The sequence below is a fragment of the Neovison vison genome, chromosome 7, assembly GCF_020171115.1.
Source record: "Neovison vison isolate M4711 chromosome 7, ASM_NN_V1, whole genome shotgun sequence".
Taxonomy (NCBI): Eukaryota; Metazoa; Chordata; class Mammalia; order Carnivora; family Mustelidae; genus Neogale; species Neogale vison.
The window spans coordinates 129600958-129889315 of NC_058097.1; the positions used below are offsets into that span (position 1 = coordinate 129600958).

General features: G+C 38.1%; 3 protein-coding genes and 2 pseudogenes across 6 annotated transcripts; 3 read left to right on the top strand and 2 right to left on the bottom strand.

Moving 5' to 3' along the window:
• Positions 1–5622: 5622 nt before the first annotated feature.
• On the top strand, positions 5623–130392 carry MTMR2 (myotubularin related protein 2). 2 transcript variants are annotated; one of them, XM_044258267.1, is made up of 16 exons: positions 6427–6507; positions 15817–15887; positions 47475–47580; positions 76125–76200; positions 79571–79665; positions 79822–79932; positions 82946–83047; positions 84167–84250; positions 97147–97296; positions 98040–98228; positions 114431–114616; positions 117124–117330; positions 122764–122856; positions 126068–126181; positions 128139–128315; positions 129021–130392. In XM_044258267.1, the coding sequence occupies exons 4-16, from the start codon at positions 76155–76157 to the stop codon at positions 129180–129182; spliced, it is 1716 nt and encodes a 571-aa protein (XP_044114202.1). In that variant the 5' UTR covers positions 6427–6507; positions 15817–15887; positions 47475–47580; positions 76125–76154; the 3' UTR covers positions 129183–130392. The 2 variants fall into 2 exon arrangements, with proteins under 2 accessions (XP_044114200.1, XP_044114202.1); XM_044258265.1 differs by lacking the exon at positions 15817–15887 and having other exon boundaries at positions 5623–6507.
• LOC122914677 lies at positions 11089–11156 on the top strand (annotated as a pseudogene).
• On the bottom strand, positions 75418–75854 carry LOC122912467 (annotated as a pseudogene).
• Positions 130393–134505: 4113 nt separating the features above from the next.
• CEP57 (centrosomal protein 57) lies at positions 134506–175531 on the bottom strand. Of its 2 annotated transcripts, none has more exons than XM_044258269.1 (11): positions 175242–175531; positions 161031–161187; positions 152217–152396; positions 151712–151833; positions 150488–150604; positions 149798–149875; positions 146736–146837; positions 146132–146209; positions 138935–139179; positions 137995–138139; positions 134506–136312 (listed from the first exon to the last, which is right to left on the bottom strand). In XM_044258269.1, exons 1-11 carry the CDS (start codon positions 175284–175286, stop codon positions 136079–136081), a joined length of 1503 nt encoding a protein of 500 aa, XP_044114204.1. In that variant the 5' UTR covers positions 175287–175531; the 3' UTR covers positions 134506–136078. The 2 variants fall into 2 exon arrangements, with proteins under 2 accessions (XP_044114204.1, XP_044114203.1); XM_044258268.1 differs by having other exon boundaries at positions 146736–146843; positions 175242–175529.
• A 902-nt stretch (positions 175532–176433) lies between these two features.
• FAM76B (family with sequence similarity 76 member B) lies at positions 176434–196910 on the top strand. 2 transcript variants are annotated; one of them, XM_044258271.1, is made up of 10 exons: positions 176434–176592; positions 177417–177481; positions 178315–178369; positions 179459–179614; positions 181424–181623; positions 185097–185144; positions 185340–185420; positions 186082–186214; positions 189094–189195; positions 194519–196910. In XM_044258271.1, the coding sequence occupies exons 1-10, from the start codon at positions 176506–176508 to the stop codon at positions 194606–194608; spliced, it is 1017 nt and encodes a 338-aa protein (XP_044114206.1). In that variant the 5' UTR covers positions 176434–176505; the 3' UTR covers positions 194609–196910. The 2 variants fall into 2 exon arrangements, with proteins under 2 accessions (XP_044114206.1, XP_044114205.1); XM_044258270.1 differs by having other exon boundaries at positions 176436–176592; positions 186079–186214.
• The last annotated feature ends 91448 nt before the right edge of the window (positions 196911–288358 follow it).

Sequence of the window (288358 nt, forward strand, 5' to 3'; positions counted from 1 at the left end):
TACACACTTAATGGCCAATCCCCAATCAACATTCAACTCAAAGGCTTGTTGTGAGAATTGCATGAATTATTCACAGAGAATCACAGCATAGTGATTAAGAAGATGGGCATCAAAGTGAATTTGACCTAAACTCTAGTCCCTTATCGGCTTCCTGTGACCTTGGGATTTTTAAACTTCCTAGGCTTCAGAACTTTTTTCATCTATAAAATAGGGATAATAATGATTTTTTAACAATAAGATTCTTAGAATTTATGTTGAACCATTTCACATAAAATATACAAACTTTGCAATTATATAGTCCCATTTACAATGAATCCCTGACAAACGCTTTGCTCTAATTTTCATGTATATTACATACACATACACTATAAACTCCACAGAAAATGTCATAATGTTTGCTTTAAACAGTCTTATGTATTTTGAAGAAATTAAGAGAGGAAATAATTTTACACTTACCCAGATAGTTCTGATTTTTTTTTTTTTTTAGATAAAGAGAAAGAACATGAGTCAGGGGAGGGGCAGAGGGAGAGAGAGATTCTCACACAAACTCCCTGCTGAGGGTTCAGCCTGACACTGGGCTTGATCTCGTGACCCATGAGATCATGATTTGAGATGAAATCAGGAGTCTAATGGTTAATTCACTGGAGCCACCCAGGTGCCCCATATTTCCCATTCCTAATCTTTTTTTTTTTTTCCCCTTAATGCCCATCTTTGTTATCATTTCTCTTTGGCCTGAAGAATTTCCTTTAGAAAATTTTGTGTTTCTGTTGACAATACATTATCTTAATTGTTCTTCATCTATTTTTTTTTTTAAGTAAACACTATTCCCAATGAAGGACTTGAACTCACAACCCTTGATCAAGAGTCACATGCTCTACCAGCTGATTCATCCAGGGACCCCTGTCCTTCACGTAATATATATATTAAGTTTTGACTTTTATCTTTAAGCACTTTAAAGATTTTGTTTTACCGTTTTTTATTATCTATAGTATCTGCTGAGAAATCTGTGACTTTTAGAACTGTGGTTCCCCTATATGTAATGTATCATTTCTTTCTTGCTGCTTTGATGATTTTCTCTTTATCTTTGGTTTTCATGATGTGTGTGGGTATGGTTTTCTTTGTATTTATCCTGTTTTGTGTTTGCTGAACATCTTGAATTTACAAATTAATGCTTTGGACATATTTGGTAAGTTTTTGGCTGTAGTTTTTAAATAGTTTTCTCTGCCTAATTTTTTTCTACTTCTTCTAGGATTCCAGTTATTTGCATATTAGGTTTTTTGATATTGTCCTGCATGTCCCTTGGGCTCTGACAATATTTTTTTTCCCGATAACTTTTTTTTTAAATTTTATTTATTTATTTGACAGAGAGAGACAGTGAGAGAGGGAACACAAGCACGAGGAGTGGGAGAGAGAGAAGCAGGCTTCCTGCTGAGCAGGGAGCCCAATGCAAGACTCAATCCCAGGACCCTGGGATCATGACCTGAGCCGAAGGCAGGTGTTCAACTGATTGAGCCACCCAGGCACCCCCTGATAATGTTTTTAAAATATTTTTAATATATTATTTATAAATATATTTATATACAAATATATATAAATTATAATTTAACATAACATAAATTTTATATATTTTATAATTTAATATAAATTATATATAAATATATATAATAATTTATATATTATTTATATATATAAAAGATATATATAAAAACATATATATATCTTTTTCATATTGGACAATTTCTACTGATTTGCCTTCATGTTCTTACGTTTTTATATGTTAAATCCATTTTGACATTAGGCCCATCCAGTAAGTCTTTTTATTTAGGTATTGTACTTTTCCTAGGTTGTTTTTTTTTTTTTTTTATCTTTTCTATGTATATGATTCCCCTCTTGAGTTTTACTATCTTTTCATTGATTACAGTATAGTTTCCTTTAACTCATTGAATATAGTTATATCAGTTGCTTTTGAGCCATTATCTGAGAATTCCAACACCTGTGTCATCAGGCATTTAGCCTCTCCTTATTATCTTTTCCTTAAGGAATACATTCCATTGGGGCACCTGGGTGGCTCAGTCCTTAAGCACCTGCCTTCAGCTCAGGTCATGATCCCATGGTCCTGGGATAGAGTCCCACATCTGGCTCCCTACTCAGCGGGAAATCCCCTGCTCCCTCTCCCACTCTCTCTGCTTGTGTTCCCTCCCTTGCTGTGTTTCTCTTTGTCAAATAAACAAATAAAATCTTAAAAAGAAAAAGAATACACTCCATTTTCCCATTAGTTTTTAATGCCAAGTAATTCTAAATTTTGTCCTTGACATTATGAACATTGTTTTGGAGTCTCTGGATTCTGTTTTATTCCCCTCTAAGGAGGTGGTGCTTTTGTTTAGCAAGAAATTAACTTAGTTTGAAACAAACTGAAGATTTTGTCTTGCAAATAGTGGATAACAGCTTGAATCTTATTTCAGTTCTTTTATCTGGATGAGTAGAAGGAAATTCTATTTTGAATTCTTTTATCTGAGCTGTTTGTATTCTGTCTTTGTTATTTTAATTGAATTAGGGTTTAGATAGAAATTGTCTGAGTACATATACGGAGTTTAGAGTTCTCTGGTTCTCTTTTTTGGAATTCCTCCCTCATTCTCTAGCTGCCCTGGGCTCCCTTCTCTTGTTTCCTCAGGCTAGAAAGATAGCAGGAATTCTGTGTGGGTTTTTGCCACCTTGCACCACACCACAATTTTTGTCTGTCCATAGGTCAAAGCAGCTCAAGATGGGACATGTATTCTGTGTTGGTAACTTCCTACACAATTCTGTGTGCTTCTGTCTACTCTCTTGACTCCTCAGGTTGTTGTTTTACTGTCTGGAGTTTCCATTTGTTACCTGTGGAAAGGTCAGTTTGTTATAAGTCTACTTCTCCATACTAGAAGAGGAACTCTCCAAACCAAAATAATCAAAAAATTATCTCTTTGCATATAAATAATGAATTATAAGAATTATCAATGCTTGAGGTGCCTGGGTAGCTCAGTCAGTTAATATCCCACTTTTGGTCTTGGTTCAGGTCTCCTTCTCAGGGTCAATAGTTCAAGCCCTGTGTTGGGTTCCACACTGGGCATGGAGCCTACCTAAAAAAGGGTGCGGGGTGGGGGGGAGGCCTGGGTAGCTCGATTGGTTAAGCATCTGACTCTTGATTTTGGCAGCTCAAGTCATGATCTCAGGTTCGTGAGATCAAGCCCTGCATCTGGCTCTGCGCTGGCATGGAGCCTGCTTAAGATTTCCCCTTTCCCCCTGCCCCAGTCCCCCTGCCCCACACACTCTCTCTCAAAAACAAAAACAAAAACAAAACGCATGCATGCTTGATCTAAGGATTTTGTTTTTGGCATGTGTGTTTAAGGGAAATTTCCCTCTACCTGTCCCTTCCTAACCACCATGTTACTATCATATGAGAAATTTATTTTCTTATTCTGTTTCAGATTGTCTAATAATCACCCTTTAATAAGCTGATAGGCAACAAACCTATAGATCCAAGTTGGTGCTATTCAGATTGTGGTTTGCCAATCAGTGCCTATACATGAACTATTGATTGCCTGTCCCTGATGAGATGAGAGCAGAATTTTGAATATGTGCTTAGGCACCTTCTTGTAACTTTCATGAAGTCATTTTAGATCCCTCACATATAAGAAAAAAAAATTGGTCTTGCATTTTGCCTGCCTTCAGTTTTTGTTTAAGTTTCATTTATTTAGTAACTAATTTTTAAGCATTGGTTGATAATAGCTTGGAAATTAAAAATAAAACACTGGTTCTTCCCACAGATCATTTGAGAAACGCTGGCCCAGATTTCAAATAAGAAAATTACTTTTTGGAAGGTCTTTAAGTTAACCATTTAATAGGAGAGATTGAAAGAGGACTTCATCTACCTCCATTTTGACCTCTGTCTATACCTTTTAAATGATTAAAAATTCTTTTTTCCAGCTTATTTCTTAACTCAGGCAAAAGACCCGGTGGGCAAAGCATCCCCTGATTGGGAACAGAAACTACACCCTCAAGCAGTCAGGACTGCCCTGAGCCAGTAAGACTCAGCCCATGGTCCATGATGGACTCTGAGATAATGATCAGTTTAACCTTTACTGCCTACCCGCACATACCCACAGACTTTGTCCCCACATTTTCCTTTTATAAACTTAGAAGTATTTTCAGCACTTTGGAGATAGTCGAGAGGATAGTTTGCTGTTTCCCCGGCGTTGATCTCACTGAGATACATTCCTTTCTTGTTTCCCCACCACTAGTTTTCTCTGCCTTTGGGTTTTGTCATCTGGGAGTGGCTGCTCCTGGTCTGTTTGGGAATCCCTGGAGCCAGTGATCTTGCACACCTGTGCCCCAGGGTACATGATAAACTTATGCTGTACTTTAATTTTAGCAAAAGTTCCTGAAGACCTTGTTCTTTTAAAAGACAAGAAAACTGAGGTGAAGAAAGTCCTAATCAAGGTGATTTCTCTTGGGTAAATGACACAGCAGCCAACATGTCAAAAAAAGAATTAAGCACTAATTTAACTTTCACCTGAGAGTGATCTTTCCTTGTTGTTCACACCCTCAGAAATTACTGCTTTAATGATTAGAAGTAAAACAGTAAGTTCAGAGGAAGAACAAATAATAATCGCAACAGATCCATTGACTGAGATCCTTCTGTGCAACCAACTCTGTATAGGGAAAAACAATTATTTTATGTGGATATTTTTATTCCCATTTTAGGGATGAGAAAGCTGTGTTGGAGAAGCAACTTAATTGAAATCATAGAGCAGGTATGTGACAGAGTCAGGATCCCAATTCAGATTTGTCTGGTTCTAAAATCTCTACACTAACTTTATTTATTTGATTTTTATTTTTAAGTAATCGCCTCACCCAACGGGGCTTGAACTCACAACCCCAAGACCAAGAGTCTCATGCTTTACTAACTGAACCAGCCAGGTGCCCTGCAGTATTGTTATTAATCCCCAGATAGACTCATATACAAATTATTACATCATTAGGCAGATGATTTCAAGTGCTCTATTAACACAGTCCTAGAAACAACTGGGCTGTAGAGAGTGCTTGGGTCTCCCTCATCAGTATTCACCAAACCTAGCCTAGAAAAATCTATGTCATAGTATCAGGTGACAAGTGAGTCAGCATTTTGGAAAGCAGGTAGAAATCAGGAATCAATAAGCAAATTCTTTATGAATTGTTGTAGATGTTTATGCTTGTTAAGTGTTTCTAACTGCCTATTGTCTTTGCCTATTAGAGGAGTACAGTTAAAGGCCTTTTTAAAAACTACATAAATAAAAACTATCAGCTGCCATCCTATCCTTGCAAGCTGGAGAATGGAATGGAAAGGTAAAGACTTTTGTGCTTAAAAACATTTTAATAAATAATAAATAATAAATAAATCTGTGAAGTTACTATTTTTCCCATTTTACAGGTAAGGAAGCTGATGTTCAATACCTTGGGTTAGGGGCGCCTGGGTGGCTCAGTGGGTTAAGCTGCTGCCTTTGGCTCAGGTCATGATCTCAGGGTCCTGGGATCAAGCCCCGCATTGGACTCTCTGCTCAGCGGGGAGTCTGCTTTCCCTTCTCTCTCTGCCTACTTGTGATCTCTCTCTCTCTCTGTTAAATAAATAAAGTCTTTAAAACAAACAAACAAACAAACAAAAACACAAAAAACCTTGGGTTATGCTGCAAGCGACCGGCAGAGGCAGGATTTGAATTCGTGTCTGACTGGTTAAAGCAACTTTTAATCACTATTTGATAATTATTTAATTATTATTTTCAGCCCCAAATCTGGCGAACACTTTGCCATCTCTAGTATCCTCATCCGTTGTGTTTCCCTAGGTTCTCTTCCCCTCTTCGAGCCCCGCCCCATGTCCTTTCCGCCCCTTCATCCCCAGGTTCGCCCGCACTCCTCTACTACCCTGTCTTCTTCCCTATTCCAGTCTCAGTCACCCCCATTCCTAAGATCCTTGTCCCTTTCTTTCTTTCTTTCTTTTTTTTTTTTTTTGAGACCCTCGTCCCTAGTATTCCCTATTTCTCTCTACTTCTGAAATTCTCCCTCCTCCTGTGGGGTCCTCGTCCGCACTCCCCCAGGCCCCGACCCCAGCACCAGAAGAACCTCTCACGCCGGGAAGGGCACCTCCCTTGCCCAGAGGCAGCGCGGGGCACGCAGCAAGCGCACGTAAAGAGCGCAGCGCGTTGGGGCTGCAGTCAGAGGGGAGCCGCGGGGTCCTCCCGCTCCTCGGCAGCCCCCGGGCGCGGTGCAGTCTGGGGGAACATGGCCGCTTCCGGTCTCCCTCCCGGGCCGGCGCTAGCCTGACCGCGGCCTCGGCCCGGCGCACTCCGCCCTCCGCTGCTCCCGCCCCGCAGCCGCGGAGGTCGCTTCAGCCTTTCCCTCCTGCTGCCCCCGCCGCGCCATGGAGAAGAGCTCGAGCTGCGAGAGTCTTGGCTCCCAGCCGGCCGCAGCGCGGCCGCCCAGCGTGGATTCCCTGTCCAGGTAACCAGGATGCCCAGGGCCCCGCCCAGCGTCCGAGAGGGATGGAGAGGGGCCAGGGACCCACTGGATGGTGCCCCAGCTCTTGGACTTGCTTCCCGAAGGCTGCGCCGAAATTCCTTTCCTGCGACTTGGGAGCCACTTCTTCCTCCCTCTTCGGGGTTTAGAGGCTGGGAAAACGGGAGGTTAAAACTCACTATTGCTTTATCGGTGACTCTACTTAAAACGATCTTGGTTTATCCCTGGTTGAGGCAACCCCAGTTCATTGGTTTCTCGTTACCTCTCGGATTATTTTTTTGGACAACCCTCCCCCCCTCCCAACCACCACCCCTCATTTCCTCTCTGCCTTTCTTTACTATACACTTTTCCAAACAGTTCTCCAGTCTTTGTTCCATCTGTCCGTGTGCCTTTGATTTTGGGATTCTTGCCCATTCTTTCCTCTTTTTCCATCACTTCACTTCCTTATGTCTTTAATGATTTTCCCTATACTGACCCCTTCCCCCCATTTCGCCTTAAAAATGTAAATAAAAATGCCCACTGTACGTCTTTTTTCCATATCGTCCAGCTGAAAATAATTATCTAGGAATCTGAGCAGTCCTTAACCCCGAGTGAATAATGAGTGGTAGTTTTTTCCCTTCTTGGGCTACTGATTCTCCTGGTTATTTCTCTTGTACCAGATGTCCCCCCACCTCCAATGTTGAGAAGGACTTTAGTATGCAGTTTTGTAGACAGCTGTTGTGAATATTAACTAGACATGTTTTAGATGAATATTTTCCTTTTGGTTTTAAAATAATGATGGAAGAAATAATAGAGGACCGGTATTTGTTATATAGCCACAATGAAATCAGGTTCTTTCCCATCAAAAAATAGTCAATTATTAAAGAGTTATTGAATACTAATCTGTGTGAAAACACAAATTTCATTTTCCTCTGAATAAAGAGAAGTTTCTCTCTTTTAATTCATTTTGGACCCCACTAAATTTGGGTGACACAGCTATGTTTTCCTATTACTGCTCAGACCATATGGGAAATTATTAGCTGATTCTGTCATTATAAATTAGATTCTCTTCCTAAAGCACTCATAGCAACCTGCCCACACCTTTTTCAGAGTTCTTAACAAACAGTGTAATTGTTGTTGTTGTTGTTTTTTTAAAGATTTTATTTATTTATTTGACAGACAGAGATCACAAGTAGGCAGAGAGGCAGGCAGAGAGAGAGGAAGGGAAGCAGGCTCCCCGCTGAGCAGAGAGCCCGACCAGGGGCTCCATCCCAGGACCCCGGGATCACGACCTGGGCCGAAGGCAGAGGCCTAACCCACGGAGCCACCGAGCCACCCAGGTGCCCCTGTAATTGTTTGTTTAATTGACTTGTCTACTTGAGGACAAGGACAATATCTTATCTTCTATGTTCAGCATTTAACAAAGACCCTGCATGTTAGAGTGCTAAATATTTTTTTGAATCTGTAGATGTAATTATCCAGGGGAGGAGAATTTTTCTTTGCATTCAATCACATATACTGTACTTTTGTTTTAGGTATTTAAAAAGTTTTATGTTTATTACTCTGAAATATAGAAAGCGGAGGATTTACATTCTCAGCTGTAAAATTATGCAGAAAACAGGTTGGAATTGTAATTTTATAGGGAAGTTACGAATGCCAGCTATGGTTCAGAATAGAATGCAAAGAAAACAAATGAAGGAGCCAGTAATCTAATTCAAGTAATAGAATTTGGAACCACAGGAGGCAGCACAGTCTTTTAGAATGAAGAAGGTGCTGGAAGTTAAGAGGCTCAGGTTCTTAAAAGTCCCTGGCTCTGCTTTTTGGTTTGTATCATTGAACCTTTCTAGTCTGCAGTTTTCTTATCTTTCAAAATAAAGAAATTGATCTTTATACAGATCTTCGAGGGATCTGTAAGGTCCCTTGGTGCTCTAAAGTTCTATCATTTTAGACTATTTAATGACAAGAGTGATTATGATACCTTCTTATCAATTACTAAGATATTCCCTGTATAGATTTCTGAAATTATATTAAATAAATGTCTGTTATTACAAATTAACTTCCTAATTGTGCCACCTAAGCACATTTAATTCCCCCCCAAGAAAGCTCAGTAACTTTAAAGTTTATATATGCTTTCTAATTCTTAATTAAAAAATTACATTACTAACATATGAATTTGAAAAAAAACTAACTCCTTCAAAGAGTTTTCACTAGAATATTTTAGCCTCATCCTCTCTGGACAAAAAATAAGTATGATCTACTTTCCATAGGAGAATGCCAGCTTTCATTCCTTTCCTCTGGAAGGTAGAAAAAACTACATTTATTGAATGTCTGCTATGTAGAATTCACCCTGCTGAATTTTTTCATGTCTTTTATTTAATGAATCATTACACCTGGTTCATCAACGGTATAGAATAGCTGCATTGTAAGCACTTGTTACCTTAAATTTAAAATTAATCTAGGCAATCAGTCAATTATAGAGGATCCTAATGCAGAGGCAGGGTAGACAACCATAATTCCAATAGCTATGCTAAGTGGCTATCCAGTTGTTTGAGTTTTTACTTGAAGTCTATGATAAAGCAAAATATCGATGTGTGGATTGTATTGTCTCAGCCTTTTGTGGAAATGTTGTTTTTAAATTGTAGTTCATTTTTATCCCTTCTGTTTTTTACAATTAGGAAGTTTTCAATTTTTCAATTAGGAAATTGCCATGTGAATTTGTTTCAAAACTAACTATACAATACTAGTATGTTCAGTGTTCCCATATGTCTTTTACACACTAGATTGACAAAAATATCTGCTGTGTTTATCTCCAAGAAAAATTATTTATGCAAAAAAGTGTGCTTCCTATTTGTTTGAAAATGCAAACTATGTAACTGCATGTTTCTCTTCAATTCAGCAAAAAGACTTCAGTCAAATATATGACTGAACTTGGTAATATATGCTTATCTAATTTCTTCAAATACTTCTATTAGATTAATTCCGTTTAAATATTATATTTAAATGTGCTAATTTGTAAGTTGTTTTATACTTTTCTGGGAAATAAGAATATAAGTCTGAAAAATTATACACTAATCCTTCTGGTTGCCCATTGTTTTTTTGAAAAGGACACACTCCATTGAAGTTGGGTGACAGGCTTTTGTGGGGTCTCTAGTTCACTCTAAACTTAAGTTGAGGCTTGTGGCACCTGGGTGGCTCAGTCAGTTGAATGTCCGACTCTTGGTTTCAGCTCAGGTCATGATCTTGGGGTCTTGGGATTGAGCCTGGAGTCAGGCTCCATGCTCATTACTAAGTCTGCTTGAGATTCTCTCCTCCCTCTCCCTCTGTCCCTCCCCCCAGGGCACACACGCTCTCTCTTTCTCTCTCTCATAAATAAATAACATTTTTAAATATATATTGAGTCTTGATGTGTCTGTCTGTGTATCTATGTGTCTATATTTGTGGTCATCTCAGAGTTGCTATTGCTTCTGGCTTTGCCTTCTAGGTCATCATAAGCTTAATGCTTTTGGCCAGGAAGGAGTGATTTTATTTTTTTAAAATATGATATCCAGATAGCAATTTCCTAATCAGCTATAGTTATGTCATCCTGCATCCTTTTAAAATTTATTTATTTATTTATTTGACAGACAGAGATCACAAGTAGGCAGAGAGGCAGGCAGAGAGAGAGGAGGAAGCAGGCTCCCTGCTGAGCAGAGAGCCCAGTCCACAGGGCTCAATCCCAGGACCCTGGGATCATGACCTGAAGTGAAGGCAGAGGCTTTAACCCACTGAGTCACTCAGGCTCTCCTGTCATCTTGCATCCTTAAAAAAAGTCATTTTCTTTGGTGAATCTTACTTTGTGTTAGTCTACTTCAGTGAGCTATGCAGCCCCTCTTGTGTATCCCGTGTTGTCTGTCCTTCAGTGCGTCCAGCCCCAGAGAGAGAGTTGTGAAAAAATTCACTTCAGCACACTGATAATATGGCTGTATTCCATACTTTAATACTTGTTGCCCTGACTCTGATTCTTGACATAAGTATGATTTATATAGGATAGAGATAAAGCAGTACTGTAGGCTAGGTATGATAGCTAGGGTAGGCCTGAGCCTTAGAATTGTGTAAGTTCTACAGCAGGATTTGTCAGTATATTGGTAGTATTTCTGTCTTCTTAGTCTGGTTTTCCATTTTTTTTTTCAGTTTATACAGTGTTATAAAATGTACTGCCTGAGTGGGTTTCTTGTTAATTTTTTACTCTGCATAATCACATGCTAATATATCTAGTGCCAAATAGGTGTCTAGTAAGTGTTGAATAAAGACATGTTCAATGTTCACTGCTCTTTTATTTGCAGTCTCCATTCAAAGGATTAAAAAGGGCTTTCCTATGTTGAATTTGGCCCATAAAGACATAGCTTCAAGTTAAAGCTCATCTTGTATGAAGCCTGTTGATACACTGAGCTGATTTTATTGGCTGCATTATCTTTTCTGTGCCCAGTAATATATTTTCACAACATTGTGTTCCTTTAGCCTGCCTACTTTTCCATCTGCTACTCTTGATTATTTTGGTCTCTTGTCTAACTTATCTCATCAGACTTTTGTTTAATACCTGTTTCTCTCTTTGCTTCTTGGCCTTTTGGCTGAGATCAAGTGTAATACCTGTTCCTTTCATCTTTTATATACCCTCATATCCTGCGGTTATTCTGGGTACCACTTGTTTATCTCAGATTATTTTGGTTTATCAGTTGAGTTCTAGTCTATAAATTCTTTACATTTATATTTATGTGTTTATATGTACATACTTACATTTAACTTAGACAAAACAAAGTGTGGTACACTGAATATACTCAAAAAAGTAGTCTTTAGCTAAATACATTTTTAAGTTGATGTCTTCCTTTAAAATTATCATCTGAAAACAGCAAATCCTGGTTGTTTCCATGAATTTTGATAGTACTTATTGTCTGAAAAGGAAGAAGAGTTTTTAAGATTTCTGAATCACATTTTTTGTAAGGTTTCATCTCTAGTATTAGCCTCAAGGTCACTTAGAGCTGACATGTTGGTAGGAAATGTGCTTTTGGGTTGTTTTCCAGTAGTGGTGATGGATTTGTGTCCAATCACACATTCTTACCTACTCCCTTTGTGACTCTTGGCATATCTTCTGAGGCAGCTGGCCAGAATTAGTGGTAGAAACTAGTTACGGAACTAAATGAAACTTACAGGTTGAATTTCCAACCCCGGCAGTATAATTAGGACCTTGCGTCAGACATTGGACATACTTAGTTATTTTGTATTTCATTATTTCAGGACCCTAAAAGAACTTTCAAGTTTTGTCAGGTAAGAGCCAATATTATTGTGAACTTGAGTAATAACTGTGTAGATTTTTCTGAAAGAAAATTTAAAAAGATTAAAGAAAATTAAAAAAAAGATTAATTACTAGTCAAAAGTATACAAGTGTACTTTGAAACTGAGATTGGGTCCCATACGTGTTTTTTTCTTTCCTCTTTATGCTGCCATCAGTAGTCTTCTATTAATGTAGTTCAGTAGTTCCCAGATCAGTAGCATCAGCATCCTTTGGGGGTTTGTTAAAAATATAGATTCCCTGGTCCTACCTCAGATGCAATTGGATAAAACACTCTGGCAGTGGAGCCTGCAGTTTGTTTTAACAAGTCCTTCAAGTGATCCTCAACTAAAATTAGAGTTTGAGAACCACTGCCTTAGGTCTTTTACTAATTTTTTTCTTGTATCTCCATCAATATTTGTTGAAACAGACTCATTTAAGGTCTGTGTTAAATCTACCATTAGCCTATTACTTGAAAGCATTTTTGTAGAAATATTGAAGTTGTGAAAGGTCAAAGTTATCTTTTAGGGATTTATGATATCTGAGCTTTAGGAAATTTCCTGAGGTTTTTTTCTTTTCAGTTAAGAGTAACACATCAGGAATACATGTTTTAGGTCCTTTCTTAAAAATTGGTCCTTGGGGCGCCTGGGTGACTAAGTCGGTTAAGTGTCCCAACTCTCGGTTTCAAGTGGGATCATGATCTTAGGGTCATGAGATTGAGCCCTGTGTGGGACTCTGTGCTCAGCAGGGAGTCTGTTTGCCATTCTTTCTTTCCCTTTGCCTCTCCCCCACTCACACGTGCACACCCTCTCTCTCAAATAAATAAACTTTTTTTTTTTTTAAAAGGTCCTTGGTGAAATCCATTAGTGGTAACAAATTAAAAAAATATATTATAAATAAGTAATTCCAGGAAGCCATCACCTGAACCAGTAAAGTCTGGATTACGCCCAAGGGAAGGAAATAACCCAGATACAGATGTCCAGAAATCAGTAAGCTTATTTTGTAAAGCTGCCAAGTTCATGCTATTGTATTCAAAATCACCAGGGCCAAAGGTTGCTTGTGATTCAGGACTTGACCAGTGGAAATTCTGCACATTTTCATAAAGAGTATTTTTTTCTTTTTAAGAAAATTAGTTTTGAATAGGTAAAGCATTTGCTAGCTCTGTCCCATTGTTTGATTTAGTTAAATCTGTGGATAGGATTAAAAACTATTGAGAGTTGTTGGTCAAGGATAGGGAGTGATTTTATAAGCCTGCTTCCCACAGGAAGTCAGGTTAAAAATGGAACTATTGAAAAAAAAAAGACTGGTACAAAGTTATTAAAATCAAAAGGACTAGAGAAGATGCTCTCTTAATGAAAATAATAATCTCTTGTTCCCTTTCCTGTAATTTTATTATACAGAACTAATTGTGCTGTTCCTCTTACTGTGCTTCTGTGTGTGCCACTGGTGCCATCACTGTAGACCACGAATGCACCACCTTCATAGCTCTTTCCCTGCTATGCGCTTCGTTTTTACTCGTGGCAGCCATCGCTGATGACTTTTCGAAGACTCTTATTGGATGAAATTAACTCTTGGACTCTTCAAATACTTTTAAGCCTAGATTAAATAAGGGCAGATGCTATGTTTTCAATATAATAATTTGCTTTTAAAATATGTTTTGAATTATATACTTCAAAACCCCTAAATACTGATACTTGGAAAACTCTTATTTTATTGTTTTTGAAGTTAGGTTTTAGCTTTAACAGATTATAAAAGAAAATCCAAGCCAGCTGTGGCGTAAAATAGATGATTTTAGTTTTTCTCCCGTACAAAAGCCCAGAGACCGTTCATACTGATCTGATATAGTGGACCTGAAGTATCGAGAACACAGAATCTTTTTGCAAGTTTACCTCACGAGCCAGAATTGCTGTTGGAGCTCTAACCATTGCATTCATTGTAGTCAAAAGGAAGGATGAAGGGAAGAAGAAAGTCATGTTTTCTTTCTTAAGGGATATTTTTTGAGGTTATAGTCTTTTAAGATTACATCTAGTTGGCAAGACCATGGTTCCATGGCTGTACTTAGCCACAGGGAAGGCTAGGATGTATAGTCTCTTCTGGGAAGCCTGTGCTGAGCTAAAAATGGGAGGTTCTGTCTGTAGGAAATACTAAAGAATGGGTACTGGAGACCGCAGCTTCTCCATAGCATATTAATGAATCATTTTAGCAAGGAAGACATTTTCTGGTTAAAGTCGACAGTACTTCGTACAGCAGAGACATTGTTAGACTTGTAAGAGCAGTGACCAAAGTAGACAATTCTCTGAGATACATGACATATTGTGGCAGACCAGAAAAGAAAACTGTATCTTGGAGCACTCTAAACTCAAGTTTTTTAACTTTATACTTTTTCTTGTGTATTGTCTTGGGCCAGATTTTTATAATCCTAACCAGGGACCATAACATAAAAGGGATAATCCATAATTGTCAACTCATTAAGTGAAAGGCAAATGGAAATCAAATGAAGAATGATCAACTGTGCTATTTCATTTTTTATTTCATATGAAGAGCTCAAGGAATTGCGTGTAAAGTGGTGGTGGGAATGAGGATGGTGGCCAACACTGCTTACTTCTCTGCTGTTTCCAGTTTGCTTCCAGTCTTGTATCCATACGTTTTATCTCCCCCTGAAGATGTGCCTCAGGTTCCACTTAGGTATTTTCTCTCATTTTAGTTCTAAAGGTTTGGTCTGCTAGAGGAAATAAAGCGGGCCATTTGGGGCCATGTTAGTTTATGAATGCTGTTGCCAATATTTTGTGTGTGCTTTTGTATCTTTGACCTAAAAATTTGAAAATTCAGAGAAATTTGTTTATGTATTTTTGTTTCTGAGCTTAAATATTAATATTTTAAGCATGTAGTGTCAAACATAAGTGTTGAGTCATTTGGAAGTGGGTAGAAGAGGATAGAGAAGTCTCCTCTGGATTGGGATGGCATTATTCTTTGGGCTCAGAGGATTTAAAAGGAATGAGTCATAAATTGCCTTCACAGATCACTGCAAGTAGAACTTTATTAGAAGGTTGTATATTAACAAAAGGAATAATAACTTTGGCTGAAGACAAACTAGTGATTTCAAGCCTTTTTCTTGAGCTGTTTCAAGCATTTTCTTGAGCTGAGCCAGGATGCCCACCAAGGTCAAAAATAAAATTTTATATGATACAGATGTCCTCTGTTACTGGTATTGGATAATATTCTTCCATTATAAGCAAAGGCAATACATAAAAATAGAAACACCTAGGATAAACTTTGCTTTTCAAGTGTTAGACAGTTCTATAAGTAAATTAATATCATTGTTGTCATTGTTAATACTAATATAAATAATAGCACTTAACATTTTTGAGTGCTTGCTGGGCATGGTGCTAAATCCCTTAATATGCATTTTCTCATTATCATCATAATTATATAAAATAAACAGTATTATTATTTCCATTTTACAGATGAGAAAACTGAAGATTAGGGAGAGCAGTTTGACATTTGGACCCAAGTCTGCTTGACGTCAGGGTCTCTGTAAAGACCTGATCATGCCTGAAGACCTAGGTCTAGGCTCAAACCAGGTTGTAGGTCTAGGTGCAAAATTGGTGCATAGAGGGTGGTCCCAGGGCAGGATGGTTGGGTTGTACTGGCAAGGAAATGAGTTTCTAAGATTGGCTGCACTGCTGAGCAGGACAAGGTTAATGTAGACATAATACATCAGTGAGTTCAGAGTATCCATATTTGGAGGGAATTTTATCTGGCTTTGAATGTTTTTTGCTTCTGACAGAAGATAGGATGACTTTTTTTTCTTTGCTTGATGAGTAAGAAGATAGTGTCATTAGAAGGATACTAAGTTTTGAACGGATACATCACGAAGCAGGTAAACCTGGTACGAAAGCCCTCCCACTGCTCCCTCCCCCGCAGGCTTTACAGAATAATTTAGAATACTTTAGTTTAGGGTTCCTTAAGTATCTGAATTCCCCTAAGTTCCTTTGTATGTTTGTTTACAGTTAATGTGTTAAGAGCCATTGACATTTGAAGATCATCAGAAGTGAAGATAAAACATCTCAAAAATTATAATGTAAGTGAATGGGAAAATGGAATTAAAAAATGGACAAAAGTTAATATTGTCACCAATATTGTTCCAATATTCCATATACTTTTATCCCAAATGAAATTTATGCCTTTGAGTAACCAGTAACTTCAAACTTTAGTCCCAATTCCAACTCCCAGTCCTTAAAATTCTGTGTTCTCTTCTACCCGGAGTAAACAGTTGCTATGTTTTAGTCACCAGTAATTTTCCATTAAAATTCTTTTGGCTTCTGTGTACTGTTTTTTCTCTTTTTCTCTTTAGTAGTTTGCTGTTCGACAGCGGCTCGTGTTATATTTAAAATTGGATGTGTATAGAGACTGAGGTCTTTGCTCTTTGGCTGCTGATATTTTACTCGGGTTTTTTATATTTTATTTTATTTTATTTATTTATTTGACAGACAGAGATCACAAGTAGGCAGAGAGGCAGGCAGAGAGAGGGGAAAGCAGGCTCCCTGCTGAGCAGAGAGCCTGATGCGGGGCTCGATCGATCGCAGAACCCTGGGATCATGACCCGAGCTGAAGGCAGAGGCTTAACCCAGTGAGCCACACAGGCGCCCCTCGGTTTTAATTTTACTATCATTTTGTATGTTTCTTTGTCAAAAATATGACCACTTAGCTAGCTAGCCTCCTCCCTCCCTCCCTTTCTTCCTCTCCAGAAGTATTCGTTTAGCATCTACTATGGCCTACACATTATGCTAGATCCAGAATTCCTAAGACCTTTGTGCTGAGATGAGTTGTGTCATCTTTTTTATACATTTAGGGACATTAGAGATCATCTGGTGTGACTAGGACTTGTGATGACCTTAGTGTGGCTGAGGACCACCTGCGTATTTCAGTAACCTGTGGTGCTTAGGAGACATTTAGCTTTCTAGCTTCCAGCGCCAACATTCTGAACCACTAAGAGTGGGCCCAAGAATCTGCACTTAAAGTGAGAATCTTCAATCCAGATGCTTTTTGGACTCTATACGTTTGTAGATGCAGGAAGAGACCTGGAGAAATTTAATAACTTACCCAAAGGTATAGTATGTATTAGAAGGCCAGAGACAATTGGTGTTATTTCCTCCAAAGTCACAGAGCTAATCAGTGTTAGAAGTGATTTCCTGACTCCCAGTTCTAGACTTCACTAAATCACACAGTGACTTTTGTTGGGCCAGGCAGCTTTCCTGTATGTATATAAAATCGCAATGAATCCATTACTCTTATTGAAAAAAATTAACTGAATGCATATATGAGTTTTGTGCATGAAAAACATGGACTATTTCTTTAGTAGATATGTTACTTGTTCTGATTTTGAAATCACTAGGTAGAAAAATGCTCTAGTTGTCCAGGAATACCCCAGTAATCCAAGTAGAGGACCCCTCTCCTCCACCACGATACTATTCCAACTTGGCCTTTAAGTTTCATGCTTCTGAGAAGGGATTTGATTTAATTTTTAAATGATAGTAGCTAGCCTTTGTAAATAGTAGGTTCTTGCTCAACTGTAATGAGTAATTTAATGTTAAAACTTTGTTTCCCCCCCCTTGGATTCTATGAGATACTTTTAGAGGTGGTTTTATTTTCTTGGTTCAGAATCTGATACTTCATATACCAAGCCAGAGACATTAAGCATTGAAGTTATTTTATATGTTTAATACTGAATTATTATGGCTGATAGTCACAGTATCTCCGAGTGACTGAAATAGTCTAAATTATTTTCTTTTATTTATTTATTTATTTATTTGACAGAGAGAGATCACAAGTAGATGGAGAGGCAGGCAGAGAGAGAGAGAGAGAGGGAAGCAGGCTCCTTGCTGGGCAGAGAGCCTGATGCGGGACTCGATCCCAGGACCCTGAGATCATGACCTGAGCCGAAGGCAGCGGCTTAACCCACTGAGCCACCCAGGCGCCCCTCTAAATTATTTTCTGAACTGTAGAGTTCAACTTAGTTTTAGTATTGTGTATATTTTATGTTGTATTGTATATGGTATACTGATAGTTACTGAATTTTAATCTTATGTTAGTAAAAGTAGTTATCCAGTTTTGGGAGATATTCTGTAATTCTCGAATTTATTAGTAAGTTTAACTATAGAATGCCATTACACAATTTTCTGGATATTTTGAGACATGTTTTAATGATAAGATTTAAGAAAAGAGATATTTTAAAATCACATATTCATTTCTAATAAGTTTAAATATAATGAATTTTCTTTCCATTAAATGTTTTTTTGCTCTTTTTTAGCCACAGACCCAAAATCATAAATATGATAGCTCTAAAAGGGAACTTTTTTAATGTAGTCTAACCCCTTCATTTTTATGTTCGGACACTGAAGAGTGTCTGAGAGTGAAAGTTTTATGAATGTTAACATATGTTAGTGAACAGAACAACATGATATTTCTATGCTGATATAAGTGAAATGCTTTCAGAACTGTAAAATATCACATAAATATAATGTACTATGATTGCTGCTATGATGATCATGTGTCTGCTGAGTTTCCTTGTGACTTAATTGAAAATAGTCAGTATCACTTAGTTTAAAATAAGGAAGAGAAATACGTATGTTCGTTTCTTGGTCTCTTCTCTTGTTTCCTGTGGTCAGACTTTACTAAGTCCCCTTTAAGCACATGGTTTTAGAATAGATACTTTGCAGGTTACCTAAATTTCTCTTTCACTGTGTTAATCTAATCCAGATTGTCACCTTATAAAATTATACACTCAGGGTGATTTTTTTTTTTTTTGGAAGAGTTCTCTCAGCCATTTTCCATGGAAGAATGAATGAATGCTCAATATTATCCCTCAGTGTAATCAAAGTAGCTAATAGTCACGTTAACATTTTGGTATAGTTTTTGTAGTTACAACGCTGTTTGACCTACATCAGTTCCATTGTTTCTCATAGCAGCTTCATGAGGTACGTCTTCATTTGACAGCTGAGTAACTGAAGCTCAGAGAAGTGACATGACTGTCCACTGTCTCCTGCTTATAAGAGATGGAACTGGAACTTTGACTGTAGATGCCATTCTCTTTCCACTGCCCAGCATGAATTGTAACATGGAACTCTTAAAGTTTCATGGGGTATACATCTTGCTCTTTAAAGGAAATTCTGAATATTGGAAAATTGATGTTCATCTGGTCCAGCCAGCCTGATTATTCAGCGCATACTTCTCTTTAGAAGTCTGACTCATGTCGCTACTCTTGAAGTAGTAATAAGAGATGCAGGTATCTTTTGGATCAAAGACTCATTCCCAGCATGGTTACCAGTGTGTGCTGCTTAAAATTTTTGAGTGTTTAAATGTTTAAAACAGTAGTAATTATAGCCTTTAGAAGTATGTTGAACTATATAAACTCAAAAAATATACTGTGATATGATAGAACACAGTCCTTGGTTCTTTAATTTTTTAATTCTACTTCTGGACTGTGACTCTGGATGTGTCACTTGATTTCTGTGAGCCTGATTCCCTTATCTGGGAAAAGGGTAAAATGATAAAATGAAATGAATCCTGCCTTTGCAGGATTGTTGTGAGGCCTAAATATGGGGATTGATGATGACAATAAGAAAAAAAAACAAACCAGCTAACAGCTATGTAGTGTGTACCATGTGGTAGGCACTGTTTTAAGTGTTTTATGTATATGAGTTCATTAATTCTCATAATGGTCCTGTGAAGTATAGGAATTACCATTATTCCCACTTGGTAGATGATGAAACTGAGAGGTGAAGTAACTTCCTCAAGGTCGTACAGGTTGATTGAACCAGAATTTAGTATCAGGCAAAGTAGCCATAGAGTGGGTAGTGTGTATGAAAGATAATGTATGGATGAGAGCAATTTGACATTTGTAAAGGACTATGCTGATGATCGGTATTAATATTTAAATAAGATGTTTAAAAAAAGAGATGTGTTCCCCATCCTTATTATACAGATAGAGGGGAAAAAAGGCAAAAACAAGTAAGAAAAAAGTGTCTTGTTATGATTTATGATTTTTAACAATTGACCGATCTCGTAAACTTGGAAGTGTCTTCAAAATTATGGAGAGATACATGACTGAATGATGCTTATACATTTGATTTGTAGTTTAACCTTTTTAGGCTAGAACAAGAAAGAGATATTGAATGCTTTTCCTACTGAATGTTTTAACTTAATGACTACAAAACAGAATACCTGTGTTAATTTATGGGATTTTGAAGTTGTGCAGAAAAGTTTTATTTCATTACGCTGTAGGAGTGACCGATTAATAGTAATGATTAGTTTCTCTCTCTCTAGGATTAAAAAAAATCTCTCTAGATAACTTGAAGAATGGATATGTGACTTTCTGATTTTAATACTGAATTCAGATTAGCATGTTGGGATAAGAGAATTACACGTGAGGTCATTTATCAAGGCATGAATTCCATGTGTGTTTTCCATTTGTCCAGGCAAAAGTGTTTTCGAGCAGGTATTTATTGCATAGGTCAACTCTCCTTTTTTAGTATTTCTGACCTTATATTTCAGTTTGGGATGGAAGTGTTTGTTTCTGAAAGGAAATGTAATTTCAGAGTCCTGCGCTTTGAGTTCTAATGATGTGACCAGTTTTCAGTTTAGTATGACATTTTCTTAGCTAAGCTGAAATATAAATAACTTTCCCCCTCTAGGCCACTTATGAATCCACATAAGTTTTAATTTTAGCTCTTGTCTGAGTTTGAGTCAGATTTAGAAGTTCTGAGAAATTCTTTTAAGAGGGTGCTGAGGGTGTAGGGATTGGCACTGGGACTCAAGGTGCCTCTTACTCCATTTTTACCCCATCCCCTACAGACACACTCATTTTGGCTAGAATGCTTTGGCTTTTGCTTTTTTTAATTTATTTATGTTTCCAGGTAAGAGCTTTGAAGAAACACTACTCTGCAGAAAAAAAGAGAAATATGTAAGGCATTTCCTTTACAGCCTGGTTTTTTGTACTTGCTGCTGGATTACCAAGTTACATGCCCTGACTTTTATTTTGGGAAATATGGTTGATAGATGTGAAAACAAAAATGCAAATTAAACTGTACCCAAGGTCACATGTACTTTAGAACCTTGGGATTTTCCAGACTAAATGCCAACATGAGCCAGCTGTCCCAAAGCTCAAATCCTCTTTGTTTGTCCGAAGAATGCGAAATGTACTCTCTCATCTCTCTCAGTCAGATGCCATGATGATAAGACCATTTTTGTCCTGTCTTTTATTCTAAAGACTGGTTAAGAAATTTAGGTATCTGGTGTAGCATTTCAAAAAATCGTTGTAAGCTGTAAATTTGTTTTTGGTAATTGTTTTTCTATTTTGGGGATCCTGCAAATATTCTGACAATAAGTCTTTTGTGTCTCAATGTTATATACACACTGCAGGCCTTTTATTATTTTTTAAATAAAGTTTTGAACAGAATGACTAATAGAGCATGAATAGTCGTTATGACACTGTAGTCCATTGTGTAAGTACTGAAAGCAAATTTGCATTCCTCGAAAAGCTTGTTCACAATCAGAATATAGACCACGTTCTTTAATGTTCTTGCACAAACATGTTATGTGTGTGCTCAGGACATTACTTACAAGAGAATACCTTTCAAAAAGAACCTTTTCTTTCCATGGAATACTGAAGGAAAGTTAAATTGGCGGAAGGAGTGAAGCTGTTTAAGGCAAGTGGTTTAGATTTTATTGTAATGACTATGATCGTTAATAACTGGAAATAAAAGACATGCAGCCTCTCCTAAATCCTCTGGAGGCATTTGTTTACTAGTATATGTGAAAAGATAGGTGACTTGTTTTCAGGTTGTTTTGAACTAAGAGTGAATAATGCTTGGTATGTTTCTCTGCACCTTTAGTTCTCAGACATACTTTTTCACTTTTGAAAGAAATTTTTTTATTGGATTTTGAAATACTAGATCAGGAGAGGTAAGAGTAATATAAATATATTTAGGGCTTCTGTCAAGGCTTAGATTTTATATTTCTATTTATTATTGTGAAATACCTCCAAGTGTACTGTGAATGACAGTAGAGGAATGATAATTCCATTAACAGTCCAGCAGACCAGTAGAGTTAGAGGGGTTCAGTGCTTTTGATAATGGTTACATTGAAAAATACAGGTAATGGTTTTGTGATTGAAGCTTTTGGCAGACTTCTGTTTGGTTATATCTGAAGTTACATAAGGTGTGTCTCTGTGTATGTGTGTAATATGTGTATACATATAAATATATAAAATTTGAAAACCTAAATGTGATATATTTGTATGTATATAAAAACCAAAATGTAAAAGCATAAATTAACATATTTGTACATGTATAAAAAATTTCACTTTGATATTTGTTAAGTGATTTATCAAACTCTTTTTTTAAGTTTAAAATTTTGTACATTCAGTTACCTTAATCAAATGAGGACAGTTTATAGTACAGATCTAAGTGAAAAGTACTTTTAGGGCCAAGTGCTTTTGCTCCATTTTAATTTAATTAATGGATTCCTTCTTAAAAGGAGACCCTTACTTCTCATCCCATCTTGTTTTCCCTTCTGAAGAGGATACTCTTATATTTCCACAATGCTATTTGTTGAGCTTCTTCTACCACTACCAGTTATTTAGCATGAATGGCTTCATATAGATCATGCTTTTTGTTTAGCTTTAGAAAGTATCATTATTTTATCTTACAAAGAAAGAACAGAGATTAAGTAACTTACCTGAATTACTATTTGCTAAGTGATGAAACCAAGTCTCTGTGACCCTAAAGCTTATGTTTTTGGCCACTAAGCACTTCAACATCTTGTTCTGTGTGTTATGTCCTCTTCTGTGTATCTGTTGGTGTCCTTTATATTCCTCCATTTCTATGCTGTACTATTGCGAGATACTTACAGATCTGACACCTTCATTATTAGACTGTAAGTCCCTTGAAGAAAATGAATCTGTTTTCAGCTCTGTCCCTGGTACATAATACATTGTTGATGTTAGTGAACGTCTGTGGAAGAGATAGATGGGGGTCTGTGATAAGGGAGACGCAGGAGGTTCCCGCTCCCCAAATGGAGGGGAGACATGGGAAGAGCAGGAGGGCAGATGGCCACGAGACCTCCAGTTGGAGGTAGACATTTTCAGTGTCCATCCTTCCAAGGAAGCTGAAGGGTACTTTGAGGCAGGGGACTATTTGGAGGTTAGAGGTGAACCCTGCTCTCTCGAGGCAGATTTCTCTACTTCTGCAGGATTAACGGTGATACTTGTAAGTTTAGTAGTATTGAGACATGAAATACTGCTGTAGATACCAGAATTTATTTGTTTGGACATAACTGTCTTAATTTGCAAGTTTTTAGCTTGATTAATTCTCAGGAATAATTATGATTTTTTAAGAAAAATCTCCCAACTGAAACAAAAAATTAAAAAAAATGCAGAGGACTTTATCTTATGTAATGTTACTCATTTGAAAAGCACCTAAAGAATAATTCCTTTCCCCCTACCAATAATTAGTTTGTATAACTCTGTTCACCTAAATGCTGTACTTTGAAATAGAATTTTTGAGACGGAAAGGGTGGAGCGTTGTTCTTAGGATTAGCGTAGCAAAGGAAAAAGACATTCTGTTACAACAGCAGACCAGTAAATGTGTGGGAATGACTAAGAGTCAGATGATGGGATTTCTGTTTTGATCTTGCGGTGGAAGGAAAACTGTGTCACTCTGGCTAAGACAGTGGCAGGGCTATTAAAAAACAGAGTATGACTAGTGATGTTCTGTATTGTCCCATTCTTACTCACTGTAAACCTAAGTTCTGTTATTCTGTGTGAATGTGTGTTCATTTGGTTATTTTGTGGAACCAGAAGTTAACATTTAAATAAGATTGATTTGAATCTTTTTAATTAGGAGTAAAGAGAGCAATCTGGTTTAGGATGGAGTGAGGAGTGGGTTAAAGGGGGAGGAATTCTGGTGAGAGTGACTTTCCATTCACAAGGGCCATCGCTCTGCAAATTTGGGTAGATGCGTTTGTGAAGTAAATTGTTTGCGTGTTGGTGTAGTCTTTAACTGCTCTTCCTAAGACTTGATAACCAATCAGAATTTAGTACAGTAGACTAGAATTACAGTTTTATTCTCAGAGGTATTTTGAGCCTCTTAGGAAACGGAGTCTATCTATGAATAAATATAAAGAGTAACTGGTATTATTAACATGCATATTCCACAGTGCTAGTTATCTTTTGATCAGTTTGGCTTTTGAGAAAATATTCTTCTATAACAATTTGATTAATTTCTAAAGTGTGAGTTTTATTTATTTATTTCTTTAAACATGGCACACTTATCTGAATAAAGGTATTCATGTTCTTGAGGGCAGGAATGTTTTACCTACCTTAGAGACACTATGATTGTTTTTGTTTCAAAGTACACTTAACCCTCCATTATTCTGAATCATTTTTTTCTGCAACTATTTAAAAAATTTAAATTCAATTAATTAACACATAGTGTATTATTAGTTTCAGAGGTACAGTTCAGTGATTCATCAGTTGTATATAGGTCCCAGTGCTCATTATATCATGGGCCCTCCTTAATGCCCATCATCCTGTTTCCCCATCCCCAACCCCTCCCTTCCCTCCAGCAACCCCTAGTTTGTTTCCTATGGTTAAGAGCCTCTTATGGTTTATCTCCCTCTCTGAGTATGTCTTCTTTTATTTTCCTTTCTCTATGCTTCTGTTTTCTTAAATTCCACATATGAGTGAAATCATTTAACAATTGTCTTTCTCTGATTGAATTATTTTGCTTAGCATAGTACCCTCTAGTTTCATCCGCATCATTGCAAATGGCAAAATTTTTTTTTTTTTTTGATGGCTCAGTAATACATTATTTATTCAGGGCCTGTGAATTTTCTCATATATGGTTTATAGATTTAATCTTGTCAATGGTTTTTTTTTTTTTTTTTTGGTACCTCCATTGAAGGACTGATAGGAATAGAAGGGAGGCATGATTATAACTTAATTCAATTTTATTTTTAAAAATTATTTAATTTATTTATTTGACAGAAAGAGAGAGAGCAAAAGCAGGGGGAGCAACAGAGGGAGAGAGAGAAGCAGACTCCCACTGAGCAGAGAGGACGCTAGGATCGTGACCCGAGCCAAAGGCAGATGCTTAACCGACTGCGCTACCCAGGCACCTCTTAATTTTATTTATTAATCAGATCATGGACTAGAGATTTTGGCAGAAAAGTGCTCACACTAATTAAAAATGAGGAACAAAATCTCATGCTGCTGCAGTTGGGTGAGGGTCTTTCCATGGGGAGAGTTTATGCAGGACAGCTAAGAAATATGTGGAAGTTTAAGGCCTTTATTTCCTTGTTGATCTTTTGCTGGGATGATCTGTCCATTTCAGTGAGGGGAGTGTTAAAGTGCCCTACTATTATTGTGTTATTGTTGATGTGTTTCTTGGATTTTGTTATTAATTGGTTTATATAGTTGGCTGCTCCCACGTTGGGGGCATAGATATTTAAAATTGTTAGATCTTCTTGTTGGACAGACCCTTTGAGTATGATATAGTGTCCTTCTTTATCTCTTATTATAGTCTTTGGCTTAAAATCTAATTGATCTGATATAACCAGTCAGAATGGCTAAAATCAAGTCAGGAAATGACAGATGCTGGCGAGGATGTGGAGAAAGGGGAACCCTCCTACACTGTTGGTGGGAATGCAAGCTGGTGCAACCACTCTGGAAAACAGCATGGAGGTTCCTCAAAATGTTGAAAATAGAACTGCCCTATGACCCAGCAATTGCACTACTGGGTATTTACCCTAAAGATACAAACGTAGTGATCCGAAGGGGCACGTGCACCCGAATGTTTATAGCAGCAATGTCCACAATAGCCAAACTATGGAAAGAACCTAGATGTCCATCAACAGATGAGTGGATAAAGAAGATGTGGTATATATACACAATGCTTAATACTATGCAGCCATCAAAAGAAATGAAATCTTGCCATTTGCGACAACGTGGATGGAACTAGAGCGTATCAAGCTTAGTGAAATAAGTCAAGCGGAGAAAGACAACTATCATATGATCTCCCTGATATGAGGAAGTGGAGATGCAACATGGGGGCTTAAGTGGGTAGGAGAAGAATAAATGAAACAAGATGGGATTGGGAGGGAGACAAACCATAAGTGACTCTTAATCTCACAAAACAAACTGAGGGTTGCTGGGGGGAGGGGGGTTGGGAGATGGGGGGTGGGGTTATGGACATTGGGGAGGGTATGTGCTTTGGTGAGTGCTGTGAAGTGTGTAAACCTGGCGATTCACAGAACTGTACCCCTCCGGATAAAAATATATGTTTATAAAAAATTAAAAATTAAAAAAAAAGAAATATGTGGAAGGACACGTCTTTGAATCACATTTATAAGTGGGACAATGGTTCATTTGTATGCATGTATGCATGTGGGTGTGTGGGAGGGAAAAGTTGGGGCATTTTAGCTATCAAGAGATGAAGGTTTATAAAAAATGGTAAAACGCAGTTTAGCTCATATTTCTAGTATTTAGAACTGTAACTCTTCAACTCATTTGTGATCTCAGATTTCTGTGTCTTTGCTCTGAATTATAAAATCTTAGATTTGAACTTTGAGACCGTCTTGTAGTGCAACTCAACCCTTTAGTCTTCCTTATGACTTGAATGTCACCATTGAGTTGAATTCTTTTGAATGTCATTGAATAACATCATGCACAAAGCCCTCACGTCTTTAACACTTCCTGCTCCGTTTGGAAGACCACTCTCATGATGAAAAGAGGACTTGGTTATAAGAAATGCGGCTTTTTGTAGCCAGCCAATTAAATGGAGTATGGTAATGGGGAATGATGGCTTAGTTTGGATACATAATTGTATTTTTCAGTTAGGCATGCATTGGGAAAAATCTGTGTGTGTAGGGGCGGGGGATGAGGCATTTACTGACTAAAGCAGGTACTATGCAATGGATATAATTCTATTTGAATAGTAACACCACAGTGCTTCTAATCTTGACTGAAATCTTTCTATGAAACTATTACAGAATAAGAGCCATTTAGAAATGTATTTGGATCACTCACCTATGAATCTGTATATCATCTTTTCATTTGTGTGCCCAAATGCTAAGTTGGCTTTTGTTAAAAATGAGATGACATGATTTTTTTCATATTTTATGGCATTTCCCCCCATTCTTTTATTCTTTGTAATGATAGACTTGATCATCTCAAATATTTATTTAATGTTATTTTTCCTATATATATATTTTTCCTGTAAGTTATTTTAGTGTAAATGGGTTGAGCCTATTATTTTATTGATGCCATTTTTAATGCAGCTGATATGTTATAAATCCTAATCTCTAAAGGGTTCTGATTTTCATTTGAGAAGTTTTCTTGGTGATTAAACATTTATTGAGTTTGTACATTTCATCAAACTGGAAAACATCCATTTGCTTAACAACATTAGTGAAGAACCAATAAGAAATAGTTATGAAATGCTGAATGAATCTGGGAAGTGTTCCTGAAAGGATGTCTTGTTTCTTAGACAGCCCCATACATACTTGTTTTTTGCTTTAAACTTAATTCTTAAACATTTTAACAATAACTTCATTTTCCACGTTTTGGCACATTATCAGTTGCAGGATTCCCACCCCAATTCCTCTTTTTTAGCAGTGGGATTTACCTAGAAAAGAATTTTACAATACAGATAGCATTTTCAGTTTTTTTTTAATAGCTACCCAGTGAGGTAAGAGGAGCAAGTATTTTTATTTCTACTCCTACTCGTAATATGAAGTCAAGACTCTGAAAGGCTAATCGACTTTCCATGATTTATGACCCAGTTTTTTTTTCTTTCTCTTCTTATAGTTTTAAACTCACATGTCCTGGTTGAGTGGGAGAGTAGCTTATCTGTGTGCTAGAATTTGCCAAAGTGTCCCTTGCTTCATATTGTGAGGATACTTTTTTAGTTTGATAATACAATCCACTACTAAATACTTAACTGTAGACATCCTTTTTTGGTTATAAAATGAAATAGTACATGACATTTGTGATGGAAGTAGAATCTGTTTCCAACAATGATTTAATAAGTTGAATGGAGTGCTAGAAGGGAAATATAAAATTTCCTTCTCTAGAGGTTATTTTTGTTTGCTTGTCTTTTTCTTTTAAAGATTTTATTTATTTATTTATTTGAGAAAGAATGTAAATGGGGGGAAGAACAGAGGGAGAGGGACAAACAGACTCCATGCTGAGTGTGGAGCCTGACACAGGGTTTTATCTCCCAGCCCTGAGATAATGACCTGAGCCAAAATCAAGAGTGAGAAACTTAGATTGAGTAACCCAGGTGTCCGTGCTTCTTTTGTTTTAAATGAGTTGTATTAAGTGTTCTGTGGCAGAGACTGATTTTTGGGCAATTTAGTTCCTTGATTCCTTAAGGATCAAATTATTAGGGGCACCTGGGTGGCTCAGTGGGATAAGCCTCTGGCTTCTGCTCAGATCATGATTTCAGGGTCCTGGGATCAAGCCCTGCATTAGGCTCTCTGCTCAGCAGGGAGCCTGTTCCCCCTGCCCCCCACCCCCCGCCAGCCTACTTCTGATCTCTTCCTCTCTCTCTGTCAAATAAATAAAGAAAATGTTTAAAAAAATAAGGATCAAATTATTAGAGGCTCATTCGTTTTACTCCAACCCTCTGTTTGACCTTGTTCTGATAAACTAGCATTCTCTGATGGCAGTAGGGGGAGTCCTATTCTAGTCTCCATTAGGTAAAAATAGTTTACATAGTTTTGTTGTTTCTTTTTGTTAGGTAATGTCCTAAACTCTTTGCATGCATTATTATATTTAATCTTTATGAGAAGGTGAACTCTTCCTGGCATATGGTAAGCAGTCAGTAATTATTAACTAAATGGAGGAGATATAAAATAAATAAGTAAAACACAAGTGTGTCAGAAGGTAATAAGCACTGTAGGAAAAATAAAGCAGGAAGGGAATAGAGAATGAGTTAAGAGTGGTTTGCACTTTTAAGTAAATTGACCAGGGAAGGTCATACTAAAGAAGGCAACATTTGAGCAAAGAAGCTGAAGGAAGTGAAGGAAAAAGCGGGAAATATGGGATAAGAGAGTTAGAGATGACTGAAGGAAGGTCTTCAAGTAGGAAATTGCCTAGTGTGTTTGAGGACCAGCAAGGGGTTATAGTGCAAGGGGGCAGAAGGAAGAACAGTAGAAGTTAAGATCAGGGTGTGGGAGCAGATCGTGAAAGGCCTTATAGGCCATTTTAAGAACTTTGGCTTTTATTCCGAGTGGGATGGCAAGGTAGTAGAAGGTTTTTTTTTGCAAAGGAGTGACAATATCAGATGTTTCAAAAAGGATCACTCTGGTTGCTGGCTGAAGAACAAACTGGGATGGGATACGAGGGCAATCAGGCTGCCCAGGCAGGTGTCGCCTTCCTCCCTCACCACTCCCTGTGCATCCCTCCCAAAGCTGTTTTCTGGGTTAAAGAGGATGACCTTCCCTGATAGAGGAGGAGCATTCTTCTTAGGTCCAGGGTATATGAGTAGCTTGGCTGCCCTGCTAGACAGGAAGAGTAATCTGCAAATTGGAACAAGGCCCAGTTTGCAGACACAGTGGTGGGAGAGGGGTACAGGACAGAAAGTAAGGCTGTATTTTTCCATTTGAAAAATCTATGGGGAGAGCAGTGACCTTGGGAAGACCAGGCTTTAGTTAGAGTGAAAGAGGCTGTTGGAGAGAGAGTAGAAGAAATTGTGCTGATATTTGACCTTGAAAATCCAAAGTATAGGAATTGGGGGTGAATGGAAGATGGGATCAGTGTTTTATCTCCCCAGTTAGAGAATTAAGCACCCTGAGGGATTCTCGGCGAGGAGCCTGCTTCCCCCCCACTCTCTGCCTGCCTCTCTGCCTACTTGTGATCTCTGTCAAATAAATAAATAAAATCTTAAAAAAAAAAAAAAGAAGCAATGTGATTTGGTCAAAAGGATATCTGATTTTATAGCTGGCTCAGCCACTAATTTGATAAGATATTTCAGACCATTCCCTTCACTTTTCTGGGCTTTATTTTTATATCTTTATCTTATCTAGGCTTCACTTTATCTGTGTAAGTGAGAGGAGTTTTACTAGAATGATCTCAGAGGTCTTTGGAAGTGATAATATCCTATAATTCATTGGCTGGCTATCAGAATAGTTGGCTAACTGATGCCTCTACTTGTATTTGAAAGAAACATTTGAAAAATATTATGTCATGTAATTCTAGTTACTTACCACACAGCTTCATGTCATTGTAAGGTGCAGGCAGTCACCAAGCAGGATCAGAATGAGAAGTAAGCCTGGAGAGAAGGTGGGGCCAGATGGTTCCAGTAGCAGTATTTGTGGATGCAGGACTGAGAAGACAGAGGATATGTTTGAAAATCTTCTGCACAGAGGTGACAAGTGAAGCTGTAGGAGTCTGTATTTCTGAGAGATGGAGTATGGAGAAGAGAGCCAAGATTAGAAATTTCAAGAGAATCTATATTTAGAGGGTGACTGGAAGAAAAGAACCTAGAGAAGACTATTTGAGTATAGAGAACACCAGTAAATTTTAATGACAAAGGAAGTTTAGGGAGAAAAGCATCACAAGAGGGATGCAGTGATACAGTATCAAATCCTGTGGACAGGTTACGGAGGGTGAGACCTGAGAGGAGCAAGGCGCCCCGCTTTAGTTCCCGAGATCAGTAATGACATTGGGAGAGTGGCATCAATAGAGTAGTTCAAGTAGAACTCAGTATGTTGTTAATGATGCCAACATAGATTCAGCCACTCACCATTGAGTTCCTGCTAACTGTCCAGTGTTGTGTAAAGCCTGTGCGTGTACACACACATGCATGTACACACATGCACACTCACTTTCCAAAAGAGACCAGATGGGATAGAGTGAAGAACATTGGAGAAAAAACTGGCCTGAACCCGAGAAGAGACGTGAGACATGCCATCCATCACCTAAGGAAGGAAGAGTTGGTTTGGATATAGATAAATTTACTGAGAGATGGTCAAGAAGTTGAGACAATTTGTGCCTCATTATCTCAGTTTTTCTCATTCATACTAGGTTATTGTTGCTGAAACATTATATAGACCATGTTGACATAGTACTTGATTTAACATATGTTAATAAATCCATTGGCTTTTTCTCTTACTTTACTGCTCTGTAGTGTTGCATGCTATTAACTATTGGTTTTTAAAACACTCTTCTTGGCTCTCACTAAACTTTTCTTTCAATTTTTCCATATTTTTTTTTTATACTTCAACTTCTCTAGTCTTTATTCTGTGAAAATGAATGTAATTCCACTCACTGAATCTCATATCTCTTTTTGCTGTATATGCTGTTCCTAGGTTACATGATTCAGTTTCGTGGATTTAGCTGAATAAATGTAGCTGTAACCTATCCAGCGAATGTGAAAACTGGAAAAGTTCTGTGTTGCTACTTACTCGATAAACACATTCACGTGGGTATTTTGTGAGAACTTCAGATTCAACAGCATCATCAACATCAAATTCTAATGGATGTTTCCACATACCTCATTATTCAAACTTTTTCTTCTGTCCTATTTTTATTATTTTGTGGCCTATTTCAGTTGTTCATTAAGACCTAATTCAATAACCTTAACTAAGTTTCTTTAGAATTTTTACCCTCCAATCAGTGCTCCCTAACTCCAGCAGAATAGATAGCAGTTCTTACAAATGTTAGATAGCCTCCCATCGAACGTCTAGAATAGAGTCTGCAGTTTCTTCATGAAACTTCCACCCCTGCCGTGACCCACAGAGCCAGTCACATTGGCCTCCCCAATCATCTGTTTATGCTGTCTCTGACTTGGATGTTTTCCCTCTTCCGCTTTACTGTCAAAACTGTCAAAACCTACTAACAGACCCTCAGAAACGACACATCTCTCAGGTCGGCCTCAACCTTTCCCACTCACATTGAATCTTTTCTTCCTTTTTTCTCCTATAGTATTTTTTAACTGCCCTTACAGCATTCATCATGATCAATTCCTAGGTGAATAGGAGTTTGTCTTTCCCATGAGGCTGCAATTTGGGAGCACATGGAAGACTGTTGAATCACATGTGTTGTCAGGATGCACTCATTCACCCCTGAGTAAGCAGTAGCTCAGCCCTGCCCGGGTGAGTGAGTGAATGAATGAATGAATGAACAAACGAACAAATTCATGACCAGGTAAAATCTGACTGAAATCTTTGGGCCTATCAGTGTATGAGGGGCTGCATATTTTCCCTGTGGATGTCTTGAGGCCACGTCAGTCTTAACGATTTCAAGCTGGAACTCTCAGCTGCCCATAGTACCTCCTTTTCTTTGTTACTATTTTGGCACACTGGTTTCTGAGTCAGCAAGACTTGGAATCATATTCTGACCCTTTTCTCTCCTTTTGTCATTATGTTGAGTTCTTTGCCAAGTTCTATTGATTCTGTCTCCATGGTGTCCCTTGCATCCACTTGTGTTTCATTTTTACTGCTAGGTTAGGCCCTTAGTTCCTCTGCTTGGGGAGGTCTCCTAATAGATTTTCCTGCCCTTATCATGGGTTCTTTGACCTGTTCTTAAAATAATCTTTCTAAAGCACAGAAACTTTCAGTGGCTTCTCAGTGCTTTCAGTACTAAATACCTAAATACTCACTTATTTGTTATGACCTTCTACAGTCTAGTCAAAACCTACTGTTTCAGGCTCATCTCTGATTGTGTGTTATAAATATCCTGTACTCCAACCAAAGTTGCAAAAGCTTTAATATCCCCTAATTTCTCACTTATTTGTTTGTTTGTTTTTTCATGCTGTTTTTTTTGCTTAGTGAAATTGTTGAGAAGGTGTTGAACCTTTTCTGTATTTTGGCTAACCTCAGATACCAACCATTTCTTTCATAAAATCTTTCTCAAGCCCATAAATTAAAGCTGTATATGAACTTTTCAATTCCAAACTTCTAAGTGCTTTATTTCTCTTTCACTCAGTTTCTTTTTCTTTTTAAAAATATTTTGTTTATTTGACACACAGAGAGAAAGAGAGTGAGTGAGTGCACAAGCAGGGGGAGCAGCAGGCAGAGGGAGAAGCAATTTCCCAGCTGAGCAAGGAGCCTGATTCAGGACTTGATCCAGGATTCTGGGATCATGACCTGAGCTGAAGGCAGTCGCTTAATCCACTGAGCCACTGAGGCATCCCTCTCATTCATTTTTCATATTCTGCATTGTGATGTGTGCGTGTGTGTACTTAAATTAAATATCTAGGAGTGAAAAGTCAGCAGAGGCAGAAAGCCCGTTTTTTATCTCTGTAACTTTAGGAGTTCCTAAAACAGTAGGACCTGGAGTATAGTGGGTGCTCAAGAGTACTGTTTACTCTTCACCTGAGATATGAGATAACCAAAACCATATGCTACTGAAAGATGAGAATGTATAGTATCAGAACTGAGAAAAGAACATTAAAACTATTTTATTGTTATTTTTTCTTACAGTTGGGTCATTAGTAATCCAGAAAGAGCCATTTTACAGAATTCATTAGATGCAGAAGCCAGATGGCTAGGGATTAAGGAGTGAGTGGATATTGAGAAAATGAGCCAGTGAGAATAGACACGCTGTTGTGATGTGGAAGGTGGCAAATCTTGTAAGAAATGGAATATGGTCTGTAGATTTGGAAAGAGACTTGTGAAGGAAAACCACAGGTGGTGTTTGAAAGAAGAACGAGTGTGCTGTCGAAACCTCCAAGTGCCAGAATTCTTCCAAATCATACGTTTTCATTTTTCCCCTCTGCGGAGGACTGCTTCGAAGGAGTCAGGTCTCTGAAGCTAATACCACATTGCAGTGGCCTGAGGTCGCAAGGTTAGAGTAAATGTTTGCACTGTAGAGTAAGAAGGCGTGTAAACATGACTGTGTTGGGCACTGGCAAGGGTGATGTTCCCGAATCAATTGAGTTTATGTTCCTCTGTTCCAGTTCAATGTTACGAAATTATTTAGAAGATAAGAGTTACTGAGCTGGTCATATATATATATTTAGAGGGTCTCTTTCCTAATTATTAAGCACATGTATTTGAAATGTAATAAATTTGGAAAAGAATCATTACATAGCTAAATTAGAATATCTTTCCAACTCATTTTCAAAGATCTAGTTTCTGGTAAAATCACTTAATATGAAAACAATAAAAATATTTAAAGAAATTGTAGCTTATATTTCTTGATAGGATATCATTAATGTTTACCTATAAGCAGGGGTGTTGAATTTACACAGTGGTAGCCCAGAGCTTCTCAAATAAATGTAGCTATTGGGTTTAGTTTTCCTTTGATTTTATTATACACAAATATTCTCTTAAAGACTTTATTGTAAGAAATAAAATATTAGTATATTTCTATTTATTCTGAGTCTTCATATTTAAGACTAAAACTGTGATTATAGAATTAGAAAATAGAGATAGATACAAACACATACACTTTGTGGACAGTTTAATTTTTCAGTATTTGTTTAGGTACTGTATGGATATATTGAAAGGTAGTACTCATTTCGGAAGCCCTAGAGTACATTGATCTAAAAGGGGTGCCTTGATGGCTTAGTCGGTTAAACATCTGCCTTAGGCTCAGGTCATCTGAGGGTCCTGGGACTGAGCCCTGTGTTGGGCTCCCTGCTCAGCGGGGAGTCTGCTTCTCTCTCTCTTTCTCTCCCTCTGCCCCCCCACCCCCCCGCTCATGTGCATGTGTATAAATTCTTTAAAATAAAAGGTAGAGGGGATCATCTAGGCCAGGATTCTTAACCTTAAAGTCCCTGACATTGTAAACAAATCAGAGAATAGCTTTGAGATTGTCAAAGAGGTATTGGACCACCAAAAAGCACCCCTAAAATAGTCTAATTGTATTGGGGAGTCGGGAATAACTCATTTGGCCAAGGATACTGCTGTTAGCTCGATACTTCTAAAATCCTGGTTTTTCAGTTCCGAACCATTTTTTTTTAACCATCCCAATGGAAATAGCACATAGCCCAAAACCAGTTCCCAGCAGTTTAGGATTATTTGTCATTCACTAAAGAGATAATGTCTTTAAAGAAATGTTTGCCCAAGTATGTTAAGAAATGTTTAAATGGAAATGCGACACTATGATGTATAAAATAATATATACACAGTAACTCCAGAAGCCAAATGAGACCATTTATCTTCATCTGTCCTTGTTCTGCCTCCTCCCTCCCTTTACCAGGTCTCTTTGTAATTTTGTTTTGGATATTCTAGTCATGGCCTCTGATGATTTTGATTAGAATAATCCAATGTTTTGATCATTCTCATTCATTCTTTCACTCATCAATTAATTCAAGAATTATTTCCTGAGTGCCTGCTCGGTGGTCCTGGGAACAGAATGGTAAAATTGACATGGTTCCTTCTTTCTTGAAGTGTGTGGTCTTAGGGGACATGGATGTTAATCAAGCATTTGGGAGGAAATATAAGAATAGGACTTCCTAGGTTAGAAAGAACTAAAAACACAAAGAGCTATGAGCCCACAACTACTGAGAGATCGGATCTGAGGCATCTGATCAGATTTCCCTGAAGAGGTGATGTTTCAGTTGAAAACTTAAGTCAGGAGGGCGTTTGGCATGACCATGGTCCGAGCAGCAGAGCTGCATATTCAAGGAGCTCAGAGACCCAGTGGGACTGAGCTGAGGAAAAGCAAGGGAAAGATTGATGCACAAGAGGAAGCTGAAGAAGGACATGGGGAGCAGATCCTGTAATGATTTGAAGGCGATTTGAGGTAAGAGGAAGTGGAACGTCATTGGAGGGTTTCAAGCAGGGGAATGACATTGACTGGGCTGGACTTTCTTGCCATTATGAGTAATGCTGCTGTGAATATTCACGTACATCGTGTGTATTCATGTGTTGTTTTGTATAGACATATGTTTTTATTACTCTCGGGAATATATTTAGGAGTGGAATTGCTGTGTCATTTGGAAATTCTCTTTCACATTTTAAAGAAGTGCCAGTCTGTTCTCGAAAGTGGCTCTTATCATTTTACAGCCCCATCAGCAGTGTAGGAGGGTCCGATTTCTCCATATCTTTTCTGACGTTTGTTATTGCCTATCTTTTTGACTGCAGCCACCTTAGACGGCATGGAGTGGTATCTTACTGTGAATTGCTTGCCTTTTCCTAGCAAGGCTTTTTAAGCCTTGTCCTTTTATCCACTTAGTTTGAATAAACTACTCATTGTCCACAAAATGTGCCCTATACTTTCCCAAGCTGTTTTTTAAAATTTCTTTTCATGTATGCATATGCTTATATATGCAGTGCCCTGATCTGTGCCTCACAATCTTTGAAGACCCAGCTAGATTTTTTCCTGTCTTCTTCATTTTATCTCCTTGAGCCCTATGGAATAGTTGATACTTGACCATTTTACCTGTAGACGTAGCAGTTTCAAATGCTTCATTTTAATGTATTTCTTGATTTCCTCTAATCCTGAAATTATTTCCATTGCCTTTGAGCTTTTTCTCCTAGTACTTGTTTGTACCTTCATGGTATTATTGATGTGCTGATGTGGTACAATGTCTCTTACAGGGCTGAAATCTCAAGGGTGGAGGCTATTCTATAGCCCAGTGTTTTTTATAGGGTTTGATCATTGTTAACTCTCTTTAAAGGAGTATGTATACTATATAATGAATCCGTATGAAGAGAATGAGTCAATATAAACGTAGTATATCCAGTATATGTAACTATAACTGAATTCACATGCAAAGATATTGGAATGCCTAGATCCTGTAAGAATAACTTAGGAAGTTTCTTGCGGAAAATGAACTTTCAACAGAAAATTTAGGTAGTTAGAAACCACAGTTGGGGGTGCGCCTGGGTGGCTCAGTGGGTTAAGCCTCTGCCTTCGGCTCAGGTCATGATCTCAGGGTCCTGGGATCAAGCCCCTCAGTGGACTCTCTGCTCAGCAGGAAGCCTGCTTCCTCCTCTCTCTCTCTGCCTGCCTCTGCCTACTTGTGATCTCTGTCTTTCAAATAAATAAATGAAATCTTAAAAAATACAAAAACAAAAACAAAAAAACCAGAACAAAAAACAACCCCACAGTTGGTCAGAAAAGACATTTGGAGAGTAAATTAAACAATGTTCAAAGTAGAAAGTGGGAGGAGTCTGATTCTCCTGACCAGTGGTAACGAACAGGTTTGTATAGCTTTAGTGAATGTAAGCATGGGCTAGAACTAGGTATGGTGGAGAGCTCTGACACTCCGAAAGCTGTGATGATGAGATTTAATTTGATTTGGAGGCAGTTGGGTGCCCACATAAGCACCTTTGTCATAATAAATGCAAGTGCTAAGGAATTGTTGGAGTAATGCTTGAGGAAAATTATGCTTATAGATTTGAAAATATAGTAGGGACAGATGAGACTAACATCTCTGAGATAAATGTAGGTATGTTGTGGCTTTTGCAGCCAAGCTTTATTGCTAGAATGAGACATGAAAATAGGAAATAAAAATTATATTCAATGTGAAAGAAAAGAAGGGAGGAAGAAAGGTACAGACTGTTTCTTCTTGGAAATTGGAAATTAGTTTGTTCATTGGAGTATCTATTAAGTTGAGGTAAACAGTTCTGGGAAAACAAAAACAGTCCGAATGAATGAATATTCATTTACTCACAGTTTTCTCAGAGAACTGTTTTTCTTCTTCTTCTTCTTCCTTACCTACTCTGGATCTGGACAGTGCTGGTTTTTCACTTACTAGCTGTGTGACTTTGGGCAAATTACTCAACATTCTCTTTCTAGAGCACTTAAAGCTATTTTTAAGACATTGGGAAAATCATTTTTTAAGTAATTGGGAGAAAGGCCCAGGGTCGCACATTTCTTACTTGATGATGTCAGAACTATAATCTAGGCCAACTGTATTTTTCGTCTAGTGATATTTCCATCATCCACCACTGCCCTGCAACCCCCTTGCCCCCACTGTTTTAAAAACTGCTGCTTGTCAAAGTTTGGTAGTTGAGTTTAGATAAATACTGAGATCTTAAAATTACTAGTATTTTTTCTTTTCTTTTTTTTTTAGGATTCTAAAGCTATTATATTTTTAAAAAAGTTTTCAAGTATACAGAAAAGAGAGTTGTACAATAATTCTCTGATGACCCATCACCCACACTAAATTGTTAGCAAGAATTTGTCATATTTGCTTCATCTCCTTTTCTCGTTCTTTTTTTTTCCTGAACTGTTTTGAAGCAAATCATGTCTTTTCATTCCTTCATACTTCAGTGCACATCTTTAAAACTAAAAACTTTTTTTTCCACATAATCTCATAATCACACCTGATAGAATTAGGAACAGTTCTTTTTATTATGTAATGCTCCTCCATACCCCTGGATGGCTTAACGAACAGTAATTTATTTCTTGTAGTTCTGGTGGTTGGGAAGTCCAAGATCAAGTTGCCAGACAATTCCGTTCCTAATGAAGGCTTTCTTTGACTGTTCTTGTCTTCTTGCTATGTCCTCGCATGGCCTTTCCTCTTTCCTAGGTACATTCATTGTTGGGAGTTGGGGAGGATTGGGGAAAGAAGGAACTGGGGGAAAGGGAGAGGCGGGCTTTCTCTCTTTCTCTTCTTCCCATAGGGTCACTAATCTTAATGGGTTAGGACTCCACCATTATGACCTCATTTAATCTTAATTACCTTCTAAAAGCCTTGTCTCCAGTTACAGTCACATTGGGGGTTAGAACTTCAATATAAGAATTTGGGTTAGGGGGCACCTGGATGGCTTAGTCAGTTAAGCAACTGCCTTCGGCTCAGGTCATGAGATCAGGGTCCTGGGATCCAACCCATGTCAGGCTTCTGCTCAGCAGGGAGTCAGCTTCTCCCGCTCTCCCTACTTGTGCTCTCTCTCCCTATCTCTGTCTCTCTCAAATAAACAAATAAAATCTTAAAAAAAGAATTTGGGGTGGGGACACAATTTATCCCATAGCAGTGACAGACTTCATTTTTAAATGGTAGTCACAGTGGGACAGACACCTGGGTGCTCAGTTGGTTAAGTGTCCTTGATTCTTAATCTCAGCTCAGTTCTTGATCTCAGCATCATGAGTTCAAGCCCCACATTGGACTCCACACTGGCCGTGGAACCTACTTTAAAAAAATGACATTTATAGCGCCAGCATGCATGCTACTATAGTGATGATGATAGTCATTTTTCCTAATACTTTTAATCTAATTCTGTCCAAGAGATATAATTACTTCTTATTTTGTAAATACCAGGTCTTTAATTGTAGTTCTTGCTGTTTTTTTTTCCCCCTTAGTAACTCTTTGGTTACAGTCACTGGGAAATTTATATTCTTACTTGTAATATGTCAGAGCAGAAATAGTATTTATAAGAGGTGACACAGTAGCTTTGCCATTATAATTGTATTTATGTAGCTAATCTGACTTGGAGGATAACACTTGTGCAATAATATTAATTTGTCATAAATAATAACTAACAAATGTGCCAGGTATTCTTTTCTTGACACTTTCTGTGTTTTATTGAGAGCAAGGAGGGGAAATGATCTGTGGTAAAGAAAGAATCTTGGAATAATATACAATAACAGAAATATCTGAGAGGAAGAGCTTGCAGATTATTAAAGGCAATAAAGTATACAGGTATTTTGATAAGAATACATCCAGTGTACAGTAAAGGAAGAAAGAGTCATGCCTACAAGATGAATAGGGGCAAAGAGGGCATGGAAGTCTATGAAGGACGTTGCAGGCAATTATCAGCAGGGGTAGCAAAGGAAAGAGGCGTGAAATGGCTAGAAGATAATAGGCACTCTGTAAGCCATTCCCAATGGCTTCAGATGAGTTAAAGCTACAGCAAGTTACATAGAACAAGGTCCAGATCATGGAAGACTTCAGGTGTTATGCTAAGGAGTTTGGGCTCAATTTGGGAGGGATTGAGGAATCAATAAAAATTTAAGTTAGGGGAATGATATGATAAGATCTCTGTTTCTGAAGGACCACTTTGGCATTAGTTTGCGGTGATATATTGGGTGAATAGAAGAAGGGACATCTCCTTTCTGTGATTTGCTGTAGTTCAGGTAAGAGATGTTGAATTAAAGCAGTAAAAATTAGGATGGAAAAATGGATGCATTTGAGGTGATGGGGAGGTGGACACTATAGGACTTCGGATTAATTGGACGTGATGCATTGCTGAGCACTGCCTTGGGCCTAACTCACATTTCTAACTGAGTCTTACGGTACCCAACTTTGAAGATTTCTTCCATAATAGCTAAACTGTAGCACAGAGAAGACAGATAGTTATATTGATCCAAATTTAGGGGTTGGCAAAGCAGTGATGGCCAATGAATAGGATATAAGGATGCTGAAGGTTTGCTGAAGAGATATAAAATATTCCTATACATTTCAGGTCAGATAGGGAGAGAAGTGTATGGGAGAAGGAGAGCAAAGAAGCATGAAGGATAATGATCAGTGGAGGGGCTGAGAGATGATTTGTCTCCAGTGTGTTGAAGATTAGATGAAGGAAAGGTTAAGAAAGTGAGATATTTGGAAAGGATACCATCTGTCGGTAGACAGAGATTGGTTTCCTTGAGTTTAAGATTGTAGACACTGAGTAGTTCCCAGAATGATGAAGTCCAGGGTATGACCACATAGCTGAAGTGGGAATGTGGGTGAGGGGGTGTAGGAGCTGAGGAATTTTGCCGTAGGTTGTTGCTGGTTTATCCTTGTTGCTGTTAAAATTGCCATGATGGCTTTGGAGCAGAGAGCAGCTTTGGAGAAGAAAAGGTCAGACAACTGAAAAAGTCCTTAGTGAGTGAGCAGTAATTAAAAGGTAGGTGGATGACAGTAATAGGGAAGCTATACACACAAATGCCAGAAGAGGAAGAAGTCTTTTACCTGTGAAGATGGAAAAGTAATACTAGTGTGGAAACGTGAGAGTGGAGCTGGGGAAGTGCTGGTTTCGCCTTTGGGTTTTGTTAGGTGCTGGAGAAGAGTCTCCTTTAGAAAATGCTACAGGGGAGTAGGGTCTCCCAGGAAGAAGGGTTAGCTGAGGCAGAGAGGTGGAGGGAAAATTCCATTGAAGATGTGAGGCATTTGAGTCACTCTGAAATAATGACTCTGATGTAAAGGTTAGGACCAGTTAGTAGCTGAAAGAAGACCTGAGCAGGGAAAAATGCATGGAGGAAACACATAGAGAGGAAGGTCTGGCATTTTTGCAGAGAGGCTCAGGATGACAAGGATGGCAGGAATGTTTGGACCGACGGCAGTGAAGTTTGTGGGCCTAGGAAAAGTGAGGACCAAAGTGGTATTGGTTACTTAATGAGGTTAGCAGACTGCAGTCTTTGCTCTGAGTTCAAATGCCTTGCCAGTTACAAAATTCTTATCCTCTAGCAGTTTATAATTTAAAAAAGAGGAGGCCATGTAACCAAAGAACTCTGGTCTAATGTGGAAAGTGTTAGGTGTAATTATAGAGTATAGGCAGAAGTCTGTGAAAGTGCAGAGGAATGAGAGTTTAGCTCCAGCTGGAACACCACGGGAGGACTTCTTGGAAAGCTTGCTTTTTAACTGGGTCTTAAAGAGTTGGTAGGATGTCAATAAATAGACGGGGATAAAGAGGCATTCTGTTTTGGAATGGCATGAGCAGAGATGTGAATTCAGGGAAATACAGAGCTTGCTTGTGGAATAGTTCATAAAAGATCAACATAGAGAGTTTGACCTCAACAGAAGCAAGGGAGCAATGGAAAAGAGCAGCGGACATTAGATTGTATTATACCAGTGGCCTGTGATGATCAGAAGCATGCACAAAGCCCATCTGACAGAAGAAAAAAAAAAAAACACTGAAAATAGAGCTCTGCATTCTAGGGTGTCTGTGGCCACCTCTAGTCTGAGTGGCCATAAAGGGCAGCACATCCTGTTTATACTGGGAGAACATTGAATAGTTCTGTTGTGTGTATGGGCATGTGTGTGTCTGCCGTCATCACAAGAACAGCAGTAGGATATACTCTACCCCTGTCTCTTCCAGCCTCTACTCGTTTGCTTGGGGTTTAAAACCTCTTGTAAACTGGTCACCTAGAACTACACATCAGCGCTGCTTCACATATAACACGGTGGGTCATAATATCTACTACCCATGTTTATGCATGTCTGGAAAGAGAAGTTAATAATTAAAAGCTATTTGCCATACTTCTGCTTGAAGGACTAATTCTTTGAGATTGAAAGTTAGTTACAGAACCTAGCTTTGTTATTTTATGTCCCTTAGATATATTTACTTTATACTTTGACTTTAAATAACCCTTTGGTTTCTCAGTGCTATTATATCTTCTCTGTCAAATCATTTTTTGTAAGTAATACACTACCCATAATTCCAAATTGTGTTTTATTGCCTTTAATTTTATCTTCTCTTAGAAGGTCATATGTTTAAAAAGTAGTATTGCACATTTGAACTTGTCCAAAATAGACATATTTATGAGGTGCTGATTGCCACATCATTTAGAATTGTGTTTGGCTGTACAGAATAAAAAACTCCATTACAGTGTTTTTAAAAATTGAACTTCAGGGGCACCTGGGGGGCTCAGTCGGTTAGGCATCTGACCCTTGTTTTGGCTCAGGTCATGATCTCATAGGTTGTGAGATCAAGCCCTACATTGGACTCCGTGCTCAGCGGGGAGTCTGCTTGAAGATTCTCTCCTTCTGCACTCTCTCTCTGCTGCACATACCCTCTCTCTCTCTCTCTCTCAAATAGATAAATAAATCTTAAAAAAAAATGAACTTCATTTTTTTTTATATAACAAAAATTCGATACGTAGGGAGCTGGTGTGGATTCGGCTGCTCAGTGATGCCATGAGGACTTTATGTTCTTCCTGTTGTTTGGGTTCCAGTTCTTAGCAGGTCAGCTTGTTGGTCATATTTACAAGATGGCTACAGTATACCTAAGCTTTGCATTCTTGTTCCAGCCAAGAGAAAATGGGAAAGGTTAAGGACTGTCCTGCTGTTCCTGCTCACCTTTATTATGAAACCTTTGATTTTTGTAACTATTAACATAGTTTCTCTTTAATCTCATTGACCGAAGTTGTGTCACATGGTTCTCCTGGCCACAAGGGAGCCAAAAGCAAGCCTGTCATGTTAGGCTGGGCACAAACTGCCCTAATCAAAGTCAGGGAAAAAAAAGTTATGTATGTATATGGAGTAGGCAACAAATAATGTCTCTCAAAGTACTGTGCCTAAAGTTTGATTATTTTACCTGTTATTTTAACACAGATGGCATTTAATTAGTGAGAAGTTGGCTACAACAACAAAAAAGAAAAAAGAAGAAAGGAAGAAAACATTTCTCTGTCAGTTTCTCTATCTTTATATTGTAAAATTAGATAATAGAATTTCTTGTGACTACTCCTTTGTGTAATATTACACAAAGTTGTTGGGTCTAAACAAATAACAACTTATACTCACACCTTGAAATAGTTAATAAAATAAATACATGTTTGCATTTGAAAAAAATGTTATGAAGTCTTCCTACTAGAATACTGTTTTTAATCCATTTAAGTGAATTTATTTTGAGAGAGATGATTTTCCCATTGTATGAATATATAAAAACATTTTTCAAGGCACCTGGTTGGCTCAGTCAGTTCGGTGTCTGCCTTCAGCTCAGGTCATTGTCTCCGGGTCCTGGGATGGAGCCCCACATAGGGCTCCCTGCTCTGTGGGGTGCCTGCTTCTTCCTCTGCCTTTGCCTGCTGCTTTCTCTGCTTGTCCTCTCTCTCTGTCTGTCAAATAAATAAATAAAAAATCTTTTAAAAAACCAAACATTTTGCAGATGGCATGATCTGTAAAGATCTGTAAAGAACTGTAAAGGCTCTACCAAGAAACTGTTAAAACTAATAAACAAATTGAGGAAAGTTGCAGGATGCAAAATCAACATGCAGAAATCAGTTGTGTTTCTATACACTAACAACTCTCCAAAAAAGAAATTAAAATAATTCCATTGTGGTAGCATCGACAAGAGTAAAATACTTAGGAGCAAATTTAACCAAATAGGGTAAAGACTTGTACAAACTGTAAAACTGTGATGGAGAAAACTGAAGGCATAAATCAATGGAAAGTTATGTTGTGTTAATGGATTAGAAGAATTAATCCTAAGATGTCCATGCTGACCAAAGTGGTCTACAGATTCAACACATTCCTTAATAATTCCAGTAGCAATTTTCATAGAAAAAAGAATCCTGAAATCATTGTGGTACCACAGAAGACCCCAAATAGCTAAAGCAATCTTGAACATGAAGAACAAAGCTGGAGGCATCATACTTCCTATCTTCAAACTGTATTGCAAAGCTGTAATTTTCTTTTCTTATTTATTTATTTATTTATTTATTTATTTTTCCAATTTATTTATTTTCAGAAAAACAGTATTCATTATTTTTTCACCACACACAGTGCTCCATGCAAGCCGTGCCCTCCACAATACCCACCACCTGGTACCCCAACCTCCCACCCCCCCGCCACTTCAAACCCCTCAGACTGTTTTTCAGAGTCCATAGTCTCTCATGGTTCCTCTCCCCTTCCAATTTACCCAAAAGCACATACCCTCCCCAATGTCCATAACCCTACCCCCCTTCTCCCAACCCCCCTCCCCCCAGCAACCCACAGTTTGTTTCGTGAGATTAAGAGTCACTTATGGCTTGTCTCCCTCCCTATCCCATCTTGTTTCATGGATTCTTCTCCTACCCACTTAAGCCCCCATGTTGCATCACCACTCCCTCATATCAGGGAGATCATATGTTAGTTGTCTTTCTCCGCTTGACTTATTTCGCTAAGCATGATACGCTCTAGTTCCATCCATGTTGTCGCAAATGGCAAGATTTCGTTTCTTTGATGGCTGCATAGTATTCCATTGTGTATATATACCACATCTTCTTGATCCATTCATCTGTTGATGGACATCTAGGTTCTTTCCATAGTTTGGCTATTGTGGACATTGCTGCTATAAACATTCGGGTGCACGTGCCCCTTTGGATCACTACGTTTTTATCTTTAGGGTAAATTCCCAGTAGTGCAATTGCTGGGTCATAGGGCAGTTCTATTTTCAACATTTTGAGGAACCTCCATGCTGTTTTCCAGAGCAAAGCTGTAATTTTCAAAACAGTATGGTCCTGGCATAAAAAAGAGATACATAGATCAATGGAACAGGATAGAGAGCCCAGAAATAAAACCACACAAATACAGTCAACTTGTCTTTGAAAAGGGTGCCAATTCTTGTACAGTGGTTTGGGTAAAAATGGATATCCACATGCAAAAGGATGAAATTGAACCCTGATGTTACACTATACACAGAAATCAAACCAAAATGGATTAAACATTTAAATGTGAGGCCTGAATGTTTAAAAATCCTAGAAGGAAACAAGGGAAAATCTCCTTATCATTGGCTTTAGAACAGTTTCTTGGACTTGACACTACTAGCATAGGCACAACAAAAGCAAAAATAAACTGTATCAAACTGAACAATTTCTCTATAGCAAATGAAATAACAAAATGCAAAAGGGAACTGCAGAATATGAGCAAGTGTTTTCAGACCATAGATCTGAAAAGAGGGGGATGGGGAGATACTGAGCAAAAGGGACTAAGTGTTAGATATAATGTGAATAGTTCCAGGGACCTTATGTATAGCATGGTGACTGTTGTGAGTAATACTGTACCGTATACTCTTGAAATTGCCAGAAGGGTAGATCTCAAATTTTCTCCCCACAAAAAAAAAAAAAAAAAAAAAAGTAATGATGTGAGGTGATGGGTGTTTGTGTTGGCTTGATTGTGGTACTCATTTCACATTTCAAGGTGTATACATATATCAAAACATCATGTTATACACCTTAATGTGTCCTGCATAGTTCTCTTTTATCAGTCACTCCTCAGTAAGGCCTAAAAATATAACAAGAGAAATTGAAGTGACAGTTTCTTTTGGAGAAGATGGTTTTCACATTGTAGAAATAATTTAGTTATTGTTACAGCAGGTTTATGGTGAACAAATTTTAAAATAAAAATCTGGTTTTTAAGTTTCACATCTCAAGATGGTTTATTTTATCAAAATCTGATGAAAAAAATTTGATTTTCGGTGTGAGGAAGCCTTTCAATATGTTGGGAGTGGAGCTTTAGAAAAATATATTTTTTAATCAGAACCTTAAGCTTCGATTCCAAGTGTCTGAGATTTTTTCACCTTTTTTTTTTTTTTTTACTTTAAATGATTTTAACTTTGTTTTACTGATATAAGGAAATGATGTAAATCATTCAGTTTGTGGTATAGGCATATTGTCACTGTTATAGAATTTAACAAAAATAATACATGTTAATAGTATATGTAGACACTGAGGTGGATTTTGTGGAAAATGAAGACAGTTCTTCCTTTTGGGGTAGTTAAATTAATTAAATTGTGATTACTTAATGTAATGGAAGAAGTAGATATTTAAGACAGGCTTATATAGAATCTGATTTAGTGGAAAGATACAGGTGGAAACAGGCGACATGCACCTGTATCTGTTCCACTTCTCTAGCCCTGTGAACTTTTTGTAGTTTCTCAAGTGTTCTGGGCTCTTCGATCATTCAGGATCTTTGCAGTGCTTTTGGTTTGTATGTTTTTGGAGTCCCCTTACTTGTTTGTCAGCTTGGCAATTTTGTCTTTCAAGACTCGCTTCAAAGAATATCTTTTCTGTGAAATCTTCCCTGAAGTTCCTGGGGAAAGTTGGGTTCTTCCTTTGCCTTTCCCCCACGGTCCATTTTCTCTCTTTCTGTCTCTGTCTCTGTCTCTATGTTTTTCTCTGTGTTTGTAGTGTGTAAACCTTGAAAATAAAGCTGTCAGTTATATTTCCAGCAAAATGGATTTATCAGGAATAACAGAATTGCGGTTTGAGACATGAGCATTATGGCACAACCATAAGCAAGTCCAGAGAACAAAGGAGAGGGATGCTCTTTTATGTGGAAAAGGGGGATACAGAGGAGCAGTTATAAACTTTGTGTTAGAAACACAAAGCTCATTGGACTAAACTGGTGTTTGAAGTGTAGTGGCTTTAGTTGGCTGAGTTGGGACAGCTTCTCTTTGGCGGAGCTTTTGCCAGGCAAGGAGAAAATCTTCCTTCTCCTGGGGTGGTAAAATAGAGGCTTCTTCCTGTTGGGAATGCAGAGGATTGCAGAGAATGATAGGGTGTGAGAGATCCCCCCCTTCTTGCCTCCTGACTATTTTAAAGGGGGCTTCCTTTCTTCAGTTTCACAGGGCTTAGTATCGTCATCACAACACACCATTTATTTACTTGTCTGTCTCTGCCACAGTTTGTGAACTTTGTGAATGTGAGGGTTTTATCCCATTTATCTCCAAATCTTAGAGCCTAGTGTAATGGTTTTGTATATTGGATCATTCAGTGAGTGTTCATTGGTTGGATGAAGGAGTGGATGATTGAACAAAAAGAATTAGACCCATGTTTATTCAGGAGTACTGGGGGTCTGTCCAGAGGGACTGTGGTAAAAATACTTAACCCTGCAGGTACAGGGAGTTTGTAATTTATCAGTATTTGAAGACAGGCTTGAATAGACAAAGTAGGACTGGTTGGCAATGGAGGTTTTAATAAATAATGGAGTTACAATTAGTAGAATTTGGAGTTAGAATTAGTAGAATTTCTGAAATTGTGTTTTAAAGCCCTCATTTTTGAAACGTACTGTGCTTTTGTATTTTGTAGTGCTTCCACTTCTCATTCAGAGAATTCAGTGCATACAAAATCAGCTTCTGTAGTATCATCGGATTCCATTTCAACTTCTGCAGACAACTTTTCTCCTGATTTGAGGGTATGTATGCCATTTTTTTGAGGTATTTTGATATATTTTTTGTTAGCTGTTTGTGGCCAACACTATGAGTGTAACCTTGCCCTAAGTGCAACCTTGCACTAAGTTACAACCTTGCACTAATTAGTCTACCAAGACCTGTTTTTATAGTATATCCCAGAACAGGCCCCAGGTCTGGAAATCTTATTTGTAAAAGAAAAATATGTAATTCATTTCTGAGTTTGATAACTTTGAAGTTCTTTGCAAAAAGATAATTAGTGGGTTTGGTTGTCATGTCAAAGATGTTCACAATTACTCCCATAATGGTGGCCAATAATAGCTAACCTTTTTTGAGTACTTACCATATCCCGAGTGTTGTTCTACGTCCTGTAATGAAATAGCTCTTGTAATACTTCTTCGAATTCTGTGAGGTAGAGACTATTTTCATCACTATTCTAGGGATAATAATAATTCATAGAGCTTAATACCATGTTCAAAGTCTCATCACTAATAAATTCTCTAGCTAGTCTAGCTCACCTCCAGTTCTGGAGCTAAGTCACTTAAATATAGTGTTGTAGTTGCTATGTATCTCATTATAGTTTAAATATTCTTGTATTTGTTCAAGGTCTTATTGCTATGAAATTAACCACACCAGTGATATCCTGTAGCACTTTGAATGTTTTTGGATTCATCGGCCTTTCTACAGCTGCTTATCTTTGAATGATGGAGAAAATGAATTTCATGTGCAGTGCTAACCCTTAAACCTTGGAGTCTTTTTATCCTGACCAAGTGGCTGCTTTCCCAGTGGTTATACTTCCACAATTTTAATGAGAACATTGCTTATATTAATGAAGTCATTTGCTGTTAAGCATATACTGAGACTGTATCTTTTTTTGTGTTACATTTTCAAGACAGAATCCAACAGATGTAAGAATACAGTTTACAAAACATCTATAAAGTCTTCCTCTTTTTTGTTCTTGTGTTGTGAAATGTCATAAAATAATAGTTTGGGTATGACCTGACTTTAAACATTACTAAAAATAATAAACATTTATCTTTATGGTATGGATATATTGTGCTAATTATGAAGGCTTCATAATATCTTTAGCTATTATTTTGTTGCATATTATACATTAAGGGCAGGGTTCATCATTAATAATGATGGATATAAACCCATCATTCCCTCTCCTTAATTCATTGCTATTTAAAAATTTATCTTTTGGGGCACCTGGGGCTCAATTGGTTTAGACACAACCTTTGGCTTAGGTCATGATCCTGGAGTCCCAGGATAGAGTCCCACATTGGGCTCCCTGTTCAGCAGGGAGTCTGCTTCTCCCTCTGACCTCCCCACTCCCTTTATGCTTTCTTACTCTCTTTCTCTCAAATAAATAAAATCTTCAAAAAACCCCCTATCTTTTATATATGTATCTAACTTTTGTTTATTCATTATGTTAATACAAATCCACTGAAGGCCTGTGAATCTTTTTGGGCTACTTCTAGGCAGATTAAATTAGTTAAAAACATCATTTAAAAAAAAAGATTTTATTTATTTACTTACTTGAGAAAGAGAGAGCAAGTGAGGAAGGTGGGGGGGGCAGCAGAGGGAGAGGAACAAGCAGACTCCGTGTTGAGCATGGAGCCTGATGTGGGGCACAGCCCCTCAGCCAAAGCCAAGGGTTGGATGCCCAACCGACTGAGCCAGCCGGGTGCCCCACATTGTTTGCTTTTAACTCGTGTTGTGATGATAAAGAACTCCTACTAGGAGTGGGAGAAATGTCAGTTTTGCTTCTGGCTATGCCTGCATTATTAATATTCAATCTGCCTTTTCTTGCCTGAAATGAAATATAAGTAAATGGTTCAAAATAAACAATTTTTGTGTTCTTGTGAGGGTTAAGTTAGTTAAACTACTTAACTAGGCACACCTGTGAATCACAGCTGAAAGGTGGCCTCTGCTCTCAGCTTTTTTGAAGGTAGGTCTTCATTTCCTTGGGACACCAAACTTATAAATAAGGGTGACTGACTTACATTGGGACAAAATGAGGATCATAATTTTTTAAAAAATATTTTATTTATTTATTTGACAGAGAGAGAGAGAGAGAGAGATCAAAAGTAGGCAGAGAGGCAGGCAGAGAGAGGGGGAAGCAGGCTCCCTGCTGAGCAGAGAGCCCAGTGCGGGGCTCAATCCCAGGACCCTGAGATCATGACATGGGCCGAAGGCAGAGACTTAACCCACTGAGCCACCCAGGCGCCCCCATAATTTTAATTTGTATATTAACATTATAATTTATTTCTTACTAGATATTTTAAAAAATTTAAAACACTTTGGTTTACAGAAAAATTGCAAAGATAGTATGGGGTTCCTATGTACTTGACCTCCACTTTCCCCTATTATTAATGTCTTACATTTGTATGATACATCTCTCAAAAATAATGAACCCATGGTATAATTAACAAAAGTCCACACTTTTTTCAAGTGTCCTTAGTCTTTACATGATTTCCTTGTTTTTGTTCTAGGATCCCATCTAGGACATCATACCACATTTAGCAGTCATGTCTCCTTAGGTGTCTCTTGGCTGTGACAGGCTTTCAGACTCTTTGTTTTTGGTGATCCTGACAGTTTTAAAGAGCACTCATCAGGTGTTTTGTAGGCTGTCCAATATTTTACCCATAGACTGGGGTTATGTCTTTTGGGGAAGAAGACCACAGAGGTAAAGAGCCATCTTCATCACATCATGTCAAGGGTACATCCTGTCGACTTGATTTATCACTGTGGCTGTTAACCTTAATCACTTGGTGGAGGTAGGTTTAGGGGTTTTCAATGCAAAATACTTTTTTTTTCCTCCCCTGCCTTTTTATACTGTAGTCTCTGAAGGAAGTGGCTATGCACAGCCTGAATTTAAGCCCATCTTGTTGAGAGTGGAACTTCTACATACATTTTTTGTAATTCCTCTGCCTGGAGATTTGTCTCTCTTCTCTCATTTATCACTTTATGCAGCCATTTATTTATATCAGTATTTACTTACGGATATCTATTTTATATTTTGGATTTTAGTTCGGTGCTACCTTGTTGCTCAGATTGTTCCAACTCCAAATTGAGAGTTACCTCAGTCAAATCATCTGTCTTTTTGATGTATTCCTATCATTGTTTTGTTTTGTTCTCAACCCTGTGTTACTTTACTAAGCAAACACTACAGGATAGTCCAGCCTTATTTTGATATTTCCTGCCTCAGTTTTAAAATCATCATCCATTTCTTTCTCACATTGAGGTCCTTTATCCATTTTGAGTCTGTTTTTGTGTGTGGTGTAAAGAAATGGTCCAGTTTCATTTTTCTGCATGTGGCTGTCCAATTTTCCCAACACCATTTATTGAAGAGGCTGTCCTTTTTCCATTGGACATTCTTTCCTGCTTTGTCGAAGATTAGTTGACCATAGAGTTGAGGGTCTATTTCTGGGCTCTCTATTCTGTTCCATTGATCTATGTGTCTGTTTTTGTGCCAGTACCATGCTGTCTTGATGATGACAGCTTTGTAATAAAGCTTGAAGTCTGGAATTGTGATGCCACCAACTTTGGCTTTCTTTTTCAATATTCCTTTAGCTATTCGAGGTCTTTTCTGGTTCCATATAAATTTTAGGATTATTTGTTCCATTTCTTTGAAGAAAATGGATGGTACTTTGATAGGAATTGCATTAAATATGTAGATTGCTTTAGGTAGCATAGACATTTTCACAATATTTATTCTTCCAATCCAGGAGCATGGAACATTTTTCCATTTCTTTGTGTCTTCCTCAATTTCTTTCATGAGTACTTTATAGTTGTCTGAGTATAGATTCTTAGCCTCTTTGGTTAGGTTTATTCCTAGGTATCTCATAGTTTTGGGTGCAATTGTAAATGGGATTAAATCCTTAATTTCTCTTTCTTCTATCTTGTTGTTGGTGTAGAGAAATGCAACTGATTTCTGTGCATTGATTTGATATCTTTACACTTTACTGAATTCCTGTTCAAGTTCTGGCAGTTTTGGAGTGAAGTCTTCTGGGTTTTCCACATATAGTATCATATCATCTGTGAAGAGTGATAGTTTGACTTCTTCTTTGCTGATTTGGATGCCTTTAATTTCCTTTTGTTGTCTGATTGCTGAGGCTAGGACTTCTAGTACTATGTTGAATAGCAGTGGTGATAATGGACATCCCATTTCTCAAGGAACCCAGGTTTCTTTTATTGGAGAATAGTATTAGAAACCAAGATCTGGGCACTAGGCTTTCTTCCTATCTCCCTTCCTCCCCCTCTCCCTCCCTCCCTCCCTCTCTCTCTTTCTTCTTTCCTCCCTCCCTCCCTTTCTCTCTCTCCTTCCTTCCTCCCTCCCTCCTTCCCTTCCTTCCTTCTCTTTCTTTTTTCTCCCTTCCCTCCCTTCCTTTTCCCTCCCTTTCTTCCCTCTCCCTTCCTACCCCACCTCTTCCCTCCCCTCCCTTCCTTCCTTTCACCAAAAAGGAACAAAGTTATTTTACTTCTGAAGCAAAACGTCATTTGTGTGCATTTTATTTGGAGGTGATATCATGGGTGGGGTGATCATATATGCACATTAGTCTGGAGTAGTCTTATATTATACCTGTTGTCCCTTCAGGTTTAACATCAGATACAAAAATGTACCAGATTATTGACTTTCTTAGCGCTCTGGAGTACCAAGGGAATCTTCTGAAATTACATATCAGCTCCATAACTGTCGGGATTCTCTCCATTAGTGCCTTATGAATTTAGCATCTTTCAAAGCTTAGAGGGTCCCTTGGAAAATCTTTATGAGATGAATGAAGAGACAGTTGTTAAATGTTAAACTGAAGAGAAGATGGTTTTGGGCAACAAAGGTTAATTCTACTTTCCATAGTAGTGTGTAGGCTGCCTGTTACCCTGTTCCCTCATTTTTAAAGTTACCTTTGATTCTTAGTCTTTTTTTTCAGTTGTGGAAAGGAGATGAATGATTAACATTACATTAAATGTTAGTATTCTTTAAAAAATGCCGCCTAATTTCTCACCTCTTTTCAGAGGTGAGATGGGAAGAATGTGCTTCTAATACTTGAAAAAAATCTTCTTGCTACTGGTAAACATTTATATAATGCCTCATCTCAGTTTTGTGCAGCGTCAGTATCGTAGCCACTGAGGTTTATCCGAGGTGCGATTATTGCTATATAAGCCTCATCTCATTTAACTTCCACAACAGTCCTGTGAGACAGATACTGTGACTCCATGTGACTAGTGAGAAACCTGGTATTCAGAAGAGATTAATTAAGTCCCGTGCTTAAAGGCATGCAGCTCCGTGTTTGCCTTACTTGGTCTCAGGTGGGTTGTGTCCCTGTATAGCACATTACCCAGAGTGACTGGCCTTCTTTGACTTGGCTGTTGTTTTTAGACATGTAGTGAGCTTTTCTGAAGGGACAAAGAATATCCTAATACATTTTTTGAGGTAGCAGTAGCAGTTTTGAACATTACTTCCTTAATAAATTAAAATTCCTTTCCTAAATAATCAGAAAAAGAGGCTTTTTGTAGTAAAGGTTTGATCTCCCCTCAGTTCTGTTAGTTGTTGATATTTAGTGCATATAGTGTGTATACCTTCAGTGGCCCTAAAATATAAGTGTGCAAGTTAATTATAGATGGGCCCAACTGCAGACAGCTGTGTGTTGTTTTCTGCCTGATCGTGGTTTGGCTCTATGCTTGAGATGAGGGGCTTGGTATGGTTGGTGGTTGTGAAAATCATCATTCACAAATGATTTGAAGTTGGTTAAACTCCAGGCTTTGAGTTCTCCACATAGCCTCAGCTGTTTATCCCTGCCCTGAGCCTTAACCTTTTAAAGCTCCTTTAGTAACAGCTTTTAAATGGAAGTATGAAAAGCATCATGCATTGGAAAGCTAAGCCAATTTCATTAGAAATCTTAAATCAAATTGTAAAAATTTTCTGCTACAGGTGTTGTGTAGTGACCCTTTTCCTGAGAAGATAGTGTTAGTTGATAAACAGCTGAATGTGAAAGCTTGTGTTGAAGATTTCTTATTGAAACAGGATGAAACTATGCTAGATATTTGAGACTTGTATTTATTCAAGTGGAGTTCTCTTTATATTTTTCATCTTTTCAGCATTGCTTGTTGTGGAAAGAGTCATATATAGGTAAAATCCATACATGTGTTTCTGAAAAACTGAGCACAAATTTGGGCTTGGTAAATTCAATCGTGGTTCCTCAGTGAATAAATGTAGAGTGTTTGTTTGTTTCTTTTCCTCTTCATGTGGTAGAGAAACTTATGTAATTTCATTAAAATTTTTCAAAAAAATCCTTTCAAAATTCCCCTTCCCCCCTTCTTTCTTCCTGCCCCCTTTCATATAAAACTTTCAACGCAAATGCATTTATTTTTTATAAATCTGCAGTTTTTAAAATCAAGCTTTCTTTAATAAGGACATACTTTTAAAGTTTAGCACTTAATGGAATTAAGAACCTAAGGAACTAGTGTCTGGTTGGTTTATTTGCTGACTGAAATAATTTCCATGAAATGCAGGATTTGAAAATTCAGATGCTACAGCTCTATTTGTTTATAAAGTGTAATTTGTATAGTGTTGGGTTTTAATTAAAACAAGCTCCTAAATGGTGGTGACTAAAAGATAAATTAGAAGTTGTACTATGCAACATTTCCTTTGTGGTATCTGTGATAAGGCATTTATACCAATGTTTGTCTATAATTCAGAATTAAATATTAGAACGGAATTTTATTTAAATCTTTTATCTCTATTTTATAAGGCCTGTTTGATCTTGGAATATATATGTTATATGACATGTATAATTTATGTATATATAAATATTATATATGAGATAAAATTTGTAATATTTTCAGTTTTTAGCCATCTGCCCTTATCTTCTAATAGTTGATAGGCTTAAATCAAGTAAATTTGCTTGTCTTTTTATATTATTTATATTTTCTTTATGAAACAAAGGTCCCAGATAATTGGATTATTTCTTATCTAGAGTGTGTGCATGAATATTGACATGTTCTGAAAATATGTAAATATACTCAGAATGAATTAAGACTCATTGAGCAGATACTAGATAGTGAACATTGTCTATTACACATAATCATTTCAATAGTCAGAGGAAAAATGGTCGAAGGTAGCACTCATTAGCAGAAGTTAATACCGCTACTGCTCACACCAGCGTCAGTTCTTGAGAGCCTACGAAATGAAAAGAATAACTTGAGCCAGGTAAAGGATATCCATCAGAACTCTTCAATAAGTCTTACACTTAATGGGGAAGTGTTAGAAGCATAGCCTTTAAACTTAAGAACATGATGCTAGAATTCCTACCCAGTAAAATAAGAAAAGAATAAATAGTATAAGAAATGAAAGGAAGAAAGAAAGCTTTTTTTAATTTACAGATGATTGTTTACATGGAAAATATAAGGAAAATCTGTATGCAAACTATCAGCTCTGTTGCTGGATACAAGATAACTAAAAAGATAAATCATGCTTCTGTACCTTAACAAAAATGTTTAGACAGTGTGATTTTAAAAAGATTTCCAGTCACAAGAGCAACAAAATGACATTACTCAGGGATGCGTGTAATAAAAGATACATAAGAACTGTATGGGGAAGGTTATAAACTTTATTAAAGAACTTAAATCTAAATAAATAGATGAGTAGACACAACCATCTGGAGATGTTAAATATTTTCAGTATATATCTGTTAATGCAATATAATTTCAAAACAAATTCAAAAGTTTGTCTTGTAGAGCTTGGCAAGTTGATTCTAAAATTTATATGGAAAGGTAAAAGGTCAAGATTACTTAAGAGGTAAAATGAAGGGGGAGTTCACTTAATTATTTGTAGAGCTAAAGTAATTGGAATGGAAATAGATCAGGGAGGCACATGGCAGAGTTCAAGAATGACTGATATTTGTAGGGACTCTGTGTATGACAGAGTTGGTATAACAAATCAGTGGGGAAAGAATGAACTGTTTGGTAATCAGTGCTGGGTTAGCCATATTGAAATTAAAAAATAAAAAAGTTGAGTTCCTAATTCACATATATACAAACAATGGATTCATTAGATTAAAAACCTAAAATTGAAAATCAGAATATTAAAATTTTAGAAGAAATTATGTGATACTATCTTTATTACTTGCATCAGGCAGGAATTAGTAAATGAGACCTGAAAGATATTAATCATAAAAATTATTATTGAATAAAGAAATTTAAAAAGTTTTATTTATAAAAAAAAAAGTCTTATTGTGCTAAAATGGTAAGTAAGGACCTTTCTTGCTTATTGATTATTGTTCATCTGACCTCTCTCATCTTAAGCTCTACCCTTATATTCCTAGTTCACAGAACAGTACCTGAATGAATGTGACTTAAAAGCTCTTTCATACTTGTGGCCAGTTGCAGCACTGGAAACATTTGTCCTCTCATTTGCTTTGTTTAGTTGGTGGAAAAGTTTGAGGAACACTCCTAATCAAGTGACTCCTGAAACTACTTTTTAGCCATATCTGGAAAATGGAAGAGGAAATTCTGTGTTTTATTCATAGTTCCAAATAAAATCTATATATTTACTCACTAAGTCACTGCATTCTTGAAATTTCCTGGGTGTTCTGAGGAAACAGTGTCCTGTAAGATATGGTTTCTGCCAACATGAAGCTTGGAGTCATGTAGTGGAAAAGGAGGTAAGCAAATCAGTGATTATTGCATGATAAATACTATGAAAAGGCATACTATGGAAGCAAAGAGGATAGGACATTCTAAAACATTCTAAAGCAGAACACTCTAAAGTTCATAAAATTAAATTCATTGGGTAAAATAAAGGGCTATGACTGTAAGCAGGACTCTGGGATCCTACCCTAAACTGAAGACAGATGCCTAACTGACTGAGCTACTCAGGCATCCCATAGGTCCTTTCTTTCTTAATAGTCCCCTAAGTCTTTTGTGTGGTAGGCCTACCTTTCTCTGATTTAGTTAATGCATCATGATAAAGCTAATCTTCCTCTGAAATCACTTTCATAATGTGATACTCCTATTTAAAAGTTCTTCAGGAAGGAGGGCTGCCTGCATGGCTCAGTTGGTTAAGTGTCTGACTCAGACACTCAGTTAAGTTTCAGCTCAGAGCATGACTCAGGATCCTGGGATTGAGCCCTGTGTTGGGCTCCCGCTCAGTGGGGAGTCTGGTTATTTCCCTCTGCCCCTCACCCCACTTTCTCACACTCTTTCTCTCTCTCTGGAATAAATTTTAGAAAAAAAAAAATCTTAAAAAAAATCCTTCCAGGAGATCCTGTTTCTTACAGAAAGTGTGGACTTCTAAGCCTTGTGTTTAGGGTTCTCAATGTTTGGTCGCATCAAAGCTATCACAGAGTATGTCCATCTTTTCCAGAATATAACCCCACATCTATAGATAGGTTTTTTTTGTTTTTATTTTTTTTCAATAGTCCCTTAAATGTCATGTGCTTATTTCAACTTCCATTCATGCTGGCTCATGCATCTGGAATGTACTTCCTTTTGCTCTTCAGTGAAATAAATCATGGTATGTTAATAATAGACTCAGCCCCATCAGGTGATTCCAGTCCATTGTGATCTTTTTTCCTGATAGAAGATATATGGATAATAATCAGAGAGATAATGTTAAAAAAACAAAAACAAAAACTGGGGCACTTGGGTGGCTCAGTGGGTTAGGCCTCTGCCTTCGGCTCGGGTCGTGATCTCAGGGTCCTGGGATCGAGCTCCGCATCGGGCTCTTTGCTCAGAGGGAGCCTGCTTCCCCCTCTCCCTGCCTGCCTCTCTGCCTACTTGTGATCTCTCTCTCTGTCAAATAAAATATTTTAAACAAACAAACAAACAAACTTTGAAGAAATTTTAAGAGGAAAATTTGGAAAAGAGACAGAAGTGGTCACTAATTCATTTCTGTCATCGAAGAGCCACCAAAATCCATTTGAAAATGTTCACAGTTGTCTCATATCCAACCTTATTAGGGGAATGATTTCAGTCCAAACTCTCATGATTTCTGTTTTACTGAATTTTTTTCTCCAAAGTTACCATTAACTCTCTTTTATAAGATTTTATTGTTTATAACAATTCTAGTTTTTTTTTTTATGAAAGTAATAGAATGAAATAAAAATTTGTGGCAAATAGAAATAGAATTATGGGAAAAAATTACCAGCACTTTTACTACTCTTACTCTTAGTATTTGATATGTAGAAACTCCTCCTTAAAAATTTCTCCTTTGGGTGGGGGAATGGGTTAGCCTGGTTGATGGGTATTAAGGAGGGCACATATTGCATGGAACACTGGGTATTGTACACAAACAATGAATCATGGAACACTGCATCAAAAACTCGTGATGTACTGTATGGTGACTAATATAACATAATTTAAATAAACATAAAAATAAAACTTAAAAAAAATAAAAAATAAAAAGTTAGACCCCCCCCGCCAAATTTCTCCTTTGACAGTTAGAAGGTTGGGGACCAGAGTAAAAGCTCCTCAGCTCTGCTCACCACAAGCTCATGATGTCAGCAGTTGACTAGGCTCTAGTAAGTAATGTCTTGCCCACCATTCTGTTGGGTCTGTAATTAATTTGATGTGATTTGAAGATATTATTAACCCCCTTAATGCTTAAAAGAAAAAATGTCTGAATGTGTTAAGATTAGTAAAAAGAGCCAAATCATTACAATAGAGAATCATAAATAAAGATTATTTAAAAATTAGAAAGTATGAAAAAATGATATAGTGAAAGCATAAATCATGATGCAACAGGAATAATATTGACTGTATTCAATTCATAGTAAGGAGATAAGGAATAGTATATGTGCCTAAAGGTTATTTAATTAGGTGGAATACTAATTAACATGATAATTCTAGAGAAGACAAAAAGTGTTTCAGACTACAAAACTGAGCATAAAGTGCTGTTGATATAATTGCTGTTATAACCCACACATGATTCCATATAATCACCTTCATATATACAGAAAAGGCACATAATGAAAGATATTTGACAAAATTCAACATCTCTTTCAGATTTTTAGAACTTTTTAATTAGAAAGGAATGGGTAAATGCTTATGTAAGCATCTTACTAGTACAGTATTAAAGCAGTAGAAATAGTCCCACTAAAGAACAAGATAGGGCTACCTACTATCATGCCTGTGTTATTTATCATTGTTTATAGGTACTGTCTGATGCAATTAGATAAAAAGAAATACATGGTAGACATATTATTGAAAAGGAACGGGCAAAATAAGCGTATTTTTACCTGGAAATCAAGAAAATCAAATGAATATTATTAGAAACAAAGTAATTAGATGACTGGTTATAAGGAGCTTGGAAGTCCTCACTCTATTTTAACAAATAAAAAGCAGAACAAGGGGGTGCCTGGGTGGCTTCAGTGGGTTAAAGCCTCTGCCTTCGGCTCGGGTCATGATCCCAGTGTCCTGGGATTGAGCCCTGCATTGGGGTCTCTGCTTAGCGGGGAGCCTGCTTCCTCCATCTCTCTCTGCCTGCCTCTCTGCCTACTTGTGATCTCTGTCTGTCAAATAAATAAATAAAAATCTTAAAAAAAAAAAAAAGCAGAACAGGTTGAAAGTCAACACCTCTTCTTAGATCCGTCAGAGAACTGAGGTTGCAGGCCAAATGGCTGCCCTCCACATTGGACAGACATGGTAGAGCAGAAACCCACAAGCAGAAACCTTCTCAGGAACCAGGATGGGGTATCAGCATAGGAACTGTAATTGATGAATTTCTGGAGGCTCACAATGGACAAGTCTGAGAAATGTAACTCCAGGAGACCCCACATCTAGGAGGTCTTTGTACTTTCCTGAGTTTTACCAACAAAATCCCTACCAGGTTCATACAGAGAAGAGTGAGAAAAATCTCTTTTCTGGCAGAGGGAAGGGAAAAATAGCCAGTTTTTGAAATAAGTTGAGAACATTCTGTTCTCTTTGGTAAGGCCTACCCTTGAGAGAAACTATTTTACTGGCCTACCCTGCCTGGTTTTGTCAGAGCCTGCCTGACCTGGGAGAAGGGAAATACCCAATTCTAGCCTCCTCTAGTCTCCTGTCTAGGGGAAGAGAAGTAGAAATATAAACTTCAGTACCATCCAGCCATCCTGTCCCACCTTGAGGGTGGAGACTAAGAAGCAATTGTGAGTGTCAGGGCCCAGGGGTACAAGCTCCTTAAAAGACTGAGGACTGTAGGACTTAGTCATAGGACTATAGAACACTTCCGCTCCCACCGCCACACCTTAACCATGATATCACTAAAGGCCTGCTTATTTTAGTTCTTTTTACCTAGTACATCATGTCCAACTTTGAACAAAAAAAATTACAAGGCATACTAAAAGCCAAGTTTGATATATAAGAACCAATAGCTTCCTATTATGAAAATACTTTTAAGTATTTTAAGTATACTTAGGTACTTAAATATATATATTTAAGGGAGGGAAAGATCCTATTTATAATAACAATATAAAATATAAAATATCCAAAAATAAACTTAAGATATATGCAGAAATTTTATGAAGAAATTTTAAACTATGATGAATAATATAAAAGAACACTTAAATAATTGGAAAGACATACCTTGTTTGATATGAAATTGAAGTGCTCAATATTGTTCAGATTTCAGTTCTTGCTTATTCTGTAAAAATATGGTTCAAACTTGACAAGTTGATGCTAGACTTTGTAATGACAGAAGTCTGGAAATAAATGTTTTTTGGGGGATGATTTTATGCTTATAATTGAATACTGTACAGTCTTTGGAAAGAAGAGGTGGATCTCCACATATGAATATGAAAATATGTTGAAGACAGTTAAAAACAATCAAGAATTGAACATTGTGTTTAAGTTCCCATTTGTTGGGAATTGTGGGGGGAGGAGCAAAAGAAACTTGGATACACAAACAGGTAGTATTACTTAGAGGCAGGTAGAATGGAGACAAGGAGACATGTTTCGAGGCTCTGAACAATTCCAAGTAAAAATTGATAAAAAGACATGAACTAGGGTAGTGACATAATGCAAAGTGAAGGACAGATTTGAAAACATATGTATGTGGACATAATGCATGAAAGCTGCCTGAATGTTGTAGATTAGGGGGAGAGCAGAGTCAAAAATGATGGCCCCCAATTTCAGACCTGGTGACAACTTTTGGTTCAGTTTTCTGATTGCCTCTCCTTTGTACACTTCGTGCACAGCCAAAAGAGATGACCTTAATGTGTCCTTCAGTCCTTGCTCACTCCCTAACTCCCTCTTTCTTCCTTCTGCTCTTTTTGGCCCCCTCATAGCTTTAGCTGTTGTTTCTTTACGAATGACTTCCACCTCTCACCTCGGGTCCTGGTCTCTTTCTCAGCCTCGCATCCCTCGTTTTGTTGCCTGCTGTACAGTTGCACCAGAATGCTATCCCGTCATGAGCATAATCTCAGTACAGTTACACGGTGCACGTTCAGCTGCCCTTGCAAGGTATATGTCACTTTGGAAAAGTTGCTCAACTTCTGTAAGGTCAGTTACCCCTTTTGTAAATAGGAATAGCACTACTACTACTTCTCTTTCAGGCATATTATAAGCACTAAATGAATAATGATCTAAAAGTGGTACATTAACGAGGCTAGTTCATGATGGTATTTTCCTTGGTGTGGGGTGAAATGTAAGTAATTGAGATAATATTTCATCTGTCTACCTATCCACTTCTATTTCGTTTTTGGCAGATACTCTTTTTTGAGCCATCTTTTATCAAGGTAGGACTGTTCTGTATCACAAGAGTACATCCTCCTAACTTTTTGGCTTTAAAGATCTATTTCTGGGACGCCTGGGTGGCTCAGTCAGTTAAGCGTCTGCCTTCAGTTCAGGTCCTGATCTCAGTGTCCTGGGATCAAGTCCCTCATTTGACTCCCTGCTGAGCAGGGAGCCTGCTTCTCCCCATACCTTTGCCCTTCCCTCTGCTTGTGTGCTTGCTCTCTGCCTCTCTCTCTAATAAATAAATAAAATCTTCCAAAAAAATAAAGATCTTCTATTATAAAATAATATCTCTCATAGATAGTAGTCATTATTATGGTTATTTTAAAGTTCTCAGTTATTAGAAAATAAAAAGTCTGCAGCCCTACGCTCCCCTTTTGCGACCCCCACAGTTTCTCCTATTTATATCTTGTATTAGTGTGGTGCACTTGTTAGGGTTGATGAACCAGTACCGACACATTATTATTAGTTAAAACCTTTAGTTTACATTAAGGGTTTACTCTTTTTGTTGTACATTTTGTGGGTTTTGACAAAAGTATAATGCCATATTTCCACCATTGCTGTATCGCGCGTAATAGTTTCATTGCCCTGAAAATCCTCTGTGCTCTGCCTGTTTGTCTCTCCCTCCCTTTCACTGAACCCTGGCAACCACTCATCTCTTTACTGTCTACATAGATTTGCCTTTTCCAGAATGTCGTATAGGTGGGATCATCTAGTACATAGCCAGATTGGCTTACTTTCACTTAATGGTATGCCTTTAGAGTCCCTCCATTTGTTTTTTTGTCTTGAAAACATTTCTTTCTATTGCTGAAAAATATTCCTTTGTAGGGATGTACCACAATTTGTTTATCCATTCATTGAAAGACTTTTTGGTTGCTTCCAAGTTTTCACAGTTAAGAACAGCTTGCATTTAAAATTATTCAAGATTCAGATTTGAACATTTTTCTTGATATTAGCTGTATTCATTTCCCAGGCTGCTGTAACAGAATGCTGTGAACAGAGTGGCACAGAACACAGGAATTTAGTCTTTCATAGTTCTGGAGTGTGATACTGTGATATAATAAGACATACATGTTTTGGTCTTCATGCTCAGCTCCTGGCCAGAGCTCCTAAAACCTTTGTAATTTTACCAAGTGATAAGGCCCATAGGAGGATCTTTTGATATAATATTTGGTTTTGGTTTCTGACTCCTGGCAGTTCCAGAGTGCTAAAAGCGAAAGAAACATCTTTGTTATAGCACACACCTTTCAATCTTAACCTGAGTTTATGTTAATGAGGTGACCTTTGGAAAGCCTCTAAGAATGGGGGCCTGGTTGTCAGGGGAACCACCCTTGTGACTAGAGGTTTGGTACTTTCAGCCCAGACTTTGACTTAATCATTAATGGTCAGTGATTGAATCAATCATATCTGAGTAATGAAGTTTCCATAAAAACATCCTAACCTAAAGGTTTTGGAGAGCTACTGGACTGGTGAATCCTTGGTGGTACTGGGAGGTGATGCATCTGCCCAGACAGGGCATGGAAATTCCATACACCCTCTCACCTTGTACCTTGTCCTCCAGGCTCTTCCAGCTGGCTGTTTTTGAGTTATATCCTTTACAATAAATAGGTAATGTGGATAAATGTGGCCCTGAGTTTTGTGAGCCGTTCTAGCAAATTATTGAACTTGGGAGGGGAGTCATGGGAACGTGACTTACGGGTGGTTGGTCAGATGTACAGGTGACAGTCTAGGACTTGAGATAGGTGCTTGAAGTGGGGATCAGTTGTGTGGACTGAGAGACCCTACATTGTAGAGTTTGTATAACTTGTGGGTTTTAGTGTAATAATTGAATTGTGGGACACCCAGCCAGCTGGTATCCACTGAGAATTAAAGAATTGTTTCCTATGGAAAAACACACCATGTTCAGTTATCAGAAGTTTTGAGAGTAGAGAGTGGAAAACTGTTTTTCTTTTAGGAGGTTAGAATCTGAAATCAAGGTGGGAAGATTGGTCTATACTTCTCCCTTAGCTGCTGGGAAGTCCAGTGATCCTTGGTGTTCTTAGGCTTATAGATCCATCACCTGAATCTGCGCCTCTGTCTTCGCATGGCATTCTCCCTGTATCTCTGGGTCTTCATAGGGTCCTCTTCTTAAACGGACAGCAGTTATATCAGGTTAGGGCCCATCTGACTCCACTATATCCTCATCTTAACTAAGTACATCTACAGTGACCCTATTTCCAAATTAGACCACATTCCCAGATACTGTCAGGACTTCAACCCATGTTTATTCAAGGGAGGAAGGCACAGTTAACTCGTAGCATGCAGTGATGCTTTCCAGACTGTTCTTTTTTCTGTACTTAAGCTTTTTTGTTCTGGAATCATTGTTAGTGATGTAATGTTACCCAGCCTTTGGTAGGTATGATTTCAACTGAAAACCAAATTGTCCTTGGCAGTGTTATAAAAACAGTGTTCCTATGCTCAAATTTGTACTTTCAAATACACAACAAATAAGATTTACCCAGATGCCAGTTTGTGGCTCTACCCTGTTCAGTTTGTTTGTATGGTTCATTTGCCTACTTCATGGTTTGTCAGTGAAGTTGTATAAAAAAGTTAAATTGATGTTAACAATTTTTTAATTGGAATTATCCAATGAAGAATGAGTACTTATTTTTTTTCCTTCACAGTTTTTAGTATATAAAGAAACTGTGGAAATAATTTGTAACTTCTGCAGCTCATTTTTCCCTTTCAGGTGATTATAATCGGGTTTTGCAGATTTCCAAAACACTCTTTCCTGTTTTTCTGTCATCTGACATTCCACGAGAAGACTGACCCATAAACTTGCTCACATTCAGATCATCATTTCTAGACAAGGTTTCTGAATTTCCTTTATAGTAATTTCCTGATTAGAGTGAAAGGGACAGGGAGGGAGAGAAAGGGAGGTAGCTTAAAGTCACATGGAAAGTTACTGAGCAGTTTTAAAATAGTTTGATCAAGAGGGCGTGGAAGAAAATGGGGAACATTTTCATTGGGGAGAGAGCAAAAGTGAATTATGTTTTAGGTATAAAAGAATTATAAATTTCAGTCTGTATGGCAGGGTTTTTTTCACCAGTAAGAATTTAATATGATGAATAAACTTTTCTTGACAATAAGGAAAGCATTAAATATTGTATAAAATGCTATCAAAGGACAGACCTTATATCATCTTATCTACTGATACAGCCAGAGTTCCGGAGGCAGGCAAGGATCTCTCATATCTGTGTCACGTTGTATGTATTCCGGGGGACTTCTTTCCTCCTCTCATATCTGAGAGTCCTAAGACTTTTTCTACACTAAAGATGTTTCCATGTTAATGCAGAAAGATCTAATGAATCATTCTGGGTTTGCTGTCTTCATTCTTCAGACCCCCTTTTAGGAAGGTAGGCCCTGGTGTTTTTGAGTTGTCCTCTTGTTTTGTTGAATCTCTATTTCTTCTTTATTACTGAAATATCTAAAATGTACTTCTTCTGAAGTAAAAATCATCAAGTGTTACTCAAATAATTGCTTGCATTTGTATCATAAGCTTAGGGCCAAATCTGATCACTTCTTCAAGTATCAAATATTCCTCTTTATTTCTACTACCACAGAGTAATCCAGGATTTTGATATTTCTGATTATTATAATTTCATCTTTATCATATTTAGTTTTTTATACCTCCCTAACAATGTCATTTACCTCTCTCAGAGGCCTCCAGTGATTTTCCTTTACTTGACCAGTTAATTTTAAAATCCTTACTCCTCCCCCACCCAGCCAATATTTTATTATAAAAATTTTCAGATACGCTATTGAGTTGTAGGAATTTTTTTAATATATTTTAGAAATTAACCCCCTACCAGATTTGCAGATATGTTCTTCCATTCAAGTAGCTTGCCTTTTCATTTTGTCGCTGGTTTCCTTTGCTGTCCAGAACTTTTTAGTTTGGTATAGTTCCATGTGTTTATTTTTGCTTTCGTTGCCTTCGGTTTTGGTGTCAAATCCAAAAACCATTGCCTAGACCAATGTTAAGGAACTCACACTCTGTGTTTTCATCTAGGAGTTTTAACTTGTTTCAGGTATTATCTTTCAAATCCTTAATGTATTTTGAGTTGATTTTTTGTGTATGGTGTAAGATAGGGGTCCAGTTTCAGTCTTGCACATAGCTGTCCAGTTTTCCCGGCACCATTTATTGAAGAAACTGTCCTTTCCCCATTGTATATTCTTTTTTTTTTTTTTTTTAAGATTATTTATTTATTTATTTGACAGAGAGAAATCACAAGTAGATGGAGAGGCCCGCAGAGAGAGAGAGAGGGAAGCAGGCCCCCCGCTGAGCAGAGAGCCCGATGCGGGACTCGATCCCAGGACCCCGAGATCATGACCTGAGCCGAAGGCAGCGGCCTAACCCACTGAGCCACCCAGGCGCCCCATTGTATATTCTTGGCAGCTTCGTTGTAATTAATTGGCCATATATATGTGGATTTATTTCTTGAGCTCTGTATTCCACTGATCTTCATGTCTGTTTTTTTTTTTTTTAAATATTTTTTTTTAAAGATTTTATTTATTTATTTGACAGAGAGAGATCACAAGTAGGCAGAGAGGCAGGCAGAGAAAGAGAGAGGAGGAAGCAGGCTCCCTGCTGAGCAGAGAGCCCAATGCGGGACTCGATCCCAGGACCCTGAGATCATGACCTGAGCCGAAGGCAGCGACTTAACCCACTGAGCCACCCAGGCGCCCCTTCATGTCTGTTTTTATGGCAGTACCATACTCTTGATTACTATGGCTTTGTAATATGGTTTGCAATCAAGAAATGTGATCCCTCTAGCTTTGTTCTTTTTTAAGATCACTTTGGCTATTTGAGATCTTTCGTGTTTCCATGTAAATTTTAGGATTTTTTTTTGTTCTATTCCTGTAAAAAATGTCATTGGGATTTTGATAGTGCATTGAACCTTTCATATTTTTAATGCCACAGTTTACCTCTTTTTATATTGTGTATTCGTGAAGAAATTATACTGGCCACAGTTATTTTTTTTTTTTTAAAGATTTGATTTATTTATTTATTTGTCAGAGAGAGAGGGAGAGAGAGCGAGCACAGGCAGACAGAGAGGCAGGCAGAGGCAGAGGGAGAAGCAGGCTCCCTGCCGAGCAAGGAGCCCGATGTGGGACTCCATCCCAGGACGCTGGGATCATGACCTGAGCCGAAGGCAGCTGCTCAACCAACTGAGCCACCCAGGCGTCCACAGTTATTTTTAATCTTCTTTTCCTTTAACCTTTGTAATACAGTTAAGGGTTTAATAACACCATCCTATTTCAGAATCTGTTTTCTGAATCTGATGATACTGTTACCTTTACCAGTGCAATGTGTATTTTCATATATTTTTATGTTTCTATTAGTGGTTTTTTTTTCTTTTTTTTTCATTTCAGTTTGAACAAGTCCTTTCAGCATTTTTTGCAAGGGAGACTTTGTGGTGACGAACTCCCTCCGCATTTGTTTTTCTGAGAAAGTCTTTATTGCTTCTTTAGTCCTGTCCTTCAGTCCTATCCTTCTGAAGGATACCTTTGCTGGATAAAATATTCATGGCTAGCAGGTTTTTTTTTTTTTTTTCCTTTTAGTACTTTGAATATCTCATTTCCTTCTCTCCTGGCCAGGTTACTGCTAAAAAATCTGCTGATAGCCCAATGATGGAGGTTCCTTTGTAGACTGCAGAGTGAGGAGGGTGTGGGTTTGGTGCATGGGATGTTGAGGGTTTCTGTGGCTCAGAGGAGGGCATCCTTTAGATGAGGTTTTCCCAGTGACTCATGGGTGGGCTTCCTATTGGAGTACAGAGTGGAGAACTGCATCCCTTTCATCTCTGAAATTCTTACCTGTCTCTTTCCTGAACTCCTCCTTTCCCCTGTCACGGAGCTCTTGTTTTAATACTTTAGGTGCTGTGGAAGAGAGATGGGTTTCTTTAGCTGAGCACTGACTCACTCCTCCCCGTGGGAAGGATCCCTAACCTGCTTTTTCTCTGAGCTGTGGAACCTTGTGGGTTCCTTGTGGGGAGAAGTGGTGATGGCCAAGCTCCTCTTACCCACTCTCCTGTGTCCAGACTTCTTTTCTTCCTGCCAGTGGCATGCTGGAACTTCTCCTCTAGAAACCTGGACTTCTGTGAAGGCTTTCTCATCCATGGGGATCGGCCCAAGTTAGCGTTTTCCAGGTGCTGTAGCCAAGAAGGTTTGGAGACTGTTCATAGCTTCCTACTGTTTCCATAGCCCGTACCAGGTTCTGCCTGCCTGTTACCTGCTGCAAAAGTGGGTGAGGCTCCTCCTGGGTCCCTTGATTCCAGAGCTCCTGTGGAGGCACTTGGGTTCGTGGACAGGTGCCAAATTTTACATGTGAAGGGACAACAAAAATGAGGGCCATCTTAGGCTCTGATGCCACGATGTTGATATCACTCTTCTTGCTGCTTTCCTTATAATATTAGAAATAGTAAGATGTTTGCTATTTTGTAGCTAAATTTTCAGGGGTGAGAGAGATTTATGACATGCAGTCTCAAATATTAATACCTGTCTCTTTTGGATCAGAGGGACAAAGCATCATGTGATTAGGGCCATGGTGGAAAGAGACAGTAAAAACTTAACTTGATGCTGTTAAGAATAATAAGTATTTTTTCCATTTTACTAGCATCTTACAAAGCCCTTTGTAATGCAACTCTCTCATTTCATATTTGCAAACCTGTAAGATAAAATCTTTCTTGATAATATAAATGATGAAACTAAGATTCAGAGAGTTTAGTAGGGTGGCAGTAAGTGGATTTTTTGGGGGGAAGGGCAGGAAGGTAGTTAAGATGTAAAACTTAAGTCTTTGCTATACATCACAAATTTCTTTTTTTTTAAACTAAATTAAATTAAAATTCTTTTGGGGTGTGTGTGTTCCAAAATTCATTGTTTATACACTTCAGCCAGTGCTCTGTGTAATACCTGCTCTCCTTAATACCCACCACCAGGTTCACCACCCCCCCCCCCCCGGCAAAACCCTCAGTTTGTTTCTCAGAGTCCACAGTCTCTCATGGTTTTTCTCCCCCTCTGATTTCCCCCAGCTTACTTCTCTTCTCCATCTCCCCATGTCCTCCGTGTTATTCCTTATGATCCACAAGTAAGTGAAACCATATGATAATTGACTCTCTGTGCTTGACTTATTTCACTCAACATAATCTCCTCCAGTCCCGTCCATGTTGATACAAAAGTTGGGTATTCATTCTTTCTGATGGAGGCATAATGCTCCATTGTATATATGGACCATATCTTCTTCATTCATTTGTCCGTTGAAGGACATCTTGATTCTTTCCATGGTTTGGCGACTGTGGCCATTGCTGCTATGAACATTGGGGTACAGATGGCCCTTCTTTACAGTACATCTGTATCTTTGGGGTAAATACCCAGTAGTGCAATGGCAGAGTCATAGGGTAGCTCTATTTTTAATTTCTAAAGGAATCTCCACACTGTTTTTCATAGTGGCTGCACCAACTTGCATTCCCACCTGCAGTGTAAGAGGGTTCCCTTTCTCCACATCCTCTCCAACACTTGTTTCCTGTCTTGTTAATTTTGGCCATTCTAACTGTGTAAGGTGATATCTCAATGTGTTTTTTTTTTTTTTAAAGATTTTATTTATTTATTTGCCAGAGAAAGATCTCAAGTAGGCAGAGGCAGGCAGAGAGAGAAACAGGCGGAGAGAGAGAGACAGGCTCCCCACTAAGCAGAGAGCCCGACGTGGGGCCCCATCCCAGGACCCTGAGACCATGACCTGAGCCGAAGGCAGAGGCTTAACCCACTGAGCCACACAGGCGCCCCCTCAATGTGGTTTTGCTTTGAATCTCCCTGATGGCTAATGATGATGAACATTTTTTCGTGTGTCTGTTAGCCATTTGTATGTCTTCTTTGGAGAAGTGTCCATGTTTTCTGTCCCATTATTTGACGTGATTATCTGTTTTTTGTGTGTTGAGTTTGAGGAGTTCTTTATAGATCTTGGATATGAGCTCTTTGTCTGTACTGTCATTTGCGAATATCTTCTCACATTCCCTAAGTTGCCTCTTTGTTTTGTTGACTGTTTCCTTGGCTGTGCAGAAGCTTTTGATCTTGATGAAGTCCCAAAAGTTCATTTTCACTTTTGTTTCCTTTGCCTTTGGAGACATGTCTTGAAAGAAGTTGCTATGGCTGATGTCGAAGAGGTTATTGCCTTTGTTCTCCTTTATGATTTTGATAGATCCTGCCTCACGTTGAGGTCTTTTATCCATTTCAGGTTTTTCTTTGTGTATGGTGTAAGAAAATGGTCAAGTTTCATTCCTCTATACATAGCTGTCCAATTTTACCAGCACCATTTATTGAAGAGACTGTCTTTTTCCCACTCTATATTTTTCCTGCTTTGTTGAAGATTATTTACCATAGAGTTGAGAGTCCATATCTGGGCTTTCTACTCTGTTCCACTGGTCTATGTGTCTGTTTTTATGCCAGTACCATGCTGTCTTGGTGATCACAGCTTTGTAGTAAAGCTTGAAATCAGGCAACGTGATGCCCCCAGTTTTGTTTTTCTTTTTCAACATTTCCTTAGCGATTCAGGGTCTCTTCTGGTTCCATACAAATTTTAGAATTGTTTGTTCTTTGAAAAACTCTTTGAAAAAACTCTCAAAAGATCTTTGAAAAATACTGGTGGAATTTTGATCAGGATGGCATAGTATAGATTGCTCTAGGCAGTATAGACATTTTAACAACGTTTATTCTTCTGATCCATGAGCATGGAATGGTCTTCCATTTTTTTGTGTCTGATACTTTATACGGAAAACCCAAAAGATTCCACCCCCAAACTACTAGAACTCATACAGCAACTCAGTAATGTGGCAGGATACAAAATCAGTGTACAGAAATCAGTTGCTTTCTACACACTAACAATGAAAATACAGAAAGGGAAATTAGAGAATCGATTCCATTTACTATAGAACCAAGAATCACAAGACACTTGGGAATAAGCCTAACCAAAGAGGTAAAGGATCTGTATTCGAGGAACTACAGAAAACTCATGAAAGAAATTGAAGAAGACACAATTTTCTTATATATAAGTTTTAATTCCCCTTTTCAGCTTAATTATTGCCTCAGGTAGTTTTTTTTCTTCTTTCTAATTTATTTAAGATTTTATTTATTTATTTGACAGACAGAGATCACAAGTAGGCAGAGAGGCAGGCAGAGAGAGAGGAGGAAGCAGGCTGCCTGCAGAGCAGAGAGCCCAATGTGGGGCTTGATGCCAGGACCCTGAGATCATGACCTGAGCCCAAGGCATAGGCTTTAACCCACTGAGCCACCCAGGCCCCCCCCCCTTTTTTTCTTTTTTAAAAGCAGGACATGTGGGTTATATTTTTGGTGACTTAGTATATCTGAGAATAACTTCCTGTCGCCATCAAACGTGTCAGTGCATTTTCTTTCAAAGATCTGGTTACATTTTGTTACTGTTTTTTGGAGTATAGTTGTAGGGATCAGTTGAAGCTGGCCTGATCTTGCTTTGTAGACAGCTTCCCCCAGACCCTTCTCTCTTTTGGCCTGTTGCTTCATGGGTTGTCTTTTAATTCTTATAGTTCAAAAAAACATTTGCTACAATTCACTTACATAAACCTCTGTTCATTGATTTTTTTTTTTTTAGGGGGTTGGGGGCAGAGGAAGAGGTAAAGAATCTTAAGCAGGTTCCATGGTTAGCCCTGATGTGGGACTCTCGATCTCACAATCCTGAGACCAGAACCTGAGCTGAAATCAAGAGTCAGATGCTTAACAGACTGAGCCACCAAGGCATCTCTGTTCATTGATTTTTATGTGGATCATAGCAAACTATTTTGATTAGCGAACTTAGAAAATCTTTATTCATTTCAAAAGCGTGTTCTTCACTTGTATCTTGGATTTTTGCTTGTATTCTGTTTTGATTTTTTTCTTTTGGGAAATAGAATTTTTTTTATTGGCTCTTTATCATCTTCCTTCATGTTTTGATTTGCCTTTTTCCTACAAATTCTTAGAACAGTTTTCATGTTTGCCCTCAACATAAATGCTGTTTTCTGATTAATCAGTTCAGTTCTTTATTATTTCCAACACAAATTTTATTACTACATTTAAAATTTTTGTAATCATTCTTTATCTTACCCATTTTTCTTAGTATCACTGTGTCTCTCCTTATGACTTTCCGTTTTATTTCTTAGGGAATATGGTTGATTTCCAAATAGCTTATGTTTCTGCTAATGCCTATAGATAATTCTTTTCAGAAGATTGCTTTTTTTGTTGAGCCTCAGGCTGATACCTCCTTTTCCTTGTCAAATAATCTTTTTTTGTAGACCCTGTGGTTTTTTTTCCTCTTCTGTCTAAGGATAGATTTGTTCATAATCAGTGTTTGCCAACAAAGGATCTGTATTGCCCTTGGCCCTGCTCTGTTCACTCTTTTGAGTTCCTTTTATATCTTCAGCTCTGAAGTGAGTTGTATATCCTCTGGTGTGTGCCTATTGTTAAAACTCTGCCACCGGGGGCAGCTTTTCTGGGCAGATAACTGGATTTTGACGGGCTTCTCTTCCTTGCCTTGCTCTGTGACATTCTGGTCAGAGCAAATATAAGAGAGCCTATGGCTCTCAACATGCATGACTTGCATGTCTCTTTTCTCACTTTATAAAGCTTTACTTATGGGGACGCCTGGGTGGCTCAGTAGGTTAAGCGGCTGCCTTTGGCTTAGGTCATGATCCCAGCGTCCTGGGATCAAGTCCCACATCAGGCTCCTTGCTCTGCAGGGAACCTGCTTTTCCCTCTGCCTCTGCCTGCCACTCTGCCAGCCTGTGCTCTCTCTCTCTCTGACAAATAAATAAATAAAATCTTAAAAAAAAAAAAAAAAAGGAAAAAGCTTTACTTATGAAGATTATGCCTCCTGTTCTGTCCTGTGTTTGTGCCGGAACTGCCTTCCTCTCTTTTCCTGCATACAACACACATTTTCTGGGCTTTGCAGTTTTCTTCAGAGTGTAGAAATACAGAGAGACAGAAAAAAGTCCTGGGAAACAACACTGTAGCAGTCACAAGAATGTATACCTGTGCAGTGTGGGAACTCCTGTGGCTTTGTAAGGGACATAATCTCTGTATTTCCAAGTCTGGTGATAGGCAAAGGGTAAAGCATTTTATTTTATTTATTTTTTAAAGATTTTATTTATTTATTTGAGAGAGAGAGAGAGAGAGCGAGCGCATGAGCAGGGGGAGGGGCAGAGGGAGGAGCAGACTCCCCCTGAGCAGGGATTCCGACTTGGGACTCAGTCCCTGGACCCCAGGATCATGACCTGAGCTGAAGGCAGACCCCTGACTGACTGAGCCTCCCAGGTGCCCCCAGTGTAAAACATTTAAAATGATTTTTCACATGGGCAGCATGTTTGATTTTTGTTCTTTGTGTACTGTTTTAGTTGTTTTTGTGTCTTTCAATATAATTCTGTTATTTTCATAATTAGTAGAAGTTCTTACCAGATTCTAGTCATCAGTTATTAGTCTAAATTTTTATTGTGCTCAAGAGAAAACACTTATTAACTATATATTATGTGACAACACTGGTGTAAATGTATTAACTCATTTAACACTTTTGTGGAGTAGTATGATTATTACTATTTTATAGAGGCATAAAGAAGTTGAGCACTCTACCCAAGAGGACTTAGCATGTGGCATGGTCAGGTTTTGAACCCAGGAAAAGTGTATATATTTGCATATTGCAAGTTTCTATCCTGTTTTTCTGCATTGTCACAAGCTCATTCTTTCTCTCTCTCTCCTTCCTTCCTTCCTCCTGCTCTCTTTCTCTGACTTCCTAAATTTAGAATGCAGAAGATAAAAAATTAGATGTTTGTGTATGTTTTAGTTCTTTAGGTGTTGCATTAAGGTTACTTTATGAAACAAATAATTAAGCTTTCAAAAGAATGACATTATTTGTTTAGATTGCAAGTTTATTAAACAGAATTAATTTGTTCTTTGTAGTTCTTAGTTTATTGGCCTTAGGTGAACACTGGGCTCTGGCAATAGTATCTAACTATTTTGTCTAACCCTCCCTAAACACCTAACTTAAAGTGAGGAATGACTTAATTATCAAGAGGAATTAGATTCCTTAGATTAGTACTGCCCAATATGGGCACCGCTAGAAATATGGCTGTTGATCATTTGAAATGTGGCTGCTCTAGATTGAGATATGCTATAAGTAGAAAATACACTCTGGGTTTCAAAGGCTTAGTATGAATAAAAGAATATAAAATACCTCATAAATACTTTAAAAATACTTACTACATATTGAGAAGACAATATTTTTATTTATTTATTAGATTAAATAAAATATATTAGAATCCATTTTTCCTGTTCCTTTTTACTTTTTTAATGTGACTACTAGAAAATTAAAAGTTACATATATGGGTTGTGTTATATTCCTGTTCAATATTCAGAAGTCTAAGATATGATACCTCTTCTTTCAGAGTCTGGTAGCAAGAAGGCAGTTCAGCAGAGGGGTGTGGCAAGTGCTAGATAGAAGCGCATGCAGAAGAGACCGCTAACCAAGTTTGAGGGGCCTGTAGAAGGTGACCTTTAAAACAGCAGTGGTGTTTTCCTTCCTTTTTACCTTCTTTTGAAGTCTCTAAATCTCCTTTTTGGATTGAAGGAAATAAGAGTTAAAAGCTACTTTAAAAAGTGAGCATCTTTTTTCTAGTGATAATTGGTTCTCAGTCTAATGAAATGGGTCAGGGTTGAAGCAGAAGGCCTGAGGGTGCACAGAGACCCCTGCTCCTCCCTCCGCCAGAACTGGCTTAGACAACCAAACTGATGCTGGTGTCCTTTGCTAAGTATGGAACACAGGTCGATTTGAGATCTGTTGAGTTCACAGAGTCTGGGGGACCTCTGGTTGGGGAGGAATATTAGCAGTGGGATGAATGGAACTTAGAGTCCAAGAAAAATCTTAGCTGACAGTATAGATTGAAGTTAGGTGAAGTCACAGATAGGGTATGAGATATCAGCAAGTGAGTAAAGTGAGGTACAGACAAAGCGCTGGGGAATGAGGAAGGTTGAGGAAAGGGAATAAAGGTCATTGAAAAAGAATGGTCAGAGAAGGAAGAGTTTGACAGGACAGTATGCTTTAAAAATCTTTAAAGAAGCAGGCAAGTGTGGATAGTGTCAAATGTAGTTAAGAGATAAAAATAAAGACTGAGAAATGTTCATTATCTTTAGTAATGAGTAGGTGATTGGGAAGAAAGTAGGTTCCCTGGAAGGATTGGGTTAGGCAGCAAAGCCAGATTGCAGAACGTTGAAGAATTAATGGGAACTAAAAATTCTGGAGACAATGAAGATTATTGTTTGGTAGTGAAAGAGGAAGAGGTGGGGAGGCTCGTGGTAGCTAGGATGACATATTTATATTTAGTATATGACAACGCGTTTGTGTGCGTGTGTGTGCGTGTGTGTGTGTGTGGTTGTTTGGGTTGTGAATCTATTATACAGATACATGTTTCTGTATCTATCCATTCTTGGAATCCAGTATAGTGTTGATCGTGATTTTAATCTATTTAAGATCTCTCTTCAACAAGATACTTTATTACCATCATTTCCAGATTCTCTAAACATTAAATCTACGTAAGAGCCTGATTTTATCTGGGTTTAAATGCACTAAGGCCCCTGGGCATGGCTTAATGGAAGAAACATGGGCTTTGCAGTCCACTAAACTATAATTCATATCTAGATTCTGACTTGTTACTGTGTGATCTTGAACAAGTTAATTGTCACATCTGACTTGTTTTTCTTCATTTAGGAAATGAGGATAATAACAGATATCTACCCTTTAGGGGGGTGTTGTGGAATTCACTGAGAAAAATGTCAAGTGTTTTGTACAGCACCTTACATGAAGTGGGCACTCAGTCAATGCTGGGTAGAAAAACTGCAGCTTCACATGTTATACATGCCAACATCACAATCTCTATAACTTAATTTAAAGTAGTATGTGTGATATAATGTTGTAACTTTATTTATTTATTTATTTATTTTTTTAATTAAAAGTTTGCTTTATTTTTCTGTTGAATCAAGTATTAGCCCCCAGTTTACAATTTGATTTTTTTATGCCTTCCAAACAGTAGCACAGGTAATATGTAAAATTAGTCCCAGTGGTTCTATCCATGTCTAGATTGTTCAGGTGGTCAGGAATTCTTACTTGTTTGCTTTAGCTTTTAGTTCTTGGTTATATCTCCAAATACAGAAGAGCTGAGACGCTCCTGCCGCCCCCACAAAGAAATTAACAGCAAACAGACTCCATTTTTTTGGGATAATTACAAGGGAGTATCTTGACCAAATAAACCCTGTGGCCATCAAAACAGCAGATTGAGCTGTGCTGAGTTTCTCAGCAGGTCTGGCCATGTCAGCCAAGCCAGCACACACCAAGCCCCATTTCATAATTAGAGCCCAGAAAAAAACTGTTCTGGGACCTGCCGGGTGGTTGTACAGTGGCCTCAGTTTCTCCGGCAGCAGCAGCTCCACCTTGTCCAGGGCCCGGTTGGTAGGTGGCCCGAAAGCCCCGGGCGCCGGCGGCCGACATTGCTGCGGACCGGCGCGTCGTGGGCAGCCGAGGGGGACAGCGGCCGAAGGGGACAGCGGCCGCGGGCTCCTCCCTGGATGACAGCGAAGGACACGCGTCACTTTCTCCTGCCCTAGCGCCTCGCGCCCGCCTCTTGCCCGCGGCGCCCTTCCCGCCTAATGTTGTAACTTTAAATAAGAGCAAGTATGCTCAATTGAAATTGGAGTGAAAAAGTAGCCTTTGAATAAAACATGTTTCTTTTCTTGTTCCCTCCTCCCCTTTCCAATCCAGGTCCTGAGGGAATCTAACAAATTAGCAGAAATGGAAGAACCACCCTTGCTTCCGGGAGAAAATATTAAAGACATGGGTCTGTAATGGTATTTTTTGTTGAATTTCCTTCTCTTTTCTGAGTGCACAGACTATTCAGTATCTCAGTGTAGAGAGAACAGGTTCATTGTCCAAGACACCTCCTGTCTGGCAGCGCTCATTACTGCCACCCTTCCCAGGATCTGGTGTGGCCCCTAGGCCTAGACCCATTACACCTGCTGGTTTTGTAGTTGGACTGTAGGGTAACATGCAGATTGAGTTATATTCTGCTTCTTTTCTGGTTTGCTCTACATTCATTGAAAGTAGGGACCTTTTTTTTTTTTTTAAACTTGCTGAATTTTCAAGAGTATTTCATTATTTTGAATGACTGCAGTAAGAAATTGGTTTGCCTAGATAAAACATTGGGGATTGTTGCTTTGTACAAGTGATTTTTCTTAAAACACATTCTTTCTTTCTGTTTCCTTTATTTTATCTGTTCTGAATAAACTCGTGTCAGTTTTTGGATGAAGGTATTTCATCTCCATTGCAAAGCAAGCTGTTTGCATGTAGGTGCTTTTCTTCTGCAGCCTAAAGAACTAAGCAGTAACTGATTGTATGGACTTTTTTTTTTTTTGTTCTTATGCTTTTACTTCACTAAATCTGTATGGTGATCTAAAAAATACCATAGCTTTTGAGGAATGAAGTTATGTGTTAGGAGAATAAATGGTTCTTAGCCAGAGAAACAGCACCTTTCATTTTATTGTCAATTTACAACATGGGGTGGAAGAGGAACCAGGGAGGGAAATTGAGGAGTGAAGAGAGTGTGATTAACAGTGTGAGCTAGAGAGAGCCAGACTGTGTACTTACCTTTGTCCAGGTAGGTGCTTTACTTCTCCCCTTCTGTATTTTGGATTCAGTTCATCCTGTGCACCGGGCGCCATCTCACCATCTCTGCCCATCTAGTGGATACCTGCCATTGGGGCACAACTCACACGCCTCTCCGTTCCTTGAACTTTTCTCATCCCACAGCAGAACGGACTTCCCCTTCATTGTATTACTTAGTATATATTTTTATGTCTCTTTCTGTACAGATTGCATGCTCTCATCTATTACATTTGTTTGTATATATTTTATATCCTTACAGACGTATTTTCAAGGTCATTTTAGTCTACCTTACCGAAAATATGGCTTCTTCCCCTTTGAACTCAGTGAAAATTTGAGAGGGTTAGTAAATCTAACCTCTTTTGGTACCACCAGGCAGTATCAGTATTCTAAAATTTAGAGGGATACCTAATATATTAAATATTCTAGTTGAAAATTATCTGTCTAGACTTGATTATATGCAAAAATGACATTGAATATAAAGTGTAAGGCTAGAATAACCCTGAATATGTTAATTCCTCTAGAAGAGTCATTTGATTTTTAGTTGGCCTAATGTAAATCTTCAGTGTAGTTTTTTAAGTTAGAGTAGTGTTAGGAACATCAATGGCATGCTTTAAGCAAGTAACAGTCTCAGAGTATTGTGGTCTGGGTATATCAGAAATAGAGATAGCCCCAGACTACAGTATTTCAACCTTTAACACAGGAGTCAGATGGTGCTATGTTAGTGGCTTAGCTTTGCATGACATGATGGAAAGAGATTTGGAATTTGAAGTCAGAGGATCTGCTTTCAAGTCTTAATCTTAGCAGTTCCTGGTTCTGAAATATTAGGCTTTCGTTATACTTCTCTCAGCCCTGGTATTTTCATTTAAAATTTATAGGTGTAATTATAAGTCTTATATACAGGTTTGTTATGAAGATTAAAGGAAGTACTCAGGTGAAAAATACTTTATAAACTCTGCAGTGCAAGGGCATCAGTGCTGGGTGTTCCTACTGTCATTTTCTCTGGTGTGGTTCCCGGTCATAATCTCTCATCTATTTGGTGCAAATCCTGCTAAGCACAAATTCTTTCTTCAGCGTGATTTAGCTACCACCAAACTGAGAAGGAAGGATAAAGGGGACAGAACAAATGATCAATGATAATAGTAACATAGATATAAGCCCTTTTGTATGTATAGTACTTTCATGAATATTATCTCATAATTTTAAAGTAAAAGGTAAGATGTAACAAAAACATGGGGCTAAGAGGGACATACCTTGAGGCAGCTTATAGATTAATGAGGTTGATTTTTTTGTGTAAGTAAGAAAACTGGCTCTGGAAAGAATCCAGAAATCTTTTAGTAACATTGAATAAAGCCTTTCTACTTGAGGTAAAAATTTATAAGAGCAAGAAAGTATATGCAAGGCAAGTTTGTGTATCTTTCCATAATGATGGGTTTATTTAATTTTAAAAGTGCCCCTCTAAATGAAACATGCATTGGAGACAACAATTTAAAAAATGTAGCTCATACTTGAACATTCCTGAGGGAACTACTTTGAAGGTTAGAAATGTTTGTTGTAAGATCAGTCTCATTTCAGATTCCATACAAAATGTTGAGTCCTTCAGATTAGTGAGTAAAAAGCAAAGTCAGGAAGTTGTAATACCTTATTAAATGTATCTTATGTCCCTGCATTTTCCCAGAAGTCCTTTGGAAAGTTCTTTGCAATTTGTTGCTCCTAGTTGTGCCTTACTTTCTGGAGTGATGAAGATATTCCTTTACTTGCTCATTTGCTGCTATAATGACATACCAGGGATTTATGAATATTTTAAGATGTAAAAAAGTTTGTAGTGGGCATTATGAACTCTACCATATTAAATACTATTTTGAGCTAGTGGTAGCTGAGTTATCCTGCTTAATTAATGAATGTTTTAAAAAGCATTATACTGTGTAGATCCATTATTTATCATTTAATAAAACAATGCTTGTGATTGTTTCTTTCCAAAATTCGACATCAGTTGCTTGGTCAGGAATCTAATATCCTCTTATTTTACTATTATCTTCCTAAGAGATAATGTTTCATATACATTGCATTTCTCCTACAGTAATTTTCCCATAAGTATAATCAGGTCAGGAGTTTCTCTTATATATTTCCGATATATTTTTAGAGGAATGTTGATACATTAGACTGACCAGAAGACAACCAGCAGATTGATGAGGTGACCTGGAAACTATGCTGACTGGTGACTGTGGCTCGAGACATCTGCAGTTATTAACTGAACCTCTACTACCCTTCCATCCACCACTCTAGCTTCCGCACGTATTTTATCCAACAGGGATAGAGGCTAGCCTTGTCTCCTGTCAGAGGGTAGGGGTCATCTCTACCTCTTCAGTCCCTCCCAGATTTCTTCATGGTTAGAAGCCTGGGTTCTGTTGGAACACTGATTCTGACATTTTAGAGCATAGGTGAGAACAGCAGTCAGAATTTTAGTAAATTTCACTTGTGAAAAGATGAGAGTGCAGTTTTTAATAGTGCACGTTGTATAGTAAATTGTGGACTCTTTGCTTTTACAGCCAAAGATGTAACTTATATATGTCCATTCACTGGTGCTGTCCGAGGAACTCTGACTGTCACGAATTACAGGTTATATTTTAAAAGCATGGAACGGGTAAGACTTGTTGGATTGGATTTTTATATGTACATCTGTATGTTCTTTGCAGTTTTGTTCATTTTTGATCATTTTTCATTAAGGCATTTCTAATTAAAATAATTGTACAGTATCGATTGCTTAGTTTTAATCGTTTTTTTTCTTTCCTTCCCTTAGGATCCCCCATTTGTTTTAGATGCCTCTCTTGGTGTGATAAGTAGAGTAGAAAAAATTGGTGGTGCTTCTAGTCGAGGTGAAAATTCTTATGGACTCGAAACTGTGTGTAAGGTAAATGTTATACTTACACAATTTTATTTGGTTTGAAAAGCTTTCTTTTAAAATTTTATTTATTTATTTGACAGACAGAGATCACAAATAGGCAGAAAGGCAGGCAGAGAGAGAGAGGAGGAAGCAGGCTCCCTGCCTAGCAGAGAGCCCAATGCGGGGCTCGATCCCAGGACACTGGGATCATGACCTGAGCTGAAGGCAGAGGCTTTAACCCACTGAGCCACCCAGGCACCCCTTTGAAAAGCTTTCTATTAAATAGAGCCTATGTGCAGAAACTGGTTTCCAACCTATAAAGTACATTTCATGCTGTAACATCATTCTAGAAGACAACAACAACATTTAAGAGTAATAAAAGGTGATCTATCATGAATTAGGCTTGAATTCTTTTGGACCCAGTACAAGATACTTTGACATTGATTATTTCATGTGTATATATTTATATATGTGTGTATATATACACACCTCATCTTCTTTTCCATTCATCTGCTGATGGACACTGCTTCCATAGTTTGGCTATTGCAAATAATGCTGCAGTAAACATAGGAATGCATGTATCTACTCAAATTAGTGTTTTTTGTATTTTTTGGGTAAATATCCAGTAATATGATTACTGGATTGTAGGGTAGTTCTATTATTAATTATTAATTTTTTGGAACCTCCATACTGTTTTCCACAGTGGTTGTACCATTTTGCATTCCCACAAAGAGTGCAGGAGGGTTTCTTTTTCTCCACATGCTCACCAACACTTGTTTCTTGAGTTTTTGATTTTAGCCCTTCTGACAGGTATGAGGAGTTACCCCATTGTGGTTTTGATTTGGAGATGTCCAACTTGTATTAAATGCATTGACACTTGAATGAAACTTAAGATTTTTACACTTTCATCATTCTGTTCAGTCATAGACATTTCATCTCTGGTGCCATTTCAGTTGGTAGCTGTTCTCATTATGGCTTGATTAATACCCGTGCACATTTCAGTTCTAGATCACCTTTTTTTTTTTCCCCTGCTTTTCTGCCAGTGCCAAAAGTAAAAGCAACAGCACATGCATAAATTTCAAGTTACTTTCTTTCGTTCTTTCTTTTTTTTTTTTTTTTTAAGATTTTAGTTATTTATTTGGCAGAGAGATCACAAGTAGGCAGAGAGGCAGACAGAGAGAGAGGGAGGAGCAGGCTCCCCGCTGAGCAGAGAGCCAGATGTGGGGCTCGATCCCAGGACCCTGAGATCATGATCTGAGCTGAAGGCAGAGGCCTAACCCACTTAGCCCCTCAAGTTACTTTCTTATGCTAATCTTTAGTTCTGTAAATCTAGTAATAAAGGTAATGACTACTAATTATTTTTATACATTTTCCTTCATAGTCAAAAGGGCTCTAAGAGTATAATAGCTGTGAAAAATGTGTCAAGCACATTGTCTCCTAATCACTTTATTGTAATCTAATAGTAAATGGAGCGTAGAATATGAGAGGACATGAAATCTTGATCATTTTAAATACAGTTTTTTCCATGGAGCAAGACCATTATCAACAAATGCAAACATTTGTAGGGCCCCGTCTATGGCACTTTTAGATAACCCTCCAATTAACAAGAATGATTATGAACATCTCTACTAGTTGTAAATATATTTACTGAGGAAGAAACAAGGTATCAGCTTAGGTTTCCGCACATGTTTGTTTTAAAGTAAGGTAAAGCTAGCGTCCTAGTTTTGGATCAGATTTGTGATAAAATGTCCTACTTGTTTGTGTACTGCAGATGCATTAGAGTGCAGTGTTCCTGTATTCAGTTTTATAGAATAAATATAATAAAGCTATTTTGAATTCTGCTTAGATTAAAACACTTAGATAAAATGGGTAGTCTTGAAATTATTTTTTTTTAAGATTTTTATTTATTTATTTGACAGACAGAGATCACAAGTAGGCAGAGAGGCAGGCAGAGAGAGAGGGGGAGGCAGATTCCCTGCTGAGCAGAGAGCCCGATGTAGGGCTGGATGCCAGGACTCTGGGATCATGACCTGAGCCGAAGGCAGAGGCTTTAACCCACTGAGCCACCCAGGCTCCCCTCTTGAAATTATTCTTAATCCCCAAGTTTTTCTTAGTGCAGTTAGGATGTCAGTAAACCAGAACATGAATATCTATATTGAGACTGAGCATAGAAAATTGCTTGAGGATGAATAACAAAAGGGAGCCCAGGACTGACTGTAGAGGCAGGATGATATCAACCAAACATTTGGGAGTTTATCTGCCAGGAGGTGTTTGAAGAGCTTGGACCTGGAGAAGAGGAAGAGATTTATGTACAGTTTGATTCTGTCAGTCCAGTAGCAGAAAACTTAGGAAGATCCAGTGAAAATGAGCTCTGGGAAGGGATCATAAATAGGAAAGTTATCACCAGGCATAATGGGAACAAGGGCACTTATGAAATATAACAAGAGCTAATCAGGTTTTTAATAGGGAAATCCATGACAAAAAATGGGCTTTCACAGGGAAAGGATATACACTGAGCTGTGTATCTACCAGTCATGATAGTGAGCTTCAGATACAGTATCTCTTGGTATCTCCTTTACTGGCCTATTGTGAGTAAATAAGCAGAAAGTTTATGTTTTGCCTTGTATTAGAGTGCCTTTTTTTCTTTTCAATTAGACGTTGTGATTTCCCTTCCTCTAGGAGTTGTTGTCTTATTTTTGTATCCCACATTCACAGATCTTAATATTCTACAAGGTAGTTCTGAGTTATCCTTATGTGTTTATTTTATTTTTTAATTTTTTTTAGTTTTTTAAAGATTTTATTTATTTATTTGACAGAGAGAAATCACAAGTAGATGGAGAGGCAGGCAGAGAGAGAGAGGGAAGCAGGCTCCCTGCCGAGCAGAGAGCCCAATGCAGGACTCGATCCCAGAACCCTGAGATCATGACCTGAGCCGAAGGCAGCGGCTTAACCCACTGAGCCACCCAGGCGCCCCTCCTTATGTGTTTATTAAATAAAAGGTGAACAGGGATCGATGACTTGGATCCTAAATCTTTTCTAGGATATTCGGAATTTACGGTTTGCTCATAAACCTGAGGGGCGAACAAGAAGATCCATTTTTGAGAATCTAATGAAATACGCATTTCCTGTCTCTAATAACCTGGTAAGATGTTTTTTGTCTTTGAAAAATGTGTATTGTAATTCTTGGTGTAGTGTAAAGAAACTTGTCTAGGCTACCTAGAATCTATCATTTGTTATCCTACTTTGTCATTAAACCAGATGCATAATTTAAGTTTAATCTAACCTCTTGGAGCAGTTTCTTTTAGGTATGAAATGAGGAGGCTGAACTAGCAGATTTCTGAGGTCCATTCCTGCTTGCTGACGTTCTATAATTATATGATCTTTCTATAGAGGGTGTTCCCACGATGAAAAGCTCTCTGTGGTCTTCATTAGGATTTGAAATCTCCTTTTTATTATTATTTTTTAAAGATTTTATTTATTTAGTTGAAGTCTTTTTAATTAGGAGCTGAGAGTTAAGTCTAGCAATTTTAGGAGGAAAGAGTGAGCAAATCTTAGCGGAGTTTCTGCTACCTGCTAGCAGTGGTGCCTCCTTATTAATGTTATATAATCTAATTAATATTTTATAATATCCCGTGGTGGTAAATATCATTTATCCTTATTTTAGAGTTGAAACCAGGGGCAGGTAAGCAATTAACTCAAGGGTACAGCTAGTAGGGAGTAACATTTGTAATCAGAATTTGTTTTTTGATTCTTGTTTGAATGTTTTTCACCATAGTTGTTTCTGTCCTTCTGTCTACAAAGATGATAAATTAGATTTTCTTTTTTGGTACACTGATCACATGCCAAAAAACAATATGTTTATTCAGTATGTTTTAGCAAATGTAGCATTAACTTCAGCTGCTTAACTGCTGACATCTGTGATGTCAAACTACTTAATTTTATCAGAAGATGTCTTTTGTAACCTAAATAGCTTATATCTGAAGGAAATATGGTGATATGTTAGCATTTGATACATCTTGGTGGTGGGCCTCTGTGCTTTCCTATGTGTTTGAAAAATATGGAAACAAAACAAAACAAAACAGTACATTTTCAAAATTATAAAGCAAGAGCCAAAACAACAATATGAAAAAAAAGGACACCACTACAAAATACCCTTGTAGACGAGTAAATGAAAACTTTGGGTATGATAAGGATTCATTTCTGATTCATGACCCTCTGAAATGTCTTTTTGTAGCTATTAACTCTGTTTGCTGTTTTGTAGCCTCTTTTTGCTTTTGAGTATAAAGAAGTATTCCCTGAAAATGGGTGGAAGCTATATGACTCTCTTTTAGAGTATAGAAGACAGGTATGTACTTTTATTCTTTCAGTTTTAACATTTTGCATTATTTTCATTACAACAAAAAACTTAAGGGTAGAGGTATATATCTTTATATAGTTGTGTGGGTCGTGTTGTTTTAATGAAGGCTAATCTTGATTCTTTGTCTACCTTTCAGTTTCTCTAAACTGTTTGAGACTGTTTTAGTGATCTTTTATTAATTTCCTTATCTAAGAAATAATAAGCAAATCAGCTTCTAAAAATGTTTAATATTGATAAAAATTAAATGGTAAATATATTTACATTTTAATATTCTTATATACCATTCAACATTATTCACTCACCTTTTTCTCTTCTGGAGATCCTATACTATAATTCTGAAAAAATTTCATAGTAGTGCTGCTTATAACATAGCCCCCCATGAAATTTTGAAAGTTTTAGATCTTCATAGAGGACACACTTATACATAAAATGTTATCAAATCAAATCTGATAGTATACCAAAGAGATAATACATCATGACTAAGGTTGGTTGGTTTACTGTGAGAAACCTATCTGCATGATATACCACAGTAAGAGATGAAAGCAGAGTTCAGTCTGGAAATCTGTGTGACAGTCTGTCATCCTCCCTATTCTCTCTCAGGACACCACTTCCCAGAGCCCTTCACTGAATATTTAAACTCTGCCTAAAATAGTCTTGAACGATCTGCATGTTCAGTCTGCTTTCTTGGGAATTTAAGTTAGGACACATTGGTTGTTTCTTTGGTAATCATTAGATTTGAGATCCAGGTTACTCTAGAATTCAGATATGAAAATAAGCTGTTATTTTTGTATTTAGATTTCAGACATTGTGTTTGAATTATAGAGCTTCTAATTTATTTAAGTTTGTTTCACAAAGCAAGGAAGAGTAAAAATCCACCACCAGAGAACTAAAGATACCCAAATGGTTTGAAGTATCATTTGTTGCTCAATAGCATGTAGTCAGTAAAATAAAATTTCTTAGTTATAAAGCCATCAGATTGGCAAAGTATGAAGCAGAATATTCAATAAGTGAATCAACTAGAAATCATGAGTCTACAAGTTAACATTGTAAGATTTTTGCTAATTCAAAAAGCCAGTGTCAGAATTAGGTGGGAAAGCAATCAGAAGCTCTAACCATGTCCTGAGAATTGTTAAGATGAGAAATATTCTCTAGGAATCTAGGCAAAAATTGCCATCAACATAGAACTTTGGAAAGCAGGCGAATAACTGTGTCCACAGAAAAGAAATAAGTTATTATGGAAAAGAGAGTAAGTTAAGGAGTAAATAAACAACTATACCCTTGGGGCGCCTCAGTGGCTCAGATGGTTAAGTGTCTGCCTTCGGCTCAGGTCATGATCTTAGGGTCCTGGGTTTGAGCCCCGCTTCTGCCTCTCTCTCTGCCTACTTGTGATCTCTCTCTGTCAAATAAATAAATAAAATCTTAAACAACAACAACAACAACAAAGAACAACCCCCCCCCAACTATACCCCTATAGAAGGAGAATTAAGAGATTAGGAAATGTGGCTGTCAGAATAGAGCATTGAACTCTATATGCAGTAATGCAGATGCTTTATGATCTTTGATTTACTAGATGAATTTTTGACTTTTTTTCCAGCAAAGCTAGACACTTTGTCTCTGATGCAACTAAATTGAAGTATAGTGTAGAGAACTGTGTATTTCTTGTGGTTGGAAGACTCAGGTTCAGGGGTGGATTTTGATGTATATTAAGTTTATTACAGAAGAAAATGAAGGTAATATTTTAATATAAACCTTAAGACTAAAGATAATGCATCAGATTATTCCTTTTATTCTTTTCAATTAAAATTAAAAGTGGTGACACTTGCACTCTGCATAAAATTTAGAAGTTGAATTTGAGTTGAAAAGTAGGTTTCCCTTCCAGGACAACCTTGTCCCCCAGCCACTCCAGTTCCTCTCTCTTAAGGAAATAATGTTGTTGGTTACCTATGTATGCTTTCAGAGATTTTATGCCTTCTTTTTCATTTAATGTGTTTTGGAGGATACATGCCATCTCAGAACATACAGACCTGCCTATTCCTTTTTTTCTTTTAGGTGGAGGTGTAATTCACGTACCATAAAATGTATCACTTTAATGTACAGGCTTTTAACATATGCACAAAATTGTGCAACTCTTACCACAAATTCCAGAGCATTTAGAAGACTGAGTTTGAGTCATATCTTTAGCTCTTACTTAGTTCTCAATCTTAGGTATGTGTTCTTGAATGAGTCATTATGTCACAGTGCTTTTATTTTTTTACTTGGTCATAGGAACTGTTTTATAGGAATGTTTGAAGGATTAGTAATATACGGGAAGGTATTTTATTAACCAAAGAAATCTATCCAAGTGATTATTACTGTTTTTATTACTTTGTAGAGCTCTAAAAACGGAAATCATGACTGGTGATGAGATTCATTGTGTGTAGCCACTAAAACACTAAAGGAAAGTCACATTAATTCTGTAGACCTGTACATTATAGTGCTGATCATGTGTTATTTTTAATGCACAAAATTATTAATAACTATTTAAATTTATTATGTAAGAGGATGTTTCTTGAATTTATTCTTGATGCATACATATAGTGATTATACAGAGGACTCTTGAAATTTGTGGATAAGATCAAGAAAAATCATCAAGTTGCTGAAACAGTGAAAATCAGTCTTAAGGAAATGAACATGGTCTTCTGCAAAAATATTCAGTCACATGGTAGATAGATGTATTGCTTAGCGAATTTGGAAAACACTCAAGTCCAGTCAAGGAAAACAGAATTTATCCACAGCATTGGAATGTGAATAACTAAGGAAAGCTATCATCCAGTTAATTGGGTAGTAACTTGACTCTGACAAACGGATACATTAACTGAAGGACAGTGATTTGCAGGGAGATTATAAAAATGTATGCCAAGGATCAGTAGCTGTCAGAATGTGTTTAGTACTGTCTACAAAGAGTGTGTGCTGACTGGTCAACTCCACTTGTCGGTTTGGAAGGCAGTTCCTTCAGTGGAGGTCAGTATACCACCTTATCTAAGAATAGGAAACAACAGACCTTCGTGTAACTTAAGTCAGTGGTTCTGCCCCCACCCTGCCAGTTTCCTGGAGAATGTGACACAGTCCCACGGGTAATAGCGGTTCTCCCTGAGAGTGATTTTTCAAGGATATGAGAAGGGATTGAGAGATGAGAGTACTCCCTGGGTTGGGGATGGTTCATCAGGATCTCAGGTGAGGTATGCCTCTCCGGTGATCTGGCAGTCTTAGCTCTGACTCCATGTTGCCTAAGAAAACTTGAAAAACTACTGTCGCTTTTTGTGAAGGCTTCCTTGCGGGTCATTGATTTAGTCATTAATCATTCCTTCCTTCACTCATCCATCCATCCATCCATCCAATTTATCTGGCACTACATATACTAGTGGCTAAGTCTATGAAACTAGAAGACACAATCCTGATTTCCAAAGAGCATATACTTAGTAGAGGATCGAAAGGGGTAAGCTGATAATTAAAATACACAGCGATAAATACAGTGACAGGTAAAGCAAGGTACTCCAGTGAGAGAATATGAAGCCCTTTGGGAACTGAAAGTATTGGTATAGGCTTGACTAAAGACTGGAGTGGCAAGAGATCAGACTGGGGAAAGCTGAAGTGTGAAGGGCTGGGTTTTGCTGAGTCTCATAAAGGAGTTTTTTTCACAGTTTTATTGAGAAATAATTGGCATACGTCACTGTGTATGTTTAAGGTACATGACATGATGGTTTGATTTGCATGTATTGTGAAATGATTGCCAGAATAGGTTCAGCTAACATTCATCTTTTCATATAGACAGAATAAAAACAAAGAAGAAAAGGAAACAATTTTCTCCTTTTGAGGAGAACGCATAGGATTTGCTCTCAGCAGCTTTCCTGTGTATCACACAGCAGTGTGTGCTGTAGTCATCATGTTGTCCATGACGTCGCAAGCAGTTACTTCTCTTATAATGGAAGTTTGTAGCTTTTTGCCACCTGACCACTGTCCTCCAGTTTTCTCTCCCCCAACCACAAGTCTGTTCTTTTTCTGTCAATTTCTGTGAGTTGTTTTTTATTTTTTTAACATTCTGCATATAAGTGAGATCATACAGTATTTGTCTTTTTCTGTCTGATTTATTTCACTAAGCATACTACCCTCCAGATCCTCCTGTGTTGTTGCAAATGGTTAAGATTTGCTTGGTTTTCATGGCTGAATAATATCACATTATCCATTCCTCCACCAGTGGACACTTATGTCCATGTCTTGGCTGTTGTAAACAATGCTGTCCTGGTTATGGGCAGTGCAGGTATCTTTTCCAGTTACTGTTTTCATTTCCTTTGAATATATCTGCAGAAGTGGAGTTGTTATAATACTGTAGTTCTGGGTTTGATTTTCTGAGCATCCTCACACCGTTTTCCATAGCAGCTGAACCAGTTTACAGCTGCACCCACAGGGTTTTCTTTCTCCATATCCACACCCGCTTCTGTCATCTCTCTATTTTTAAAATTTATTTTTATTGCTTATTTTATGATGGCCATTCTGACAGGTCTGAGATGAGATCTCATTGTGGTTTTAATTTGCATTTACTTAATGACTATATTGAGAACTTTTCATGTGTCTATTGGCCTTTCATATTTCTTTTTTGAAGAAATGTTCATTCAGGTCCTTTGACCATTAATTTTTTTTTTTTTTTTTTTTTTTGGGTATAGCTGCCATACTGTGTTATATCAGTTTCAGGTGTACAACATCATGATTTGGTTTTTGCTGCTGTGTTGCATGGGTTCTTTATATATTTTGGATATTAACCCCTTAATAGATATACTGTTTAAAAGTATTTGAATTTCTGTATTAGCAGTTGTAATGTTTCCTTTTTCATTTATAATTTTGTTGATTTAGACCCTTTCTCTTTTTAACTCAGTTAGTCTAAGAGTTTGCCAACTTTATTTATCTTTTCAGGGAACAAACTCTTAGTTTGTTTAATTCCCCTCCCCCCCCTTCTTTTCTGTTTTATTTATTTCCACTCTAGTCTTTATTGTTTCCTTTCTTCTGGTAACTTTGGACTCAGTTTGTTCTTCTTTTAGTTAAGATATGCACTTACGTTGTTATTTTGGGATTTTTCTTGCCTTAAAAAAAAAAGATTTTATTTATTAGAGAGAGGGATTCGGAAGGGCAGAGGGAGAGGGAGAGAGAGAAAATCCAAAGCAGACTCCATGTTGAGCGTGGAGCCCGACACAGGGTTCAAACTCAACAACCCTGAGATCACAACCTGAGCAAAAACCCAAGAGTTGGATGCCTAACCAACTGTGCCACCCAGGTGCCCCATATTTTTCTTGCATCTTAATGTAGGCATTTATTGCTGTAAATTCCCTTTTAGAAGTGCTTCTGAAACACCCTACAAGTTCTGGTATGTTGTATTTCCATGTCTGTTTGTACAAATTTTATTTCTCCTTTAATTTGTTTTCTGACCAAATGGTTGTTGTTGGTTATTCAGGAGAATGTTGTTTAATTTCTTTGTGATTTTTTTCAGTTTTTTTCCTGGTAGTGATTTCTGGTTTTAGGCCATTATAGACAGAGAAGATACCTAGTATGGTTTTAATCTTCTTGAATTTGCTGAGCCCTGACATGTGGCCTATAATAGAAAGTGTTCCATGTGTACTTCAGAAGAATGTATATTCTGCTGCTGTTGGATAGAGTGTTCTCTAGGAACCTGTTAGGTCTATTTTGACCATAGTGCTCAAATCCATGTATTGATTTCTTAATGATTTTCTGTTTGGATTATCTATCTGTTGTGGACAATGGGGTATTGACATCCCCAACTATTACTATATTACTCTTTTTTTTTACCTTTGCTGTTAGTTTTTGCTTTATATATTTAGGAGCTCCAAAGTTGAGCACACAAATATTTATAGTTGCTTTATCTTATTAATGTATTGTCCTTTTCCTCATTATATCATGGCTTTCTTATTCTCTCTATACTATTATTGTTTAAAATCTGTTTTGCTCAGTGTAAATAACCCTCCTTTTTTTTGTTTATCATTTGCCTGGATTGTCTTTTTCCATCTTTTCATTCCCAGTCTATGTGAGTCTTCGAGGCTAAAGTGAGTCTCTTATCGGCAGCATATGGTTGGATCTTATTTTTTTATCCATTTAGCCATATTGCATCTTTTAATTGGAGAATTTAGTTGGTTTATGTTTAGAGTAATTATTAGTAGGACTTACTGTTGCCACTTTGTTAACTAATTAACAAATCAATTCTGGTTGTTTCGTAGAATCATTATTCCTTATTTCTTTTTTTTTTTTTTTAAAGATTTTATTTATTTATTTGACAGAGAGAAATCACAAGTAAATGGAGAGGCAGGCAGAGAGAGAGAGAGGGAAGCAGGCTCCCCGCCGAGCAGAGAGCCCGATGTGGGACTCAATCCCAGGACCCTGGGATCATGACCTGAGCCAAAGGCAGCGGCTTAACCCACTGAGCCACTCAGGCGCCCCGATTATTCCTTATTTCTTATCTTGCTCTCTTTGTGCGTGTATATTTTGATGTCTTTTTGTATCAGTACACTTTGACTTCTTTATCATGTTTTTGTAATTACTACAGAATGTTCCATGTGGTTACCATAAGGTTACATAAATATCTTGCACTCAGAACACCCCACTTTTAAACTGATAACACGTTAATGTCAATAAAGCTTATAAACTTTATATTTTTACTGCTGTTCCCCCTTATTTTTAAGTTATTGCTGTTATAAATTACATGTTTTTTATATTGTATAACTAATAACCAGATTATTGTAGTTATGGTTATTTTTACTATTATTTTTTTAAGATTTTATTTATTTATTTGATGGAGAGAGAGACCACAAGTAGGCAGAGAGGCAGGCAGGGAGAGAGGGGGAAGCAGGCTCCCCGCCAAGCAGAGAGCCCGATGTGGAGCTCAATCCTAGGACCCTGAGATCATGACCTGAGCCAAAGGCAGAGACTTTAACCCACTGAGCCAATCAGGTGCCCCTACTATGTTGTTTTTTTTAACTTGCCAACTGGAGTTGTAGGTGAATTACATGCCGCTGCTACTGTATTGCAGAATTAAACTGATTGTTACCAATGAGGTTTATACTACCTTTCTGTGTTTTTATGATGCTAATTAGCATTCTTTCACTTGTACTCAAGTATTTAGCATTTCTTATAAGTCAAATCTGGTAATAATGAACTCCCTCTACTTTTGTCTACCCTTCCTTCAGTTCAGAGAGACAGTTTCACTGGCTATAGAATTCTTGGCTTAGTTATTTTCTTTGACAATTTTGAGTATGCCTTCCCATTCTCTCTGGCCTAAAATATTTCTGTTGAGAAATCTGCCAGTATTCTTACAGGGTTACCCTTGAAAGAAAGCCCATTCTTGTTGCTCTTAAAATTCTTTGACTTTTGATGGTTATTTTTTGTTTGTTTGTTTTGCTTTTTAGGTTTCTTTATTTAGTTATTTGACAGAGAGAGAGAGGGAGTGAGAGAGAGCGTGTGTGCACAAGCAGGGGGAGCAGCAAGCAGAGGGAGAAGGAAGCAGAGGGAGACAGAGGGAGAGGGAGAAGCAGGCTCCCCGCTGAGCAAGGAGCTGGATGCAGGGCTGGATCCCAGCACTGTGGGATCCTAACCTGAACTGAAGGCAGCCGTTTGACTGACTGAGCCATCCAGATGCCCTGACTTATGTTTTTAATTGTAATGTGTCTCAGTGTATCCCTGTTTAAATTCAACATATTTGGGGTGCTTTGGACCTTATGGAACTGGATGTCCCTTTCTTTTACTAGATTCAGGGCATTTTCAGTCATTATCGTTTTAAACATACTTTCTATCTCATTCTCTTTCTTTTCTTCTGGAATTTGCATAATGTGAATATTGGTTTTTTTTTTTAAAGATTTTATTTATTTATTTGATAGAGAGAGATCACAAGTAGGCAGAGAGGCAGGCAGAGAGAGAGAGGAGGAAGCAGGCTCCCTGCTGAGCAGAGAGCCCGATGCGGGACTCGATCCCAGGACCTGAGATCATGACCTGAGCCAAAGGCAGCGGCTTAACCCACTGAGCCACCCAGGCGCCCGTGAATATTGTTTCTTTACGTATGTCCCATAATTCATGTAGGCTTTCTTCATCATTGTTTTCATTCTTTTTTTTTTTTTTTTTGTTATTCTGATTGCCTTTTTTTTTTTTTTTTCAAGATTTTATTTATATGGCAGAGAGAGAGTGAGAGAGCACAAGCAAGGAGAGCTGCAGGCAGAGGGAGAAGCAGGCTTCCCACTGAGCAAGATCTCGATGCAGGGGGCGCCTGGGTGGCTCAGTGGGTTAAAGCCTCTGCCTTCGGCTCAGGTCATGAACCCAGAGTCCTGGGATCGAGCCCCACATCAGGCTCCCTGCTCAGTGGGGAGCCTGCTTCTCCCTCTCTCTCCCTCTGCCTGCTGCTCTGCCTACTTGTGCTCACTCTCTGTCAAATAAATAAATAAAATCTTAAAAAAAAAAAAAAATCCCGATGCAGGACTCAATCCCAGGACCCTGGGATCATGACCTCAGCTGAGGGGAGATGCTTAACTGACTGAGCCAACCAGGCATCTCTGACTGGTTAATTTCCAATACTTATCCTCCAGGTCCCTGATTATTTTGTATGGTTGAATCTGTTTTTTTTTAAAGATTTTATTTATTTATTTATTTTAATATTTTATTTATTTATTTGACAGACAGAGATCACAAGTAGGCAGAGAGGCAGGCAGAGAGTTGGGGGAAAGCAGCCTCCCTGCGGAGCAGAGAACCCAATGCGGGACTTGATTTCAGGACCCTGGGGTCATGACCTGAGCCGAAGGCAGAGGCTTTAACTCATTGAGCCACCCAAGTGCCCCTTGAGTCTGCTTTTGAAACTGTTGAATTCTTCAACTCAGTTACTGTATTTTTCCACTCTAGGATTTCTCGGGTTTTGTTTGTTTTGTTTTTTTATGCTTGGTATTTTCTTGTGGAACTTCTTGTTTTGCTCATCATTATTTTCCTAATTTTAATTGTGTGTTCTTACAGCTCATTAAAATTCATTAAGAGGATTATTCTGAATTCTTTGCCTGACAGTTCATATATTTCCATTTCTTTAGGGTCTATTATTGGAGCTTTGTTAGTTTCCTTTGGTGGTATCATATTTACCTGATTTTTCATGATTCTTGATTCCTTATGTTGGTATCTGCACATTTGAATGATTGGGCATTTCTTCCAGAATTTATAGGTTTTCTTTGGCAGAGACCATTCTTCACTAATCAGTTCTGTTTGGGTGTGTGGGAATGTCTGCGGGTACTGTCCTTTGGCAGGCGGGGCCTATTATTATAGTCTGTTTTGAGGCAAGTCAACTGTTTGAACTCAGAGGACAGAGATTGGGAAGGGTGTGCTACTGGTTGAGAGCAGTTGAATGAGATTGCTGACTTGGTTCCCTACCCGAGTGAGGGTGTAGGATGGGCTCTACAGTAACCTGGATTCTCCGGTCAGGTCAGGTGTACTAGATTGCTGGGACTGGGTACTCTGTTCAGTTGTAGGTGGGGCTCTTAATGGCAGGACAGCATGATGGGACCCAGGCCTCATTGTTTGGGGACCCAAATTAGGCCTGTCACTGAATTTCCTGGTCGAGCAAGGCCACTGGTTTTAGTCTGCACCCTGGAGAGGCCACAGGCTGTGTGCTTTGTTCACATATCACTGTACATAGGGCTGTTTCATGGGCTGTGGAGCTTCTTGTGTTCCCTAGTTAGGGTCCCCGGCCAGACAAGCTGAGAGCTATATTCAGCAATGAGCAGGACAGTGAGTTAGGTGCCCTTCTTGGGTGCGGCAGGAGAAACAGCTCTAAAGCCAGTAAAACTCTTTGCTGTATTAACTCAAGATGATTTAGATCTCAAGTTCCTGACCAAACAGGGCCCTAGTTTTGTTCTGTAAAGTCCTGGCTATCTGTCCACTTCTTGGCCCGAGTACCATTGGAGTACAGTGCTACCATGAGTTGTTGCCAGCCACTTCTGGTCAGATGGGGCTAGAAGACACACTCCGTCTACAACTGGTTGGTCTGTGTTTTAGCTTCCTTGCCTTGGTGAGAGGAGGCGGGGCCTCCCTAGTTATTCTCCATTTCCCAAGCAGGCTCAGCGGTTGGGAAGGGCCTGGAACTACCCTCAGCCCCAGCTAAGAATTAATTACCCTGTTTGGGAACGCTGCATTCCTAGGACTTGCTTTGCTCCGGGGACAGTCAGCTCTTCTCTCCTGTCTCCCTGCTTGAGTGCTGCCAGTCCACACTGCTTCCAGTTTTTGCCAGTCCTTATGGTCAGATGGGGTGGGAAGACACTTTGCAGTGTGTGGGGCAATGATTTAGCTTCTGGCTTGGGGGTGCACAAACTGAACTCTAGGGCTGGCAAAATTCCTCGTTTGAGGGTCCAAATTAGGGAGTTCTGGACCCTCCTGAGTTCCCTGGTCAGAGTGTGTGCGTCCCTGACTCTGGTCTGCAGGTGAGCAAAACCACCCATACAGGTTCCTCCTTCACACCAGGATGCATGAATCAGTTTGTCAAGATCCATGTGCTGGTTCTTCAAGCCCTTCCCCACTTCTCCATCACAGTCATATTCCTAGTGTTTGAGCCCCACAGATTCCCCTGCTGTTCCTGGGCGGCAAGATCAGCGTAGTGGCTCCAACAAGGTGACCCATAGTGCTGGTGAGGAGCTGGTTGTCTCCCTTGGCTTAGGGAACACCTCTCTGTGTGGTGCTGGACTGGCCTGGAGGGGAGGGATATTACCCTTCTAATGCAGTCTGGGTCTCTGAAGTGCAGGAGCTGCTTCAGTCCCGTGTTCGAGGATTCACTCAGTGCTGTCTTGTTCTGGAATAGTTGTCAGTTGTGCTTGTGAGGGGAAGCAAAGTCAGGAACACCTATGTTGTCATCTTGGTGACAGCACTCCTCATGAAGGAGTTATGCTTCATGTGAAAAGGACTAGGTAACCACTGATAGTTCTTAGAGGAACGGCATGATAATTTGCTTCTTAGACGAATATTATAGAGACAGCATGGAGAATGGATTGCAGAGGGACAGGAGGGATTTGGTAATGGCTTGAATTAGGCAAGTTACATTGAGGGTGGATGATAGTGAGCAGAGTTTTCTTTTGGCACTTTTAGATGGACAAAAATCATAGAAGTTGGTCATTGATTAGATGTAAGGGGGTTAGGCAAAGGGATGAATTAAAGATGGTATCTGAGGTTTTTGCTTGAATATCAGCTTTATAAATTTGCCAGTTCACTCTACTTTTTTTGCTATTGCATGGAAATATATTTTTAAGCCTTTAATCCAGTCTTCTTTTATTTCTAAAAATAAATAAGGATCTTACCTAAACAGTTGTTTGCTGTATAAAAAAAGTTGAGGAAAGCAAGAGGGAGGGGTTATGTATATCATATGAAGCAGGTTGGGACAAGGCTAATTAAATAGGGTATAGAGTATAAGGCACCAATAAAGAACCAGACCATGGCTCGGAATTCACGGAAACTCTATTTACCCTATGATTACCAGGAGGGAATTTTCTCTCTTTCCTTAATGTTAATACCCTCTTGGATGACTGGCGGGCACTTGAGAAATACCTTTTAAAGAAGAGTACATTCTTCCCATTCATTTCAGATTTTTTTTTTTTTAAGATTTTTTATTTATTTGCCAGAGATAGAGAGAGAGAGTACACACAAGCAGGCAGAGAGGCAGGCAGAGGCAGCGAGAGAAGCAGGCTCCCTGCCGAGCAGGGAGCCTGATGCGGGACTCGATCCCAGGACCTTGGGATCATGACCTGAGCCGAAGGCAGCGGCTTAACCAGCTGAACCACCAAGGTGTCCCTCATTTCAAATTTTTATAACAACTTTTTTTTTTTTTTTCAGGAACAATGTACTTTTAAATAAAAAGTATAGATATGCAATGTACTTGGAGTTCTTTATTACCTCCTTTGTTTCTTCATCTATCAAATGCAGTTAACAAAACCTGGGTACAATAATATGTGCATGTGGGTGTGTGTAAAGGCTGCTGACATGTACTGGTGCCTAATAGGTGCTCAATAATTTTTTTCTTTAACTACCAGTTTGGTTTCTTTCAGTTCTTTTTCGGATTGATTTTATGAGTTGTTGGAGGCCATACAATTTTAAATATATATATTTTCTTAGTTCCAGTTAATTTCATGGCTTTATTTTCTGTTGAATGAAAGATGGAAAAATTTTAAGTATCTACTTCTTTACATATCTACTACTTCACATACCATTTATGTGAAGTAGTAGACTAGTTATAGCTAATACTGAAGATCAAATGAGAGTTTAATAATTGTGTGTTTTTAAAAAGTTAAAGTATTTCTTGTCTCTTGGCTTCTGTTACTCCCTTACTTTTCAAATATGTGTTAGATTAGCAACATTCCCATTAGTACTATAATTTAAAGGGAAAAATTCACTTTAGTTAGGTGAATGATAAATATATGTCTGGTGTTCTGCTGGATACTGAGTACTTGCTCCCTGAAATTTCTTTATGTAGACGAATGGCAGCAAAATCAACCATCCAGTCACCTACAGTGAGACTTTTTGTTTTTAAGACAGGGAACATTTGCAGTCTTACTGTGTCCTTCCTTCCTATTGCATATGTTTAGCACAGACCCAGCAGTCTCTCAGTATTTAGTGATTTAAGAAATCTTTCAATATATATTTAGCATCAAAATGAACACAGATCCCTACATTAGAATAGCTCATCCTAAGAGCCTGGTCACTACAGGTAGACAGTAGCTATTCCACCAACTTAAGAAATGGATAGTGGAGATAAGAGGGATTTAAATAAGATGGCTTTTCTTTCAGTAGGTTTTAATATTTTAGGTGGTGATTTGCCTTGTGTTCTATTTCCCATGTAGGGAATCCCGAATGAAAGCTGGAGAATAACAAAGATAAATGAACGCTATGAACTTTGTGATACATACCCTGCCCTCTTGGTTGTGCCAGCAAATATTCCTGATGAAGAATTGAAAAGAGTGGCATCCTTCAGGTCAAGGGGCCGTATCCCAGTAAGTGTGAAGCTTTGGTGCAACTTTGCAAATGCTTTTGTACTGTATGTAATGCTGAGGTTAATGAATGGGAAAATGTTGCAGAATAAAAATAGCTACAGCAACATGTCTTTTATGGGGATTGAGAGAATGAGTTATTTAGTAAAATTAAAACTGGAGGAAAGACTTAGATTAAGGAAGTTTCTGGAGAGTCTGCCATTGGTAGGAGAGAACTTCACAGAATTGTGACTCTTAACTTGAAAACAAAGTTGACTCTATTTTTCACTATTTCTTTATTTTATTATGTATTATTTAATCATGGCAATAAATGCTCTTTTCCTTTAAATCCTAGAAAGAAGAAAACTTTACAAATTTTGATGAATCACTGTGTTTTAGAAAGATCAGCTCAATTTTAGGTACAAAAGTTATAGCTTCTGAAGACTTTATAGTTGGACAGTCTGTTGCTTTAGTAATAAAACTTTAAGGGGTTTACTTAACCCCCTTTTAATGTATTTTGATTCTGGATACTTCTGAATAATCATGATTCCCATAAATCAATACCTGATTAAAGGATTAGACCAAATTTTCCATATGCCAGAGTTGGCTTGAAAAAAAGGTGATGATTTTTATAGCAGCCTTGAATGGACTTTGGTGTCTAGGCTTTGGAACCAATCAGAAAGCAGTATTTTGTAGAGTAATGTTTTAGAGAGGAATTATAAACAGAAATATATAAAGAGTATGTCACTATTTTTTCCCCCATTAAGGTTTTATCATGGATTCATCCTGAAAGTCAAGCCACTATCACTCGGTGTAGCCAGCCCATGGTAGGAGTGAGTGGAAAGAGAAGCAAAGAAGATGAAAAATACCTTCAAGCTATCATGGACTCCAATGCCCAGTCTCATAAAATCTTTATATTTGATGCCCGGCCAAGTGTCAATGCTGTTGCCAATAAGGTGAGATTGTCTTTCAGTAATTAAGATCACAGTTACAGGTTCGTGCATCGGCTGAGTTTGGTGGGGGCCACAATGCGTAGTAGAAAGGGTTCAGGCTCTCCAGTGATGGAGACGTAGATTCTAATACTGGCTGTCCTACTTATGGTATGACTTTGAGTTAGTTACTTAATCTCTCTCTCTTTTTTAAAGATTTATTTATTTATTTTAGAGAGTGAAAGCGAGCAGGAGGAGGGACAGAGAGAGAATCTCTAGCAGACGCCCCACTGAGTGCGATCTCACGTTCCTGAGATCATGACCTGAGACAAAATCAAGAGTTGACTACTTAACCAGCTGAGTCACCCAGGTGCCCCTAGTTAGTTACTTAATCTTTTAATTTTTTATTTGTCCACTTTTTGTTGAAGTACAATTGAGATACAACATTATACTAATTATTGGTTTATAACATATTTCAGTATTTGTATAGATTGTGAAATGATCACATTAAGTGTGTTTACCATCTGTCCCCATACAGAATTTACAACATATTCTCCATATAATGAACACTTTTAAGATTTACCTTCTTAGCAGCTTTCAAAGTCATGATAACGGTATTACTGACTATAGTCCCCATGTAGTGTGTTGCATTCTCATGACATTTATTTTATAACTGGAAAGGTGTGCCTCCTTATCTCCGTCGATTTTGTTCCCAGATAAACCCTCCACCCCGTGACCACCAGTCTGTTCTCTGAATCTCTGAGTCTTGTTTGTTTGTTCATTTGTTTTGTTTTTAGATTCCATATATAAGTGAAATGAGTCTGTATTTGTCTTTCTCTGTCTTACTTATTTCACTTAACATGATACTCTTGAGACCCGTCTGTATTGTTATAAATGGCAAGATTTCATTTCTTTTGATGGCGAGTAGTATACACACGTACGCAGCACATCTTTATATGTTCATGCACTGATGGACACATAGACTCTTTCCGTAGCTTGACTATTGTAAACAATGCTGCAGTGAATATGGAGTGCACAGATCTTTTTGGATTAGTGTTGTTTTCTTTCAATAAGTGACTAGTGGTTCATTTTTTTTTTAAAGATTTTATTTATTTATTTGACACAGAGAGATCACAAGGAGGCAGAGAGTGAGGCAGAGAGGGGAAGCAGGCTCCCTGCTGAGCAGAGAGCCCGATGCGGTCTCCATCCCAGGACCCTGAGATCATGACCTGAGCCTAAGGCAGCGGCTTAATCTAGTGATTCATTTTTAAGCTTTTGAGGAAACTTCATGCTCTTTTCCATCATGTTTATTGTTGTGATAATAGCCATTTTGTCAGATACGAGGTTCTATCTCATTGTGGTTATAATTTGCAATTCCTCATGATTAGTGATGTTGAGCGTCTTTTTGTGTGCTTGTTGGCCATCCGTTGTCTTCTTTGGAAAAATGTCTATTCAAATCCTCTGCCTATTTAAAAAAAAATAAATTTTATTCTTCATGTTGTTAACATGTCACAGTCATTGTTCTGTAGATGTTAAACCATCCTTACATCCCTGGAAGAAATCCTACTTGATCATGGTGTATGATCCTTTTAACGTATTGTCAAATGTGGTAATATTCTGTTAAAGATTTTCACATCTATGTTCATTAGGGATATTGGCCTGTAATTTTGTTTTTGGTTTTGGTTTTTTTTTTTGGTCATCTGTTTTTGGTGTCAGGGTAGTGCAGGTCTCATAAAATGAGTATGGTATTGTTCCTGCCTCTTCAGTTTTATAGGTGTTTGAAAAGGATAGGTATTAAATCTTCTTTGAATATTTGGTAGAATTCACTGGTGAAGCTGTCTGGTCCTGGACTTTTGTTTGTTGGGGAGATTTTGATTACTGATATAAGTTCCTTACTTGTAATCCATCTATCCAGATTTTCTGTTTTCTTCCTGATTTAGTCTTAGAAGATTCTGTGTTTCTAGGAATTTATGCATTTTTTTCTCTAGGTTGTCCAGTTTATCGCCATATAATAGTTCATAGTAGTCTCTTATGATCCTTTGTATTTATTTCTTCAGTATCAGTTGGGACTTATTCTCTTGTACTTCTTTTTTTTTTTTTCTCCTTTTTTTAAATTTTTTTTTCCTTTTTTAAAAAATTTTTTAATTTTTAAAATTTTTTAAATTTTTTTTCTCTTGTACTTCTGATTTTATTTATTTGAGCCCTCCCTCTGTTTTTCTTAGTGTGTCTGTCTAAAGGTTTATTTATTTTATTAATTTGGCTTAGTTTCATTGATCTTTTCTATTTTATGTTTTATACTCCGTTTCATTTATTTCCACTCTGATCTTTATTAGTTTCTTCTTTATACCAATTTAGGCGTTATTTTATTTAGGTGTAGAATGAGATTGTTTATGTAATATTTTCTTGTTTCTTCAGGTAGGCCTGTATTGCTAGAAATTTGCCTCTTAAAAGATGTTTTTGTTGCTTCTTATAGATTATAGTGTGTTTTATTTCCATTTCATTTGTCCTCAAGGTATTTTACATTTCTTCTTTGATTTCTTTGTTGACCCATGGGTTATTCAGTACTGTGTTTTTGCTTTGTGGTTACCACGAGGCTGATATATTACTGCCTTTATATGTAAAAGTCTATGTTAAGAGGATAGCATTTGTTTGAATGCATTTTAAAAGTCTACACTTTTACTCCCTCCGATATATTTTGTGTTTTTGATGTCACATTTACAACTTTTTATTTTGTATATCCTTTAACTGTTTATTGTGGTTATAGTTATTTTCACTATTTTTTCCAACCTTCATACTGTATAAGTTATTAATACACTATGTTTACTATAGATTTGTTTTTACAAGTGAAATTTTTACTTTCATATCTTTTTGTTATTAATTAGTGCCCTTTCTTTCTGCTTAAAGAAGTCCCTTTAACATTTTTTCTAAGTTTAATAAACTCTTTTAGCTTTTGTTTGTCTGGAAAGCTCTTAATCTCTTCTCAGTTCTGAATGATAACCTTTCCAGAAAGAATATTCTTGGTAGGAAGTGTTTCCTTTCAGTACTTCGAATATATCATGCCACTCTCTGGCCTACACGTTTTCTTCTAAAAATACTGCTGATTGTCTTATAGAGGTTTCTTTGTATTTAACAAGTTGATTTTCTCTTGCTGTTTTTAAGATTCTCTCCTTATCCTTAACTTTTGACATTTAAATTATAATGTGACTTGGTATGGCTCTTTTGGGTTTATCTTATTTGCAACTCTCTGGACTTCCTGGACTGAAATGTCTATTTCTTTTTCTAGGGAAGTTTTAGCCATTATTTCTTCAAATAAGTTTTCTGCCCCTTTCTGTCTTCTGTTTCATCTGGTCTACTGTTGAACTCCTCTTGCATTTTTCAGTTTAATTACTGTATTCTTCAGTTCTGTGACTTCTGTTTGGTACTTTCTAAAATTTTCTGTATCTTTGTGGTAGTTCTTACTGTGTTCATACATTCTTCAAGTTTGGTGAGCACCTTTAATGACCATTACTTTGAATTCTTTTTTTTTTTTTTTTTTTAAGATTTTATTTATTTATATGACAGACAGAGATCACAAGTAGGCAGAGAGGCAGGCAGAGAGTTGGGGGAAAGCAGGCTCCCTGCCAAGCAGAGAGCCCAATGCGGGCCTCGATTCCAGGACCCTGGGATCATGACCTGAGCCGAAGGCAGAGGCTTTAACCCACTGAGCCACCCAGGCACCCCTACTTTGAATTATCTGGTGAATTATTCTTCTCCATTTTATTAATTTTTTTTCTGTTGTTTTAGTTTATTTTTTCATGTGGAACATATTTATCTTTTGGCTCATTTTGCTCAAGCCTCTGTTCCTGTGTTTTAGGTGAAAAAATAGCTATGTCTCCTGGTCTTGCAGGAGTGGCACTGTTTGGGAGATAAGCCTTATCATTTAACCTTGGTCTAGTTTTTGGTTGTCTTTCAAATCTTGGTGATTGTCTAAGCAGCCTGTTGTTTTTTTGGTGGGTCCCAGCTGTTGAGGGTGTACCAAGCAAAACCTTAAGTGTTGCAGGGGGAGGGATCTTAGTCATCTTCTAGTTTCAGGCTGATTGGAACCTAGACCCTCAGGCAGGAGCATTTAAGATAGGCAAATATATACAGTCCTATGGGACTGCAGTTACAGATCTTGATGGCCTCCAGACCAAGTGATCTGGAGGTATCCCCTTAGTGACAATTGCAAAATTTGAGGCTTTGGACAAATATTTGGGCTTTTTTCCTGGAGGTACTGGTAAGCTATAGCAGGGTGTAGTGAGAGCTCATAGGTAAATAGTAGCCCCTCAGCTTATGTTTTCTGAGAGCATTTCCATAGATCCTAGATGTGTTACAAATCTGAAGGCTATGCCTCAGGCTGAAGCTCCAGATTTAGTAGGTAAGCCATTTTCAGAGGAAAGACTGAGATATACTGAAGTCTTCTGACTGTACAATGCCCCAAGGCTGGTAGTCTGCCAAGAGCAGCATCTCCAATTCTTTCAGACCCTCAGGGCCCAGAAACACAATCCCCCTTGGACACCAGAGCTGGGCCCTCAGTGAGTGTCTTCTCTATGGGCTATACACATGTACCAACTGGCTTTGTTGGGGCCAAAGTGAAGTGGCATATGGGGATGGGTTACTTAATCGTCTTAGACCTTAATTTGCTCATTTGTAAAATGGGAATAATAATAGCTAACAGGGTTGTTTTGGGAACAAAACACACCTAATAAAAAGTAGTGCATAACCCCATGCTCACGTACATAATAAATATTCAGCAATTACTAGTTTTCTTCTCCTTTCTCCATACTTGACAGCTAACTGAGCTTATGACTGACTGAAGTCTGCACAGCATGGCTGTAGGAATTGGAAAGCCGTGTTCTCAGTGACCAGTGGTGCCCTCTTCTCACTGCCCTCCACTAATCAAGTTATTCACCCTGAGGACTTGCAGCTAGCTGGAGCAGTAGCCCTGCTTTCTGCTGTAGAACAAATATTTATGTTGTGGAAATAAACATTTTTGTCCAGTTGACCAAATCTACCATAGAGGAGAGAGAAGGGATGTAATTTAGCTTTAGTCAGTTACCTTTTAACCCCCAGGAAGCAATGTATCTATTTTATAGAATCAGCTAATGCAGATAAGCAAAAAGGAGAACATGTTTTAAAACACTCTAAATCCTTTAACACCATGAAACTTTGGTTGTTCTTCCAGACCGTCTATGAGTATTTGCATGCACACACATATTTGAAACAGTGGGATAATTGTAACTTCCTTTTTAAAACATTGAACTGGGGGAGCCTGGGTGGCTCAGCGGATTAAAGCCTCTGCCTTCGGCCTAGGTCATGATCCAAGGATCCTGGGATTGAGCCCCTCGTCGGGCTCTCTGCTCAGCAGGGAGCCTGCTTCCTCCTCTCTCTCTGCCTGCCTATCTGCCTACTTGTGATCTCTCTCTGTCAAATAAAATGAATTTTAAAAAATCCTAAAAAAATGAAAAATTAAATAAAACTGATACTGTACCTTTCTGTGCCAATAAACATTTATCCAAAACATTATTTTAATGGTGCAATAACTAAGAATATCAACTGTTACTGGATATTTAGGTTATTTCTTTTTTTTTTCTTTTATAAACAATGCTGGGATGATCATCCTTTTAATTAAATAATGGTGCCTGTGCCTGATTATTTCCATCCTATTTAGTGTTTTGAGGGCATTGTGAATTGCAGGCATTCTCTATTAAACTGTAAATGTTTCCTCATAAGGAGAAATGAGATAATGTCTATGTGAAGCTTGCAGCACGGGACTAGCATGTATTTTTCTAGTAATTACTTGTTCCCCTTCTAGAACTTTACTCTGAATTAGCAGGAGAGAGACTTAGTATGTTTTCTAGCGTAAGAGAAGATGGAAATAGAAATGTAATGCAAAAATGGTGGTACGGCAAAGTCTTACATTTTTTATCTTATTTTTTAAAACATTCTGATACTTATTTTAATATGGAAATCCCCTCTTTTTTTAAAGACTGATATATTTTGTTTATTGGCATGTTTTGCTGGTTACAAGATATCCTAGACAGGATAGGAAAACTCAGCAGGCATAGAAAAAGAAAGGAAATAAAAATCTACCCATATCCACTAATATTTTGCTATATTTTCTTCATTATTTTTTGGGCACACTTATATGTTGATAATTTTGTTTCGTTGTTTTTCCTCTTAATACTATAGGAATTATTTTTTCTAGTACAATATTCATGAAAAATACTTTAATAGTAGTTGTTACAGCTGTGTCATTATTCATTTAGTCATTTTTCTCATATTGAGTGTTTAAGTGTTTAGTATTTTAAATATCACTGAAATAAATATCTTTTGTTGGCATCTATATTTCCTTAAAAGAGTACCCTAGATATACAGTTTCTGTACTAAAATTTAAAATATGTGTTTTTTAAGAGTTTTGTTATACATGGTCAATATTCTTCAGGAAAGTTCATTCAATTTACCAGCCTAGTGTCTTTCCCTCTGGTTTTATTGAGATATAATTGATGTAGAACATTGCACAAGTGTAAGGTGTGCAATATGATTTGATATGTATATGTATTATGAAGTGATCACTGCAATAAATTTAGTTAACATCCGTTACCTCATATAATTAAAAATTTTTTTTCCCTTGTGCTGAGAATTTGTAAGATCTGTTTCCTTAGCAACTTTCAAATATGCAACATAGTATGGCTAACCATAATCATCAGAATTTATCTTTTAAGTGGAAGTTTCTACCTTTTGACCACCTTTACCCAATCTCCACATCTGCCCCCACCTTAACTGGCAAAAGTGTATATCCTTGTTTGTAACCTGAACTCTCAGAACGTTTTTAATAACTTAATCAATATGAATATGACAAATCCTCTCGCAGTCATGATCCATGTCAAGAATTAAAATGATTTCTTTTTCAGCTATTGGTTGAGCTCTTTCTATAAAGAGACACTTTCTTTTCATTATATTTTGGTTAACCAGCAATTTAGATCCATTTTCCCAGGGATGAACTTATTTCCTGTCATCCCATGAAGGTGACTAATTTTTTAAAGTACCATTATAAGTGTGTGTATTTAAATATATTCAACATTTTTTAATCCATTGCAGATAATATTTTTTTAAAGTTAAAATTTCTCATCTTTGGTCAGAGAGAGGCTTTTCAATTTATTTCCTGAGTTTTTTTTTGACATAACTGTAGTAATGTTTGCTATCTGGTGTAGGGAGATATACTAGACTCGTCAGGAAGTCTTGCGCATTGCCTAGCCCCAGACTCGAAACAGCTCTTTCTCCAAGAAGTTCTCATTCCTGTTAGTACCAAATGGTGTTGCAAACCATCATCTGGGGTGCTGAGGATATTTGTTCCTGGATTGGTACTGTTTCAGTGTCTTTCCAGTAAAAATAGAATTAGGGAATATTTACGTACTTTTAAAGATAAAGTACCTCGGGAGTTCATAGTGGTGCTTTCAATGTAAATTCAGTGTTAAATAGTTTTTACATAACTTCTTCTAAATTACATATATATCTCCTTTCTTCCACACCAGCAATCCCAGTTCTCAAAGACTCAGGGAATGATAAGTATGTTCCATAATTATTTGTGTGGTTTCTCCCACCAGTTTCAGAATAACAATATTAATACCCCCATCATCAGTACTTACTGGAAAGTTAATTTTTTTTTCATTTGCTCTCCCCATTCTCCCCCATTTTTAAAATATATTGTATTATATTGACATTGTCAGCACATACAACCTTAACACATTCTCCCTTTTGAACACATATTCCCATTCACCTCTGACTTCCACAAGTAGCTATTTATTTTGTGCTCACAATTCGTATGTCAATGATTTCTAGACATTATTCTGACTCTTCTTATTGTCTGATGTTGTTCTCCTCCGAATATTTCAGCAGGGACTCATGGGAACAATATTCTGTGTTTGCTTGCTAATAGGAGCTTCTTGTTTGAAAGTTAGTTTGGCTAGACATAAAACCCTTAGCTTTCATGTGATTTTTCTGAGTTTCTTAAATACAGTGCTTATTTTCTTTTGGCATAAAGCTTCAAAGGCTAGTGATAAACTAAATTTCTTTACCTTCTAAGTTACTCTTTTTACTTGGATATTCGGAGGACTTTTTTCCTTTGAAGTACAGTTATTGCCAGAATATGTCTTCATGATGTGTGCTCTGGGTCTGTATTCTTAGGTATGCATGTGTGCTGTTTCAGTATGTAATTTCCAATTAAAAAAAAATTCATGCAGTTTTCTTTAATCACAGTTCTTAGCGTTCTGTTTCCTTGTTCTGACTTGTTCTTCAGGACTCCCGTGTTGGCTCTTCTTTGCCTTTTTTCATCATTTGTCGCCTTCTCTTGACTCCTTATGTCTTTCTAATTTCATTTTGGCTTTAAATATTTTCCTTTTCTCTATTCTTTTAACTTGATATCTGCTATATTATTTATTCTTGTGTTTCTTCTTCTTTAGTCTTCCTAATTTTTTTCCCTTTTATTTCTAATTTTTCCCCAAGTTCTGTCACTTCATTTTTGAGTTTTCTAATTCCAATTTATTTTGTTTTTCATGCCTGCTATTATTTTTTAATGTCTTCAGCTTGCTTGGAAAGAGATTTCAGTGTTGAGAGGCCTTTTCAGTGGAAACGTTATGAATGCTGGTCATTCTCTTTTTAGGGTAGTGCCTAGGGACTTAGCCTTGATCCTTTTCTGTTACTCATTTTTACATGAAATTAGTAATCTTCTGAATCTTCAGGATGGTTGGTTCAGTTAGAAGCCATGGCTCAGAAGTTAGGTGTACCCAGTAGTGAGAAGAGCTAATTTCACTGAGCTGCTTCTTTTATTGTTTGCATGTAGCATTAAAAAATATGAAGTCTTACTTTCTGGAATTTCCTGGCTCTGTCCTGTCTCTCCCATCTAATACCTTCTCCCCATCCCTTATCTGAAACTTCTTTTTCTTTGTCTTTTATCTCTGGACCATCTCTTCACCTCTGTTGACTCTGTCCTGCTCAGTTTTCATGATGTACCTAGCAGAAGCGATCCATGGCTGGTCCGTTAGAAGAGTTCAGAAAGGTTAGACTGCTTCAGCACTTTTAGATCTACTGTAGATCTCTTAGATTCATGGGCTGTTAGAATGGACAGAACCCTTCCTGGTTTCAGCTGCACTTCTTAAATTTACCTCTTGGACTTCCTGTAGTTCCAGAAGATGAAGGCCAACATGGAAAGCAGAACAAACACTAAAAAGTATAAGGCTCTCTTGTGCTTCTCCATTTCTCCTGTACTTTAATACCCATTACTTCCTCTGCTTCTTCCCATGCATTTACTGACGACATTCAGATCTTGCGGCTGTGGGTGGTTTTGAGGTTTCACAGAATTCTTTGTCCCCATTTCTGTTTTAAATGATTTGTTTGTTTTTGGTTTTACTGTCTAGTTGCTCAATTTTCTTTAAATGTCATTTTTAAAAAAATATAATACACATGCCAAAAAATACACTCTTTTCAGGTGTATATTTCAGCAGTTTTAGTATGCTCACAAAGTTATACAGCTTTCTGATTACCGAGATTTTCTTTCTGCTTGTTTTTGTCACTGGTCCTGTGTAGTTTCCACTGCCATCTTTCTAGAATTTGTTGCAACCAGTTTGAATTTAAAGTGTCTCTTACCCCTGACTTGTTCAGTTCCCATGTTCCAGGAATAATCCTTGTTAACAGGTACCCATTGAAACACTGTTAACTTTGTACCTGTGCCAGTCTTGAATCCAAACTATTTCCCAAACTGTCAGTGTCAGAAACAGACCTTCTGTTTTTTGGTGGTTTGTTGTTGGTTAGGAGTTAGTGGGTTTTGTAGTTTTCAGTGGTGTGAGTCATATGAATACTTAATTTTTCTGTAGATACAATGACTATCCTAGTATTTTTCTAAGTTTTTCCCCATTATTTCTCTAAGAAGCTTGATTTTATGCATGATAGGTAGGAGATAGGAGAATATTTTATTAAGAAAAAGAAAAAAAAAAAAAAAGGAAAGGAGCAGGGCCAAGATGGCAGAGGAGTAGCAGACTGAAATGACTTCAGGTCCCAGGAGTTCAGCTAGATAGTTATCAAACCATTCTGAACACCTACAAATTCAATAGGAGATATAAGAGAAAAAGAGCATCAATTCTAGGAACAGAAAAATGACCACTTTCTGGAAGGTAGGACCGTGCAGAGGAGTGAGTCCGAAGCCACAGGAAGATAGACTGCAGGGGGAGGGGCTGGCTCCTTGAAAGTGGTGGAGAAGCAGAGCACAAAATCAGAACTTTTAGAAGTCTGCTCCACTAGGGACATCACTCCAGAGGCTAAGCAGGGGTGGAGATCTCACAGGGAAAATGTGGTCTCAGGTCCTGTGGGGTCACAGAAAGACCAGGGGTGTCTGAGTGTGGCAAAGCTTCCTGGTATCAGAGCAGGGAAGCCAGCTACAGAGACGGAGCCAAGGAGTGTGCTTTCAGATTGGGGTTACCTTAAACTGTGATCCAAGGCACAGTCGGACCACTGCTTTTTGAGGCGGGACCCCCCACAAATGGCAGATCTGGAGAGAACCCCTCTTTCCTCCTCCAGGAGGAGCGGCACAGGAATGCGTGGCAGGAATCTGCTCAGTTTGGAGACTCCACAAACGGGGCTGTGCACCAGAGATAGAAACGGTCAGGTGCAAGGAGGGTGAGCCTGGAATGTGACCAGAGACCAGGGAGATGGGAGGGATTGTCTGCTTTGCCTGAGGGTGCACTGAGGAGTGGGGCATCATGCTCTTGGCTTCTCTGGGCCGGAGATTGGGAGGCCGCCATTTTTATTCCCGTCCTCCAGAACTCCTATGGAAAGCATTCAGGGAACAAAAGCTACCAAGAGCAAACCAAGTGGATTACTTAGCCTCACCCCTGACAAGGGCAGTGCAGTGGAATTCCGCCTCGGGCAAAGACATTTGATACTCACTGCAACAGGTCCCTCCCCTAGAAGATCAGCAAGAACATCCAGCCAAGACCAAGGGGTGGACAATTTACTATGCTAATGGACATCAAAAGAAAGCTGGGGGGACGCCTGGGTGGCTCAGTTGGTTAGGCGGCTGCCTTCGGCTCAGGTCATGATCCCAGCGTCCTGGGATCAAGTCCCACATCGGGCTCCTTGCTTGGCAGGGAGCCTGATTCTCCCTCTGCCTCAGCCTGCCACTCTGTCTGCCTGTGCCTGCTCTCGCTCGTCTCTCTCTCTGACAAAAAAAAAAAAAAGAAAGCTGGGGTGGCAATCCTTATATCAGATAAATTAGATTTTAAACCAAAGAATATAATAAAGATGAGAAGGAACACTATATCATACTTAAAGGGTCTGTCCAACAAGAAGATCTAACAATTTTAAATATCTATGCCCCTAACACGGGAGCAGCCAATTATATAAACCAATTAATAATGAAATCAAAGAAACACATTGATAATAATACAATAATAGTAGGGAACTTTAATCCCCCCCCTCACTGAAATGGACAGATCATCCAAGCAAAAGATCAACAAGGAAATAAAGGCCTTAAATGACACACTGGACCAGATGGACATCGCAGATATATTCAGAACATTCCATCCCAAAGGAACAGAACACAACATTCTTCTCTAGTGCACATGGGACATTCTCCAGAATAGATCACATCCTGGGTCACAAATCAGGTCTCAACCAGTACCAAAAGATTGCATTCCCTGCATATTTTCAGACCACAATGCTCTGAAGCTAGAACTCAGTCACAAGAGGAAAGGTGGAAAGAACTCAAATACATGAAGGCTAAAGAGCATCCTACTAAAGAATGAATGGGTCAACCAGGAAATTAGAGAAGAATACAAAAAATTCATAGAAACATGTGAAAATGAAAAAACAACTGTTCAAAATCTGTGGGACACAGCAAAGGTGGGCCTGAGAGGAAAGTATATAGCGATACAAGCCTTTCTCAAGAAACAAGAAAGGTCTCAAGTATACAACCTAACCCTACACCTAAAGGAGCAAGAGAAAGAACAGCAAAGAAAGCCTAAACCCAGCAGGAGAAGAGAAATAATAAAGATCAGAGCAGAAATGATATAGAAACCAAAAGAACAGTAGAACAGGTCAACGAAACTAGGAGCTGTTTTACTGAAAGTATTGATAAAATTGATAAACCCCTGGCCAGACATATCAAAAAGAAAAGAGAAAGGATCCAAATAAATAAAATCATGAATGAAAGAGGAGAGATCACAACCAACACCAAAGAAATACAAACAATTATAAGAACATATTATGAGCAGCTCTATGCGAGCAAATTTGACAATCTGGAAGAAATGGATGCATTTCTAGAGACATATAAACTACCGAAACTGAACCAGGAAGAAACAGAAAACCTGAACAGACCCATAACCAGTAAGGAGATTGAAACAGTCATCAAAAATCTCCTAAGAAACAAGAGCCCAAGGCCAGACAGCTCCTGAAGGGAATTCTACCAAACCTTTAAAGAAGAATTAATACCTATTCCCCTGAAACTGTTCCAAGAAATAGAAATGGAGGGGAAAATTCCAAACTCATTTTATGCCAGCATTACCTTGATCCCCATATCAAAGACCCCATCAAAAAGGAGAATTACAGACCAATATTCTTGATGAACACAGATGCAAAAATTCTCACCAAAATACTAGCCAGTAGGATCCAACAGTACATTAAAAGGATTATTCATCACGACCAAGTGGGATTTATTCCTGGGATGCAAGTTTGGTTCAACATCTGCAAATCAGTGTGATACAATACATTAATAAAAGAAAGAATAAGAACCATATGATACTCTCTGTAGATGCTGAAAAAGCATTTGACAAAGTACAGCATCCTTTCTTGATCAAAACTCTTCAAAGTGTAGGGATTGAGGGTACATACCTCAATATCCTCAAAGCCATGTATGAAACACCCACAGCGAATATCATTCTCAATGGAGAAAAACTGAGAGCTTTTCTGCTAAGATCGGGAACATGGCAGGGATGTCCACTATCACCACTGCTATTTAACATAGTACTAGAAGTCCTAGCCTCAGCAATCAGACAACAAAAAGAAAAGGCATCTGAATTGGCAAAGAAGAAGTCAAACTCTCACTCTTTGCAGATGATATGATGCCTTATGTGGAAAACCCAAAAGACTCCACTCTAAAACTGCTAGAACTCATATAGGAATTCAGTAAAGTGTAAAGATATAAAATCAATGCACAGAAATTAGTTGCATTTCTATATACCAACAGCAAGACAGAACATAGAGAAATTAAAGAGTCAATCCCATTTGCAATTGCACCCCAAACCATAGGATACCTAGGAATAAACCTAACCAAAGAGGCAAAGAATCTGTACTCAGAAAACTATAAAGTACTCATGAAAGAAATTGAGGAGGATGCAAAGAAATGGAAAAACATTCCATGTTCATGGATTGGGAAAATAAATATTGTGAAAATGTCTAAGCTACCTGTAGCAATCTTCACATTTCATGCAACCCCTATCAAAATACCATCAATTTTTTTCAAAGAAATGGCACAAATAATCCTAAAAGTTATATGGAACCAGGAAAGACCTCAAATAGCAAGAAATGTTGAAAAAGAAAGCCAAAGTTGGTGGAATCACAATTCCAGACTTCAAGCTCTATTACAAAGCTGTCATCATCAAGCCAGTATGGTACTGGCACAAAAACAGACACATAGATCAATGGAACAGAATAGAGAGCCCAGAAATAGAACCTCAACTGTACGGTTAACTAATCTTTGACAAAGTAGGAAAAGAATGTCCAATGGAAAAAAGACAATCTTTTCAACAAATGGTGTTGGAAAAATTGGACAGCCACATGCAGAAAAATAAAACTGGACCATTTCCTTACACCACATACAAAAATAGACTCAAAATTGATGAAAAAACTCAATGTGAGACAGGAATCCATCAGAATCCTTGAGGAGAACACAGGCAGCAACCTCTTCAACCTTAGCCACAGCAACTTATTCCTAGAAACATTGCTAGAGGCAAGGGAAGCAAGGGCAAAAATGAACTATTGGGACTTCATCAAGATCAAAAGCTTTTGGGGACGCCTGGGTGGCTCAGTTGGTTGGACGACTGCCTTCGGCTCAGGGCGTGATCCTGGAGTCCCGGGATCGAGTCCCACATCAGGCTCCCAGCTCCATGGGGAGTCTGCTTCGCTCTCTGACCTTCTCCTCGCTCATGTTCTCTCTCACTGTCTCTCTCTCTCAAATAAATAAATAAAAATCTTTAAAAAAAAAAAAGATCAAAAGCTTTTGCACAGCAAAGGAAACAGTTAATAAAACCAAAAACAGCTGACAGAATGGGAGAGATATTTGCAAATGGCATATCAGATAAAGGGCTAGTATCCAAAATCTATAAAGAACTTATCAAACTCACACCCAAAGAACAAAGAATCCAATCAAGAAGTGGGCAGAAGACATGAACAGACATTTCTGCAAAGAAGACATCCGGATGGCCAAAAGACACATGAAAAAGTGCTCCACATCACTCGGCATCAGGGAAATACAAATCAAAACCACAATGAGATACCACCTCACACTAGTCAGAATGGCTACAATTAACCAGTCAGGAGACAACAGAAGTTGATGAGGATGCAGAGAAAGGGGAACCCTTCTACACTGTTAGTGGGAATGCAAGCTGGTGAGCCACTCTGGCAAATAGCATGGAGGTTCCTCAAAAAGTGAAAAATAGAGCTACCCTATGACCCAGCAATTGCACTACTGGGTATTTACTGTAAAGATACAAATGTAGTGATCCGGAGGGGCACATGCACCTGAATGTTTGCAGTAGCAACGTCCACAATAGCCAAACTATGGAAAGAACCTAGATGTCCATCAACAGATGAATGGATAAAGAAGAAGTGATATATATATATATATATATATATATATATATATATATATATATATATATGTAAAATGGAATACTATGCAGCCATCAAAAGAAATGAAATTTTGCCCTTTGGAAGGACATGGTTGGAACTAGTGGGTATTATGCTGAGTGAAATAAGCCAATCAGAGGAAGACAATTATCACTTGAAGTCCCTGATATGAGGAACTTGAGAGGCAGGGTTTGGGGTTTGGGGGGTAGGGAAGGAAAAAAATGAAACAAGTTTGGATCAGGAGGGAGACACCATAAGAGATTCTTAATCTCACAAAACAAACTGAGGGTTGCTGTGGGGAGGGAGTGTATAGAGAGGGTGGTTGGATTATGGACATTGGGGATGGTATGTGACATGGTGGGTGCTATGAATTGTGTAAGCCTGACAATTCACAGACCTGTCAAATAATACATTATATATTAATAAAAATAATTAAAAAAGTTTCAGCCCCTCAAAATAAATAAATAAATGAGTTCTTTTCAGCCACAGCGTATTTTGAACACCAAATATTTCTCATCCTGTTTTGTGGATGTAGATTTACCATATACTATGGTATTCTATGCTTTTATAACTGTTCTGTCTTTTTATTTGGAAATAATTATGTGGTTGAAATAGAGGCAAGTCACTATGATTGCAAGGCATCTTGCAAATATTCCAATTAAAATGAGGTGATGAGGACGGGAGGTGAAGAATCATGGACCAGAATGAAACCAACTAGATGTTTTCTCTGCACACAGAGCCAGTGATTTCAGCCTTCTCTAATAAATTTTGTTTGGGTAGAACTGGAAATATTGGTGGGAAAAGTTTAGTGCTTTAACATGTTGAAGGACCTTCATATATGGTATCACATTTAAATTTTATAACAGCCACATAAGAAAGTCAGAGTAAGAGTGTATGTTCCCATTTTATAAAGAAGAACGTGTAGTGAGAGTGGCTGTTACGATGTCCTGACCTGTTGACATTTTCCCATGGAGTTTTCCTATTCATCAGTAATATGTATCACTGGGGTACCAGGGTGACGCAGTTGGTTAAGCATCTGACTTCAGCTCAGGTCATCATCCCTGGTTCCTGGGATCAAGCCCCGCGTCAGGCTCCGTGCTTAGCATGGAGTCTGCTTCTCCCTCTCCCTCTATCCCTGCCATTCCCCCACCTCTGCTTGTGCTGTCGCTCTTTCTCTCAAATAAGATCTTTAAAAAAAAAAAAAAAAAAGCATCTGTCCTGCTATTGGATATTTTGTGGCACCTGTTCACATGTTTATGTACAGTGGGTGTACCTTCATTTATGATTTCCTGCGGTGTTTGCTTTTTTCCCAGGCGAAGGGTGGAGGTTATGAGAGCGAAGATGCCTATCAAAATGCAGAACTAGTTTTTCTGGATATCCACAATATTCATGTTATGAGAGAATCTTTACGAAAACTTAAGGAGATTGTGTACCCTAACATTGAGGAGACTCACTGGCTGTCTAACTTGGAATCTACTCACTGGCTTGAACATATTAAGGTTCGGTATTTGTTATTATTCCCTTATATTATTACAGAGTATCAGACAAGGGGTTTCTCTGCCCCTCTATTTCCACACTCTTCTTACAATGGAACTGTAAGATGAAGGTATCTTTCCATACAATGAAAAAGGGATAACTCTTTGAAAATTGTAAGTACTTCTAAGCTGTGTTGCTTGAATGAATTAGTTTCCTGGACTGCGCATTTGGTTCTCTTGTGGTCTTCTCTCCGCCTCCCTGCCCCGCCCTGGCTGAATTCTTCTTGTCCTTCAGACCCCAGTTCTGACTTCTTCTCTTCCATTTTCTCTGCACTTTCACTTTGCTTTCTCTTTCCAGCTCATCAAGTACGACCTTACACTTCATTTAATGGTCTTGTGTCAGCCAGTATATATTCCTAATTCATGGAAACCTGGGCTGGATAATTTGTTAATGTTTTTGGACCCCTCAGGAGCTAGGGCAGCACCATGTGTGTGAGGGAGGTGAAGCGGTTGAATGAGGGTGTGAGGCTAAATGATGTGGAGTCTACCCCGTGAACGCTAGTGTGCCTAGCCTGTCACTGTCATGTTTGGAGCAGCAGATGCAATTGCACTTTGTACAGTTACATACTTTTCTCAGACGTGGTCTGAATCCCAGTAACACCACGTCCCAAGATGGAGACTAGCTGTACACACGTTCATACTGAGAAATAAAGAGTAAGGAGCAGACACGTGCTCACATTAGAATCTCTCAAATTTGGACAGAACTGAAGAGAAGGCCAATTTGATCTTACTGAGAATTATAGATTAATTTTATTCTTTCTCTTCCAGATGCTTAGAAGCTTGAATGTAGCAGAGTGCACACTCTCCTCAGGCAGGGAACATGTTCCCGGGGGGCCCATCTGTTGCAGCGCGTGAAGTGTAAATAGAAAACCGGGACACTTGATTTGAAGCGAACATAAATTGCAGTGTCGGCATCTGTAAATGGCAGGGTGTTCTCCCTGAGCATATAACAGCCTCTCCAGAAAGCTTGTTCTGGCAACAAACAGATCCCCTTAGAGGCAGAGGAGATCCGGCTGTGCCTGGCCTGCCTTCTCCACCCGTAGTCCTCACAGCAGCAAAGCGTACCTCCTCACCTTCTTCAGAGCTCTGCTCAAATACCACCTTCTCAGAAAGGCCTTTCCCCACCACACCTTACAAATACCGGCTCCACTGGCAGGGTGCTCTCACTTCCTGTCCTCCGGCACAGTCTGTATTTTCTTATTCACATGTATCTGGCTGGCCTCACCTGAGTAGAATGTACTAGCCCTTTCTCTGTTTGGTTCACTGCTCTGTCTCTAGCACCTGGAGCAGAACCTGCCATATGGAAAGGGGCTCCAGAATGTTTATTTTATAGGGGAAGGAAGGAGGGAAGGAAGGTGGGATGGTGACCATGGTCTTAACTTTCCAGCTGTTCTAATACTTTGGGTCAGTGATTCATAAGTCTCAAAACCCACTGAATTACAAGTGGAAGACATTTATAAAGTAGTAAGCTAGGATTAGTGAAGATGGGGCCCAGACACTTAAAAAATTGCTCACAGGTGACTCTGATGCATAGTCAGGATTGACATTACTTCAGAGTACCCCATTTCCAGAATATGCCTATAGTTACAATTAAAAGGAGGTCATCATGAGATTGTCCAACCCTAGTAAATCTACTTTCTTTCATTCTGATCCATGTTTGTGGACCCACACTGAGTATGGATCATCTGAGTATGGATCTCTGAGTATGGATCATCTAGCCATTGCAGAGAAGACGAGAACTGTATTATTCACTTTAAAGAATATTGTGCTTTTGTGCTGCTTATTTGGCTATATCTAATTCTGTTTAGTTTTAAATCAAGTTCAACTTCAGAAAAGTTAATTATTTTGCAGTGTCTGCATATTTTTAAAAAAATCTGAAATTATTTTAAATACCAGATGACATCATAATCTATTGATCTGATGAGAATTTTTCATTCATATTAATACAGAAAAATAGCTTCAAGTTTTATAGTGGGCTTGCTGTAAGCTATGTGACATATATAAAAATAGTAAAATAAATGCTCTAGAAGCTATAGGGTAAGAGATCCAATTTTACTGCTTTCCTCTTTATTCTGTTTTGGTTAGGTAGGGATTGTGTAAGTAACGTGTATGACTTCACTTGGCATATTTTTTTATTTAAATAGATGACGTTGGAATATTTGAAGATTCTTAGAAACAGATCTCTTTAAAACCGAATCCTTTTCTCTCACTCATACTTTTTTGATTTGTACAGAACCAGAACGTACCCTTCATTTGGCTCTTTCATTGTGCGGATTAATAGGAGCCTGCATTTATGAGGTTTTTCTTGTGATAAAGGCAAAATCTTCTGCCACTTACAAGAATTCTGTTTAGGAAGGGGCTTTTTTCTCCATGTGTTGTTGAGACAGTTGTCCGTAATAAAACTATTTGTTACTTTTGAAGAAGGAAGCACTTAATTTTAAAAAAATTTCACTGAAAACTCTATCTTCCAGCTCATTCTCGCGGGCGCTCTTCGGATTGCTGACAGAGTCGAGTCCGGGAAGACGTCTGTGGTGGTGCACTGCAGCGACGGCTGGGACCGCACGGCCCAGCTGACTTCCCTGGCCATGCTCATGCTGGATGGCTACTATCGAAGCATCCGAGGCTTCGAGGTCCTTGTGGAGAAAGAGTGGCTGAGCTTTGGACATCGATTTCAGCTTGTGAGTATAGAGCCTTGACTCGCAGCGTCACGTGCATCCCACATGAGGCGTGTGAAGACAAAGCCTTTTGTTCACTAGATACTCACGGAAAACCACTCCTTCATACTAAAGGGGTAAACTTCTAGAGAGAATGTTCTTGTTAGTTGTGGAAAGCCTTAGGATAGCCTCTTGCGAGTGTGTAGTCTGACCAGGGCTGTCGGGACACCTGTGGCTCGGTCTCTTCTGTGATCCCTGCTGGGGGAGACATTAGATACCATTCCTTCATCTGTGCGCGTATCTCTGCCTTCAGGCATGGTTGCAGAATTACAGGCCGCTTCTGATCTCGATGTAAAAGGAGCCAAGGATGGCTTAATTATTATTCTTTTTTTTTTTATGTTTTTATTATTATTCTTAATTTAAGAATACTTCCAAGTAGCAGTGCTCACGCAGGAATGGGGTTTAAAAAAAAAAACAGGCTGGGACCAAAAGAAATATCAGAGAAAAAAACGAAAAATTTCCCTCAGAGTGGGAAATAAAACAGCTTTTTGATTATCCTCCTAAAGCATTAACATTGTAATGCGTATACATATGGAGAGTGCTGCAGTTGGTTTTATGGGAATAACACATTTTCCTGCCCTCTCTTTGCCTCAGAATTTATTTTGATGTTGTCGTTCGTCTCACATCTGAGTTGACAGGACCTCAGTGTCCAGGCATTCAGTGTTGAATGTCTTCTGTGGTGTTCCCATGAAATGATTGTATAGTTTCTGCATTAACACCTCCAGAAACCAGCAGCCAGGCTCTTCCTCAGGCTATCCAGTCTCACTTCAGAAAATCTACCTACTAGAAAGTTCTTTCTCATAGTAAACCAAAATTTACTTCCCATTTCCCCTTTGAAGACAAGAACAGATATGACTACTTAACCAAATGAGATAGCCCTTCAAATATTTAGAAGTAGGTGTGTACCCCTGTCATGCCTAACTTCAGTTCTTCTGGCTAAACATTAATTTTCTTCATTGTTTTCCTATCTCAATCCCCTCTTCCCTCCAGTTGTCCTCTGGACTTTGGTCATGTCTTTCATCAAGTGTGGTACACAGAACTAATCACGGTTCCTAAAATAGAGGAAGGGTTTATTATGTCCCTTTCAAAGGGTATTCAGCTTTCAATTTTGCTTTTTTGCTACATCATACTTTGGAGTCATGCACCTTTTAATTAAATAAACATTCATGTGGTTTTTAGCTGTGTTTCTGCTAAAAACTAAATTTGCGATCAGAAAACTTGAGAACAGTAAGCGTGTAGGCCTTGTTTTTCATGTATTATTCATCTGTGTTAGTTGTAATCACAGATTTTAAGGAGTGAAGAGTAGGAATATTTTCCCCAAAAGGAGGAACAGGGTGAGCAAAAGTCTAGATGACACTGAGCTTGCAAGAGTAGAGTTGAGGGAAGGGTGGGGTTAGAGAATCATGGAGGGGGAGACTTAGATTGTCAGAGGCGTTGGAGCCACGGTGAGTGTGCGTGGCTCCTGGCAGCACATTTCTAGAGTAGCTGAAAGACTTTCTGAAAGATGCTTACCCAGATGCAGTCTCGAATGTTAACCTGTACCAGCGGTGTTTACAAGTACAGATGACCCTTGCACAATGCACAGTGTAGGAGAGAGGGGTGCAGTCAAAACTCCACACGTAACTGTTGACTCTTCCCCGGAACCTAACTCCCTGTATCCTGTGTGTGATGGAAGCCTTCCCAATAAGATAAACGATTAACACCTATTTTGTATGTTGTATGTATGATATACTATATTCTTATAATAAAGGAAGCTGACAAAAGGAAATGTTACTAAGAAAATCATAAGGAAGAGAAAATACTTTTACAGTTCTGTGAAAATAAATCCACATTTAAGTGAACTCGCTTGGCCCATTCGTGCTGTTTAAGAGTTCAGGAGTTAACTTGAAAGAAGCAGACAAATTTAAAGGTAGTCTGGTTTTTTGAACTTGAACTGTTAAATAAAACTGGGCTTTTGGAGGATCTTTTCTGATGGCTCACATTTTTCAGTTCTCTCTAAAATATACTTACTATGAAAAAACACATTACAAAAACACTCTTACTTCAAAAATGACGTTTTAGTCATCCAGAGCTGCACGTGTTTATATCAGTGTGATCAAAATAGTAAACATTTAAGACCATTGGAAATTGCTGTGGATTCCTAGATTGCTAACTCTGGTTCCCTACTCCATCCCCCTCCCCCTACCCCCAGTTTATCTGAAAGCAGAATTTGGCAATTAAAGGACAGCTGGTCAAGAGGGTCCATTCACCTGGTTAATGAAGGGCAGTGAGTCTCAAACTTTTCATTGTCAGGGTCTCTTTCCATTCTTAACAATTATTGGTGACCCCAAAGAACTTTGTTTATATGGTTTATATCTACCAGTATTTGTCATATTAGAAATTTAATTTTTAAAAAGATTTATTTATTTATTTGACAGAGAGAGATCACAAGTAGGCAGAGAGGCAGGCAGAGAGAGAGGGAGAGAGGGTCAGCAGGCTCCCCGCTGAGGAGAGAGCCTGATGCGGGACTCGATCCCAGGACCCTGGGATCACGACCCGAGCTGAAGGCAGAGGCTTAACCCACTGAGCCACCCTGGCACCCCTAGAAATTAAATGTTAAAAAATGTATAAATATTAATGAAATAATAAATCTTACTCTGGGTTGCTGTTAATGTCATACCACAAACTGGGTGGCTTGTAAAATTTCAATAGAAATTTATTTCTCATAGTTTTGAAGGCTGGAAATCCAAGGTCAGGGTGTCAGCGTAGTCATGTTCTGTGGAAGGCCATAGATTGTGGGTTGTAGCTTGTCGACCTCTCTGTCCTTATGTGGTGAAGAGAACCAATGAGCTCTGTGGGGTCTTTATTTTTATTTTTATTTATTTATTTATTTAAAAAATTTTTTTTTAAAGATTTTATTTATTTGACAGAGAGATTGAGAGGGAGAGATCACAAGTAGGCAGAGAGGCAGGCAGAGAGAGAGGAAGAAGCAAACTCCCTGCGAAGCAGAGAGCCGGACTCGGGGCTCTATCCCAAGAGCCTAGGATCATGACCGGAGCCGAAGGCAGAGGCTTTAACCCACTGAGCCACCCAGGTGCCCCTTTATTTTTATTTTTTTTTAAAGATTTTATTCATTTGTTTGACAGACAGATCACAAGTAGGCAGAGAGGCAGACAGAGAGAGAGAGAGGAGGAAGCAGGCTAGAGCATTTTATTTTATTTATTTATTTTTAAAGATTTTATTTATTTGACAGAGAGAGATCACAAGTAGGCAGAGAGGCAGGCAGAGAGAGAGAGGGAAGCAGGCTCCCTGCTGAGCAGAGAGCCAGATGCGGGACTCGATCCTAGGACCCTGAGATTATGACCTGAGCCGAAGGCAATGGCTTAACCCACTGAGACACCCAGGTGCCCAGGCTAGAGCATTTTAAAGAAAACGAGTTGTATTTTCCAAAACAACAACGATAAAAAGGTTAGTGTGAAGGGTGGCATTGTTTTACATTTTGTGCAAATTCCCTTCACGTCTGGCTTATTAGAAGACAGCCGAATTTCACAACTACTTTATTGCAATGTGTGCTGCTGCTTGATGTAAATGAGGAAAATCTGACCACACGCAGATATGCAGGTTGAAATCAGAGTGTTTTGATAGCATTTTCAGGGAATTGTGGATATTCTTTCATACTGTGCCTAAATTTAACAAATGCTGATTTCATTGAGGTTTCTTGTAATGTAAAATCCAAAACTAGATCAATGAGGTTTTCACTGTCCTTTCTATTAAATTTCATTGGTCTGTCTTGAGCTTTGAATAGAGCTTTTACCCATGTGTGATTCTGTAACATCAGGTGTTGGTTATTTGGAAAATACTGGCTTCCTTATTTACACAGCTCTTCGAGTATTAATGCATTTCCTTATAGACTATCATCTCATTTGTGAGCATCACCAGTGATTTTATCAGAAACGTCTATTACCAAACTTATTTTGACAGGTAGTTTCCCAAAAATCTAATGTGCACTCAAAGCTTGAAAGCTTGAATTTTATCAGTTTTCCTTGAAATGACACATTTGCTTTGTACATTAAAAAAAAAAAAAAAGCCTGCAAGACTTTCGAGTCTTAATAACTGTAGTTTATATATATCAGTTCTTTCAAGTCAAAACGATGTTCCATGAAAACGTGGTGTTTTGTACCATCAGCTAAGGTTTGCAGCTGCAGAACATTATGTGTATTTCCCATTTTGTTATACAGGCTGTCCTTAAGGGGAGAAGACTTAGCGGGATTAATTTTTACTGCTTCATCAAGGAAACTGGCTCTCCCCACCCTTTCATTTGACTGCGAGTGTGTGGCAAGGCAGGGCCTGACACTACTTGTGCAGCTGGATTCCAGTGCCTTGCTTGAGTTCTCCTAAGGAACCCAGAGTTTTATCCTTCGTCACTTTTGCACTCTCAGCGAAAATGTTAGTGCATTGAAAAAGGCAAATAACGTTTTAGTATTATTATGAAAATAGTTTTGACATCACAGACCCCTCTCCCTCCCCCACCCCTACCCCCCAGCCCTACCCCCTGGCCCCTGGTAATCTGTGGACCAGACTTTTAGAATCACTGTTTTGGAGTGTGGAGGGTCCGTTACAGTCATCTGGGGCAAAGGTCCTTAGAAGAGAAAAAAACTGAGAAAGGAGGTGAGTACATGCTTGGAAGACAGATGTCAAGCATTCTTTACAGGTTTTCAAGAGTTTGTGCTGATGTGATTCTTCTTGATAAAGACAGATGAGATAAGATATGACAGGGCCCCCCTGCACTCCCTGGGCACATTGTTAAAGGAGACCCGTGCTTCCTGAGGCTGTTGGACAAGTATCTGTTAATATTTAGGGAATATTAAATCTCTGGGACAAAAAATCTGGGGTTCTGAGGTCTGACTGCTCCTGTCTTCCATTATCAACCTCTTAAGATCTGGGTTCCTCTTGTTAAAGCTGTAATTTCCTATAACAAGCATTCATGTCAGTAAATAATATGGCAGTTTGTACATCAAAATGATAACAGAGCCTTCTGCTTGGTAAGACTATGAGTGATTTCTGTTTTCCTTGCTGTGCTCTTTTATTTAATTAATTTCTTAAAGAGTTTGTTTATTTTTGAGAGAGAGAAAAAGAATGAGTGGGCGAGAGAGTGGGGCAGAGGGAGGAAGCAGGCTCCCCACTGAGCATGGACCCTGATGCGAGGCTCCAGCCCAGGACCCTGGGATCATGACCTGAGCCGAAGGCAGAGGCTTTAACCCATTGAGCCACCCAGGTGTCCCCCCTGTGCTTTTTTAAAAAGACTTTTGAACTTTAAAAAATACTGGAAGATATTACTTTAATTGGAAAATAAATTTATTTCCATGAAAAAGAAAAATTCCACAAAGCTCATACAGATTTTCACTCTTTTTGCTCCAGAGACTTGGCCATGGAGATAAGAACCATGCAGATGCAGACAGATCACCTGTTTTCCTTCAGTTTATTGACTGTGTCTGGCAAATGACAAGACAGGTAACTTATCTGGGATAGTCATTCTTACATCTTTCTTTTAAGCCATCCAGAGTTGGGAGGTGTGGTCAGTGATTTTCCTACATTGCATGTAAAATGGAAATTCTGGGAAGATTTCTTGGTAATAGAACTATTACTTATTACATTATGAACTAAGTTAAAGGACATTATTTGGAGATCGTATTAAACACTTGACAATTTGATCCATTAGCATTTCAACCAGTGGCATTAATAATAACCCGAGAGGTTTACTCCTTTGTTTTGGACAAGTAGTTAACTGTAATATATTTACCCAGAAGGTCGTCTATACATTGCTAGAGAAGGTAGAGGTGAAGAAATGAAGCAAGTTCACTGGAGCAAAATAAAATCCTGTTTTAAGGAATGGAAAAATACATTTACATGGGAATAATGAGTAGGTAGATATGTAATAGATTCAGTTCTTTTTGTTCTTAGGCATAGAGAGATTGTTTTTTAGACCTTCTATTAACTTTCTAACAAACTGGTTTGAAATATTAATGGTAATGGATTTAGTCTTTTGGAAAGATATTGGGGGAGATTGAAAAACACCTGCTTTGCTCTGGGATCACTTCACTAGTGAGGCGAGGGGTTGGTGTCTTAAACATATTGAACTCAAGAAAAATCATCCCAGAGCTTGGCTACAGGTCACTGCTATGTCAGCTAATTATTTGCCCAAGGGTTTATTAGACCTCAGACAACTGGGAGTCCGGTTTGTTCTTAGTGAGTCCGCCACACGAATATAAAATAGGGCAGTTGCTATCTCTGCTTAGCTTTAGGATTACATTTTAGCTTCGAGAAAACACTATTATTTCATTAAAAGAAAACGAATGGTGATCTTTAGATGAAATACACCAATTATATAAGCATTTCCCCCAATGGCATATCGGTTTAGTGGATTATTTTGAAATTATTTGGATTATTGAAATTATTTGGATTATTTTGAAAGCTGCTGGGTTAAATGCATTGTTGTAGTAGATATGATGATGGAATGATGAGGCTGGAATTTAAAATATACCTGCTAATGTGTATGACACTTAGAGTTTTGTTCTATAAAAGGCTCTTGGTGTGTTGGGAGAAGGGGAGAAACTTAACTGTAGAGTTTAATGGTGTTTACTACTTTTGGATGAGGTTTGAATTTTTTCTTTGGAATTGCCCTTGAGTTTGTAATGGCAGCTCTGCAAATCCTTGCCAGTCCTTTTTTGGGTGTTTGACCAAAAACAAGAAGAGCCACTATTGACTAGTACCATATTTGATTTTTAAATAACATTTGACTCTTGGCGAAAATTAAATATGCCCTTTGAAAAGGCTCAAAAAGCGGTTTGAAGCCATGTCACCATTGATGGCTGGGCACTGCTTTCCCCAGGGAATTCCCCTAAAGGGGCAGCCTGTGCAGATATATGAGTTCTGATATGTTTGTTAGAAACAAAATCCCATTTGCCAGTTGTTTGCATAGAAGAGTACGCGGTAAGTACCTGCCTCCCTAAATTACTACACACTGTAGACCTAAAAGCAGCTTCACTCCAATTCTGAGCTTAAGTTACTGCATAGAAAATCAGTTTCATTTTACATTTCTCTGATGGAACTGAAAGTATGTCATATAGTGATGTATCTTTATCTTAGACATCCAGGTCTGTTTTCCTGTATATTCTGGAACATAGAACCTGTTAGGCATGTTTATGGGCCATCACTCTTTCTGTAAATAATTGAACTTTTGTGCAGAGACTTAAACACACTTGTGAAAGTGACATCGGTTATGTGGCGATTAGCCAGATTCTACCTGTCCCCCAACTCCTGGCCCCAGCCCCTCACTCCTGGGTCAGGAAGCAGTTGGTGAAGGGCCCTTCCAATTCTAAAGCCGTCAGGAGGAGAAAATATTCCTCCTCTTCTCTGAGAAGTTCCTGCTCCACTGCCTCTGTTTTGGGGTAGGGACCTGCCTGCCATTGCAGCTCTCTTCTCTTCTCATGACTGAGCATGTGCTTTTGTTGAAAAGATGAGAAACTGCTCACAGGCATAGCTCCTTTGGATGGCTGTGTAATGAGTCAGAATGCATTCACAGTTGGCTAATAAGGCTGTTAAGGGTGTGTAACAGTACAGGGGATGGGATTTATTTTGTAAATGAGTGACTGTGATTTGACCAGGTTTCTTACAGGTAATTGGCTTTTTGTTGACATGTGCTCCGATCACCTGGTTCAGCTTCACAGCCACAGAAATGATCATTCAAGGCAGGCTAGTTAGCCTTCCTCGTTCGAGAAATTTGCTGTTACCTGCTTCTAAATTTAGGAAATGTGGAGACAAAGACAGTTTCATTCTTATCCCTTGTGAATGCAGTTCAGGCTGTTTTCTTGTACTACTAGGTAGGGATCATTCTAAGACAGACTTGGAACCAATATCTATTCCCCAAATCTATAGTCCATTTATTCGTAGACTTTCTTTTTCACAGTCCTGCAATTGGTACAGTTTTCATGGAGACTGTTAAAAAATTTTTGAAGTATTAGCTGGATAAGGGTGGATTATATGAACTCTTTCCCCTCCTGGGATCTGCCCTCCATCCTTGATAAGTTCACCCCCACCCCAGATTTGTTGTTTAGGTAATATTAAGATACCTGGTCAAGCTCTTGTCCTAGGTTAAAGAGGAAGGGCATTTTCTTTTTGTTAGAAAGAGGCTGCTGAACTGCTGATCCCAGGTTTGAATAGGCTGGCTTTTAAATGATCTGCACATCTGCCTTGGATCTTTATTTTTGTGCATTGCTGACATTATCTGGAGACAGTGATATTTTTTGTGTAATCCCTGAAACAAAAACTATGTTGCTGAAAATTTAAAGAAAATCTTACTATGCTGTAAGTCATTTTTGGCAAAGAAAGGCCAAGAATTGTCAGAATTGCCAAAGTCAAAATTCATCCCTCTTCAAGGTTAGGATTAACAGATACAGGGAGATATGGAAACACCAAGGTCACACCATTTAAACTCTCGCTGCACAAGAAAAGGATTTCTCAGGGGGAGAAATCTCAGAAAAGTGGTAGAGTGATTTTTGAACGGAGAATGAAGATAATGCTACAATGGCTTAGAAAAACATAGTTTTGAACATTGTTTAACCTAATTTTAAGAAGTATTACAAAGAACCTCCCCATATATGGGGATAAATATGCTTGAAAAAAATGTCCTAATAATTTTGTGTTTGTGGTATTCAATTTGCAGTTTCCTACAGCATTTGAATTCAATGAATATTTTCTCATTACCATTTTGGACCATCTATATAGCTGTTTATTTGGAACATTCCTCTGTAACAGTGAACTTCAGAGAGGAAAAGAGGTAAAATATGAGCCATGACCCTCCCCCCTTCTACTCCCAATATATGTGATGTTCCCTGCGACAGTGCATTCTCTGATAGTTTTCAACCTAACAGTCCTCTTGGGTGATTTCTTTGGTCATGTTTTATTCCTGTGTATATGATGTATACGATGGCTTCTTTCCATAAATCTGATCCTGATTGGTTTTCAAGTACCTCTGTTGTGAGGCTGAAGGTACCAGCTAGCTGTCAGGTGCAGGTGCGTTTACAGCTGAAAAGTAGTGTCTGCTAAAGAGAATCGAAGTCTGTGTACTCTCAGGAGCACCAGTCCTTGCGGGATGGAAATCCTTCAGAGCAGGTGCAGAAGCATCTAATTAGCAAGAAAAATACACATACGAATGAAGAGATCCCCAGATATATGGTGCATATGTATGAGCCATTTTAGGTTTTTTTTTTTTAAATTGTAAAATAATACCATAAAACCACCGAACACTGAAGAGATACTGTGTAGAAAGAAATAACACCCTGTGTAATTCCACGATTATGACACTAATCTTCTCTGCTTCCCCAGGGAGATCACTGCTAAGTGGTTGGTATTTAGAAGAAACCGTATAAGGATGACATTTCAAGTTTTACTTCTGACCTTGAAATACATGCCTCCGATGTATGAAATTCCAAATCCTCTTGATTGGGTGTCTCCCCCTGCATCAATTTTAATTCCAAAAGTGTGGTTGCCAACCAGTTTATTCATGCTCTTCTATAAAGCATCGTTGCAAGGAGTGCTTGCTCTGGGGCCAGGCTGCCTGGGATGCAATCATGGATCTATCCCTTGTCTTATAACCTTGTGCAAATTCATTTCTGCCTTGGTAAATGGGGAAAAATAGTACTATTGTGTGGTTCAATAAAATAAACTACAGAACACCATAGTAACTGCCATGTAGCAGACTGTACGTTCTTTGAAAGCAGGTATTAAAAATGTTTTTCTTAAAGATTATTTGAGAGGAAGCACATGAGAGGTAGGGAGCAGCAGAAAGGAGAGGAGAAAGCAGGCTCCACGCTGAGCATGGAGCCCCACCACAAGGGACTTCATCCCAGGATCATGACCTGAGTTGAAGGCAGACGCTAAACCAACTGAGCCACGCAGGTGCCCCAGGAAATTTTGAAAAAACCGTCTCTTCAGTGGCCAGCTTGCAGTTAGCATTCCCATACAGAAGAAGTGCTTTAAGAACTTACCGGATGTTAGATAACTAAAACCACCTAAGTTCCAAAGATACTTTTTTCCTCATCTTTTGAGAGGCTTGAATAGGATTTAACTATATCTTGATTTTAAGAAAATAATCTTTTTTTGCTGAGCTGTAATTTGCAGTCCATAAAAGTGTATAATTTAGTAGTTTTCAGTTATCTAGAGTTGTACAACTGTTACCACTGCTGACTTTAAACATTGAGAAGTAACCGTGTCCCTGTTTGCAGCTTCTCCCTGGTCTCCTCCCCTGGTCCCTTGGCCATCACTACTCTCTGGATTTGCCCCTTCTGGATACATCCTATAAATGGAATCATTCAAGATGAGACCTTTGTGTCTGGCTTCTTTCACTTAGTGTGTTTCCAAAGTTCAATTTGTAGTATGCATCACTACTTTATTCCTTTTCGTGGTGAAATATTATTCCATTATATAAATAGACTACATTTTATCCATTTTATCAGTTGATGGACTTTTGGGTTGTTTCTTCCTTTTGCTCTTATGAGTAATGCCCATTTGAACATCTGTGTACAGGTTTTTGTGTGCATATGTTTCTGTTCTCTTGGTATATATACCTGAGTGGAATTGCTAGTATGAGAACTCGTTTAAATTTTTAATGAATTAATTGCAGTGTTTTATAGTACTCTCTGATTTGAATGAAAGTAGGGTGTCACTGAAGTGTCCATGTCCTCTCCCTCCCAAGAGATATTCAATAATCGAAAATACCTGTTTCGTTCTTACAGAATCTTCCTAAGAGGACTGTGTCACTGTGGTCTTACATAAATAGCCAGCTGGAAGACTTCACTAATCCTCTCTACGGGAGCTACTCCAATCATGTCCTTTACCCGGTAGCCAGCATGCGCCACCTAGAGCTCTGGGTGGGCTATTACGTCAGGTGGAATCCCCGGATGAAACCGCAGGTGAGTGCTCTCCGGCAGACAGCGTGAGGTTTCATCCAGGCAGTTCTATCATTTAGGTTCATTACCTATAAAGCAACTAGAAAAATTAGGCATATTTAAAACTTTTCCTTTTTTCCTGTTAACATTTATATTGTATAGTAGAAAAAGCACTACATGGGGGTCATCAATGAACTGTGTTCGTGCCTTGTCTTTGCTTGAATGGTCCTGGATGAAGCACTTTTCTTCCCTTCTCGGGAAAATGAGTGTGGGGGATTGGATGACTTCTGCAGGTCATTTTAATAGGTTTGAGGAAATAGCTTGAAGAAAATTAAAAGCCTGACCAATTCTGGTCCATTCTGAAACACGTTATAGAATATATACTACTTAGAACTGTTTAAAAGACTAAAAATCTGCAGCTAAGTGACAGGAAATCTGTGAGTTTTGGCTTTTACTTACTGTCTTGTTACTTGGTTGTTTTTAAAGTAACAGCTGCAGGGTATACCTGTGGAAGTACTCGGGAGCCCTGGGAAAGTCACTGGAAGAGCGGGGCTGTCACTAGAGTTCAGTTTATTCTCACTGATGTGCTGGAAAGGTTGGCCTGGTCCCCAGAGCCAAGCAAATGCCCATGACAGCACTTAGGGAAAGAACTGTATACCAGCACGATTGGACTTTGGGTTTGTTTACGCCTGCCTCATTGAATGACATTATGGTATTTTGCTCTTGTAGGAGCCCATTCACAACAGATATAAAGAACTTCTTGCTAAACGAGCAGAGCTTCAGAAAAAAGTAGAGGAACTACAGAGAGAGATTTCCAACCGATCAACCTCCTCCTCCGAGAGGGCCAGTTCTCCTGCACAGTGTGTCACTCCTGTCCAAACTGTTGTGTGAGGGGACTGTCCGAGGGGGTCAGCATGGCCATGAACTCCGCATTACAGTGGCAGCTTTAGGAGTATACGGTCTTCTGAAGTTAGAACCCAGCCCTGGGAGAAGTGCAGTTGCTTTATTTATTTTAAATCTCTCCAGGAGGGGTTTAGAACTGGGGCAGTGCAGGTGGCGTACGTGAAGTAACGCCCTATGTAATTCCACGATGATGACACTAATCTTCTGAGTCACCCAAAGAATATTTAGATGCTTCATTACCAGATCCACGGTGGGAGCAAGTTTCTGATTTTAAAATCAAAATACAGACACTTCGGAAACACGCCTCCTGCTGGAAGAGAACTGGCTGCACAGAGGGAAGGAGCATCCCAGTGAAGCTCAGCGCACCGACACTGCAGTTCCCTGCCATGACACGTTGAGCCTCAACGGGACGAAAGCTCAGAATCACATGATACTCCCTTCCCCCGTCGTGGGTTTTTCTTTTCTGTAATAGTGATTTACTTTCATCACCTTTCTGCACCCACACTCTTCATATATGATATGGCAAAGATCTGAGGATACTATGGCATAGTAGTAGTTGAAAATTATTGCTGTCCTTACTGGCATATGTATTTAAGATGTAGTAGATAGCTGTCCGAATGGATGCCTTAGAGATGTGCTTGGGAGCGGGCGCGGGATTGAGAGGCGGAAGCAGTAGCCGCCCAGGACTTCAAAGAATTCCACACCCTTCAGATTAGTTTCCATTTGCCCAGTTACTAGAAACATAATGAAACATATTTACAAATTCATTATTCCCTTTATTGCATTTATGGTTTTTTGTGTGTGTGTCTGAACACAGAAGTTAATTGGCTGAGTTTTGAGGCAATATTTTAAAAGTTTACTAGGATTGACTTTTTTCCTGAAATCTGTATAAATAGCTTATGGGTGGGAAATATGCTCAAATTTTACATGAGATATTTTACTACTTTACTTTGCAAATTCTGTAATTCTACTGAAAGATTAAGTCTACCAAAGAATTTACTGCATGTACAAATATGTTACAATCCCAATGCCAGTAAAGGAGATACTGCTTCACTGTTCACCTGCCAGTAACAGTTCAGCACTGGTGTAAACATTTGACTCCCTGATACCTTAAGAGCCATATGTTATGTACTGTAACAAAGGAGCTTCTTGTCCCTTGGTTCTTTAATTAAAAGGAAATTTCAACTGACTTTTAAAACACTGTCCTTATCCTAAGTTGTTTGCCTTAAATGTCTTTTGCAGAAATGTTTTTGAAGAAGGGTGGCTTAGCACCTGCTCCAGATTGAAGTGTTCAGTTTCAACCCATTTTGCTTTAATACCCAAATCAAGCAGTACTAAACAAGGCAGTGTTCTTTCACTTGTGACCTCAGCCTTGTTGTTGGGTCTGGTGGTGAGGAACTGTAATTTTTCTCGCTACCTCCAGTATTAGCAAAATTAGTACCAGGATGATTTGGTCTTTGTATGATACACATTAAAAAAAAAAAGTCGTCAGGGTATTTTTGAGCAGCCAGCCCATCAACTGAAGCTAAGTTTTCTCTTCCAGATATTTTACAAACCCATTGATGTCCATTCTTTCATTTTCCTCATTTAAGCCTTGATCATTTTGGTCTGATACCACATAAAAATACAGATGACTGAAGAGATCAAGAGTTTCAGACTTTGTCTCAGTACCCTACACATCCACTTTAAATTCCACTCAAAGTTCAGAGCAATGGAAATGCAAATCTATCACTTACCATTTTAAGACTTTTCCAGGGGTCTCCTTTTCACCTTAACAGAAGTCTTTAAAGTGGAGTGCATTTAAGAGAATCCCCTGGGGGCAATGTGAGGATCTTGATGGCCTTGTGAGATGTTCCTCTTTCCTCCGCCTCGACTTACAACCAGCTGGACATCCTTGATTGAACAGAAGCGCCTCTGCACATCAAGTCCAAGGAAATTATGGAGCCAGGGGAGTTACAGTGGCAGTGACCGTGGTGACCTCCTTAGTGGAGGTGGTAGAACGAGAACGGGGTACCCAGAAGTGCTCAACAGCAATGGGCTGCAGTTGGAGGGTTCTTTTGCTTTTCAGGAACACCTAGATTTCTGAGGAGAGACTTCCATGACTGGGTAGAGGGAAAGAAAAAACAAGTCAGAGAGAGCTGAAGGGACATGGTTCCTGCCATAAGCTCTGGGATTCCAGCAAGAGGTCCATCCATGTGCCTTTGGGAATCCCCCACTCAAGGACTGCCCTACCAGGCCATGGGCACACCTAAAGCCCCAAGTGCTAAGCACACACCTCCCCCACTCTGCGTCCCGTCTATTAAAAACAAAACCAAAGATTTTATTTGAGAGAGCTGATGGATGTGCATGCATGGCGGGGGTGTAGAGGGAGAGGGAGTTTCAAGGACTCTGCACTGTGTGCCCCCCCAGAGCCGAGGTGGGGCTGGATCTCAAGACCCTGAGATCATCACCTGAGCTGAAACCAGAAGACCCCCAACCCACTAAGCTACACAGGTGCCCCCAGTGTGTTTTTCTTTTTACCACCTTTTATATACACACATCAAACTTTAGCAGGGAGTTACCGCCCGGAAGAAAACTCAAAAGCTTGCGCTATAGCACCACCTTCTGGGAAACAAAAGAAAGGCTTCTAACTGCCAACCTGATGAATTATTAAAATCAAAGCCTTATGTAAGTAAGAAAGGTGTTTGCTACTTTAAAGGTGGTGGCAGAGGCCCATTTCATTGAATACCATAAAAAATCATGGTAACACAGGACAACAAAAAGGTAATGACAATTCTCCAGTAACTGTACCCAAAGACATGGAACACTGTTCTAACTTAGAATTCAAAGTAACAGGACAAAATTCAACAAGCTCCAAGAAAACTCAGAAAGGCAATTCAATGAACTTAGGAAAATTAATGAACATTAAGAAGTACTTTGCCAAAGAAATTGAAATTCTAAAAAAATTAAAATGAAAATCTAAAGCTGAGTATTAGAAAGCATTGGAAATGGAGAAGATCAGATGGAAGAGAGATTAAGTAAGCTGGAAGATAAGGGTTTAGAAATGATTCAGGAGGAAGAGGAGAGAGAACTAAGATACTTAAGAAGTGGATACAACCTATAACAATTATCAGACTCCAACAGAAAAGCTAACATAAGATTAATGGATGTATCAGAAAGAGGAGGAGGCAGAGTGTTTCTAGAAAGAAAAAATGGTTGAGAACTTCCTAACCTGGGGGAAGGAACTGGATATACAAGAATACAAAGCTAATACACCTTCTCCAAGACACACTAATGAAACTGTCAAAAGCCGGGGGGAAAAACCTGTAAGGCATCACCTGCCCCCACATTAGGCTATCAGATTCCTCAGCACAATTTCTACAGGCCAGGAGAGAATGGAATGATCTATTCAAAGAACTGCCAGGCAAAAACTGCCAGGCAAAAATACTCTATAAGTGGCAAAGTTATCCTTATCTGAAAGAGAAAGGATTTCCCAAACCAACAGAATGTGAGTTTACCACCCCTAACACTGCCTTAGAAGAAATGCTGGAAGTAGATCTTCTAGGTGAAAAGATCTCAATACACAACATTTTTATTAAAGTGATCGACAGAAAACTATAACTCTTGAGAATATAAAATAATTGCAGCAGAAAGGTTAAAGAGCACTAAAATGATAGCTATTAAATCGTAATAATTCACAGCATTCACATAATTCACAGCATAATGAGATCCTTGTGACATCTAAAGTATCAGATTAACTCCCCCAATACTTAGCTATAATAGCCTATTATTGACCAGAAGCCTTACTAGTAAGAGAGTAAAAAAAAAACACGTTTTGGGGGCATCTGGGTGGCTCAGTCAGTTAAGCATCTGCATTCCGCTCAGGTCATGATACCAGGGTCCTGGGATGAGTTCCACATCAGGCTCCCTGCTCAGTGGCAAGACTGCTTTACCCTCTCTGCTGCTTCCCCTGCTTGTGCTATTTCTCTAATAAATAAAATCTTAAAAAACAAAAAACCCACATTTTGTATATGTATTATAAACTATTTTTAAAGTAAGCTAGAAAGTGTTGAGATCATAAGGAAAATACATTTGCAATACTGTAAATTCATGTGTAAGTGGTCCTACACAGTTCAAACTCATGTTGTTCAAGGGTCAGTTTTACACTAGCAAAGCCACAGTAATAGAAACAGTATGGTACTGGCACAAAAATAGAACAGGAAGAGGCCAGAATGAAATCCTGGCATATGTGGTCAACTCAACAAGGGAGTGAAGAACATCTGCTGGGGAGAGGACAGTCTTCAACAGGTGGTGCTGGGAAAACTGGAGAAATACATGTGGAGAATAATGGAAGTGGACCCCTACCCTCACACCACTCACAAGAATTAACTCAAAATATATCAAAGACTTAAAACAGAAGACCAGATGCCATAAAATTCCTAAAGGGAACATAGGAGGAAGCTCCCTGATGTTGGTCTCCTCAATCATTTTTTGGACAGTAATGCCAAAAACACAAATAAGAAAAGTAAGAATTAACAAGTGGGACTACATCGAATTCAGAAGCTTATGTAACTTTCCTATTTGAGAGCTGTTTTATAACTTTCTATCTATGACTAGTGGTTGTGCAGGTGCACTTTTTCCTTTATGATCTCGGATACAAAACAGAGACCCGTGTGGTTATGTCAAAGCTCTTTAGCCTTAACTTGTTGGCTTACTCTTCTATCTTCTAGTCTCACTTGCATATCCCAACTCTTAGGTACCAGTACCGCTCAGCTAGCCACAACTCTCCTACGTCAACTGCAGAATCTGGCCTTTTCCCTTTTTATTTTTACCCCATTGACCTGGAACACTTCGCTTTTCTGGCTCATTCCAGTTCTCCAGTCTAGGCATCACTCCCTCCTCCAGGATGTTAACCCCCCCTCTGCCCTCTGTGCGCTCACTGCACTGCACTTGTGCTGGCACCGCCACATTCACACCAGTGCTGAAATAATTCAGATGTCAACCACCTACCTTGCAAGCATACTCTTCTTAGCCTGGTATCCATTTCAGCATCTCACACACAGAAGACACTTGTGTAAGTGCACTGCACCAGTGCTCTCGCAACAAACTAGGTGACTAACAGCAAACTCCTCCATTGTGAACTCTCAGACAACGAGAATGAGGCGGTTTTGGTACCCTTGTTTTCAACTCTCATCTGACTGTATTAAAAGCCGAAGATGAGAGTTTGACTCCTATCTGAGGGATGGGACGGGTTTTGGCACCATTAAACTTCTCCTAATTAGGACTTAGAGCCATTACCATGCCAAATGTCACACAGTTTAATGACCTGAAATTCAAACACAGCGATAGCAAAAGTTTAATAGTTGAAATGGTGGTCGAGACACAAGAAAATATTTTCCATGTCACCAGAGCAGTGATTCTTTGGGTCTGTGGACTCACTGTTGTGACGTCAAGAGGATACAAAACTGCGCACGCAAGCAAAAGTTTACATACAATTTCAGAACATTCACAAACAGATCCAAATTCAAGGAACCTAAATGAAGAACTCTGTAAAAAAAAATTAATTCAAGTAAGAGGCCTAACAAGCTTAGTGCCCAGATAGGTACTACATTTCATGCTGATTATACGCAGATAAAATCCCGGAACTTCCAACTAGATCCCAGGGAAGGCATAAAAAATCTAACACGTGGTTAATGTGTCCTTTAGTAGTCTTCAGAGTATCTCATCACATGCCATGAGATAGTTCAGTCTTGTTGGGTTTAGCTTCTGTGTAAGCATGAGAAAGGCAAATTATGTAATTATATTTTCTTATTGTTTCTCAAAATATGTTAAATGCCCTATTTAGAAATGCATTTTTTAGAGAGTTTACAACAAATAAAGCCTTTATTAACAGGCTGTTAAGGAAAATTTCAGTGTTTCCTTAAAAAAGCTGCTTTATTGACTTCAGTGGCAAATTTATAAAAAGTTCACATGTCTTGATCTATGCAGAATTATGATTCACATTATTAACATAATGAATTACATGTGTACAGCTAATGCACTCATACTGCACACCGATAACATGTCCAAGGGGCTCGTCTCTCAAGTTTCAAGATTAAAAAACACAATGCCTCGAACTCAACAGCATGATTACAAACAAGTATTATTTAAAACCAACAAATGTATATGCTTTACAACATTTCCTCTTCTCTCTTCATTCTAAAAGCTCATTTATTTCATTAGTACTTTGCTTATACTTCAAAAAATGCTTTTAAAAGTTTTGCAGTGAATGGACTTAAAATGAATGCTGGGTCTTTAAAAATTTTTTAATGGTGGATAACTCAATACAAGTGTATTTAATACTGATCAATGTCTGGAATGTCAAAAAACAAAACAAAGCAATCCTCTTAAATATGTATAAATACTTAAATATAGAAAAGCTCCACCAACAGTCAAAACAAAGTATATTTAATGGTTGTATTGGAAAGGAGAAAGGGGTGATTTGTGTCAGGGAAGATTTAGAAAGATTTTTTAAGCAAACACTGCCTACAGTACAGCCTCGCATTTTGATAATTTAAACCTAATTTTACTTAGATATGTAGGGAACTGTTAAAAAAAAAATCACACCCACAAGTAAACAACTGGTAATTTGTTTACAAAGTGCAGTATTTCAGTACAGCAAATTCATCTCAAAGAAGCAGTATGTGTGGCTTCCTGGCCTTTAAAACTCCCCTGGTTTCCACTTAGGTGGTTTAACATTTAGTCATGATGCGTAACGTAAGAAGCCTGTGTAATGAAGCTTGGGTCCCTTAACACCTGCTATTATTAATTCCAACGTAAGAGAGTAGGAGACCTGGAGAGTAAATTGTCAAAATCTGATTGATGAGGTACAGATTATCTGAATAAAATTTATAACCTGCTACCAGTTAGTAATCCCAACATAAACTATTGCTTTGTAATGAACTCTGTATGGTCTGCATGTCCTTCAATAACTGAAGATTTTTCCTGCTTTTTTCACCAGGTCTTGGTTTGACAACGTCCTTCTTGCTTGTGGTTCCTGTGATTCCAGAAGAACGACTGCTGCTGTTTCCTTCTTCATCAAGGGTCTTTCTAGTGGTTCGCAAGTCCCTCTTCTGCTTCTCTACCTTCTGTTTCTCCAGCTATAGCAAATAACCAAGGCAGGGAAAAAGGAGAATTCAATGAAAACAATCTCTTCTGACAACTGGTATTTTTAACTCTCATCCAAACTACAATGCAGATAATATATTCTGGGTTTACTGTTTTAAAGCCTTCCAAAACTTACTGTACCAGTCACTGAACACCGTGTGTCAAAATATAAAGGAACATACAAACAAGAGTACAAGAGTAAACATCAATATTGGGGCTCTTTCAGAAGGTAAGGCAGTGTTGCCCAAGTGCAGAATAGAGTGAGAAACAAGAGGGGTTGGGGGAAGGTGTCATGGAGAAGACAAAAAATCTGACATGGTAAGTGAAGGATAGGATAGATACTAAAGGTGAAGAGGAGAAGAGTGGTTCTAGAAACTAGTTTGAGGAGCAATGAAACATATTCTAGATGGACAAAGAGACGTAATGGTAATGTATTAATATAAAAGATTTTAAATTATTTCACTATTTTAGAATAATTTAAACCAGAGAATTTATTTCAGAGAGCTTTACTTGTACTTTAAGCTGCTGCCAAGCTGGTGTTCCATTAGCGAGAATAAAGTTAAATCGAATGTACAAAAAACAAATTAGACCATCACTCCTATAGCAATCATTTGCTTATATTTATTCTTTTTTAAATGTGAACTTCACAAAAATACTTAAAATCTCAGGTTTTGGAGTTGAAAAGACCCACGCCTGCATGCCAGCTCTGCCATTTACCAGCAGGCCAGTGTGTCCTTGCATAAAGGTTACTTACTTTCACTTTAGGATATGCCTACCTCCCAAGAAAGAGCCCATTTCCTTATCCATAGAATAAGACAATACACCCATTTCATAGGCATTCCATGAAAATCCAATAAAAGGACATATTTAAAAGCACTGAGCATCATGCCTTTCATATAGCCACCCATCAGTAAATGTCAGCCAAACCTATTCTGCTTCCAGTCTTTCTCCATTTCCATCAGTGGTATGGCTGCCCTCTCCCTCAAATGATATTCAGCAGCAAGCTGCCCTGATCTTTCTACTTCCAAAGCACAATTCTAATCTGTCTGCTTCTCCCCGACTGCAGTCAGTGATGATCTCTGACAGAGAACTTCTCCCTGCCCAGATGATCTCCAGACCATTCTCAGCAGTCACAGTAATCGCCTAAGCCATGAATCACTGTATTTCTTTCCAGACGAAACCCTGGCGTGTGCCCTCCTACTGCACTTAGTAGGTATTAAATACATGGCTCTTCTATTAATTTAATTAGCAACAGAAATATAACAGGATTTTTTTTTCACATATTTATATCTGACTTACTCCTTTGGGAATCAAGAATTTCCAAGTGCTTTCAAAAGACTTAGATACATTTAGAACCATTTAAATTCATCAGGGAAGTTTAAGTTTGTTCATATAAAGGTAAGATTAAATATATTCAGTATTTGAAACATGTATCTTAGATGATGAAATCGACTCTCAGATTACAAGACAGTGTCTTCCTTCCTAGCCCACTGAGCACCAATCCTTAGTACGAAAGGACTGAATCAGTGTCTACATTAGGGAAATGCTCCCTGCAGCTCCCCATCTGTGATACTTTTCAATGTCATCGATTAATGTATTTGAGGAAAGGCTTTTGGTTCTGCTTTGTTCTTTTTAATCATTAGAAACAGGGAAAGGGAAACTGAGTTGGAGTTACCTGGGCTTGGTATTTTCGAACTTTAGTTATTTGGTTGGCTTTGGCCTCCATCCTCCCCACCAGTGCCTCCAGTTCACACTCTAAGTTGTCCTTCAGTTCAACAGTTGGGGATTCTTGGATAAGTTTCGCAAGCTGCTGGTGGTCACTATATAAAAAATAAAAGCAAGGCTTGATTAAGTTTCTGGTTTCATAGTTAGGTCCAACACAACCCACTCACCATAGGACCACTGGTCTGTGCAATAAAAAATGACTCAATTTCTTAAACAGAGCAACAAGATGGTTTTAAGGCTCAAGAAAGGCACTGGAGGCAAATGCACAAAAGGAGTTCTTAATTTCAAAGACCTAATAATTTATATTCCTTCCTCCCCCAGAACAGTATACATATACACGTATATTGAAAAGAAAAGCCTAGAAAGACAGGGAGGATCTCGTTCTTCAAATACATCCTAATTTATCATTTAAGTTGAACTAAACTCCTCCCTGTGTATCAAGCTCTCGATAAGAAAATAAAACTTAAATGTAAACCTTGATCATGAAAACATTTAACAGTATTAAAAAAGGGAGAGATTTCCCCCAGAACGGTTATATTTGTTAAGGTCTTAGGTGATTGGTTCAAGGACTGTGCTCAGATATTTGCTGAACAAATTAACAATATAATTAATGACGTCACCAAGAAGTTAAAATGAAGTTTTAGAACTGTAATTTTTTTTAAAAAAGATTTTATTTATTTGAGAGGGAGACAGCGCAAGCAGCGGGGAGTAGCAGAGGGAGAGGGAGAACCAGACTCCCTGCTAAGCAGGGAGCCCAATTCGGGGCTCAATCCCAGGACCCCTGGGATCATGTCCTGAGCCGAAGGCAGACGCTTAACTGACTGTGCCACCAGAACTAAATATAACTTAAAAAAAACCCCAAAAAACAAAAAACAAAAACTAAAACTCACAAGCTCATTTGCCCAAATTCATCCTGTAAAGTCTGTAAGACTTCTGACAACTCTTCATTAATGCTGTTGGAGGAGGAAGGTGTTACTGACAACTTCTTACTTTTATTACCACTTCGTGAAGAACCTTGCTTTGTCAAAGGAACATTGTTGACCACTCGATCGTTGCACAGGGCTTTACTGTGTTGCTTCATTAGGTGCAAGACATGCTGAACATTGGCTACCACAGCATGACTAGGACTGGTGGACTGAAGAAAAATGAGAATTAATTGAAGCCACATCCCCTAAATCTGTTTTCTTGCTTACTCCCTAAGTAGCATAAAAAGACCCCCACCCACCAAGAGGCAATATAAATCTCCTAGAGTAAATCCTAGTACCAAGTCACACTGAACCTCTGAAATACCTCCAATTCGCCTTTGTCTCCACCCTCCTGTCATTCCCTTGCAACTACCCCTACTACAAGAAGATTCCATTTGGACTCCCTGCCCCTAGTGTGTTCAGTCTTTAACTCCATAGTGCTAAAAGCTCTCCTCCTAAAATATTACTCTAATAGGAATATTAGGTTGTTCTCCTACTTGAAATATTTGATGTTAAGCCCACTAACTTTAATGTCCAAATTCCTTAGCATAGGAAAGAAGTCTTCTATCATTGAGCTGCAACTGATACCCCACTGGCCTTATATCCCACCATCCCCTAATTTCTCTGCTTGCTTGAATTTTTTTATCTAGATTCAAATTAACATATAACAACGTGGATGGAACTAGAAGGTACAATGCTAAGTGAAATAAGTTGGTCAGAGAAAGACAAATACCATATGATTTCACTCATATGTAGAATTTAAGAAACAAAACAGATGAACAGAGAGGAAGGGAAGGAAAAATAAAGTAAGATGAAAACAGAGAAAAAAAAAAAAAAGAAAGAAAACTGAGAGGGAGGCAAACCATGGCAAACCATGACAGACTCTTAACTCTAGGAAACAAACAGGGTTGCTGGAGGGGACAGGAATGGGGGATACAGTAATTGGGTGACAGGCATTAAGGAGGGCACTTAGAAGTAATGAGCACCAGGTGTTGTATGCAACTCATGAATCACTGAACTAGCTCTGAAAATCTGCATTATTTAAATAAACTATATTTGCACATGCCATTTCTTTTGTGTGGCCAACATTTTTTACCATTCTTTAAAACTAAGTTCAAATATATTAACTTTTAAAGACTTCCTTAAAACCTCTAGGTAATGAATTGGTCCAATTAAGTAGTCCATTCTCAGATCACCTACAGCATTTATGCCTATCACAACGTTTATCACAATATATTATAATTGTGTTTGCATATCTATTTCACTTACTAAACACTGTATGTACTTCCAGGTAGGAGGGACTGCGGTCAAATTCATTTCACTATCCTCAAACAGTTAAGATGCACCAAGTTCATCTTTGTCACATAAACAACAACAGGAGAAACCTGGTATCCTTCTCAAAGTTTCTGGTTTTGAATGTTAAACAATAATCTCCATATGCTATTTCAATTTACAAACAGATGGCTGGACAAACTTGGCTCCATGAGCATCATCTAGACAGCTTGTTTAAAATGCAGATTCCTACAAAACACTCCAAACTCACTGTGGTGTCAAGGCTTGGAAATGTGTGTTTGTTTGTTTGTTTGTTTTTAATTTAAAGGAAATTCTATGGAAATGTGTATTTTTAAGATTGCTAGTTGATTCTGACCAGCCAGGTTTGAAAACCACTGTGCTAAGCTAACAGATAGTCTCTTTTTTCTTACTTTCTATTGTTAGGTAGCAAACTGAATCCAGCATTATATATGAAGAAGTTTGTATACTATATCCAAGTAGGGTTTGTTCTAGGAATTCAAGACTAGTTCAACTATTTTAAAAATCGATCAATGTAATGCATCAACAGTATAAAGGAAAAAGCACATAACCGTATCATTAATAAAGAAAAGCATCTGAAAATATCCAACACCCAATCAGGTACTCTCAGCAAAGTAGAAACAGAAGGAAATATCCTCTAGTTGATAAAGAGGCTTGATAACCTACAGCTAACATCTTTCTTACTGGTGAGACTGAATGGTAATGTTCTCCCCCCACTCAAGATCAGACAAAAGGCAAGGATGTCTACTCTCATCACTCCTGCTTAATGTAATATTAGAAATTCTAGCTAATGCATTAAGGCAAAACAGGAAATAAAAGGTTTGCAAATTAAAAAGAAATAAAACTGTCCCTATTTACAGATGACATACTTCTCTACACAGAAAATCCAAACCAATCTGAAAAACAATTCCTAGGACTAGAAAGTAATTCAGTGATATCACAGAATGTAAGCTCAACATACAAAAACTAAATATAATAGCAACGATAACACAAAAACTACATTAAAACTAAATACAACTTACACTTGCTCTAAAAAAAATATGTTAGTTTAAATCTAATAAAACAGACATGGGACCAATCCACCAGAAACCACAAAATACTGATCTGATGAAAGAAATTGAAGATCTAAATAAATAAATAAAAGCTATACTGTACTCATGGTCTGGAAGATTCAACATAACAAGGACATCAACTCCCCTAAGCTGATCTATAGTTATAATGTAATTCCAACCAACATTATGAAAAGATACATTTTTTGTAGACAGAGACAAACTTATTCTAGAATTCTTATCGTTTTCAAAGAAACTAGAAGAGCTAAAACAATTTTGAAAAAGAAGAATAGAGAAAAGAATCACTCTGCCTGATGTTAAGACTTACTATAAAAAGCCACAGTATGGGGTGCCTGGATGGCTCAGTTGTTAAGTGTCTGCCTTCGGCTCAGGTCATAATCCCAGGGTTCTGGGATCGAAACCCGCATTGGGCTCCCTGCTCAGTGCAGAAGCTGCTTCTCCCTCTCCCACTCCTCCTGCTTGTGTTACCTGTCTTGCTCTCTTTCTGTCAAATATATAAATAAAATCTTAAAAAAAAAAAAGCCATAGTAATCAAGGCAGTGTGGTACTGGCAAAGAGGTAAACACATATATCAATGAAACAGAATAAAAAATAAACCTTGACCTAACAAGCCTCATGCTGTATACAAAAATCATTTCAAGTAGATCACAGATTTAGATGTAAAATATGAAATTATAAAATACATATGAAACATAAGTGAAAATCTACAGGATGTCGGTCCTGGAAAAGAGTTCTTAGACCTGACAGCAAAAGCATGACCCATAAAAAGCAAAAATCAATTAACTGGATTTCATCACAACAAAAAGCTGCTCTGTTTAACACTCTAAGAGGAAAAAAGACTGGGAGAATATACTCACAAACTATGTATCTGATATATGACTTTTATCAAAATAAGAACTCTTAAAACCTAACAGTAAAGACAAAAAACAAAAAAAACCATAATAACCAGCCCAATTAAAAAAGGGCAAGAAATGTAGGTAGATATTTCATTAGAGGATATATGGATGGTAAATAGACAATGAAAATAGGACTACCATCATTACTGTAATATAAAATCAAAGCATAGTGAGATATCATACACTCAGAACGGCTAAAATAAAAAGTGACAATACTAAATGCTGGTAAGATAGGGAAAAATTTCATCTCTTGGGCACTGCTATTAGGAATGAAAAATGTTACAATCATTTAAAAATAAGTGGATAGTTTAAAAAGAAAATACACACTTACCATACAACCCAGTGATCACATTCCTGGACATTTATCCCATAGAAACGAATACTTATGTTCACACAAAAACCTGTATACAATGTTTGTACTGGTTTTGTTTGTGAAGACTGAAACTGGGAGCAACCCAAAAAAGTCCTTAAGTGGGTGAATCATTAAACGGTGGTACATTCACACCATGGGATATTCAGCGAAGAGAAAGGAAGGAACTATGGATACACACAACAATTTGATCAATCTTAAGGGATTTATACTGAGTGAAAAGGTCAGTATCAAAAAGGTCACATCCTGCATGATTCCTGTTTTTGAAATGGCAAAACTGTAGGCATGGAGTGCTGGTGGTGGTTGCACGAATATGTGATAAATTCACACTGACCTAAATCTACACATGCATGTGCACACATACACACCCACAAGGGCCTGTGAAACTAGAGAGATCTGACTTAGGTCTATGGATTGTACCAATGTTAACCTCCTGGTCGTGAAACTACTATGTTGTGTAATGTACCGCTGCGGTGGTACACCAGATAAAGGGTACAGGGGCCCTTTATTATTTTTGCAATTTCCTATAAATCTAGAACCTTTTCAAAATTAAAAAGTTAGTCTATGTTTTTATCAAGATGATTTAAATTCACCTACAATTAAAATGGCTTAGATAGACATTCTCCCTTGCAACTCTGTAGTCATTAATACAACCTTGATTATCAAGAACCAAATTCATTTGTCTCGTTAACAATTCATTTTTATTCTTTTTAAAAGAGATTTTGTTTACTTATTTATTTGACAGAGAGAGAGATCACAAGTAGGCAGAGGCAGACAGAAGGGGAGGTGGGAGCAGGCTCCCTGCTGAGCAGAGGACCTGATGCGGGGCTCGATCCCCAAGACCCTGAGATCATGACCTGAGCCAAAGGCAGAGGCTTAACCCACTGAGTCACCCAGGAGCCCCTCTCGTTAACAATTTAATGCTGATATACATAGTAATCATTAGAGTGTGAAAATATGTGAGTATGTGAAATCATTATTCTGCTCATAACTTGTGTTGGCGATACTAATCGTCTATGTATACTCTCAATAAGCATTATGCAGATTTTAAAACTTTTTCCTATTATTTTGCTGATTGTATTTATTAGTTTTTTTGTTTGTTCAATCTGTAATTTAAAACTTAGGACATGTACTTTATGTTTTTTTAATTTCATTTTTCTAGTAATTCATTTTTATTGCCTTTTACAAGTGTATTGGTCTATGACAACATCTAATTAAAAATAAAAACTGAGGGGTGCCTGGGTGGCTCAGTGGGTTGGGCCTCTCTGCCTTCTGCTCAGGTTGTGATCCCAGGGTCCTGGGATCGAGCCCCACAATGGGCTCTCTACTCAGTGGGTAACCTGCTTCCTCCTCTCTCTCTGCCTGCCTCTCTACCTACTTGTGATCTCTGTCTGTCAAATAAATAAATAAAATCTTAAAAAAAAAAAAACCTGATCCTTCACAATAGACAGTTTGACAACACTTGGCTAGGTGACAGCACATTCTTGGCTATTTGAATAATTTTCTTTCAAAGATTTTATTTATTTATTTGAGAGTGAGCGAGTAAGAGAAAGCATGAGTGGGGGAGAAGCGGACTCCCTGTTAAGCAGGGAGCCTGATGAGGGGCTCAGTCCCAGGACTCCAGGATCATGAACTCAGCTGAAGGCAGACGCTTAACCAACTGAGCCACTCAGGCACCCCTATTTGAATAATATTTCACAAAGAGTACAAATAACTTCAGAAGTAGAGTTTAGGTTGAAAAGACTGGTCTTCGAACCTGCCTTGTTCAAACTTTGTATTAATGACTTCAATGAGAATTATCAATGATAGGCAATATTTGGAGATAATACAAATAATGAACTAGATTCTAACGTAATGTGGGACAGGGTAAATCTATTCCTATAGTTTCATTTACTTACAAATTCTGTATAAAATAATTAGATCTACAAGGTAGGACCTACACTATAGAAGCTAATGCAAAGATTCAGGAAAACACTTGTTACTTCAGTTGACTCTAAAATTCATGAGAGGGGGAGCCTGCTTCCCCCTCTCTCTCTTCCTACCTCTCTGTCTACTTGTGATCTCTGTCTGTCAAATAAATAAATAAAATCTTTAAAAGAAAAAAATTCATGAGAGGGATTGATCATGTGGCTTCCTCCAGAACATTAATATGATGCTAGGCCAAGCTTTGTCACCAGAAGGTGACAAAGTGTCTATTCTGTGCTAGTCATACCACATTTAGAAAGGAAGAGAGTGATAAGGAGATAAACTCATTAAAACACATCCGGAATAGCTGAAGAAAACGTGTTTATAACCTAGAATAGAATAGGAGATGAGAATAAAGATAAAGTTATTTTCAAAATTTTTGTTACTACCCTACAGTCAAGGGCTCATTTGTTCTATGTGGATCCCTGAGAGCAGAAAAAGAACAAAGTTAATTTACAGTGAAAGATTTTAACTCACTTAGGAACTTTCAAATAAAGTGCTAGGTCTAGAAAAGTATCAATGAGGTCTCATTAGATGTATTAAAAAAAAAAAAAAAAGATTGTTTTAGAGAGTAGTGGGGAGAAAGGCAGGGGGAGAGAGAATCTCAAGTAGATTCCCTGCTGGGTGCAAAGCAGGACTTGGGGTTTGATCCCAGGACCCTGAGATCATGAACTGAGCTGAAATCAAGAGTCAGCTTTTCAACCAACTGAGCCACCCAGGGGACCCTAAACTAACACAGAGTTTTATTAGAAATGATCTAGTACTTGCTGATATTTGACAAAATTATCATCTCTACATCTAAACACTAAAGGAGGGGCACCTGAGTGGCTCAGTTGTTAAGTGTCTGTCTTCAGCTCAGGTTATGCTCCCACGGTCCTGGGATCTAGCTCCGCATCCAGGCTCCCTGCTCATTGAGAGGCCTGTTTCTCCATCTCCCACTCCCTCTGCTTGTGTTTCTCTGTCAAATAAATAAAATCTTAAAAAAAAAAAATTAAAAAATAAAAAATAACACTGAAGGAACAGAAGATTCAGGTCTATTTCTGACTGCCTCTTGGGAGAATGAGTTCTTAAGTAATAAGCATGTGAGGACAAACAGTATATGATTTCTATTTATTAAAATATCTACCTATATTTAAATATAAATGAACAAGGTTGATACTAAAAATCCAATGCTACAAATATACTATTTCCTATTTCATTTACTACGACTCCTTCTCCAAACCAGGGTGTCGGATTTTGTTCGAAACTTTCGTAACTTTCCTTGCACATATGTTTTACCTGCTTTAAAGTCCCCCTAGTCTCAGCCCTGCTTTCCCAATCCCATAACACCTTCTTCTATCTCATTCTCACATCACTATGATCCATTGCTGGTAAAGGGGCAAAAAAATGTTTTCAGCACTTCTAGGCATACAGGTGTATGAATTGATTTAATTCAAAGAGGTGTATGAGTTGATTTAATTCAAAGAGCTAAGTTGTAAAGAAAAAAAAATCCAGACTTTGACCAACTCACCTTTCCAGCTACAAAAGGCATATCACCCAAGCATAATCTATAATGTGGTTGTGCAGCAAAATAGTTCCTAGAACCTTTCTGAATGGAAAGGAGAGAAAAACAAGTTTATTCACATGATAAAAGCTGACCATATAGCACTAACCTGAAATTTCAGCTTACTGCTGGGCGGCTACTAGCTTTATCGATACTGGAATGTTCTTGAGCCCCTAATAATACTTAACAATATGCATCTTAGCCTAAGAAACGCTAGGAAGGTAAAAACAGTATGTGCCAAAACAGCAATTACAGTCTCAGTAAAAAAACTGTGTATAAGTATGTGATGCACGTATAGTCAGATACACCTAAAAACACTTAAGAGTAAAAGGTCATTAATGAAATACTGAATAATAATTAAGATTTGCATAGTGTTTTGCAGTTCTAAAATGCTTTCATGTATGTTATCTACTAAGGTAAAAATTTATATGTAATTATTACCCCCATTTTCCCAATGAAGAAACTGAATGAAAGAGATCAAAGGTTGACGTACCACACTGTTTTGACTATTTTCACATAAATTACGCTAAGTGATAATCAGCACTTCGACTTACTGGTCCCGTTTTTGTACCTTTTCTGGTGGTTTTGACTTCTTTTTTTTAACTCTTCTTGCAGTGGGAACACATGGAGTTGCCTTATCTTCAAAGACAATTCTATTTGTTTCTAGACCAGTCTGCAACTAAAAAAAACAGGACGGCATAAATTTAATGCTATAGGATTAAAAGCTAGTATTTAAATCTGAGATCTGACATGTAAAGACCTGTAAAAACCTACAGTAGTATCTGACTAGAAAACACATCATAGCTGTATAACCTGTCTTGAATCAATCTTTCAATATTTACCAAATATTTTAAATCAATTACAAGTCTGTCATTTTATCTTGAAGTGCTGTGTTGTCATTTGTCTGTTTTTTTTTTTTTTTTAACCTTGGAACACTTTAGCTCCATTATTTGTAGTTGTTCGATAAATTAGACCTAATGAGTTAAATGCAATATATCTAATTTGAAAACACTGTTTCAATATTTTCTTTTTTACACATGGCAACCATATCAGTGCAAGGCACAAAGCAGTTAAAGAGCAAAATACATTTCTTCCTCTTTAGAAAATTCATACTTTTATAATTTAAAGAAAAAGAAACTGGAAATTTATGTCCAAAAGAACTGAAAGGTAAAGAACAGCAGGTGCTGTTATGCCCTTTTCTCTAGTAACTTAGTGACTACATTAATTTAAAAATAATTTCCTTTGCACATGGTAGAAATTCCATAACCAATTTCTAGGGATATCAAATAAGGGCTGCTGTCATCCCTAAACCAACTTTCAGATTTCTTAAAACAACAACAACAACAAAAACATAAATATACACACACACGTGTGTGTATTTGTCTACAACAGTGGCTTTTCAAACCAGCCTGTCTATCAAACTCATTTGGAGTTTATGAGAAACATTCAGATTGTAATGATTTTCTCTGGACCTCATTGTTTAAAAAGTACTTTAAAGTTCCCCATGAAATTATGATGGAGCTGGAACAATCAGAACCAATGGATTAAAGAAATAGAATACAAATAATTCCTACAATGACTGCATTCATTAGGCAGAGAATCTGTTCATAGACAAAGCAAGAGAGGGATGCTTACCCTCAGGAGCATCTACATTAAGCATTTAACAATGCTTTACAGATAGTAAACTGAATAGACAGAATTCACTGAACATAAAATTACTCTCTGGAATACCTATGAAGACAATGAGCTTGAACAGCATAAAAAGAACAATTTTTTTCTGAATGTTTTAACTTCCTAGTTTATTTATTTCTTCTTGGTAGTGGTTATCTATTTGTGTGGCAGAATTTTACCATTTGAGTACTTTAATACTTTGTCTTTTCTCTTGTTTGATCTCTCCAATACTTGGAAGATATGAAGACCACTTCATCATGTTAAAGCCCAAGTTCTGAATGGTTAAATACCTTGCCCAAGATTAGGAAAGTTAAGGTTAACTTGACTTTGGGGGTGCTTGGGTGGCTTAGTTGGTCAAGTGTCGGCCTTTGGCTCGGCGTCATGATTCCTGGTGTTCTAAGACTGAGCCTTGCATCTGGCTCCCTGCTCACTGGGTAGTCTGCTTCTCCCTATCTCTCTCCTCTACAACTCTCCCCAACCATGTGCTCATATGCTCTCAAATAAATAAAATCTCTTAAAAAAAAAAAAAAAAAAAAAAAAAGGTTAGCTTGACTTGGAACCATGTACAATCCCTGGTCATTGTTATTCCACTATAATAGTGTTCACTCTCAGAACTCAAAACATTTTCAGGGCGCCAGGGTGGCTCAGTGGGTTAAGCCTCTGCCTTCAGCTCAGGTCATGATCTCAGGGTCCTGGGATCAAGCCTCGCATCGGGCGCTCTGCTCAGCAGGGTGCCTGCCTCCCCCTGCCTCTCTGCCTACTTGTGATCTCTCTCTCTCTCTGTCAAATAAATAAATAAAATGTTTAAAACAATTTACTATATTATCAGTAATAAACATTTGGCCCCTTCTTTATGCCCAAGAAATGAAAAAAGAAAGCAAAAATACTGTAATTTAAAATTTAAATAATGAACCTGCTTAATTTTTACTTCATGTACAACAGAACTCACCACCACAATGCCACAATGTATATGAAGCACAATCCACGAGTTTGCATGTTATAAGTGAGGAAATGGAGAAAGAAAATATATCAGGTTTAATAGAGATATGTTAATTCAATGAATTCTGGGAAGTAATGAAGAAGTAGACAAGATGACAAAGAGAACAGAATGTTTACAGTCTTGCAAGCCCACATGTGAACTGAGCTGGCATCTGACCACAGCCTGAACTGCAGAGCCTCCATTCCTAACTGTTTTTGGAATCAAGACCTGCTTCTTGTGTTAATATGATGGGAAGAGATACATACAAATGTATAAAACTTAAAGACTTTGGAAGTGGGAGGGCAATATATGGGAGGTATTTAAACAAATAAGCTCGTAACAGAGTCTTCAGTTACAAACAAAGTATTATTTCTAAGACTTATAGGGTACAAAAGTATTACTGTATCTTTAAGAAATGGAAGTTCTGGTTGGTTTACACAAACTCAGTGTTTCTGTGAATTCACACTGCCCCAGCTATTCTATTTGGTAACCAATGCACAGGATAAAATCAAAGACAGAGCTCACGTTCCCTTTATGGTAGCTTTTGTGAATTAGTATGGGTAACTAGCTAGTGGGACAGCCTATTACCTCAATTTCTGTCCTGGTGTTTTGAGGCCACTAAAGAAAAGGAAAATGTGTAAGATGGAAACTACATGATGGCTTTCAAACATTTCCAGTAGTGTCCCATGTGAGAAATTTTACATAGTTATGTATTACATCATATATATTATCTGTGATGTTTTTGTCAATTATTTTTTTAAAATGCTGATTGGTACATCACAATTTAAACAACTCTAAAAAACTGCTCAACTTTTACTCTCTCCCTGTAAAAATATAGGTTTATTTTCCATATCAAGCTATGTCTGACAATTAGTATATTGGGTTATTCCAAAATATAAATAATTTAAGAAGTCCACATTTAATCTTTTGTATTAAGAAAAGTATGAAATCTGAGGAGCCTACCTGCTGACACTGCAACTTACCTGGGCTGCCTTAGTTTGCATACGTTTCCTTTCTTGTTCTTCTTCACGGAGCTTTGCTTCTAACTCTTGCATTTTTTTCTAGTAATAAAAATATTAAAAGTGGTTAGTGAAAGATTTAGTGTCTTTATGTAAGATTTAAAACAGCAACACGGTAATCTGCTATAAAATTTTAGCACAGTAAATATATGCTTGCTAGTTCACTCTAGTAATGGGACTGTGGTTGCCAGTAACCATGACACTCTTTGTGATTCATTATTAGTCATTTGTGAAGTAGCTGTGAGGCAGTTAAACAGAATTATGGGTAAAATCTATGGCCAAAGCACACAGCTCTGAATGAAGGCATATAGGGTACATGGAAGCTAAACTGGGAACTTAATCTCAGTGGTAAAAATATTTCCCAAGTGAACCAATTAAAACTAAAGAGAACAGCTTAAACCAAGTAATACAAGCCTTAAAGATGATCAAAAACATTTACGCTTCCAACATTTTCAAAAAGAACTATTTCCTTATGTACATCAAGATTATAAAATGTGAACACTTTCTCCAAATTTACATATTTGCCCTTTAAAAATTCCTGTTTCTTTGCTACAAGGTCACTTTTCTTCCTATGAATATCCAGTATTATAAAATGATCAGTTTTACAAAAGAACCACTATTATGCACTGATGAGTGAAAGAAACATTCACTGACTTCTGCCAGGGCCTGCATTGTGGTAAGTTTGTTATACTCCTGCTCCAGAAGATCCAACTTTTCAAGTTGGCTCTGCACATGTGTTTGATCATGTTGTCGTTCTCTTTCGAGGGAAACCTAGGGAACAGTAATAAACAGCACGATAATTTGACAAAACAAAAAGCGACTGACACAGGCATATACTATATATTTTATTTGTTTGGCCTTTCATAGAACTACTTAGATATTACAGAGAAATTCTAGGAGAACATATTAAAATGAAACCAGAGAGAGAAAACAAGTGGAATCCTGTTCTCACCATATACTATTACATTTGGTTCCATATACTGAGACTTTCATTATACTCTGGAGTAGAAAGGATTTATTTGATACACATAGACTAATACTTTCAATGAGTCTGGTTCACTTACATAGTTAATCTCTTAATTAGGGCAATAATTATTTTTATATCTATCATTTATACTGTCTCTGAATTCTATGCAAAATATCTAGTATTATATTTTTAGGTTTAGTGTCAAGGTGTTGAAAAGACTACCATCTGACAGTCAGAGTAAACCATTAAACTAGGCTAGGCTAGTGGGCAGTTAATGCCCTTAAAAAAATACATTGTTAAAAATTGGCATAAATCATATTTTATTTCCAGTACTAATCTTAAGAAATGGGCTATTTTGGAAATTTACTAATGAAACAAGGTTATTAATTCAAAGACATTTATTATATATGCCTAACAGATATACTAATCAAATCATTTTACTCTTCTCTTATAGATTCTTTCTAACCTAAGAACTGGAATACCCCAAATGAAAGAATTGCTATATTACTGTATATAATGGTTTCTATTTCCAATCGTGTGGCAGATTCAACTGACTACCCCTTTCCCCAATGTATAAACAATTCAAGTAATTTCAGCCTTGGGCTGTTATACTGTTCAAAAGCCAGAAGCTATCGAAGCTGTAAGCAGAGGATATGGCAGGGTGTGTGAGGGTCATGGAAAAAGGAAACCTCTTTATAGCTATGCTGAAGAAACAAATCACATTTTCCCCCAAAGCCTACCCGAGCTGTTTCTCAAGATGAACTCCTTGTACTACTATTGGTGATTAGGATAAAAGGAGAAATGACTATCATAACAGAACTGGTAGTCTTTACTGTGAAAAAAGATCTTTAGGTCAGTCTGATTTTCCCCATAACTAACATTCTTGAAAACGAATCTGCGATACACCATACCTGTTTTTCTAAGACAGATGTCCTTTCCATTTCTGCATGCTTTATCATATTGCGCATGTATTCCAACTGTTTTTCTAGAAGATTGCACTTATTTTCTGCAGCTAACAACTGAGATGTCAGTTCTAAAAAGAATACATAACAAAAGGAGAAATTAGCTCACTCATGGGTAGTTTTAACAAGCTATTTAATGGGAATTAATTCTACTATGTATACAACGAACACTTTCTAGTAGCTCTAGAAGCCTATTCAGATGACTTAAGTCATTCTCTTTCTATATGCTAGTCCAATCTGTCTTGAATTCAATCAGTAAATATAATGCAGGACCATTAGCATGTGTTTTTTGAAACGCACCTGAGTATAATGCAATTCTGGAGTGCCCAAAGACACTGACTAATAGAAAATACTAATGTGAAATTGCTTTTAGAATAATTTTACAAGACATTTTGTGTATTTCATTTTGTATTTTGTGTATTGTAGGTTTCATTTCCTTCATAATTAAACAAACCTTGATTGTGCTTTGACTCCTCATTCTTTGAATTCTCTCTTTCTTGTATCTGTTCATCCAATACTTTCTTATACTCAATTGTTTCTCTAGACAAGGTTTTCACACTTTCTTCTGCCTGAATTCTTTCAAGTTCTAAGCGTCGAATCTTATCTTGAAGATTCTTCAGAGCAGAAAATATAGCTGCCAAACCCAAACATGCATAATATAAATATATGGAGAAAGTTCAATTAAAGAAAAAAACTCATCTAAATAAAAAGTAAAACATGGGTGGGCCCAGGGGAGAAACACTCTTTGGGAAAAATGAAATGCTTATTACTGTGACATAATTGTTTTTAAAAAAATCCATTAAAAAAAAATACTCTGAGTCTCTTAAATACACTAGATAGTCAAAAACCAAATCATGGTAAAACATTTTGAAGATTTTATAAAATGGTAAAAATATTTAGATAATCATATAAAATTCATTAACTGTCCAAAAGTACATTAACTACCAATCTGCTTTCTGTTTTATTAATAGGATCACATGCAGACTCAAACTGTAGAGTTACAGAACTCAAGCACAAAAGGACTATTTTTTTAAATCTCAATTTTTCATTATATAGGAAAAATTCTACTCATTCTTTAAACTGTCCCCCCACCAAAAGTTTCTGATTATAAAAGTAATACATGATCTCTATAGAAGGCACAGGTAAATAAAACAAAAAGAACTTATACTCTTATAACGAAGAGGTAATGACTATCACTTTTGGTTACTGCTTTCTATCTTTTTTGATAGGAATAAAACAAATTTAAATCAAAATTTATCTAAGTTTTCTTTTTGATGTTAGCACTATGAAACTGTGAGGATTCCCTCATACAATCAGATAATCTTAAAAGATTACTTCCTCATAGTCAATAACTAAAAATTGAAAAATTAAGTTGCTGGGTCAAAAAAATCCATATTTGAAAGGTTTTTGAAACAAAATACCTTCATAAAAGGCTGTATCAATTCATACTTTCATCAGATGTATGTGTCTTTGACAACACATACCACTATTAATTACAACATTTCTGTTATTTTGATTAAGAAACAAAAGCTCCTTCTGGTTATTTCACTTTGGAGTTCTATTAAAAATTTACATATATAGATAGATATATATATATCTGGCCAATTTTCTTCTGAATTCCTTAAAAAAAAGTCCCCCCATCACTTTATTATTGGTCCTTAATTCCAGAAAATATACCTGCCAGTTTAGATGTTGTTAGTTTTGGCATAAAGATGTTCTGATTTTTCATATTATAACAACTTTAACATCAAGTTTTTATATAGGTAGAACATTCTTCTGTAACTTCAAGAATATATAAACTTCATATTTTCCTTTATTGTACGTGTAGTTTCATATGTTTACATTTAATTCTTTAAGTGAAATAAAAGTTATTTTTGCACTGAAGGAAGAACTTTAAATGGCATCTGTATCATATACCAAATTCACACAGGTACCAATATATATAGATGTAATTATTACTCACACACGTACCCACTACATAGTTTCACACACACATACCGGAAACCACAGTTTCAGGACTTTTATTCTGATTTCGTTATTAGTATTCCAGTATTTTAACTATTAAAACCTTATAAACATTGATACTGCCAGTCTCCCACATTACAGAAATCCTTAGAATATTCCAAATTTATTCTTACAATTAACATATTCAGAAACATTTTGCCTAAACAATGACTTAATGACTAAACAATGACTTAATGACTCAATGAAACGTTATGTAAACCATATAATACCTAGGAAGAACTGTCATTGTGTAAAAATCAAGGCTTCTTACTCAAAACAAGGCACACTTTTCTGTTTATTAATGTAATTCATTCATTCGCCAAATTTTTAGAGCCTAGCATGTTACAGGCTCCAAAGAGGAGACTGATACATTTTATAATATAGTCAGCTTATTCTTTTTATTACGCAATGAGACTACAGTGGAATTAGAAAGAACACAGACATGAAACACATACAACGTAGAAACCTAAAAAATAACGGAAAAGACTGAGGAGAGGAAAATATTCCAGATTTAGAATTATTTAAAGGAACAATTTTCTAAAAAACCTAGAGTAATAAATAACAAATTTAATAGGAAAGGAGAAAATCAATATATGCCTTTTATATCAATTCAGTTTTGTTTTGTTTTTCTTTTCAAGATTCATTTATTTATTTCAGAGAAAGAGAACACGGTGGGGAGGGACAGAGAGAGAAGGAGAAAGAATCTCAAACTGACTCTGCTCTGAGCACAGAGCCTGATGTAGAGCTTGATCCCACCACAAGATCGGGACCCAAGCTGAAACCAAGAGTAGGACACCCAAATGACTGTGCCACCCAGGCACCCCATCAATTCAGGGTTTTAATTTTTATTTAATTTTTTAATTTTCTTAAAGATTTTATTTACTTATTTGACAGAGAGAGACACAGAGAGAGAAGGAACACAAGTAGGGGGGAGCAGGAGAGGGAGAAGCAGGCTTCCCACTGAGCCCAGGACCTGGATCATAACTTGAGCTGAAGGCAGCTGCTTAACAACTGAGCCACCCAGGTGCCTAATTCAGGCTTTTTAAAACCTCTTCTGAAAGACTTTGTAATACCAAACATTTCTTGCATCCCTTCATTAGATTACACCTAACAGTATATGACTTTGCCAGTACTTTATTTCTGCATTTACAGTTATTAGAGCAATTGGCTGGAACGCACCATTTTTGTTCTGCATGTCAGCAACTACAGTATCACAAATGTGCTAGATTAACAAAAAGACCCAGTATGAGGTATATGCTCTCTTTTTCTAGCCATCTGGAATGGCTTATTTGTCACCAAAATTATTTCAATGTTTCTCAACAACATAAAAAAATGGGAAGATAAACCATGCTCATGGACTGGAAGAATTGTTAAAATGTCCCTATTGTTAAAATGTCCCAAAAGCAATCTACAGATTCAATGTAATCCTTATCAAAATACCAACTGGTTTTACTCATAGAACGAGAACAAATGATTCTAAAATTTATATGGAACCATAGAAGACCCTAAATAGCGAAAGCCATCTTAAGAAGCATAAACAAAGCTGGGGTATCACAATCCCAAATTCCAAGATTGCAGCAAAGCTACCATAATCAAAACAGTATGGTACGAGCGCATAAACACAAAGATCAATGGAACTGGATGGAAAGCCCAGAAATAAACTTAAACTTATATGATCAGTTAACCTGTGACAAAAGAGGTGAGAACATACACTGGGGAAAAGACAGACTCTTTAATAAGTGGTACGGAGAAAACTGGACAGCTATATGCAAAACAATGAAATTGGACCACTTTCTTATACCATACACAAAAATAAACTCAAAATGGATTAAAGATCTAAATGTGAGACATGAACCCATAAAATTCCTAAAAGAAAATATAAGCAATAATCTTTTGGACATTGGCCTTAGCAACACTTTTATAGATATGTCTCTTTATGCCTGGGAAACAAAAGCAGAAATAAACTACTGGGACTGTATCAAACTAAAAAGCTTTTACACAGCAAATGAAGACATCAACAAAACAAAAAGGCAACCTACTGAATGGCAGAATATTTACAAATCATGTATGCTGATAAGGAGTTAATGTCCAAAACAGACAAAGAACTCCTAAAACATAATACCAAAAAAAATCCACAAATAATCCAATCAAAAGGAGAAGACATGAATAGACATTTTTCCAAAGAAGATATATCTAGATGACCAAAAGACACATGAACAGATGTTCACGCTAATCACCAGGATATGCAAGTCAAAACCACTATGAGTTATGACTTCACACTAGTAAGAACAGCTAGTATCAAAAAGACAAGAAATGACAAGTGTTTTCAAGGATGTGAAAAGGGATCGCTTATGCACTGTTCGTACAAGTATAAACTGGGGAAGTCACTGTGTTTTTTTAAGGAGGTTCCTTAAAAAAAAAAAAAAAAAAGGAACTACCACATGATACAGTAATAGCAAGTCCATTACTGATTACCCAAAGAAAACACTAATTTGAAAAGACACATGCACTGCTATGTTTATTGCAGCATTATTTATAATAACCAATCTAAGCGCACATCCACAGATAAATAAAGAGGATGTGATATATATAATGGAGTATTAGATATGCCACACATATATACATAATGGAGTATTAGCCATAAAAAAGAACGAAATCTTGCCATACATGATAAGATGGGTCAACTTAGAGGGTTTTATGCTAAATACATAAGCCAGAGAAAGACAAATACCACATGATTTCACTTGTATATGGAGTCAAAACAAAAACAAAAACAAACCCTAACAAACAAAACAGAAACAGACTCATAAACACAGAGAACTGGTGGTTGCCAGAAAGGAGGCGAGTGGGAGATAGGCAGAATATGTGAAGGGGATTAAGAGGTACAAAATCCAGTTATAAGTCACAGGGATAAAAAGTACAACACCCACAACAGAGCCATTAATACCGCAATAACATTGAATAGTGACAGTAAACTACATTTATTATGGTGAGAAGAGTGTAATATATGTCAAATCACTATTCTGTATACCTGAAACTAATAGTGTATGTCAACTACCCTTCAAAAAAAAAAAAAAAAAAAGGTCCTTGGGGCACCTGGGTGGCTCAATCAGTTAAGTGGTTGCCTCCAGCTCCGGTCATGATCCCAGGGTGCTGGGATGGAGCCCCTCAGTGGGCTCCCTGCTCATCAGGAAGCCTGCTTCTCTCTCTCCCACTCTCTCTGCTTGTGTTCCCTCTCTCACTGTGTCTCTCTCAAATGAATAAATAAAATCATAAATAAATAAACAAATTGATTAATTCTTACCAAAGAAGTTTATATAGCAGGCCTGAACCTTGGATACCCTCTGGAAACGAGGCTCTCGAAATGTTCCCTAAGTTACTAATCAATACGGTTTTGTATGCCTAAGGCACTAAATCCTGCCGCATAAGTCTGCTTTGATTGCATAAACAAAAGTGTTTTATGGTGAATATCATGACTGTGCAGGCACAAAGTGTTTTGTGTGACCAGCCCAAATAAAAGCCATAGTGTCTGACACTTAAGTGGGCTTTCCTGAGCAGAAACACTACACATGTCATGCAGTTTATTGCTGCAGGAGGAAGTGTTTTTCTGTGTGACCTTCATGAGGGAGAAATTTGGAAGCCTGCATTTTGGTTTGTCTAGATTCTACTGTACAACCACTTCTGAAACTTGTGAATCCTCTAAGTTAATCTTCCACCATGTAGGTGGTCCTGAGGTCCCAGAATATGAAATATTCAATAATACTTTCAGATTCCACAACACAACTGAATTTTAAGACACCACTTGCTAAGTTTTGGTGTAATATCAAATAAAAATATCCACAAATTGCTGGAAAGGCTATTAAAGTATTACTTCTTTTCCATCTACACATCCATGTAAAGCCAGGTTTTTTCACATACTTTAATCAAAACAATTAACACAAATGGAATACAAAAATAGATGAGAATCAAGCAGTTTTCTATTAATCTAGAAATAAGGGATTTACAAAGTATAAAATAAAACAATGTCACTCTCTGCAGTACATTTTTTAAATCTGGAAAACAGTTATTCTTCATTAACATATTATATAAATATGCAGTGGGTTAATTAGGGTTCCCCGAATTTAAAAAATTGGAGAACCAGTGCCTTAGAAGAACAGATGGGCAGTAAACTGTTATCAATACCTACCTAGCACACTAGCTATAACTTGACTTCTCTCATTGGTCACAATAATGCTGAGCTTCCTCCAACAGGTGTGATACAAATTTGTAATAGATCCATCTCTCTTAGCTTTTATGGAGGCCATGAGTGGCCTGGCACAGTGGAAACACCCAGACTAGTTCCCAACAGCCCCATCAGTTTATCTCCATGTGCTGTACATGTGTTACCATTTCACTTTCCACATGGACTAGGCTAAGTGAAAGGTTTAGAAAGCACTGGCCTAGTAGAATTGCCTCATAGTTACCTTGCTTCAAATGTCCAAGCCATTCTGCACACTACTATGATTTGAAATGTATTAAATAACATGAATAATGGGTTAGACTTCTTTGGATTGACATTAGTTACCATTTTTTTTTAAAGGGCTCCAAGGGGCAGGGAAAAAAAGTGGTTCCAAGGACAATACATTTTTTTGAAGGCAGTAATAACTTCCAATTTCTTGCTCATCTCTTTCCAAAAACTCAAAATGAATATGAAAATGAGAATTAAAAAAAACATAATTTAATTATCTTTCAATGGCATTAATCAAGCTATATTTTCAATGTGATTATTAGATAGCCAAGTGAAATGGTAATTTATCAAATGAAAGTATATTAAACTAGAACTAAAGAAGAGTTAGTCTTCTTTATTGTAATGTATTCATACAAAAAAAGCATTTATTACATGTAAAGAAGAAAAGTTTATCATACAGAGTATCTATTCAAATTAAGACTTCAGTCATTCAAACAGAAGTCTGGTGTTTTGCACAGATAACTTTATTCAATGCTCAACTGACTAACTAAAAACCTCTTACAGGATATAGTGTCTCAAAGATGAAGATAATAAAGAAAATGTTAATTCATGGTTAACAAAACAAGTGATAAAATGCTACTCATCTGAACACAGCAGCTAAAGATTTTGGCAATTTAGAAAAATAAAAGCTGTGTAACATATAAACAACATATGGTAAAAAAGCAAAGAATAAATAACTGAAGCCCACAGTGGATAAAAAAATCTGTTAAGATTTAGTAATTATTATTTAAAAAATAAGCACATACAAAAATAATCATGCAACAAAGTTCTAGCAGAAATACAAGGTCTAGCAATCAGATATCAATCCTTCCACTGCAATATTATATCTAGTTCTGATCTTCACCTCTATTGAAAGAAACTTAAAAAAAAAAGTTCAGAGAAAAGCAATTACTAAAGAATGAAAAGAATGAGAAAAGTGAAATGGGGCAGATTTATTCATACAGGAGAAAGTCAGCAAATGTTTAGCCCTGTGTGTGATAATGCTACATTCTGCTTGTGTGTCACTAATGGTTTTAAAGAACATGTGAGAGAAGAGGGAAAAAGGAGATGAAGAGGAAAGTAAGCAAAAGGAAAAATAATGTATAAATAGTAAATCAGATCTCTTATCCCTTCAGAGCATGGTGTTGTGAACTGTTTAAGCAATGCCTCAGGATATTCACTATGATCCATTATGCTTTTATAGTATTTTTTTATCAATCCAATGATATCTACTTTCAATATGGGACGGCCAGATAAGGAAACCACTACCTGCCATAACAAAAAAATGAAGGCTCTGGATGGTGGGTAAAGGACCAACAGAATTTAGAAGAGGTATCTGAGAAGAGCAGGAAGAGGTATGTGTTGGGGAAGCTGGCAGAGAGGAAGATTTCTCAAAATAATTAATACATAATGTGGGTTTTAAAGACTATAATTCCCTAACAGAAAGATTTCAGTAAGAGGGCACAGCAAGAGAAAGACTTATACTTGACATGGCTGGTGTGACAGCCAGAATGGACATCCAAGAATACCTAAGTCCTAATCCTTCAATCTCTGAATACCTGTTACATGGCAAAAAGGACTTTGGGAAAGGACCCTAAACAGAGAGATATGAAGCATGAAAGACCCGTGACCCATGCATGACTCCTTGAAAGGAGCCATAAAGAAGGCAAAGGAAGGAATGCAGACAGTCTCTAGGAAGAAAGACTGGCCCTAAATAAAAGTTAGCAAGACAATGGAACCTCAGCTCTATCACCATAGGTAACTGAATGCGGCCAAACAGTTGAATGAGCTGAGAACAGATTCTTCCCTAAACTCTCTAGTAAGGAACAGAGCCCAGTCAACACCTTGATTTCAGCCTCATATATGGAACACTAAACAGAAGACCCCGCTAAGCCCATCCAGATTTCTGCCCTAAATAAACTGTGTGATGGCGATTTAAGGTTGTGTTAAAGTTGCTGAGCTGTGGTAATCTGTTAAAGCAGCAATAAAGCTAATACAGATGACAAGTTCTGGGAAAAGATATAGTTCTAAGTAGCCAGAGCAAAGGATATGTGGGTAAGGAAGAACAGAAGAGAAGATAGGGATGAAATTGGTAAGGTAGGTAGAGTCTAGATTAAAACAAAACAAAACCCCCCCAAAAAAACAAACCAAAAAAAAAAAAACCCCTGGGACTTTATTATGTAGGACATGGAGAGATGCTACAATTTGTTTAAAGTAGGAGAGATGATGCAGAATGTTGTTTAAATGGGGATGAGAGGGAAACCACAGGTTAGGCAATTATTTAGGAGTATATCACAATTATCTATGTAATAGATGACAAAAGTCTAAGCCAAAGCAATAAGAATGAAGAGATATAACCAATACATCTTTGGGATATTTCAGAGGCATAAATACTGATTTTTTGGTTCGTGACTCATATTGCATATGACAGAACAGTCCTAGATTTCTCAAAGTATTTAGCCTTGATGATTTAGTGGACAATACTGTTTAACAATCAGTGAACAAAAGAAAAGCACTGTATTTTGATGAGGTTAAAAATAGGAAAAGGGAAAATAGGTACTCTTTTTTTTTTTTTTTTTGAGAGAAAGTGAGCATGTGTGTGTGGGGGGGAGGTCTGGGAGATCATGATCTGAGCATAAATCAGGATCTGGATGCTTAACTGACTGAGCCACCCATGTGCCACTCCTCTAATTTTAAAATACCTAGAAGACAATTAAGAGTTTTAAAGCAGTGGATGAACAAAAAATAAAAAACATCTATTTTGTCAGGCTCTATTACCTCTGCTGTTACTTTCTGGATAGGCAAATGTAGGCTTATTTGGGGAGCGTCGTAGATCACTATTAAGGAAAGGCTTATCAGGTGGATATACTACATACGGAGATGAGGAATGGCGAACCATACTTCCATCAGACCTTGAGGGTTCAACTATGATGTTCTGAAAAATAAAAATATAGAAATTACCTTTCAAAATTTTACACTGCAAATAGGATGTAAATACACACATATACACACACAGAGGTGTGCATGCACGTGTACACACACACACACACACAATTTGTTCCTGAGAACTGTACAGCTCATGTTCCATTGATGGTGACAACAGAAAAAAGAGAGCTCACTGACTATACACAACAGAATTCAATCATTATTTTAAAATAATAAAACTTTTCTGTGTTTCTTATGTGCATAAATATAGCCATGTAACAGATACTGTAAAAAGGAAATAATGTTCAAACAACCTGAATAGAAATGCTGCACAGAAACACTTGAATATGATACTCATAATAAATGTAATATGTTTTACTTAAAAATATGTAGTGTAAAATATAAATTCAGAAAATACTGTCTTTTTACAGTATCTGAAACTGCAACAAAATGACTGAATTAATCTCTCTCCAATCAAGTAAGTAATTCTTGAATATTTATCAAATGTCCAAGACTCTGTGGTATACAGACAGACAGACATAGTTCTTGTTCCAAAAAATTTATATTTAGGAAAAAAAGGTGGGGGAGAGCAATTAGAAATACCAAGTACCCAAGTATAATTTTTTTTTTTAAATGATTTGATTTATTTATTTGAGAGAGAGCATGAGGGGGGAAAAAGGTCAGAGGGAAAAGCAGACTCTCCATGGAGCTGGGAGCCTGATGTGGAACTAGATCCTGGAACTCCGGGATCATGACCTGAGCCGAAGGCAGTCGCCCAACCAACTGAGCCACCCAGGCGCCCTCTAAATATAAATTTTAATTCCAAAAAACCACTATTATGAATGAGATTTGGTTCAATTAGGGATTATGTTCCACATGATTTCAGTTTCAGGGGATGCTAACTGTGGTATATTGTTAATTGTAGATGATTTCCTATTGGTAGAGAGACCTAAAGTGGGGAAAGTAATGGAGAAACTGAAAGCTAAGGTGGAAGATACAATCGCTTGCTGCTCAGAATTCTCATTTATCTTTCTTTCAAATAACCACAGCAAAATCAGTTCTCAACTCTTACCTTTGGAGAACTAAACAAGACAGCACAGAACAATCTGTGTCCAGAAAAACAGAAAGGGACAGTATAATAGTATACTGTACTTTACATACATAAAGAACAATAATGGTAAACAACCTCCTGGAATAAAGGAAGGCAATCAAGAAAACCACACAGTATCTAAATCTTATTAAAAATCAAAGACCGATTTTTAATAAGATTTAGATACTGTGTGGAGACTGGGGACGCCTGGGTGGCTCAGCTGGTTGGACGACTGCCTTCGGCTGGGGTCATGATCCCGGAGTAGCGGGATCGAGTCCCACATCAGGCTCCCAGCTCCACGGGGAGTTTGCTTCTCTCTCTGACCTTCTCCTCGCTCATGTTCTCTCTCACTGTATCTCTCTCTCAAATAAATGAATAAAATCTTAAAAAAAAAAATCAAAGACTGTTTCCATGTAAAACCATATAATTTTCCAATTGATTTAAGAAAGCAAATACAAAACTAAACTATGGCTATGAAAACTAAAGAAGAGAATAAAGACTTGGAAAAGATAGAGGTAAGTCTGAATGTGATACTCAAGTAAACTGATGTTAAATCAACAGAAAAAGTGTGTTCACATGCAACAGGACTGAGTTGACATTTATCAAACTTTTTGGCAAACTGACATCAGGTTTTTGGAGATGGCCAGAAAACAGGGTGAGTTTTCAATTCTTAAAATATATTATACTGCCAAAGCTCTTACAAAGCACCATGAATTATCACTTAGCTTAATTTCAAATATGATTCTTCCCAGAGAACCTTAGATTTTCATACAACCTACTAGAATCCTATAATTTAACAGCTACCATTCACAGTAACTGGCCAGGAATTATTCCTTATCAATATATATGTATGAACATAAAATGCCTGCAAATTTACCTAAGGTTCTCAAAACAATTTTTATTAGAATTACTGAATACTGTACAGATACTAACAGGACTACGCATAAATAATTTACCTTCGAAAAACCCAAACCAAAAAAAGAAAAAAAAAAAAAGAAAAGAAACCATCTTCATTAAATTCACTGCTTGCTAGCTCTTATAAAAACTACCAGTTCAAAATTTATCCTTTCTGAAACATTTTTCCAAAGCCAACAGGTACAATGAAAAGATCCTCAACATTCATTAGTCATTAGGAAAATGCAAATTAAAACCACAATGAAAGGGGCGCCTGGGTGGCTCAGCTGGTTAAATGCCTGCTTTCTGGCTCAGGTCATGATCTCAGAATCCTGGGATCCTGCCCCACACTGGGCTCTCTGCTCAGTGGGGAGCCTGCTTTTCCCTCTCCCTCTACCCATCATTCCCCCTGCTTGTGGGCTCTCTCTCTCTCTCTCTGTTAAATAGGTAAATTTTTAAAAAATTGCTTTAAAACCACAATGAGAGATCTCATACCTGTTGAGACTGACCATCATCATAAAGACAAAAGATTACAAAAGCTGTCATAGACACAGAGAAAAAGGAACCCTTTGTGCACTGTTTGTAGAACTGTAAACTGATAGAGCCACTATAGAAAACAGTATGGAGGATCCTCAAAAAATTACTAATAGAACTATGACATAATCCAGCAATGGGTATATATCCAAAAGAAATGAACACTAACTTGAAGAGTTATTAGCATCTCTATGTTCAGATCATAGCAGCATTACTTATAAGAGCGAAGACATGGAAGCAATGTGTGTCTGTTGATGGAGGAATGGGTAAAGAAGTTGTGACATATACAATGGAGAATTATTCAGTCATTAAGACACACACACACACACACACACACACACACACACACACAAGAAAATCCCACCATTTACAAAAGCACAGCTGGACCCTAAAGGCATTATATTAAATGAAGTCACTGTATAAACTCAATCATATGTGGAATCTAAAACAAAAACCATACTCTATGGGAAAAAATCACACACTTGTGGTTACAAAGTTAAAAAATGGGGGAAAAGGGGAGCTGGAGGAAGGTGGTCAAAAGATACAAACTTCCAGTTACAAAATAAATAATTAGTAAGGATGTAATGTACAACATGACAACTAAAGCCAACACTACTATATGATATAGAGGGGAGTTGTAAAGGCAGGATATCCTACAAGTTTTCATCACAAGGAAAAAAGTTCTTTTCTTTGTATTCATATGAGAAGATGAATATTAACTAAACCTATTTTGGTAACTGATTCACAATATATGTAAATCAAATCATCATGCTGTATGCCTTAAATCTGGGTGGTGATATATGTCAATTATTTCTCAATAAAACTGGGCAGGGGGAGAGATTTATCTTTCAACAAAATTTGTCACATATATATCACCAAAATATTGCTTAGGTTGAGTCAGCAGACAAATTATGAAACTTTATGTAAAAATCTAAGCATATAATGAGATTTTTATTAAAAAAAAGCTTTTCTAAATGTAGTCCATTTTCCAAGTCAGCCATCTCATTTTGAATTTTTGGGTTTAAGCAATGAATGTCATTGTTATTTCAAATGTGTTGAGTCAGTGTCTTCATTTGCTACCAGCAGTTTAAATCACAGGAAGAATACATAAATCAAAAGCAAAACAGAAAATAAAATGGCCTGTAAAATTATTTACAAGAACTATTTTGAAATAAAATTAAACCAAGAAATACGAAACTGGCAACTCTTAACATATGCACCATATGTATATAATAAAAACAGTAGGGGATAAAATATTGCATATACATATAGCATTATTCAGCCTTAAGGAGAGAAATCCCATTACATGTGACATAATGGATAAACCTGAGGACTTATGCTCGATGAAATAAGCTAGTCAAAAAAAAGAAATACTTTACGATTCTACTTATATAAAGTGTCTAAAGTAGTCAAATTCATAGAAACTGAAAGTAGAATGTTGGTTACCAGGACTGGGGAGATTGCAAAGTAGCGCTGTTAAATGGACAGAGAGTTCTGTAAGATGAAAGTCTAAAGTTTCACCACAGTATTATTATACTTAACATTACTGAACCATATACTTAAAAATGTTTAAGATGGAAAAGTGGTAGGTAAATACCCAAGAAGAATAATATAGCAAGAAAAAAACAGTATGTGTTCTTTTTTTTTTTTTTTTTTTTAACAGTATGTGTTCTTAATAGCCATGTCTTTCTAAGTGAGAAAAACAATTGGGGATAAGTTGGAAACTTCAGGTAAGAGAAGAACCACAGAAACAATCTAGTATACTCTCCTTGTCTTATAAAAGAGGAAAAGGAGGTTCAAAACATAGACTTGCCTACCCCACTCCCAAGCCAATCTCATCCCCTGTAGAATCAGAGGTGGTTAACTGAACAAGTATCTAGTTCTCAAAAGAGAACCACCAGCTTACCTATACCTGTTCATACATTTCACCTTCCCTATGCTGAAACAAGGAATGGGGTTTGTTTAACGAACTTATCTCCTCCTACCTGTTCAAAGCCTTGGTTCCTATAAAACCCCTCCCTTCCTGATGCTATTTCTCTCTACAAGATCTCTCACATGGTCATTAAGGACAAAATAAACAAAAGCTCTCCTGAACTTTAGGACTCTCCTCCAGTCCTACCTCATTTCTCTGAGCTTACAACAAAGGCCCTTAAAGTAATTGTTTGTAATTGCTGCAATCTCTTAATCACCCCACCTCTTACCCTCTCCAATCAGACTTGAGTCTTCACCAGTTCACAGAAACAGCTCAGCAAGCTGACTTCGAAGACCTCCCAGAAGCATGTGATACGTATCACTTCATCCCAACACTTGCCTTAGAAGATGGACCACACTCTGGTTTTCCTATCAACACAGGCCTCTTCCTAAGAATCTCCTTGGCTCTCTTCTTTCTCTTTCTAAATGCTGAAGTGCTCCAAAGCTTAGTCCTTCTACTTCTGGTTTTCTTTTACATGAATTCCTTTGATCTCATCAACTTGTAGGGCTTTGAAAAGCCTTTACTTGCTGAGACTTTCAAGTTTAAATATGGAATCCAGAGCTCTCCGCTCTCAAACTTTATATTCACATTAACCTTACTACTCATTATTTCCACTTGGATGGGCACCTCAAATTTTACATGCCTACAACAAATTCTTGAATTAACTCCCAAAACCTGTTCCCCTCCCAGCATACCACAACAATTGGCACCACTATGCACCCAGCTAGCTGTTCAGGTCAAAAACCTTGGATGAAGTCATTTTTCATACACCCCACAACCAATTTTTCATTATATCTTGTTGGGTCTCTGTCTTCAAAATATGTCCAGAAACTCTACAATTTCTCACTAATTCCACTACTAATGCTCTGGTTTACACCACTGTGATCTGTTGTCTGGACTGCATTAATAGCCTCCTAATCACTCCTGTCCATATCCCCTTAGCCTGTCTCCAAGTAGTAATCATTATGATTGTTTTTAAAAAACAAGTATATTAGAGTAATACCCCTAGCTAAAACCCTCCAATAGATTTCCATCACAGAATAAAATCCAAAATTCTCACCATGGTTTACTTATTTGAGAGTGAGTAAATGAGTGTTAAGAGTGCACGTGCAGGCACACGAACAGGGGAAGGGGCAGAGGGAGAACCTCCAGCAGACCCTGTGCACAGCCTGACATGGGGCTCCAATCTCACTACCTGAGGTGAAATCAAGAGTCAGAAGCTCAACTGACTGAGCCACCCAGATGCCTCCTTACCATGGTTTTTATGGCCCCACGCACGTATCTGACCTCAGGCTAACTCTGACTTGATTCCCTCCCACTCTTTCTCCACAACCCTCTGTCCCCTTATTATTTCCCAGCTATACTGACCTACTTTTGGATTTCTAAAATGCACAGTACACTTTTTTCTTTTCTAAGTTTACCTGCCTGGAAAGCTCCCTTTCTCATGCCACTCAGTCATCGGCTCAAAAGTCTTGTCAATAAGGCTTTCCCTGACAATAGTACCTAAAGTAGCACCATTCTGTCACTCTGTTGCCTTTATTCTTTTTTAAAAATGCTTATCCCTACTTGATATATTTAGTATCTCTATGCCCTGTGGAATTAAAAAAAAAAAACAAAACAGTTTTTGTCTTTGGTTCCTAACACAGAGATTCAAAAACTCCGGGAATTTCTTAAGTGGTGGCTGTCCTTGTTATACCAAGAGTGGGATCCTCTAGACAGCTTCGGGATGAGAGCTAGTAGCCAGAAACCCAACCAAGTGACTAGCATTAGATATTTCAGGCCCACACCCTGACCTCAGAAGGGAGGGGCTGGAGACTGAGTTCAATTAATAATGGCCAATGACTGACTAAATTTTAAGTATATGATTTATATACTAATAAAAACTCCTTAACAATGAGGTCCCAGGAGCATCCAGAGTGGTCATGGAAGCCCCTTTATATCTTGCCCTATGTGTCTCTTCCATTTGGCGTTTCTGAGTTGTATCCTCTATAAAAACAAAACAAAACAAAAAAAACCTAACTATAATCATAACTCACTTTCCTGAGTTCTGTGAGTCATTTTAGCAAATTAATAAATGTGAGGAAAAGGGGTCATGGGAACTCCTTCATTTGTAGTTGACTGGGCAGAAGTGCAAAAACCTACCTTCAGCACACCTGGGACTGAAGTAGGGGCAGTCATGTGGGAGCTAGTCCCTTAACCTATGGGGCCTGCACTTTATCCAGCTAGTTAGCAGCAGCACTGAATTGACTGCAGGACACCCAGCTAACACAGGAGAACTGATGCTGGAAAAAACATAGTCATTCCCACTGTTTAAGTGGGAATAAAGTTTAAGTTCCAATAAAAACACCTGATAAAGGTATTTAATAAATTTGTTGAGTGAATTCATTATATAATTCCTCTGTAAAACAGGAAAATTTCACTGTCCATAAAACTGAACTATTTTACTCAAGTATATAAGTTATAAAATTATATACATTTATAAAATATAAATTACAAAATATAATTTCCTTTATGCCAAACAGAGAGCACAAATATCATAGAAAGACTGTGCAGAAAGGATTAACATAGCAGACATGAGACTGCTGTCCTTAAAGATGTCTACTTATGAGGTGGTTCTTGGCTGGTATCTGGGAACCTCAATTTTGGGAATGTTCCATGATTGTCAGCAGTCCCCAGGACCAGCCCAAGGTTCGGGGATTTGCTAGATGGACTGAAAGGACTCAGCATATAGTTATACTCATCACTAGGATTTAATATAGCAAAAGGATTCGTAAGCAAAAGACCCATCGGGGTGAAGTCTGTAAGATACCAGGCACAAGCTTTCAAAATTCCTCTCTAGCTGCTTAAATGATGTGCTTAATTCCTCCAGCAACTAATAGTGACAACTTTTGTGTTTTTTCACCAAGGCTCCTTAGACTCAGTGGCCAAAGTTTTCACTGGGGGCTGTTACATTCCTGACTCCCAGAAAGAAAGCAGGTGTTCAGCATAAACCACACTGTTTGTACAAACAGTTTAGGCAGAGTGAAGTACTCATCTTTTAAAGTTTTATGTTAGTATAAGAAATTGTTTCCATTTAAGTCCACAGCTGCCTATCAAGAACTAACCCTGTCAATAGAACTTTCTAAAGATAGCAGATTGATCTGAGATGATAGAAGATTTCAAGTGAATTCTTCTTGCTTTCAGTGCCACAAGCCATCCGATCATGGATACCTGAGAACTACTGAAAGGCAGAAGATCTTTCAAGTTGAATTAGGCTCCCCCCATATATATGTAATATATATCTACATACGCAAAATAAAAACAACACACACCTCAAACTTGCATGGTACTTTAAAATTTACGTATCCGTTATCTTAGTTGATCCTCATAACAATCCTGACAAGAAAGTATCTTCACTTAGAGTTCAGAAAAATGTATTTTTAAGGACCCTGAACATAGAATCTTCGATTTCTATATTCTACAGAATTTCTATATTCTGTATTTTTTCCAAGCATATTCACATTCTCCTGTAGTTATTACAAGAAACCCTGAAGGTAGCAAATATTACTGTCCCCACTGCAGGTGAAAAAAGCAGGTTAAGAAAAGTTAAACCACACACAGCTACTAAGGAGCCTGAGTCTTACTCCTAATCAGTACGCTTTTCCAAGACCCCAAGCATTCAATAAATATTTTTCCAACTAAAATGACAGGATTCTAAGAGAAACTTTCAGGATTAAAGGCAAAATGTTTAATCTGACCACTTTCTTCCCTGGTAACTTTAGCTCCTACTTAGGAACACTTATGATTCAAGTATTTATGGAACATCTCTGTGTATGGCACTGCATTAAGTATGAAAGATGATAAGAAATTTGTATTATTTGCCTTCTTTTCAAATGGAATGTGCAGGAAGAAATGAGCTGGAAGAAATCAGATACATAAAAACTTAAATACAATTTAGCAAATCATACTCAACTACACAGAAAAAAATACAGTATGATCAAAATGGGGTCATTCTAGGAATGTTTATGAATGACTGAACATTAGAATATCCATTTTACTTTAATGTGAAAATCCGTATGATCATATGTAAAGTAATCAATAAAATTCAATACCCAGCCATTATTAAAGAACTATTTTCTTACTGCAGTAAGCAAGTTTCCAAAAATCATGACAAAGTATTTAATGGTACAAAATTTAAAACATTCCTTTTAAATTCAGGAGCAAGTCAAAGATATTTACAAGGCAACTAGTAAATGTTGTGCTGCATTTCATAGCCTGCATATTAAGATAAGAAAAGATAAGAAAGGATAATAAACATTAAGACTGAAGCAAAGAATCAAAATTTCACAAGTTAAGATCATCTAAATAGAAAATACCAAAAAATCCTCAATTACTAGAATTAGAGTTTAGGAAAGATTGTTGAGAAAATTAATATGAAAAAATGAATATAACAGTTCTATATATCAGTTAGAAAATGCAACTTATGAAAATATATAAAAAATGAGCTAGAAATAAATTTAATAAATGATGTACAAGACCTGAAATTATAAAATTTTATGGAAAAATGTTAATGCTCAAAAAAACTGGAATAACAAGACACAGAATACTATCTTAAAGACATTGGTTACTCCCAAATTAAACTAGAAATTCAATGCAGTTTCAATTGAAATTCCAACAGCAGATATAATTTATAATATATAATTTATAATTTCTATTAAAGAACAGTGGAGGACCAAGAATAGCTAACATTTCTCTTGAAGGAACAAGGAAGATAGGCAGGTACTCTCTCAGAAATATATAAAGGAGAATCATTAATACAGTGAGTATATAGGGATCGACAAATACAATCATGGAACAAAGAGCCCAGTAAAACAAACATCCACATATGGAAATATACTGATAGCTACAAATGCAAACCATTCAGGAAAGATATACCTAATAAGCAATGTTGAAGAAGTTGTGTATTTTTTTTTTAAGATTTTATTCATTTATTTGACAGACAGAGATCACAAGTAGGCAGAGAGGTGGGGTGGGGGAGCGGGGGAGGGAAGCAGGCTCCAGAGCCCAATGTGGGTCTCCATCCCAGGACCCTGCAATCATGACCTGAGCTGAAAACAGAGGCTTTAACCCACTGAGCCACTCAGGCGCCCTGAGAAATTGTATATCTTAAGCAGAAAGGTTAAACTAGATCCCTACCTCACAGCACCCAAATTAACTTCAAGCATATTAAGGACTTAAAAGGCCCCAACTTTAAAACCTGTATAGAAAAACACAAAAGAATGTCATTAAAAAGTCCTTTGCTTCAAGAATTTCCTTTTTTTGTTTTTTTAATTTTATTTATTTATTTGACAGAGATCACAAGCAGGCAGACAGGCAGGCAGAGAGAGGGAAGAGAGAGAGAGAGAGAGAGAGGAAGCAGGCTCTGGGTAGAGCAGAGAGCCCGATGCGGGACTCGATCCCTGGACCCTGAGATCATGACCTAAGCCGAAGGCAGAGGCTTAACCCAATAAGCCACCCAGGCGCCCTGCTTCAAGAATTTCTTAATCAAAAGCACTAAACATAAAAAGGAAAGACAAAAAAAAAAAAAAAAAAAAAAAAAAAAAAAAAAAAAAAAAGGAAAGACTAATAAATTTTATCCATGAACATCAGGAACTCCCATCAAAAGGTATCTTAGACAAGTCAAAGACAAGCTGAAGAGTAATTAGAATAAAGCTAAACAGGCAAGCATTAACTTCCAGAATGCATAAAGAATGAGTATAAATCAACAGGAAAAGACAAACCAATTAAAGAAAGGAAAAAGGCACAAGCAAGCATTTCGTAGAAGAAAAAAAAGTGAGTAAAGTTATGAAAAAATAAAAGGTGCATTGTCTCCATTGATAAGGGGAGCACAAATGAGAACAAGAACAGGATAGCATTTCATACTCCCTTCTTGGCAAAAATTCAGAAGTGAGACCATACTACATGTTCAAGAGGACATGGATTAAAGGGAATAGCTGCTGGGAACATACTGGTACAATTGCTTTAGAAAACAACTCAGCATTATAAAGAAAGCCAAAGATGCACCCTCTATGATCCTGCCATTTCAATCACAACTTTATTTGCTGATCTATTTTCTCTTTCTTCTTCCTCTTCTTCTTTTTTAATGATTATGTCCTTAGTCACTAAACATATTCCACAACCCACCACCGAGTTGGAACCCACAGCCCAACTGGCAGTTCAAACCACTGTTGCCCCTCTCAAACATTTTGGATTTGGGGATTCCTTTACACTCTTAAAAATTACTGAAGATCCCAAAGAGCTTTTTGTTCATGTGGGTTATACCTAGATGTTAACATACTTACTAATTTAAAAATAATACACCCATGATGTTACCATAAATATAATTCTTGAATGAAAACTAAGAGCCATCCAAAATAGTTAATGGAGAATTGTTTACAGATCTCTTTAATTCTTAATTTAAAAAAAGGCTACTGGATTCGTATATTTGCTTCTGCATTCACTCTACTGAATATGCTATTTCGGCTGACACAAAAGAAAATCTGGTTCCCACAAAGTGGCTGGGTAAGGAAGATAACTGTAGACCGTCTTGTGAGGGCCTCAGGGACCCCCAAAGGACTTCAGACCATGCTTTGAAAACTGCTACTTTAGAGAAATTTTTGCACTTGTAGAACTTCTAAGGATGATCACAAGAGAACTATTTTTGAATGGCTGGCAAACTAGTGAGTAACAAAACTGGCTCTGCCATTTACTAGTTGTGTAAACTTGATTTAACCTCTGTGCCTCATCTGGCTCATTTAACAATGGAAATACTAATTAATTAATACATGAAAAGCACTTAAAACCATGACTGCCATATAATACTATATATTTTATAATCCCAAAACATAAGCTGGTGGTATATATGAGAGAAAAGATGCATGAAGAAGCATAAAGGAATTCATTTTATTAATCTCAAAGATAAATCTTTTATATATTTAGTATTAAAAAATCTATGACATATTCATAAAACTTAAGAGGAAAAAAATATGGAGCATATTAATTACAGGGTCTGGTTAAAAAGTCACAGAGACCAGTTAGATTAGTTTATTAAGTCCGAAGTGACGTAAGAGTTCTGACTATGGATACTGGGAAAATAAAAAAGAACTGACAGGAAAGATACTCCTCTATTCCAATACTATGCTGCCTATACTTCTACTTAATGTCACTGTGCCCAGTCAAAGCTGCTTTCCTGAGGCAGCCACTACTGAAAAGATACATAGCAATCATGTTATATGTTACTGGCTGTTACTCTTCTTACTGCTGTTGCAAAAAATACCTAAAAAACAAAACAAAACAAAAAAACCTGAATGTATCACCTGCTTCCATCTTACTCACATTTGAGATTTACATAGTAGCTGCTTTTTCAAGAATGCTATTTATGAATTTACCTGTTAAAAATCCTTACCTAGTAAAAGCATCCCTATTTATTATAGCATGCTCCAAGCTGGGTTTATGAGTGTTGAATAAAAAGGAATTTTTTTTATATGAATAGTTAATAAATCCTAAAATCTGAGTATGAGTAGGCTCTGAGTTTATGCTGTAGTTTTCAAAGGGTTTTGTGTGTGTGTGTTATTTTATGATCGGCTATTTGCTAAGCTGAATGTTTTAAATTTTGTTGGAAATGTCAGCCTTATTTATGATAGGACAGTTAAACTGTCTGAGGAGGGTCATTTCTGATATACTAATAATCTAAATTTAGTCATTTTTGTTTTGAAACTGACTTCCAAATTAGTTTGATATAGCAAGACAAATTAAGAAGGCCGTTACACTTTTGATTTCCCAAAGATCCTAAATATTTGAAAAGTGTATTCTTGATATTTAGAATCCAATTAAAGCTGAGCTTAATATATACAAATATATATGCTTTCCTATTAAATACTCCAGGAAATTTATGATCTGGCTACCTTATGGAATAAGATTTGACAGCATATCCCAATATCAGTGCTCAGCTAAGTGGACTTGGCAGAGTATAGCTCAATTAACATTTGCAGGAGTACTTCTGGCTCAGTCTCCTCAGTCTCCAAGTGCTAAGTTTTGAAAGCAGTGGAGAGCCTTCTTCTCCCATTAAATTTAATTCATCTCAGCTCCTATATAATCTCAACCATCTACTTAGGGACACTTCCTCCTAACAGTTCCTCTTCTTATATTCCCTTTCACTGACCTAATTCCGGAATAAACTCTATGTGCTTCATTCATTCCTTCTCCTCCATCTTCTGACTGCTCTGCAAACTCTACTCCCGTTCTGCAGAAACTCCGAGTTATTTCGGGCCTCATTATCATAAACCTTAAGTCACCAAAAGCTGAAACTGAGGAAAACTGTCTTCCGGAGGTGGCTCTGTTCTTAATGCTCCCCTTTAGTGTGCACGACATAACTTTACCCTGATAGTTTTCTGTTTTCTTCCCTATCGCTTTTTTCACGTTTTTACCTACTCCCACAATTCATCTAACCCAACTCTACCACCACACGACTTTTGCTCATTCCTAGTTTCTTGAAAACCCGTCTTGTCTTAGCATATACCTAGAAATGCCATTGGTGCCTTTTTCTTCTTTTCATTTCTTGTGACAAGCATTTACAACTCCTTCCCCATACAGCTCACCTAGCTAGCTCCATCTTCCCTACCGGGAAACTGTTTCTAGCCTACCAAGAGCTGCTAGCCACTCATGCCTAGGTTATTTTAGGACAGCAACATTGATCAATCTGAACTGTGTGACAGCCTGATTACATGCAGTTTCTCCTCACTGTCGTCTCCTTCAGAGCAGGGATTCTACCTCATTCACCTGTGTCATCTTAGATCCTCAAAGTATGCAGGCACTACGCTTTAGCTGGGAAAAATAAAAGGCTATAATGGCTCTTACTTGAGACTCCTTCCATTTTCTGCCAGATCCCAAAGTGCCGGATCCCCAAATACTAAGCACCGACATTGCAATTCGACAAATAATAGTGACTGAACTGGCTGGGGGCCCTAGGAGAGGCGAAAACCATGTTCAGGTTCAACTGTCCCTGCCGCCTCTCTAGAACGGCACGTACACGTTGCAAAGTAATACCGAAGGGGGAAAGCGCGCGCTCTGGGTACGAGGAAGAACAAAGTCCCTGGGAATACGCGAGGGGAGGCACTGTACGCAATGGAATCAGCACAAGCAGCAACTAGTAAGCGCTTCCGACTGAGGACTATTCAACAGTTAAGCCAACTCTCGAGCCCACCTGGTCTCGGCAAGTTTCCAAGAGGGGCCGTTACACACACGTGACCAAAGCTGCACTGTTTTCGCAAGGCCAGGGCGTGGGTAGACACCCTAGCGAATCCTGGCAAAGTTCGGTAACCTGCGCCTCTAGGCCGGAAGGTGAATGAACAGGGGATGGAGGCGGGCCAGGCCTGTTTCGAGGTAAGGGTGCAGCCTCGACAGGGGAGCACGGGGCGTCTGGAGAGCAAGGGGCGACCACGCATCCCCGGCCATTCCCCAGGATGGGGTGAGACTCTGGGCCCAGAGCGCTTTGAAGAGTGAGGAAAAGCAAAGAGGCGTCAGGACCGAGCCCATTCGAACGTCAGCCGCTTCTTACCGAGATCTGAGAACCAGAGGTCGCAGAGACCGATGCTGCCGCCATCTTCCTGCCTACCGAGAGGACCTCCGCAGCCCTGGGGGGGTCCGGGTTCTCGAGCTTTTCCTCAAGATTCGAGAGCCGCCCACCAGGGGCGACCCTAAGCCGAACCCCTGATGGAAGGGGTTGGGGTGTTGGTGCCCGGTGTAGAAACCCCTGCACACACCCCCACAGGGACGCCCACGCTCAGAGCGCACACGGAAAAGGCAACACGTCCTAACGGACGTCTTGAGTGGCCAATCAAAAAAGCGGACGTCTTCCGGTAGTAGGAGAGATTCCGCCTCTTCCCTCGCTGACGTCACAAGGTAGCGCATCGCTGAAACCGCGGGCGAAGCTAACGCTGCGGGCTACCCCACGGCTCTGAGGGGACTCTACAACAGGGCGGGCCACATCGAGGAGGAAGCGTGGGCCACGGGTTGTGTTGTCTCCAGTGGCAATTGAATAGAATGACTGAAACAATAAAATGCGAAGTTCAAACACTCCATCCGTTCCCCTGGAGTAGACGCCGGAGAGAGCGTCAGCTCGAGTCGGAGACGCCTCTCTAGGTGAAGTACTTAGCTTTTGACCAATAACAAATAGAATCAGGAGGGACTTTAGTGATTTGCTCCAATAGCAGTCAAGGGGGAAAAAAGTGGAGGCAGAGAGTAAACCTCCACGAAAACTTGCCCAATTGGATTGGGGCGTTCTCACTGAAACCTGAGACTGGCTGCTACATACAGGCGCTACTGGTGCCTTTGGGCGGGGCAAGTTTGAAGCGGATTTCGCGCGCTGAGAGCGTCGGTCCTTCATTGGCCAGCAACTTCCTCCCTTTGTGGGAGCTTCCAGCGTAGTCGGGGTTAGGGGTTGGGAGGAGCGACCGAGTGACGCAGTAGCCATCCCAGCCAATCAGAGATGGGGAAGCGACTCCGAGAAGGAAGCGGATCCACTGCCGCGCAGCTAAACCGCATCGAGCTATCCTCTTCGTCTCCCTCCGCCGCTATAGGGGCCTAAGCGGGAGCGGCTGGGACGGCGTCACTGAGAGGGCTGGGGGCGGAAGTGGAGGCGGAGGGAGACGGTACAGTCCGCAGGGCCTTGGGCCTTAGCGGCGAGGCTCTGGTGGGCGCGAGGCAGGGGAGGGGGAGGAGGAGGAGCCCGCGGCCCGGGCGGCGGCGGCGGCGGCGCCCGAGTTCCCCGTAGGGCCCCGCCTCGGAGCGGGCGGCGGTGGAGGAGGAGACTGAGGAGCAGGATGGCGGCCTCGGCCCTGTACGCCTGCACCAAGTGTACCCAGCGCTATCCCTTCGAGGAGCTCTCCCAGGGCCAGCAGCTCTGCAAGGTCCGTGGGCGCTGGGCGGCGGGCGGGCGGGGTTTCCTCGGCCGGAGCCCGAGGGAATCTGGGTGTCCTCTGCGCTGCAGCCCGGCTCTCTTCGTCTGCGCCTTGGGCGCTTGGAGCTCTTTCTTGCCTCCTCACTCGGGACCCCTTTATCGAGGACGTGGGCATCAGATGGGAGGGGCCCCTGAGAGAAGACAAGATTCTGCCCTCTTCCAGGCGGCCCAGGAGGGGGCCGGGCCCCACCAACATTCAGGGGTCTCGGGTGGGGCTGAGAGAGGCGGCAGCCACCTGTCTATGCCGCAGAAACCCTGGGGTGGAGATATTTTCATCTCGGTTTTCTGCCTGGACTGTCCTCTCCTTCCACCCGGAGGTAGGGGACGGTTTTTGCACTTTCTTGCTAGGAACCTGAAGCCGCAAAGCTGATGGCATCCTTCTTCCCTGTCCAGGAAAGCGAAGCGACTGGTTTGGGGACAGAATGCTCTATGATTTGGAGCTCCTCCCATCCCATTAAAGCCAGGATGCTGTCTGTGAACAACGGTGCAAAATTTTAAGTAGTTTCGCATTTAACCAACCCTTGAAATCGGCCCTGACAGCTTTCTTAATTTGTAGCATACCCCCCCACATCAAGTAAAGACAAAGACACCTATGCCTTCCCTAAGGAAATATGCTGTAATTGGCCACTTATATGATAAATTACTCAATTGTGTACGTTGGGGGACAGGTATTATTGATGTTTTAGGAATTTGACTAGGTTGTGTATTAGTTTTCTACCAGAAAAGTGAAATTGGGGACTTTGAGATAGGTACTAATATATTGTCTTATTACAGGAATGTCGGATTGCGCATCCTATTGTAAAATGTACTTACTGCAGATCAGAATTTCAACAAGAGAGGTTTGTATACTAAACAGTTTTTGATTGTTAAAGACACCGTTGTCTGTAAGGAATACCGGGGGTGGTCATCCCGTATTTGTGGTGAAATATTCTTAAATGGTTTATTCTCTTAAATTTTAAGTTGTAAACCTTTTATATGTGCTGGGAGAGACTATATTGACACAAAATTAGTGGCTGTTTTACAATTAGACCGGTTTAGTCTTGTGGACTAAAAACGCAGACATAAAGTTACTGTTAAGCTGTAAAAATGACAAAACATTAGTGCTGACATGGACCTGAAGAAAGGTCTGTATTGTTACCATGTATGTTCCAAGGTGAAATCTAGTAACTTGTTACCAGTGGAAGAACAGCACATACTTTTTAATAGGGTGATTTCTTGTTAAGGGATCAGAGAGCTTATAAGAGAGTAGCCTAAGGAGAAGAACAAATCATTTCTTCATAAGTAGATTACTGGCATCATAATGGTAGGGAAGGCCAAGAGGAAGGTTAGGTAGGCACTGAGATATAAGGCTGTGCATAAACAATGGCAAATGTGAAGATTTTGGAACTAGATAGGAAACATTAGGATTTTTTTCCCTTTGGTTTTTGTTTCCTTTACTAAAAGATACACAATAAAAATGTGTAAAAACATTTACCATTTATCTAAAGTTAATGAAAGAGGAGAAAATGTGTATAATATGCATCCCTAAGAAGATCCTTGGTCTGTATTAGAGGAAGTTTTAAGAACTACTAAAGCAAATGTCAAATATAAACTGTATTTGCTTTAGTTTGATAGTGTGCTAATTACTTCAGAAAGCTATGTAAATTTGATCTATACTCAATTTCCTTTTCAGCAAAACTAATACAATTTGTAAGAAGTGTGCTCAAAATGTGAAGCAATTTGGCACGGTAAGAATGTTTTTATTTCATGCTATTTTGTTACTAGTCAGTGTTTTTCACAAAATGGACTTTGTAAAAAATATATATAGTTATGTCCTTAAGTATTCAAGATGTTAAAATATTCCAGGAAAGAAATTTGCTGTAGACTGTCTGATTGGATGACAATCCAGTCAGAGGATGACAGCGTTTAAAAACAGTACTATTATGTGCATGTTTTGTGTATATTGAATTTCGGTGTGAAGTGTATGATTTTATTCTTCAGAGGCTCAAATATAACAAACTCCTGGTTATGGAGCACCTCCTTATCTATAAAATTGGCATAATCACATCCCCCCCCCCCCTTAAGAACCTCTAACAGCTTTTATGTAGTCACACAGTTCAGGCACTTATTCTTAAAAGTCAGTCTCATAAAAGTCAGGACATTATGCTAGTATAATTTTTTTTTCACATGTATAGGACAGTCATTATTGGTATAGTACTGTCATGATTGGTCAAAGTTCTGGCCTTAAGGTTCTGTAAAATCCTGAATTATTTTTTGAGTATCAAAGAAAATCAAGGTATGTTTGTTACAGTTTAGGTTAAATATGCTTGTGCCAATTCTTAAGGTGAAAGCTCATGGGTAATGTATATTCATTTCATCATCAATAACGGTGTGTGATAAAAAAAAAAGCTGTTCAATGTTTTTTTAATAAATGAAACAGTAATGAGAGTAACTAGATTATTAAATTAGTTCATGCTCCTAAATACTGGATGCATGAAACGTTTCTATCAGTGTGTACCTTTATTTTCATTCTTTGAGAACTTTTTCACATATAGCTTTTATATAACATATTATCCGATCATAAATACATTTTTGATGATGTTATTAAGAGAGTTAACAAAAATTTGCATGATTCTAGAAATAAATGTTAGTAAATGAATAGGAACATGAAGAATGTCATTAAATGCGACAGGGTAACATACTTAACAGAAAGCTTTTTATCTCTTTCCTTATTTAGTCCTAGATATATGTCTGTATACAGGTATATGTTTTATGCAGCAAATTTTTAATTAATTTTTAAATGTTAAAATGTGTTAAAATGTGTATCTGCTTTTCAGCCTAAGCCTTGTCAGTACTGTAACATAATTGCTGCATTTATTGGTACAAAATGTCAGCGTTGTACAAATTCAGAAAAAAAATACGGACCACCTCAGACCTGTGAACAGTGCAAACAACAATGTGCTTTTGATCGAAAGGAGGAAGGAAGAAGAAAGGTATTTATATTATGATATCTTCTGGAAATTAAATGAAACACACAGGTTGGGAGTTATTTCAATGACTACACTACCGCTACATGATGTATGCTTTGAGTCCCTGAAAATGGTTAGATGGAAGTGCAGGAACAGTGCATTTTCTCCATGTTTGCATTATACATAGATTTATGTTGATCAATTGAGATTATTATATTTTTTAAAAATACTCTGATAGCTATGCCATACTATTTGGTTGTCTAACATTTTGTTCAGGAAAATTACTAACTGCTTTTAAATTCTTTCAGCTACTTACCCTTTTGCTCATTACTTGAAGTCACTGGTGTGAAAAAATACCTGATGGCACATTAACACGTATAATTCAAAGTTAGTCTTGTGCCTTTTGACTTGGGGCTCATGTTTTCAACCATTGTTTGTTTTGCTCTGCCTGTAGTGACTTAAAAAGTATGTATGTACCTGTGGCATTCCTCTGCTGGTCGGCATTCACATAGGCCTCCTGTTGTCTGTCAGTTCTGTTGAGTTGGAGGATGACTGTCTCTTTGAGAAGCTCCCCCAGGTTCTTCAACAGCAGTATATGTACCCTAGTTGTAAGACATGGCCCTCCAGCAGTTCTTGTGTGAACAAGTAGAAGAAAGAAACTTTGTTTTATTTTTTCGGGCTTAGTCTTAATTTTGGAAAGAAGGCTCTTTTCCTTCCTCTTGACACATGTATGGTTGATCTTCATTATTTGTGGTAGATAGGTTCTATAAAGTAGCTGTGAACACTGAATTAGTGAATATTGAAGTATTGCTTCTAAAGGGGCACTATAGGATTAGATTCTTGCTCTGGTCACAACATGGTAATCATTCGATCAATACTTAATCTTGTTTTGTGCATGTTTCACTTCAGAGACATCTTATGTAATATAAATTGTTGTTCACTTCCATTGAAGTCATGGCAAACAGCACTATATGCCTGACGGAACTTACCTGAGATAGTATTTTCTACATAAGGTATATCACAGCTTTCTTGTGCTAAAGAACAGGATACATCACTTTAGCAGTACACTTGGGGACCGTTATAAGCACTGGAATCACCAATAAGAAAGCACAAATGTAGAAAACATGGCACTAAATAGATCGTGAAAAGAACACTTGTTTATGGTGTAAGAGCTGAAAGAAGACCACAGAGTGTCACCTTGTTAAACCTCTGCAGGGAATGTTTGCTGTCCATCTACAGAAATATTTTGCTGCCGCATACGTGTTCGTGAATGATCATGAAAGCGCTGCAAGTTGATTTAAGGGTTACAGATAAATTTTAGCAAGTAGGTGGTGAATTTGCAAATGGGAAACCTGGGAATAATGAGAATCAAATGTATATGTTATTCAAGCTTTCCTTATTTCTATAAACTAACAGTTTTCACTGTAGTGGGGATTACTTTGTCATTTTAGTAATCACACAGTGACTTAAGAATTCAGGCCGGTGCTTAGGTAAGATTCTTTGAAATATGTCAATTTATGCTTAATTCCCTGTAATAAGAAAATAAAATTTTCTCTCAAAATTAAAAAAAACCCTCAAAATTAATGAAAGTCTATAGATCATCCTCACCAATTTTATGACCTACCAGATGAGCATTTTCCCAAGTTTCATGAAAGTCTTTTATTTTATTTCCATTTTGTAATGATCTCTGTGTGTGTGTGTGTGTGTGTATGTGTTTGTGTGAGAGCGCGCGCACAGGAGTCTGCGTCTGCGCCAGAAGTTGAATAGTTTATTTTTTACTTAAACTCAGTTTATAGGTACATTGAATCTAATACAAATGTTTTCTTTAAAAAGGTTGACGGAAAGTTATTATGCTGGCTCTGTACTTTATCATACAAGAGAGTTTTGCAGAAGACAAAAGAACAAAGGAAGAGCCTGGGATCTTCACATTCAAACTCCTCTTCTTCATCTCTTACCGAGAAAGACCAGCATCATTCAAAACATCATCACCACCATCATCACCATCACCATCGTCACAGCAGTAGCCATCACAAGTAAGTACTTCCAAATCAGGTTTTCTAAAATCCTCTTGGCATTTAATGCCACGTATTGGTGTTTAACTTTTTGCAAATACTACTTTTGTACAAGTCTGGTTTCTGTTGCACGTGGTAAGCCTCTTGAGTGTTAGGGGCCTTTTCCCTACATTATTCAGTATACAGATGCACCTTATCACATTTTTTCCTTTATTGTGCTTCACAGATACTCATTTTTTAACAAATTGAAGGGTTGTGATAACCCCGCGTTGAGCAGGTCTGTGGGCACCATTTTATAAAATTATTTATATATTTATTTGACAGAGAGAGAGACAGAGATCACAAGTAGGCAGAGTGGAGAGAGTGGAGGAAGCGGGCTACCTGCTGAGCAGAGAGCCTGATGCAGGACTCAATCCCAGGACCCTGAGGTCATGATGTAAGCTGAAGGCAGCCACTTAACTGATTGAGTCACCCAGCCGCCCCTGCAGGCACCATTTTCCAACAGCATTTACTCACTTCACATTTCTGTATCACATTTTGGTAATTCTCAACAATATTTCAAACTTTTTCTTTATTAAATTTGTTATAGTGATCTGTGATCAGTGATTCATGACTTGCTGAAAGCTCAGATGATATGAACATTTTTTTAGCAATAATTTTTTAATTACTTTGTTAAGGTATCTAGTTGTTTTAGGTATAATGCTTTAGCACAGTTTAATAGACTATAGTATAATATAAATATAAGTTAGGTGCACTGGGAAACCAGAAATGTATTTGACTTGCTTTATTGCAGTATTATTTTTATTGCTCTATAACCCAACCCAAAGTGTCATTGAGGTAAGCCTGTATAAAATTATACACCTGGAGTTTGTTTAGCTGTTTACCACAAAATAAAGATAGGACCTTTACGGAATTACATAAAATTATGATCATATGAAGTAAAAATACAAGTACACCAGAGTTAATACTTCATTAAAGACCTCAATATTCTTCTTTTGTTTAAATAATAGGTAGGATTTTACTTGTAAAAGATATATTTACAGTTACAAATACAAATTATAGTCATATGCGGTTATATTTACCAGTGAATAGGGTATATAAATTCAGTGTTTTTGTAGATCATGATAGAAGCATTCTAAATTTTGAAGTTTCCAAAAGTGTGAAAAATAATCTTTTAAACTAGCAGTATTTTGCAACTTATTTTAAAATACATAGGCAGGAATTCTATTCAAATATAAACAATTACTTGATTTTTAAAGTGCCTTGGGAGGGAAAAGTTACTTAGTGGTAATATGTATGTGATAATAAAGTTTTTGAATTGTGGTTTTAGTCTTCATGGAAAAATCAAGAATATATTAAACGCAAAATGGACAAAACAGGGACATGATAACCAGTTTTCAGAAGAACTTGTTTTTTTTCCCAAATTTCTCTGAGTCTTTAATATCTTGGGTAGATAAAACATAATTTCATTTATAGAAAATTGATGCCTAGTATTTAAGAACAGGTTTTTAGAATATAACATAGTGCTAATAAGATTTGATTCTAAACTATAGGCAAGCACATGTTACGAAGTTTTATTGAGGTACTGATGTTTACTTAGCAATTCTTCCACTTGCCCTATCCTGTAGTACTTTTCTGCATGCCGTAGTTGTGGAGTGCATAGTGTCTTCTAATCTAGCTCTTGTGAAGAAATCTTGTAGTGCTTCTGTCAATATCCCAAGGAACAGAAGAACATAAATCTTTCTTGTTTTTGCCTTTTTAAGAAAAACTGACAAAGTAATTATCACAGACCTACTCCTGAAACTCCACTAAACTGTCCTTTACAAATTTTTGTTAGTGTGTGATAGGACACGGAGTATGTTTATAAAGATCAAATTCTGTGACAGTAACTTCATCTTTAGAAAGAATAACAGGTGTCAAATAAAGGAATAAGGATGGTATTGACCCTTAATTTTTTTCCTTTTTATTGCTTAAGAAATAGAAATACTGTTTTGTATTTGATGGATGTAGACCATTTAGTTAGTAGGCAACCTGTTTATGAGGTTCTATTTTAATTTTAGTAGGTTAGAATAGTTAGGAGGAGTGTACATACTGTGATATATATATAGTGGTGGGTGGGGTGGAGGAGAGCAAAAGCAAGTCAATCTGGATCCAGGAACGGCCACCTCAGAAAGGGAAGATGTGAATTCCAAGTGTTTTTGTTAAGCCATTAAAATGTGATTGTTCTCACTTTGAGATTCCAAATAGTGCTGTTAATTCATATGTGATTATATGGCTTGCTAATGGTTATGATGAAATTTGTAAAAGAAAGAGCTGAATTCCGCAGTCCTGTTGCAGTTTATTGCTACAAATAGAGAATAAGTCAGGTTTATAGAATTACAGCATTTTCCCCCAACTAATTTATTTACAGCTGATTTTTAAGAACATGATCTGATTGTTTTGTTTTTTTGCTTGAAAATTTCTAAAGCTACAATAGTAAATTTTATTCTCACAACTATATGTATTTTTATTTATTGTGTATGCCGCCAGTAATGTATGATGTGTTTTTATGTATATAAACTCAATTTAAGTTTGATATTCCTATAAGGTATAAATTATACCCATTTCACAGTTGAGGGAACTAAACACCTCAGGAATTTTAAGTAACTGGCCAAAAGGTCACACAGCCTAGGTCTTTTAACATCTTTTATTGTATAAATATGTGGCGTCTGGTATGTAGAAGATGCTCTGTACATGTTGAATCAATAAATTAGGGGTTAATGCAGGATTGGCTGATACATAACTGCAGGAAAACTTGTAGGGTTCATAGTAAATTATAAAGTCATTATTAGTGTTATGGCATAATGGAAAAGAATTAGTAATATAGCATTAATTATAAGTAAAAGTAAAATCAGTTCTTACTATAAAATTCCCAGTATGTTCAGCAAGTCTGTTCTATAGTTCTGACTCAAGAAACATTAAGAGAGTTTGGAGAGGGTTCTTAGGAAAACCAGGAAAGAAACAAGATTATTTCCTGGTTCAACTTGACACACTATTCTGAGCAACTGGAATTACTCCGAAGGAGGATTATTAGGAAGGCCTTTAAAGATCAAACATTTTCTGTCTGAAGTAGTAAGGGCAGCCTAAGTATGAAGATTGTCATACTTCATAATTAGTAGAGCCTTGTTGGTTTTGTGCTTATATACCCCAACTTGTAGTATGATATTAAATTGGCTTTTGGAAAATGATCTGATAAAAGAGAGAATTTAATCTCTATCACTATACCTTTGTTAAAGAACTTAGTAGCAATTGCCTAGCACTTATCTGATTGGAACTTATCTCCATACAATATGATTTATTTAGAATATGTTAGCTTAGTTCAGAAACTTAATTGAATATTCATTCTCTGAACGGAAGATTCTAAACATAAGCAATTTGAATCCATTGGAAAGAATGTTGTTAAACATATGTATTAAATAAATGTAGTTGTTAGATGTCATTTGTATATTTTTCAGAATCAGCAATCTGAGTCCAGAACAAGAGCAGGGACTGTGGAAACAGAGGTAAATATGTTAACATATTTTCTGAAGTGTTTTGATACATATATATTCTTTTAATGTGCCATCCCTTTAACTTTGTTACTTAGGCTTTTAAATAATCAGTGATATTCAGTAATATTTTAGGGGAAGAAGAATAACTTCTCACTTGGTGCCTCTGCCCTTTTTACTCTAATTATTCTTATTAATGTTTGGTTTCAGCCATAAATCCTCTGCAGCAATTCAGAATGAAACTCCAAAGAAAAAGCCCAAATTGGAATCTAAGCCATCTAATGGAGATAGGTAAAAATGAATTCCTTTAGCGCTACGAAAATTCAAGTTAGTTGAACAGTTACAGTTGATTGCCAGTTATGACTAGGTAAAAGAATAGAAACATTTATCTTCTGCATTGACTTTTTTGAGTCACCTAGAAGAGTAACCATAATTAGTTAACAGTTTTAACTTAATTTTGGCAATGAGCAAGTGGCACTGAACTGTTGTTCTATTTGGGGAATACATTGGGTTTTGAAAAAAGGAGAACAAATCTGAATAGAACATTCTCTTGATCTTAATTTTTCTTCAGTGAAACACAAATCTAAAAATCTAATTGTTATGTTTTAAATTGACCTGCTTGGAAAATGTATTGAAAGTATTATGAGCGTGAGTTTGTTTTTAGTTCATTAGCCAAAAGTTTGCTGATGTTACTGTACAAATTGGCTGCCTATTGCTTTACACTAGAAGTATTGACCCCCTAAAAGCTAATACTGAATTATATTTCTGCAGGTGTATGTAATGTGTGCCATTAGTAAGGTAATTTGCCAGTTGCATCCATTTCTGTCAGGTACATATTTTTTTGCATTAGCCTTAAGGATGTTTGTGGAATTGTCTAATTTATGCAATTTGAACACCTGCTAATTTTCCTTCTACTTCATTTAACTGTGTTTTACTTTTTTCTTTTTAGTAGCTCTATAAATCAGTCAGCAGATAGTGGGGGAACTGACAATTTTGTCCTTATAAGTCAACTGAAAGAAGAAGTGATGTCACTTAAACGTCTCTTACAGCAGAGAGACCAGACCATTTTAGAAAAAGATAAAAAGGTAAGAACATGGTTCACTGAAGCCTGCTAAGATTTACATCTTAAGTTATGCTTGAAAATGCAAGTTTTATTAGACTTCAGTAATTTGGTAATCTTGTGGGTAATTCATATAAGACAAGACACATTATATGTGAAAAATGGTCTTTCAGAATTTTAGTTTTAAGAATTAACTGAGAGCTAATTAGAATTATAATAATTTTTGAACATTAGTTTTCAGCAAACCTGTAGCTTAAAAATAAGCCTAATGTCTTAATTTGAAAATGACGTACAAATGGAATATCCACTGTATAAATTCTTGTGATTTGAGAAAGTAGTTGAGTTTAGTCTTTGACATGCCAATCGTGTATTTCAATCCAGATCAAATAACTGGTGAAAAGTAGTGCTATGGGAATTTCCTATGTGGTAGTCTGTGATTAGCAGTAGGTGTCTAAGATCATTTTGTGGGAACCAAGTATACTTCTGAGGACTTTGTCAGTTAGATTAAGAGTGTCAAATATGTTGTCAATTTTGTGAAAAGTTCTAACACTTTCTGTGTGAACTGGAGCAGAATGCGTTCACATATTTGGTCCTTAGTTTTTTTAAAAAATGGAAGTATTAATACCATCTCAGGAGGTGGTTGTTAGGATTACATGAAATATAAAGTATTTACTATAGCTCCTGCCATGTATATAGTGCTCATAGCTGCTATTTCTGATGTTGGGTCATCTTTGAGGGTAGAGCCAACTTTTGTACTTGTTTATAGTCTTACACTATAAACTATTCTAGTTTGACTTATTTTAAATGCCTTCTGCAATAGGAGAACATTAAAAATATTCCTTTCAAAACCATGAATAAGACTTTATTATAATGAATTATCTCTATGTCTGAGTATCCATAGTGGTGCTTGAATCTGAGCTTGGCATTTAACAACTTTTGTGTTAAATTTTCCCGTGCCTTGATGGTTAGTAGATTTAAATTTATTTTAATACATTTGTATCTTAGTTTAAGCAAATTCAATATATGAAATTTAGGATTGACATAAAAATAGAATAGTTAGGAGTATCTTACTTTTTATGGTTCTTTTTGATTAGCAGAATTTTTTGAATAATGAACTTTTATGGAAATTTGTTTTATGCACAAAATTTTCGAGACACATGTATTGCACAAAGATTTACCTATATTAGCCTAGGAAATCTAGGTAAAATTGAATAACATAGTAAATTTGCTATAAAGTAATAATTCCAAAACCAAGTAGTAATACATTGTGGAATTTTGACTTCATTAGGTTTTTGTTTTTGTTTTTGTTTTTCATAGCATGACTCGTCTGTTTTAGTGCAGTTTGTTTAAAGTTTTCTACTTTTGTTAGTGTTCCTTTAAAAAAAAAAGTAATGGGGATAGAAATAAGCAGGGTTGTAAGAAAAATAATAATTCTGAGCCTAAAATGGCTACATATTTGCTATTTTTTCTTATAATGTAAATATAAGGCAACCAAGATATTTTCTTAAATTTATCTCACTTTATTCAGTGACTTCTAGAGCTAGCCATGTATCCTCTAGTGATCATGAGGATACAAAAATGAGTAAATAAATTGGACATGATCCTTATCTTTCAGAAATTCATAATCTGAAGGCAACACACAGTGGAGTGACAAGAATAATTATCTTAGTTTATCTAATGTGAATTGACATTTCAGAATAGGAATTCCTTTGTAATGTAATAAACAGATAATTCAGTTATTCTTTGAATTTGGCAAAAGAAAGGGCTTTTATTTGGGCAATAAGAATATAATACACCATGACTTTCTTTGTCTTTTTGCTGTTATATATCTATACAAAAAGAACATGGAGGGGCGCCTGGGTGGCTCAGATGGTTAAGCGTCTGCCTCCAGCGCAGGTCATGATCTCCAGGTCCTGGGATCGAGCCCCATGTCAGGCTCCTAGCTCAGTGGGGAGTGTGCTTCTCCCTCTCCCTCTGCCTCTCCCCCTGCTTGTGCTCTTTCTCTATCTCTGTATCTCTCTCAAATGAAAAAATAAAATCTTAAAACAAAAAACGCACAAACCTTTAAAGTTTATATGTAATGAAAACCATTTAAAAATAACCAGAAGCTTTCTTCTCCATGGTTCTGATAATGAAATTATATAGTATCAATTTATTTTTTAGTTCAAGGTCATAAGGATTTTGCATTTTTATGTATTTCATTGATATTTAAGAAGAAAATGTAGCTTCCTCAAACCACTGTTTTTTTTTTCCCTTACATTTGTCTAAGTTAGCAAAAATTTTAAATTAACTCCCTTTTCTTTCTCATTCCATGTTAGTTTTATTTCTGTGCTTTGCTCTCCATTTTACCTCAAGTCTTAGGTGATAGTGGATACATAATTCTGAATGTAAATTTTAACATAAAAGCATTATAGCTCATGGTTGATAAAACCACTCCTCTTTGTACTTTCCCATTGTGATATTTTCCTCTTTTGTCATTAAAAGATTATTTTAACCTGAAATCACCTTTGACATTTACTTTGTTTATATATAATCTGAAGTATGTTGTAACTGAAGCATTTTTCTGTGGTATAAGCCATTAAACTTTCCTGTTGGCATACCAGTTGCCAAACTCTGTGTCCAGCAGAGCCATTTTTAAATTGAAGCAAAAAAAGGCATCTTCTTAAAAGTTTTACTGACAGTTCAGTATTACCTTAACTTTAAAATATACTATAATATAATGGAGTTTTATTTCACAAAATTTCATTTCTAAATAAGTTATAAAACTCAGGAAGCTGCTAACATCTTCCACTTCTATAATGAATTGCGAATTTATAATGAAGGATGTTTAAAATGATGTTTGTACATATTTTTTTTTACATATGCACATATATAAATTTGTATGCTTATTTTTCTGTTTCTTAGCTAACTGAACTAAAGGCGGACTTTCAGTACCAAGAGTCAAATTTGAGAACAAAGATGAACAGTATGGAAAAAGCTCACAAAGAAACTGTGGAACAACTTCAGGTAAATGACATTGTTTACATGTACCGTTATGCAAGGAAAAAGCTAACCTTGCTTAATTGTAAATAATACTGTTTTAAACTGGTATTGGTATCTCTATTTTATGTGTATTTAGTGCATTTTCAGCTTTAATTTGGACTTTTTAAAGTTTTTTTTTTTTTTTTTTTAATTTGAGAGAGGGAAAGCAGGAACCAGGGGCATGGGGAGAAGCAGACTCCCTGCTAAGTGGGGAGCCTGAGATCATGACCTGAGCTGGCGGGAGACACTTAACCTGCTGAACCACCAGGCCACTCCGATTTTAATTTTTTACCATTTCTTAATCCTGTTCCCATTAAGAGTTACTGCTTGAAATCACTTGGTAAGGGGATTGAGTATATTAATTCTGAAAACTTTTGCCTAAACTTGTTATGGGGTTTTCAGAGGAGGATACCAGTGGAGTATGTTTGGTTGATCATTGCATGAAAAACAAAAAATTAAAGATTGGATTCATGAAACTAAGATGAAAATAAGGTCTTTAGTACATTGTACAGTCATTCTTGTATCTTTCCAGATTATGGGAAGGGAGGTGGGTGTACAAAGCCAATTCTCAGGGACCTCAAGTGGAGGAAATTTATGCTACATGCAGTGATGAGAGGCAAAGGAGTGCACTTTAACCTTTGTACTGTGATTTTCAAGGTGCCAAATAGGATTCTGTGTGCTGCAGCAGGGAGCCTCTAGTGATCAAGGCCCAGGCCAGCCTCCCAAGAGTACTGCAAGGTATACTCAGGAGGATTCCAATATACAGAACAACTGAATGGTGAAGCCAAGAGCCACCATAGTGCCAGAGAGGGCAGTATCTGATGTCCGGCATGCAGAGATGGAGAGCATCCAGCAGGGATAGACATTACTCCCTTATTTAAGCCTTTTCCACCTTGTTTTCATAAATTTAGAAATCAGGCCACACTAAATTAATTACATGTTCTGTTGATACACATTCTCACATCTGAGGAATTAATCTTTGGGTAACAGGGCTTTTAAACTTCATTAATTTTAAATCTTAAAGGCATAGAGGGTGCATACCAGCACATAGAGTTTAGACTTCATGGGGGAGTGCAGCTTGGGAAGGAAGGGAGTAATACTGCCCTGAGTTTTTGTTTGTTTTTTTCATTGTAAAACCAGGGTATATGTGCTATTCCTGTCTTTTGGGTTGTATTACTCATACATCTTTGAAGGCAGCTTAAATTGCATGAAGTTGTAAAATGGATTGAGGAACCTGAATTTCAGTTACAGCCCTAGTCTTAACATTGATCTTACAAAGAGTTTTAAAGAGAAACTTTGTGTAGAACCTGGCACATAGTAGGCACTCAAGTAATTTGAATGAGTATTGATTTATGGAAGAGTCCATCTGCCTTCTGTCCTGAGAAATTGCCCATATAATTGTCGTTCTTGGACATTATCATATACCAGTATATATTTGCTTTATGATATTCTTATTTTTCTCATTCAGTTATTATTGCTGAATGATTACCTGGCAACAGAATCTTCTGCCTGATGATCTCTGATTTAGAGTGGTGTAACCAAAACTCTGGAGTAAATCCAGAATCGAGGTAACAGAAAAACTGTGAGCAATACTTAAGTTTATGATAAAACTTAGTACGACTCATTGTCCAGAAGAGCAGTTTGTTTTATTTTGTTGGGGACCTCCTCTTTGACATCTTATCCTGATTGGTATCTTAAGCCTAATAACTCTTCTTGGTCAGTAGCTGAACTTCCATGTAATAGAGTAGCAATGTTTAGATAGAAGTATGACATTTCTAACATGATTTTATGTAGGCTCTCTTATTCTTTATGATAACTTTGAGTTCCCATTTTACAGATGAAATTGGTGGTCACATAATTATTCAGAACTGACATAGAAACCTACATCTTGTGACTCATTAAACTGTACTTTCTCTTGTGTTCCCACCACCTCAGGTCACTCAGGTTTCTGTTCCTTGTTATCAGACCACTTTCCTATATCTTTTGTGTTAATTGCTAGAGACATTCTGTTACAGTTGTGTATCCTCTTTTAACTGTAGTCCCTTCAACCGTGTACTAGTAGGGTTTTCCATGTAGTTGAGTAAACAGAGTTAACTATTTTTCTTACCTTTTTGTTATAACAAATAACCCTGTAGCAGAAAATTTACTATGTTCTAATAGTTCTCAAAACATTTTAAACTGTTAAAACCTGAGAAATAAGCAGTGAGCATCACAAGAAAAAAATTGTGCAAAATACCAAAGTAAACAAACAACCTAAGTTGTCTAACAAGAATACCAAATAAAAAATCTACTTTATGTTTAAGGAGTGAAGTTAATGAAGGGGGAGAGGGGATTAAGATTTGAGTGCCTGCTATGAATCAGCCTCTGTGTTAGGCTAAGTGTTTTATTTATTTGATTAGTTCTTTCAACTCCTTTTGAGGTGGTGGTGAGGTTTCTGTCTTATGTATGAGAACATAGACTCCAGGTTGTACAGCAGGATCTGTGTTACTCCAGGTAGTCTTTCCTTTAGGTCACTGTTTCTAAACATTTTTAGCTTAACTTGTTAAGAGTTTTAAATTATTTGATTGTTGTAGGGCGTGTAATAAAGAAGTAATATTAGGATAAAAATTTTAAGTGCATACATATTTAAGTATTGCATTGTAAAATACATTTTTCTGGAGAAGGTTCCGTGTGCACTTGAGAAGAATGAGTATTCTGTTGTTTTAGGGTGGAATGTTCTGTATATATCTATGAGGTCCATCTGGTCCAATGTGTCATTCAATGCTCTTGTTTCTTGTACCTAACACACATTTGGACTTATCTCCATTTAACAACTGATACATTTATTTTTCTTAAGGGGTTTTTTCTTACATAATTTATCAGCAAATAAATTTATTAGTGGTGCAGTTAGGAGAGAATATATAAATGCAAATTGAAAATTAGCTGCTAAAAAAAGGGGAAACTGTTCTCAAAATAACCTCAAGTTTGAGTTCTTGTGTTTCATACTTAGAATATGAAAATTATAAACTTTGATTTTTATGGTTGCTTCTTATTGAAAACCGAGAAAAGATAATTTGAATGCTGTCAATATAAAAGGTTTTGGATAAATATAATTTACAGAGCTGATGGCAATCTCTTTGAGGCACATTTGCAAAGATACCATTTTTTTATGCCCTTCATTAATCTATATTTTAAAATTTCTGTTAAGATTTGTTTTTGGCAAAGAGAGTCTATGGTAGTTATAAATTAAATAACATGGAGCTAAAGGAGCTAACAATAAAAAGAAAACAATTTAAAACTATTACACTGACGAGGATTGGTCAGCTGAGTAATAAACCAGTTGATCATAAGTGTACTCACTTGACTTACTGCTAATTGCCAGGCATTCACGTTATTTGTCTTCTGAGTTTTTGGACTTTTTAATTTTTTTTTAATGATTTTATTTATTTATTTGACAGAGAGAGAGAGATCACAAGTAGGCAGAGAAACAGGCAGAGAGAGAGGGGGAAGCAGGCTCCCTGCTGAGCAGAGAGCCTGATACGGGACTCGATCCCAGAACCCTGAGATCATGACCTGAGCTGAAGGCAGAGGCTTAACCCACTGAGCCACCGAGGCACCCTCGGACTTTTTAATTTTTAAAGGAAAACAAAATCCTGTTAAATTCTTTGTGATTTTCTAGATTTAAAATTGAAGTCAAATTTGAAATTAAAACTTTTTTTTTTTTTTTTTTTTTTTAAAGAGGGTTGGGAACAGAGGGACAGAGGAAGAGGGTGACGAGAACCACAAGCAGGCTCCATGCCTAGCACGGAGTCCAACGTGGGGCTGTATCTAACGACCCCAAGATCATGACCTGAGCTGAAATTAAGAGTCGGATACTTTAAGCAACTGAGCCATCCAAGCACCCCTGAAATTGAAACTTTTAATTACCCCCTTATTTAATGACTATTGAATAAACAAATGCTGTTAATCAGGCAGACAAACATAAACATGGTTAGGTTTGCAAATATGAAATTGTTCTAAGAATATTTGCATTTAGGAGGTATAGATATTGGGAGAGTTTGGTTGAAGAAAGGCAGGGGAGTAGAAGTACAAAGCTTTGAAAAAAGGTTTATGTTTCATGAGACTGTTTAAGATGTTATACAGAGAAGGCAGGGTGTTACCTTGCCATACAAAGGCCAAAATTAGAATAGAAGATGAAACACTGAGGTTAAAAAAAAAAAGTATTATCTAGATAATAAAAAATGTTGAAACTTGTGAAGGAAAATAAATGGTTTCCCTACATAAACAAGAGGAAAAATTTTGTTCCTTTTAGCAGCACTCAGATTCTAATCTATTCTCAATACTTTCCCCATTTTGACTCAAAAACTCCAACAGAAGTGTTTGGTCTTTAATGTTTTTGTATATATGGAGGGTTCTTATTACCTGGGTTTCCACAGTTAAGAGATCACATAGGGAGACAAAGGCAGTTAAAATAAGAAAGTACTCACTTGAAGGTTGCTCTTTACACATTCCTTTTCACTAAACACTGGTGATTGTCCTAGTGCTTTGGCTCAAAGACAGTGTCTTTGGCAGGTGGAACATTTTAATGAAGGGGACATTCAGTTCAGATCAATGGCAAAGTGAAACTTGGAATCTTTGAAAAGTAATTTCATCCTTTCACAGATCTGAAAACGATGATGTGTAGATGTTCAAATTACATCAAAGGCAGTACCTAATGACTGCTGTGGCAATTAAACAAAAATGAGATCAGAGAGGAAGAACATTTCTGATGGGTGCTTCAAAAAAAATTAGTTGAATAGCATTAAATTGACAGGGTCCCTTTGGCAAAGTGATAAAGTGTGAGTATTTTTACAAAACAGGCCTCTTTGGCTTATTCTATAAGTAGGTAAATATCAAATAGAAGACTGTACATTTTGTTGGGCAGTATTCCTCCCAAATCATTATTTGGGTCATTAGTTAGAAAACTTATTTTCGTTTTATGTTTTTAAGTTAAAGAGCCAGATATTTTTTTTCCTTATTTAAAATTTGACCCACTCTTAAATGGATTGTCTTTAAGTTGCTTTTTTTTTTCATTGATTGTATCTTTGGACAACAGTTACATTTAATATCAACATCTACAAGGGGGGCTGATAAACCAATCTAGAATTTTCCTTCTCCATATGCAGCATTAAAGAGATGAACCTTAATATACCAACTCTTTCATCTGGTCTTAGGGTTTCAATGAAATCTTGTTGTGTAAGTGGAAAGAACGGCTTTAAGTAAGTAGTATTCTTCAACATGACCTGATATTTCAAGCATTTTTCATTTTAAATGTTTTTGTCTCCCACAGGCCAAAAACAGAGAACTACTCAAACAGGTCGCAGCATTGTCAAAGGGTAAAAAGTTTGACAAAAGTGGAAGCATACTAACATCTCCTTGAGAAAATAGTTATTCATGTAGTGTTTCTGCTGAAAATGTAAATTTGAGAAAAATTCTGTGAAGCCCTTAAATTCTGTGTAGTGGAGAAATATTTTTGCACACCAGATGAATTGGCGTGTTTCCTATTCACTTTTATAACTGATATACAGCATTTTTTAAGTTGTAAAACATTCAAATAAAACTTCAACTGGCTTGAAGTTAATTTTTAATGATTTGATATCCAGGAACTTTTTTGCCAGCAATAGTATTAAACACTTGTAAAGGAGTGCATGAGTCGTGCCCTTTATAAAATGCAACATGCAATAATAGAGTGGATGATGGTGTTCAGAAGTCAGAGCAGCAGGGCTTTCGGTTTGTTTTGGTTTTGTTTTTACACTATGCTGATTTCGGATAAACAGTTTTCAATTTAGAAATACAAAAGCTTTTAAACAAGGAAAATGGTAAACACTGGTTTTTTTTTAGTAATTGTGTTTTTACTTTGCATCAACATGAATTTAGGAGAAAATCATGGTGCTTTTATTAAATGAACTTCAGAGTATATGTAAATATGTTTTTAAAAGTTACATCATTAACATTAGTTAGTTAACTAGTATTTTCATTATTGGTATAGGAATTAATGTTTACTGTACAGTATCCAAGGTAAAATGTGTTCTGTTTTGTACAAACTACTGTAGATTTTTACTTACAAGTGCCTTTTTGCCACCTAATGTTTTTATTTATAGGAATGCCAATCTTTTGTACATACAGTTTGTTTTAAAATCATGTTTAATAAATGTTTGTATATAAATGCATATGTACAGAAGCCTATTTCAAAAGGAAATCAAAGTTGTTAGTAAAATGTTTGAGATTCCATTAAGAACCGATAATGCATATAGACTCTAGATGATTTTGTTGTTTGTTTCTGTGTGATATGAGAAGCTGTTGGTCACTGAATTCATTGAATTATGTAAAATACTTCCCCAAAGATTTAATTTTAAATCATTTCTGATAGAGTAATTTTATTTTTTATGTCATACGGCTTCATGTTCATATTTCGTGAGTCACATGTTCTTTATTTTTTCTTTTATAAAAGTTTTTAAAAATTTATAATTTTTCTGCAGTGGTCCATATATCTGCTTTCCTTATAATATGTGGTTATCTAAGTTAATATTTATGTACACCATATTTGATTTGTAAGTTTAAAGCAAATCTGGAAAAATTTAAATAAATCAATCCATGAGTATCTTTGAATAAATTGGAATCTACTGTAAGATACAGGCACTATTTATAAGAAAATTATATCAGAGTCTTTAAAATTGTCTATAAAAGGTTAAGTAGGTTGGGATAGGTTATGTAAAGTTTTTGACTAATTATTTTCTGATCCATTGGTTTTCAGCCTTTAATGCAATTGATCTCCTTAGTAAATTCAAGTTCAGACTTTCAGTTCAATTGTGAAGCATCAGGCAATGCTAGATATACTGTATAGAGTGGGAGAGAGTTCCTTTTCTTGGGAATTTATGGGCAAGGATTAAATTTAAGTAAATTTAATAAATTTATTAGTTTTTAAGTTGTTTTTAAACTGATTATAAATGTCAGGTCAAAGATCATCTTTTCTCAGAACACAGGATGGTTATAATAATTGTTCTTAACATAACCAATGTTTCAGGAGATGATTCCTGCAGTTTTTCATTATATGTTGATATCAAATAATTCTTTATCCAATTTGAAAACATTATCTAGGGTAATTTTGAAGTAATATAGCAAAAGATTGAATCAATCAAACTTGACTTGGAAAAATTAAACCAGTTTATTTTTATGAGCTCTTCATGCAATAATCTTCCTAAATTTAGTATTCTCAACAGTGATAGATAATGCCTTCTTAACACAGATTTTAATGTTTGCAGGATTTGCTAAATTCATAAGGTAGTCATTACCTTTCTTTAAAATTAATACTTTTATATTCTGGTTTCATAGCCAATAATCAATCCACAGTGCTCATTATAGTTTTAAAGTAAACTATGTAATAGTTCTTATAACATGTTGGAGCTGCTACTAAAAACCAAGGTGCCCCTTCCCCTTTTTTAGAAAACAGATTAAAAATTGAAGACTCAGTCTCAGTCATTAAGCTTTGTAAATTCTAAGGCTAAAACTTTTTAGGGGCTTCACAGTATTTAGTCCTAATTAAATGCCCTCTCATTATTCCATGACCTTATTTTATAACTTAATTTTTTTGCAATTGTATAAACTAGTAATTGAGTCCCAGTCCTGGATTTGTAGTGTATTGACATAATGAGCTGATATTTAAATGTGGACCTGTAAGGAGATACTATGGTGTGCCGTATTGTGCTTTTTAGCCCGTTTTCAGCTATTAATTAGCATTTACCAGTGAGGGTCATTTTGGCCCAAGTTATTTATGTATTAATAGCCTGTGAATATTGCAGTTCTTTTTAGATTGTATTGGTCTAAATATGCATTCTCTGGTGAACCTGGTAAGCTGTTCACATGTATAGACTATTGAAATACTGTACTTGTACACATCTGACTGTTGACATTTTGTACTTTTTTCTAAATCCAATATTTCACAATAAAAACTTGTCAAAATTTTTTCTACTAGTTTCCTGTTGCTTCTGCAACAAATTCCATAACCTTAGTGGCCTAAAACACAAAGGTCAATTCTCTGATAGTTCTGGAGACCAGAAGTCCAAAATCAGTTTTACTAAGCTAATGTCAAAGTTGGCAGAGCTGATTCCTTCTGGAGGCTCTGGGGAGAATCTACTTTCTTGCCTTTTCCAGCTTTTGGAGCTGCATTCCTTGCATTCTTTAGCTCTTTGCCCCTTTCTCCATCTTCAGAGCTAAAAAAATGTAGCATATTCAAGTCTCTCTAGCTCTGTCATCATACAGTCTTCTCTCTTTGGTCCTGGTATCTCCCTCTGCTCCCTCTAATAAGGACATTATTGGGCCCACCTGGATGATCAGGAGTCCTCATATCTCAAATTCTTAGTCACATCTGTTGTCACATAAGTAACCTATTCATAGAGATTAGAACGTGGACATTTCGGGAGACCATTACTGAGCCTCTCATAAGCTTCATCTACATTTTCCCCAGTATGAGGCTTTGAAGTTGACAGATTTGATAGAATTGGCTCAGGCAAACACATTCCGTTTTGCTACATGTTCATTAAGACTGCTTTCATTAGCTATTGAGATATTTCAAAGCAATAATAAAGCAAATCAAGCTAGATGTAGTTTTGTTTTTACAAACTTTGGAACATGACTAAAACCATGCTATGTTGTTTGATAAAATGAGTTAAAGACCTGATTTATAGACCTTTATGGTCTGTAGACCTAGACCTTTATAGTCTAGTTGGGGAGACCATATACATGAAAAAGTATCTGGAACTTTGGTATTAGGAAGTGCAATAAGAAGCTGATAACTTTTAGCAAGGGTCTCCTAAGAATTGTGGGGAATGTTAGTCTAAGTCACTGTTTTCTCGAACTTGAGCATGCATCAGTCATAGGGCGGTATGGAGGACCTCATGAGGCACATGTAACTGGGCCTCTGCCCCAGTGTCTTGAGTGCATGAGTTGGAATTGGTCCAAAGAATCTGCATCTCTCAGTTACGAGGTAATGCTATTGCTTCTGGCCCAGAGCACACACTCTGAGAACAAGTGGGATATAAAAAAAGGCATGAAAGATCGAAGGGCTAAAGAGTAGAGGCTATTTTGAGAAGAACTGGGGAGTGAACTTGGGAAAATTATTTGGAGCTGTATTTTCAAGGCAGTTTGGGTAGACTACTAGAGTTTTGAAAAGAAAATGATGTAAGACCAAATACCGAACATGTTGAGAAGAGCACTACAGGCCATTTTCTCCAAGTAGCCAAGGAAGTGGAGCAGGAAGTGGTAAATGAGTATGGACTTTTATTAATGCCCTGCCATTTTCCAAAAAGAATTGAGGTAACTTGGTTCAAGTGACTTGTGCCTAGGTAGTTTGCCACACAAAATCAGTATTAAGGAGGTGTGTGCATAGTCATCCTATGTCATAGCTATGTCATCAGACATAGCTAAGAGGTTGAGGATGATGAGAATCATCAGTTGGATGTCAGTTGGATAGGACAAGTTTATGGGCTGAGAAAAACTTCCCTTCTAAACAATGTCTTAGTATATAAGGTGTAGAATTTGTTTTTTAATTGACAAGGGGATAATAGATGACAAGCCCTATGGTTTTTCTCTCATGTTTGGTGCTGCCATGACTGCTTTTGAAATTGTTGTGCTTGTCACCACTTCTCAAGAAAAATGCAATCTGAGAAGTTAAATGATTAGAGTGTTAAAAACTGTATTTTGACTAAAATGATTGACTTGTTTCTAAAATAAGAAAAAACCAACAACTGTAAAGAAACTGGGCCAGAGGAATAAGTATATCATTCATAGGGTAAGTGCAGATGGTTTTTAACCATGTGAAAAAATGACCTTACTTATAATAAAAGAAAATTAGGAAAAAAAAGTGTATGGAGTTAACTATTTGTCACCTATATGTTTGGAATATTCCAAATCTGACAACATACTTTGTTGACACAGTTGTAGGGAAACAGACACTCTGACATTTCTAATGGCCATTGCCAAATAGTCCTGTGGAGTTTTAATAACTGGCAGCATTACATATACATTTATGCTTTGGTCTTGCAATCCAGTGTCTAGGAATTGGTCCCAAACATACTCTTAACAAAAATGCAAAAACATATGCACAACTCAAAATTATTTGGAATAGCAGAAACAGAAAACAGTTGAGATTAAGGGGTTGGTAAAAACAACAACAACAACAAAACAACTTTGGGACATCCATATAATGAATCTCTTTATTATATGGAATTGACTCTATTCGTTATATGGAATCTATTCATTATATGGAATTATATAGAATTGACTCAGCTACTCCTCATGGTACATTTGTTGAAGTGAGAAAAGCAAAGGAGAAGAAAGTATGCCGTAGCATGTTAAGGGGAGGGCTACACCCACATACATACACAAAAGTATCTGCTTATAGTTTTTAAAAACTGAAAACTCAACCATAATTGTTTAAAAATGGTTACAAATAAGGGGTGAGGGAGAAAATATGTTGGAGGGGACAGTGTTAGAAATTAGAGATCTTTGAACATAATGTTTTATTGATTTGACTTTGAAGTCATTGAGATACTGTTAAAAATTATAAAATAAAACAATCTTTATTTTTTTCTAGTTGAGTATAGTTGACACGATGTTAGATTAGTTTCAGGTATATGGCATAGTAATTTGACAAGTTTATGCATTATGCTGTCTGTCCTCCCCACAGCTGTAGCCACCATCTGTCACCATCTAACACTATCGCAATATCATGGACTATATTCCCCATGCTGTACCTTTTAGTTCCATGACTTATTCATTCCATAACTGGAAACCTGTATCCTCTACTTCCATTCACTCATGAAGTAAAAGTCTCAAAAAAAAAAAAAAAAAAAGAAAAGAAAAGAAACAGATGTACCTAAGACAGCCAGTTGGTGCCATAACCACACAGAGGACTATTCTAATTGCCATAAAATGCGATAGTTTGTACCTCCTTAGTGGGATATGTTCTAACGTTAAAAAAAAAAGGTTAAAAAATTTGAAAAAAAAAGAAACCCTGCAAGAATAATCTTATGCTGTTGACAATAATCGTAGTGTTGGTGGCAGTGTCAATATTGTTATTCTGTAATTATGGTGTGGGATAAAGTTTTGTGGGATAAAGCAAGTGAACAATTATGTAATAATAATCTTATTTCTATTATTTATAAATATATATATTATTATATATAATATATATTATAATTATATAAATAATAGAAATGATATTTCTATTATTTCATTTGTCACTCAGGCCTGGAATTCTTGGCTAAAGAGAAGAGAAGTACATTTAGTAAAATCTGTGTCATGCTCTTATTTAGAGTTTTCAATATAAACTCAAGATATTTTCTCTAAGAAAAAAATGTACATATTTAGTGGGAAAATTATGTACCATCTTATGCCAGATAGTAAGAAAGCTTTCAAAGACTATTTAGTACGCTCTCAAAAAGACTCATAGGGCAATTGGAAGATTGTACAATTTGAACATCAGTATAGGAAATCCTAACTGCAATGCATTGAAACATTGAATATGTTTTAAATACCTGAATTCAAAATGATACTAAATAGACAAATACACCACATGAGAAACAAAGCCTAATTGCTCACCATTAGAGGATGCTAGTGAGCTAACTCTTTATTTTAAAAATTGGTAAATAAACAGAGAAGAATCAGTATTTCCTATGGTTCTCATACAAACTGTATCTCTGGGTAAGTGAGGAGTAAATGAGGAATACAATCGCTCTGAAAAAGTATTCCCAGCTAATAAGTGAAAAAGGAATGATGAAATTACAATATCTCCATTTTGCAACTTCTAATAAATTGATGGAATAATAAGCATTGCCCATGCTTAGGGCAGCTGCTAAAAATACAGAGACGCATTCTTAACACCCCATGCTTTCTGATCGAGGAACACACTGCTACCCATATTTTTTTTCCAGAAAAGAATCAAACCTAGATCTGATCAAACCTGTACCAGTTTACAGGAAATAGGACAGAGATCATGATGAATGACACCGAAGGCACGCAATTTGGTATATTGATATTGTTTCTTCAGTAAGTTGCAGGGGGAAAAAAGTGGCAGAGCAAGAGGGACTTAGGGGATGCCAACCAATCACAACGTGTAGACCTGGAATCGAAGAAATTTAAAAACAGAAGAAAAATGTTTTTAATCATTTATGATGCAACTGGAAATTTAAATGCTGTTTCTTTAATGACATTAAGGAATTACTAACTTTTGAATAATGGTGGTATAGCTATGTATAATTTTTTATTGAGATATAATTAGCATATAATGCCAGTTTCTGTTATACAACATAATAATTTGATATTTGTATAATTGGCAAATATGTTTAATTGTTTAAGCAGTCCTAGAGACATCTATGAAAATACAATGAAATATCGTGGTGTTCGATATTATTCAAAATAATATAGGGCGGAAGGTGGATGGGACTATACATGAAGCAGGACTGGCTGTGAGTGGTTCTTGGAACTGAGGAATCGGTGTACGGCAGTTCTTCACACTATTCAGTTCAACTTTATGTAAGTTCTTCTCATAATGAAAAGTAACTTCGCCAACACCATCACCCCTGCCAAATTCTAGCTCACCGTAAAAACACAGGCTCCACCATGGGTGCCTGGGTGACTCAGGTCAAGATCCCTGCTCAGCGGGAAGCCTGCTTTTCCCTCTCCCTCTGTCTACCACTCTCCCTGCTTGTTCTCTCTCTCCCTGTCAAATAAATAAAATCTTAAAAAAATACACATAGGCTCACTAGAAAAAGAAAAAAAATAGGGGCAGTACAAAAAAAAAAAAAAAAAAGAAAGGGGAAAAAAGACAAGACCATGCACTCACAATTCTACTGAATTCTCTTTTGTACATTTCTTTTGGCATTATTCATGAGTAATGGCTACTATCACTTCACAATATAATTTTGATTCCTGTTTCCACCCTACACTTCCTAGATAAGCACATAGAATACTACCTATAAGCTAATGACTCCCAAATCTGTATGCACAGCCTGGATCTCTCCCCTAACTTCCCATACTATATCTATCCAATGCAGCTTGGCATCTCGTTCAGGTGTCTGAAAAGCCTCTCAAGAATGTAACATGCCCAAATTGTGTGTTCCTGATCTACATTCCTAAGTCCAAACAAATCCCCAGCCAGCTGCTCCTGCTGTCTTCCCACCTCCGTTCATGGCAACTTGATTCTAGTTGTTCAGCCTAAAAGCCTTGATGTCACCTCTGACTTTCCTCTCTCTCACTCCATATCCATTCCTTCAAACTTTTGGTCAGCTTTTAACTTTGAAGTATGTTGAGAATTTGACCATTTTTCTTTATCTCCATCCCTACTGGGTGTCTCTGTTGCCCACAGGCCTGTCTCAACAGAGAAGCCGAGAGCGATCTTAGTAAATGATGTCATGTCATGGTCAGGTCAGCTATTCGACGGCTCTCAACTAGGTGCTGTTTTGCTTCCTTGGGGACATTTAGCAATGTCTGTAGACATTTTTCATTATCAGGACTGATGGTCAGTGGTGGGGGGTGGGGTTGAGTGCCTCTGATGTCAACTAAGTGGAGGTCAGAGATGCTGCTAAACATCCTACAATGCAGAGAACATCAACCCCCACACACAAAGAATTATCCAGCCTCAAATGCCAGTAATGCTGAGGTTGAGAAAACGTGGGCCACTCAAAAGCCTAAAATGGTTTTTGCATCTCTACTCTTACAAAGGCCTAAAAAGCTTTGACCTTAACACAAGTCTGTCTGCTACAGTACAGCTTTTATCGCCCACCAGTGAAAGCAGCTGTTACTACTTCTTTAATTCCATGAATTAAATATTAAAGAAGAACTGAAATATACTAAAGATTTTGCAGTTTCTACTTAAATAAATTCCTACTTGTGACCACTAGGTGGAGCACTTCACTGCTAAATAATACCACAGCGCACTTGAGTCCCTGTGATAGGAGCAAGCATTACTCCTTAACCACCCTTTGTAAGAAGTTTTGTTATATACGATAAGAGGCAATTGTTTTTCACAATTCCACCGCACAATTCTTTAATTCAGTCAATGGATTAGCTCACACACACAAAAGGAGTTTAAAATTGTCTTTAGACAGGCTGTTTTTGAATTTAGAAGTATTATTTTTAAAAGAGTTGCTTAAAATTTGTCTTGAATTTTTGTGCACATTTCTCTTTCTCTTTAAATCCAGTCCCACTTTTGCACGAAGCACAACATATGTTTGGCCCTTCCTCCTCCTACTTCTAAGGGAGCTCCTGCACTCAATATAAACTAAAGTAACTTCTAAGTCAAAAGACCACCATCTCCTACTAAGCTGTGTCTCTGAGAGGTTTGACAGGGACACGGCAGAGATGGTCTTGGCTATGTCAATGTCAACAGCGTTCTGGTCTCCATGCAATGGTGAATGATAGGCTGGGGTTTGGAGTACCCCCAGGGCTGGAATGGTAGGCTCTCTAAGTCGAGCTGTTACATGTGTTGAATGGCTCCAAAATGATTATTTCTTTGTAGATTTTGCTCATTTTTGCACATTTCATGTGACATGGATTTTTCTTTGAAAGGGCGATTAAAGCCTCCCTTCTTCTTTAGTAATGGCACAGCTCTGCCAGGTATCAGGAACATATGAGCTGGGCCATTCCTCTACTGAAAACTCCTCTTTTTTTTTTTAAGATTTATTTATTTATTTGACAGACAGAAATCACAAGGAGGCAGAGAGGCAGGCAGAGAGAGAGAGGAGGAAGCAGGATCCCCGCTGAGCAGAGAGCCTGATGCGGGGCTCGATCCCAGGACCCCGGGACCATGACCTGAGCCGAAGGCAGAGGCTTTAACCCACTGAGCCACCCAGGCACCCCGAAAACTCCTCTTTTTATACTCTCAATTGTCAAGGCAGCAAGAAAAATCATTTCTCCTTTGCCTAGAAAACAACCAACTAAACTGCTAATGGAATCTACATTCTTATTTACATCATTTTCACATTATCTTAAGTTCTTTTCTAAGATAAATTTCATTACTGTAAGTTGATGGTTCAAAAATGACTGTAGGAATTCAGATACTTCTTTTAGAAATCATTCCCAAGTACTTCTTAAAAGGACTGAAAGGCGTTTTATATAATGTTTTCTTTTTATCACCTTGTGATTCCTTGAAACATAATAGCACTGAGCAAACAGGAGCCACATATAAGCCTCTGTTGTCATTGGCTGCCTGCTCCTATGGTTACCAAGATGGGCCCACGATGCCTGATCATCTCTGTCAGTGAAGTGGCCTGGTTCCTAGACTATAAATATCTGTGTAGCTGTACAGAGTAAAGGGAGGAAAGGGCATTTGTCAGTATTTAGTCTCTCCTTTAAGTAAAGAAATAGGATATTGTGATACAAATTATTTTTAAAATGTAAAGCACTGTATGTTTTGTGTGTTCTTTAAATAACTGTGTTCTCAATCCACATGTCTCAAAGTACCTTTTGGAAGCATTTGCAAAGGAGTGCAAAGCAAACATTTGAATTTGGAATTGGGTGATGAATTCAGCTTGAGCACACAGATCATTTGTGACAGGACATGAGATCGAAAATCACAACTGAGACATGAAGACCTGATAGATAGCAGATTCGAGACTGAGATGGGCCACCCTTGGGGACTTGTGAAAAGGATGTAACTGGAAACCCGGGACACAATTCTTAAACCCCTGGCCAACACTGAAGGTCTAAAAAGGTTGAGGAGGGTACCTAGGAGAAGATTTGTTTGGAGACAGCTGAGCTAAAAGCTTTTCGTCTTAATCCAGGGAAGGGCTTTAGTGTGCAATTCCCCAAAAAGAGGATCCTTAGTGAGTTCACGTGAAGAGCTTGACATGTTCCCTGCCATTGTGGGGACAAAATGGACCTGTACCTGACTTCCAACACCTGGTAGCCAGAACTGGCTTGGCTAGCTTCTCTGATGGCACCAACAAAGGAAATGTTGCTATATCAAGATTAATTTCCATTCTCAGAGATTCTTGGGTCAAGGATGCATGAGTATTTTCAGTTGTGGGAAATGTGATTCAGCCAGCTTGGCGCTGTTCCAAATTTTGCTCAAGAGAGCTGCTTTGGGTGGGTGGAAAATGAGCAGTGAGGGGAGTCCTGCAAAGACTCTTCGGTGAATAGTCAAAAGAAAAACCTGGGCTTTGAGGACACAGAGTGAACCACGGGAAAATACCTTGCCCAGATCGTGGAAAGTACAATGAAAGGTTCCAGTGACATGGAAGGAGATCTCAGAAGAACTTTAATGAAAGCACCAACTTGGCCACAGCTACCCATCCCATTTAAGAGAAGACATCAGCTCTAAACATTTGCCAGACGCAGAGAGAGAGAGACTGTCTTATAATGATGACACTAAAAACTCCCACTTTGCTTATTGCCCTTTTATCTCCCTGCTTGGATACTGGCTAGGTCAGAAACGCTGGCAAGCTGCAGAAGAGGACAAATGCTAAGTAGGGAGAAAGAAGGATCATGATCTCTCTACTGACTGCAAATGGCTAGCCCACAGCAGTCTGCAGCTGGAGAAGAAAAGACACGTTAACTTTAAAATTGTGAAGTTTTCATTAATATATATAGGTGTGATAGTTGTCTCCAAAAATTAACCCATGAATCACACCTTCCAGTATTCACATCCTTGGGTATTCCCCTCCTACACTGAATATGGGAGGGTTCGATGTCTCCCTTTAAGTAACAGAATGCAAAGGCAGTGATTCTTTGCCAGTTCTGGGCCTAAGCTTTAAGAATTTCTGGCAGTTTCCAGGGTTGTGTTCTCAGGGAGTCCTTTCTGTAAGAAGGCTATTTATGCTGCTAAGGAGACCATGTGGAAAGGCCACATGGAAAGGAAAAGTCGAGAAGGAAAGCAAGCCAGCTGTTTCACTCAAGTTTAAGGTCAATCTTATTTCGTCTCTATCTATACCCAATTCTCCCCAATTACCTTGAATCTCAAATCCTTCATCATGTAATTTCATTTATAAATATTTTAGTGTGTATCTCTCAATGAAAAAGATTTGAAAAACATAACTCTTAATGCCATTTTCATTAAAAGTTTATAACTTCTTAGTGTGATTAGTATCCGTGTTCAAATTTTCCCAATCATCTTTCACGGGCTAAAATTAAGATCTATATAAGACCCATACAGAATTTTACCAGAGTTGAGCCTGCAATAGAAGATACTCACCAATACTGAGTGGGTCCACCCCACAGAGATCTTACCAGGCTCAGAACTTGGAGGCGTCGGGTACTGGGGAGGTTGGGAATGAGGCTCAGGGCGGAGAATAAGAAGACTGTTTGAAGGTCTCTAGCTAAGAAAAGAAAATTTGAGTTGAGAACTCAGCCATATCCAACATCGTGTGTAGCTAGGGTGAGAGATGGATAAGAAAGCAGGGAGTGAGGGAGAGTCCACGTTCAGAAAATCTAGCCACTCCCTTCCAGCCACTCTCCCTGTCCTGCTTCTAGGCTATCAGAGCCTGAGAATGAATAAAACAGGAGAGACCAAAGGGACTAGGAAACACACACAGCAGGTGTGGTGTGTTAAACATATCAGATACTCTAGATGGGAGAAAGCTGGTGGTTGCCAACATAGCCAAGAGACAATAGGGGAAATGGAAGTGCCTGGAAACAGGGTGCCAACAATGAGGCTTCACTCTGCAGGGTCCAGGAAAGGCTGGGGACCTGAAGGCAGGGTGGGAACAGCTTTATGAAGATAGATTGAAATTTAGGCTATTTGAACCCTTCTCCCATCTTCATAAAACCTGGCACCTAGAGGTTTATTTTCCAGAAAAATTGGAACCAAGACACTCTGGACTTAATGATGATGGGTATAGCCTGGGGTCAGAGAGGGTCACTTTTCTAGCAATAGAAATTCTATAAAATTCTTCACAACAGATGGTAAGATTTCCATCTGTTTAGCTGGTCTCCCGAATCACGGACAGTCAGTGTATGGCCCTGAGGTAGGAGTTTGGGAGAATTTAGCTCTCTAAAGGAAACAAGCATGATGAGACCTGGGGTGATTATTAATGTTATATATAACGAACCACTACAAAATTCAGTGGCATAAAACATAAACCATTTGTTTTGCAATGATTCTGTGGTCAGGATTTCCGATAGGGTATTCTCTAATAAAACTTAAGTGGTGGTGGTTTCTCTGCATTTAACACCTCAGAGTCGCAACTGGGAACACTCAAAAATCTGGAGGGACCCAAATGACCATTGACTGGAATCATCTAGAAAGGTCTTCAACCTTGGGTATGGAGCTTAGTGGGATGGTGGGACTGGGCACAACTGGGATTGTCAGCTAGAAGGTCCACATGCAGTCTCCATGTGGACTGAGCTTCCTAACACCATGGTGGAGTGGACTGGTCCAGCAAAAAAAACGACAGAGACTCCCTGGGCATTTATGACCCAGATTTATAAGTCACATCATATCACTTCTTCTGTACTTTATTTGTCAAAGCAGTAAAAACTTCCCCAGATCCAAGTGGGCATAGACATAATATCTCAAGAGAAGGAGCATCAAAGACTTTGTTGCTAAGTTTTTAAAACCACAATACATAACCATGAAAGCAGTAGGCAAGTAGTCAGTAGCTTTATCAGGGAAATCAAAGTAGAAGCCCAAATTAAAGTCAGACTGAGCCCTGGTTGATAAAGATTATGGCAATAAGAATAATTTCCCAATCTGGGCGCCTGAGTGGCTCAGTGGGTTAAGCCACTGCCTTCGGCTCGGGTCATGGTCTCAGGGTCCTGGGATCGAGTCCCGCATCGGGCTCTCTGCTCGGCAGGGAGCCTGCTTCCCTCTCTCTCTCTCTGCCTGCCTCTCCATCTACTTGTGATTTCTCTCTGTCGAATAAATAAATAAAATCTTTAAAAAAAAAAAAAGAATAATTTCCCAATCCACCTGGTGGTGCCTGAAGCTGCTGCTACCATTCCTGGCTTGATCAACTCTGGCTCATGAGGTTCAAGGGATGCCCTTGAAGGTTCAGGAAAGGTGCCTGTGGGAGGAACCTCTGGAGCCCTATCAAGGGAAGGTTCAGTGTGGACCTTATTTGGACCCTGACTCAGGAAGATAACGGGGAAATTTGAACATTGCTGATACTGAAGGTTTACTGTAATTTTGGGGTATGATCATGATATTATTGTTATGTTAAAATGTCATTGTGTTTAAAAAAAACACCTTATTTTTTAACAAATGTGCTAATGTAAATACGGATAAAATAATATGAAGTACTGGATTTACTTCAAAATAACCCATTGAGGAATGGAGGGGGATATGGGAGTATACATCAAACAAGACTGGCTAAGTAATTACAGAAATGAGTACATGGGGGTTTGTTATACTATTTCCTCCTCTTTTGCATATGGCTGAAAATTTTTGCCCTGAATTTTTTTTTTAAATTTACACAGTAGCACATACACATACAAATAGGAATAAATCTCTAAGGTAGATTTGCCTTATTTATTTATTTAAAATATTTTATTTTATTTATTTTTTTAAAGATTTTATTTATTTATTAGAGAGAAGGGGGGAAAAGAGAGGGAGAGAATGAGCAGAGGGAGGGGCAGAGGGAGATGGAGAAGCAGACTCCTCTGCTGATCATGATCTGAGCTGAAGGCAGACACTTACCTGACTGAGTCTTCCAGATGCCCTTAAAAGATTTTACTTTTAAGCAATCTCCATACCCAACATGGGACTTGAAATTACAACCCTGAGATCAAGAGTTGCATGCTTTATCAACTGAGCCAGCCAGGCACACCTGTATTTGTCTTACATAAAAGAGCAATGGGAACTTCTAATAAACTAAATTTGCATTTACTTATGTTAACGTTTATTTTTATAAGTAACAATAGTGTAGCACTTTATATTTTATGGAACCCTTTGACTTTAACAACAATTCTACAAGGTAGGCTGATGGTGAACTTGGTTATAGAGAGATAAAGGGATATATTGAAGGTCACACAGGTACTGTATGGGGGACCCTACTCTCAAACTTGAGGTTCTGGCTTCATAACTTGTTGTCATTAGATGAAAGTTTACTATGCAGCAGTGGTTCATAACACTTAGAGGTTATGTGATACTTTGATAACCTGATCAAATCTGAAAAAAAAAAAACCTCTTCTCAGACAAATGTGTATGTGCACACATCCAGCAATGTAAGAATTTTCAGGGATGGAGAGTTTCATGGCTCCTATAAGAAGAACATGCTTGTCAGTCATTTGCTGTCATTACCCAGCCTTCGAACAGAGTTCTGGCTTCTTTTTTCAAGCAATTAGCTACATTAGACCTGATCTCTTGCTTTCACTCCTTCTCTCTGATAATGATCTATGCATTGAACATGAGGATATCCTCACTCAACCCAGAATTAGTAACCCAGAAAAAGTTATTTTGTTTTGTAATATTTAACTTAATGATCTTTGTATATCTATGATGTTTCTAGTTCAAAACTTTCTTGATTCTCAGATGCTCTACTACTGAAATGGTATCTGCTCTGGGTAGCTTTTCCCAAGGCATGGAGAATCACGCCCTCTTCTGTGTCCCTAAGTACTCTGAGCACATCTCTATCCAAGTTATATCTATAACAATCTATATTGTACCTATATTATAATGATCTAGTTACACATCTTGCTCCTCCAGAAGACTGCATGTTCCTTGGGAATGGTAACTATATCCACTCAACCCTAGGGAATGGCTAACACAGGGCATATGTGTTTCTGAATTAATAGGTAAATTACTCCAAACATATTATTTAACACATTATTTAAAATAATAAAAATAATAATAATTAAAAATAAAACAAGATAAAATAACAACAATAAGCTAACCTATAAATACTTGCCAAGTGTAACTGTATTATCCCTTGGAAGTCAATTAAGTAGGAAGAGTTTTGAATGCTTCCCTCTATTGCTCTTCTGGAGACTGGAAATTGGGAGATATATTTTGATTTAGTGTTATTAAAAGTCCCCCAGTTTTATTAACTATCTACCTGGAGATTATTTAAAGACCTGATCTAATTAAGATGTTCACTCCCAATGACTGGCCAAGAGGCCTTTGCTCCTACCTAGGCTGATTAGATGTACTCTTTTGGGTTAAACAACAAAGGCAGAACTGTTGTCTCCAGAAGGGGTCTGCTAAAAAGAACAGATGTTACCTTGGTCAAAAGCAATAAACCTTGAGCTAGTCTCCCACCACCACTGAAGTGTGGCCTAAAAATATGGTCCCTGAATGGGGAGTAGGGCTCTGAACAGATGGCTAATTAGGCAGGAAATTCTGTCGAGAGACATTTTGGAAAGAATGAGGGGCATGATGTACTGCATGGAGAATCCAGAACCAAGAATGTAGATGAGGAAAAGTGGAGAGACAGAGAGGTGTTGCTAAGTGAAAAGGCTACATAACATTTTTAATGGAAATCCTGCCAACATAACCTATGGAGGATTTCTTTGACCATTTATTCTTTGCTGTTCCTTAAATCTGTTTGATGATGAAAAGGGATTGCTGTGGTCTTTGAAAGGGAAGGTTAAGTCTTTTATAGGTTAATGTGAATTTTACTTAAATCAGAAAACCATTTTGGCTGCAGTATAACAGCAATTAAAACACAAAGTTTGACTTCCACTTCCAAATATGATGAAGTAACTGAGAAAAGACTTGCTCTCCCACTATAAACACTAGAAAATTGGACAAAAATACAATAAACTGTCTTCATACTTTGGACAACAGACAGTGCAGGATTATGATTCTTGAGAGAAAGTTAAAAAAAAAAAAAGCAATGTGAGGTCACTCAACTATTCCAGTTTTCTGTACTTTCTGGATGAAAGCTCATAGAGGGAGAACCCGAGCAGAACTCAGAGGTCTTGTTGTGTTGAGGACACAGAAATCTGAAGTTGAGGAGGCTAAGGTAGTTGGAATTTGTAGGTCAATGAACTGGAGAGTAGGAAGCCATGTAGAGAAAGAATACCAGAAACTTGCATAGAGATCCACTTGAGTCCATTAATAAATACTAATCCATGCAGAGCATGAAAACTCCTCCTAGCCAAGTAAAGACCCACTAGTGAGCTATAAAATCAGCAATTTTCAGAGATCCTACTTGGCTGGAAGTTATTTAAGTTGTAACTAACTAAAGTAGTGAGGTCTCATTTAACATTAAAAAGGGACCCCAGAACATTCACACTTTAGGGCTAAACTAACCCTAGAGTAAAGGCTACTCTATACATTCCTAAACACATAAAAACAAACCTCAGAATGGTCAAGCTCATATTTAATTACTTGATAAAATGAACAAAACACACTTTCATGGAAGATAACAAAATTTAGGCATGCAGAATGTAATAAGCCACAGTTCTAGTATCCAATAAAAATTATTGGACATGTAAGGAAACAAGAAAATGTGAGGCATAAACAGGAAAAAGAAAAGTCAATAGTAACACCTAAAATGACAAACAAGATAGGAATTGACATAATAGTTTTAAAACTGCTCTAACAAATATGCTCAAGGAATTATTTTTAAAAAAACATGAAATTAGTGAGGAAAAAAGTAAAAAATATTTCAAAGAAAACAAATGGGATTTCCAAGAATGAAAAATCAATGTCTGAAATAAACATGTTAGGCACCTGGTTGGCTCAGTGGATAAGCATCTGTCTTCAGCTCAGGTCATGGGAGTCTGCCTTTGGCTTAGGTCATGATCCCAGGGTCCTCGGATCGAGTCCCACATCTGGCTTCCTGCCCAGCCGGGAGTCTACTTTTCCTTCTTCGTCTCCCCCCTACTCATGCTCTTTCTGTCTCTGTCAAATAAATAAATAAAATCTTAAAAAGTAATAAACACGTTACAGGATGAAGATAACAGGAGAGTAGATAGTGTAGAAGGGAAGATTAATGAAGTTGAAGATGTAGCAATAGAAACTATCCAAGTGGAAACAGAGAGAGCAAAAAAGAGTAAAATAAATGAATACAGCTTCAGCAATCTTTGTAAAGATTTCAAGTAGTCCACATACATATAATTAGAATCCAAGAAGAAAGAAAGGTGGTAGGATAAGTATTTGACGAAATAAAGGAAAAACACTTCCAGATTTGATAAAATCCACAAAATTATAAATCCAAGAAGCTCAACAAATGCCAACCAAAATTAACAATCAGATACATCTTTCTAATGATGTAAAATGAACATGTATTACTTCTAAAATTAAAAAAAACTATGTAGCTACTTTCTTTTGTAAAAATGAACAGAATTTGTATCAGGATCTCATTTTAAAATATGTGTATTTGTATTTGCACAGAATAAAGTCTGGAGAGACACTCAAAAAAAAAAAAGGCAACCCAAAACTATCAGATAAACAATTAAAAAACCCCACCAAGGTATCTTTTAATCAAAGTGCTAAAAGTCAATGATCCTAAAACAGCTAAAGGAAAAGAAAATTATCATTTTGCTTAAAAGAGAACACAGATAAAAATGTCAAACTTCTTTCCAAAACAATACAAGCCAATGCATGATAGGAAAATAGATTTAAGCTACTGAAAAAAAGAAAAAAAACCCCCATTAACCTAAAGAATTCTATAATAAACAAAAATATCTTTCAGAAATGAAGGTGAGGAAAAGATTTACTCAAACACAAACAGCACATTGCAGATTGTGTATTTAAACCCAGTTGTGTCAATAATTCATGATATGTAGATGGACTAAAGGCACTAAACAAACAACCAAGACAGTCAAATTGGATTTTTAAAAAAGCGATGCTTAACTCAACAAGAAACCTACCTTAAATATCAAGACCTAGGCTAAAAGTAAAAGGATGAAAAACTACCAAGGGGGAAAAAAAATCAGAAGAAAGAGAGAGTAGCTCTATTAGACTGAGAGCAAGGAATATTCCACAATGAACAAGAACATTATCTAGGCTTCCACTTTAAGAAGATGGTATTGTGTACCACAGAGGAAATAACCCCCACATAAACAAAGAAAATAATAGACAAGAGGGATTTTTTTATGGCTGAGTAATACTCCACTGTGTATATATATACCACATCGTCTTTACCCATTCATCTGTCAGTGGGCATCTGGGGTCTACCTCTGAAACCAATAATAAATTATATGTTAATTAATTGGTTTTTAAAAAGAAAGTAATGAAAGTAATTAAATAGAAAGTGAACCAACAGAAAAATCAATAAAACCAAAAGCTGATTTTTTAAGAAGATGGCTAAAATTGGTATGCCTATAGTCAGGCTCATCAGGAAAAAAAAAAAAAAAAGAACACACAACTTACAAATTTCAAGAATAAAACAGGATTTAGCACCATAAATTAAAAAGAAAAAAAGGAAATATTATGAACAACTTTATTCTAAAAAAAAATTGAGAACTTGGATGAAATAAGCATTTCTTGAATAGCGCAAATTATCAAAACTAATGTAGGTGAAAGTAGAATATTTAAACAGTCCTGTATCTACAAAATATATTGTGTGCAAAGTTAAAAGATGTGTCACAAAGAAAGCTATGTATTTGCTAGATTGCTTCATTGGTGAATTCCACTGAACACTTATGGAAGTAATAATACAAATTCTATATAAACGTTTTTTGAAAACTGTAGAGGAGGAATTACTTCTTACTCTCGTTTTATGAAGCCGGTCTTACTCCAATGACAAAACCAGACTAAGACACTACAAGAACCTGTGTATCTATCCTAAACATATAAAGAACTCTCAGAATTCAATAATAAGATAAAGAAAGCCAAACTGAAAATAGGCAAAAGATTTGAACAGATATTCCTCCAAAGAAGACATATAACCAATAAACACAGGAACAGATGCTCAACATCACTAATCATCAGGGAGTGAAAATTAAAATACAATGAGATATAATCACACAATCACTAGTCTTACTAAAATTAGAATGATTGGCAATATCAAGTATTGGCAAGAAGGTGGAATAATTGGAACACTTGTAAATTATTTGTGAGGATATAAAATGGTAAAACATTTTGGAAAACAATCTGGCAGATTCTTACAGAGTTAAAACACCAAATTCCCACTGGACCAGCAATCATGCCCAGAAATATACCTAAAGGAAATAAAAACATACGTCTACATGAAAATCTGTCCATAAATGTTCATAGAAGCTTTATCATAATGGTAAAAAAAATGAAAACAGTTCAAATGTCCATCAACAGATGAATGAATAAAGCAATTATTAATACATTGGAATACTACTTAGCACAAAGAAAAAAAAAAAGAAAAAAAAAAGAAAACTCCCGGAACATGCAACAATATGGATAACCCTTAAATACACGTTGCATACAAGAAAATACACAGCAAATTTATAGAAAATTCTTGTAATGGCAAAACTCACCTACAGTAGTAGATGAGTTGTTACCTAGGACTGGGGTGGGGATAAATTATCACCAAAGGGCACAAGGGAGATTTTGGGGGTGACAGAAATGTACTGAAGAGGTGTTAGTTGTATAGGTGTGTCAAGACCTCATCAAAGTGAGACTTTGCCAAGTCTCACTAAACTGAACACTTAAAATGGGAGCATTTTATTATATGTAATTTATGCCTCAATTCAGTTGACTTTTAAAAAAGCATATTGGGAAAAGGGAAGGCCACTACGAAGCATGATTCTTCAAGATGACCGCTGGTCAGCCAATTTACACTGACTCGACATCCAAGCTAGAATGTGGATATAGCCCCCTTGGTACAGCTGTGGGGGTCTGCATCGCTGAAATTTATCATAAGATCCGGATGGTGGAAGGTAAGAGGGAAAGACACCAAGGCAAAGAACAGGGAAGACTAAAGTGCACAAGGCTGCCATGTGGTTAATGGTGTCCTTGACATCCCTTCATCTAGGTTCCAGAGAGAGATCTGAATAGGGAGCAAGGCCAAAGACATATATACTATCCCTTGCCAGACTTTTGGGCTTTCATGCTGTATCAGCCTTGTGAGAAATGGATACTAAGAGATGCAGAAAAGGGAACAGCATTAAGAAAGGGCAATTTACATGGGAGAAAGTGTTCATAAACTTGTTACTGCTATACTACTTGTCCTTCACATAGTAATGGCACAGGTGTTTGTTTTTGTTTTTAGAGGGATGGGGGAGAGACGAAGGGCAGAGGGAGAGGGAGAGAGAGAATATCAAGCAGGTTCCACATCCATCTTGGAGCCTGACATGGGGGGCTTGATCTCATAACGCTGAGATCATGACCTGAGCAGAAATCAATAGTCAGATATTTAACTGACTTAGTCACCTTGGCACCCCCAAATAGTAATGGTGCAAGTTTGCATAGTGTTTACTGTGTAGCAGAACTTTGATAGGTAGGTAGGTAAATAAATAAGGATACAGAGATAGGTAGATATAGATATACAAAATCTATTTACTTAGACAATCCTCATTATTATCCCTGTCTCATAATTTAGTAATTAAGACACAGAGAGGTTAGCTAACTAGCCTAAGGTCGCACAGCTACTAAGAGGCAGATCCAAGATTTAATCCCATAGAGGATGGTGCAGAATGTGTGCTTTCAATTGTTAGGATATTCTATCAGTTGTTCTCTTGTACTGATATTCTATCAGCTGTACTCTAAAGTTATCAGCATTTCAGAATTCTTCCTCACAGATACCTTCAAGCCAAGAGAGCCTTCCCCTCCATCTTTAGATTGAGAAGTGTAAAACAAACAAACAAACAAACCTTTCTCCATCACGCTCAGTCTCTCTCTTTCTTCTTCACTGGGGCTAACTGCCAATCAATGATTTATCTTTTGTTTAGTGGATGTATATCAAGCAACCTCTATGTGCCTGATAGTAGGCGCATCACTGGGGATTCAAAAATAAGCACAATGTAATCCTCGGTTTCGAAAGACTGGACATTTTTCCAAGATAACTTGGTGAAGGGCACCTGCCACACTCACGTATCCATGTTATCAGGAGACGTCTGCACTGGACTAACTGAAGGTCACACCTGGGCATCCCTGGGGGTCCTCTTAGCTTTGCCATTAAGCAATCTGAAACCATAAAATGATTAGGGTTGGCACACTTTGAGAGGATTAATGTTCTAACAAATTAGGTGATTTTGCTCAGCTTGGCTATTGAGGATAACATACTGTGAATTTACTGAGCTCATCTGTGACCAGATTCCTCTGCAGGGTAATTGAAAGTGAATGGAAATGGCTATTTATGTATTCTCAGCCATTAGATGTTGCTTTCATCTCTGATTTCGGTGGATGATGAGTCAAAATATATATTGAGACCACTGCCTGTGGGTGGCTCTTTGCGTGTTCAATTAACTAAAGCCTGTGCACAGCGCTGGTCAGGAAGAGGCAGATGGCAAAGGGAAGCTATACTGTTAGGCTTTGGAAATGACTCCCTGGCCAAATGGGGGGTGTTTCTGAATTACATCTACTTTTTTTAAGGTTTAATGGTCACTAGGGGTGTGTGTGTGGCCACTGGCTATATTCGCAGTCCAATGGCAACATTACCTGAAGTTTTTGCATGGGATGTTAAGAATAACTGTAAAACCCATCAAGAAAAGAGTTCATGGTGAAATAAATTTAGGAAGTCCTGTATTGAACATATTCATATGTTTCTTTAGTGCAGAGCCCCAAGTATACATGTGTGCATTGAAAATCTGGGTGTGGTGCATAAACAATGATTCTTGGAACACTGAAAAAATAAAATTAAAAAAAAAAAAGAAAATATCAAAGAGCAGGAGGTAATACAATTGTCAAATGTTCATAAGGAAGCCAGAGTTTTTCGACCAACTAGGTATTTAGTATGTTTTTTTTAAAAGATTTTATTTATTTGACAGAGATCACAAGTAGGCAGAGAGGCAGGCAGAGAGCGAGGAAGGGAAGCAGGCTCCCTGCTGAGCAGTCCGATGCGGGGCTCGATCCCAGGACCCCGGGATCATGAACTGAGCCAAAGGCAGAGGCTTTAATCCACTGAGCCACCCAGGCACCCCTGTATTTAGTATGTTAAATGTAATACACACTAAATGTTGTACATAGATTACTTCATTTAATCCATATAACTATTCCATGATGCATCTTTATTTTTCTGGAACAATGACCTGGAGTGATCAAGGTCATAATGAGCAAGCGGCTTTGCTGGGATTTGAACTAAAGCAATTTGGCTGCAGATCCCATACTCTTGATCATAAGGCTCTATTTTCTCCCTTTTTCATTTTTTAATTTTCTAGAGAGTATCTTGCTCAGACAGAATCCCAGAGATCACACTTTGAGAAGGGCATTTCTAGGACAAAGATACCAGGTGTTGCTGGGATGTGCCCCAGCTCAGGGCACATTCTTGTACTCTTAAATGATAGAGTGGAGACAAAGAAACACGGAGCCATCATTAGGCATTTTTCAACTCACCCTAGCCTGATCCTATTCTCCAGAGTTCCAAATAAAGTAATGACTCCTGGACTTTTGAGTGAGAGCTGACTCCCCATTTTCCTGAGCATTAGAATTGCCTTGCGCTTATCTAGGTCATTCTTCATATTTCTATTCAAGCATCACAAAATCCCTGACAATATTAGCTCATTAAGCTTACTCACTTCTGAGCTCATAGCATGAGCCAGGCCCTCTGCTTAGCTGTGGCATTCAGAGCCGATTCAGGCATAAATGCGGGAATCTAACAGAGAGGCAAAACGGGCTTTGTTGGGAAGGCTGACTACGCACTGTGGTTTAGAAATGGCATCTGTAATGGGTCATCTAACACTTTACTTCTGAATTAGGCAGACTTACCCACCCAGGCCCTGGAAGAGCATTAAAACTCCCTCACTCTGCTTCCTATCCCATACTCTTACCCCACGACGGTGGCAGTCCATCTGGGCATCCTGAGGGCAGGCCGGCCAGAAAGAGCTGTGTGATTTCTTTCCCCACGAAATAAGCATCCCAGAAAGGGGTAAAAGAAGGCTTTTCCAGACATTAGAAGTTCTGAGGGAAGGAAGGTTCAGTAGTCAAGTTTTCAGGTATTAGTGTGTTTCATTCATTCATTCATTCATTCACTAAAAATATGTTGACTACTAGTATGTATTGAGATACAACACTGAATAAGATGAAGCCAAACCAATTCCACCCCCTTAAAAAAAAATCACCTGGATTAAGTAACTGTGTGTGAATTAATAACCACTGTTTTTTTGGGCGCCTGGGTGGCTCAGTGGGTTAAGCCGCTGCCTTCGGCTCAGGTCATGATCTCGGGGTCCGGGGATCAAGTCCCACATCAGGCTCTCTGCTCAGCAGGGAGCCTGCTTCCTCCTCTCTCTGTCTGCCTGCCTCTCTGCCTACTTGTAATCTCTCTCTGTCAAATAAATAAATAAAATCTTTAAAAAAAAATAACCACTCTTTTATCTGTTATATGGAAAGTCTTCAAGGTAAGGCCATGCAGGAGGTAAGCTTTGGGCAGGGGAGATATGCACAGGTCAGAGCCTCCATCAGAGCCCTGTTCATTGCAAGGGAAGAGAAGAAGAAAAGTGTAATAAATGGATTAAGAGTCTCAGAAGTGAGTTGTGGCAGGGGTTCCCTCCCAGTCATTCCTTGCTTCACTACTTTGCCCAGAGTGGTTATGTCTTTTATTAAGATAGGCTTGTACCCATGGAAGTTCACATGAGGTCCAGGGAGTCAAATAAAAGTTTTAGAATTGAATTGGTAGAGCTCTGACAGTGGTTGGACTACTCTGACATCAAAGGACATGAACCAGTAATTATTCTATTGGTGAAGGGAAGATGGAAAGATTGAGTATTTAGAGATAGAGGAAGCCAAATTAGTTCTAATGAAATATAATGAATATAGAAACCAGGATATCCTAGTATGTCATTCTGCTAAATCCAATCTGGAAATTAAAAGAGTCAAAATGACCATGCAAAATTCTATTACTTGCTTGAATGGGAAGAGAACAAAGCTATTACTTGCCAGTATGAAACCCTGTTCCAGAGGAAAAGGTGTATGTCTTCACCAACCATTGAGAGACCAGGGAAATCCTTCTACCCTTCTCCTCAACCCCGACTCAGCAGGTTTCATCTTGTTGACTCTGTGCTACAGTGCATTTTTTTAAAAAAGATTTTATTTATTATTTGAGAGAGCATGAGCAGGTGGAGGGACAGAGGGGGAGGGAGACTCCCCACTGAGTGGCGAGCCAGATGCAGGGCTCCATCCCAGGACCCTGAGGTTGTGATCGGAGCCAAAGTCAGACACTTAGCCAGCTGTCACCACCCAGGTGCCCCTCTACAGCACATTTTTAAACCTCTAATAGTTGTCACTTAACACATAATATAGTTTGCTTCTTTATTGTACTTCTTATTTTTTGTCTGTCTCCCTCACAAAGACAGAGATCTTTGTTTATTCCTTAATATATTTCAAGTGCCTAGAAGAGCATGTAGCAACTATGGGCCTTTAAATACTTCTTCCATGATGAATTCAACTTCCCTGCCACTTGAGGGAGTGAAGGAGTGAGTCATTAGATACCTGAAGGAAGAGCATTCTAGGTGAAGGGAACAGAAAGATCAAAGGCCAGAAGGCAAGAGTTGTCTCAATAAAGTTAAATATATATTTACCTTATGACCCACTAATCCCACTCCTGGGTATTCACTCAAAAGAAAAAAAATAAAGCAAAACAAATATTCAGACAAAGACTCTGTACTAATGCTTATATTTATATCAGCTTTATTCATATTATCCCCAAATGGAAAACGTCACTTATATCCAAGAGGAGAATGAGTTGTGGTATATTCATATAATGGATTAAATAGAATACTACCATCAACTAAAAAGAAAGAACTAAAAAGCATGAATACATGCTACAACAGGAATTAATCTAAAAAATGTTGTATTGAATCAAAGAAGCCAGACACAAAAGAATATATCTTATTTGATTCTATTTAGTTATTTATACAGTGAGTAAAGCAATAGAAGTTTATTAAGTGAAGATACAGAAAAACTCTCAAGAGTGAGGGGGGTCCCCACAGGTTGCCAAGTGGGTATTTAGGCTTGGTCTTTTATAGAAAACTAACCAGGGAATTTAAATCCTTTTAACATATCTATTGATAACACCTTCAATAGTTTGCTTCCATTTTAAGGGCTAGTTATTCTTTTTTAAAAAAATTTATTAACATATTATTTGCTTCAGGGATTCAGGTCTGTGAATCCTCAGTCTTTTTTTTTTTTTTTTTTTTTTTAGATTTTTTATTTATTTGATAGAGATCACAAGCAGGCAGAGAGAGAGAAGCAAGCAGGCTCCCGGCCGAGCAGAGAGCCCGATGCGGGGCTCGATCCCAGGACCCTGGGATCATGACCTGAGCCGAAGGCAGCGGCTTAACCCACTGAGCCACCCAGGCGCCCCTGTGAATCCTCAGTCTTATACAATTCACACACTCACCATACCACATTCCCTCCCTAATGTCCATAATCCAGCCACCCTCCCTTACCTCACAGCAACCCTCAGTTTGTTTCCTGAGATTAAGAGTCTCTTAGGGTTTTTCTCCCTCTCTGGCTCCATCCTATTTCATTTTGCCCTCTCCCTTCCCCCCACAACCCCCTACACTGCCTCTCAAATTCCTCATATCAGAGAGATCATACAGTAATTATCTTTCTCTGATTGACTTATTTTGCTTAGTGTAGTACCCTCTAGTTCCAACCATGTGGTTGCAAAAGGCAGGGTTTCATTTTTTGATGGTTGCATAGTATCCCATTGTGTGTGTGTGTGTGTATGTGTGTGTACCACATCTTCTTTATCCATTCATCTGTTGATGGATATCTCGGCTCTTTCTATAGTTTGGCTATTGTGGACATTGCTGCTATAAACATTCAGGTGCATGTGCCACTTCAGATCACTACATTTGTATCTTTAGGGTAAACACCCAGTATTGCAATTGCTGAGTCATAGGGTAGCTCTATTTTCCACTTTTTGAGGAACTACTAAACTGTTTTCCAGAATGGCTGAACCAGCTTACATTCCCACCAACAGTGTAGGAGGGTTCCCCTTTCTCTGCATCCTTGCCAATATCTGTCGTTTCTTGACTTGTTAATTTTAGCCATTCTGACGTGTGAGGTGGTATCTCACTGTGGTTTTGATTTGCATTTCCTTGATGCCAAGTGATGTGGAGTACGTTTTCATGTGTTTGTTGGCCATTTGGATGTCTTCTTTGTAGAAACATCTGTTCATGTCCTCTGCCCATTTCTTGACTGGATTATTTGTTCTTTGGGTGTTGAGTTTGGTAAGTTCTTTATAGATTTTGGATACTAGCCCTTTATCTGATATGTCATTTGCAAATATCTTCTCTCATTCTGTTGGTTGCCTTTTGGTTTTATTGACTGTTTCCTCTGCTGTATAAAAGCTTTTGATTTGATGAAGTCCCAATAGTTCATTTACCCTTGCTTCCCTGGTCTTTGGAATGTTTCCAGGAAGAGGTTGCTGCAGCTGAGGTCAAAGAGGTTGCTGCTTGTGTTCTTCTCAAGGATTTTGATGGATTCCTGTCTCAGATTGAGGTATTTCATCCATTTTGAGTCTAGTTTTGTGTGTGGTGTAAGAAAATGGTCCAGTTTCATTCTTCTGCATGTGGCTGTCCAATCTTCCCAACACCATTTGTTGAAGAGACTGTCCTTTTTCCATTGGACGTTCTTTACTTTGTTGAAGATTAGTTGTCCATAGAATTGAGGGTCCATTTCTGGGCTCTTTATTCTGTTCCACTGATCTATGTGTCTATTTCTGTGCCCGTACCATACTGTCTTGACAATTACAGCTTTGTAATCGAGGTTGAAGTCTGGAATTGTGATGCCGCCAACTTTGGTTTTCTTTTTCAACATTCCTCTGGCTATATAGTGTCTTTTCTGGTTCCATATAAATTTTAGGATTATCTGTCCCATTCCTTTGAAAAAAAATTGATGGTATTTTTATAGGGATTGCTTTAAATGTGTAGATTGCTTTGGGTAGCCTAGACATTTTCACAATATTTGTTCTTCTAATCCATGAGCATGGAAAGTTTTTCCATTTCTTTGCGTCTTTCTCAATTTCTTTCATGAGTACTTTGTAGTTTTCTGAGTACAGATTCTTTGCCTCTTTTGTTAAGTTTGTTCCTAGGTATTTTATGGTTTGGGGTGCAATTGTAAATGGGATATACTCTTTAATTTCTCTTTCTTCTGTCTTGCTATTGGTGTATAGAAATGCAACTGATTGCTGTGCATTGATTTTATATCCTGACAATTTACCGAATTCCTGTATGAATTCTAGCAATTTTGGAGTGGAGTCTTTTGGATTTTCCAGATAAAGTATCAGATTATAGAGTTTGACGTCTTCTTTGCTGATTTGGATGTCTTTTATTTATTTTTGTTGTCTGATTGCTGAGGCTAGGACTTCTAGTACTATATTGAATAGCAGTGTTGATAATGGACAGCCCTGCCATGTTCCTGACCTTAGGGGAAAAGCTCTCTGTTTCTCTCCATTGAGAATGATATTTGCTGTGGGTTTTTCATTGATGGCTTTTATGATATTGAGGTATGTACCCTCTATCCTTACACTTTGAAGAGTTTTGATGAAGAAAGGATGCTGTATTTTGTCAAATGCTTTTTCAGCATCTACTGAGAGTATCATATGTTTCTTGTTCTTTCTTTTATTAATGTATTGTATCACATTGATTGATTTGTAGATGTTGAACCATCCTTGCAGCCCAGGAATAAATTCCACTTGGTCATGGTGAATAATCCTTTAAATGCACTGTTAGATCTTACTGGCTAGTATTTTGGTGAGAATTTTTGCATTCATGTTCATCAAGGATATTGGTCTGTAATTCTCCTTTTCGATGGGGTCTTTGTCTGGTTTTGGGATCAAGGTAATGCTGGCCTCATAAAATGAGTTTGGAAGTTTTCCTTCCCTTTCTACTTTTGGAACAGTCAGGAGAATAGGTATTAATTCTTCTTTAAATGTTTGGTAGGATTCCCCTAGGAAGCTGTGTGGCCCTGGGCTTTTTTATCTTGGGAGATTTTTGATGACTGCTTCAATATCCTTACTGGTTATGGGTATGTCCAGATTTTCTATTTCTTCCCTATTCAGTTTTGGTAGTTTATATGTCTCTAGGAATGCATCCTTTTCTTCCAGATCTGTCTCTACGGTTGGCTTCCCCACTCAGATACCTGGGAACTCTGCCACACTCAGACACCCCCAGCCTTTTTGTGACCCCGTGGGTCCTGAGACCACGTTGTCCTTCCTGCAAGGACTCCACCCCTGCTTAGCCTCTGGAGCGATGTCCCTCAGTGGAGAAGACTTCTAAAAGTTCCAATTTTGTGCTCTGCTGCTCTACTGCTTGCTTGGAGCCACCTCCTCCCCCCTGTGCTCTATCTTCCCATCCCTTCAAAGTCACTTCTCTGCACGTTCTACCTTCCAGAAAGTGGTTGCTTTTATGTTCCTAGAATTGCTGCTCTTCTTCTCTTCAATCTCCTGTTGAGTTTGTAGGTATGTGTTCAGAATGATTTGATAACTATTAAGCTGAACTCCCGAGACCCAATGATATTTAGGTCTCCTGCTCCTCTGCCATCTTGCTCCTCCCTTTGATTCTATATTTATATCAAGTCTAAGAACAGGTAAAATTAAACCTATGGTGACAGAAATTAAAGTGTTGCTTAAGGGCATGGGTAAGAATTGACTGGAAAAAGACACAAGGAAACTTTCTGAGGAGACAGAAAAGTTCTAGATCTTGTTTTGTGTGGTGTTTACATGGGTAAATATAGCTGTCAGAACCCCATGAATTGGACACTTAAGATTTACACATTCTATAGTACATAAGTTATATTTCAATTAAGAAAAAAATGTGCCAAGAGTGTTTGTTAAGGACAAGCAGGGAATCAGGATTTCGGTGTGGAGTGAGTGAAGAGGAATGTAGCAGCAGAGGAGGCTGAATTAGAATGGGGGATGAAAATAATCATATAAATCCAGCTAGGCCATGGTAAGACACCTGGCTTTCATTCTAAATGAACTAGGGACCATCTGTCAGATTTTGAACAGAGGCATGATACAATCTGAAACAGGTTTTAACAGGATCACTCTGGTTGCCATGTTGAGAAAGACTGGAAAGCAGGCATATCCATTTGAAGAGCATAGCAATTATTTGGGTTAGAGCTCATGATGGCTTGGATGGGGGGTAGCAGTGGGGATGGTAAGATGGATTTGGATCTTCAATACCATTTTGATGGTAGAGGTGATGGAATCTGTGGAAAGATTGGATATGGGATTAGAGAGGAAGGAATCATATGGTTGCAAATTTTGGCTTGAGGAATGAGAAAGAAGAAGTTGCTGTTAGTTGAGATGGGGAAGACTGGAGCAGGTTTTGTGGACATGTGAAGTTTGGGATGACGATGGACTGTCCAAATAGAAACAATGGTTAGGCAGTTGGATCCTGGGAATTCTTGATATACAGAAATTACTAAAATCTACCAGACTGGGTGAGGTCAATAAGGAATCAAGTGTGAACAACAACAAAAAAAAGAGGTCTAGTGTTATTTGAGTGTCAACCACACTGAAGGGTTTGCTGGCCCATGTTTGGCTGGAAAGGATATGCCATGACAGGAAAGGGATGGCAACCTCATCAAAGGCAGATACAGAAGATGACACAGTTTATTCTCCCTTTCCCACCTCCCTGCCTCAACACTATAGGAAAACTGGAAGATAGGATGGGGAAGGGTAAAGAGGGGAGGAGTCAATACCCCTGTTGTCCTCAGCCTCCTCTCAAGCTTCTGGAGTCATGAGTCTAGCCTGCACTAGGGAGAAAAGAAGGAGGGCTTTGCATCAACTTTGAGACTGAAGCTAATGAATAGCACTGTTTTAAGATCCAAAAGGTGATTTTTTAAAAATAACTAAAAGTGGGTACAAAGCTATGGAGCCTGAATAAATTACCTTAAGGGAGCCTACTACCCTGCCTGGGAAATGGCCAGGACTGGAAAATGGTATGGGGTGTTCATGAGAGCACAATTAGTATTGGTTATTGGGGTTAAAAAAACATTTCACATTTATATCATGTGAATTGAGACTGCTCACAAACCTGAGTATGTCAGCATTTGATACTACAAGATCTGTGACAGAGTTCTAGGCATTAATTCAAATACATAAAATACATAGGTTGGGCAATATGATAATCGGCCAAGGTCATTTCCAAATCTCAAATTTTATTACTTGATTTGAAGCACTTAAGATCAGTCATAGCACACTGGCTGGTGCTAAGCCAACATTTTACTAAATAGTGATTTCTTTTTCTTTGAAGCTACATTTGTGAAAACAAGGTTTGACCAAGTGAGTTATATTGAAACTAAAGAGCTTTTAAAATCCAGTTATTAAAATACTTTTTTAAGATTCTGCTTTTAAGGCAAGCATTACCAATAATAAGGAGCAATGTAATTTCTATCTATATGCAGAACAAACATATCAATGAAATTTCATTTTATGCAGACACCTGCTTTACTGGGCTTAATGAAAATCTAAAAATAAGAGCTAATGTCCTATGTGGAAATAAACACACTGATAGATTTGTTTGACACAAAGAGTTCCCAACACTGAGTCACATATCATTCCAACACTTGTTTTGGCCTTGTAATCCCTCAAACAGGTATCTTCCAGCAAACTGAATGACGGATGTGGTGCAGAAATGATTCCTATAATTCATCCACATTAGTGTACAAATCAGCTAAGGTTGCAGAATGGAAAGCAGTGATTTTACCATACAAAATTTATTCTAATTTTCCACTTGGGAAAACCATGCAATTGAAACACATTGGTTTTGAACATATTTGAGGTCCATTTTGCAACTGTAATATACAGATATTGAAACTCGAACAGCAACTAATGGTCATGATATCTCTGTGACTATGTCTGTTACAAAAGAAGAAAAACTATCTGAGGTTGACTCTTGGAATTCATTGCTATTTTTCCAAAATTTTAAAGGATCAATGAAATTATCAAAAATAAGATTTTGAGGGATGCCTGGATGGCTCAGTCAGTTAATGGCTACCTTCGGTTTAGGTCATAATCCCAGGGCTCTGGGATCAAGTTCCGCATTGGACTCCTTGCTCAGAGGGAAGCCTGCTTCTATCTCTGCCTCTGCCTGCCACTTTGCCTATTTGTGCTCTCTTTATGACAAATAAATAAATAAAATATTTTTTTAAAAATAAGATTTTGGGGGATGCCAGGTGCATCATTCCAATGATAAGAGAGTACTTAGTAAGATCTTACCTGGGTACAGTCCTATGCCCAAGGCAGGTACTGACTGATCAATTGATTGGGGTTTTCATACAGATGGAGGCAACAAATATAGAAAAGGTCATCTCATTCACTTATTTTTTCATTTAGTAGGAACTGAGGTGAAACAGTCAACTTTATCTAAGCAGTAATAAAATAATATACCAACATGTTAATTTCAGTACAGTTTAAAAGTGTAAATTTCATAGTTCTTATCCAGAACATTGAAGAGTTGTAATTGCTTACCTGTGTTACAAATTTTTCTAACTTTTCTTATCCGTGTTACAAATTTTCTAACTTTTGATTTTCTATATATACTTCAAAAATTCTAGAAATACTATTTCCTTCAGAAACAAAAAATATGTGGGTATCATACATATGTACGTATAGTAAGTGTAATAATATGTGTGTGTACGTGTACCTACACACACATAAAGCATACCATATTGTTTATGAGCGACTGTTATGTACAAGTTCTTTACATGGTTCCTCAGAGTAAGTTGTGAGATCAGCAATAGCCCTTCTTTACAGATAGGAAACTAAGGCTTAACAAACCTAAGAAAGCAGTTTAAGGTTCCACAGTTAGTTAATGGAGATAAAGATGGATTCTTAGTCTTTTTGATTTTGTTTGCTTTATTCACTTATTTATTTATTAGTCTTTTTAATTTGATTTTATTGTTTATTTATTTATTTATTTATTTATTTTTAAAGATTTTATTTATTTATTTGACAGAGAGAAATCACAAGTAGACGGAGAGACAGACAGAGAAAGAGAGGGAAGCAGGCTCCCTGCTGAGCAGAGAGCCCGATGTGGGACTCGATCCCAGGACCCTGAGATCCTGACCTGAGCCGAAGGCAGCGGCTTAACCCACTGAGCCACCCAGGCGCCCTATTTATTTATTTTTTAAAGATTTTATTTATTTATCTGACAGAGAGAAGCACAGAGAGGGAACACAAACAGGGGGAGTGAGAGAGAGAGAGAGAAGCAGGCTTCCTGCTGAGCAGGGAGCCTGACATGGGGCTCAATCCCAGGACCCTGGGATCATGACCTGAGCTGAAGGCTGATGCTTAATTGACTGAGCCACCCAGGTGCCCCAGTCTTTTTGATTTTAAACCCATAGTTTTTTCTCACTTTGCTGTGCTGTCGCCTTTCTGCAAACCTGCTAAAGAGACACTACAAATCTATAAGAAAGCGAATGAGAGATGATTATTTCCTTTACAAATGAATTTATTCTAAAACTTTTTTCAATTCAAAACTGTTTAAGATATCATTTATCTTTATATGCAATTCACTGCAACATATAGATTTTTTGGGCAATGGAATACATAATATAGATATGTCTTTTAAGATGAATACAATAGGTGTGTCTGGGGTTCAAAAGATTTTTGTTGCTATAGTTCATATGCATTACTTCCTGATGTCCTGACTAACATCATAGGTAGAATTTTTTGTTGAGGATAGAAATGATACTGAAAGAAGCCAATGTACGTGAGGCAGCAGGATAGCCCCCAGTGACAAAGCTTTATTGAGTTCTTACTGAACACCAGAAAGTGTTTGGGAAAGGGCCAAAAAATGTACAAAACAATTTCTATACCACCAAGTACCATGAAATAGTCTGGTTCGAAGGCAATACTCAGAGAACTCCCCAGATATGGAGATAGAGAGATATTCACACATTCTAGTGATGTATACACAATGTTTCCCCAGCCACGGGTAGAATGAGAGCGTCAGAAGAACAGTGCAAAGGTATTACTTCTTTGGCTCTGTCTCAGTCACTCTGCACTCCTTTAAACACCTTTACAGATTACTTCTGAGTTATCCTTAGAGTGTTTCACCATAATGCATACACCCAAACCCCATCATTTTACGTCTTTCCAGCCCCAGTTTTACTGCCTAGGGTAAGGTCTGTTGTCAGATTTCCCAATAGCAAAGAGCAGATGCTGCTGCCCAGGGCTCTTGCCTCTGTTCCCCTCTACCTCCCACTCCCTGCTTTCCTCAGCACTACAGCTATATGATTGTGCCAAAGCCACTGATGGGGGAAGCTTTAGTGCAGAAATCTCACATCGTGTTCTCCACTGGTCTGTGGAGAATCCCTCTCTCCCTCTTTGTATCACACCCCTGGTATATGTGTGACTCATGTCCTCTGGCTTCTCCAGTCTGTGGGCAGCAAGGCAATCACATTAGCATAATGCCCAGAATTCGCTGGCTTCTTTGCCCTCATTTATAAAACTGTAGGAATTTACCCTTCCCCAGCCCTGCCCAAGTCTTTCCACTTAAGTGAACACATCCTTAGTGAGCATCTTGGAGCATGCAGAAACAGGTCTGTTCAGATTCCTATACTCACTGTGTTGTCTGTGGAGAATGTTTCTTCTACTCTAGTCTCTTCCTCTTTTCTTCAGACAAAAAAGAAAGCCTCTGTGCAAAGAATGTTTAAAAAGAGTCTGGGGGATCATGAGCCCTACCCATGTGATCTTAGATTCTCAGGCAGCACAATGTCCTTGCAACAAATTCCGATGTCTTGCTTTAAGCAGACTGAAGTTAGAGTCTGTCACTTTCGACAGAAAAAATCTCAAAATATGCAAGCGTCAAAGGAAAGGTGGTATGCTCATCTCTGAACATAGTTGCTTTATCTGCTCTAAATCATTCCAGTTCTTAGAATTCCCAAGAATGTCCGTAATACTCCATCACTAATTATATCCCATGGAGAGAGTGAGGCTCTCTCCAGTGAACTACTTTTGTGGGCTTGACTCTTTTTTCTGATGTGATTTGTTGTCTGCATTTATTAATTGGACAGATCGTTAGGTAATTTCATTTTCCTCTGATATTGCAAAATTTAATATTCTCAGTATCACTCATTTATGTTTATAAACCACTAAATTGAAAAGCATTCTTTTTTTATTGAGGTAAAATTGGTATATAACACTCTATTAGTTTCATGTGTACAACATAATAATTCAATATTTGTATACACTACAAAGTGATCACCGAAGTAAGTTCATCTGATGAACAACTCTCACTGCATCTGTCCTGCAAATAGCATCGGGCTTATAAAGGACTTATAAAGCTGTGGCTGTAAGCCAGGAAACCTGCAGTTTGGTTCTGGGTCCATCACTTATTTGCTATATGACTTTAATTTAGGTCCTCAGTATCTTTGAAAGTATTTCAGCATCTATGAAACAAACCAATGAAAGCACTGAAAAACATGGAGCCTATAAAACGTGGAGTATTAATAATAAAAATAGTAAAAAGAAGGATACTGAGACTTTTACATCAGTTTCCCTGTAGAAGATAGGTATGCAACATTTTCTTATTTTATTTAATAATACTTTTGGAAGTACTATAAGAAAAATATTTCAAATAGTATTGGTAGGGAAATAATATGTGTTTGAATCTTAATGATTTTTGGTAGGATAAAGTATATATTCATGAATTTGTAGAGTAAGATAAAATATGTATTTACCTATATTTACATCAGACTCTTCTTTGTAGTATTTTTTTAAAAATTGTTTTAAATTTTTTTATTTTTTATAAACATATATTTTTATCCCCAGGGGTACAGGTCTGTGAATCACAGGTTTACACACTCTTTGTAGTATTTTTAATGTCCAGTGCAGTGATAGCTTCTTCTCTAGAAATACTACCATCAACCCAGTTAAATAGTCATTAACATTTCCAGATTTTAGGATGGGGTGAGGGGAGGCAAGGACAATGTTTAATCTTATGTTTGCTTCAGGGCTGGTAAAGTTGTTAAGATACCCATTTCCTCAATGGGTGCTGGACATCATCACCTGAACCAGACAATGATTTTGGTCTCAAATATTTTTGTCTGACTTCTGATGACAGTTTTCCCAAGGACATCCTCTTATTTGAAGTTCCAAATTGCTTTCTACTTTCAATTCTATCCTAACATTTGCAGCATTATTTTTCAAGCAGTTATTTCTATGTTTCTTGAGCCCTTGGGTTCAGATACAGTAGCTGTGATAATACTAATATACCACATCACATATCCTGAATGAGTGTGACTAAATTATCCCATCCATAGGAACATCTAACAGAGTGTGTTCCCATACATTTAATATAACTTAACATGGATTATTTACATCAGGTCAGTTAATGTAAATAGAATACACCACGAAATCACTGTAGTTGCCAAGTTTCATTTTTATTCAGTAGAAGCACATGAATCCTGACTGAATCATTGAAAATTCTGAATCAGTGATGTACAAATTAATGAGATCGCATCACCTAGATTTTAAGTTCGAATGTACTGTCTAGTTTTTTCTTTCTCTATAGCATATTCTCTGCTTCCAGAAATAAATTGGATGCAGCTTCCCTTCGCCCTCTGCAAGATAAATTGAGTTTCCTTGTGTGAAAGCAAAGCAACTAGAAAAATAATTTTTTCCCCATTTTGATCAACTCTGTTGAGCTATAGCGTCATTGCACAGCAGGATTTTACAGATAAAAAAGTCAGGTGTGGAGAGACAAGAGTTCTCAAGAAGAGAGGGGGCAAATTAGGGGAAAAAAGAGAAACTATATCTAGCAAGTCTGTAAGAAAAGAGAAGATGTGTTGGAATAGAATTTTTCTGGACTAAGGGAACAGACTAGTGTGAGGGTCTAGCTAAGCTGCTGGAAGTAGACATTAAATGTGTTTGGCAATTTATAGAAGCACATTTACTCTTCACACCAACTCTGAAAAGTAAATATTATTATCTGAATTTTACTGGTTAAGAAGTTGTAGGTCAAGGAATTGAAATGACTGAGGAGGGACAGAATGTGGGATGTGATCCCAGGTCTTCTGATTCTAATAGATCCATTCATGCTCTGCTCACCCCCACTCTCTACAGAGTCCCCTTTTTCATCAACTGAGTGTTTTTTGGCTGGGTTAAAAGGCAGCCTGTGGCTGTGAGGCCCAGAATAAAGAATATGATGTTTCCCTCTTTGGGATCTAAGGACATCTTTACAGACTCGGTAGCCATTCTACTTAATAAAATCCTCACAACATAGGTGCTCTCTCTCTTTGTGTATTTGCTGAATGCCACTTCTTCAAATTAGACTAGAAGCTCCCTGAAGTCATGGGCCAGTTCTGTTTTGCTCACTGTTTATATACAGTGCCACACAGTAAAATGCAAGAGTATACCAACATTTGCTCAAGGCAGAATGGATGATTTTTACAACAAAGTTTTTAGATTTACAGAATTATAAATATAGTAATCTTCCCATACATCTCACATCCAGTTTCCCCTCTTATTAATACTTACATTAATATGGAACATTTGTCCAATTATGAACCGATATTGAGAAGTTGTTATTAACTAAGCTCCACACTTTATGCAGATTTCCTGTGAAATCTTTACTTTTTTTTTCTCTGTTTTTTTTTTTTTTTAAAGATTTTATTTATTTCTTTGACACTCAGAGATAACAAGTAGACAGAGAGGCAGGCAGAGAGAGAGGAGAAAGCAGGCTCCCCATTGAGCAGAGAGCCCGATGTGAGGCTCAATCCAAGAACACTGGGATCATGACCTGAGCCGAAGGCAGAGGCTTTAACCCACTGAGCCACTCAGGCGTCCCCTCTTTTTGTTTTTACCAAATGTGCTTTTTTTCTGTTTCAGAATCCATCTACATTACATTAGTAGTCATGTCTCCTTTTGTCTGTGACAATTTCTCTGATTTTCCCTGTTTTGAGGACCCTGATGGTTTTATGGAGCACTAGTCGGATATTTTGTAGAATGTCTTTCAGCTGGGATTGGTCTGGGTTTTTTTTCTCATGGTTAGACTGAGCAATGTATCTGAGAGGATAACCACAGAGGTAAAGTGCCATTCTCATTACTATGTAAGGGCACATAGTATCAAAATGACCTCTCACTGCTGATATTAACCTTGATCAGCTGGCATGAGGTGGTATTCATCAGGTTTTTCCACTGTAAAGTTACTCTTCTCCTTTCCAGTGCACTCTTTGGAAGAAAGTCACCGTGTGCCCCACCCTTAAGCAGTGGAGCACTGTGCTGCATCTCTTCAGGATGGGCTAGCTACATAAATTGTTTGGAATTCTCCTGTACTGGAGATTTGTTTCTTGTCCCCCATTTAGATATTCAGTCATTTATATCAGTGTGACCTCATGGATATTTATGCTTTAAGTTAGACTCCAATGCTACATTATTTTGTTTACTCCAATCACTCCAACCTTTGCTGTTGGGGGCCCTTTCAGTTGGCCTGATAGCCTATTGCTTTTTATTGCTGAATAATATTCCATTGTATGGCTATACCAAAGTTTGTATATCCTTTCGCCTGTTGAAGGGCATCTTGGTTGTTTTCAGTTTTTGGCCATTATGAATAAAGCTGCTATAAGTATTCATGTGAAGGTTTTTGTGTGGATATGTGTTGGGTCCCAACATGGAGCTTGAACTCAGGATCCTGAGATCAAGATCTGAGCGGAAATCAAGAGCCAGATGCTTAAACAATTGAGCCACTCAGGCACCCCTGGATGTGTGTTATCAAATCACTTGGGTAAATTCCGATGAGCAAAATTGCTGCTAAGGCTATATTAGGTTTATAAGAAACTGCTAAACTGCCTTTCAAAGTAGCAATTATATTTCACATCCTTACCAACAATGAATGAGAGTCCTGTTGCTGTACATACTTGTCAGCATTTAGTATTATTAGTGTTTTGAGTTTCAGCCATTCATTAGTAGTGTCGTACCATGTCTTTGTTGTCAAATGGATGCATTATTCACAGAGAAGTAATCATTCACTCATATCTCCTGCGAATGCACAACTTACAGACTATCTTCTGGACCAAAGCCTTGTTTTAAGTTATTAAGTTGAGGACCAGTGACTTGGAAAATCCCTGTGAAGTCTGGAAGAAGAGAAAGCACACCAAGTCTATCTGTGTGATCATTGCTTTATTTTTTATTATTTATGCTAATGAAACTAGCTTTGTTGGGTAGACTTTGAAGAACTCGCACTGGCAACAGATATTTTTAAGTAAGTTATGAGACTTCAGAAATACAGGCAGGAACTATAGTCATGAGCAAATCTTTGTGGCCAGGCACTTAGGAGAGCTCAGGTAATATGGGGCCATGTTTATGAGGCTGAGGCAGTCATTCTATGTCCAGTCCTGTTAGCTTTGTATTAAGAAAGATGCTACTTCCTGACCCTGCAATTGTATCTTTTTAAAATCTTCAAGGATTAAAGCAAATCTATGAGACACTGGAGGAAGAAATATACCCTCCTACCTATTACATTTGCTGTTTATAAAACAAAGAGATGGAATAAGAACATTTGCAGGTTACCTAAACTTCTGATCTGGATATTAGAATCTTGACTATAATCCAGTGAAGTTTCATCCCAGTCTGGAAATCTTTTTTACCAGTATCTGGGAGAATTCTTTATCTTGTGTTTTATTAAGAAAATAGAAGAATTAATTGAGAGTTAACAAATCTGTATCATGAAATTAAGTGATAAGAACTTTACAGTTAGTTGAGCACAATAATTATAATATATAACAAACTAAAAATCCTTTCCTGATAGTAATTCTGATTCCTCCTTCCAAGGAATTGGCGAAAGCCTCTGCCAGATGTAACCAAGGAAAACAGTGCTGTTTTAGGTCTTTATCCAGGGCCTCACTTGCTATTTTGCTGTGCCTCATAATGCTTACACCACAGACTCTCTGTGCAGATAGATTACTTTCTCACAGGTTTCACATTGAATGGCATTAATTTCTTTTTTAATTTCTATTTAAAGTTGCTCAAAGTTCAGATGCAATGTCGGGCATGTAAAGGTGTTTCTTATCTCTAGCCATCTTTGTCATGTAGTTGCTCAGCTAGAGTCAAAGCTCTGAAAGACACTGACTGGATTCATCTCTCTCTATTTCTCTGCATCATGATAGATGCTGTCATAATGGCCAGGGCATGGATTTTTGCTTTGTGAGGGATGAGAGCTTTGCCCAAATAGATATGACCAGAAAGTGTTCCCCAAAGGCACAGAGCTTGTGAATTCTTTAGGTTGGTGAATTTCCTGGTGTGGCACTTAGAACTGGTGCTGCCAGTCAGCATTATTTCTCTCTGTCTGGAACTCGCAGGGGGTGACCCTTGGTGCAGGCTCTTCTTAAGAGCAGTATTTTCTAAAAGTAAAGTATGCCAACTTTGCCAAATTACTTTGGGATCTGTAATATCTGTGTACCTATGTGACCCGAAGACATGAGATAGATCTCAGAAGTTTGGCTACAGGATTTTCTGATATTATTTTATTCTCTTTAAACAGTTGGGGGACTGGGCTGGTAGCAGTCTCAAGGAGTTCTCCTCCAAGGATCTCACTTGCATCAAGGTTCTCAGGTCCTTTTTCTTCAACTTCCTTTTCTATGTTATTCCTCTGAAGACCCTCAGACCCAGGTGACCTAGAGTCCCACTCACACCACACAGCAGCCGCGATGTGGTGCAGGAAGTAGGTCAGTAGAGAGCGTCAAGAAGAAATCTCTTGGAAGAGGAGGAAGTGCTTACTTATAAGACGTGTTTTGAGAGGCTCTAAAAATCCTTTTGACTCCTCTACCCAAATATTTCCCTTCCTGATTCTGCTAAACTGATTGAAATTCCTCAGATTTATCTAATCCCTTGAGCTTAGGCACCAGAGTCTATGTAAAGTACAGGTGCTATTTAGGTTCAGGAGACATAAAGAAATTTAACTCAGATGAGTTTATTGGTTAAACTGCAGTAATTTAGCAAGGGAATGAGGTATTCCTGAAGGAACAGAACGTGTTGATGGGAGTTCTGTTGTGGGAGAGCAATGTTTCTTAGCTGTGCTGGTTATGGACTCCTTAGAGAATAGTTCAAAAGCTGTAGAATGTCTCTCCAGAAAAATGTACATACTGCAGAAGGGACTTTTGTAGCTGGACATGTTCAAAAAAAAAAAAAAAACTAGATAAAAACTTGGGAGAGACAAAATTTTGCTTGCAAAACCATTAAGTAGCCTATGAGGTATGGTCTAAGTGGTTTTAAAACATTTTGCTCTTCATTACTGGTTAAACATATTGAAATTTAATTACCATTGATGCAAACCAAAAGTGAAATAAAAGGAATACATATATTCTGCTGTGTTGCCCTTTCCAATATTCTGCCTTTAAGACTCTCTTAGTCTCTGGAGGAGAAGGAGGGACAGGTATAAATTCTAAAGCTTGCCTAGAAGGCATAGTCCATTCTGGTTTTTACTGTTCAGCAACAGTAATCCTAATACATGATAATACATTGGTTTGGGGTTAAAGATTAAAAAAAAATAGTGACAAGCTTAGGTTCTAAAGTCAGAATAGGAATTAAATTTGTACAAAATGGGGCTCCTCTGTACACACAAAACTAACTCCTGATTTGGAGCATTTGTTATTTCAGGTGGTTGAGAGGGTGGGACGCAGAGCAGCTGGGAAGGGGGTGGAGACTGAAAGCGTAGAGAAGAGAGAGATGGAGAGGATTGTGCTAAAGACCCTCTATGGACCTCGGATTTGTCCTTAGACCGGCCCCAGCTGGAGACTTTTCTCTTTTTTAAGATTCCCTTTGCTCCCTCTTTTGCATGCCTGCCTGTACCCCACCCTCATACGCCCCTCCCCCTCAACTCCTTTCTCTCTCCTGTACGTTCCAGCACTCTCCTCTGGCCTTTTAGCACTCAGCAATGAGGCCCTCAGGAAGTTTGCATTTGGATAAGGGAAAAGCATAAAGCAGCCTTATCACTACATCCCTGATTCCTCTGGGGTTTATTGATATTAATTTTGTTATGCAATTTTTCTGTGAGGCAGCTGTGTTTTCAGCTGGAGAAAAATTTGTGACCTTAAGGACAGAAAGAAAAAAAAAGATGTCATCAAGAAAGGGAGTGGAGAATTTTGAATGTCAGGATTTCTTTAAATAGCATTGATCTGGAACCAGTTGCCATCTTTTTCTACAAAATCTTGCCTGGCTATATAGAAGGTAGATAGCCATTCTTTCTGGTCTGATGATTTCCCATTTCTTTTTTGGCACAGTGTAATGAACGACAAACTTCCTTAGTGTCTGGTGAGACCATTCATTTATTCCCCCTTTAAGCAAGACCAGAAATCTGTTAGTTAGGAAGTTAATTTGTTGTTTAGGAATTCTGGCCATTGCAAAACTGCACTTTGTATTAGTAGGTGGAAGCACATCTCTACCTCTGAGACTATATCCTCATTTGATAGAAAATAGAAGGTCATACCATTTAGTTTTTTCTTTTTTTTGTTTACTGCCAAGATCAAATGAGATAGTATATGTGAAAATTCCAGTCATAACTTAATACATGCAAACAGCTCTGTGCAAGTTAGTTACAGTTTCCTTCTCTCCATGAGTACTCCCATTCTCCACCTGTTTCTATTTCTGTCAGAGCCCAATGCCTACTGCCCAGAATCCTGGCAGGCGGCAATAAAATATAGGACATGTGTGTTCATGTTTAAGCGCCTGCGAGCTTCTACAGGTGGGCATGGAGTCGTACGCAGCTAGCTCGTTATTCATTGTGGTAGATTCCTCCACCTTTAAGTTATATTTCTCAGCCTAAAATCTGACTGGTGTTACAGAGATCTTTCCCCATCTGATTGAGATAGAAAATTTGTGCCATCCATAGCAACCTTATCTAATCTGAAAATGACATGATTTTTGTCGTCAAGCAGCTAGATGTTTAAATTTCTTTCTCAAGTTAGGCTGACATGCAGGATCCATGAAGCCAAAGATTTTTGTCTGTTCTTTTCATGGTAAAATCCCAATAACTCAGCGCCTGACGATGCGTGATGCATAGTGTGAACTCAAAAATATTTGTTGTTGTTGTTTTTAAAGATTTGTTTGTCAGAGAGAGAGAGGGAGAGTGAGCCAGCACAAGCAGGTGAGTGGCAGGCAGAGGGAGAAGCAGGCTCCCCGCAGAGGGGGGGGGGACCCTGGGATCACAACCTGAGCCGAAGGCAGATGCTTAACAACCGACAGAGCCACCCAGGTGATCCTCAAAAATATTTGTTGAATAAATGAGTGAATAAATAGATGAGTGCTCTTGTTCCAACAGTCTAACGAAAGAGCCAACCCAGGCTTTGCCACTCTAGAATATCTGAGAATCTCTATTCTTAGAGGAGTACTTAGACAAAAATGTTTTTGAGAGCTTAGTTTGCATCTGGCATTGTGTTGGGCTTTGGAATTTGATGGTTAACAAGATAGTTATGCTGCCTGCCATGAAATGAGCATCTACTTTAGCAGAGAAGAGATATTGTATTACAGAGTGAGTACTAGAGGATTGGTTTTTATGGGAAAAGAAAAAAAAAAGAAAAAGAAAAAAAAAAAGGTAGAATCTCTTGGTGCACAGGAGGGGGCCCAGCATTAGAACCAAGGCAATATTCCCAAAGCAAGCATTACAGAACATGAAAACATCTTGAAAACTTAAAAAAAGTATTTCTAATGACAGGCAGTATTAGTAAAGGCCCTGTGATTAATTAGCTGGATCTTTCCTGGTGCTCGGTCTCATTCTTGGGATACAGAGGGAGACGTGTAGTTACCGCTGCAATATTTCCCGTGTGGATATGACCTTGAGATGCAGCTAAAGAATCAAGCCCAAACAGGGCAGCAAACAACTTGTTCTAAAATTCTTCTTTTGAGGAAACATCTGTCTCTCTTTCAGGATGCCAACCACCACATGGGTCTTCCAGCTTTAGCATATTTTTCAGCCATCTGCAATGTTTGCCTCCCCCACACACGGGCTTAGTCACTGCACACAAACACACACCTCTGCCCAAACTTCAGTATCAAGCTTTACTATGAGAGACTGAAAAATCTCCTAGGAACCACCTTAAAGCTTCATAGCCCATGCACATTTTCCCCCCAAGAGTATTGTGTAGCTACTTTGTTTATAATACATTTATCACTTTTAAGCTCTTTTGAATGTAAGGGAAAACACAGGAGAGAGACTTTCGGTTTTTTTGATATTATTGATTTCCCTTAGAATCACAGGATGGAAGAAACCCCGAGATACCCTTTGGTTTCACTTCCTACTAGGCAATCAGGGAGCCTACCCTTACATGGAAACTGTAACTCAGTATCTTCTCACTTTTAAGTCAACTGGGTGTGGGAGCAGATGAAATTCCATAGGTTCCTATGGTCAATTATTCCAGAGTTAATAAACCTGTTTTCAAAAATTTCTTTTACATTTAGCTAAAGTTTTCCCATAGCCTCTACAAGTAAGTGTTAAGTTTCTGTAAAAGGACTCGATGTAATTAAGAACTAAGATCTGGGTTCAAATTTGACCCCTGCTTTACATGAACTGTGTGATTTGAGACCAGTATGGGACCATTTTGTATCCTAGCTTCCCCCTCTGTAAACTGAGGAACACAGCACTCGTCTCTGGAGGGTATGTGACCTTGGCACATGGGTCTAGTTTTCCTCACAGGATAAATTTTGATAAATAGTGATTATTCTTATAGCTTTGTATAAAATATCTAATAAGAATAACTTTGGGAGCAGGAACTATGACTCGTTTGGTTTTGTACCACTCACAGTTCTTTGATAATATTGTGGATATAATAGAATTATGCATAAATGATTAACAAAAAAGTAAGATAGTACGTGTAGGAAACAACTTGCTTTTCTATTAACTAGCTCCGTGACAGAGCAAATCATTTGCACTTCTTGAACCTTAGTTTCTTCATTTGTAAAATGGTTGTTTTATAAACAACACTTTACAACTGAATATTTATGAGTATCTGTTCTGTTCTATCCAAACTCTAGAAAAGGAGGTAAATTTCTGGACCTATGAAATATTTTTATTAATGACCTGATTTTTTTTTTTAAACTCTCAGTTGTTTCATATAAGTACCTTTAAAAACATCTTTGAGATGAGGTATTAGAAACATTGTCATCCTTTCTTGGTTAGATTCAAGATGAAAAGAGGTAAATACTGAGTTCCTGTTCATTTCGGTATTACTTCATGGTCAGCACAGGACCAGTGTTAATGGTTTTTTCCACTGGTTACCAAGTGAAAGTGGCGGTGGGGGAAAGAGGTGAGGGAGCAAACTCTAGAATGATTTCATTTCATTTGGTGTTCCGGTGACTAATGGCTTCAGCTTTCTCCCTGGAGTGTTTCCAAAGCTCTTTGCTAGATGTTCACCTTGACTCTGTCCAATATTCTCAACCTCAGCTAAGTGAAATTCCATTTTAGGACAGCAAAGAAGCTGAAGAAATGCAGCTTATAAAGCCTGGGCATAATTCTACTTAGAGAGATAATGATAAACTCACACTTACATTAATTTAGCTCTATTGATTTCTTTGCTCAGAATTTTAGGTAGATCAGGGTAGAGGTATGTGATGGGGAAAAAGGTGATAATTCCTTGGGGGGGTTGTTTCTTAAACACTCTTCGGAGTTTCCTCTTACACCTTGCTCTTTTCTGGGGTTCTCAAGGTTCTGACATGAATATTAATGGTAAGAAAATGAATCTTTTTGTCAGTTTCACCGAAGGCCCTATGAATTCCCAAAGAGCACAGTAACCTTCAGTTAGGTGTATAAACCATGAGGTAGAGTATGTCAATCCCAGCATAATCTTCTCATCTGATCCACTAAACTGTTAATTTTATGGTTTTCCCAATATATATGCCAATGTTGACTATTATACATATTAATGATACATAAATATTAGTGATGCATAAATAGAGAAAGGGAAGCAAGACTATATTTCTTAGGGTATAGACTTACAGAAACCTAGTTATGTGATGGTATTCTATACTGGAATTACGCACTATTTATTTATTTTGATGGATAAGTGGCATTCCTTAGTTTTTGGGTAGGCTACCTTGTAATATGAGAAAACTATCTGTCCAGCTTCAAGTTGATTGATAAAATCAATGAGAATAAAATTCAGGTTAGTTGGTACAGTTTTACACTTTGCTTTATTAGTACTGGATTCATACCTTTATATTCAGCAGTTTATTTTGTGCCAATGACATCAACAAAAAGAAATCCAAACCCAAAGGAAATTTCCATGTTAAATCAAATAACTGTAAATGAGTTATTTCTTCTTAGCTTTCTAAATTCTATGCCAGTGATTCCATCAGATATAGAGCAAAGAGTCTTTCCTTTGAGAACTTCCTTTCCCACAAACTGATTAAAATTATACAAGCCAGGAAATCCTTTTAGTACAAACCAGGGCAAATTGATATGAATAAAAATAAGGTAAAATGAAAACAGTGGGTAGAGTCTGACATATTTATTTGATAAAACATCATAGTTGTAAATGGCACAATACAATTCAGATTCCACTAACATTTATTTAATAACATTATCATATATCTTATTTAATGTTTACATTAAACTTATAAGGTGGCTTTCATTATTCTCTCTCTTTCCTGAAGACAAGGAAATAGATGCAGAGAGAAATTAAATAAGAGCCTCTAACAAGAACTTAGTAGGTGTGGGAATCCAAATTTGATTCTCATGTCATCTGACTGTAGGCCAGTGGTTTTTCTCATTTTGCTCATTTCTCATCCTTTTTTCACTCAGCCAATCTGATGATTCCTGCCCATCAATAGCACTGTTCTTCTCTGGGGTGTGAAGGTGGGAGATTTTCCCTGGGGTCCCATCAGAATCTCTGTGTGGGATGATATGTGTAGTTTGGGAAAGATGCCAGGGATTATTCTAGTTCCCTATCACCTGCCCTGACTGACATTCTCTGCATTATCCCACACTGCATCATGATGGTTTGATTTTAGTCTATTGACTTTAGAGCTTCTTTCAGATTTTCTATTTAATAACTCTGTAGAAAGTGTTCCTTCCTCCCACAAATTTGCCAGGCAATTCCTTCCATGGAATATTTCTGGGTTAGCATATTTCCTTCTTCCAGAAACAAATCTTGGATTGTGTGGGACAAGGAAGTCTTACGATGGAGTTAGATTAAGGCTTCACCAGGATAAAACACTAATTCAGAGGTTACTGTATGAAGCTAGAAATCTCTTCTTTGTCACATCTTTGCATTTCTCCTGTAGTGAAAGTCTTTGACTTTGCTCAATGAATAGGCATCGTTCCACTTAAGCTCGCTCTGATACCCAAGGCTCAAATGTTCCCTGACATACTTCCAGGGTGAGGATTTAATTCCTGTCACCAACCCCTACCTGCAGGTCCTGTATTTCCTGGCCAGAATTTGTCTAGTTTTCCTTGAGGCTCTCTCCCTGAGCCGTGCTCAGCATCACCTACCATCTTCACCCCTCCTCTATGGTACTCTGGCATTTCAGCCAAGCTACATCCATTCTTAATATCCTATTGTGTGTTTAACTGGTTGATTTTTTCTTTCTTCACAGTCTCCTCCAAGGAATACTTGTAAAAACAAAGCAAAACTCAATAGCAAAATGAAGTGGTGAGTTTTGTGATATTAAGCTGGGCATAGGACAACACAATATTTGAGGGTTAGGGCCATGGAGCTCACTAAATTGTGCCCCTAGCCCCCTGGAAATAATAATATCAAGTTGCTGAATTTAATTTCAGGCTTTAGGACAGAGGCTGTATGTTCACATAGCTTTAGGCTCAGTCTTTGGGACTCACTCTGCCTGCTAAAAGGGACATTTCCTCTTTCTCTTTGCATTGGTGGTTTCAGTATCAGAAGGATATTCTTTTAATAAAAAGATTTTATTTATTTATTTTACAGAGAGAGAGAGAGAGATCACAAGCAGGCAGAGAGGCAGGCAGAGATAGAGAGGGAAGAAGGTTCCCTGCTGAGCAGAGAGCCCAATGCGGGGCTCAATCCCAGGACCCTGAAACCAGAACCCCAGCCAAAGGCAGAGGCTTAACCCACTGAGCCACCCAGGTGCCCCTCAAAATGATATTCTTTTAAAATTACTGGAACAGTCTTTGCAGGTTTTACTTGAGAGAAAGGACCTGTTACTTTTCATACAAAGGAAACTGCAGAAGCCAAACCTGGGTGGACTCTTCACAGCTGTGGCCTTGGTTGTTCTAAAACTCGTGTTGGAGCAGCTGGGAGCTGATGACTCAGCTTCTAACCTCAGATTTTAAGTGAAAACAGAGAGCCGCATATTTTACATATTAATCTCCATCTTTCTACTACTTTTAGTCTGCACTCTCCGGGCTCTAACATTTGTGGACGTTGGAGTAAACGAGCCCCCAAATGATGGGATTTGAGCCTCTGTCAAGATATCTGAAATCTTACCCTGAGAGACTGATTCATGTTCCTGGGACTCTCTTCCAGAGTCGCATATAGAAGTGTAAACACCATTGGGAGATACAGTGTTTAAAGCCTTATACTTTTTTTGCACTTAAAGCCACCTTAAGGCAATGTCAGTCCACACCTGAGGGATTATTCACTGACAACCAGCTGAAAGCAAAATCATAGGTAAAACAGCGATTCTCAGAATCAGTATGCCAGGGAATGGTGCTAAAAATAAACTAAACTAAACAAAGCAGGGATACACTCTGACAAGCTCACACCTTTTTGTCCTTCTTATGTGGGTAATCAGCATTCCATTCCAAGAGACTCTGGCATATCCAATCGTAGGACGTATACTATATGTCGTGTTAGAAATTAACAATAGTGAACATTAGTCTCTAATAGTAGACAGATGAGAATACATATTAGAATGTGGAATACTTTATTTCTCAGCAACCAGTGAAAATATAATCACAAAGTTGGATATGTATTCATCTCTCGAATAGACAACTGATATTTTTGCTTTTGTTAGCTAGTTGCTCATTTGGATGTTTGTGGCCCATCTCCCTTCCTTGGAGAGATGAGAAGGGCTTCCCTAGACAGGATGGGAAGGAGAGAAAAACATTCTCTCAGTGTAGAGCGTATGTGGGCCCAGAATGGGACTGCTCAACTGAGTCTAAGAGCATGCTGGCCAGAATACTGGGGGATGTCTTACTCTGTCATCAAATCAGAACCAATCAGAAGTAGAAGTTGGGAGAAGAGTTTAGACTGAGAAGATGAGAGCAGGAGGAGCAGATTGTCTTCAGTGAGTTTTGGGGACAAATGATATACGTTGAGGAATGGGGCCTGGAGTTGAATCTTTACACACTCCTGCTACTTATTGCTCAGTAGGCTAGATCCGTTCCTTGGGCCTGGGATGGGATGGATCTATTCTTGTCTATTTTCCGTGTGTGTGTGTGTGTGTGTGTGTGTGTGTTGAATACTTCCTGTGACCTCCCTGCTAGGTCTTGTGAATATAAACACAACCATTGATTATGCTTACTATTAAGCACTGTGATAAGTGCTTTGCACATATTACTCATTTTGTTCTCACAAATATCGCATTAGGGGAATGTTATCTTTATTTTACATATGAAGAAACAAGTCTAATGATGCCAGGAAACATGCCCAAGGTTACTTGGGATTTAAATGGTAGACAGGAAAATTAAATTCATTTTTTTTCTTTCTCTAAAATTTATGGTCTTAGCTACCATAGTTTAGAGCTGGCTATATCCTTGACATTAATAAAATCAAAGAATTCAAGAATTTCCATAGCATGGTTGGGTAATTAAAATTAAGCTCATTGACATACTGGATAGTGAGGAGCCCCTAGAAGCAAAGAAAAAATTACTCATTCTTTGGTTTTGCTTATGCTCCCACCCATCCTCCTGTCTGCTGTGCCATGAGGACAAGAGAATACATGTTATGGGGTTAACGACTGAATTCAGAGCTCTCTCACAAAGATAAGCTCCTACAAAGAATTATACGGAACAGAATGAAAGAAGTTTTGGGGAAGAAAGGATTAAATAAAGAAAAAGTTCCTGTCAGGTCCAAGGCCCTATTCTTGGTGCTGTGTGCCATGGGTAAATCTCATGTCACTGCTACCCTCCTACCCTCCGGAACTTAAAAGCTTGCTGACAACATCATCCTAAAGCACGATACTACTTATAGAACCAGGAAAGAATTACATAATTAAACTTGTAAGAGGTGCCACTAGGGAGTTTCACTGATAAATAATTGGTATTGCCCATGTGCAGTATGAAGAACTGCAAAGACTGGCAAGAAAGCTTTCATGGTGGGGCAGGTGACTCAGTGGGTTAAAACCTCTGCCTTTGGCTCAGGTCATGATCCCCAGGTCCTGGGATTGAGCCCTGCATTGGGCTCTCCCCTTAGCAGGGAGCTGCTTCCTCTACACTCTCTGACTGCCTCTCTGCCTGTTTGTAATCTCTCTCCCTCTGTCAAATAAATAAATAAACAAAATCTTAAAAAAAAAAAAAAAAAAAAGCTTTCATGGAGAGAGAAAAACACCCTTAACTAGTCCTTGAAAGATAAACAGGTTTGGGCTATGTGCTGAGGCCAAGACAATGGGAGTGGAATGGACAAAACCACGGGAAACAATATAGGACATGGTGAGGAATTGTGTCTGGTGTAGACTCGGTGCAGAGGACTGGCGGCAGAGAAGCCTGAGAAAGTGGACTAAAGCAGAGTGTTTCAGACCTGGTGTCTGGGCAATAAGAAGAAATCTAAAACCCTCCTTGTGAATCTCCAATACACTCTTCTTTCCAAACTTCAAAGCTGACCCTTCCTCCTTCTTTCTTTACCCTACGGTCCAAGACGCACTTGTCCAACTGATGCTTATAAATGTAGGAAGTGGCCCTGGGCTTTCAAAGCTATGGGCTTTGGAATGCTTGGCCCTGAGGGTGTGGTGGCTGTGAGGCAAGCAGTGGGGCAGATACAGTAGGGGGCGCTCTCTGACCAAGACAGGAAGAGTCAGCGCCCCATGACCGGGCAAGGTCAGACTTTAGTTCCACCTTTCCTTAACTCTGAAGTGAGGAGCTTCCCAACCAGATAAAGGTATCACCATGTCTTGGTTAGTGTTATTTCTTACAGCTCCTAAAGACAATATTAAAGTTCATTTTGGCAGATGAAATTGAGAGTTGCAGTAAGAGCTCTTGATATTCTGTCCAGATGTCAAGCAGGTGGTAGTCTTTCAAAGAAAAACAACTTGCATGCCCTTTGAAAGTCCACTTTCTTTTCAAGTGCTGAGGTTTTGTATGGCATTACTAAACTTTATGGCAATAAGTAAATAAATAATAATCAGTAATCACAGTCCTTTCTCAGAAGTGTGAAGAAAAGTCTGTTTCTATTGGAAATGGATCTTGGGAATATTTAGAATAGAAAGTTCATTGTAGGTGGGGCATGAGGTGTTTTCACTGGTATGTTGCTATGGTAACATGTATTCTGTGGCCTATTCCTTGGCCCAGTGGAAGGAGAGTGCTAGGCTCAGGGCTTGACACAGACTAGGGACTCAGAATATAGTGAATTGAGCATCCACTCTCTCCATATTTTCTGTTCAAGAAAGCAGGATATTTATATTTGTCCACTTTTCCTTCACTTTTTATCCCCTGAAGCTTGCAGCAAAAATATCGAGGGCTAAGTGGAAGCATTAGGGCCACTTAGGGCAGCCTTGTGACCTTCTGCTTTTCGGAATCAGTGGATTCCCTTTTCTTTACTCTTTTCCTAGTCTTGTAAATGCTGTGATGCTCTCTAGCGATGATGGCTTCACGCTCCTCCATTCTACGGGCTCTATTGCCTCATCATTGTCCTCCACCATTAAAGCAACCCTGTTTCATGCCTGTGATAACCTAATATTTCAGTTCTTCTAGTACTATTGTGACTTCAAAGTGTTTTAAAGTTCATAGTTACATTTGTACTTGTGCAACTACTTGACTCAAATCTATATTTGGGTCAAGTTTAAAATATGTTTGCTGTATTCAAGACCCCTTACTTGTTGATACAAAGATGTTTGTGTAGATGCTGAGAGCTAAAAGCTAAAAAGGAGCTATATTACATCCTAATATTACACTTCTTTAAGAAAGAGAGTGAAGAATTTCAGGCTCATGCCTGGTTGATGAAGGTGACGATTTGGGGGTAGGTAGGTCACTGAGTTCTGGAAAATCACACTGTCTTTGAGGAGAGTTGTATATGGCAACCAGATCTCCTGGGACTCTTCTTCTGTAGCTCTGTGATCCTCCAGTAAGTAGTGTGGCATACCCGGATAGAAATAATCCTGCTGAAGCAACAATTCTGGAAGGGTTGTTGCTAATGGTGTTTACTCTAATCACCAGAATCTTGGTTTTGATTGTCCACTGGGCACATTCAGTCCAGCTCATTTATTCATCACAGTATTTGCTGGGGGAGTTTCACATTGGTTCTTATGATGAACACAAAAAGGATTAAATGAGGATAATTAAACTCATATCAAAGAATGTACTACGTCCAAGTTCTGCATAGTTAACAGCAAATGAGCACAGGCACACATGAAACTACAAATAGCATATACTCAAGCCATCACAGGATCTTAACTCATTAGAGACCTGGCAATAGATTTAGCCAGAAATGCCAAAGGGAAATATCTATGCTCGATCTATGTATAGATCCTGCTATGTATTTCCTCCTGCTTTTCTTCTACTTCTAAGACATGTCTTCTATGTGGTATGCTATTCCATGTTTCTCATAGGTCTGTATTGGGATGGTTACTTCTTAAATCAGAGTTCTTAAACTACTGAGGATTCTTAGACTCTGTAAGCAACTGCTTGGAGTTCACACTTTAAGATGAGTTTCTGTCAGCTGTGTTTCTTTAGCTCTAACTATTCCTCTCCCTAAGTACTGCTACTGCTGGGTCTGTGTAAGGCTGGAACCTCTGGAGATTTTTCTTTCTTTCTTTCTTTCTTTTTTCTTCAGTCAGTTCATAGCACTGGTCACCTTGGGAATGACTTAACTCTCTCTTATGTCTCGCTTCACTTTTTTCAACCCTCTCACATAGTGGAAGCAGTGTATATAGTTATATACACAACTTTGGCTTTTAATTGAGGAGACAACCACATCCAAGTCAAGAACTCCCCAGAAGGGCACCTGGGTGACTCAGTCGGTTAAACGTCTGCCTTTGGTTCAAGTCATGATCCCAGGGTGCTGAGATCGAGTCCTGGATCGGGCCCCCAGCTCAGTGGGGTATCTGCTTCTCTCTCTACTCCTCCCTTCTGCTTGTGTTCTCTTTCTCTCTTTCAAATAAATAAATAAAATCTGTGAAAGGCAAACAACAACAACAACAACAACAAAAACTACCCTATCATAAAACTGTTATTAACTTTGGGCTAATTATGCCATCTTTCTATGTGTGTGTGGAGGTCTTTAACCATTTTTTGCCTGTTAAGTTATGCAACCCAAGATCTTTTTTGTCCTTGGGTACTCATCCTGATTCTTGTGTTGAGGATAAGACAGCAAGCAATGTAGTCTGTGGCACACTCTGCTGAATGTTGTAGCCATTTTTCTAAAGGGAAACCAGTACAAAGAAAACAGGCAGTACTGCTAAAAGCAACAAGCTGTGAATAGTGGGATAGGTCAGAGAGAGGAGAACAGCTTTTTCCCACAGAAAGAATGCAAGTCCTGAGAATATCCCATCCCTTATAAACTCTTCACTAGCTTAGTAGCTGTTTGCTGGGTACCCGGGTAGTAGAAGTCAGTGAGGTTTCAGGCTTACCCCATCTCCACACATAACCAAGCTGCATCGGGTTTCCTACGTTCTTTCTCTGAAGGCTGTGGTTGAAACTCGGGTGGTCATTACTGTTTTGGGTTGGAGGTTAATTTCTGAACTGAATTGGGGATCACAGAGTCAGAAGAACTAATGACAGGTTATAGTTTTTGTTGAACTGTAAAACGTGTTTATCATTTGAGCACCATTGTTTAAGAAATGCCATGATTCAAGTTGATATGAAAATGTGTGTATTTCAGTATGGTTAAGTCTATATGTGTATATCTGTGTGTCTGTGTCTGTGTATGTCAGTGTGTGTCTATATTCACATGATTCTTTCCTCAGCTGTTAAAGCCTTACCATGATTCACTGCTTTCTTCCCCCCAACAAACAATCATCATTATGTATTAAATTAACTGGAAATAACTGAGAGCAAGGCTTTATCTTATTATTACAATAAACCAGGTCTACCAGAAAGATGTTGACTTGGCAGGTCTGGGCATTTCAGTCTTTGAGTTCCCTATAAGTTGGAGGTTTTCACAAATCAAAAGTATTGACTCTGTGTCCTGAGATTGCTTTTCTGTTTAGGAGCAGGACAGATGAGGAAGAATACTCCCTCATATAAACATGTTTCTCCTGGTTACTGCCTGAGTGAGTGGCTTGAACATTTAGGTTCTTTTTATAGGGAAGTTTTTCTTAATTGGAGGGAAGGAAGTTAAAATGCCCCTAAGAATGGAGGCTGCTTTGTACAGCACTTAACACAGCAGCATAAAGGTGCTCAGGATGTATTTGCTGACTAAGTGATTGAAAAGTCAGCCCTAATCTGCTGCTCGACTCCTTTCTCTATTAATAAAAACAAATGTAATCCTGGCACAGAAACTGTAATCTGGAAATGGGTTTTAGAAATCCACCCTACTGAATAAATGGGCCATTAAAGCCCATCATTATCAAGGTTAAGAAAGTACATTAGATGAGATCGAGGTGGGAGCTGAAGGGGAGGGAGAGATGTAGTTAACTCTTTCAAGATATTAATAGAAAAAAATTTTGCCTTTAAGTTTTGATCTGCCTAATATTCTTACCGACAGACTAAAATATCATACTGTCTGGAAATTGTCAAGAGCTGTGAAGGGTTGAGATTCTACTCTACTTGTAATCTAATACATTAGCCTGCTATGGCTTCATAGATATACAATAGCCTGCTATGGCTTCATAGATACTGGCAGAAGACACAACACTTCTGGGTCAGAGACAGATAACTTTATTACTCAAAGAATTAGCAGAGTATCTGCATTTACTTGTGGCAGTTCGCTGAGCTCCAATTCCTACAAAATGCCACAGAGAGAGCCAGGTGCTACCTGCAGATTGCATGGCAAGAGAGGAAACTTGAATTGGGGAACCCAAAGCCATTACAATGGACAGTAAGTTGGCCTACCCTTTACTCTGAAAGGAACACTGCATCTTCCAAGGCTACTTTCTATACAAACATTCTTGGTTAGATAGTCTAAAACAAAGGGAGCCATTGCCTCTTCTTGTGAGATATGCAGAAACATGAGAGTCCCATGGAGAAACTGTCTTGAAAGAATGTGGTATCCATGCCCAATGCGTGTTCTCTTTTTTCCACTGCTATTTCCAGACCACTATATTAATTATCATTTATTAATTAAGTAATTGATGCAATGGCTCTCACTGCCTCCAGTCTCTGCTCTGAAGCTAGACTTGGAATTACCCTGGGTATCTTTATTTTCCTTGAGTCTCAACCATTAAGGATTCCCAGGGCTCTTTGCAATCAAGAAAGATGACAAATGAAGTAGGTCTCTGGTAGGAGGAAATAACTTTTTCTGGGGCCAATAGTGACCCACAATGGACCTAGATAAAAGGAAGAGAGAATAAATAGGAGAGGAGAGAATACAGTGTGGGAATGATGGGCAAATGAAGGATAAAAAAGAAAAGGAGAAGACATTTCCCTTCGTAATAAATGGGCTGTGTGTTGTGGGGAAGAGAAATAAAACTGAACAGTTATCTGACAGAGATTGACAACCACTGTTTATGACAAGCAAATAGGAGAGCAAAAACAAGAGAGAAAGAGAAGGAGAGAAAAAAAAAGGAGATGGGAAAATTTATCTGCATTAATTAAGATTTTTCCTTGAGAATTGCTATCTACCATTTCTAATAGAATCAAGGGCAGTTATTTAGCATCTATTTATGAAAAGTAAAGCAATGAGTCATAGCACACTGGTAAGGCTAAGGCCTCAGAGGAAACTGTGTGGGTAGCAAAGAAATAAAGCTTTCATATATTGAACTAGCTGTGAAAGATAAAGATACTTGAAAAAAAGTCACTCTATTTAGTATCTTGAACAATTTAAGGAAACTTGAGAAAATACATTATGTAAGTAAAAGGCAAATGTTTGATGGCTTCAACTTACCAAGAAATAACCCAGAATTTTCTATAAGTGAGAATGGGGACTCCACCAGCACCAGCTGACTTTGATTGTGAGTGGTGCCTATATCCACCAGGCATCATCTTGACTGAACTTCTTAATCTTCTCAACATACATCCAAGTAAACCTCTTTAACAGCAGAGGAAACACTGGCACAAAAGATAACCTGCTCATCAGTGGACCAAAAACAGGAACCAAGTCACCTGACTCTGAACCCAGACTTTGACCCACAATGTTAAACTGTAATGGAAAATTATAAAGTAGAAAAGCAAGGAAGAATACAAGTCATTTCTTCCTCTCTCTTTGCTCAAAGTTGACCCTCCTCTCTAATGTAGTGGGAGATCATATAACATAATGTAGTGGGGTTACATATAACATGTAACCGTTTTTCCCACTGACTCATAGAAGTGCTTCATACAAGGAACAACAGCAAAGGCAAACATATGTATGAGTGAAGGGAATGTGCTCTTCAAGTGGGCAGAGATGAGCAGCCTACCCTTGGGATCTTTCTTCCAAAAGGACTTCGGTTTGTAAAAGGCAGAAAAAAAGAGCTTTCTAAAGAAGTTACCCTTAACAATATTTTTGAGTTCTTAAATTCTAAACTTTTTTTAAAGAAGCTGAAATTCCTTATGAAATACTGTGGTCTTTCTTATCATCATTCAAATGATTCACCCTGCCATACTGAAAATTTGTTGAGCTCGAGGCCCAGCTTTCCTGAAGAATAGCTACATGGTCTTTTACCAGTCCTGGAATCCATGGAGAGGATGAGATAATGGCATGAGAGCGTCAAGTTCTAGACAAATGAAAATAATCATTATTATTATGTAAGTAGCATCACAAATCCATCTTTCTTTCCTAAGGAGATGATGATTTATATTAGCTCCATGCAGAAAAATTCTAGCCAATTTTCTTTTTATCTCTAACCATCAATATCCCAACACTGGTCTTATCTAGCACAATGCCATTCTTCTTCTTTCCTCTCCTTCCTCCCCCACTCCCCCTTCTCTTCCCCCTCCCCCTTTCCCTCCTACTTCTTCTTCTTCCTCCTCCCCCTCCTCCACCTCCTCTTCCTCCTCCTCCTCCTTCTCCTTCTTCTATCTTCATCTTCATCTTCTTCCTCTCCTCTTCCCTATTTCCTCCTGTAGAGTACAAATATTACTTTTATGTAGATATTGTTCAATGATTATCTTTCTATTCTGTGTGTTCTCTATGTGTTGATCCTATAAATACTGGCTGTCACAGAGTGTAAATCTCCCAAGGGCATGGAATCTGTTATTGTGAGCACTGTCTACATAAGTGACAAACACAAATAGGTGTTGGAAAATACTTTGTGTTACCTTGAAGACAAGGTTGACGCTGATAATGATAGTAAACTTTTTCACAGTTTACTCAAAGTAAGGAAAGTGATAAATTTATTCCCAAAAGCCTTAGAAAAATAGCCTCAGGTACAGTCAGATTTATGGAGATAGAGCAAAAGTAGGGGGGAAGAAAGGAAGAAAGAAAAAAAGAAAAGCGTGAATGCCTAGACTTGCCCTTTTTAGTGGATGGAGAGCATTTCCACTTAAACATTGCATTATTATGTGAAATTCAACATGCCTTAAACCAAACTCTCTATATCCCCTCTCAAAGCATCCCTCCTGATTAGCATCCCTATTTCAGATTTATTCTTACAGCTTTCTAAGCTCAAAACCCCTGAGTCATTTATTACTGCCTCCTCTTCCACACACTCATATCCAATCAGTAATCAAGTCCTGTTGTTTCTGCCTTCAAAATAATTTCCCTATCTTTCCCTTTCTGTTACCATGGATACCATTGAATCTCTTCTCTCTCTCTCTCTCTTTTTTTCCTTTCATGCCTGGACAACTGCAGTAACTTCCTGAGTCTCTTGGCTCCAATCTATCCTGCATACAGCTGCTCTGGAATAATCTCTTTTGTCATGTCACACTGCTGTCCAAAAACCTTCAGTGGCTGCTCACTGTTGTCCTTTAAAGTCCAAATTCTTTATAGTAACTTGCGAGGTCTTCAATAATCTGACCCTATGTAAAGGATCCCTGCTAATGTACATCACGTCTTTGTGCAAAATTGAGAAAGGGACCCCTTGTGGGCTGCTTGGAGAGCGAAGCAAGCCTTTGTGTGAACTACAAAGGGTGGTTGCATACTCAGGGTGCTTTCTCTCTGCTGTAGGTTACACAGTGCCCTTGGAGAACAGGGCACAGGCTGTTCTTCAGCCCCCAATCACTCAGAGGTCCTTGCCAGTCACAACCTCTACGGCCCTTGGCAGGGTCCTGCAGCTTTCCTATTCAACCTGATTTCTCTCTGCTCCTAGGCTCAGGCCTCCTCTCAGACAACTTTGTTTTCTTTGAACATGCTCTTCTTAATTTCACCAGTGTACCTTGACTCGTGTTTTTTGCATTTCCTGAAATATAATTCTGCTTCCTCATAGCTGGATAACACCTACTCACCCTTCAAAAATTACCTTCCCCATTACTCCTCTGGGAAGTTTTTTCTAAATCCACAGTTGAAAAAACTGACCTTCTTTGTTCCCATCACACTGCGCATACTCAGTCACATTAGGAATGGGTCAGATTTGGTGACCCACAACTTAGAGGGGACAAAGTATGTACTTTTCAACTTTTTGGTAACTGACTTCATCTTGCTCTGGAGTTTTCATTCTGGCAATGCTGGAAAACCTTAAATTTGCCCATTTCAAGGCAGCTCTGTCTCTTCTGGATAATCAGAGACTGCAAATTCTCTAACTTCTCTCTCAGGGGAGTTGGTGGAGTCTGAGCAGGGGGATATTTGTATGAACTAATGGTGTCCAGGAAGAGGTGATTTACCTGTTTTCCTCCTTCGCTTCTTTCTGGACCTGTGCTTTAGCATCTCTCACCTGGTCTTTGGGAGTCAGCCTTTAATCACATTAAAGCTGCTATGGACCATCAGCTGCTATCACTTGATTCTCCTCCTCTAGAATGGGTGTCACATAGCAATTGCTACTAAAGAGCTTGGCCATTGCCTCCTGTCCATTAGGCCCCATGTTGGCTCTTGTTAGTGCTGCAGATCCCCAATAACTCTGTTCCATCCCCTGTTTGGCCTGTCTGTGCCTCTAACAAGTTCACAGCCAGCACTTATGATCCACATCCCATGAAGTCCCCAGAAGTTTATGAATCCTTCCCACACCGTATAAGCACCATACCAGATGTGCCATCCCAGAGTCGGGTGTGCCATCCCAGGCTCATCTCTGCAGACGCCTCCCCCACTCTGCTGCAAGGCCAGCATGGGCAGCTTGGGAAAACAGAACACTGGCCTGGATGCTCTTGATTTTTGCATCAAAATGTTGAGGGTTTTTGTGATAATCTCTACTACTGCAAAATCTTTCTGTCTCCACGCACAACTGGCTGTTGCACTCGGGATATATTCAGGGACCCATGATAATTCTCTCCATTATCTGGTCTTCTTTAGATCTCCCTGTCTGACCACTGTCCCTCCAGTCAGAATTTCTTTCCACTTCCTTCTTACCACTTAAGTGAGTGGCAACTTCCTTTGTATTGTAATACTTACATTTCTATCTAGAGCTTATAATGAAATTTTATGCTTCAAATTTTCAAGTTTTGCTCTTAGTATGAAAAGGCAAGCTATTGAATTTCAGGAATACCTTTATTTCTGTGTAAACTCTGACTTTTATTACCACAGTTTTGCCATGGGCTTCAAGATCTCTCTCTCACAAACTAAAAACTGAACAGTGGCTCCGTCTTTGCATTCTAGTTAAAGCAACAAATCCTCCCAGAGGTAACAATGTACCTGGTCCCACATCCCTGGCAGGGAATAACACACACATTGTGGAGAAGATGGGTGAACATCATTTTGGAAGCTACTGGGTTCCCAAGTAACTAGGTCTTACCTTGAGTGGTAGATTTTGCAGACTTGTCAAAGGGTCTTCCTAAGTGTGAAGCCTAGATAAAGGCTATTTTGCTTTTGGCTGCCTTTAAGTGAGAACCATAGTGTTGTTTTTATGGAGCTGGCTAGGAGTAGTACTGGTATGGAGAATGGCTAGGTTTTCAAGGATTAGGATGCTCATGCACTAGGCTTCAGTGGCAAAAAGAACAGTATAACAATGACCAATTATTGAGCTCATACCGTTTGCCAGGCTCTTTGAACAACTTTATATATGTTAACTCATTTAACCCTTACCACAGCACCATAAAGTAGGTTCTATTATTAACTTCATTTTACAGATAAAGACATGGAGGTGAAGAGAGTCTAAGTGATTTGTCTAAGACCACACAACTAAAAGTGGCAGAGCTACGATGTGAACTTAGGGAATGAAGCTGAGAATTACATGTGATAATCTTACTCATGCAATTCAAACAAAATGTCTGTGCCTAAAGTCAAACTGCTCTATTATAATCAAAGGGATAAGTCTATTTTATACTTTAGGTTTCTGTCTTCAACAAATATAGAGGAGAATCTATTGACCAAAAGGAGAAAAAACTTGTTTCACGTAGCAGATATGCAAGGAGGATCGAAAAGGAAATCTGCCCCACCCCCTTTTTCCTGGAAAATGTATTACCACACGGTCACAGAAAAAATGCTTTCACAATCCAAGTAATTTTCAAGTTTTACTTAAAATTTTTTCCAGTTAAAATCTTACAAAGCTGTCTAATAAGTAATGTAGATAAAAATGAAACCACAAATCTTGAAAATGCAATGAGGACTCAGAGTCTCATCAGTCTCCCGTGTCCCCCGGCCCTCTTTTCACCTGCATCCACATCACTGAGGAAGATGGGCTCTATAAAGCATTTCACAATTCCATTATTCTCCTTCTATGTGTCAGGAACTTTGTTACATTTTACTACAAAATTTAAAAAGTCCAGGTATTATCAAAAGAAAGGGCTATTTTTCAAAATACAGTCAATCTGAGACTTGCTTTATGGTGAGTTGTTTGAACATATATACACATGTGATAGATAAACAGCTAGCTGTTTGCTTACCTGACCAGGTACACAGATCAATTTTTGTTTGGAAAAAAAGAAAGAAAAAAAATTGGTTTTATCTCTTACTGTGATTTTATTTTCATGCATTCACTATATACCAAAGCATTCAACTTTCTGAATAAAAATTTTGGTCTGCTACATTTTCTAATAATGGAAAAGAGGATCTCAAATTCCAAACTGTCTATATAGCTTACTACATATGGTTGGCGGTTTATATGTCAAGTCAGAAAGATTGAGTTTTGAATCTTTTTTTTTTTTTTTTTTTAAAGAGAGTCAGAGTGTGCAAGCATGAGCAGAGTGGGGAGGGGCAGAGGGAGAGGCAATCTTTTTTTTTTTTTTCAGATTTTATTTATTTATTTCACAGAGATCACGAGTAGGCAGAGAGGCAGGCAGAAAGAGAGGAGGAAGCAGGCTCCCCGCTGAGCAGAGAGCCTGATGTGGGGCTCCATCCCAGGGTCCTGGGATCATGACCTGAGCTGAAGGCAGAGGCTTTAACCCACTGAGCCACCCAGGTGCCCTGGGAGAGACAATCTTAAGCAGACTCCATGCTCAGAGTGGAGCCCAACTCAGGGCTTAATCTGAGATTAAGATTAAGATCATGACCTGAGATCATGACCTCACCTGAAATAAAGAGTCAGGGCACCTGGGTGGCTCAGTGGGTTGGGCCGCTGCCTTCGGCTCAGGTCATGATCTCGGGGTCCTGGGATCAAGTCCCGCATTGGGCTCTCTGCTCAGAAGGGAGCCTGCTTCCTTCTATCTCCCTCTCTGCCTGCCTCTCCATCTGCTTGTGATCTCTCTCTGTCAAATAAATAAATAAAATCTTAAAAAAAAAAAAAGAGTCAGATTCTTAACCAACTCAGCCACTCAGGCACCAGAGTTTTTTTTTTTTTTTTTTTTAAAGATTTTATTTATTTATTTGACAGAGAGAAATCACAAGTAGACGGAGAGGCAGACAGAGAGAGAGAGAGAGGGAAGCAGGCTCCCAGCTGAGCAGAGAGCCCGATGCGGGACTCGATCCCAGGACCCTGAGATCATGACCTGAGCCCAAGGCAGTGGCTTAACCCACTGAGCCACCCAGGTGCCCCGGCGCCCTGAGTTTTGAGTCTTGATTTTATATCTGTGGATTTGGGGCAAATTACTTGACTTCCCAATGCCTCGGTTTTCCCATCTGAAGTAGGGGATAACTATACTCTTTACATATCTTAAGAAGGTTCTAAGTAAAATGAAATCACAAAAGTAAGGTGGCATAGGACCCAGCCCATATTAAGTATTAGCTATTATTATTACTTCTAGGCTGGCGAAAATAATATCTTTGTCTTGGTATTCCTTTTCAACTATGACCAGCTCTCGGCTGACAATGAATAAAGGACAATTCATTCATTCACTCATGCATGTATTAAAGTATACTTGTTGCACTGACTGATGCTAGACACTGTGTTAGATACTAGGTGGACAAGATCAATAAAGCCCATCATCTGTCCTCAAGGAGTATATTCTAATGGTGGATTGAGTGTAGACCACTCTCAGTGGGAACTGTGAAGAAGGTAGTGCTATCAATTTATGCACAGTGAAATGTTAATGGATAAAAGGAGGACACCTAAATGCAACAGTCATTAGAATAGGTTTTTAAGAGGCTAAGATTTTAAGAATGAGCTGGTGAATTATGGACAAAAGGAATAACATGCCCAAAGGAATAAAGATAAGAAACAGTTCGACATATTACTGAATTTGTAGTTATTTAGTATGTCCCAAGCAAAAGGTACATAAAGGATGAGTTGGGGAGTGTGGCTAGTGCCAGATCTTGTAGAGTGCTGCATGCTAAGAAAAAAGATTTGAACTTTATCTTGAAAAAAGTGAAGAACTATTATAGAAGTTTAATCAAGGGAAGTGATACTACCAGCTTTGCATTTTAGAAAGATCGCTTTGGTGTGGAGAATAAATTGTAGTGGGACAAAATGAAAATAGGGTAACCAGTTAGGAAATAGTTAAGAAAAGAGGAACTATTATTATAATCAAGTATGAAGTGAAAGAACACAAACTAAGGAATGGCAGTACATATAGGTCAGGCTTAAGAGATCTATAGGAGGAGAATCTATTAGGATTGGCTACATTGTTGGTTTGTGGAAGGGGTGGTAAGGGATGAAGGAGAATATGGACAACACTTATTTTCTTCTAGTTTGGGTGACTGAGTTAGAAAGACTGATATTTATCAAAATAGCAACTGTAGGGGCGCCTGGGTGTCTCAGTGGGTTGGGCCGCTGCCTTCAGCTCAGGTCATGATCTCAGGGTCCTGGGATCGAGTCCCGCATCGGGCTCTCTGCTCAGCGGGGAGCCTGCTTCCCTCTCTCTCTCTGCCTGCCTCTCCATCTACTTGTGATTTCTCTCTGTCAAATAAATATATAAAAAATCTTTAAAAAAATAAAAGATAGCAACTGTAAGAAAATAAGCAAATCTGGTAGGGAGAGAATGATTGGATGTAATCACTTGGAAGTCCTTTGGGATTTCCAAGAGTAACTGTCCCCTAAGACATTGCATATATAGATCTCAAGGTTAACCAGGAGGTAGAAGCCAAAGAATTATGTTTGGATTTAATAATACATGCATAATTAAGAACTGAAACTGTGAATGTAGGTGATATTCTTCAAGGAGAATTTATAAGGTATAAAAGCTAGGGTAATAACAGAGCTCTGGAGGACAAAAATTTTAAGAATTAATTAGTGATTGTAGAATCTACAAAAGAGATTGGGAAAAAGCAGCAGGAAAGGTAAGAGGGAAACCAGGTGAGAACTGGGTTACAGAATCCAAAGGAGAAAGTAGTTTCATAAAAAATAAAGTAGCCTGGAACATCAAGTGCCACAAAGGTCAAGGGAGAGAGAACTTTCGGAATGTCCAATAGAACTGGGACCTAAAGGAAGTCACTGGTATTTTGGAGCAAGGTAGAGTCAATGGAAGAACCGAAATAGACATTGAATGTCAAATAATGTGGCTGTAAAGAAAAAAAGAGATGGAATGGGAGCTTATGGAAAAGAGGGCCCAAGATTAAGGAAGGGATTTTTTTTTAACAGCTAAAACATCCATTTATTATCTCAGATTTATTATACAGATTTATATATGAGAAGTGTGTCATAACTCAACTGGGCTTCCTCCTTGGGATCTAAAATCCCTCCTTGGGATTCCTAAAATTAGGAATCAGTTAGGGTGGCTTTTATGTGAACTATCTAGGAAGAATCTACTTCTAAGTTCTTTTAGGTTGTTGACAGAATTAAGTTTTTTTATGGTTATAGCACTTAGGTTCCTGTTTCCTGGCTGAGCCCAACCTCCAAAGGACACCTGAAATCCTGGCCATGTGGTCCCCTCCATCTTCAAAGCCATGGTGAAATAAATTATTTCATGTTGCAAACCTCTTTGTCTTGGTTTTGTTTGTTTGTTTGTTTTTGCTACTAGCTTGTATTTAAAATCTTTTTTACTTGTGGTAGAACACACATAACTCAAAATTTGCCATTTTAACCATTTTTAAGTATACCATTCAGTAGTGTTAAGTGTATTCATACTGTTGTGCAATCAATCTCAAAATTTTTTCATCTTGCAAAACTGAAACTCTACACCTTCTTAAAAACAACTCTCCATTTTTCTCTCTCTCAGTCCCTGGAAACCACCATTCTACTTTCTGTTTCTATGAATTTGACTACTCTAGAGATCTCACATAATGGCTTATTTCGCTTAGCAAAATACCCTCCAGGTTCATCCATGTTACAGAATATGTCAGAATTTCATGGGGAAGGGAATTTACAAGGTGGAAAATGTGAATAAATAATGTACAGAGTAGGCCACAGGAAAGGAACTTGCTTGTTTTTTAAGACTGGAGGAATTCTGCTTTAATTCCTACCATCTGAGAGCCATTTATTTGAGCCTCAAGGTATTTTGTTCTTTCAATATCTCAGAGAAAAAGCAAATATACCTGAAGGTAAGTAAGACTTTAAATATCCAAGGATTGAGGTGCCTGGGTGGCTCAGTCAGTTAAATGTCTGCCTTCAGCTCAGGTCACAATCCTAGGGTCCTGGGATCAAGCTCCACATTGTGTTCCCTGGTCAGCGGGAAGCCTACTTCACTCTGTCCCTCTGCTACTCTCCCTGGTTGTGCTTTCTCCCTCTCTCTCTGTCAAAAAAAAAAAAAATAAATAAAAATAAATCTTTAAAAGAATAAATAAACATCCAAGGATTGATTCGTTGCAATTGGTCAAAATCTAGGCCCTCCAAGGTATGAGAAGCAGGTGGGGATCTGGAAAGGGGAATGAAGAGTTTCTGGAGAGGATGAAGAAGAGGTGAAGGTTGGTGAAAGAGCCAAAGTTCAGACTGGTGGTTCTTAATAACCTTCTTAAGGTTATTAATAACCTTAATAACCTTCTTAATAACCCTGCAAAAGTCATATAGATCATCTTAGAATGCAAGTTACAACCTTACTGAAGAAGATTGTCAGTTTCATTTCATTTAGTTTAGATAGATGTCAATAACTGCTTGCATTTCAAGAAGACACTGATGATAAAAAGAGAGAACCCAGAAAGAGCCCTGGTAAGTGGGAAATCAGTGAAGAAGTTTTTCTCAGGGCGGGTCAGTGACACAGGGAGACCTGGGAACGACTGTGTTGGAAAGCTGGGGTAGCACTTTGCAAAGGGCTCCTCAGGGCCCCGTGAGACTCCATATCTACAGCTATGACCTCTTGCATACTTAGTTGCCTCCTTGACATCTCTATTAGAAGACTAAAAGGGGGGGCACCTGGGTGGCTCAGTGGGTTAAGCCGCTGCCTTTGGCTCGGGTCATGATCTCAGGGTTCTGGGATCGAGTCCCGCATCGGGCTCTCTGCTCAGCAGGGAGCCTGCTTCCTCCTCTCTCTCTCTGCCTGCCTCTATGCCTACTTGTGATCTCTCTCTGTCAAATAAATAAATAAAATCTTTAAAAAAAAAAAAAAAAGAAGACTAAAAGGGATCTCTAAGTTAACATGGCATTTTCTATCCCTTCCCCAAACCCATGCCTTTTCTGCTCTTTCGCAGTTCAAAAAGTGTCACCAGCATTAACTAGCTGTTGAGGCAAGGTTCTAGAAATCCTTGTCACTTCCCTCATGCAACTTGAGCAGTTCTACTCTGAGAGCCATTTCCTTCGGCCCATCTTCACTGGACTACCCAGTCCAAGCATTATTATTTCTCACTTGAACTCCGCAATTGCTCTAACTGGTCTTTTTGTTTTTCAAGTTTTTGTTTAAATTCCAGTCAGTTAACATAAAGTATAAAATAGTTTCTGGCATACAACACAAGTGATTCAACAATTCTGTACATCACCTGGTGCTTGCACATCATGGCAAATGGACTCTTTAATCCTTTCCCCTACTTCACCGATCCCCCCACCACCTCCCTTCTGGTAGCCATCAGTTTGTTCTCTAGGAAGGAGTTAAGAGTCTGTTTCTTGGGATGCCTGGGTGGCTCAGTGGGTTAAAGCCTTTGCCTTCAGCTCAGGTCATGATCCCAGAGTTCTGGGATCGAGCCCTGCATCAGGCTCTCTGCTCAGCGGGGAGCCTGTTTCCCCTTCTCTCTCTCTCTGCCTGCCTCTCTGCCTACTTGTGATCTCTGTCTGTTGAATAAATAAATAAAATATTTTAAAAAAAAGAGTCTGTTTCTTGGTTTGCCTCTCTCTCTCTCTCTCTCAATCCCTCTTTTCCTCTTTGCTTATTTTGTTTCTTAAACTCCACATATGAGTAGAATCACATGGTATTTGTCTTTCTCTGACTGACTTATTTTGCTTAGCATAACACTCTATCTCTATTCACATCGTTTCAAACGGCAAGATTTCATTCTTTTTTATGGCTGAGTGATAGCCCATTGTATATAAACCACATCTTCTCGATGGACACTTGGGCTGGCTCCATAATTTGGCTATTGTAGATAATGCTGCAGTAAACATCAGGGTGTATGCAACCTTTTGAATCAGTATTTTTATATCCTTTGGGTAAATACCCAGTAATGCACCTGCTGGGTTGTAGGGTAGTTCTATTTTTAACTTTTTGAGGAACTTCCAAACTGTTTTCTAGAGTGGCTGCACCAGCTTGCATTCCTACCAACAGTGTAAGAGGGTTCCTCTTTCTCAGCATCCTTGCCAGCACCTGTTGTTTCTTGTATTGTTGATTTTAGCCATTCTGACAGGTGTGAGGTGACATTTCATTGTGGTTTTGATATGAATTTCCCTGCTGATGAGTGATGTTGAGCATCTTCTCTTGTGTCTGTGGCCTGACTGACCTTACTGCTTCATTTTTGCAGTGTTAGAATCAATAATTCAGCCTTAAATCCTTTAATGTCTTCTCACTGCTCTTGGGATGAAATCCAAGTTCTCTGCCTTGAGCTCTGGACCTTGTTAACCTTTCTGATCTCACCTACTATTTTTCTCTACTGTCACCAATTTCCTGGTGCACCGGACTCCTTTGTATTTCTCTAACTCCCAAGTTTCCTTCTTAAGGCTCTTCTTCCCACCTGCAGCTCTCTTCCTCAAAATCACAGCATCTCTGTTTCATTGTTATTCTGATCTCAGCTCAAATGTTACTTCCTGGGAAAGGCTGCCTACATCTGATGAAAGCTTTCACCTCAGGCCCACTGTGGTATACCACCCTCTTTCATTTTTTTCATCACCCTTTCACTATCCAGAAGGGTCATTTTTCTCTGCATGCTTCTCATTAGAGTATAAACCCCAAAGAGAAAAGATGTCGTCTGTCTTGCTACTGTGTTCCCATAGTGCAGAACAATGTCTGGTACAAAGTAGGTGTTCAGTAAACATGTGTTAACTGAGTAGGTGGATCCTTTATGTTGCTGGTGGATGACACAGATGGCAAGCAGGGTACCCTGTTTTCAGAATGGATTTCTGCTCTTGTGAGAAGATGAAAGAAGAACATATTATTTAACAAATTAACAATAACAGCTCTGGATCCTTCCGGTTACTGGGTAAATGTGTTTGAAGGTGAAAACAATGTGATGTTGATCTCTCTTCCTGGCTTTGCAAAGAACCAGGAAGATGAAATCAGTGATTTCAAAATGAGTCACTGGAAACAAGTGGGTTTCAAAGAACATACCTTGAAGTTAAACCAGGTGACACTGAGGAGGGAAGAAAAACATGACAGTCTTTTAACCCTTGTAAATTTTGAGTTCTGTGTAGGTTCATCGATTGAAATATGTATACTGAAACAAGGGCTATGGCTTCCTCGAGGAGTCAGTGATCCTGGGTAGTCATGACGGCTGTTTTCCTGATAGCTAATGGCTGACTTGTAATTGCTGTGACTGATTGTTTTAAAAATGGAAAGCGTTCTAAAATTTTCCCTTAATTAAGGGAGGTGATGGGAAAACATGGACTTTAGAGCAGGATAGACTGGCTGAGTCCAAGTTTTGCAACTAAAAAATTCTGTGATGTTTGGCATATCACAAGCCTAGGCTGCAGGCTCTTTAGGTGGAAGATAGGACCAGTGGTAGCTCATGACGCATTCTGTGGATGAAATGAAACAACGATCATAAAAACGTCCTCATACAAAGTAAGAATTTTAGAAATGATAAAACTTATGAATATCTTGTGAAATATACTCTTTGAAGATATCAAACCACACAGGCCTCATTGTCAACATCATGAATAGATCATTTCTGCGATGTTTTGTTCAAATAAGTGTAAGTGCACACATATGAAATGTGGGCTGAAATAGTGTCGGTACCACAGGCAGCATTCACATGGTGCTTCCCTAAAAATGACTCTGATGTCAGACTAGTTTTACTCCTTTGTTTCCCCTCTCATAAAATTCAAGTCAACGTGTCAAATTTGTGACTTCCAGGGAAGCCTGCTTTGGCCACCTCCCTGCAAAATGAATGAGTTCAGTAAGGGCTGTTTTTCCACTCATGGACTTTGGTTCCTCCAGAAGGGCCTCCTTTCTCTCTGGCAATGTGCTCTTTTGACAGGCTGTAAGGCAGTTTCTAAGTTTCTTCCATGAAAAAGTGGTCTTAAGAACTGTTCCGGCAAAAAAAAGGATACTATGATGAAATATGTTTGGGAGTCAAATTCACAGGGCACAGTGACATCTTCAGGAACTGTCACTAGAAATGTCTTAGAGCTGGAAAAAAAACCACCCTGATTTGCTTAAACTAGTGTTTGTTAAATTATTAGACTCTATGTTTTTAAACATAAACACCTATTAAGAAATTTGCTTCTACAGAACACATTTGAAGTAATACTGCTATAAGAAAATGCTACGTTTCTTAACAAAATAATAAAATAGATACACTTAATACAGTAAAACCATCAACACCTTTAGGGTTGTCCCTGGAAGGAAAAGTTCCTATGGGGATGAAAGAGACATCATTCTGACTCCAAAGTTTCATCACCTTTGGGAACATTCAGAAATGTGGGGGACCTTTTTTTTTTTCCCTACTGTGATCATATGTGCACATTTACATAGAAAAAAGCATAGAAAAGCAGGGAAATAACTATGGAGAGTTGGGAGGTTCGTGAGGAGGAAGAATCTAAACAATCTGGCCTACAAGGTATAATTGCTACAATGTCTTGCATGATGTAGCCCATCTCATGTATGTCCCAGAGACAGAGAAATGACTGACCCCACTCTGTAACTTCCTAGGATGTGGCTCAACTCCACGAGTTGATTATTAGTTTTTAAATGTGTCACCCAATAATGCTGTCTTAGAAGTCTACATCCTCTAAAACCTAGGCCAGGAAAGAGACACAATGGTTGTTCTTTCCCCCTCATATTTGTTAGAAGTGGATTCAGGGTTTTGGGGCAGAAAATGTAAATATGGTGGCTTAACTTAGAACATTTTTATTATTTCATATAAAAATCCTGAAGGTCAGTATCTGGAGTTGGCTTAAATTTGTAAGACCCGGGGCACCTGGTGGCTCAGTCGGTTAAGTTTCCGCCTTCAGCTCAGGTCATGATTCCAGGGTTCTGGGATCAAGCCCCACATCGGGCTCCCTGCTTGGCAGGGAGATTGCTTCTCTCTCTCCCTTTATCTACTGCTCCCCCTGCTTGTGCTCTCCCTCTCTTTCTCGGTGGGTCAAATAAATAAATAAAACTTAAAAAAAATTGTAAGACCCTCTGGCTTCTTCTGGTTTCCTTCTTTGCTATCCCTTTGGGGCATTGTGTGTATTCTAAGAGGTCTGCTGAAGCCTCAGTTGTTAACAGAAACAGAACAAAGCAGCTGACAGAAAGGAGAAAAGAGAAAATCATGCTTTCTCCCTTGGAAGATACTTTCCGGATTAGTTTGCAACTCACTGGCCAAAATTTGATCGTAGAGTTGTTTACACTTAGCTGCACAGGTGAGTGGGAAATGTAGCCTCCATTTGTTCCTGGAAAACCCACAGCTCTGCTAAAAATCAATGGATTCTTTCATAGTTTTGTTTTGTTTTGTTTTTTTGAAAGCAAAATCTCTGCCATCTTGTTCTAGAAAAGTCTCCAGATTTGTTCTGGATTCTACATTTCCAGACTTGCTTCTTTCCTATATGACTGACTTTAGGAATGACATCATACACTCAGGTGTGACCAGCTACTCTTACAAGTCTAATTAGTCAAGTAATGCCTTATTTTAACATAGTAACATTCATATGGTAGAAAATCATCAAATACTTTATTGGCGTATGAGGAAATATTTTCTCATGTGAGTGCAATTAATTTTTTTCTCTGGTTTCTGTATCACCAATAGTGAACACATCTTCAAAATACATTTTTTTTCCACTTGCCATTTTTCTGATGTGAAGTTATTTAAAGAATCTTTTTCTCCAACTTATATTTAGTCTTCTGATGCCATACCTTGGTTTGAGACATCAAAGTTAGTCCTTATATAAATGTACATGAGGGGCATCTGGGTGGCTCAGTTGGTTAAGCATCTGATTCTTGATTTTGGCTCAGGTCATGATCTCAGAGTTATGAGATCGAGTCTCATATGCTCCATGCTCAAAGGACATCTGCTTGAAATTTTCTCTCTCTTGCTCCTTCTCCTTCTGCCCCTCATCACAACTCCCCCTTTCCCTCTCTTAAATAGATAAATAAATAAATAAATGTACATTATCATATCAGCTTTATTCATAAAAAATTACAATTTTTTATTGAGCACTGAACCAGAAATAAGATAATTAGGACGCTATATGGCTAGAAATCAGAGAAAGTAGTGTAAATTCCTTGCTTTATGTAAGGTGCATCTTCACCATATTCTGCAGTCTTTGATGAGTAACTGTAGTTTCTTCTTCTGAGCATCAACATCACAACAGGTAAACAGTTTTGTCTTGATTAACTTGTGTGTTTTATAATGTTCTTCTTGCTTTTAATCGTGAACTTTAGGTCCTCAAGTTCTCCAGCCTTTAAGAGTCTCTTACTCTGAAAAATTAATGATTTTTGATGCAAGCTTCCTTTCCATAGGCACAGAAAATGCAGGATTTTATCATCACTCCTCCCCACATATTCTCGAAAATCTTCAAAGAGTACCTATATGCCCCACAAATCTGTCCTTGTGGCTTTCGCCTTCAGTGTGTCATTCTGTTCCAGACTACTTCTCTGTTCTTTGACCACCTCTTGCTGCCTTGCAACCAAAGTCTCAGGGTAACTGCTGCTTTCTGTGTACTGATTTGTCCCTGTATGGACACAGATTCTGTCCTTAATTTCCCAAAACATTGATGGGGTTAACAAAAGTGATTGATGGCTTGGGAAATACAAAGAGAAAAGAGAAAGGGCAAGATAAAGGTTTTTCACCAGATATTGCTATTCCTGGACTACTCCCTGCTCATTGCCCATCATAGGGAAAATCCTGTTTTGAGTAACTTTCTCGTCAGGCCTTCAGGAGTTACCTCTTTCTCACGATAGTGTCTTTGCCCATGCCCCTGATCTCTGCCCCTATCCTCTCCCACCCCAAACAGCTGTGCAGACAACCAAACAAGCAAACACTATGGTCCAATATGAGTTAGAGCAACTGGGAACGTAGTCTATTTTCTCTTTTAAGATCACCAAATACATTGTAGAATTTTGCACTTTGTCTTTCATTAAAACATGATAGAATTTAAATCAAGGATTGGCTTCACTGAGATGCTAAACTTCTGGTGCCAGCAAAGTTACCATTAAGTCTTAGTTCCTCCTTGATGCAGTGAACAGAAAACACCTCCACTGACTACTGAGCCATGTACCAGGTGTCATGCCTTTGATGAGGTCCCTGGATGTTTCATTAAGTATGGGATACAAGGCAGGTGGCTGTGGCTTCTCATCTTTTCCAACCCCATCTCTTATGATCTCTTGTGTTTTGCTGACACTCTTCTTTGACCCCATCCCCCTTGCCCAGGTTCTTACCTGTCCTCCTGCAGAGGGCCCTCCCATGTGCCAGCACTGCTCCTATAGTCCGTCTTCACTGCCTCCTTGTGGATTCACATTTCTCACTCTCTTTCCTTTTCTTGACCTTCCTTCTTTCTAGCCTCTTACACTTTCTCTCTTTTTATTCATGTTTCTTGGATAATGAAATATATGGGTATTGCTATTGAATCAGATTCTTTTCCTCCATTTCATAGCCCTGGGAGGAATGTAACTCTTCAGAATTTTGTGGCTCCTTCATTTGATGTTGGGTGTTGGAAATTAATTGCTTCTCTATCGCTGAGAACTTTTTGCTTTGCTTTATTCAAGTTTCTCAGGCATTTTTGCACTTGGAGCTATTCCAAAAGTCTAATGGCTTCAGAGGACTCCAGTTAGGACAGCCAAGGTTTTTCTGTACATAAATTATTGTAATGTTCCTTAGTATTCCACATGTGCTGCATACTATAATGTAGAGAATTGAATCAGAGACTGTGTTTTCCAGGAACGCACATCTCAATCTTAGGAAAGGGTATATCTTTGGGTTATTGATGCTCTAGAAAGATGCCATTTTATTCTACCCATTATTGGATTCGGGAGATTGTGATTTGGTTAACAATGATCTAGGTTATAAAGTTAGCTGAAGGGGCACCTGGGTGTCTCAGTTGGTTAAGTGTCTGTCTTTGGCTTGGGTCATGATCCTGGCGTCCTGGGATGGAGTCTTGCTTTGGGCTCCCTGTTTAGTGGGGAGTCTGCTTCTCTTTCTCTCTCTCTGCCTCTTCCCCCCAACTCATATTCTCTCTATCTCTCTGAAAGAAATAAATACAATCTTTAAAAAAAATAAAATTAGTTGTAAAGAAGAAATAAGTTTGTATGAAACAAGCTGGAAAAGACAAAACAAGAAAAAAGAGTGGGAAAAGGGATTGTATTAGTTGGAAACTTTTTGATTGTAAGTAATGAAATCCTAACTAAAATTAACTTAAAGAAAGAGGAATTCATTGGTTCATGCAGCTAGGAAGAACAAGGTACAACTGACTTTCAGGTCAGCTGGATACCAGGATTCTCTCTTTTCTCTCTGCTCCCCTTTGCCTGGTAGTGTTCTTCTTTTCTATGGTGGAAAAGTTTTCTCCATGCAAATGGCCAAGGTAGCCATGATTTATTCATTGTTCCAGGCCCTTGGTTTAAGGAAATCTTCCCAGCTCAGTGACCACAGAAGAACAGATGGACTTTTCCCTGTCTGCTTCAGTACATATAAATCACAGTGAAAGAATCAGATTTGTTCTACTAAGGTCATGAGCCTATGGCATTACTATAACTAGACTATACCTAGCCTGACCCTGTCATTTGCCCACTCCTGTGGCAAGTGGTGTGTATATGTATGTGTGTGTGCATGGTGGGGGCAGCTTCCCCAGAAACACTTTTTTTTTTGAGGTAGGTAAAAGCAGTTACATCCCCGCCCCCCACCGCCCCCACAACAGTTACTTGTAAAGAGAAAAAAAAGATATATAGCCAGCAAAACAACTGACATTCACTGCAGAGGTGAAAAAAAATAATTAAATCTTTCAACTTTGGGAACAAGGTGGATGCAAAGTAGCATAATAATAATACATGAAATGGGTACGCCTGGGTGGCTTAGTGGGTTAAGCCTCCGCCTTCAGCTCAGGTCGTGATCTCAGGGTCCTGGGATCAAGCCCTACATCCGGCTCTCTGCTCAGCAGGCAGCCTGCTTCCCCCCTCTCTCTGCCTGCCTCTCTACCTACTTGTGATCTCTCTGTCAAATTCTTGAGTAAAAACTTAAAAAAAATAATACCTGAAATGCAGGAGGAAAAAAAGACAAATTTGTAGAGAGGATATGAAATTAAAAACATCAAAAATATTTGAAGATCATCCTAATAATTTGAAGTTTTCAGGCATTGGAGAAGAGTTAATAGAATATGCTATTAAAAGTAGGATAAATCAAAGTTTGGAAGCGATTTGAAGGCTAGAGAAAAGTTTACGGTTAGAAAAATATATGGTCTTAGGTGCCTGGTTTAAATTTTCCCTACTTGTTGGTATAGAATGGTATTGAATGGATTTCCTGAAAGACTCAAACTTCAAAGTGGATTTGCAGTGAAAAGAAAGAAGGAACAAAGGTGGGAGTTTTGTCTGGGACGATATGCAGACATGCCTTCAAAGCTTTAAAGAGCTGGAAAGTGCAATGGTGAACTCAGCCAGAATTCCTTCCTGTGAACCAGCACAGCCAACCACAGACAGCCTGCGCACCAGAGGAAATTTCCAGAGAGGACATAAAAAAGTTTCATCTGGATGGAAGCTTGTGCCAATGTCAGGAATTACACAAACAGTACAATACAGGGAAGTGTGGCCTATGTTTGGCACCAGAAGGTCCAAAAGTTCATGGATTATTCTTTTCTTAGGAAAATAAACAGTTGGAAATCAAATGAGGTAAAAGGAAAATTACTCGGTAAGAACAAAGCGTAGCTTCTTTAGGTTTACTGATTCAGTAAATCCACATACATAACCCCTGGAGAAGTCAAGACTGTTACAAATACCACTCCATCTAACCCCCTTTAACTGTTGGAAGATGCTGATCAGGACCCTGACCTGCCTTCACAGTCGAGTCAAACAACCTGCATCTGGGCTGATAGAATTGTGTGCTAAGATGACAAGAAGAGTGGGCTTCAAATCCTAGACTTATCACTTGGGTATGATGTAGTAGTTTGATGGTCTGAGCCTCAGTTCGCCCATTTGGAAACAGGGAGATTAATAACCTAGGTCTCTTATTTCTAATCTAGCATATTTCCCCCTAAATCACATCATTTTCCCTTCAGTAGGGTAGCTCTTCAAACTGAATAAAAGAATACGTGAGAGCAGTATATAAAGACTAGATGGGAAAGAGAATGGACATTGAGCATATTCTATTGTCCAAGCATTTGGGATACAGTGATGGCTAATGTAGGACCTGCCCTGAAGGGTGTGGTAGACAGAGTGAGGGCCACCCAATATTCTGCATCCGAATCCTCCCGATCTGTGACTATGTCACCTGGCACAGTAGAAGAGATTTTGTAGATGTGCTTAAGTTAAGGACCTTAAAATGGGAATTATTCTGGATCATCTGGTGGTTTACTGAGGGTCCTTCAGTAAAATCAGAGTCAGAGAGAAGGGGATGTGGTAATAGAAGCAGAGGCCTGAGTGATTTGAGGAAGGGGCCATAACTCAAGAAATGTGGGCAGCCTCTAGAAGCTGGAAATGGTAAGGAAATGGACTCACCCTGAGAGTCTCCAGAAGGAGCACAATTTTACCATCCCCTTGATTTTAGACCCACAAGACCCATCTGGTACTGTGAGACGATACATTCTGGTTGCTTAAAGAGGAATTGTGACAGAAACAGTAAGCTCATTCAGGTGCCTTACAGTGGGTGAGAGGAGGAAATCCACAGAGAGAAGTTTAGTTTGGGGTGACGGACGCTACGGCAGGGAAGGCACAGGCTCCTGTGGAAGAAGCAGTGCCCCTCGCCTGGTTTGGGGCTATGTGGCAGGGCTGCCCAAAGAAGACTTGATGATGGCAACAAGCTTGCTCATAAAGGTGGCCTTTCTCTTACTACTGTCAATGTACACCTCTCTGTTGTTTTTCCCTGTCAAACTATCGTTATAATCCTGAATCCATAACTTTAGAATTTTTGTTGTCTACCTTGGCTTTTTCTTTATGTCTGTAGTGCTTCTTTTCTCTTTCGAGCTGTCCCCACTCCCCACTTCTGTTTCATTCCTCCCAGGGTTCCTCTCTCCAGAGCCATTGGTGCCTGCTAACTATCAAAGCATTCCAGTCCAGATCTTTCTTGACCCTGCTGAGTACTTCCTCAATCTCAAATGCCCTTTACTTTTTTTTTCAATTTATTTATTTTCAGAAAAACAGTATTCATTATTTTTTCACCACACCCAGTGCTCCATGCAATCCGTGCCCTCTAAATAAAGTTTTTTTTTAACTTTTTTTTCAATTTATTTATTTTCAGAAAAACATTATTCATTATTTTTTCACCACACCCAGTGCTCCATGCAAGCCATGCCCTCTATAATACCCACCACCTGGTACCCCAACCTCCCACCCCCCCACCACTTCAAACCCCTCAGAGTCCATAGTCTCTCATGGTTCACCTCCCCCTCCAATTTACCCAAATTCCCTACTCCTCTCTAACGCCCCATGTCCTCCATGCTATTTGTTATGCTCCACAAATAGGTGAAGCCATATGATAATTGACTCTCTCTGCTTGCCCTTTACTTTTGTTTCCAGTAACACTTCTCTTTCTTCTCTCTCCTCCTACAAGAAAATGTGTTGGGGGGAATTACAAATGGGTCCGGGGCTGCTGAACCATAGAGAACAGGGAGGCAGCAGTGGGTGAGGCTGGGGAAGCAGTAGGGCCTTGCATGACTTGACAAGGTGCTTGTACCTTATCATGTAAGCAATGGGGAGCCACTGAAGGTTTTGAGTAAGAGACAGACAGGGCAGACTTTATTTTTAGAAATGTCATTCTAACGACATGGAGAAAACACTCTGAAAGGAGCACCATCTTAGGGAAGCCTGTTAGCAGCTTTCCTCACCCGTAAAAGGAACACAGTAAATATTGCTGTGTTTCAGGGTTGTACTATTTAAGTAATAACTGGAAGAAATGTCTTCAAAGACCATACAGGGCTGTAAAAATAATGACTATTTTGTTTTACCAAAATGTGCTCTGCAACTTCTCAGGAAATACCATATATTCCTGTTTACTTTCTTGCATAGGACCATAGAACATTGGAGCTGGAAAGTGTTTGAGCTGAAAGAAATCTTAGATATCTAGGATGACACAATCACCTTAGTTATACATCAGAACTTGGGGCTCCCTTCTCTCACCTCTTGAGAGAAGGGAGTAGTCCCTGAAGCTGGAGTAAAACAATCAAATGTAGAGGAACCTTCTGAGTGGAACAGGTGTTTGATTGAAGGACGTGCCAACTCAAGCTGACTTCACAGGAAGAGAGCCAGGATCACAGATACCCCCTACTTCACTCTCTCTTCTCTCACTCCAGTTTCTGCTGGGGACCCAAGGACAAGGGTGCCCACTGACATTATCTAACGGAGGGGAGGGTGGAGAAAATTGGAGACTGGGTATAGATGTCCAGCACAGAAACTGTGCCTGCCTGATTCACCTGTATGCCCAGTGCCAAGTGCAGAAACTATGTTTTACAAAATAATGAATAATAAATAAAATGAATTTGTTTCCTAGTATGTGTTTTATTCACTTTCCTTCTCTGATTCTCATTACTTTTAAGTGGGTGCTATGGAGATCTGCCTAATTCAGATTAGTCTGAGTACCTTTAAGTGTATGGGCCCTCCAGGCATCCCTCTGCTTGGGGAGCAAGAACTGGATGGGCAGCGACAATACATCACGGAAAAAACTAGAAAAATATCTCCCCTCTTTATAAAACAGTAGCTGGCATTTAACTCTTCTAGTATGTGGAGTGAACTGCCTGCTTGGATACAAAGTCAGGATGTACAAGCTTTGTGCTGAGAAGGAGGAAAAGGACTGACCCCTATCACTCTACTCACACCTCCCCACCAGCCGTGAGTCCATGGTGACAACTGGAGCATGTGCCTGGGACTCTGGTATGAATCAGGATGTTCAAGATAGCAGAACTGCTTACTTCTGGATTATGCAATGATAGAAATACACTCTTATCTTATTTAAGCCACCATTTGTTTCTTTGTAACAAGAAAGGCTGTACTGGGTGCTAACTAAGGGGAAGAGCTTCAAGTGTTGAGGAGACCATCAGAATCCCAGTGCTATACTTTCAGAGTTTGACAGTCTTTGGAAGAGGGATTCAAAGTGCAATAAAAGTGGTGTCACTGAGAGTCACACTATGAACCTACAAGGATGTAAATTAACATTTATTGTTCTGGGGTCTCTGGATCTGGAGGAAGCAGTTCCTAGTGAAGGTGGCTTGTGCATTCTCCACGGGACAACACTGGCACCCAGCTATCATCGGAACATTTACGGGTGTAACCTTGGCGACCTAGCATCAGGAACCAGGTAGAAATGTAGAAGAAACAGGTGGCAGATGATGGGATATTTGGAGATGGTTTATTTTGAGTAGGAGGGTGTGGTTTGGATGTTCACTGAATAGATTTTGAGAAAAAAAATACTATACTACTGATCTTATGACTTTCCTGTACTTAAGAGTGATGGTCCTGAGAATATCTATTACTTTGCCTACTTATGATAGAAGAGATTTAGGTCCAAATCAAATTGCCATGTTTTGGTATGACAAAGCTGATACAAGGGAGGAAAGAAGAAGCCCTAGTGCCCAGAGAGGCCTCATTAGTCACTGGGGAAAACAGACTGTGTCACGAGGAACTCCGTTTGCTCAGTGTCTCAGATTGGATCAGCTCTCGGATCCTAATCAAGATAATAGAACTCTCGGAGGTGGATATGTAAATCGGAATTTGAATTATTCATTTATAAAGTAGTTATTTCTTTCCAGTTTCTGGATTTTATAAAACTATCATCTATGCTCCCTGTTCCTGGTATTAAAGTACAAAAGAAGTCGAGTTACTATATTTCTGTAATTTTTAAATATTACTGATAATTAGATTACATCATGGATTAATTACCACTTTTTTTTTAGAGAACAACCATTTTTTTAAAAAAAGACCAGTACTGTATTAAATATGCTCTTTACAAGATACTTCTGAATGTTATAAACAAAGAAGTATAAAAATATATGCATCACTTCTAAGAAATGACAAAATACTATAATGATCCAGAGGTTCCTTGATGAGCACAGATTCAGAGGATAGACCATAGACATCCAGACTGGTGGTTCCTAAACCAAAGGACCTCTGGTGGCATTTGAAAAGGGGAGTGAGAGGCCTGCTGTCCTTGAATAGCAAGTAAGGCTTTCCAGGAGGAAGTGGGATGCATAATACTGAAAACAGCAACAACAACAATGTATTCAATTTGTAATTATTTAAATTTGATTATATATATATATATATATATATATATAATTTTAATTTCAACTTACCCTAAAGGAAAGGGAAGTTGAATATTTAAAAAAAAGAAATATTCATTAATTCAATAAATATTTGAGTACCTGTCACATGTCAGGCACCATGATAGATGCCAAGGACACCATGATAAACTAGACAGCCTCTTCTTGGATGGAACTGACAGCTTAGTAATAAAAACTGAGATACTCTGGTCCAGGCCCTCGGGCAGCTCAAAGAACAGTGACACCACCAAGTCAGAGAACATTCTGGTGGCCCTGTCAGTTTCTCTGCTCAGAACAACGTGGGACTATCATTGACAAGGTCTCACTTTCTAGGCTCCATGGGCACCATTTTCTTGGTGCCTGCACATTCTCTCTTTAAAAACAAATAAAAATAATAGCGTTGATTAGGCTTCAGGTTTTTTCTTTCTTCTTTTTTTTTCCCCATGAATGCAGTTATTCATTTTCCTGTCCCTGATCTTTTGCTTGCAGAACATAATGTTTTACAAAGTGTTTTCTAGAGATAACAGATCAAGAACTGATTTATTGGTGTAACCTTCAGAGAGAAGCCTTATTTCCAAGCTCTGGTGGGCATCTCAATGTCACCTCAACTTCAAGGACAGAATATGCCAATCACCATCAACTACCCCATTTATTGAGCCTTCAGAATGTGGCCAGCACTATGTTAGACAGGCAGGGTACAAAGATCAAAAGGATATGGTTCTTAGTCTCCAACAGTTCAAGGCTAAGGTATGTATGCATAAAATAATAACCATTCTAATGAGCTTATATGCCAAATCGGGGCATAGACAGGAAGCACTAAAGAGTTCTGTGGAGGAGACCTGTAGTTTGCCAGGATTTCAGTAAAGATATGCTCCTGGTTCTTTTCATTTAACTCCTTAATGTTCTTTCTTTCTCCTGCAAGTTAAAAATCTATCCAGTCTTACAGATTTGGACCAGACCCAGGCTTACAGCTTCACCTTAAACTTTTTGCCACTATCCAGTTAATTCTTTTAGCTTGAGGTACATTTGATCTCTACCCAAACTGGCTCTCAGTGAAGTAAAGAGGCGGTTCTTGAATATACTGTGCTAAGCACAGCGTGAGAATATTGTAATATAAGGCATCTCTTCCTTCTGGAGAGTTTACAGTCTGACTTAAGGTGATGAGATAGGAATCCTGAAGCCAAGATATAGAATAATAGAAAATCTACAGTTAAATACTAAGCTTTGGAATGCAATTAAGGAAACTCTTCCAACCTTGTTATTGATAGGTAGGTTTTCCCTTACCTGAAAAAAGCAAATGTTTTCCATCACCAGTGGAGTGAAAGACAGTTCACAAGTCCAATGAGACTCTGAATAAAGTGAGTCTGGGCAAGGGAGGAAGGGTTGGTTTAGTGATTATTGCTGATGGGTCATGGCAGCTGAGGACTTGAAAGTAGCTGTCTCAGTATTCAGGCCAGACTGGGGAGGCACTGCTGTCCTGTGGTTCAGATAATGCAGGCCATTCAGGTGAGTCCTTCCCATCACATACTTAGAGCTCAGGTGGGCTGTCCAGTCAGGTTGATCAGGAGAGCAAGGGCTGAAGCAAAAGGAAGTGAAGGTGGAATCACCACTTATTTGCACAGACTAAGTTCTAGACAGTATATGTATATGTACGTACACATGTACTAGTATTTTACTTACAATATCTCATCTTATTTTCATAAGAGATGATACATGTTGCCATTTCCCTTTTATGGGGTGGGGGAGTAGAACTCATGGAGTTTGAGCAACTTGTCCACAGTCCTATGCCTAGTCACTAGCAGCTGAGAGCCAAACATTGACCTCACTTATCTGACTCCAAGGCCTGTGCTCTTCTAGTCCTCACTCAGGGTGGATGCTGAAGGTATAAAGGCCTCTCAGGCAGCAACTACATAGGCGATGTCCCCTCAGCAGGGGAGCGGTCTAGCCTTCTTCAGTGCAGAAAAGTAAAGGAGGTTAACCAAATCTTTGGTTGCTTCTCTCTGGCCTACCCTCTGTTATTTAGCTACAGGTTTCCACTGGCAGAGAGTATCATCCACATGGACTAGATCTGCAAGGAGAAGTTATTAGGTCACCTGCAGGGAAGGCAGTGAGGCAGCAGAATATCACATCCCCTTCTATGCTATATGCATGCAGTAAACAGCGAGCTGGGGAAAAAACCTCAACATGCCCAGATGATGAAACAGCTGGAGTTCCTCAAGGCATTCCAGTGGAAAACCCACAAAACTGCAAAAATTCTATTTAATCTTCACTGTCACCTCTTGCTCCCTGCCAGTAACTCTTGAAGAATAATGACATGAAAGATATTTCTTGTTTTTCTCACTTTTTACTAACACTCCCCAGTGAAAACTTTTCCTGCCCTTCCACTTCTTCCTGATGCAGGGTGGAGGCAGAGATGTGTAGTAAAATAAACACAGATAAAGGAATCAGGAGGCCTGGATTCTAGTCCTTGCTTGCTGGTAATAGTTGTATAGTTTAGGCAACTATTGATTCTCTGACCTTCATTACCTCACTGTCCAATGAGAAAATTTTTCTATGAGAACCAGCATCAATACCTAACAGCATAGAAATTGAAATTGAGTTTAGGTGACCTCGTGCAATAGGAAAGATGCCCAGATAACAGTGATTGGAACATGGCTGAATGGCTTACACAGAAGTGCAAAAAGCAGAAGAGAGTGGTAGAGTCATTTCTTTCCTTCTTCAGGGCACACCCAGTAATTATTTTGCTGATTGTTCCCTATTCTTTGCATGATTTGACACCAGTTACCTAGTTATTAAGGAATAAAGCTAAAAGGATGTAGGAAGAGAAAGGCATGCACTTCTAGGAGATGGCAAGGAACTCTTTTATTCTGGACATTTTATAGAGGTTAAAAAAAACAGGCAGATAATGTAGAACTTCAATAAAATAGGAGAATATGAACAGACATTTCTCAAAAGAAGATATACAAATGGCTAACAAACATGAAAAAATAGTCCTCATTCATATGCAAATTGAAACTACAATGACATCACTCCACGCCCACTTGGATGGCTATAAAAAGTGGAAAAGAGCAAATGTTGGTGAAGATGTGGAGGAATTGGAATCTTCATAAATTGCTGATGGAAATGCAGAAATGGCTCAATCACTGTGAAAACTAGTTTGGCAATTTCTCAAGAAGTTAAACATAGAATTGTCATAAGACCTAGAAATTCCACTGCTAGGTACAGACCCATAGAACAGAAAACAGAGACTCAAACAAGTACATGTACATAAATGTTCACAGCAGCACTACTCGTAATAGCTAAAAAGTAGAAATAATCTACATGTTCATCAACGAATGCGTGGATGAACAAATTATGGTTCATGCATATAATGAAACATTACTTAGCCACAGAGGGAATGAAGAGTTGATCCATGCTATAATGAAGGTGAACCTGGAAAACATTATGCTAAGTGTAAGATGCCAGACAGAAAAGATTACAAATTTTATGTTTCCATTTGTGTGAAATATTCAGAAAAGGTAACTACATTGACACAGAAAGTGTACTGGTAGCTGCCAAGGACTGGAGGGAGGGAGGATCTGAGAGTAACAGCTTAATGGATACAAGGCTTTATTTTGGGAGTTGTTAAAATGTTTTGAAGCTAAGTAGATGTGGTGTATGTACAACACTGCGGAATGTACTAAATGCTGCTGAATTGTTCACTTAAAGATGATGAATTTTATGTTATATGAATTTCACTCTCCCCCCAAAAAAGGTAAGAAATGAACATATCTTCGCAAAGAAAGTTCTTTATTATAGAAAATCTACCCTGATATAATCCCATATGCTTTAAAATCCCTTCCACGAAAAATTTCAGGAACTCAAAAGAGGTTGAAACTCTTAAACTGAAAGTTAGCACCACTCCATATATCTGAGATAATCTCAGAATAGATCAGGAACATGCTGATTCCCTGACAGGTACATACCTGCTCATCATACACCTCTGTCATTTTCAATACCTATTTTAGTAAACAAGCCTGCAGCTTTTCAATTCTATCACTCCCAGTGATCTGTCCTCAGGTCCTTTTTGTTTCTTCAACCTTTTTCCTTTAGGATTGCATTTTTTGTTTCATTTTGTTTGTTTTTTCCTTCTGTGCAAAGTTGTGTTTTGCACAATGACCGGAGCAAAAACAACAACAACAACAAAACAAAACAAAAAACCCACCTCTGATGGTGAGCTAGGAAATACCTTGGGTGGTGAGGACTGAGTGTAAAGGAAGGGAATAGTGCCCAACACTTGACACTGAAGAAGACCATAACTCATGTGATCCTGTGCACACAAAACTCTGCTAAGCCCCATCTATTCTGATTTACTTCATCTATGAGTTCCCTATTTTTATTAAATATGACAGTGAATTTTCAACATGACTTAAAAATTCAGTAGAAAGGTCTTGCTATGTTATCCAAAATTGGACCATCTCAGCTTGGGAACAGTCTGTCCAAAGTGCAGCCAGTTTGGTCACACACTCTGTTTACCCCCTCACTCTGACCTTTTTGTGTGTCTGAACTGTAGAGGCACTTTCTTCTGTGGCGTTTTCACTGACCACATCAACTGACCCCCAGCAGTGTGCAGCATTTAGAAATGTTTTTTCTCTCTCAAGTCAAGTTTCCATTTTCTTGTTAAGTGCAATAAACCAGCCCAGAAAATTCTTCCATCAAGCCCTGTCTTTGATTCTCTGGGGTTTCAGTGCAGTACATTGTGTTGCTTATGACATCATGGTCTCCATGGCAACATCCCGATGAGACTTTTCATGGTCAAAAGAAAAATAAATGCAAAGAAATTTCTGTTCAATCTTAATAGCCTTAGTTATTCATTACTGAGAGCAAAGGGAGTAGGAAGAATTGGATTGTATTACTTGAGGCTAACCACAGACATCTGAAGCCAAACATTTACAACTCCCAATCAGTAATCTTCCCTGTTTCTTTCTTCCCCGTTTGTTTCTTACCCTTTCCATAAAGTGTATGGTAATGGAACTCTCTGAGGCATTCTGGGTACTGAGAAGTGAAAGAGAGTCTGACTGAGAATGTAGAAGAGGCCCCAGCATGCAAGAGCCGGGGATTAAGACCCCTGCCCCCTCATGGTAAACATGTTTCTGACTAACTGTGCTATCTTCAGCTAGTCAGTCAAATTCTCTGTGCCAGTTTTCTACGGCACTGAAGGGAAGGCAGTGTTTGTTTCACCACTTTCAGAACGTACATTGTGAGGAAAAAATATCTGATTTCTTAATATCTCAGATTATGCATTTTTAAGAAACCAACTGGCAAAAAATATGATATAGTTGTCCTTCATAATCGATTGTGCAATACATTTCAGTTATGATGGTTGCTACACTTATAATACTTTACAAAAGAAGATGCTTCTTGCCAAAGAGGGGACTTGGGCAGCCATATTTAATGCTATGTAACCCTGCCCTTGCCGTAGCTAGGTATAACAAATCCACAATATGGCCTAATGAGAAGAGGAGATGGACAAACCAGATTCTCTTCATCTGGAATTTGCCTTGGAAGATTACTAGAATTAGGACCCAAAACTGAGGATTTGGGGAAAAAATGGGGAGAAAATGGTCATGAGGAAGGGTCAGGGCCAAAGGAGACTATAGCGGTTGTAAGCAGCATTGGAAGAATCAAGATATTGGCAAAGTCAATTTTGTAAGGCAGCACACACTATGAGCTCAGTAAAAACTATAGGGAAAGGATGAAAAGGTTAAATTAGTTGGTAGCAAGAGAAAAGTCGTGTATGTTGCAGAGGGAAATAGAAACCAGGAGATACCACTTATTCAGCAAACCTTAGCTGAATGTCTATTGCACAATGCTGAATATTAGTAACAACACAGAGACAGTTCTGACTTCATGGAGCCAAAACTGAACCAACTATTATTTTTTAAAAGATGTTAGAGAATATATGGGAGACAGTAGGAGCACTAAGTCAGTCTGGGCAGTTTAAGAAAGACTTCCCAGAGAAACTGGCAATCTTGGAATCAAGTCTGACCTATGGTTAAGTAGGGATAACTCTGGTAAGAAGAGAGAGAGAGTGAAAGAATATTTCAAACTATTGAGAAAATATATGAAAGGGCTTGGTAGTGAGACATCAGCAGTTTTCTAGGACCAAGACACATGTATTTCTATAATTAATTACATTCTCTTAATCTTTGCTTTGAGCAAAACTTTGTTGCTCTTGATCTGTAGGGGGGTAACAAAAGCAAATGGCTACAAGACTTAAGAGAGTCCACATGAAGCTGAGGTGTATAGGGACATATAAGACATGGTCCTGCTTTCAAGAAGCTTTGGGCAGATGAGCTATCAGGAACAAATAAATAAGGGAACTAGTAATGACATGTGCTACATTCTAAATGCCAAGTTAGAAGTGTAGACAGCAAATGGTATATTAATTCAAAGGTGGCAAATCATAATTTTTAAATTATTAAATACAAACTTCTCTTAAAAACAGATATTTTTTTTGTGGTTACCATGGGATTTCAATAAAACATCTTATAACAGTCTATTTTAAGCTGAAAACTTCAATTGCATATAATAATGTCCCACTTTTACTTCTCTCCACTCTCTGTGTTATTAATGTCACAACTGACATCTTTTCATATTGTGTACCCATTAGCATATTTTAATACAGTTAGTTTAAATAATTTTCTTTTAACTTTTATGCTAGAATGTAAGGTTTGATTCACATACTGCATTACAGTATTAACAGTAATCTGTATTTGTATATATATTTAACTTTAACAGTGAGTTTTATATTTTCATATGCTTCATATTTCTGTTTAGCACCCTTTTGTTTCAACTTGAGAACTCCTTTTAGCATTTCTTGAGGTAGGCCTGATGGTGATGAACTCCCTCAACTTTTGTTTGTCTGGGAAAGTCACTTTTGAAGGAGAGTTTTGCTGGGTATAGTATTATTGGTGGTAGTTTTTTTGTTTGTTTGTTTGTTTGTTTTCCTGACAGCACTTTAAATATATGATATCACTCCCACTGACCTGCGAGGTTTCTGCTGAGAAATGTGCTAGTAGACTTATGGGAGTTCTGAAAAGGAAATTAATAAAACTATCCCATTTATAATAGCATAAAAAGGAAAACATTTAACTAAGGAGAGAAAAAACTTGTATACTGAAAACTAAAACATTGATGAAAGAAATTAAAAAAAAACCACAAATGAGGAAACATCCTGTGTTTATAGTTTTGTGACTTAGTGTTGTTAAAATGTCCAAACTACCCAAAGGAGTTGACAGATTCAATGAAATCCCTATCAAAATTGCAAGGGCATGTTTTATAGAAATAGAAGAAAACAATCTTAAAATTTATATGGAACCACAAAGAACCCTGAATAGTCGAAACACTCTTGAGAAATAACAGAGCTTAAGGCATTACATTCCTGATTTAAATATATATTACATAGCACCAATAATTAAAGCAGTATAGTATTATCATAAGATAAACAAATAGACCAATAGAATGGAATCCAGAATCTAGAAATAAACCTATGCATATGTGGTTTACTGATTTTCAATATGTTGCTATGAATACACAGTAAAGGAAGGAGAGTCTCTCCAACCAGTGATGTTGGAAACCTGTATATCCATATGCAAAAGAATGAAATTGGACCCTCATGTTATACCACACACAAAAATCAACTCAAAATGGATTGAAGACCTGAACTTAAGACCTGAAATTATGAAATGCCTAGATAAAAAACATAAGGTTTGGTGAGGATGTGGAGAAACGGGAACTCTTGTGCACGGTTGTTAGGAATGCAAGATGGTGCAGCCTCTGTGCAAAACAGTATGGAGGTTTATCTAGAAATTAAAAATAGAAGTATCAAACAATACCATAATATCCACTTCAGGGTATTTATCCAAAAGAATTGAAGTCACGACCTTGAAAATATCTTTGCTCTCCCTTGTTCAATGCAGCACCGTTCATAATAGCCAATAAGTAAAAACAACCTTTTAAACATCTATTGCTGGATGAATAGATTAAAAGATGTGTAGGGGCACCTGGGTGGCTCAGTGGGTTAAAGCCTCTGCCTTCAGCTCAGATCATGATGCCAGGGTCCTGGGATCGAGCCCCGCATCAAGCTCTCTGCTCAGCAGGGAGCCTGCTCTGCTCCCCCTCCTCACCCGCCTATCTGTCTATTTGTGATCTCTGTCAAATAAATAAATAAATAAAATCTTAAAAAAAAAAAAAGATGCGGTATACACATGCAATGGAATATTATTCAGCCTTAAAAAAGAAGGAAGTCCTGCCTTATGTGACAAGAGGGATGAACCTGGAGAATGTTATGCTCAGTGAAATAAACCAGTCACAGAAGTATGAACATTGCATGATTACATTTATAGGATATGAGGTATCCAAAACAGTCAGACTCAAAGGAGCAGAGATTAGAATGGTGGCTCCCAAGGGCTGAGAGGAGGGAACAGTGTGGAATGGCTATTCAATCGGCATATAGTTTCAGTTATCCAAGGTGAATAAATTCTAGAGATCTGTTGTGAAATACTGTGTCTACTATTAACAACACTGTATTGAACACTTAAAATTTTGTTGAGGATAGATTTCACGTTGAGTGCTCTGACTACAATAAAACAAAAAGAAGAAAGGAAAGTGTTCGGCATGTGTCAAAATTCACTTAAGTGATTAATGGAGGGACCATCAGAATGACAAAGATAGTTCAATGAGGGTATGAGAAACAGACTTATCTGGTCAGTGGAAATAAGAAGAGTGAAATAAGATGACATAAGTTACGTAAAGAAACATCTGGACCCTGGGACGCCTGGGTGGCTCAGTTGGTTGGACGACTGCCTTCGACTCAGGGCGTGATCCTGGAGTCCCGGGATCGAGTCCCACATCAGGCTCCCAGCTCCATGGGGAGTCTGCTTCGCTCTCTGACCTTCTCCTCGCTCATGCGCTCTCTCACTGTCTCTCTCTCTCAAATAAATAAATAAAATCTTAAGAAACATCTGGACCCTAATCAATTGTTAGTCAAAGTGAAATTCCTTAAGAAATTCACATGAGTCTCGGGCCTTAATATGACATTAAAATGTCACACAATCAACTTTTCCCCTTATTTTCAAGTTCTGGATAAATTTTCTTCACCATTGTCTCTGCCATCACAAATAAACTGGATATTATACTAGATAACACACGCATGCACATGTCCTCACAAACACACACAAAAACACTGATCTCATGTATTTTTGTGCTAAGATTAATTGTACTTGTTGCTAAGTTAACTGCCTTCTATAGTTTTTAAAGGGTAATTGAAATTAGACATTGGCTTAAAATATAGCATACATGTACAGCCATGACTCATACCTTAATGGTACAATAATTTATATTATTATAGCAATTCAATGGCAGCTATTACATGTAGTCTCAGAAACTATATCTTCACATTGTATAGCTTCTGTTCTATATGGCCTGATTCACTTACATCAAGTGCAGCAAGAAGCATTGTATCATAGCCTTTTTGCTGAATTGTCAGCAAAACTAGAGAGAAATTCGCCTAATTAATTTCTGTCTGGAAGTTACCTAGAACCAGGGTTTAGAGTTTCGGTAGCCTTTACCATTTCAGAGAGTTTTTTTCCTACCAATTTTATTCGCCTATCTATTTTGAGGCTAAGAAACTGAAAATAAGAGTCAGTCTTCACCAGGTTTTACCTGCAGTACTATAAATGCAAATGAATTCCTCCTTCTGCAGGTTTCCCCAATTCAATGAGACTCAGGCCTGCCAGGAAGAGATCGTCTTTACTACCAGCCGCAAACCTTAGCTGTCCTGAGAGGGCTTTGTAGATATTGATTCCACATAAAAAGTACACCTCTTGCTCCTCAGTGATGGGCCCTTTCATGGGTGATTAAATGGAATTTATTCTCCAACACGACATCACTGTCATGGCTTTGGTTGCACAATAGATCTGTCCAGCTGTATCCTAGCATAAGGACTGATTCTTAAAAATTCTGCATAAATAATTGCAATGCCATTAAAGGTGAAGAGTCTTAGTTCCAATAGTTGTAGTAATAACTGTTCACTATCCTGAGTGTTTTATAAACAAGACAATCACTCTCATGTATTTTCTATAAAATCATCATGGATTATGACAGAGATAAAATCTATGGTATAGTTTTCTCATTTACATATGAATTATAATTAGGAATTAAAAAATCTGAACTTAGTCTTTTTTTTTTGGTCAAAGGTCAGTTGTGATCTTTACAAGCTTAACTAAACATAAACGCATTCTTTTAGATTCTAGTAATTGGCTATACCATCATTCTTAGGTCCCCTTGATGACTCATTAGTTTACAACCTATATTTGAATTTCCCAGGGAATATTTTGTCTTAATTTTGAGGGGCCATTTGGAATAAAATACATTCAAAATGTGTTTTCTTTTAGTTTGCACTAGTATAACCTGTTAAACTGAGCATTTGGAACAGAACAAGAAGAAAGAAAATGGAAAATATTGCAAATTCAACACAAAACAGAGCATTAAAAATACTACCAACAACATTTTAAAACAGATAATCACATGCAGGGTTTCCTCTTTGATTTTATTCAGTCCTACATAACTTATTTATGTTCTGTTGCATCTTGAGTCAACTACTGTCTACTTTCAGTAGTTCATAAAGTTCAGTAGTTTCATAAAGCTGTCTTCCTCTTCTTTTTTTTATTAAAAAATTTCTTTTTTATTATTATGTTCAGTTAGCCAACATATAGTAGTATATCAGTTTTTGATATAGTGTTCAACTATTCATTAGTTGCGTATAATGCGCCATGCTTATCACAACACATGCCCTCCTTAATACCCATCACCTGGGTACCCCGTCCCCCAACCCTTCTCCCTTCTGTAACCCTCGGTTTGTTTCCTGGAGTACAGAGTCCCTCATGGTTTGTCTCCCTCTCTGATTTCTTCACATTCACTGTTGGTGAATGCAAGTTGGTGCAGCCACTCTGGAAAACAGTATGCAGCTTCCTCAAAAAGCTAAAACTAGAGCTTCCCTATGGCCCAGCAATTGGACTACTTAGGTATTTGCCCCAAAGATACAGATGTAGTGAAACAAAGGGGCCATATGCACCCCAGTGTTCATAGCAGCAATGTCCACAGTAGCCAAACTGTGGAAGGAGCTGAGATTCCCTTCAATAGATGAATGGATAAAAAAGATGTGGTTCATATATTCGGTGGAATAGTACTCAGCCATCAGTGTAGCCATCAGTACATCATCAATGATAGGATGAATACCTACCATTTGCATCGACATGGATGGAACTGGAGGGGATTATGCTAACTGAAGTCAAGCAGAGAAAGACAATTATCATATGGTTTCACTCATATATGGAACATAAAGAATAGTGCAGAGCACCATAGGGCAAGGTGGGGGAAAGCTGAATTAGTTGTCTCCTACTGAATCAAAATAGTCCTGTAAATCCTGAGTCAGGCCTCTGGTAAGATTTAGTGAGTACTGCTCATGTTGCTGATGTCAGCTCATCACTGAAAGACTACATTCCTGAGTCTCTTGCTGGCAGCCCTGGTAACTAATCGTGCCTGTTCTAGTCCTCTCCTCCAAAACTCTAAGGTGATTCTTCTTCGTTATTTCTCCTTAGAAGGCCTACTTTCTGGCCTATAGCCAAAAGCAAAGACCTTCGTGCAAATAGGGAAGCCACCCATTAGTGACAAAAATGAAAATGTAGGGTCTACTTTCTGAAGAAAGGAATGAGGAAAACTCTGGGAAAAGAGTGAGTAAGCTATGTCAATCAAAAAAGATAACAGAGTCTTTAAAAAATAACAAGATAAAGACTCCATGAAATAACAGCTGTGCTGAAGTCTCAGGGAAGAAATGCGTTGGGAGAACTACTGGCCAAGAAAAAGGGAAGTGAAGGAAAAAGAAGATAATTAATAATGTTGAGACCATTGTACTTAGAAGTACCTGGATGCGGAGCAGAGCTACACACAACGGCACTAGGAGCCGGGCAGAGCCGGAGCAGTCCGCTCCTCAGGAGGCCGGTGCGGACGCAGGCGGTGATCCATCAGTCCGACATGTACACCCACGTCCTGTCCGTGTTCTCGGAGAAGAAGGATGCCTCCTAAGTTCGTGATCGCCGTCCTGCTGGAGTGTATTCGCTCGCTCAACCAGTTTCAGATCACAGGACAGCACTGCTTACACGAGCTTGTCCTCAAGACGCTGGTCCAGCACAACCTCTTCCACATGCAGCATCAGTTCCTGCAGTACCACGTCCTCCGCGACTCCAAGCCTTTGGCTTGTTTGCTCTTATCCCTAGAAAGTTTCTACCCTCCTGCCCACCAGCTGTCTCTGGACATGCTGAAGCGACTGTCCACCGCCAACGACGAAATCGTGGAGGTGCTTCTTTCCAAACACCAGGTGTTGGCCGCCTTGCGGTTCATCCGGGGCGTTGGCGGCCGTGACAACATTTCTGCATGAAAATTTTTAGATGCTGCGAAGCAGACTGAAGACAACATGCTTTTCTATACTATATTTCGGTTTTTTAAACAGCGAAACCAGCGTTTGCGAGGGAACCCTAACTTCACACCAGGAGAACACTGTGAAGAACATGTTGCTTTTTTCAAACAGGTTTTTGGAGACCAAGCTCTAATGAGGCCTACAACATTCTGAAATCACTTGCTAGTTTATATATATATATACATATATATATATGTATATATATGTGTGTGTGTGTGTGTGTGTACAAAGTTAATTTATTGCATTAAGAAAGCTCTTTAAACTATATAAAAAAAAAAAAAAAAAACAACTTACCAGGGGTAGAATTTGTGAAAACAGTTTTGGATTAGTTGGAGAAATAACTATATAAGCCTAGAAAGGCTCGATATTAGAGATAACTTATAAGCATTAGGGAAATTATTATTTTTTTTAAAGATTTTATTTATTTATTTGACAGACAGAGATCACAAGTAGGCAGAGAGAGAGAGAGAAGGGAAGCAGGCTCCCTGCTGAGCAGAGAGCCCGATGTGGGACTCGATCCCAAGGCCCTGGAATCATGACCTGAGCCGAAGGCAGAGGCTTAACCCACTGAGCCACCCAGGCGCCCCAGCATTAGGGAAATTAAAAAAAAATTCGAAAGGGGTTATTCAATAGCGGGCAGACAAGAGTACTTCTATTGATTGTAGCTTTTTTTTTTTTTTGAGAGAGAGAGGTGGGAGGGGCAGAGAGAGAGAGAGAATCTCAGGCAGGCTCCACACCTAGCGTGGGACCCGATGTGGGGCTTGATCCCATGATCATGACTTGAGACAAAAACAAAAGTTGGATGCTTAACTGAACCACCCAGGCACCCCAGTTGTAGCTCTTTTGAACAATCCTAGAGAGGGGTTTGTTCACTGTATTAGTGTCAACTTGAAAATTACTATGAAAAAGGATAGGGCAAAAGTCATATCCAAAAATTACTACTAAATAAAGCCACGTGGACTGCTCGTTAGTTTGAAGGAAACTCATTAGTTCCCATTAGTTTTAAAGTCATTTTTGAAATATTTTCTCTATCCACTGTCTATCTGGCTATTTAGCTGTGACTAGAAGTCTGGTTAAGTATCCAATTATTGTTTTTCTAGGTGATAATCAATGGGCTTGGAGCCAGTTTTAGTTTTCTAAAATGAGAACAAATTTAGAAGAAAGCTGAACATGAAAGACATGTTCATCTTTTTCCAAGATAATGCTTGCCGGGTCCCTCAGCTCTGTACCCAGAGAAAAGAACAAACACCATCTCCTGTCTTTTCTTTTTGTAGAAACTCCACTAAAGCAGGTAACCTAGCACCTGTTTGTGCCCTACTCAAGTTTATTTCCATGTTGGAACCTTTGTTCTTCTTCTAGAAACCCTCATTTCACTCTGAGTTCATTCTAAATGCCACTTAACTGCCAAGATCTAACTACAATTATATTTCCTCTGTGAAGGCAGTTCTACCTTTGGCTTTTCTGATGACAAAGAAGAAACAAGGAAGACAGTCCATAGCTCCTTTTCCTTTCCATCCCTCATTCATCAACAAACTAAAGGTAGAAAGCATTGGTCGACTGCATGGATCAAGAAGTGAAATAAAAGCAGTTGAGTTAGTTTTGTTCAGTGTTACCACTATTCTGATGGTAAGAATGAAACACATATATATAAACTATGAACTATGAATTGTTTAATTTGGGTGATTTTGCATTCAAGTTAGATATTCTTATTTTGTACTTAAAACTTTCTTTGTACTATACATTTTTATATTTATATACAATTTGTATTTACATACAATAAAATATACAATTAATTTAAATGTTAAAATATTTCTTTCTTTCTTTCTTTTAAAGATTTTATTTATTTATTTGACAGACAGAGATTACTAATAGGCAGAGAGGCAGGCAGAGAGAGAGGGGAAGCAGGCTCCCCGCTGAGCAGAGAGCCTGATGGGGGCCTTGATCCCAGATCCCTGGGATCATGGCCTGAGCCGAAGGCAGAAGCCCAACCCACTGAGCCACCCAGGTGCCCCTAAAATCTTTATTTAGAATGAAACTAACTGCAGTGAAGAAAAAAGAGCTGAGGGGCTGAGCCTGGGATGTGAGCCGCACTGAGACACTGAGCTAAGACCTGCTGGAGGTTGAAGGAGCGCATCATGTTCATATCCCAGAGAACAGCACTGCGGGAACA

Bases quoted from the DNA above. Each gene is read 5' to 3' on its own strand.
- MTMR2 (XM_044258265.1), top strand. From the start codon at position 6,428: ATGGAGAAGAGCTCGAGCTGCGAGAGTCTTGGCTCCCAGCCGGCCGCA. The intron at 6,508-47,474 runs GTAACCAGGATG...TGTATTTTGTAG, and splicing joins AGCGTGGATTCCCTGTCCAG to TGCTTCCACTTCTCATTCAG. The intron at 97,297-98,039 runs GTAAGTGTGAAG...TCCCCCATTAAG, and splicing joins GGTCAAGGGGCCGTATCCCA to GTTTTATCATGGATTCATCC.
- CEP57 (XM_044258268.1), bottom strand. From the start codon at position 175,286: ATGGCGGCAGCATCGGTCTCTGCGACCTCTGGTTCTCAGATCTCG. The intron at 146,844-149,797 runs GTAAGTTGCAGT...TGTTTTTTTTAG, and splicing joins TGCAAACTAAGGCAGCCCAG to TTGCAGACTGGTCTAGAAAC. The intron at 138,140-138,934 runs GTGAGTTTTAGT...TTTTTTATATAG, and splicing joins GAATTTGGGCAAATGAGCTT to TGACCACCAGCAGCTTGCGA.
- FAM76B (XM_044258270.1), top strand. From the start codon at position 176,506: ATGGCGGCCTCGGCCCTGTACGCCTGCACCAAGTGTACCCAGCGCTAT. The intron at 177,482-178,314 runs GTTTGTATACTA...TTTCCTTTTCAG, and splicing joins TCAGAATTTCAACAAGAGAG to CAAAACTAATACAATTTGTA. The intron at 185,145-185,339 runs GTAAATATGTTA...GTTTGGTTTCAG, and splicing joins CAGGGACTGTGGAAACAGAG to CCATAAATCCTCTGCAGCAA.